Source organism: Phascolarctos cinereus, unplaced genomic scaffold (assembly GCF_003287225.1).
Source record: "Phascolarctos cinereus isolate Bilbo 61053 unplaced genomic scaffold, phaCin_HiC Scaffold_2;HRSCAF=192, whole genome shotgun sequence".
NCBI lineage: Eukaryota > Metazoa > Chordata > Mammalia > Diprotodontia > Phascolarctidae > Phascolarctos > Phascolarctos cinereus.
This window is the reverse complement of record NW_027555625.1, coordinates 17,161,925-17,450,282: the sequence shown is the minus strand read 5'-3', so window position 1 is coordinate 17,450,282 and position 288,358 is coordinate 17,161,925. Positions and strand designations below refer to the sequence as shown.

Sequence of the window (288,358 nt, the reverse complement as noted above, 5' to 3'; positions counted from 1 at the left end):
TGTCATTAGCTGGACACGTCTGTGGTTTCAACAGGGAAACTGAAAACGTGCAGTTCTGAACGTAGCTTGCCTGCTGAGATGCCAACTCAGCCACTCCCAGAGGCTTACACTGGAAAAATGTTGTTACTGCAGAAAAAGCAATACCATTTTCTTTTACATGCATACAAAACCGATTTTTAAAAAAGTAGCAGTTAATAATTGAATCACATCTTTAATTTAATAAAGTCTTCAGTTGAGCTAAAAATATTTTAGTAAAATTATTCATTGCATAAAGTTCGATTTTTGAGGTTTTTTCCCTTCCACACTTCATGTCCCTGCATAGGTTCTTTCACCATTTCCTTCCCTTATTTCTCTAAGTGAAATTGAGCTTTATCCTGTCTATTTAGAGTATTTAAAAATTCTGAGGTTGTTATTAAAAAAGCCTTTGGTGGGTGGGAAAGGGCATATATGGCTTTCCTGCTGAAGGAAATAAATTCCACTTTTCTGGTGAAAGAGAATATGTGAAACTGAACCATTTCTGTTGAGGTATTTAAATATTTATTTAAATCATATTTAAATATATAAAATCAAATAGTGTGAGCCTCAAAGGACAATCTTTGTAACTGTCCAATGATTTTAAAAAATAGCTGCATACACAGTCTACATATACATGCATATACCATAGCTTTTCTATTTGCCCGCTTTCTGGATGTTTATTTGCAGTTTCTTCAGTGTACTTTAGGATGTAATAACTGATCTGAATATTTCTTAAGAGGGAAAATATCATTCCTCATCACATCTGTTGTTGCTGTTTCTGTCTTTGCCCACATAGACAAATCATGAGACCAAAAACTCTTTGAAATGAGCCAGTGACATGGCATGGATATTTTAACAAAATAGACCTAGACTCGGATCAGAGAGGGACTGGGAGAAAGAGGCCTTGATTTGCCACTTAAACTTACAAGACTTCAGGAAAGTTATTTAATTTGATGTTTTTGATTTCTTCTTGTATAAAATTAGAGGGTTCGATTTCACCTTTATTTTGAGCTTTGAATCTGAGTTTCTGATCTCTCATTTCCTAGATGAGTAAAGTGGGACCTAGAGAGACAGATTGATGTCAAGTGTAGACTTAGAAGGCTGTTCAAAGACCACAGGCTTGAAAAACTGAGCAGGTGGTGGTTGGTTGTTTGTTTTCTCAGAGCTAGTTCTTTTTCCCTGTTGTGATTGGATGCCTCAGATGCACATTTACAACTTTCCAGGAAATGTCAGAAATCAGGAAATCGTGAATTGTGCCTGTGGATTTAATGCCCTTCCCAGTATTATTCCCAGAAGCTCTTTCTAGTCAAGTGACAGTCCTTCCCCAATGTCTTACTTTGTCTGGCCCAGTCCCAGTGATTAGGAGAGCCCTTGTGGTGTTTACTGGGTTTTCCCAGTTTGCTCTTACTCAAAGTGTAGTGTGCTTTGGTAGGGGTGTTGGGAAAGACAGGACACACAGTCCCTGCCTAGTAGGAGCTTAAATCATCTTCTGGAAAAATTGTCGTATTGCCAGTGAGTAAGAGCTATGAAATCATATTAGGTAGAAATTGTTTCTAGCTGAGGCAGTCACGGAAGGTTCTGGAAGAAATCATGAAGGGCTGGAAGGACTCCATTCTGGATTCATAGAAAGAGCAATGAACTTAGAGGCCGTATAACCAAAGCCATGTAACCAGACCTGACTGCCACTTACCTCCCTATGTGACCCTGAGAACTGTGTTATGAGAATCGAAATAGTTGCCTTTTTCAAAACAAAACACCTCACAAGATTAATGGCAATCAGGTGTTAGAAGTGTTTAAAAATCTCTTTCACTGGAGATCTCCCTTCCCCAGGCAGAGGTGCATGTGGAAAGCAGTACCTGGAGGCTTACTAGGTTTGCCTGGTGAATGATGGCTTACCTGTTTCCCAGAGCAGCAGCTCTGAATGGTTGTGCTGCCTACCTGTGGGCAGTGGGTTCAACCCTGACCTGCTATTTCTTCTTTTTTTTTTTAACATTTAATTTTTTTATTTTATTTTTTTCTCAATTACATGTAAACCAAAATTTTTAACATTTTAAAAAAATTTTGAGTTCCAAATTCTTTCTTTCTTTCCTCTTCCCCTTTTGAGAAGTCAGGCAGTTTGATAGAAATTATACATACCTAGTCATGCAAAACATTACCATATTAACCATGTTGCAAAAAAAACCAAACAAACCCAAGAATAATAAAGTTTAAAAAGTAGGTTTCAGTCTGCTTTTAGACACCATTAGTTCTTTCTCTGGAGGTGAACAGGATTTTTCATTATAAGTCCTTTGTATTGCTGAGAATAGCTAAGTCATGCATAGTTGATCATTATACATTATTGCAGTTAACTGTGTACAGTGTTCTCCTGGTTCTGCTCACTTCACTTTTCATCAGTTCATGTAGTTCCCAGGTTTTTCTGAAATTATTCTGTTCATCATTTCTTATATCACAATAGTTTTCCTTCACAATCACCACAGCTTGTTCAGCCATTCCCCAGTGGATGGGCATCCCCTCGATTTCTGGTTCTTTGCTACCACAAAAAGGGCTACTATCAATATTTCTATACATATAGGTCCTTTTCCTTTTCCTTTGGTTTCTTTGTGATACAGACCTAGTAGTGATATTGCTCTGACCTGGATTTCCTCAGGGAGAACTGTGTCTGTCTGATGCCTCCCTGCCTTGATGTGGAGGGTATAGGGGATGGGGAAAAGATACATGCATCTCGATACCTTGATGATGGTGGGATAACTTTCATTAAAACTAGCTGTGACTGAGTCTACCTGCACGTGTAGAGTGACTAAAGTTAAAAGTTCACTGGGTTCAGAAACCTCCTGGAATGAGCAGATGTTTTCATTAGCAATGTCCCTCCCCATCTTCCTATTGGCCCCACCCCTTACAGCTCTACAAACATCCTAGGCTTTTAGTAGGATGAGTTAGGCCGGAGCAGAAGCTGAGTTTGTGTACGAAAACAGCCTTAGGACAACCCAGGAAAAAGGGAGAGCCTATGGGACAGGAGAAATAAGACAAGATTACAAGGTATGTTTCTGTGTAGAAAGAAGGAAGAGAGAGAGAGAGAAAAGAAAAAAAAAGCCAGTTTGTTGGAGATCCAAAATTTGGTGTCTTCTGGGCTAGCTTGGGAGGCTTCTTAGAGCTGGACTGAAGCAAGAGGACTAGATTTAGTCCCAGGTCTGCTGCTAACTCAGTATATGACCTCAGGAAACTCCCTGACCTCTTCAGCCTCATTTCCTTCTCTCCAAAACTGGTTGGACTTGGCTTGAGGTTAGATGTGATCTCAAAGGTCTCTTTTATCTCAGAAACTGCTATATTTTGTGAAGTCCCAGGCTCAACAAATTTAGTCATGTTGAGTTTAAGTACTTTGGGTTATATTGAGAATCTTTGTATGAGTTTGATGATAGTGGTGAACATTTAAATAATGTTGAAAATAAATTTAAGACCTTTGCTAATGTGTTAGTGTATGTCATGCATGTGTGGAGAGTTCAACGACTGAGTCCCACTATGAATCATAGAATGACTAGGATGTTTAAGAGTTGATATTATGAACCAGAAAGACAAGAAGGCACACAGTCGGATTTCCCTGTTTATTTAAACAGTGAAGATAATTTCCCCAAATAAGAGTTTTTTAGTTCCAGTTTCCTCTGAGCTGAGTGATTCTATGAATTACTGTGATAATCAATATGTAGGGTAGTGAACGTCCAGTTTTCTCCTACGCTTTTTCTTCAGGGGTGTTGTGTTTACTTTGGGGCAGCCCGGATCATTATCAGGACTCAGCATATTCACATCTGTGTGCTGTGCGTGGCGAATTTCTCTTTTACTGTGGTCATGGCTGAAGTTATCTGGCTCGCTCCACAGGTTCCTGGGTGGAGCTCCAGATGAACGGCAACGGCAACGATGGGAATGGAAATGGCAAAAATGGAGGTCTGGAGCACGTTCCCTCTTCGTCCTCCATTCACAACGGAGACATGGAGAAGATCCTCCTGGACGCCCAGCATGAGTCGGGCCAGAGCAGCTCCAGAGGCAGTTCTCACTGTGACAGGTAAAAGAGACTGAGCTTTCTGTCATTCCTTAGAAGATGGAGGCCGGCCCAGAGCGTTCTGTGGGCTTCACTCCTGCCGCGTGTGAAGTTGAGCTTATCAAAAAGCCAGGCTTCAACTGCGATGCGGACTGTGGCTGTCGGCTGTCTCCTGAGCCCCTGCGGGTGCAGATCGACGCCGCAGAGCTACCTCTTTGTGGTCCTGGGGTGGCCAGTGAGTCCAGGTCACTGGACTAGGTAACCGCGTGGGCCCTGTCGGCTTAGGGTTTTTTTTGAAAGCACGAGAGGATGTTGGCTGGTTGGGTCGTTTGTGTTTTTGAGTCTCGGCTGATTAACAGTTCACTGACATTCTTGCTTGGCCCAGGGCCAGAGAGCTGTTTGGGGCCTACCAGGACAGCTCACTAAAGGAGGCAGGAGATAGCTTTGCTATAAGCATCCCCTCGGGTAGACATGTCCTTGGATCTTAAATGAAGAACTTTCTTTCTCAGGACCTAGTCAGTGGCTCGTTTTTGTTTTGTTTTTCTTAAAGCAGACTCAGTAAATAGTGAGTGACCTCCTCGTGCCTCTGCCTTGAGCAGTTCATTGTTTATCCAGGTTGGCTTCAACATCAGCTGTGGCTACCCAAATGAAGTTTCATAATAAGGAACTATCTCAAATGCATGTTACAGAGGTTTTCTGCTGAGGTACTAGATAACAGACCTTTACTGTGCATTGCATTGTGTGACTTGGGATCCCCAGGAGCGGAAGATATGTTGTCATTTTTCACCAGCTGCTCTCAGTGACTAAAGGAAGAAGTTTAACTCCTTTACTTTCCGGTCTAGAGAGTTTTCTTCTGTAGAGCATCCCTTTGGTTTAATATGTAGGTTATGAATGTGGTCACCTCTGAGTTAGCTCTGTAGGTGCCGTCGTGTACCTCCCACCCCTCCACCTTTGAAATGAGTGCTGAGTATGGCCCCATCTCCTTTTTGTACGTCCCCTGATTCTCCAGTCATTCATGTTCCAAACCTTGGCATCATCCTTGACCAGTAATTCATCTCCATATCTTGTCATTTCCCAGGTCTTGTCCATTTTACTTCCGTGGCATCTTGCATTTCTTCCCTTCTCTCTGTCTCCACAGCCAGTCCTCCTCTCATCTGCTCATTGGTAGTAGCCGCCTTGCTTCTAGCCTCTCCAATTCATCTCTCCATGTAGCTGCCAAGAGAACTTTCTGAAAGCGTTGGTTTGCCTAGATCACTCTCCTATGCAAGAAGCTTCAGGGCTTCCAGTGGATCGGAACTGCTTCAAAGGGCATTTCAGGCCCTTCGAAGTCTGCCTCCAGGCTGTCTCAGCAGATGTTGTACACTTGGCTTTTCAGCCATCCTGGCCCCCTGCTGTTTTGATTTTCCATCTCCTGACTTAGGCTTTTGCACCCTCCTCCCACCTTAAGTATATTCTTTCCTTCCCTGCCTCTTAAAAATCCTTCACTTCCTTCAAGACACAGTTCAAGCCCCACCTCCGCCGGGAAGCCCTCCCTGATGCTAGAGAGCAGAGTCGTCTCCCCCCTCAAAGTAGCATGCTCTTGCTAGCCGTGTGACTTGCAGCTGGCCAAGGGAGCATCCCCTTCTGGAGGGCGGGGATTTTGGGGCTCTTTTCAGGCTTCAGTTTTCTGGGCACCTCACGTGATCCGTTTCCCTAGGCAGAGATGTAGGAAATATGGGGTGATTGGATAGAGTGGGAAAGAAAGGTTAGTCACTTCTATGGCTTTGAGCTGAGACTGATTCACATTGACCTAAGCATTTTAAAAAGAGCTCGCGAATGATGGAAGACCTTTTTTTTGGATGACCTTATCATCCAGCAAGCCCAGTCTGATTTTCTTCCTGCCTACCAGAAAGAATTGGCCTGAAGTGTTGATTGGTTTTTCTATGATTATAGTATTTTAAATCATCACTGATAGGGAACCCTCATACTCATTTTCATTTTGAATCAGCCTAGTAATGGTTTCCTGACTCACCTTTGCTTTCTTGTCCATCTAATAATGCTAGGTTGTGAGGTAGACAGCGTCTGGTGCTGGAGTAGGGAAGAGCTGTGTTCAAATCCAGCCTCAGACACTTAATAGCTGGGACCCTGAGCAAGTCCCTTAAGCTGTTTGCCTCAGCTTCCTCATCTTAAAATGGGTCTGATGATAGCATCTACCTCGAAGGGTTGTTGTGAGGATCGAAAGAAATGTGTAAAGCTCTTGGCACAGGGCCTGGCATATAGGAGGTATTATAGAAATGTTAGCTGGCATTATCATGATTATTATAACTAATGAAACTACTCAGGGAATCACAGTGTTTGACTCTGAACAGCCTCCTGGCGTTGCTTTTTCTATAATGCCAATGAGATAGATGGTAAAGGATGGAAGTCAGGGTTGCTGGTTCTCCAACACTCTGCTTACCTCTTTGCCACTTCCCATTGATCCTATTATCATAACAAGAGGGTCTCCATGGTGGAGAGGGAAGACTTCTGAGAACTGTGTCACAACACCTCCAACCCTTAAGAAGGGTATGACCATGGCAAGTCAGTGATTCCGCTTGGTCTCAGTGGTTTCATCCATAAAAGGGCGGTACTAATCATACTTAGAGTGTTCATCTTTTAGGATTTACCTGGAAGATAAAATCAGGTAGTGTAGGTAAAGCACTTTGCAGACCTTTTCAGCACTCCATCAATGTCTGTGACTGTTACTGTCTCCTGGCCTTTGAGTGTGGGATCCCAGAACAGTATTAATGAGGTGCTAAACTCCAGCTGGTCTTGGGAGCCTAAGTCAACTTTCTGCAGTCGATTACCAGGAGTTTCTAAATTACAAGCTTGTTACCACTCTTAAATTGCTAGTTGGGTCATCCAGTTAGTTGTGAGGCACACTAGCTACTTCTGGTGATCTTGTATTTTCATCGAAATACACAGAACATGAGCTCTGGCATGCTATACCAAGCTGGAAAGGATTCTAGGACATTCTTGGTGATGAAGCGTATGCCTCTCGTGCCAGGGCCAGTCCAGCTGGGCTCTGGGAGGCTTCTCACCTTCTTGGCCTCAGGGTGATGAGTCTTTTGGCCATAATAACTCTCAGACCATCAGCTTCAAGCCTTTGCTTTAGAGTGGAGAGTGCCTGGTGGAAGAGTCAGGAACTCCTGGGTTGGAGTTAACAAACCTCTTTGAGCCTCAGTTTCTTTGTAAAAGAAGTAATAATCCCTCTAGAAACTACCTACTTCCCACATTGTGCTTTGCAGCTTTAAAGTGCTATACAAATAGTTGTAATTATTAAGTCATTGTGGGGTTGAGATAGCATCAGTGGAAGGAATAGCTATCCTAATGAAGTCACAGAGTTTTTGACATAATTACATTCATCCAGAGATAATTCCAAATCTTAGGATCATGTACTTGCTTTCTTTGAAAAGTGGGAGTTAAATGACACAGTCTTCCTTGGAGAGAGGCACAGAATGCCCACAGTTCGTTCCTGCTAAGTAAATCAGCAGGGCCAGAGAGCATGGCCAAGTAAACTGCTTTCATGGTACAAAGGGTCAGGGACGAGTGTGTGGAGCTTTCCACCCATCATTGTCCTAGGAGATTGTGCACCTTCACAGCTTCTGCACTCTGGAAGCTTGGAAAGTGTATTTCATAGGGTTTTATGTACTTTTTTTTAAAGGAAAAAAATGTGATAAGGATGAAGGCCACATTCTCTTTTTTTTTTTAATTTTTAAAAAAATTTTGTTTATTTTGATTTATCAACAATCACTTCCATATGCTTTTGAGTTGAAAATTTTTCTCCCCCTTCCTCCCCCCCCACCCTCCCCAAGATGGCGCACAATCTGATATAGGCTTTACATTTACATACCCATGAAACATATTTTCACTCTAGTGAAGTTGTAAGTAAATATTAAAACCAATAGGAGGAACCATCAGAAAGATGAAACAAAACTCAACAGAAGGTAAAAATAAGTGATAGCAATTCTGAAGGCCACATTCTTTTACTGAAAGGAAACTGCCTTTATTGGGGAAAAAAGGGGGTGGGGAGGACTTGGGACTTTAAATGAAATTTTATTTCCTCAGTTATTTTTATAAAGAAATGGTTCTCACCAACTAATTATGTTTATCCTCTTTTCCTTCAGCTTCCTGACAGCATTGTGAGATTTTGGGGGGTGGGTGTAGATTGGGGGGGGATGTTCCTCCATTCCCTATGAAGTCTCCTTTTGCAAGGACATAGGCTGTAGCTTTGGGTCATTCAGTTTCTCTCTAGCAGAATGAAAACTAATGGTTCACCCTTTTTCCCCTCAGCCCTTCCCCACAAGAAGATGGTCAGATAATGTTTGATGTGGACATGCACACCAGCAGGGACCATAGCTCTCAGGTACCTTTTCTCATTCAAAGTGAGATATCTAGCAAAATGCAAACTCCTTTTTCAGAAAGTAAATACATTTTGCTTAATAGATAAAAGAGTAAAATTTTTGTTGAAATAAATGAGTCATTTGGTTTCTGATTTTTGAGCTTGGTGAGGTTGGGAATGTTCATTTGTACCTGTGTATAAAGATGGAAAGTTTTTATATCTCCTGTTTACCACAGTGACATTCCTAAGGAGTATTTTCTTAATCTCATTAAGTGAAAGGCAGAGAAGTGGAATGGCCCAGTAGATAGAGAGCTGGCCCCAGATTTGGGAAGGCCTAGGTACAAGTCCTGACTCTGCCATTGGGCACATTGCTTGTATCCCCTTGGTACCCAAGACATCTCTCCAAAGATCATGCGGCGGGCATACAAGCTGCTGATCTTTGGAGAGGGTGGTTCCTCCTCAGGAGTTCTGGACGCTAATTCAGTCATAAGCCTTCCTGTCCCCACCCTCTTTTTCCAAAGGGAAGAAGACAGAAGGGTGATGTAAGAGGGAAGGTCCCTGGGGGGGCCCACCCTGAGATAATGGGCCCCAGAGCTGTGGCAGCGTCATGGCAGAGTTGGGCTGTGTACAGTAGTGTCCCATGCTATCTACCCTTCTGCTGAGGGAGACTGCCTTGTCCTACTCTGTCCTGTGTCAATTTTCTTCTCCTAGGATGTGAACTTAACAAAGTGAGGTGAGCTGCCCCTAGGCCCTCTCTCCTTTTTTTTTGCCATTTCCTGGAAAGTAAAACATCAGGCTCTACCTCCAGATCTCCCTGCACCAGCTTGCCTAGAGCATGTCAGGAGTAAGGCTTGATACAGGATGACAGGAAGAGAATCCTTTCTCATAGTACCTACAGTTCGTGCAGATGAGACACTGGAATTATAGTGGGGTGGAACCTTTGCTCAGGAACAACATTGAGGCTGAATGAATTCTGTGTTTTGGTTTTTCATGAGTAAAGAAGATTTCTCTAAATTGTGTTTTGAAGCAGACAGTTTGGAGACAGTGTATCAGTCCTAATTGACAAGTGGAATGTAGACAAATTACTGGGTTCTGGTCAGTGTTGCCTATCCCCGGTCCCCTTGATGAATGCCACAAAAGGGGAGGGCCAGTAAGCACTCTAGCCACAGAAAGGCCTTCATGAAGGACCCCACTTCCACACAGGCTGAGGCCCGCTGACTTGTCCCAAGTGTAATCTTTGGGGAGAAAGGCAACCTTATTGCTCCAAGGAATAATGATGCTCGACCAAGCTTCTGGCATTCTGTGAGTTGGGGGGAGGGCCACAATCTAGTACGCTTTATGTAGGCGGCTCAGAAGTCCCTAGACAAATTGCCACACTGACGCAACAAAAAAGAAAATGTAGTCAGTCATCAGGGATGGGGTGAGAAGGGATGTTTGTTTTCTCAGGGCACAAAATTAGCTTAGAAACTAAACGACAGAGATAAGCAGGCATTTCTCTGGAAAGACCCCCAGATTTGGCAGCTGAATTCTGGGTCTGACTCCCAGACTGATAAGTATTCCTACTAGCTGTGTGACCTTGGGCAAGTCACTGATTTTCAGTGGACCTCAATCTTTCATCTGTAAAATGAGGAGGCTCCTGCTAGATCCACACTCAGGACCCTTCCAGCCCTAAATCTTAGGATGACTGCTCTGTCCCAGATATGCCTGCTGGAGCCAGCACTTGCTTCTGAAAGAGGTGATGCTCAGTGAAATGTTTTTCCAGTGTCTGGTTAAAGCCACAGGAAGAGCTTCAAGGTTTCTTTCGTCCAAAGAAGGTCCAGGAAAGGGGCTGGTTTATAGCAGGGTTAGATAGTAAAGGGGAAGGAAGAAAAGGGATTAGACTCTGCTTTAAGGGACGATCAGTTCTGAGCTGTCAGTTTTGATCTAAGAAAAGAATCCAGGGTCTGGCATCATTCCTCCCTAATGCTGCATGCTGCTGTGGCGAAGAAGGTCAGCTGGATGTTGTCAGCCCTTCTTGTTTACACAGTGGCTTGTGGCCCCCACACCTACACCAGCCTGACCAGGCTCTGGGCACCAAGGGGCGTGCGTGTGCACATGGAAACACTGGGATGTGTGCATATAAACTCGTGAATAGCTTAGCATGGTCCCTCGGTGCTGGAACTCCAGAACTTCAGGGTACTTCTCAAATCCCAGTTGGTCACTTTAGGAAATAAAAAAGTGAGCTTGTTACTTCCCTAAGAAGGTGTGCAGACTACCGAGCCCAAGTTGGCTGGAGGCTTCACGTGAATGTGTGGTTTAAGTCCTTGAGACAGTGATGAAGGGAAAGTAGAATTTTGGGCAAGTATGTGTTCCTCTTTTGAAGTGGAGACAAGCAAGGATGGCTGAGGCCTTTTGAGGGAGGGTGGGAGGCCTGGACTGGGCTGGGCGGACCCTCAGGTCTGAGCCCCTTTGTGTTCTGTGAGATAGGGATCATAGCCTTATTTCAAAAGTGCTGAAATAGAGCATTCCAAAACTGGTCTTAACTTAAGTGGATCATGGACCTCCCCTTCTTCCCCACCTCCTTGATCTTCTGAAGCCATTCTCAGAAAAAGTGTTTCAATGGATAGAATACATAGGATTACAAAGGGAAACAAGTATATTGAAATACAGTTATCAGAATTTTTAAAAATTGTTTAATTTATTTTTAGCGTTCAGCAATCATTTCCATAAACTTTTGAATTTTTAATTTTTCTCTTCCCTTCCTATCTGCCTCTTATATCAAAATATTTTTTAGAAAAGATTATGGATCCCAGGTTAAGTGCCCTGGTTTAAAAGGAAACTCATTTTTTACACGAAGAGCAAAACCATTTGGTTACATGATCCCAATTTAAAGATGTCTCCATATTAGTGAACACTTTAAACAGCTTTTTAAAAGCACTTTTGCAGAGCAAAGCCATGAGCTGTGAACAGTATTAATGTGGTTACGTGTTGGAATCAGGCAGTTAGACTTTTAATTACAAATTCCTCACCTGCCTCTTACTACCAGCAGTCTTATGGACAAGTCACCCCTCCTCTGGGCCCGAGTTAAGTGAAGATATGAAACCAGATCTCGGAAATTCTTTTCAGCTCTAAACTCGGTTTTGGATGTGCCAGCTTCCCCATTTCACTGACCACTGAGAGCCTTACTTGGAACTTGATTCAAATCAACTGTCTCTTAAAACCTCAAGGAAAAGATGAGTTATCTTTGGATCCATGGCATCAGATTTCATAGAAACCTCTCCAGGGCCTCGTGTGGAAATTCACATCTGCTTGCTTTGGGGCTTAACTGTGATTTTTAAAGAAGTGAAGAATTTCTCTGCAGTCGTTTTTAATAAGCTAGATTGTGAATAAAATCAGAAGGAAAGTGAAATATTCCAAATCACTTTTGGTTGAGCCAAATTGGTTTTTAGAGTAGTTTCAAATAACTGTTTAGACCATTTTTGAGCAATGATAGTCTAAAAATAGCGTCTCGTAATTTTTATTGCTGATTTTTTACTTCCCGTGCTGTTTATTTTGGCTAGCATTACATTCTTACACTCCTTTATTCAGGTCAATTAAACCGACTTGAATTCTTAGGAAGACGTTAAATATTTATCAGGCCTTGACTTGTGTAACACTTTGAGAAAAGCAGCCAGTGTTCACCAGCATCTGTGCAGTTGATTCTCTTGCACTAAAATAACCTGTGGCCTTTTTGCTTTCTGTCCCGGGAGCTAGCTGCTCTTTATATTTGAGGTGGTTTTATTTTCTCTTTCTTGTATTAAAATATGAATTCTCCTTCCCAGTCTGAAGAAGAAGCTGCAGAAGGAGAAAAGGAAGTGGAAGCTTTGCAGAAAAGTGTGGACTGGGTATCGGACTGGTCCAGTCGGCCTGAGAACATCCCCCCCAAGTGAGTGAGCTGGCTGTCGAGAGGCCACAATGGATCACTGTTTCCCTCTGTTCTCTGTAGTTGGACCCGATCATTTCCTGGTGCTTTTCTCTCCTCTCCTCCTCTCCTCCAGGTTTTTCTCAGCCCAGGCTTCCTGATCCATTTCTCCCTTTATTTCTTTCATTAGGGAATTTCACTTCCGGCACCCTAAACGTTCCGTTTCTTTAAGTATGAGGAAAAGTGGCGCCATGAAGAAAGGGGGCATTTTCTCTGCAGAATTTCTTAAAGTGTTCATTCCATCCCTGTTCATCTCTCATGTTTTGGCTTTGGGACTAGGGTGAGTACGGAGGACGTTTTGATGTTTACATTATTCAGTTTGTCCCTTTTGTTTAATTGTAATCCTGCACTAGGCACAGTGCCTGGCACATAGTAGGAGCTTACTAAATGTTTATTGATTGTAATGCAAAGAATGTGTTTTCAAAAAGCTTCTAGTGTCTTGCATTTTATATCAGAATTTCCAGGGAGTTATTAAAGGGCGGCCACATGTGACCCTCTAGGTTCTTGGGTGTGGCCTTTTGTTCTGCAGTACAAATCCTTTTATTTAGGGCCTCAGGTTCCCCACCCCTGGCTTAGTTTATAATATGTATCAGCTGTAGGTTAAGCACTGTCTACAAATTGGACTGAATACTTGTCTTTATCTGAGATTATTTTCAAATTCAATGTCAACAAATATTTAAGAAACCTTTGATATCAAGGTGGCGTGAAAATTTAGGAGTTTGTATAGATATCCCCTTCCTTGAGATGGCAGATTATGTATTGGTCTTTGAGAATGCCTATTGGCGGACTTCTGGACTGCAGATGAAAGTGCCCGAGGCTTTTTTTTCTTCAGTGGGCCCTCATCCGAAGGAGAAGCATTGGCTTTCAGATTTCCCTTAACCTTCGTTTGTAAGCCCCTTCGTGTTCTAGGTATGTTGTGTTAATGGACTATGCCGGTAAAATTGCCTTTATCCACAAACAGAGTATCAGTTTCATCTTGGACTTAACAATTGGCAACAATATTTGAAAGATGTAAGAAGTTACCAGGTCATAGGAAAAAACCTACTTTGTGTTACGCTTTTCCTGTGTTGCAGTTTCTGTGCATAACCTAAAAGAAGGGAATACTCCCTTTAAGGAGCTGCCATGAGCTCTAGTGGCTCTGGAGCTGGCCTCAAGTCCTGCCTCGGAGGCATCCTGGCTGTGTGACCTTGGGTAATTCACTTAACTTCTCCTTGCCCCAAGGAACTCTTAAGATGACACACTGCAGAGAAGAGTTGTGACTCGGCAAGGTCACATAGTAAGTGGCGAAGCACAGATTCAGGCACCGGCCGAGCAGTCAGTCATCAGAGACACTTAATACATGTTGAATGGGTGGATGGCGAGGATGGTGAGTTTAGGCTTATCTCTACAGCATCCTTAGTTAGAGCCCTTACCACGGCACCTGGCACACAGTAGATGCTCAATAAATGCTTGTTCCTTTGTCAGAAATTCATCATTGTATAGTTCAGGGGTGTGTGACTGTCAGACAGGTGAAGTATAATGCCCTGTGTTTCTTTTCAGCATCTATATTGGAAAACGGCTGAGTTCCCCGTCTGCTAGCACCTACTGAGGGAGAGGAGAGCCCTGGACGTGCGTGTGCCCTGTGAAGTGCTGTCCCTGTCACGCTAGTGTATTTGAACTTGAGGCCATTCTAAGCATGCCCCAGTCCTCGACCCTCTTTTTACATATCCGCGTTCCAGCTCCTCTTGGGATTCAGTATTTTATTCAAACTCTTGGGAGGCATTTTCATGACCTCATTCCCTCTTTGGCTTGTAAGACCCTCAGAGTTTCCTCACAGAATTTACCGTTGTCTAGAAATTTGCAAAGTCTTCTTTTCAACGCAGATGCCACCAGCGAGTGATTTTTTTTTTCCATAGCCCTGTTTGTTGCCTCCTTTTCAATCCCACCTGAGTTAGAGCTGCAGCATCCCCATAGAATTATCGACTGCTTTAGGACAACGACCGTCACTCTTTTAAAAAAGAAAGCAGGTTAGCAAGTATCCTACCAAGCCTTGGTTTTTCAAGACAAAGACAAGCTCTCGTAAGCTCACAATTTATAGTTATAACAAAAACAAGAAAAAGAAACACAAAAAAAGTAGTCTGTGGCAATAAAAAAAAATGTATTCCAAACCAGCTTTGGGGCCATTTTCTCTCCAAGCCTCCCGGTGTTGACTGGCACGTTGGAAACTTGCAGGAGGCTGGCTGCACAAGTAAATGATGGGGACTGAGCAGGGTGAGCCCTGAAGTACTGACAACTAGTGTGTTATCAGCATGTTGGCTTTTCCTTACTTCTGATAGACAGGGTCTCAGGCCTAGACGAGAGAAGAACGATGGCGTTTGGGATTTTGGGTGTTGGGGTTTTTTCCTGCTATGTGTGAATTTGTTTTTGTTTTTCATCTCTTTCCTTAAAGGATTGTTTCCTCCTTTTTTTCCCCCCTAAAGAGAAGCTCTTGAATGACTTCTAGTGTGTTTGGTGCATTTACAGGCTTCTTGTTTTTGGAAATTTCATTTCTTCTGGAGCCCTTTAAGGACACCCGTGGGCCTCCAGAGCTATTCCAAGCAGTTAGGGCTGTTCTATGGAATGGTCCTGGGGTTGGGGAGCAGTTGACCAAGTCCTGAAATGATGTCCCTTTTGGTGTTCTTCCACAGCTCCCACTTGTTACTGTTTACTGTACAATCTTCCCCAGGGCAATGCTAGGGACCCTCAAGCAGGATTCCCCCCCAAGGCATCCTGCTCTAGGTTACTGAACTCTTCCGTTTGGGGAACACAGCCGCTCCTTCAAGTGACACTTTCCTTCTTCAAAATGTGAAGCTTTAGTACCAAATTGTTAGGAAGCATCAGGATTTCCAGTGTCCTAAAGTAGGTGTTATCGGATTTCAGAACATGTAGCATGACTCTGAAGGATACTACTATATGTTTGATATCTATATAATGACTGTTTATGATATAGATTTTAATATTGGCTATTTAGAGAACCATCATTACTTTGAAAACTAGCAATTTGCTCCTTTAATTAGTGCATTAGGTTGATGTAAGTAAAATACGAAGACAGCCAGTTTGGCCAGTTTGCAGAAACTGTTCCATCAAACTGTTTTTTTCTGCATCACCTTTTACAAAGTGGATGTGTTATGGCAGGAATGAACAGACAGTCCAGACACAGCATTTAATTCATAACTGACTTGTTTGTATTAGTAAAACTGGCCGTGACAAGAATGGAATAACTCTGTGATTATGCTTAAATTTGTTTTCTCCTACCATTTGAGAAAACATTGTAAGTAAGGTATGAGCCAGGGCCCAAATAAAAGCAACAATGAATTCTTTTTAGAAGTCTTTGTTATTTCTCTTCTCCATCTGAATTCTGAATGTGGTAACACTTGATTTGCCTTCTATAACCTATTTATTTCAAATATGTAGCTTGGATTTCATTTGGAGGTGTTTGAGAAGTCTGGTGAGGCTGTTCACTGAGATGGCATTGAGCACATGATTTAGAAATTCTGTAAATGGAACAGGCTAGTCTACTCATAAAGACTAGTTTAATGGCACCTTGTTTTATATTAAATTGGCACAGTCCTAGGGTTCAGGGAGGAGAACATTTCTGTTTAAAATTGGGCACATCTTTTTAAGAGAAATAAATGCATCACCCCTTTACAGGTTAAATAGTTGGTTTTTATCTGTTGTGTGTTTAAAACTTGATGATCTTTCCAGCTTTTTGACCATTGAAAATAAATCCGTCTCTGTCCTATTATTTCTCAAGTAGCTGTGAAATCAACTGTTCTTGGAATCTTACTGAAATAAAAATGGCTAGAGTTTGTTATCATAAGATGATACAAGGCAGTATTTATTGATAACCCTGCTAGAGGTTTGGCGTGGAAGTCTTGGTCCCCCGAACTTTGAGTGAACAAAAATAGATCAATGTGTAATCTGAAAAGGATTTCAACTATGAACAGTTGAAGTTTTGTAAAGATAAATGTTGTTTTAAAAGCTTTATACCTGTTTACAGTTTTGGAAATAAATGCAGGCTTCATTTTTCTTATGTTTCATGAAAAAAACTGGCTTAAAATATTTGTAAATAGGATCAAGAGCAAAAATGCGTAGACTCGCACAGTGCAAAATGGAGCAAGTTAGCTTGCTGCAGCAAAGCATTGACTGTAAATTGAAGACCACCATTCAGATTCTTTCAACAAATTGAACCATTTGATGAAACAATTGGAATTACCTGAGCCAAAGTGATTCTGCATTCCTCATCGATTTAGTTCTTAGCACTTTGTAACATTATATACAGTTTACAATATGTGTATAAGCTGTAGTTATAAACATTTTGTGCCATTAAAGCTCTCACAAAACTGGGTTTTTCTATTAGTAAATCATTTCATGCCCTGCTTGTTTTGCCTGAGGTGTAAGAGAGAGTGGGGGTTTGGTATGTGTGTTTTAGTCTTTGATCCCTTAGCAAAGACTGGATTCAGTGCTAGAGGTGGCATGGTATTGTAGCTAGAGGGCTAACCTTGACATGAGGAAGCCTGAAAGCATCCTGGCTAAAGCGATTTTCATCTCTTGGTGCCCCACTAAGTCTCCAAAACTAAGTTGCCAAGAAGTGCTAGTCTGAACTGGTGGAGAGTGCATTTCTGAGACCAGTGAATATCACAGAACCCGTCCCTATCCCTAAACTAATTTGTGGGCCTGCCCTTCATTGATGCAGATTCCATAACCTCCATAGAATCTCCATGGGAAGGTCCATCTCGGATGCCTTCTGGCCCCTAGCTGCCCAAGAAATCCCTTTGCAGCATCTTGAGTTAGTCTCTGCAGTCTTTGCTTTTGAAGACCTTCAGTGACAACTCACTACCCCCTAAAGCCAGATCTACATGTTAGGTAGACAATCCCTATATGAAGATGACCATTCTATCCAAAAGCATTGTGGTTCAGACTCAATAGTGTAGCAGACAGAAGGCTTAGGCTATGGAGTTAGCACCTTGCTTCAAAAGTGAGGGGTGCCATCTTCAGTTTGTGGTACCTTCTAGGGACAGCTGGGTGGTGCAGTGGATAGAGCATCAGCCCTGGAGTCAGGAGGACCTGAGTTCAAATGCAGCCTCAGACACATAACACTCACTAGCTGTGTGACCCTGGGCAAGTCACTTAACCCTGTTGCCTAAATCAAAAAAAAAAAAGAAGTACCTTCTGCTGTGTTCACAAATTGCAACCCAAGGTCGAGGTTAAATTGCTTGTAGGCTCCAAAAAATGAGCTGTGTCAAAGCTGGCCCGGAATGGTTAGGTTTGAAACTTGGCTTCTAGTTAATATCATTAATTGGTGCTCATCAAGAGGCACACTCCTCTTTTAAAATATACTAGTTTGGGGTGTTGTGGACTCTAAGAGATTTTGTTCTGAAACAGCAGCAATACTTTAAAAAATCATTTTAAAATATATGAAGGTTGATTTTCAGTTAAGTGTACCTACTGAGAGACTGAGGGCAGTCAGGTTGTACAGTAGTTAGAGCAGGAAGACTTATTTTCTTGAGTTCAAATGTAGCCTGAGACACTTACCAGCTGTGTGACTCTGGGTAAGTCATTTTACCCTGTTTGCCTCAATTTCCTCATCTGCAAAATGACCTGGAGAAGGAAATGGCAAACCACTCCAGTATCTTTGGCCAAGAAAACCCCAAATGGGGCTCACCAAGAATTGGAGACGACTGAAAGACTTAAGAAATTGAGGGGTTCAGTGTAAGTGTGCTCCTAACTAATGAATTGCAGTGCTGTTGGACCAGCCTTTCTGTAAATAAGACCATAGTCAAGTGAATAAAAAGCCTTATATTAAGCATTTACTAATATGCCAAGGCGTATTCCATTAGTAAGCCCTAAAGATACAAAGAGAGGTTAAAATTCTTCAGTGCCCTTAAGTAGCCCACATTCTGATTCAGCATTATGTGCACAGGTAAATTAGAGGAAAGTCTCAACTATTTGAGGAGAGCTTGGTTAGCCAGCATGAGCTGAGTGAAGATCCAGCCAAGAAAGAGAGGGACATTTCTGAAAAGGAGGACGAATAGAGGATGGTAGCTACCGGGAAGGGATGGATGGAGGCGGGAACTTTTTGAAGGATGGAGAAGACATGGATGAATTGGTAGGCAGTAAGGGAGTATGTGTGGATGATGTCCTGGGAAAGAGAACTGAGGAGTGGGTGATGGTAGGGATGAAGAAAAGGCAGAGGAAAGGTTGGTTGAATAGGGAATAGAATAGACCAGTGGCCAAAAGGCAGAGTTGAGAATCAACCATTGTAGGACCCTCAACAATTTATAGTTTGACTTGAGCTTTGAACTGAGATGTTCTCTGCATCCTAGCCAGATCCCATGATCTATTAAATAGGTCCAGTCAAGTTTAATTAGCTGAGAGGACATTTGATAAAGTGTGAAAAGCATTGAGTTTGGAGGCAGGAGACGTGGGTTCAGCTGGGAGATGATTGATAAAAAGCATTGAACTAAATCTACTAAGATGTAATTCGATAGAAATAAATGTAAAGATTTCCACTTACGAACAAAAAATCAATTTCATAAGCGTAAGATGGCAAAGGCATGACTTGACAACATTTGTTGTGAAAAAGATCTGAGTGTTTTAGTAAATTGCTGTCTCATTATGAGACACCATTGTGGTATAGCAACCAGCAATCTTGGCCTGTATTAAAAGAGACACAGCTTCCAGGAATAGGCAGGCAAGAGTCCTGATGGATTCTGCCTTGTCAGATCTTATTTGGAGTATGGTCCCATGGTTTAAGAAGGTCCCTGATAAACTGTATGATGCCCATAGGAAAATAGGATGGTGAAGGGCATGTCATGAGGATTGGTGGCCAGACCTGCAGTGTTTAGCCTAAAGTAGCTCTGGGTTAGGGGAAGGCCATGATAGATATTCAGATTGTGAAGGTTGTCATTTGGAGAAGGGATTGGTCTTCTGTTTGACTCCAGAAGACAGAACCAGAAGCGATGGGAAAGTGTAAAGAGGCCTCTGTGGACTTGGCATCAGGAAAAGCTTCTTCGCAATTTAAATTGTCTAACAGTAGAATGACCTACCTGAAGAGGTGGTAGGTTTCCCCTCCTTGGAGGTCTTCAAGCAGACTGGATGACCGCTTGTATGTTGGAGTGGAGATTCCTTTCCATGTATTAATTGGACTAGATTGATGCTAAAATCCCAACTCCACACATTTTGTTTTTCTGTGAAGTCCCACTTTTTACTAGTGTTTTACTAGCTATGTATCCTTGGGCAAGTCACTTAACCTTTATAAGCCTCAGTTTCCTCATTTGTAAAATGGAGATAGTATTACCTCACAAGGTGGTTGTCAAGATTAAATGGGAGTCATTTACGTAAAATACTTAGAAAATTTTTGAAAACTTTAAAGCCTCATATGAATGTCTTATGAATTTGCATTTGAGTTACAACATAGGACAAATATCTCTGTTAGGCAACTCCTCTTACGATGGTGGAATTAGGGTATGGCCCTAGAGATATCGAAGGGGAACTAACTGAATTGCAACCATTCATACTATGCATATTCGTCCTGGAAGGTCTGCCCAAAAGCATGTAAGTTTTGATGGCTGAAACCTAGCTAGATATCTTGGGCTTCATTGGCTAGATTTCTTTTTTGAAGCCCGAGCCATAAATCCAATTCACTCTGGCTGTCATTGACTGGCCAACAATTGGTCCCAGCCCAGGCCCCACTTAGTGGTCATTGTTTGGGCCCTGATAGCTCAGAGTGAATGTAAATAGTAATTCTGTTTTGGCCAGAAACTGTGAGGGTCTTCCCCTCCTCGTTTGATTTTTTTTTTTTTGGTTAGGTAAAAGACACCATTTATTGCCTCATTTCTAACCTAGCCTTGATGACCAAATAGGGGTTGACTCAAGTCAAACTGAGACCTGTTAAAGACCTTAGCTTAGAAATGCCAATGTCTCCCACTTCTTCCAGGGCCATCTCCAGTCATCCTATCTGTGTCTTGCCACTGGTCCCAGATGACTGGAGGAGAAAGTGAGGCTGATGATTTTGCATAGCCCTCCCATCCTTCAGTTCACTCGCAGGTAGGCATCACCTCCCTGATGTTATGGTCCTCTTCAAGAGCAAAAGACAAACAACAGTTAGTCCTGGAGTTTGTTTTTAATCACTTCTGAGTGGAGCTTAGGACAGTGGGTTCAACTCTGTCAAGAGGGAAGATTGCCCCTGAGAATGGATCAGGCATCCAAACTGGGTGAGTACACACCTTGAAATGTCTGTTCATGTCAAAAAGGCAAAGCTTTTTACTGAAGTGCCAGGCTTACAAAAAAAGAGGAATCTTAAATTTCTGCTGGGGTATTTGTGGAGTTGGGAGCTCTCACCACTTCCTGATTGCTCCATCCTGATGTAGCAACAGCCTTGGATTCTACAGAGGTCCTGAGGCTAGACAGACTGGTGTGTCGGCCCAGGGACAGACGACATGTCCGTCCTGTATAGCATCTGATGAAGTGGCCATCCTGGTACAAAACCAAACCACCCCGCCTGTATTAATGAGCGGAGGAAATACCCAGGCCAGTGAGGTAAGACACGAATGGGAGGGTTAGCCACTACAGGCAGCTAGCTGGTGGTGATACACACAGAGCATTGGGCCTGGAGTTAGGAAGACCCAAGTTCAAATTCATCTTCAGTAACATACTAGCTGTGTGATCCTGGGCAAGTCATTTTACCTCTGCCTCAGTTTCCCCTCCCCAGGGTTGTTGTGAGGATTGAAGGAGATGATACTTGCTGGGTACTTAGTGATGTGCCTGGCACACAGTAGGTGCTTAATAAATGCTTGTTTCCTTCCTTCCTGTAAACTTTGGTGTCAGTGTTAATGTCATAGAATTCTAGAGCTGGATCAACTCTTAGAAGACTCTACCTCCCTCATGAGGAATCTGCTCTAGAGAGACTGACTCAAGATCATACTTCAAGTTGGTAGCAGAACCAGGGCTGGAATTCAGATCTGGCTCCTAAAATATTTGTTCTTTTTTTTTTTTTCACTCCCCTCGGAGGCTCCATGTTGGTAGCATGACTGGATGAATCCAGCACTTGGCACCATGCCTCAGGAGTGGGAGGCACTTAATCAGTGTTTATGGGTCAATGTACTGACTGAGTGACTGACCAACTGAATTCTGTGTTGAAATTGCTGCTTCCAGCTCTGAAACTGTGAGCACTGGGTCCTCAGGCTAGTGGTCAGTTAAGTAGTGAGAAAGGCCCTCCTATGGACGAGGGATTTAGTTTGTTCTCTGTGGGCCAGAAAGCTGAACACATCCAGGCTTCAATTCCATCCCGCCAAGGAAGCACTGAAAACCATCCTTGCCCCCGTGCAGTGTCCATTCTAAAGGTGGGATATGACAGGAACACCAAGAAATACAGAGTAGAAAATGTCATTTGTGAGGAGGACGGACATGGGGACAAGTGTGGATCAAGGAAGGCCTCGTGGCTTGGCTCTGAAGATTCTTCTCATTAGACGTAAGGAGAGGTGCGTTGCAGGTGCTTGTATGGAGACGTGGAGGAGGCAGGTGGAATGTCATAGCTAGCAGACCAGTTAGACTGGAATGGACAATCTGTGCCAGGCAGAGGAGTTGTTTTGGAAGTCATTTTTGAGTAGGAGATGTCACATAAATCTATGTTTATGAACATCATTTAGCTTAGTGGTGGATGTATTGGAGAGCCGGAAGAAATGTCAGGAGGCTATTGGAATGATCCAGGCCAAAGGTATGGAAGGCCTGAACTAGGGCAGAGGCTGTATAAGGACAGAGAGGGGGATAAAAGAGGTCACACTGAGTGGGAAGAACAGGGCTTGGGGTTGTTAGGTGTAGGAAAAGATGGAATTATGAGAGCTGATGACCCGATAAAGGAATTTCAAGAGTTCCTGAACCTGAAAGTGGCGCCTTTGTGGATGATGGCAAGGTCAAGGGTATGACCGTCTGTGTGTGTAACTGGAGTGAAAATTAGGCCCAGGAATGAAACTGGCTGAGGACCTGGGGTGTCAGGATGCTTGAGGGAATATCAGTATATCTGTTGAAGTTCCCTAGTGTAAGGCCGGGAGTTGGGCTAGGGAGAAAGACTGCGAGCCAGATGTTGAGTATTGAACTCATTGAGGATCCTTGGGATCAGGAGCTAATTTGTGGACATGAAAAGAGCAGAGGTCACTGAGTGGTGGTAGTAGAAGGAGGGTGAAAGTTCCACTGGGGAGCTAGGCGTGTTCTGCCTTCCCCACCATGACATCCGGACCACCAGTGGAAGAGTGGCGATACTGTCAGTATTAGGAAGGGTATTGAGAGAAGCAGGATGAACAGGAGGAAGTCAGGTCTCAGTGAGAGCCAGAAAGGGAGTGGGAAAAGAACGACGAAAACGAGCCTGATAGTTGGGGAGCAGGCATTCCACGGAGCGCAGTGCAGGGAGACGCTGCCCCATCCCAAGGCTCCAGACTCGAGTAAAGCTAGTGCAAAGGACCGGGCTGGAGTCTCCAATCACAGAGAGAAGGGAGCTCCTCTGGGAAGAGCCCCTTTCTTCCTCTGATTCTCAGGCCCAGCCCCTGTTACTCGAGTGAGAAGGTGATTTTAGGGCTTCCCTCCCAGGGTGGTTGTGAAATGCTTAGCATGTAGTAGGGTCTGGCACGTCGTAGGCCCTTCATAAGTGCCCATTTCCCTCCTGCCTCTGACACAGTATAACACTCAGTAGAATGTATAGTGGATGCATTAGAGAAATGCGCACCGAGTCCTGAGGGAAGCCTGCATGGAAGAGCATTATCTCTACCGTATTTGTCCATCAAGTTGCTGGGCAATGGGGCAATTTCTGATCATCGAAATGTGCCTGTCTAGCAAAATCTAAGTACTGTGAAGGCAGGACTTCAGGCAACAGAAATTTACCAACTGTGTCCTACGTGCTAGGGACACAGAGCTGTCCCTGTAGAAAGGTAAGCCATCACAACCAACTGGAGTGAGGATACATGGGATGTCTGGGAAGGACAGCTGGAAAGAGAAGCCTCCACTTTCTTTTTTTTTTAACACCATTGTTAATGGCAGCTTTAGTTTTCACATCTCCTTCCTTCTAACTTTATCCTTTTTCTCTCCCCTGCCCTCCCCAGAGAGCCATCCCTTGTAACAAAGATGAAAAAAAGGAAAAGAAATAGTTGGAAAATATCAACCAAACAAGTCTGAGAGTCTGCACTACTCCATGTTCACACCTCTGCCAGCAAGGAGGGGAGGTGCATTTTCTTGCTTTTTGTGACACGTATTTTCTCAGCTTTTTGGAGGTCAAACTCGGTCATTAGCCACAAAAATTAGGTAGCAGTCAGTTTACTTCCTTTTTCAGAACACTCCATTCCGTAATAACAGCTAGCATTTTACCGAGTGCTTGAAGATTGCAAAGCCCTTTTATATACATAGACTCATTTGGACCTCACAACAACCCTGAGAGGTGGGTGCTATTATCACCCTAATTTTACAAATGGGGAAACTGAGGCACAGAGCAATTAGGTGACTTGCCTGGAGTCACACAGCTCTTAGTATCTGAGATAGGAGTTAAACTCAGATCTTCCTGACTCGCAGTCCTCTGCTCTAGCCATTGCACCACCAAGCTGCTCTTTGCTTATTGTACCTTTCATGACCCACTGGGTCATGCTTTGCTTCCTAAATTCTGAGCCCCAGGCCTGCAGGACCAAGGTAGCTTTTAGAGAGCATGTGTTGGAACAGGGTCCTCGGCTAACCCATGGATTGTATTCCTAAAGTTAGCACTCTGTGGAGAAACAGTGTCATACAGTGTTGGTTTAGGTTCCCAGGTTAGCCCAAGTGACTGCATTCACGATGAGCCTGAAGTGTCAGCTGCCATGACTGTCCCAGAACATTGTGTACCTGTGAGAGAGACATCCTCCGTCCCAACTTGGGAGTACTGGTGGGGTGACTATCAGGGCCTTCAAAGGTCTCTAGTCCAAACGGGATCCCCAATTCCCTCTAAAATAGAGGGAACAAGGGACCATGCAGCCTTTGCTTGAAGCTCTCTGGTGAGGAGGACGCATTACCCCAAAGCCGGCCCATTCATTCTACTCCTGGACAGCTCCAGGTGGTTTTGTCCCTGGTATCACGCCTGTTTCTTTCTTTTGGTAACCTGTAACCAGTGTTCTTGGTTCTGGCCTCTGGGTCCAGGAAAGAGTAAAACTAGACCCCTTCCACAAAGTAGTCCTACAGCTGGGGTCAATCAGCATCAGCTTGCCATGTGCCAGGTACCACACCAGGGGATGGGGATACAGGGACAAAAGCAAAATGACCCTTGCCTTCAAGAAGCTTTACATTCTAATCTGGGAGGCTGTGTGTACACACCCACACACCCACACACCCCATATGGGGCCCCAAAGCTTATTGGTAGGGGACTCCCATTGGTAGGAACCAGTGCCCCCTTCAGGCACTGCAGGCTTCTGCCTTCCAGCTTGGAGAGAGGAGATGGGATGCCAAGCCTACTTCAGGATGCTGAAGGGAGAAGCCAGCGTAAGAGGAGCTGGCAGCCACCATCTTAGCCCTACCCTCAGCTGGCTCCATTAGAGACTTGGGGGAATTTACCCTTGGGTGAGATCTGAGAGGTGAATTACCTTACCATGGGGAGCTCTTCACTTTGAACCATCTAGTACATTTTCTCCTATGTAGACCTTCTCTGATTTCTCTCCTGCAGTCAGCTTGGACAAATGCTACTTTGCTACTTCTTATGTCTGTTCATTGTGGAAACTGGCATTTGGTGGGAAAGGGGTCAACCCTTGAATATAAAGCTTGGATCCTCCTTTCTTCATTAAATTAAATTAAATTCTTCATTCATTAAAGAAGAAGAGATCAGAACCTGAAAACCATAACCCCTGGACAAATAATATTGAAGGGAGCAGACAGATAATTGGAGCCTGGTAGAGTGGAACGGTTAAGCTTCCGGCCTCAACCTCCTGCTTCCTGTCCTGGGAGGAATTAGTCTCCATTGAAGAAGTGTAGGGGGGAAAAGAGGCTGGAGATGTCTGGTCTCTGTCCTTTTGAGCCACAGGATATCCCCGGTGGTGGGGGGTGAGGGGGAGAAACACCCCTCACTACATACATAACAAACAAAAGGTCCCCTTGTGTATGTGTGTGTGTTGGGAGTGGGATGGCAGGGGTGAGAGAGCCCCAAATAGCTGTGGTAACTAAGAAAGGTCTCATGTGGAAGAGGTAGTGTTTGAACAGTCTTGAAGGAAAGCAGGGATTTCAACAGGGGAAGGGCCTTTGTTCCAGACCTGGGGGGTGGGAGTGGGGCAGCCAGTGCAAAAGCATTACAGCTAGAAAATGAGTTCCTGTGTGAAGTACTGTTAATAACCTTATATGGGGGGAAACTGAGGCTTAGAGAGTTTTGTATTCACCCAAGGTTGTGCTGCTAGCATCAGAGGCAGGATTTGAACTCAGGTCTTCTTGACTCTGGGCCCCACATTGTCTCCACTACTGCTGAGAAGCGGCTCTAGGTACCAGCTGGCTAGGGATCAGGGCAGAGGCAGCGGGGTGGGGCCATCTATAAAGGTTGAATATAAGTGTACAGCCTGTGGCAGACGCTTAATGCGTGTTTGTGGAATGAATAAGTGGAGTTTGCATACGCCAGGGACTTCAGTGTGACTGCACAGGAAAGAAAGCTGGGGGTGGGGGTGTTTGGTTTCTCAGCTGAAGAAACAGAGCAGTGGCATCCTGTCTCAGTTGGGTCCCTGCCCTCAGATGGTTGTCCCAGACTCATGAGGATGGTGACATCCTTGAGCTGGATTTGATGAAACCAGGCAAATTCAGCTCATCCTCCCTGAGTCCTCGTTGGTGGGTGGGGGGGTGGAGCCCTGGATTGGAGTCAGAGGACCCAGGATTGAGTTCCTGCTTGGCAGTTTACTCTCTGTGGGACCTTGGGCAACTCTTTGTGCCTCAGTTTCTTCTTCTGTAACAATGGGAGGGGGGGAGAAGAGAGTAGATGGCCTGAGGTGTCTTCCAGCTCTGAATTTATGATCCATTGGGGTTTCATTGGAGCTCTAAAGCTGAGAGATATCTTAGAGATCCTGTCTTCCAAAGCCCACGCACCTCCATTTGGTACATCAAGAAACTGAAGCCCAGAGAGTTTAGTGACTGTCAGAGGTGGGATTTGAACCTAAGGCCTCAGTTTCTAGTGTCAGGACACTTCCCACTGAACCACACTTCCCTCCTTGGCTACGGTACTGTCCAGTCTAAGGCAGGAACCACTAGGCCCATTTGAGCATCCGATGGCAAGGGGGGAGCCCAGAGGATGGAGACCGAGGCAGCCCCCGTCAGAGTCGCCTCAGGGCTGTCTGCTTTCATCCTATCGGGTTGCAGTCTCTTTCTGGGTATAGTCCTCACCTGGCCCACAGGGAGGCAAGCTAGGGAGTCAGGGCCCTGAATTCTTGATATGAGGACGACTGACGAGCTTGGTCCAGTAGCCACGGGTCTGGCTCCTTGAGCCTGCTCGGCTCCCGGGGCCAGATGCAGGCTGGCACTGACGCTGTGTGGAAGGCAGGCTTCTGGGTGAATGGCAGGGGTGTGTTGCATCAGCTGTATGGGCTGCCCAGGCTGCGGAACGAGTTCTCCTGGTCTGGTCCTAGATCTTTGGTTTGGGAAGGAGGAAGGAGAATCTTGCACAACTTTAGAGCTGCCACTTTGTGGGCCTTTGGCCATTCCAAATTAATTCTGCAAGTCTTGAGGAAGTGCCTGGCATGTGGACTTAATGAGGAAACTGAGGCACAGAGTGATTTGCCCCTGGCTAGTATCTAAAGCCGGACTCCAGTCAGCTCTATCCACCCCGACGTCTAGCTACCTCGCGTCTAATCCCCTAATTTTTAGAGATGAGGTCACTGAACGCCAGAGAGAAGTGATTTACCAAGGTCACTCAGTGCTAAGCCGCGGAGGAAGGATCTGAACCCAGACCTGTCTCTCCAGTCCCTTTCATGTGGCCTGGGGCTGGATCCGCGGTCCTCCCGAATCTGTATTCCCCACCCCAGCCTCGCCCCAGCCTCCGCCCCGTTCCAGGCAGAAGCTCGCGGCCAGTAGAATCTGGTAACCCTCTTAATAATGCCTGAGAGCTGGAACTGCCTGGGGGTGCTCCGCCTTCTGGTCCCTCCCACCTCCACCCCCATCCCAGCTGGCCGCATGCCCCAGGTCACCCACCCGATCTCTCCACGTGGGGCTTACAGTCCCCACGTACACACACGTACCCACAGCGAGAGCCGGATCTCCGGCTGCAGGTTCCCTGGAGGGCAAAAGGGAGGCGCAGGACTGCGGGAGAAGCTGATTGGCTGGAAGGGTAGTGGTATGAGCTGGGGTCCCGCCCCACAGGAGGCCCTGCTCTGGGAGGGGAGGGAGGTGAGCTGGAATCTGTGGCTTAACTATGGAAACCAGCTACGCTGTCCCCACTCGGGGGGAAATGGGGTGTAGGTCTGGAGGGCACAGTAGAGGCGGAAGGGTCAGCTACGAGAAGCAAGGGCACTTCTAACTAACCTGAATCCTAAATGCATAGGATCCCTCCGCGGGCTCTGGCGGGTGCGGGGTGAAACGGTACACGGGGGAGGAAGGCAACCCGGACGGCCTGCAGAGCGTGAATGAGTGCATGCATGCTCGCACGAAGGCAGGGATGGATGGGAGGACGGGCGGACGGGTGGGTGGATGGACGGACGCGGGATGCATGAGTGAATGAACCAACAAGCGTTCGTTAAGTGTTTACTATGTGCCAGGCAGTGTTCTAAGAGCCGGGAATGCAAAGCCAAAAGCCAGACCCCCGCTCCGCTCCAGGAGCTCGTTCTGCTAGGGAGAGACAGAGAAGGGGAGTGGCGGCCTGGGGAGGGAGTGCAGTGAGTGGGGGAGCCGCTGGGCAGACCATCAGAAGCCCTGATGGAGTGTTCGATGGTTGGCAGTCCCCAGAGCTAGAAGTGGAGGGGGGGGAAGCTGTGGGGAGGGGCGATGAATAGGAGGCGGAGGACCACCTGCAAAAACCAGTCCAGGTGAACGCGGGTGCCTGTGTTGGCACCCCAGAGGTGGTGGGGTTTCACCAATTATCAGGACAGCCTGGTTCCAGGGAGGGGATTCTCCCCCCACCCCCACCCCCCAGGGCGGGCGCTGTCTCTGGATGGAGTATGGGCCTGGGAATAAGCAAGCTCGGCCAGGGATCCGTGTTTACGTCCTGGTCCCTCCGTCAGTCAATCAACATTCATTAAGCGCCTTTATTGGTGCCGCCTGCCTATCTAGACGCTGGGGTTACAAAGAAAGGCAAGCAGGCACTGCTGTCAAGGAGCTCTCCTCACGGGGGAGACAACCGGCAAACATCTACAAACGAAATCACGCAGGCTAAATTGGAGATGATATTGTGAAGGTAGAAATGGCGAGACTTGGCAGTAGATTGGACGCCCTCCCCTCCGTCGGCACATAGTGAGGAATTAGGAAGGATGCCTCATTGGGAGCCTGGGTGCTAGGGCGGCTGTTGGATTCCTCAGCAGTAATGGAAGTTAGAAAGAGGCGAGTTTTGGGAGGAAAATACTGACTTCAGTCTTGGACTTGTTGAGTTTCAGACGTCAAGATATCCAGTTCAAGATGTCCAATAAGCAGGGGCAGCTAGGTGGCACAGTGGATAGAACACCGGCCCTGGAGTCAGGAGGACCTGAATCCAAATGCAGCGTCAGACACATAACACTCACTACCTGTGTGACTCTGGGCAAGTCACTTAACTTCAATTACTCTCCCCACTCCAAAGAAAAAAAAAGTCCAATAAGCAGGTGGAAATGCAAGGCTGGAGGTCAGCAGTACATGGGAAGTAGATAGAGTGTGATCTTACATCACTAGCATCTGGCTGGTGGGACCAGGAAAGGAAGCCCCTGAGAAGGGAGAGGTTTGGGCTACATCTTGAAGAAAGTCAGGGATTCTAAAAGACAGAGCTAGGGGTGGGGGCTAGGGGGATGCATTCTAGGTATAGGGACACTCTGTGCAAAGGCGTGGAGGTTGGAGATGAAGCCTCGTGTAAAGAGAGGCAAGAAGGCTGGAGAGTGCATGGGAAGGTAAGAATGTGCAAGAAGACTAGGCTAGGAAGGGACCAAGGGAGGGGCACTCTAAATGCCAGACAAAGGAAGTGGATCCTAAAAATGATAGGGAACATCTAGTTTGTTGACCAAGGGAGACATGCTCCGTAGGGAGCATCTAGAGTTTGTTGACCAGGGGTGACAAGGTCCAGTCTGTGTGGAGGATGGGCTGGGGTGGGAGAGCTTTGCGGCAGGCAGATCCACCAGCAGCTTCTACATCCAGGTGTGAGTAATGGGGGCCTGCACCGGGGTTCGTGAGTGTAGAGAAGGAAGCATAGTCAAGCAATATAGGGGGGAAACAGAGTGGCAAGATTTAGAAACTGACTGGAGCGTGGAAGGTGTTTGAGAGGTTGCTAGCCATCCACTTGAATCCTACCCAGAACTAGGACCGAAGGACAGCGAAGAAGACTTGGGGGCGCGATGAAGAGCATTTTATATGGCTTTTTCTAAGGGGGGGCCTATTTTTATTGACCCCAAACTGCTCCCTCGGTGGCAGCGAAGTAATCCTTCTGTACCAGGTCTTCGGGGAGCTCCTGCCAGCCTGTGAAGAATCAATGCCAGAGAATAGCTTGGAGGGTTCTTAGGTACATCTGCATGGTGGGGAACGTTCCCGGGCTGTGACAACGCAAAACAGTAAAATCATTTCCATAAGATGCAACCGAAAACTGGCTAAACACAATCACAGAATCTGAGAGTCAGAAGAGACGGGAGCAGCCATCGAGTCCAACTGGCACCGGAAAGAGATTCGAACTCTGCCCCTTTGGACCATCGGTTATCCAACCTCTGCCTGAGGACCTCCAATGAGAGGGGAGCCTCATTTCACTTTTGAATAACTAATTATGAGGAAGTAAATCCTGATCTCGAGCCTAGATCAGCTTCTTTGCTGCTTCCGCCCAGTTGGCTGGTTATACTCCTCTGTGGCCAAGCAGAAAAGGCTAGCCCCTCTTCAGGCTGAATCCTTGATAATAGCTCTCATGTCTCTCTCTCTCTCTCTCTCTCTCTCTCTCTCTCTCTCTCTCTCTCTCTCTCTCTCTCTCTCTCTCTCTCTCTCTCTCTCTCTGTCTCTCTCCCCCTCCCTCCCTCCCTTCCTTCCTTTCTTTCTCTTTCTGTCTCTCTGTCTATATCTCTGTCTTTGCCCTCCCACATACACATAGACACTCTCTCTCTCTCTCTCTCTCTCTCTCTCTCTCTCTCTCTCTCTCTCTCTCTCTCTCTCTCTCCTCATGTCTCTCCTTAAGTCTTTGCTCCAGGATAAATATTTCTGGTTCCTTCAATGGAACCTCACGGATCATGAGCTCAAAGGCCCCTGGTTGCCCTCCTCTGGACGCTTTCTAGCTAATCCGTGTCCTTCTTAAACTGTGGTGCTCAGGGTTGAACAAAGGAACCTACGCGAGGTTTGACAGGAGCCGAGCACTCACTGTCTATAAGTCCTGGAAGTTCTGCCCCTTTGAATATAGCTCAAGACCTCATTAGCTTTTCTGACCGCCACATCCCATCAATGCAATTTGGGTTGCTGGCAACCCCAAGATGTCAGTGTCCAGGGCAGCTTCTGCCTGGAATGAATTCACACTCAAACCTTCTTCCAGTCAGTGGTGAAGTTCATTGTAACACCAGTAGCGAAAGGGGGATTCTTAGGGAATGTGCGACTTAATGGGAGGCGAGAGTGATGCTTATATACAGAAAAGGACGGTGAGAGGATCTGGACGGGATTGAGTAGTCTAGAGCGGGCACAGAGCAACGGTGAAAGGAATATCGAGTAAGCTAAGAAGGTGCCAGCAGGTGGGCTGGGGTGCCTGCTGCCTCGGGCAGAGACCAGTGATCTGGGCTGAGAGGTGTGGGAAAATCCAGGGGCTGGGCTGCTTTCAAAGACATGGTCTTTTCCTTTTAGGGGTCCAGGTCCCATCACTCCATCACCCTGGCTCACCTATATGAAGCTTGTAGTCCACTATTTCCCCCAGATTCTTTTCAGAACAACGAATGTCAGTCCATGCTTCTCCCATTTTGTACCCAAGTGCAAGATTTTCTATTTATTCCTATTGAATTGCCTCTTTTCGAGATTCAGCTCAGTATTCTCATTTGTCAAGATCCCTTTGGGTCCTGACTCTGGTATCCACATTATTAGCCCTGAGCCCTCCCCCCACCCCAGTCAGATAGCATTCCTACTCTCTGAAATGGGCTTCATCTGCACCCTGCTGCAGTCCCCACAGGTAGCCAATTACTCCACGTAGGTAAGTACCTTAAGGATCTGGCCAGGAGATAGGTACAGTCTCCGGTTGGTAGAGTTAAACTAGGTTGTAAAATAGAGGGTGGGGGAGGAGAGTCTGAAAAACAAGGTTGTATATGATGGGTGGAGGTTAGGCTGAAAAGCTTTAAAAGGTAAGTGGTGGTGGTGATGGGTTATATTTTATCCTGGGGCAATAGGAAGCCTGGGGAGTTGGTTAAGAAGGGGAGTCACGGGGTCAGATCTGTGCTAAATGAAAACCGCTTTGGTGACAATCCATGTGTAGGATGGATGGAGTGGAGAGAGACTTGAGGGAGGGAAACCATTTAAGAAGGTGGCTGTCTGTGCAAGTGGAAAGAAGGGGTTGGAGCGAAGAGACATCATGAAGACAACATGAGCAAAATCTGACCGCCGTTTGGATGTTAGCCTCAGTTGCCACATCTGTGAAATGGGGATAACGATGGCATCTATTTCATAGGGTTGTTGTGAGAATCAAATGAGATAAGTAAAAAAGTGCTTTGCAAACGTTACAATGATGTGTCCATGTCGTTGTTGATGCTACTGTTTGTGGAGTGAATTAGAGTGGGGAGTCCAGGATCATGCTGAGGTTATGAATCTGGGAGTCTGGGAGATTGTAATACCTTTGACAGAAATAGTGGAGTATGGAAGTGAGGAAAGTACCTTTCCAGGCCTTTGCAGTGGCCAACCCCTCAGATGAAGGTCTTACACCAATTTCTGAATGAAGCCTTTCCTGATTCCCCCCAGGGGCAAGCGCTCTCCATTCCAAGATACCTTGTATTTACCTCCTTTGTATATATTTGTATTTATTCACTTTATATTTATACTGTGTATGTATATATACATATATATGTATATATATATATATATATTTTATGTACTTGTCTCCTTTCTTAGAAGCTAAGCTCATTGTGAATAGAGATTACTTCATTCTTTGTATCTGAATACCCAGTATACACACATATTGGTGCTTAATAAGTACTTGACTGGTTATTTGATGTGTCTTTTCCCTGTGTTTGGCAAGTGCATCCTTACCAGCTAAGTAAACTCATTGATAGATAGATAGAGCTATATCTATACCTATATCTATGTCTATATCTGTTTCTATCATCTATTCATTCACCTCTCTCTCTCTCCTCCTCACCCCCTATCTACCTTATTTGTGTTGGGTCACTTATTTTTATCTTCTCAATACCTAAGGTTTAGAAGTCTCGTCAGCCTCCTAGAATATCTTTATCCAAGTCATTGATAAAAATGTTAAACAGCACAGGGCCAAGTACCGATCACTTAGGCCTTCCACTGCAGATCTTCGATGTTGACAGTGGACAATTAACAGTTACCCTTTGAGACTGGCCATCTAAGTGGTCCTTCATCCATCTGATTATATTACTATCTAATCCATATTCTCAATCTCTGTCACAAGAAGAGTATGAAATACTTTACCAAACATTTTGCTAAAATCTAGGTAATGCATCCACGAGGTAAGTTGAGTTAACTAGCATTAAGCACTTACTATGTGCTGGGCACTGTGCTGAATGCTGGAGACACAAAGAAAGGCAGAGATAGTCCCTGCTCTCAAGAAGCTCACAGTGTAATGGGGGAGACAACATTCATATCACTATGTACAAGCAAGCTATAGACAGGATAATTTGGGAGTAGCCTCAGAGGGAAGGAGGCAAGATTAAAGAGGATGGGAAAAGATTTCTTTCAGAGGTTGTACTTCATCTCAGACAAGGTTCCCATCATTTCGTGTTTAAAGTCAGTAGTGTCATTGTGACTGATTTGTGGAAGGGAAAAGTATATGGGTGGAAACTTGAACTTCAGGGGTGAGTAGTAGAAATATATCTCTCCACCCCATGGTCACCCCAGAACCTTAAAAATGAGTAGTAGCAGCATGGCTATGGCCGGGGCCAGTCTCCTCTCTAGAACCATCTCCCCATCTATAGCTATAAGTCTACAAGTGTAGGTTGGGGTGAGTGAGCCAGCCTAGAGAAGGAGAAGATGAGTATGAGTGCCATATTGGACGCCATGTCCGTGGGTACACTACAAAAATGAGTAGGTCAGGATTCAGGCCTACACTTCAGGAAGAATTCATTTAATTCCAAAAATAAGTGCTTCAGAGGATCATTGAACAAAGTTCCCTGTGGTCAGACTTACCAGGAAAAAAAGGAGAGCAATCACAGTACAATGGGAAGAATTCAGTAATTGGAGTTAGAGGACCTAGAACTGATTCCTTTCTGGGCCACTTACTGTGTGACTTTGTGCTTGGTTTCAGGAACATCTATAAAATCAAGGAGTTAGATCAGAATGCCTTTGAGGTACCTTTAAAACTTTAGTCTGAGCTTACAATTCCAAGAAACTTGGGAAGACTTGTATAAACTGATGCAGAGTAAAGAAAGCAGACCCCAGAGAAGAGTCTACAGAATGATGTCAAAGGTCTCTCAGGTCAACTAGATGCAAAGATCCATCTCTGTCCCTGAGAACCCTCAATGAAAGGGACCTGCTGCCACTTAGTAGAGAGGTGGGGGACCATGACTTGGAGTGTGAGACAAAGGCACTTTTTGTATTATTGTTTTTCTTTTCTTTCTTTCTTTCTTCTTTCTTTCTTTTTTTTTGCTTTTTGGTGAGGCAATTGGGGTTAAGAGACTTGCCCAGGGTCACACAGCTATACTGTTTTTCTTAGTTACAACGGAGGGCTCAATGTATTGGGAAATGATTGTGTTGTAAAAGACTAAAGTGACAAATAAAACTTAAATTTACAAAATTCTTGTGGTTCTATGAAAAGTGCCAGTTCTACCAGGATTCCTTAGGTCTTGCTATCTTTAATTTTAAAATTTTATTTATTTTATTTTTAACTTATGGAACAAAACAAGCATTTCCATAACATAATATAATTTTTTAAAAAGTTGATTGTACATGAAATTGCGAATCTACTATGTACAACTTGCTATTCCTTTTAAATATATCATAAAATTATCATATATATTTCTTTTTCTTTCCTTTGTTTTTCTCCACTGTTTCCCCCCCCTCCCCCCCACACATACCCTGGCCTAGAGATGGCTACCATTAGACACAAATAAGTGTGTGTGTACGTGCACGCAAACACACACACACACACATAAAATCATTCTATCCATACTTCCATTTATCAGTTCTTTCTCTAACCCTGCTATCATTTTAACATTATAAAGTCATAAAAGCCCTAAACTGGGTAATCTTTTGTGATCTTTTACAGTTACGCATTTCTAAGGTAGATGAAGTCAGCATTCTGTGTCCCTTATTCTTTGAACCTCATGCTCATTTGGCTACGTGTACGTTGGGTCTAGGGGCAGCTAGGTGGCTCAAGTGGATAGAACACTGGTCCTGGAGTCAGGGAGATGAGTCTTCCTGAGTTCAAATCCAGCCTCACACACTTACTAGCTGTGTGACCCCAGACAAGTCGCTTCACCCTGCTTACCTCAATTTCTTCATCTGCAAAATGAGATGGAGCTGGAAATGGCAAACATTCTAATATCTCTGCCAAGAAAACCCCAAATGGGATCACGGAGAGTTGGACACGAGCCAGCAACAACAACAGTTACATCTTTGGACTATACACCCAGAGCTTCCCTCTCCTAGTTCACAAATGCTAAGATAGAGTGGCTACTTTCTTTTCCTCTTCCCCCTACTAAGGTTCCCATCATTTCCACCCCAGCAAAAAATCCCTCCCTGTTTGATGGGAATCATAGAAAAGGCCTCTTGTTGGTTCCTTCACCTTTTGAGCGAGAAAAATACTATCAAGGCAGGTCAAGAAATTCTCAGTGACTCTCTTTGGCAGTGAGAGACCACAACTTGTCCTCCACTTGGGGCTGGGCGATCCACCTTCTGACTCAGGAGCCTTCTGTCCCCCCTCACCTGATCCCAGCCTCTTTCTGGAGTTTCCCCCAGTACTTGGGTGAAGTGCTTCCAATGTCCCCAGTAGGAGGTGACTAAATCAAGGCAAAGGGGATGTTTGCATCACACTTTGGAAAGGATCCAAAAAGGCATTTCTAAACAGTCGTGGCCTCAGTAGGTTTTCTGAGTGCAAGGACCCAAAAAACGGAAGCTCAGTTTAACACTGGCATGGAGTTAAAAAAAGAAAAGAATTAATTTAACTTACTAGTCTGAATTCTCTCTCTCTGTCTCCCATTTTCTCTGTCTCTCTGTCTCTCTTTGTCTCTTTCTCTTTCTCTCTGTCTCTGTCTGTCTATCTGTTTGTCTCTTTCTCCTGAGGCACCTAGTGGCAGAGTGGATAGAGTGCTAGGCCTAGACTTAGGAAGATCTACGTTCAGTTTGACCTCAGAGACAACCTCTTTGCCTCAATTTTCTCATCTGCAAAATGGGGATAATAACAGCAGCCGCATCTCAGGTTGTTGTGAATATCAAATAAGATAATATTTGTAAAAAGCACTCAGCACGTTGCCTGCCATGTAGTAGGTACTATATAAATTCTTTTTTCCTTCCATTCCACCACTGAGAAGGCAAGAAAAACAAGTTTAATAAGAAAACATAAAAGAAAAACAATATGTAAAAATGTGTGTGTGTGTATACATATGTGTTGTTCCTGCTGAGTCATTTCAGTCGTTGTCTAACTCTCTGACTCTCTGTGACCCCATTTGGGGTTCTCTTGGCAAAGACACTGGAGTGTTTATCATTTCCTTCTCCACTCATAGCATGTTATAGATGAGGAACTAAGGCAAACAGGGCTAAGTGACTTGCCCAGGGTCACACAGTTAATAAGTGTCTGAGGCCAGATTTGAACTCAGGTCCTCCTGACTTCAGGGCCAGCACTCTATCCACTGGTCCACCTAGCTGCACCCTATATCTACATCTATAAAACACACACACACACACACACACACACACACACACACACACACACATAGTTTAAGCAAAACAAATTACTTGCATCAGCCATTTCCAAAACAAACAAACAAACAAAAACACAAGCCTCAGTCTGTCCTCTGAGTCCATCTGCTCTCTGTCTGGAAGTGGGTAGCATGTTTCACCATAAGTCTTCTAGCATTTGTTTGGTCCTTGTGTTCATCAGAGTTTCTCAGTTTTTCAAAGATTTTTATCTGTACAGTTTTGTTATTATACCAACTGTTCTCCTGGTTTTGCTTACTTCACTTTGCATGAGTTCATATAAGTCTTCCTAGGTTTCTCTGAAACCATCCTCTTCATCATTTCTTACAGCACAGGAATATTCCAGAACTTGTTTGGCCATTCCCCAATTGGTGGGCATTCCCTCGGTTTCCAATCCTTTACCACTATACAAATAGATACCATAAATATTGTTGTACATATGGGTCCTCTACCTATTTATTTGGTCTCTTTTGGGTACAGATGACAGTATCTGGTCAAAGGGTATGCCTAGTTTAATAACTTTTTAGTCCCAAATTGCTGTCCAGAAAGCTGGACAAGTTCACGGTCTCACCAGTAGAGCATTAGTGTACCTGTTTTCCCATGGCCCTTTTCAGCACTTATCATTTTCCTTTTTAGTTATCTTAGTCAATCTCATGAGGGTACAGTGGTGCCTCATGGTTACTTTAATTTGCATTTCTCTAATTATTGTGATTTAGTGTATTTTTTTCAGATGGTTATTGATAGCTTGGATTTCTTTTTCTGAATGATACAGTTTGACATACTGGGATATTTATGAGGCCACTGAGTAGAGAAGATTGTACTTAGACTTTTTCAGACGATGCTAAAAAAAATTGTCCGTGTCTGTGAAAACAATAAGATGGGTGAGATGAACAAATGAGTGTAGGAAAAAAAAACCATTTACTATGCTTGTAGGAACAGTGCTTTGGATATAAATGCAGAAAGCAAGAGAGTCCCTACCCTCAAAAAATATGCATTCTGATAGGGGAGGACAGCACATTTCAGGACTTGTTAGCCAGAGAAGGATATTTTGGACTGGGAAATCACAGGGATGATGAGTAGAGTCACAGGGTGATTTACTGACTCATCCTTTTCAGGAATGATAGCACTGTTTTGATTATAGTTCCAAGAGCCTGAGGCAGAAAGCAGGGAGGGGCTAGGCAGGCATGGGATGACCTGGGAAGCATTGTGTTGGGTCTAGGTATGGAGAACTGTCACCCATCAGGAGTCTGGTGCCCTTGGAGAGGAGCTGGGGCCCCAGTGTGGAGGCCTGGGGCTGGATTGAGGAGGCAGAGATGGAGAGGTAGATGAGCTCTACAATCCTTTTTAGTCTGAAATCCCATGATTCTTCTCATACTTATTATAAACCTGAAATGAGACCATAGTTATTTTATTAGGTAGGCCAAGCATGAGCAAGAAGAGTTGAGTAAATTCTTTCCTTTTCTGTCCCCTGAAGAAGGCATGAACTTACCTCCTTTGTTGCCCCACTGTGTTCCAGGGTAAGCTATCTTCTAGCCTTAAATCTGTAATCCTCATAGCACTTCTCAGTCCAGAGTTTTCACAGGCATATGGGTTTCCCTACTCACGTGCTTCCTTGTTAGATTTCTGTAAGTGTGTGTTCCCACTGTGCATACTGGTGAGAGAATATGACCCAGGTTTATGGATGGACTCTTGTATCTTGATTTGTTTTGCTTTTATCTTCTATTGAGCAAATGCTATAATGTGGCCATTCTTCTTTCTGCCTTCTTGTTTGGTAACTGTTTCATGTTAAAGAGTTGGTGGTATCATTGTGACTGATTTGTGTAGAAGGGAAGCACACTGGTAGGGGCTTCAGCAATCCTTGAGGAAGGAAGAACCCACCAGTAAGAAGGTAGAACAAAATGAGTCACAAACTGATGTTCCTGGGCTTTCCCAGGATGGGAACATGACTTTGAGAGGTTCCATGAGAGATTCCAGCCGTACTCTCACTTCATCCCTCTTTACCTCGTATGAGACTAAGAAATTTTTAGAATAGATGTCCTTAAAATCATCTGTATCCTTATGTAAGGAGGGATGTTGCATTGTCAACCAACTGGGTGACCTTGGGTAAATCATTCCTCCTTTCTGAGCTTTGGTGTCTCCATCTGCAAAACAAGAGGGTTGAACCAGAGACTCTCCTGATGGTCATTTTCATTTCAGATATTCTGTGATCCTCAGTTACAAGCTCACCTCAGCTTAGCCTACCAGTAAAAAAATCCCATGGTCTCCATATTTTATCTTAAAGGCACCTGGGAAGGCAGCACTAACCTAGATATTTTTACCTCTTGGCTTTGAAATACTTACCTAATTTTTAACACCACTTGAAATTCTGTCCATTAGGGGTACTGAACCTATCACCTGGAACTTTGATGGGTAGATATCGCTTAGCATGGTTACTTAGTCTGGAATCTGTGAAATTAGTCTCTTTTTAAAATTTTTTAAAAATATATTTTGATTTATCAACAGTCACTTCCATAAGTTTTTGAGTTTTAAATTTTTCTCCCCCTCCCTCTCCACCTCCCTCCCCAAGACGGCATGCAATCTGATATAGGCTCTACATATACATTCCAATTAAACATATTTTCACATTAGTCATGTTGTAAGGAAGAATTAGAATCACAAGAAAGAGGAAACAAAACAAAAGGGAAAAAAAAAGAGCAAATAGTATACTTCGATCTGCATTTAAACTCCATAGTTCTTTCTCTGGATGTGCATAGCTTTTTTTTTTCCTTTTAGGCAATTGGGGTTAAGTGACTTGCCCAGGGTCACACAGCTAGTAAGTATCAAGTGTTTGGTCTGAGGGTGGATTTGAACTCAGGTTCTCCTAACTTCAGGACCAGTGCTCTATCCACTGTACCACCTGGCTGCCCCCTTGTGGATAGCATTTTCCATCATAAGACTTTTGGAGATGTCTTAGATCCTTGCATTGCTGAGAAAGGCTAAGTCTTTCAAAGTTAGTCATTGCACAGTGTAAATGTTATTGTGTACAATGTTCTCCTGATTCTGCTCACTTCACTCAGCATCAGTCCATACAAGTCTTTCCAGGTTTTTCTGAAGTCCACCTGCTCATCATTTCTTATTAGCACAATAGTATTCCAATTGAGCCATTCCTCAATTGTTGGGCATCCCCTCAATTTCCAACTTTTTGCCACCACAAAAAGAGCTGCTATAAATATTTTTGTACATGTGGGTCCCTTTCCCATCTGTATGATCTCTTTGGGATACAGCCCTGGCAGTGCTATTACTGGATCAAAGGGTATGCACATTTTTATAACCCTTTGGGCATAGTTCCAAATTGCTCTCCAAAATGGTTGGATCATTTCACAGCTCCACCAATAACTCATTAGTGTTCCAGTTTTCCCACATCTTCTCCAACATTTATCATTTTCCTGTTTTGTCGTGTTGGCCAATCTGATATGTGTGATGTGGTACCCTTGAGTCTTTCTAGTAAGTGGAGTCAGGTAATCTGATACTGTCAGGGTCATCTTCATCCGGTAGGATAATTGGTATCACCTTCATTCTTCATCAGCTTGTCAGACTTGCTTAGGCCTAGATCTACACTTCCTCTCTTTTCTTATTCATGTTTAGTCCTGCTTCATTCTCCTGAGGCTTGAATATGAGGCAGGTAGGTGAGGGGCTTCTTGGTCCTCTACTTTGCTCCTAGGCTTGATTCTTTTCATGCACACAACCAACCCATACACACTGAATTACCTTCCAGTCTTGACTAGAGAAGAACTTGGGGTTAGGCAGTTTCACCAAAATGATGAGGTTTATGGGTTGTGGGACCCCAATATCACAACACGTGGGTCCTTGTGAATGAATTCTACCTTCATTCAGCCAAAGACAAGGTTTATTAGAACATCCGTCACACTGGGCAGTCTCTTAACGACTCTGAACATCAGTGAGCTATTGGCTAGATTGTAAGAATCTGAGCCAAAATTAGTCTTTAAAACTAATTTGATAACCATATTTGAATATAACTGGTTTCCTTTGTATGCCTGTATATTTCATTCTATACATTTACTAACATTCTGGAAAATTCATCAGGCTACCCAAGGAGGCCAGGCCACACAAAGAGTTAAGAATCTCTACCTTAAAGGAAATCCAGTTCTCATGGAGTTGGAGAGGGGATGTTTCCCCTCACTTGAAAATAGGTCTTCTCAAGCCTTCTGAGATACCCCCACAGTGGTGGCCTCCAACTTTGCCACAGAGCAGACTGGTTCTGACCATCTTTTCTTACCTCCTTCCTCCCAGTGTTGACCTATTGTCATTAATAATAAGGACAGCCTTCCTGGTAAGGCTCTGATAAAAGGAAAAGATACTGGGAGAAAGGAGATGTACCAGGACCACAGACAGAACTGGAAGGGATGTTAAAGATGATCTGGTCCAACTCTGTCATTTTACAGATGTGGAAGCTGAGGCCCAGAAAGGCTGAGTGACTTGCTTTTCCTGAAAGTCAGTCAGCCCAAGCCTCTGGCTCCTCAGGCCCTAGCTTTATTGTGTACCTGCCCCATTAAACCGTTCTCAAGGATACAGATGGACTTTGAAACTGCATTAGAATGTAACACAGACCTTAAAAGTTTCCATCTGGCCTGCAGGAATTGGTTTGACTACATTCATCATGGGAGATGGTCTGCAATGTTAGAGAAACAGTTGATGAGAGGATAAAGAGCTGAAAAGGAGTTCTCTAGTCCACCTACCCCCTCATTTTACAAGAGAGGAAACTGAGGTCTAGGGTACTCAAGTATCTTTCCCCAAAGTCATAGGTTATGTGTTTCAAGGCTGGGGGTTGAACCCAGATCCTTGAACTCCAGATCCAGCCCTTTTGCCACTACCTACTTCCCAAGAGGCCAGTCCCTTCAAGGACTTGCCATCATCCTCTCATCATGTCTATTGTTGTTTGCCCTTCTCGAAGAGGACCTGGACATCAGGGAGGTGATGCCATGACAGTGAGGCATAGCATCACCCTGGACCAATCAGCCCACCTTTTTGAGATCGAATAGCAAAAGACCTGGCTAGCCCACAGCTGGAACTCCAAGGTTCCCTCCCTGGGTTCCAGTCATGGCTCAGACAGTAGCTGCACACACTTGGGAAATCCCTTTAGCTTTCTTGTTTGATCATGTCTGCTACAATCCTATACAAGTCCTTTTGAGGAAGATCCTTCCTCCTCTGATGTCTTGTGGTGGCAGAATAACAGCCTTGGACCCTCAAAGGCTTTGCTAACAATATGTAGTGGTGGTGGTGGTGCACTGTTAGCACCGCCAACAGTGATGCAGATGCTGTTGAATCTACTTAGCGGGAAGTGCTCTACTATGGGTCCACTGATGGATTCCCTTTGTCCAATGACTAGCATCACCAAATTCAGAGGGACTCATCACTAAGCTGGGCCCCAAAGGATGGCTTTTGCCCACTTCAACTCATGAAAACCATTAACTAAGGTATGAAGGAGATGTGTTATGTTTTGGTACAGGGTGTGCTCACATCAGTGAATCCCAGATCCTTGAAAAACCGAAATAAGCAACTAATTATCATTGACATGGGCAAATGTCAACTGGCTTTTTCATCCCTCCTGCCACTAGTATTCACCCCTACTAATCATCTTGTATAGATTTTACATATACTTGTATGTGCATATGTGTTTCCTCCTTTAGAATGTAACCTCCTTGAAGACAGACAGAGGGCTGTCTTATTCACATCTGTACTCCCGGTTCTTGACATGGAGTAGGTACTTCATAAATATTTGTTGACTGATTGGTTAACAAGGAATGTTTTAAGGCTTAAGAAAGGTTGTACACATATTATCTTATATCAACGTCATAACAACCCTATAGAAGACAACATGGCGAAATGGATACAGAGTCAGGAAGACCTGGGTTCAAGTCCCACCTTGGATACATACTGGCTGTGTGAACATGGAGAAGTCCCTCAACCTTTCAGTGCCCCAGGCAGCTTCCTAAGGCTAGATGTTGCTGAATGGTGGCTGATCTGTATTGCCAGGGGGAATCTTTCAAGCCAGGTTCTCTGTACCACTGAGGTCAAAGGTCTAGACCAAAGAATCAAAACAAATGACCCCAGAAGGGAAATGCTGCAGGTGTAATTTTTATCTTGTTCCAGATGACAGGATCACAGGATTTCAGAGCCGGAAGGGAGCTCAGGGACCATCAAATCCAAATCATCCCTGAACAAGAAAGCCTTTTCCAGCACACCCAACAAGTGGTCATCCCACATTGGCCTGAAGACCTCCAGTGAGGAGGACACACCCCTTCAAGGCAGCCCACTGTACTTTGGAATAATGCCAAGTGGTGGGGGAGTTTTTCTTTTTATCGAGCAGATCTGAAGGAATCAGGCTTCAGAGAAGTTAAGGGTGTTAAGAAGTTTGCTCATCATGACATGGATAGCAAGTGTTGGGGGCCAGGTTCGTAGGATTGTAGGATATGGATTTAGAGCCAGAGGGGACCTTATAAGTCATTGAGGCCCAGGAAAGTTGGGTGACTTTCCTAAGGTCACACAGGTAGATAAAAGGCTGTATTCCAACCCAGGTCTTTCTCCAGTGCCCTGAACATACTCAAAGTACTCAACGACTGTTGTTTTTCATCCTTTGTTTTGTGAAGAGGGCTAGTGACGTCATGAGTTGTCTTGAGTCTTGAGTAAATTGGATTTAAGTGAGGCAGAGTTACATACAGTTATCAGCCTCACTCCAGAGTCATCGAAGTCCAGTGGCAGGACAAAAATCAAGATGGCCAGCAATGGCACAGAATGCATTGGATGACCTTGGTGTCTTCATGTCTGGCCAAGCTCTAAGCGCTCCACAGAGCCTGCTTCAGCTGCCTTCATGGCCGTTGGAACAAATTGTTCTCATCTGTCCATTCCACCAGCGGATGTCTTCACATGCGTGGGGTAGATGCCCCATTAACTCAGTGATGGGTCTGACTTCTTTTGGTTGCCCTCCACCTGATTTAGCCTGCCTGCCAATGTTGTACTGAGGTGTGGCTGCTGAGCATGCTGCAGTTTTTTGGAGCCACAGGTGAGAGTCAACTTACCCTCAATGACTGTTTACTGAATGAATTGAATGAATGATAAAGGTTTCTTTTTCTGTCAAATTGAGACAATAATAATAATGATGATGATAGTACCTGGCTCCTGTCCCTCATCGGATTGTTCTATGGACCTAAGATTAAATATGGATCTTTGAAGAATACAAAATGTGCATGTGCACAATAATCTCTCTTCTCCATTGAAGCCTTTCCCAGTGCTTCATCCTGGAGTGGAGGTGGCCCTGGGTTGTCTCTGGCTTTGCCAGTGGAGTACAAGGTGGCACAGTAAATAGAGTTTGGGCCTGGAATCAGGAGGACTGGAGTTCAAATCCAGCCTCAGATGCTGTGTGACCCTGAAGAAGTCACTTAACTTCTGTCTGCCTAGTTTTCTCATCCATGAAATGGGAATAATAATATCACCTACATCCCAGGGTTATTATGAGGATAATCAAATTTCAGAATTGGAAGGGACCCGTGAGGATGTCTAGTCCAATTTGCAGTTGGGGATACAAAGACAGAAATGAAATAGACCTTGCCTTCTAAAGAGTGTACTTTCCAATTCAAGGTGAGGGATAGGAAGGACACAATATATAGCCAGAAAAGGAAATACAAATTTTATATAAAATAAGGGATAGGAGCTGTTCCTCTGATTTCGCTGGGGTCAAGAACTCCAGACAAGGAAAGTTCTTGAATCAGCATAGGCTGGTACTCTGTTATAACTTAGAGGCTTAGAGTTGCCTGGGAAACTGAGCCATCGAATGACTGGCCCAGGGTCACAAAGGCAGCACTTCAATCCAGGTCTTTCTGATAGTCACTCTATCTACTATTCCAGGCTGCCTCTCATACATGCTTTTGGGGTAAAGTAGAAATAGCACTGAGGAGACACTTGGCTTCAAATCCTGGCCCTGACACTTAGAAGCTGCCTTATGATGGCATCTCTGAGTGTCAGTACCTCATCTGTGAAATGGGAACAGTCTTTGAACTATCCACCTCGTGGGGTTGTTAAAACACTAAAGAAATATGAATTATTATTATTATTATTACATTTAATACATACATAGCTTGGTGAAGTAGGATAAGTATTTTGCTTATCCCCCTTTTATAGATAAGGAAAATAAGGCCCCAAGAAGCTGTGACTGGCCTGGAGTCACAAAACTAGGTGGTAGCCAAGCCGGGAGGGGAACGCTGGCCTCTCTTTGCCACATTTCCAAGACTCTGCAGCTTTCCCCTCCCCCCATATGCCTCTTTATCCTTGGCCATATGTGCCAGCCCTGGACTGCCAGGCTCCAGCTGGCTCCACTTGCAGCAGTCGATACCATGACGTTGCTCATCTCTTCTAATTACTCAGCTACTCCATCTTTGTATATGAGCAACAATTTTTCACAATGGAATGGACATGCATAGCCTGGGAGGGAGGAGGGAATTTCTGGCTCTCTCCTTCTACCTTTGGCTCCAAATGGTCTCCTTTCTTTTTTTCTTCCCCAAGCAACTTTACAGACGTGTTTCCTTACCTTCTAACCAGAGCCTGAATTGGAGTGTGGGATGGGGTAGAAAGAAAGATCCTTACCTGCCCTACCTCCCCCTTCATCATGAAGTGACCCTGTAACCTCTCCCTTGCCTCTTCAGAAGTCTCTGAAGTGGGCCTAACACTGGGAAAAAATGTCTGCCCTGGTGATGGGCTCTAAGCCAACTGCCCAAGGGAGGGATGGGAAGAGGAAAGGAGCTTGGCCAACAGCTGGCTTCCAAGTGGAGGGAGTCAGGAGTAAGGACAGTGGGAGGGAAAGCTTCACACAAGGCCTCTGTTGTGACTCCTGCTTCCCTAAAACCCAGTACCTGAAAGAAACATCAGTCCTGATGCATGGATTTCAGGAGAGTCACTGCAGCTCCCTTTGGAGACATAACTAGGTTGGAGTGATTGGGAATTTTCGCCAGGGAATTGAAATTTATAGGGTGCAAACATATAAAATAGTGATTTTTAAAAATGGTGCCATGATTCAATTTGTTATGTTTACATTTTGATAGCACTCTTACTTCTTCAGCTGCTTAAAAATAGTTGGCTGACTCCTTACTTCCCTGGCCCCACCTTTCTCTCACAGGCAATGGTCTCCTCAGCAGCAGTGTTGCAACATACTGTTTCTTTGTCTCTGCCTCTCCCCCCACTGCCATTATCTTTAACCTTAGCTCCAGAATTCTAGCCCTGGGGTCCCCAGGTCCTGATTGGTGAACATCTCATGTATGGACTATTGTATCTGGCCAACTACTCCAGCTAAGTTTTCCTTCACTCCCTCCCCCAACTCCATATTCTCACCATTCTACAGGTATCCTCAACTTCCCTGCCCAGCCTCGCCCCCTCTCCCCAATTTCCAGATCTAGCATCATAATGGAATCAATACTGTCCCTGCTACTGGTAAGTTTCTCTCCAGGGATTGTTTAGCAGTAAACTCACAGATAGCAACATTACTTCACATCATGAACTACAGAACTGATTTTGACGGCAGTGAGGTGGTACAGTGGATAGAGCTCTGGGCTTGGGGTCAGGAAGACCTGAGTTCAAATCTGACCTCAAACACTTACTAGCTGTGTGATCCTGGCCAAGTCACGAAAGCTTGGTCTGCTCAGTTTCCTTATCTGTAAAACGGGAATAATAATAGAACCTACCTCTCAGGGGTGTTGTGAGGATCACATGAGATACTAATTGAACAAGTGCACAGTAACTGCACAGAATAGATGCTATGTCAATGATGCGTCCTTTTCCTTCCCTTGAAGGCTGCTTGCCCTGGATACCAGCATTGGTAGTCATGGTTCTGAATGTCCCTCCCTCTGCCTCTACCTTCCCACCCTTCACCCCACAAGACTTCTAATGTTATTGTGATTCGAGGGGAAGTGCGAAAGTTTTCCTGTCCATCAACAAATGCAAACTCTGTAGGGCAGCATACAGAACTTGGAGTCAGGAAGCCATGGGCTTGAATTTGGTCTCAGGTACTTACTGGGGCAAGTCAATGAATGCTTGTAGGCCTCTATTTCTTCATCTGGGAAAAGGCAACCATGGTTCCTTTTGGATAATAGATTGAGAACTGGAAGGGACTTTGGAGGGCATCTAGTCTTTGGAGCAGAGATGAGAGATGAAAGGGAACTTGGAGATCATCACCATCACCACCACCACCACCACTATCACCATCATCATCATCATCATTACCATCACCATCACCATCATCATCATCACCATCACCATCATCACCATCACCACCACCGCCACCACCACCACTATCATCATCATAATCATCACCATCACCATCATCACCATCACCATCATCACCATCACCACCATCATCACCATCACCACCATCATCATCATCATCGCCACCACCACCACCACCATCATTATCCTACCCTCCCATTGAACAGATGAGGAAGTGGAGATCTGTGTCGTGGGTGACTTGCCCGAGGTCAAACAGTTAATAAATATCAGAGGGAGGGTTTGAACCAGGGTCCTGTGAGTCAAGAACAACTTTTACTGGTTCTGTACTACCCGACTTTGTTTCCATGAGAGATGATCTAAATAGCTGACAGTTTATAGAGGGCTTAAGACTGACAAAGTGCTTTGCATACAGAAGGAACTCCTCAAGGGCAGATACGACTGTTTTGACTCTGTATTCCCAGACTTGGCAGGGGAATATGGTAGGCACTAAATAAATACTGGTGGAATGAACTCTTTTGGTCCTCCTGATAACCCTCTGAGGTAACTAGTACAGTATTGTTATCCCTAGTTTACAAAGGAGAAAACTGAGGCACAAAGGGAGACTAAAGGGCTTGCCCAGAGTCTCACAGTTAGTAAATGTCCAGGGGTAGTATTTGAACCCTTGTGTTCCTAATGCCTAAGGCAGCTAGGTGGCTCGGTGGATGGAGCACCAGTCCTGGAGTCAGGAGGACCTGAGTTCAAATGTGGGCTTGGGCACTTACTAGCTGTGTGACCCTGGGTGAGTCACTTAATTTTGTTTGCCTCAATTTCCTCCTCTGTAAAATGAGCTGGAGAAGGAAATGGCAAACCACTCTGGTATCTTTGCCAAAACATGGAGAGTTGGACATGACTGAAAAACAACCAAACAACCGTTTCTGATTCCAAGTCCTTCATTCTATCCACTTTGCCCAGTTGCTCCATTGATTCATTCATTATTCTTCATTCAACAAATATTCAATGGGTGGCTATACTTTGAGTCACTGTTTTGGCTTATGACTTTGTCCCTTGTTAAAGTGTAACTACCATGGGTGGCAGCGCGGGGAGGTTGCCGCACACGAAGCCTTATTTTGGGAGGCAGCATAAAATACTAGAATAAGTACTAGATTTTAGACTCAAAAGGCCTGGATTCAAGTCTTATCTCAGAAAGATGTCTGAACTGTGTGCCTTGGGTAAGTCACTTAATTTTTCTGAGCTTTGGTGTGGTCATCTATAAAATGAGGATAATGATGTTGACAGACTCATTGCTTTACAGAGGTATTGTGAGGAATAATTATAGGTGATATCTATAGAGGGTCTGAAGGGTGGCAGAGCACTTCACAAATATTTTATTTGATGCAACAATCTTTGGAGGTAGGTACTGTTATTATCCCCATTTTATAGATAAGTAAACTGAGGCAAGTAGAAGTTTCTAGAATCACACAGCTGGTAAGTGTTTGAGATGGAATTTTAATTCAGGTATTTTTTGCTAACCCCAGGTCCAGCACTCTATCCACTTTTTTTTCTGGTTTGAATCCTGTCTCTGATTCTTACTAGCCGAGTTACCCTGAACCAGTCTCTTAACCTCTCTTAGCCTCAGTTTCCTTATATTGTAAATAGGAATGATAAGTGGGTGGTATAATAATTTATTTAAAGTGCTTTGCAAACCTTAAAGACACAAATGTGAGTGGTCATTCCATAATTGTGAATTATGGTGGGTCATTACACCTCAGTGCCAATGATTTGACACTAGACCCTTTACCAAGAATAGGGAAAAGGGAATCAGGGACTAAGCATGAAATTACTGTGGCTCTGAAGGAGGAAGAGGAGGAAGAAGATCACAGATCTGGAAATGCAGCGGACCTCACAGGTCATCTGCTCCAACCTCCTTATTGTCCTTGGAACTGTAAGAACTGTTGTTGGGCCCGGGAGGCTCGAGTGCTGTGTCTATTTCCTCTCCATAAGGGGCCCCTCTGCTTTGGATCCACAGAGACAATGATTGGTTAAAACTTGTGGGGGCCTGGCATCTCATTAAAAGGGTTAGACTTCCTTTCTCACATATTTTGGCTCTTTATGCCCTTCACCCTGGCACCCTGGTGGTGGTGGGGAAGTTCTTAGGTCTGGATCATGTTTAGGATCTTCCCAAAGGGAGGACTAAAAATATACTTAATGTATAGTATGAATCAGATATGGGACAGCTGTTTAATTCCTACATACAAAAGGAATCCTTAACATCAATAAGACCCACAAGTGCTCACTGACAGAAAACCTGAGAGGCACAATTTAGTACCATAGTTACTGTCGCCCTCTCCTGGCAAGTTGATACTTAAAACATCAAGACGTGATACAATTGTGGCATTGCTGAGTAGGCATTTGTACATTTCCCCTCTGGCTATGTATCTTCTAAACAATTCTCTCCAGATCCTGGTGAGCCAGGCCAGCGACTGAGCTCCTCCCTTGTGGATGGTATTCCCTTTAATGCAGAAACTCCACCTGTTACCAATCAGCTCCAACTCATGGACATAGGATTTTCAGATCTCTGGAATTTACAAAGTTGCCTCCAAGCCTGCACACGTCCATCTTGAGACTGCTATTAGGTCACTTCTCAGGGAAGTAACAGAGCAGAACAGGCGTCAAGAAACCAGGCTCAAGCTTGCCTACATGAACTCCACCTTGCTCGAGATGCCACGTGGGAGCTGTCAGCGTGCTTCCATCACAGGAAGTCCAAGCGGTGGTTCTCAACTTGTTCGGTCTCAGGACCCCTTTAAAAATGATTGAACAATCCCCCTCCCCCCAAGAGCTTTTGTTTACGTGGGTGGTGTTTGTTGGTTTTGCCAGATTAGAGATTAAAATTTCCTAGTATTATTATAAACAGTTTTGACATGAGGTACCCCCTGAAAGGGTCCCTGCCCCACACTTTGAGACTTTGAGTCTCATGAAAGAAAGCTGCTTGCCACATGGGAGAGTTGAAGGAGTTTAATAGTGCCTGCTTTTGTTCCTTTTAAATAGACGCAATCCCATCCCTCTTCCCACACACCACCATCACCAGCTAAGCGGCCGATAAGGGGATTGTCCTTCCAAAGCACCCAAAGACTTCAGTGCTGGACCAGCGCAGGAAGTTGACCAAAAACAGGCAGAGTGTCGCCACTCATGCCCTGGACAATCCTCCTCATTCCATCCAGGGAGGCTAAGAAGGGAGATGAACTAGACAGTGGGAAGAAGGCACTGAGTTCAGTCAGCCTTCACTGACTGGGGATGTCATGTGCTGGTTCTATTTTTGACACTCACCAGGAAATGTCCCGATTACTGTCATTATTCCTATAGTGTCATATACGGTTTGCATTTAATTGTGGTGAAGGTGTGGTTTGGGGAGCTCATCTCCAAGGGGAGAGGAAGACATGAATTTGGGCAAATGACTCACAGCCCCGAGGTGAGGAAATTGTCTAGGGCAGGTTGGCCAAAAGTGGGTCTGCCAACACAATTCAGACCATGAGTAGAGAGCCACAAGGGGGCCCAGATTCAGCAAAGATTTTGAGTAATGGGCCAATTCTGGACTTCCTAGGTGCCCTTTAGGTTCCAATCTGGTAATTCAGTGTATACAGAGTTCAAAGAAGTCATATGCAGACATTTTAGGTATAGTCCAGATTTCCTTTTTCTTTTAAAATTCTCTTTGATTATGAACTTAACAGTCATCAAACATAAACATTTCAACATATAAAAAGGAGGATTGTACATCCACTTGTGAACACCAGTTACATACAGTTTATTTTTATAAAGGTCTATTAACTTTAACAAGGTAGTAGGAAAATCACCCTGTTTGTGCTCCACTTTGAACTAATGAGTTTTCTTCACTGTGTTTTTTAATGTTCTATTGATGATGACCTTTTCCTTCTTGGTTTCCCCCTTCTCTCACTACTCATTTCCAACCTTTTCTTTTCTTTTCTTTTTTTAATATTAATTTATTTTGATTTATCAACAATCACTTCCATAGGCTTTTGAGTTTTAATTCTTTCTCCCCCTCCCTCCCCACCTCCCTCCCCAAGACAGCATGCAATCTGATATAGATTATACGTATACATTCCTATTAAACACAACCTTTATTTTTTTCCTTCAGAAACATAAAATGTCCACATGTTGGGTGGGTCAGGAGCTTAAGGCTGAGTGAGAGCAATAGTGAGCATACTGCGTGACTAGATCCAAAAAGATCTCGACAGGATGCAGTGGTTTCCATTTGATGGTTCTTCTACCCATTGGGAGTTTGCTACCATGGTCCAAGGGGTTTGCACCAAAAATTCTGTAATGCTACCATGGGCAGTAAATAGTTGTAAAATGCCTTATGAGTGAGGGCAGCTAGGTGGTACAGTGGGTAGAGCACTGGGGCCACATAGCCTTCATATGGGAATCAGGAAGGCTCATGTTCCTGAGTTCAAATCCAGCCTCAGACATTTATTAGCTGTGTGACCCTGGACAAGTCACTTAACCCTGTTTGCCTCAGTTCCTCATCTATAAAATGATCTGGGGAAGAAAATGGCAAAGAAAACCCCAAATGGGGTCACCAAGACTCAGAGACACCTCAACAACAATAATAATGAGGGTCATATTAAATTACCCTGGGAGTTCACAGTATTTTTGTTGCTGTTGTTATTAAAATGTTGGGAACTCAAATTGTTGGGCTCAAGGTGAGGGCCAGAACTATTCCAGAAGGAATTCAATAGAAAAAAAGGTAAAATCTCATACTTGGATTTGAAAAGTCAGGGTCGGGGAGCCATGGTTAGAACAAAGATCTAGAGGTCTGAGTGGACCAAAGTCTCAATATGCTACCAATCAATCAACAAGCTTTTATTAAGTGCCTACTATGTACCAGACACTGGGAAATAGAAATACAATGAATAAAACACTCCCTACTAATACCCCTTCCACCTGACAACCCTTCAGTCCTTGCAGAGCGTTAACGTATACTCTGGAGACAAGGAGACATGTTGTCCTCAGTTGTTTGAAGGGCCACCATGTTGAAGGGGTGTGTGATTTATTCTGCTTGACTCCAGACGGAAGAGTAATGGCTTCAAGCCTCAGAGAATGCAAATTCAGTTTGATGTCAGGAAGCACTTCCCAACGATGAAAATCATCCTGAAAGGGAAATGGGCTGCCTCTGTTGATGGTGGCTTTTACCTCGTTGGACATCTCAGAGCAAAGACTGAAGGCTTACTCATTTGGGGATCATGCGGGAGCCCAGCACCTAGGAAACTTTCACCAATGTCTGGTGATTGATTGGGCAGTATTCTTGTGCAAGCCCTGATTGGACCAAACAACCTCTGCACTACAGTGAAAAGAGTGCTGAACTTGGCGTTGAAGGACTTGTATTTGAAATCTTGGTTCTCAGTGACCTTGGGCAAGTCATTTTTACCTCTTTGGGCCTCAGTTTCCTTATCTGTAAAATGATGTTCAGTCTGAGGTTCCTTCCAGCTCTAAATCTATGGTCTTACCTTCCTACCTGTGTGACTTTGGACCAGGTAGCTTCACCTTTTGGGGCTTCAGTTTCCTTTTCTGTAAAATGAGGAGATCAGACTCCACAACTCCTAAGGTCCTTTTCAGCTCAGTCTATGGCCCCTTCCAATCCTAAAATGCTATGATCTTGTAAATTCTCAGTCTTGTAAATCAGATCTTGTAAATTCGCAGGAAGTAGGTTCAAGAGGCATAGGCAGAGCTGAGGGAGGGATGTGGGAATTGGGGTGGGGAAGGGAATGCAGAATTGATGCGATTTTACTATGAAATGGCCTGAGAACTTGGCTCTTTGTTGGTCACAGATCAAATGGCAAAGACTATCCCCCCAGTTAGCTGGCCAATTTATGCTAAGCTTTAGCTTCTGGAAGAAGGTCCCAGGGCTGTGAGGGATGCCAGCTCACCCTAAAATGGGTGATGTCTCAATCCAGGATTCTGCCACTTCCCTCCCTTCTTTTCCTGGGTGTAGTGTCCTTTTTGCTGAGATGCTTATCGAATGACAACAGGAAGAGCTGGAACTCACACTTCTGTGCTGGATCTTCCCTGATGTTTCCCTGCAGTCTGGGGCCTGGCCCTGGGGAAAACTTAGAAGCCTGAATGACCCAAGACTGTTCCTTTTCCCTCTCATCCTACGCTGCCTTTGGACACACGCCAGGCTCTGCAGTCAGAAAACAGTGGCCGGAAGTCTCTGTCTTCCGGCTGCTGCTGGCTACACTGTGGGTTGGAGGAATGTGGAGCATCTCCTGGCAGAGAAAGACAACAATCCCATTCCCACTGCCTTCTCTGCCCCCCAGGGTTCTCCCAGTCTCAAAGCCTCTTCCAGCCATCATACCTTATTCCTCTACAGAAACCTGGACAAAACTTTTATATTCAGTTCATAGGATCATGGGTCATAGATCAGGGACTCGGAGCTAGAAGGAGCCTCGGCCTCCAACCCCCTCATTTTACAGATGAGGAACTGAAGCCCAGAGGCAGGAGAACTGATTTGACCAAGGTCATATAGATTGTAGGGGCAGAGCTGGGATTTGAACTCTGATCCTCTGGCTCTGATTCCAGTGTTCTTTACAGCTCCATTTTCTACACTCCTCTTTCCACTCTTGGTACAGGGCTTCTTCTGGCCCTACCTAGTTTCTGGCTGGCCAGGCTCCCCCACTGCCTTCATTTCCCATGCTTGCCATCCCTGAGTAGTGCCCCTTCTCCAAACTTGGAGTCCTTCTCAGGGATGCACTCCCCTCACTGCCCACACACAATGAGTTGCCATCTCTTGTTTATTCTGTCTTCACATCTTTTGTATATTTCCCCTTCTCTCTGATCACATAGCTACAACTTCATCATGTTTCCAAGCCTGGCCCTCTGCAATATTCTCCTAATAGCTTTGCATGCCTCCAGCCTCTCCCCTCTCTAATCTATCTTTTACATAGCTGCCAAAGTGATTTTCTGAAAGTATGGGCTTGGTCTTGTCACTCTCCTGCTCAATGAACTCTAATGACTCCCCACTAAGCCTTGGGTCAAATGTTTGGTATTTAAAGTCCTTTACAACCTGACTCCAACTCACTTTTTGTAATTGCCCTCATGCCTTGTTTGGCTAAGAACACATCTACCTAGACCTGTGGGAGATATGTCATCTGTTTTTCTTTTAAAATATTAATATATCCTATTATGATACAATATAACATTTTCTTCTATGATATTCTATGACTTTCTTCTATAATATTCTATAACATACCCGTATTGAATGTGTTGTGAAATATGGTATGATGTTGGTCTAAGCCTAGCTTCTGCCAGATGGTTTTCTGGTTTTCTTGGCAGTTTCTATGAAATAGGGAAGGAGTTTCCATTGTAGCAAGGAAGATAACATGTATGTATGTATATATGTAGATACAAGGGACATACAAGGTGATTGGAGGAGGGAGCAAGAGGGAGGAGGATGGGATGGAGGGAACTAGCAGCTGAGAGGTTCAGCTCACGTAGAAGGTGGCTTCAGCTGAGTCTTGAAGGAAATCAAGGACTGTAAATCTTTATGAGAGTGGTCTATGTATATAATAAGGGTTTCCTTGATGAAATTATGAGATGACAACAGGCAAACAGGCAGATTTTTTAATAGTGGACTACATCTTCACAGGCATACAATTGAGTGAGAGCTTGTATCTCCAGTGCTTAGCATTGTACATGGCACATAGTTGGCACTTATAAATGCTTATTGACTGACTACAGAGGATAAAAGATCTTACTGTGTTAATGATGTGCTTTACAAAATAACTCTACCATATTTGACTTCATAGAGCAAAATGGAGTATTCCATGTGACAGAATATCTCCTAGGCATGTTAATGTAATAATCTATTATAGGCATTAGCTTCCTTTCCTACTCCCCCACCCTGGCCCACATGCATCTTGGCTGGAGGAAGGGGCCTTGAAAACCTTGGAGGTCTGAAAGAATTCTCATCTTTCTAAGATTATCCAATTTTAAAAAAATTCTTTATGATTAGGAATGGCTCTCTAGGAGGGAAATATAACTAGGCAATGTAAACATTAGATATATTAATAAAAATCTATCTCAGAAACACATGTACTAAAAACAAAAAGATCACCCCAGAGTCCCTGACAGTACAGCAGGGAGGATTTCGTAGCACAACCCTTTGATGATCAATAGCAAGTAAGGCGTAAGGGAGAGAAACATGTGCTTCTCAGGGGTGTTTGTCACTGTCGGGGCTCTGGCCAGCACAGGATCCAAATCACAGATGCATTCCCTGTGGTTGGCAAGTGCCTCCAGATGCTCCTATCTGCGAATGACATGGTGCTGATGGCAGTCTACCCTAAACACTGTAGTGAACCAGCTGCTGCTCTGCAGAACCTTGTGGCCAGCCACCAATGCATGCAGGAAAAGCTAAGGGAAGCCAAACGTTGCCCTGATGATCATGCAGAGGTGCTTGAGCAGCCCAAGGAGCAGACTGATGCTAGCCACAAACTGGGGAAGGATGGTGATGTGAGCCTAGAATGGAATCAGGGAAGAGGTGGGCTGGCTCACATTGAGGTTAAACGTGTAGGCTTTTGATGAACCCCAACTATTCCACTCTTCAAAAGTCATTTTTTAATGACAATATGCTTCAAGTGATTCTATATGACTGTCAATCAAGAAAGAATACCATTTCACTAGAATAAAAATTACACTTGACCTGAAAAGTATATAGGGTCAGAAAACTAGATCTGGAAGAGACCTCGGAGGCCATCTTCCTTATTTTACAGATGAGGAAACTGAGTCTTTAAGACTGCTTTAAGCAGGATTTGAATCCAATAACTCCAGGTCCAGCTCTCACTCCACTGTGCCAGCTAGTTACCTCCGTAGAGGACGACTCATATATCCAAGATATTTCTCTAGGACTTTTGAGAATCCGTGGAAACCTAAATAGGTGAGATATATTTGATTACATGTCAGCCTTCTTGGTGATCCTCAAATTGAATTAGGTAGATGATCCATAGGCTATTTAAGCAAATGTATAAGTCCTTAAGTGACTTTTCATGGGTTCTAGAGTGGAAAGTGATCTGAGAGGGACTCTGTTTCAACTGCCTGTCCAATTCAGGAATGTCCTGTCCAACCTTCCTGATAGGGAGCTGTCCATCTTTGCTCAACCTGGACTTCAGGGCTGTAGGTGGGTACAGTGGGCAGAGAAATGCTCTGGGATGCTCAAGACCCATATAGTGTGTTCTTGGCTAAGTGATAACTAAACCCATGAGTCACTTCCTCTCTCTGGGCTTCTCAAGTTTCCTCATTTGTAAAAGGAAGCAGTTGGATGAGTCGAACACTAAGGTTTCTTCTAGTTCTAACTTTCAATGAATCTCATAGGACTTTCTAGGACTGGGGAGCTCACTACCCAAGGGGCTTGGGGGCTGCATGTGCTGGATAAGGGTGCATTGCATCATTTCTAGATTTGTCACTTGGCCATTGGATTTCTTTACCCTGAAATCTAATTCATTTATAATATGTTAAGATTTGCAAAGTACTTTATAGACAGTATCATTTGAGCCCTATAATAAATAACTCTATGAGGTAGATACTATTACTTATCTTATGGTCAAGAAAATGAAAGGACATAGAGGTGCAATGACTTGCTCATACTCACACAGCTAGGAAGTCTCTTAAGATGAACTAAGGCCAATGACATTTCAACTACTTTAAGCTGCTTCACGTTCTAGGCAAAGTCAAGTCAACCACATTTTTGTTCAGTTGTTTCAGCCGTATCTGACTTTTCTTGATCTCATTTGGGGTTTTGTTGGCAAAGATACTGCAGCGTTTGTCGTTTCCTTCTCCAGTTCATTTTACAGATGAGAAAACAGAGGCTAACAGGGTTAAGTGACTTGCCACACAGCTACTAAGTGTCTGAGGCTGAATTTGAACTCAGGTCTTCCTGGCTCCAGGCCCAACACTATCCACTGCAGCAGCCACCTAGTTGCTCCATTTATTAAGTGCTTATTCTATGCCAGGCATGGTGCTAAGCACTGGGATTATAAATACAAGCAGAAAGGAAAACAGCCCCTGCCCTCAAGGAGTTTATATTTTAATGGGGAGAAAGAGCACACCAAGTAAAAAGAAGCTGAAAAGAAGGAGGTATGGGGGGGAGGTGCACTTGGAGGGATGGGGTGGAGAAAGGCCAGAGAGGTACAAGTGGAGAGCCAAGAGAATGGCTGACCTGGGTATTTCCCTTACAGTGGAGGTCCTGGGAGGACCTAGTCAATTAGAGGAAGGTGCCACAGGGTCAAAGTATGCTTCCAATGTGAGAAGTCCAGGGGCAGAGTGAGCTTCCAGAATGAAGAGATTTCTATGGCATGGTAGATAGTCAGGCATAGAGGCCAGAGAGGAATGACCATTCTAGAAAGTCATTCATCTCTGACTTAATGCAGTGCCAATTATAACTCTGAATTCAGCTTGCACTCTGTTCAAATGGCCCTGACAAACTCCTTCAGCATTCTAGGAAAACCAGTCCTCTGTCATCACCCCTGGGGTCCCTGGCTCTGCCCTTCCTTTTGATAGACCAATAATCAATCACTGAGCAGTTATTCAATGCCTTCCCTATGCCAGGAGCTGTCCTAAAGCCTGCCAATATAAAGACAAAGATGGAACAGTCTCTCTGCTCAAAAAGCTTATGAAATGTTGGGAAGAATCAATATGTACATAGAAAATGAATTCAGAATATCTGCATAGCCAATGTTTCTAATGACACCTGGAACTGCTCTGGGGGCACCACCCAGACAATCTTCTAATCCCTTAAGCTTTTGACTTAGGTGTCATCCTGGATTCCCCACTCTCTCCCTATCCCATATCCAATCTGTTGCCAAGGTCTGTCAATTCTACCTTTGTAAAATCTCTTCCATGAGACCCCCTTTCTCTTCTGACATTGCCACCACCTTGGCATAGGCCCTTATCATCCCACTGAATGGCCCACTGGGCCACTGCATTGCCTGCTGTTTGGTCTTCCTACCTCAAGCCTCTTCTCAACCCAGTTCCAACCTCCACTCAGCTATCAGATTAATCTTCCTAAAATTCAGATCTGAGCATGTCACTCCCCTCTCCTGCCAATCAGAGATCTTATCTCCTCTAGGATCAAATATAAAATCCTCTGTCACTCAAAGTCCTTCATAACTTGGCTCCCTTCTACCTTTCCAATCTTCTTACACCTGGCACCTAGTAGGCACTTAGTAAATCTTTACTGACTGACTGACCCCCACAATCCAGTGACTCTGGCTTCCTTGAACAATAATGATGATAACAGCTAGCATTTGTATAGTGTCTGTGTGCCAGGCACTGTGCTAAAACACTTTACCAATATCTCATCTGATCCTCACAACAACCTTTGGAGGCAGGTGCTATTATTATCCTTATTTCACAGATGAGTAAACTGAGGCAAATAGCTTTTAAGTGGCTTGCCTAATGTCATAGTTAGTGAGTATCTGAGGGCAGATTTGAACTCAGGTCTTACTGACTCCAGATCCAGGAGTCTACCAACTTTGCAACCTGGCAGGCAGGTTGCACGATTGCAAGTCAATCATCTAATCAATAAGTCGGTCATTTAAGAGCAGGAAGTCCCCCAAGTCAGGGGAAATGAGAAAGTAGAAATGAGAAATTCCCTGTTCTAGTAATTTTGATACATAATCTCTAGGATGAAAGATAGTGTTATGTAGTAGATACAGAGCCATTCTGGAAACTAGGAAGGACAGAATTCAAGTCTCATTTCTGATACCTACTGGCTGTGTGACCTTGGACAAGTCACTTAATCTCTTACTTATTTAGGCAACTTTCTCACACTAGAAGATGTCCACCTCTTCACTGATAAAATTATAGTCTAGTCCCCATCTTTATCCTTATTCTAGATCCTCCTCCTATATCTACATTGAAGCCAGGACGAGACCTATGGTGCCATGTGCTGTGGCAGCAGTCTGTGAGCTCCTTAAGGGTAGGGACTGTCTTTTGCCTTTCTTTGCATCCCCAGTGCTTAGCAAGGTGCCTGGCACTGAGTTTTTGTTGTTGTTCAGTTGTTTCAGTCATATCCAACTCTTTGACACCCTTTTGGAGTTTCCTTGGCAAAGGTACTGGAGTGGTTTACCCATTTCCTTCTCCAGCTCATTTTACAGATGAGGGAACTGAGGCAAACAAGGTTAAGTGACTTGCCCAGGCAAGTAAGTATCTGAGGCCAGATTTGAACTCAGGAAGATGAGTCTTCACTTCTATCTCTCTACTGTACCACCTAGGTGCCCACTGGTACTGAGTAAGCACTTAATAAATGCTTGTCAACTGACTGAGTTCCAGTCCATGAGTGGTGGGAATAGTCAGAAAGAATCTGTAGGCTGAGTGCCCTCTGGTGGTCCTGAGGTCTTTGGGAAAGCCAAGCACCTGTGCACTAAATACCTTCTTGTGAATCCACCTGACCAGTGTCCTAAGTGAAGTGCCCTTGGTGACCATATTATGGATGAGGTAGCCCGCAAAAATCACCTTGGTAAGCCACATGTGGCTTACCAACGGCAGCACCAACCAGCCCACATCACCTGATGTGGTCAAAGCAATTTTGGGGCAAAAGGGACTGTGGAGATGAGGATGGAGTTCTGGTAGGAGGTGATATTGGAATGGAGTTTTGAAGAAAACTAGGGATTATGCAAGAGAGGAAGGTGAGGAGAGAGCGCATTCTGGGCACCGGGAACAGCCTAGCAAAAGCACAGAGAAGGGAGGTGGTAAGCTGAGTATATGAAGCAGCAAGCAGGCTCATTGGGGATGAAGGAGAGTAATGAATAATAAACTGAACAGGTATCATGGAGCCCAATGGGGAGGGGCTTTAAAAGCCAAACAGAAGAATTGTTATTTTATTGTTGAGGCAAATGGGAGCCTCCGAGCTCATCGAGGAGGTGTGGTTAACATGGGCAAACCACAGAAATCTCAGTTTGGTAGCTGTGTGGAGGATGGATGGGAGACCAGTAGGCAGCTATGGAAGTCCAGGGACTTTTGGAACAGTGTGTGTGTTTGTGTGTGTGTGTGTGTGTGTGTGTGTGTGTGTGTTTGGAAGTAGAAAGACATGCATAGGCACACGTGTGCACACATACATGCGTATGTATATATTATATACACATATATGCGCACACATGTACCTATGTTTATATATTACACACGTGTATGCATGTGTCTATGTGTATGTATGTATTACACACTTATATATGTGTATATATTCCTCTTTCTTCATGAAAGATCCTCAGAAGCTAGGTGACTCTCAAGTATGGTGGAGCAGGGATTCCTCATAGGGAATGTTATAATAGATGGACATCACAGGGTTACTGACTTCATAGATTTAGAGCTGAAAGGGACCTTAGTGGTTATTTGCTCCAATCCCTTTATTGTATAAATGAAGATCTGAGGGAACAAGGAAATAAGCAACTATTTAACACCTATTGTGTGCAGAGCATGAGGTGAAGCACCTTTGAGCCTCATGACAATCCTGTGAGATTAAATGCTATTATTATCTCCATCTTACTATTGAGGAAAATTGAGGCAAATGAAAGTTAAATGACTTTCCTGGGACTGCAGAGCTAGAAAGTGTCTGGGGCAGAATTTGAATTCAAGTATTACAGGAGTCAGGAAGACCTGAGTTGAAATCTGGCCTCATGCATTTACTAGCTGTGTGACCCTGGGCAAGTTACTTAATATTGTTTGCCTCAGTTTCCTCATCTGCAAAATGAGCTAGAGAAGGAAATGGCAGACCACTTCAGTATCTTTGCCAAGAAAACCCCAAAAAGGGGTCATGAAAAGTCAGGCACTACTGAAATGACTGAACAATAACGATTCCCAATTCCAGGCCCAGCCACCAGCTGCCTCTGAGAGGTCATCAATTCATAGATTTAGAGTTGGATGGGACCTTAAAAGCCATTGCATCCAAGTTCTAGATTTTACAGATGAGGAAACTGAGGCTCTGGCAGGCCACAGAATCATAGAATCATAGGTGAAGATCTGGAAGGCATGTGAGAGACCGTTTAGTTCTAACCCTTCACTGAATGCTGAGGAAGCTGAGGGTCAGAGAGGAGCAGTGAGGATGAGTGGTTTGGCCAGGGTGCCACAAGAGGTAGATGGGGGAGCCTGGTGGTAAGTAGCCACTGAGATCTCTCCCAGCCTCCAAATTGAGAGCTCTGGTGAAGCTGCTTCCACTGTGAGGCATTGTGGTGCTGTGGAAAGCATGGTGAATTTGTGTGACTTCAGAAAGTTCTGGACCTCCCTTGGTCTCAGTTTTCTGTTAGGTGAAATGAGAGGGTTGGATAGCATAATCTCTAAGGTTCCTTCTAGCTCTAAATCTTTTCCTGGGTAGTAATTTGCCGAGCTCGTCCCGTATATTATCCATTTGAAACTCCTCACAAGCCCAGGCAAGTAACCATTATTCCCAGTTTACAGACACCGAAACTCAGTCCCACAGAGTCTAGAGTGTGGGGCATACCAGCTCAAGGTCACATGGCTGGCAACTGGAGGAGAGAGGCTAAGGAGCCCTGGGGTTCTGCCTCTGAGTCCTCTGATGTCACAGCAGCTTCTGCATTCCAGCCTGGAAGTCACTGAATCCCTGGAGGAAGCACCCAGCCCTCTGCCTTAGCCTCAAGCTCGGGTGCTCCCCAGGAAGGACAAGGGCGTTGTCGTGAACATTCCTGCCTTCCTCGTCACTCCTCTGCTTGGTGGATTACCTGTCCGGGGATACGATAGGGTGTTGCCTTGTGGACATTCTGATTATGGGGCGAAGCATTTTGGATGTGGGTGGAAGAGGCTAGAAGGGCGAGGCAATGAGGAAGGAGCATTGTTTTCTGGGTTGTACAAGACAGGTTCTTGAGCTCTTAACATCTTAGATCTGGAGTTGCAAGGGACTTCACAATCCCTTTAGTCCAACCCGTAGTTTTACAGATGAGGAAACTGAGGCCTAGGGAAATACATTGCATCATGGGCTCATAGATTCCGAGCTGGAAGAGACTTCAGACGCCATCTGGTTCAACCTTTTCATTTTACAGATGAGGAAACTGAGGCTGTGTAAAGTGAAATGATATGTTCAAGGTCACATAGGTCTGTGTGGCAGAGCCAGGATTTGAACCCAGACCACCTCATTCCAAAAACCTTAATTCTTTCCAATACACCACTCTTGCCTCTTCTTTTGTTGATGTAGATTTGGACTAACTGGCTGACTGAGGAGTCGATAAAGCCCGAGTTTACATTCTAGCTCTTCCACTTGAAGCCTATGTAATAGGTACAGGGCAGCTAGGTGGTTCAGTGGACAGAGTGCTGGGCCTGGAATCAAGAAGACCCAAGTTCAAATCCAACCTCAGACACTTCCTAGCTGTGTGAACCTGGGCAAATCACTTAACCCTGTTTGCCTCAGTTCCTCATCTGTAAAATGAGCTGGAGAAGAAAATGGCAAACTACTCCAGCATCTTTGCCAAGAAAACCCTGAATGGGGTCATGAGGAATCAGACAGGACTGAAACAACTGAACAACAACAATGAAACTTGGGTAAGTCCTTTAATTTCCCCGAGCCTCAGTTTCTTAATCTGTAGAATGATGGTATTGGGCTAAATGACTTCTAGGGTCCTTTTCAGTTTTAAATCTATGCTCTTATGATGATGGATAGAGTTCTGCCTGTGAGACCTCCCATTCTTAGAATCATTCCCAAAGTTTCATCTCTAAAAATGCAGCCCAAGTATGTATTTTAATGGGAACGATCCAGAGGGAAGAGGATTCCAGTTCCTTGGTGGCTTCAAGGATATGAGAAGTCCTGAGTCATTCCCACAAGCCCCCTCCTTCCTTCAGCAAAACAAATGACCAGTTGAAAAGTGAAAAAAAAATCTGTCCAACTGGTAGGTTGGTATTGTGTAGATAGAAGTAATGGATTCGGGGCTGAAATCAACAAATGGGTGTTTTCATCAGCTAAACTGAGTCACACCAATTTGTATGGACACACTCAGCCTAGGAGATGGTGCTTCCAGCTGAGGCCAGATGTCCCCAAGGGTTGCAGGAGGCACCCACAGTCAACAGCTCCTGTGGCAGCCTGCTTTGTTCAATCATTGTCAAATCAAGTCAAGCTAATAAGCACTTATTAGGCACTTACCATTTGCCAGGCACTTTGTTAAGTATTGGGCTTACAGAGAAAGGGACAGACAGTCCCTGTCCCAGGGTCTGTGCTAGACCCTGGGCTACTTTGTATCTGTACAGCTGCGTTGGTTAAAGGAATAGGCGATGTATATCCAATTCGTAGGGTCGTAAGTTCAGTGTTGGAAGGGACGTCAGGGCTTGTCTAATCCAGTCTGTCATTTTCTGATAAGACACTCAGCTGACACCCAAGCGCAGGGGCCATACAGGGGACATCACACAAGAAAGGCCGATGTGGTATTAAGATGGTGTGTGGTTTTACGAAGGAGGAGGGTGACCCTGAGAAGGTGGGGGGGGCTAGGACACAGGGTCATAGAAGGAGATCTGGAAAGGACCTTAGAGGTTGTCTGGTCTGAATCCTTCACCTTACAGACAGGACACTGAGGACACCTCAGAGAGGTGAAGCCACTTGTCCATAGCCGCAAAGCTAGGGCCCGTTGGAAGTGGGATTTGAAGAGAATGAGATAGATGGTGTCATGGAAACAGTAAGCATGAACTCGGCCAGACTTCGGGAGACAGTGGAAGATAGAAGGGTCTGGTGTGCTGTGGTTCGTGGGGTCGAGAAGAGTCAGACATTACTGAAGGACTGAACCACCACCACCACCTCTGATTCCAGAGCTAATGCTCTTTCCAGTTTTGCCTGAGGATAAACCCTAAATAAGAGTCCTGTAATTCCCTTGAGGGCAGAGATGTGTCTTATGCTTGGATAAGAGTGGAAAGAAAATTGGCTCAGGAGTCCAAGGGCCTGGGTTCGAACCCCTTCTTTGTCACCATTTGGGTGACCATGGGCAAATGTTGAAGAAATGCAATCTCTAACGCCTTGTGTTTAGAATCAGATGCATCAGATCGCCCTTGATTCATTTATAAGGACTCTGCAGGGACAGTTTCTCAGGCCATGGCCTAGAACTGAAAAACAAGCTACATCTTATATACTATACTAATTATTCGGGACTGTTATTTTGTGTTCTATACGTGTGTGTGGAATGTGAGAGGAGATAGGAATGCCAGTTATCTCGAGGACCTTGGTCAGAACAAGACCTAACAAACACCTTATCTCAAGGATCCTCAGCTGTGCAACCTTAACTGTTGCAACCTCTAAACAAACAGCCTTAGTTTTTGTTGATACAGGGCCTTGTACAAAGAGATTCTGAGGTTCCTCCCACTGGGGCACAGGCTGTTGAGTACAGCTTTAGCTTCTGAGGTCTGGAGTCTATTCAGTTTGCTGACACACATGTCACCACTTCCAGGAACTTTAATTTCTTCACCTGTAAAATGGGCATAAAAATACATATGGCACCTGCCTTCCATGGCCAATGTGAGTATTAAATAATATATATGTAATAGGGCTCCATTCTCAGAGGATGGGTGAGGGGCCCTGCCTGCTGCCAACCCGTGTGGGAGGGGCTGGGGAGCCTGTTAATGTGAGATGGGAAGATGCTGTTCCCCAATCTGGTGTGAGTAAAGCCATTCTGTAACTAGTTCTGGTTGGTTAATCTTGTGGTTAGCCAAGAGATGGACTGTTGACTGGCTTTTTAAATGAAACTGGAGTCCATTCAAAAGGTTAGATTAGGCCTGAGGCTCTTTGTCTTCCTTGTGGCTGAGTTCAAATGAGGAGGCAAGGACCGCTGTAGGCACTCTTCTGAAGGCTCTGTCCCCAGGAGAGAGAGGCTTCACACTCTATCTCCTCCCCAGGGCTGTTACTATGTAGGACTTGAATTCATGGCCCTCCTGTTACTTCAGTCTGTTGTGTCTATCCTCCTTGTTTGGGGGTAAAGGAGTATTGGAGATGGCCATGACCTTGTGATATTTGGAAGGTCAGAATAGCAGGTGTCAGAAGTCCAGGAGGTGGAGTCTGTGTTGGGATTTGGGAGGGATCCAGCATGACTGAAGTAGAAGGTGATATTCTGGAGAGCAACCTGTTTGACCCAGCCAGTGGTAGCAGAGATTTGGAAAGGAAGAAGAAAAGAAGCATTTATTAAACACCTACTATGTTCTAGAGGTAGAGACTTAGCTTCAGTCATGCTCAGTCTCCCCCAACTCTAGTTCATCTTTCTCTCAGCTGCCAAAGTGACTTTCCTGAAGGTCAGGTCTAACCATGTCACTCCCCTACTCAATGAGCTTCAGTAGCTTTCTATTACCTCTAGGATCAAATAGAATTCTTCAGTTCAAGCTTTGACAGACTTAAGAACTCTGATCAAAGTAATACCCAGGTCTCTAGAGGACTGATGATGAAGCATGTCACCTGTTTCCTGACAGAGAAATGATGGGCTCAGGGTACAGAAAGAGACATATATTTTGGAATATGGCCAGTATAAGAATTTGTTTTACCTGATCATGCATGCTTTTTGCAAAAGTATTGCCTTCCTTCCATTCTTTCTTTCATCCTTCCTCTCTTGTTTTTCTTGTTCCCTCTCTTTCCTCAGGTCACACATCTAGTAAGTATCTGAAGCCAGATTTGAACTCAGATCCTCCTGACTTCAGGGCTGTTGCTCTAGGCACTGCACCACTTAGCTCCCTTCCTTCCTTCCTTCCTTCCTTCCTTCCTTCCTTCCTTCCTTCCTTCCTTCCTTCCTTCCTTCCTTCCTTCCTTCCTTCCTTCCCTCCTCCCCCTCCTCCTCCTCTTCCTTCTCTCTCTCTTCTATTAGGAGTGGTGGTAAAGAGTGGTTGACAATAGAGTTGTCTTCTCCCCCCTCCCCACCCAAAAAAAAGAAAAGAGTTTCATTAAAGCATTTTTTTTAAAGGGCTCAGAAGAGAACAGAAGGAAGGCCAGAAGGAATCACAGACAAGCAGGACAGCTTTTGAAATTACATGTTGAATTTATTACATACTTAAAAGGAAAAGCAAACTGTAAGTAATAGAGATTTGAGGTTTCGTGTACAAAACTTCCAAATTATAAATTCTTCTGTTTGGCATTCAAACCCCTTTACAACTGGCTCCACCCAACTTGTCTGGTCTGATCACACATTCTTCCCTTTATGCACAGTACTGTCCTCTAAATTGGCTTTTTTTTCCCTTCTATTCCTTATGCATGAAGATCCATCTTCCATCTGTGTACCTTGGTATTGGCTGTCCCCTATGCCTGTGATGCCCTCCTTCATCACCTTCATCTTTTAGAATCCTGTTTTCTTTAAAGCTCAGCATGAATACAGCCTTTTCTAATTGCCCAGTTGTTAGTGATTTCTAGCCTCCCACATAGTCGGTGAGTTAACTGTCATTTATTAAATGTCTACTACTTGTCAGGCATAGTGCCTAAGCACTGGAAAAGCACAAAGGCTTAAAAACCCCCAAACAAACAAACTAGTTTCTGCTCTCAAGGAGTTCATAGTCGAATGAGGGAGATAGCATGGAGGTAACTATGTGGTGGTGGTTGTCTTTGTTCTCAAAGAGGACCAAAATGATACTCTGTCAGTGTAAAATTTCAGGGTGCCTGACTGTGGCTGATCAGACCAATATGAGCCCGAAATGTTCTACCACAGGTAGGGCGCAGAGAGTCCACGTGAACATTTGAGGTGGATCTGCACATCTCATGTTTCTCTTGAGACACTTCAATTCTGCTTTGCTCATAGAGCACAGCTCCTTCTCTGATGAGGGCATGCCATGTTGGGCAGTCCTGTGCCAGTGTCTAAAATAGTCTCTTAGACAAGTGTACGTTTGATGTTTGAACAATATGGCCAGCCTATTGGAGTTGCACTCTCTGGTGTAGTTTGAATGCTTGGCAGTTTAGTTCGAGAAAGGACCTCAGTGTCTGGTACCTTATACTGCCAGGTGATCTTCAGAATCTTCCTAAGACAATTCAAGTGGAAGCGTTTCAGTTTCCTGGCATGGCGGTGGCATACTGTCCAGGTTTCACAGGCATACAACGGTGAGGTCAGCACAACGGCTCTGTAGACTTTCAGTTTGGTAGTCAGTCTAGTACTTCTTCTCTCCCACAGTTTCCTTGAGCCTCCCAAACACAGAGCTAACTCTGGCAATGCATGGGTCAACCTCATTGTCAATGTGTGCATCCCTGGAAAGTACATTACAAAGGTAAGTAAACTTATCCACAGCATTCAGAACTTCTCCTTTTGCTGTAACCGATGGTTCCACACATGGATGGTGTGGTGTTGGCTGGTGGAGCACGTGTATTTTCTCGGTGTTAATTGTTAGGCCAAACTTAGCATAAGCAATAGAGAATTGATCCATACTTTGCTGCATCTCAGCTTCAGAGGCTGCATCGAGGGCACAATCATCTGCAAACAGAAAAATCATGCACCAAATCTCCCTCCCCTTTAATCTTGGTTTATAGTCTTTTTAAGTTAAATAATTTACCATCAGTGCAGTAGCTGACTGATGCTGTGCTCATCCTTATTGAAGGCATCCGATAACATGGCTGAAAACATCATGCTAAAAAACATGGGAGCAAGCACAGAGCCTTGTTTCACTCCCTCGGTGACTGGGAAAGCTTGAGAGCATTGTCCATTATCCAGAACTTGGACAAGCATGCCATCGTGAAATTGACATATAATACTTACAAGCTTCTCTGGGCAACTAAACTTTGGCACAATTTTCTATAAGCCCTCACAACTGACAACATCAGACACCTCTGTCAGACATACAGACGTTGTGTACAGACCTCTGTTTTGCTCCTGGCATTTCTCTTGGAGTCGTTGGGCAGCAAACACCATATCGACCATTCCTCATCCCTTTCTGAAGCCACACTGAGGTAGATGACCTCTTCCAGGTGAAGGATCAGCCTATTAAGGAGGACTAAGAGAGAGGACTCCCCCCCCCCCATGATTGTCACAGGACAATCTATTTCCTTTACCTTTATAGAGAGGGACAATGGAGGCATCCCTGAACTCCTGGGGGAGTAAGCTGGTCTTCATTGGCCAGCCTTATTTCACTCAGGGCTGCTATTTGGATGCCATACCTGCTGAGTTCTCTTGCAACAAGAGCTGTTCATCTTTTAGGTCTACTGGATTTTGTGCCTTCCAGAAGTGTGTGCACATACCTTGTACTGCTGGTGAGTGGAATCATCTTTGCAGAAGTTTTTGTACTTTTTCGGTGTTTTTTTGCCCACAGGGTGGGATTCCCCACCTGCCATGGTAAACAGGCCAGGAGTGGGTAAGCAGACAGTTTTTAAGGCACCTTTTCTATCCCCTTTGTCACAGCAGGCGACCGGTGCTCAGACACCCAGGGGGCTGCCAAATCCCATTGTCACTCCCAGTGAGAAGACAGCCCTATGGCCTGGGCCACTTTGTGCCAGGTTGTAACTATAGCTCCCAGTGTGTCTACACCTGCTGCTTTGTCACTTGCCAGTCACCACAGGACTTTGAGATAGGTAAAAATGGTAAAATGGTATGAGTGATGTCTTTTGATTTGTCATAAATTGGATTTAAGTGAGGCAGAGTTGCATGAAGCCATCAGCCTCACTCTATCTTCCAGAGTCATCACAGTCCAGTGGCAGGACAGTGTCAAGATGACTGGTGATGGTAGTGGATGACCTTGGCGTCTTTGATGTCTAACCAAACTCTAAGTGCTCCATGGCAACTGCTTCAGCTGCCTTCATGGCTGTTGGAACAAATTGTTCTCATCCACCCATTCCACCAGGGGAAGTCTTCACATACTTGGAGGAGACACCCCCCCCAACTCACTAAGCGGTTTGAGACCCCTCTTTTATTCTCAATCTGGTTTAGCCCATCTGCTGAAACAGTTTACTGGGGGGTGGCCATTGCATATGTGATGACTTCTTAGAGCCACAGGTGAAAGCTAGGTGGATCAGTTGGACACCAAAGGTGGAAAGCAGCCCTGAAAAGGGCCCAGGAGCCCTCACACTAGAGGTATTAGTCTTCCTTGGACATACCCTACCCCCGAGGCTAACTATGCACAAACAAGATATATACAGCATGAATGGGGGCAGTCTCAGAAGGAAGGCACTGAGATTAAGGGGGACTGGGGAAGGCTTTTGTAGAAGGTGAAACTTTAGCTGACACCTGACAGACGTCAGGGAAGTCAAGAGGCAGAGATGAGGAAGGAGAACATTGCAGGCAGAGGGGAAAGCCAGGGAAAATGACGGGAGGTGGGACATGGAGTGCCAATGGAAGGAACAGCAGAAGGCGAGGATCGATAGATCAAATAGTATGTGGAGGAGAGTAAGATGTAAGGAGACTGGAAAGGTGGGGGAGGGGCAGTTACGAAGAACTTCAAAAGACAAACAGGATCTTGTATCTTATCCTGTAGGCAAGAAGGACGGAGTGGAGTGGGGAGGGACTGGAGGCAGGCAGACCCACCCACAATGATGGCAATAAGCCAGGTGGAAGGTGACGAGGGCCTGTCCCAGACTGGGGGCAGCATCAGAGGAGAGGAGGGGGCATATTGGAGGGATATTACAAAGATGGTGAAATCTACAAGAGATGTTGCAGAGGTGAAATCTACAAGAGATGTTGCAGAGGTGAAATCTACAAGAGATGTTGCAGAAGTGAAATTCACAGTCCTTGCAACAAGTGGGATGTGGGGGGGCATGAGAGAGTGAGGCGTCCTGGATGACTCCTAGGTTGTGAGCCTGGATGATTTGGGAAGATGCAGTGCTCTGGACAGAAATAGAGAAGTTGCAAAGAGGGGGAGAGAATTCCCTTGTATCTAATTTACATATACTTGTATATTACGTACATGTTTCCTCCCCTGACTAGACTGTAAGCCATATACACACCAGTTGGGAGCCAATGGCAAAGAAGGGTGCTACTGTCTGGAACTGAATATAATCTGGCTTTGTGACCCACTTAAGGAATGATCAGCCTGCACAGAATTTTCTATTTACCTAAACTGTATCCGTTGACTGTTTTCTGGGACCTCGGAAAGTGAACTCCTCTCCAGTCTCTCTTCTCTACCTCATCATTGCCACCCTCAGGAGTTTCCTGCTCTATTTAAAACTTGTTTATTTGATGCTTATATTTTTATAAGAGATTTTTGTCTCCAGATAAAGATACATTGACTTTTGGTGCATTCTGGGTACTTTCTAAAAAGAGTGGACTACACAAGGGAGGGAAGGTCAAAATTGCCTCAGACAACCACAAGCCTGGATTCAGCTGCTTTGATCACATAGGAAACTTCCAGTGTGGAGACTCCCTCCCTAATGTACTTTCATAACTCTTCTATAAATTTATAATCTTTGAGAATTGCTTAGGGTCATGAAGGATTAATGATTTGCCCTGGGTCACATAGTTAGTATGTATAAGAGACTAGTTTTCCTACCTAGGTAGCACTCCATCCTCTAAAGTCATGCTGCTGCTTTCTCCCTCCCTCATCTCTCTCTCCTCTCTCTCTCTCTCTCTCTCTCTCTCTCTCTCTCTCTCTCTCTCTCTCTCTCTCTCTCTCCCCCTCTCTCTCCTTCTTCTCTCTACATACATGTATGCTGTAGGTGTGTATACATACATACACACATATTCTCTATAATGTGTAAGAATTAAACAATCCTTACTCATGAAAAGCTTATGTTCTTGTTCTCATCCCTATTGGTCTTACCTGTGAGTCCCCAGGTAAGTCACTTCATGTTCCTGGGCCTCAGTTTCCTTATTTATAACACAAAGGGACTGACCAACATGGCCTTAGTGATATCATTCAGCTCCAAATACACAGTCCTATGAACATGGTGTCATACACTTGCTTCCTTTCTGCTCACTATGTTTTTCTTTCTCCTGTCCTTCCCTTACCAATTCAGGAGTTCCCTTGGCAACCAAGTTCATGGTCCCTCACTGCAACCTACTCCTTTCTCTCTCCTCATTGCTGCTTTATTGCCATTGAAAAAGATCTCTTGCTGAAGTCAGCTTTCAGCAGCTTTCACCACTGCCTCAGATCTCTGGTGGCACCAATTAGCTCTTTCTTAGAGGGGTCAAATGCTCTTACCTCCCAATATTTTAAATTTATTTGGACAAAGAAGAGTGATTTAAAAATACGCATCTAGTAGTTTATTCTAAGCACCAAGACAGACACATGATTTCAGACGTCAGGCTGGGCTTGCTCTGTTGAGATGTAGACATTATGTTTCCTCATGTCCCAGTTATCAAAGGATTGTCATAGGGTCATTGATCTACACTTGGGAGGACTCTTTGTGATCATCTAGTCCATGAGTTCTTAATCTTTTTGTTATCCTGGACCCCTTGGGCAGTGTCTGGTGAAGCCTATGGGCCCCTCCTCAGAATGATCTGCTGAGTGTATAACATGTAATACATGGGATTACAAAGGAAAGCAAAGGTTAGTGGAAATAAAGATATAAGCAACTTTCAGGGGCAGCTAGGTGGCGCAGTAGATAGAGCACCGGCCCTGAAGTCAGGAGGACCTGAGTTCAAATCCGGCCTCAGAACAAACACTTGACACTTACTAGCTGTGTGACCCTGGGCAAGTCACTTAACCCCAATTGGCTAAAAAACAAAACAAAACCCAAAATAGAAAAAAATAAGATATAAGCAACTTCCTATCCATGTTCATGGGACCTCTGATATCTATGCACAGACCACAGGTTAACAGCCTCTTCTAACCCAACCCTCTCATTTTATAGAGAAGGAAGCTAAGGTCATAGAGTTTAAGTGATGTGCTTAAGGTTACACCAACATCATCAGTAATAATAGTTGCCATTTATGCAGTGATGTAAGGCTGGACAAGTGCTTCATAGATATTGTCTCTCATATATGCACACATATGTACACATATATACGTGTATCTATACCCATATATGTACAAGCATGGGGTTAAAGCCCTTCAAGTATCATGTCCCCATTTTACAGAGGAGGAACTGAGGCTCACTGAGGTAAGATGACTTGCTTAGGGCCACAGCTAGTAAGTTCCAGAAGCTGGAGTTACCCCAGGCTCACCTGTCTTCAAGTTCAGCATTTTTGCCACAGGCAACATTGTCTCTCAACAAGAGAATGGACAGTTTAGAAGCCAGGGTGGGAAAACTTAAGGAAGCAATAAGTTTCTCTGAGCCCTGGATTCCTCATGTGTAAAATGGGGATAATGATCCCTGAAGGTCTCTCAGACAGGGCGGCATGGATTCACAGCCAGTCTTTCCTGACTTAGAGCCCTGTATGCTATATACTGTACTGTACTGTCTCTCACTTGGTTAGGCAGGAACAAAAGAGCTAGATCTATATGAAATTGGAACCACTTTCATTCTGTGGGCTGAGGGTCTCTGGAAGGGTTTTTTTTTTCTTTTCTTTTTGGTGAGGTGATCAGGGTTAAGTGACTTGCCCAGGGTCACATAGATAACAAGCATCAAGTATCTGTGCTGAGATTTGAACTCGGGTCCTCCTGACTCCAAGGCCGAAGCTCTATCCACTGCACCACCGAGCTGCTCCTTCTGGCAGGGTTTTTGCTTCATATTATGACCCACTCTGGTCTTTCACAGGAACAGAGATTCTACCATTTGAAATTCAGTCCTTTGGATCTTTGGTTAAAAGTCAAATAGACCTGTAAAGGAAAACAAAAACAACTGATGAGTCAGATGCCCTGGATTCAAATTTCAAATCTACTCCTTACTAGTAATTGGATTTTGGGGAAATTATTGAATATCTCTGAGTCTCGGTTTCTTCATTCATGAAATGGGGAAAATAATTAAGGCTGGAAATGTGCTCTTCTCCTAGTGAGGCTGAGCCAGGAGCATTTGACCGGCCCAGCTAGAACAGCTCTGCTGGTGGTTCATGCAGAGGAATACTGAATTCCTTCTGCCTCAAACCCTACACCTGGTGATTGTTTGAATGGTGACAACCAATCAAAGGCTTGTTCTGATGCTGCCTCCCCACCCAAAAGAGAAAGAATAAATAACAGATGGAAAGAGGCAAGAAATTCAATCAAGCAACAAGCATGTATTAAACCTTCACTGTGTGCAAGGCCCTTCATTCTGTGCTGTGGATGAACCTCCCCACCACCAGCAAGGGCCCCACTATCCTGCCAGACACCAAGGCTTGACACCTAGGGTTCATCCTTAAGTCTTCTCTCTCTGCCCGCCTCGCAATCCAATTGGTGGTCAAGTTCTGTCTGTCATTTCTACCTTTATAACTTCTGTCATATGAGCTCCTTTCTCTCCTCTGATGCTGCCACCACGTGGGTCCAGGCCGTCATCACTACTCCTGGACTCTTGCAGTGACCTCCTGGGTAATCTTCCTGCCTCAGATCCATCCTTCACTCAGTTGCCAAATTAGTCTTCCTAAAATGTAGGTCTGATCAGCTCTTCCCATTACCTTCAGGATCAAATGGAAAATCCTCTGTCTAGCTTTTAAGGCCGGTCATAACCTGGCCCCTTCTTACCATTTTTCTAGTCTTCTTGCTCCTTGCTCCTCCAATCTCACATGCCCTAGGGACCCTGGCCTCCTGGCTGCTCCTTGAACCCAGCCCTTCATCTGCCAACTCTGAGTATTTTTCCTGGCCATTTCCCATGCTGGCCCTCTCTCCCACCTCATTTCTGTCTCGGGGCTTCCCTGCCTTCATTCCAGGCTAGCTAAAGACCCAGCGTTCCACCGTCCTCCTTAATCTTAGTGCCTCCTCTCTGAGATTCTCTCTAGTTTATCCTGTACGTATCCTAATTGTGCACACTTATTTGCACAGTGTCTTCCCCACTGGATTGTGAGTTCTTTGAGAGCAAAGACTTTGATTTTTGCCTTTCTGTGCATCCTCAGCACTTAGTGCCTGGTACATCTTAGGCTCCCGATAAGTGCATATTGACTGACTGACTGACTGAATCCCCAAAAGACCCAGAGGCAAGCCTTAAGACACACAGAGAAGGAAACAGCTCAAGTAATAAAATACACTCATTGTACTTCTCTCAGAGGGTAAAGGCCACTGTGAGGCTCTGCTGAAGAGCTATTGTTTACTTCTATTCCAAGAGAGTGCATTGCTTGGACTCCTCACAAGGTCCCTCCCCTTGCTGGCAGGGGTTGGACTTTTAAATTGCAGCAGCTGATTCTTCCTCTCCACTGAGGAGAGTTTAGGAAAAACACCTTCCTCTGGGTGGTGGGAACTGGACCTCAGGGCTCTCAACTCATGATTTTATCACTGGATCTGAAAATGTCTGTTTCTCAGGATCACTGGCTAATGATGAAACCCAACAGCAGAAGAAAGTGGTCGAGAATTCTTGCTCACCTAGGCAGACACATATTCCCAGTTGACTTGACCCCAATTCTCCATCCATCTCTTCCATAGGTTCTCCAACTTCCCTGACACTACAGAGGAACTTCTGAGGTAGGGTCTCAATGTCCAATTTGTTGACTGTCTCTTCCAAAGCACTATTTTAGTAAACCCCCAGCTGCTATGATTTACTTTGCTCTCCACTCTCCAGCCATCTTTTCTACAGCCTCACCAACCACCTTGCTGCTGCTGAGGTCCCTTTTCCTCCTTGCACCCCATTCCAGTTCTGGAACCATGAGCCATGATGAAATCAACTCTGCAAATGTTCTTGGATGGGGTGTGCCAGTCGATTCTTTCTGTGGCCCCAATTACCATCCCTGTAACTTTCTGAACCAAAGCACTCTTTGCCTCATTTCCCCTACCTATAAAATGGGTATAATAATAGCACTTTTCTTCTTCCCAAGGTTGTTGTGAGAACAAAATGAGATAATATTTGTGAAGTGTTTTGCAAACCTGAAAGTGTTATGTAAGTGCTATTATTATTTCTGGAGATCTGGTTGCTGTTATTATCACACTGTCCTTTTTTCAGTACATTCTTCCTTGCATTCTTTCCTGATAGTAATCTTCATGGTATTGGAGACATTTTTTGCTTGCTCATTTTTTTCAATCTCTCTGTTGACTTTTAAAATTAATTTATTTTTAGTTTTTAACATTCACTTCTACAAGGTTTTGAGTTCTAAATTTTCTTTCCCTCCTTCCCCTCCGCCCTCCTCAAGATGGTGTGCAATCTGATATAGGCTTTACATATACATTCCTATTAAACATATTTTCACATTAGTCATGTTGTAAAGAAGAATTAGAACCAATAGGAGGAACCACAAGAAAGAAGAAACAAAACAAAACAGAAGGAAAAAAAAAGCAAATAGTATGCTTCGATCTGCGTTCAGACTCCATCATTCTTTCTCTGGATGTGGATATCATTTTCCATCATGAGACTTCTGGATGTCTTAGATCCTTGCATTGCTGAGAAGAGCTAAGTCTATCAAAGTTAGTCCTTGCACAATGTGACTGTTACTGTGCACAATGTTCTTCTGGTTCTACTCATTTCACTCTGCATCAGTTCATGTAAGTCTCTCCAGGTTTTTCTGAAGTCCACTTGCTCATCGTTTCTTATAACACAATAGGATTCCATTACATTCATATACCACAACTTGTTCAGCCATTCCACAATTGATTTGTATCTGCTTAATTTCCAATTCTTTGCCACCACAAAAAGAGCTGCTATAAATATTTTTGTACATGTGGGTCCTTTTCCCATTTTTATAATCTCTTTGGGATACAGACCTAGAAGTGGCAATGCTGGGTCAAAGGGTTTTATAGCCCTTTGGGCATAGTTCCAAGTTGCTCTCCAGAATGGTTGGATCAGTTCACAACTCCACCAATAATGCATTAGTGTTGCAATTTCCCCCCATCTTCTTCAGCATTTATCATTTTCTCTCTGTTGATTTTAAAATCCTGCCTCAGATCCTTCCTAGCTGTGTGATCTTAGGCAAGTTGACTTACCCTCCCTGAGTCTCCTTTTTCTTATCTGCGAGCCGGGGACAAAGGTACCTATCTCACAGGATTGTTGGAGGGGTCAAATAGGGTTGTCTGTCTGTCTGTCTATCCATCTATCATCTGTATATTCTATCTGTCTGACTACATATCATCTATCTATCTATTCTCCACATATTCTATCTATCTAGTCAGTCTATTGTCTGTATATTCTGTTATCTGTATATTCTCTGTCTCCCTGTCTATCTATCTATCTATCTATCTATCTATCTATCTATCTATCCATCCATCTATCTGTCTGTTTCCACACAGATATTGTTTAGGAAGTCCTGAAGTGCAGTATAAATGTTAGCTATTACTAATTATTATTACTATTTTTTCAAGGCTTTCTTCCTGAAAGTTCCTTTCTTTCTCCTCTTCCCTCATCTTGTTCCTTTGCTTTTTCTAGCACATCCCTTCCTGTTTTGAGCTGATATCGACAGGAGCCCTGCTTAGACTCATGCACTCACCCACCTTGGTGGAGGTCCCTCATTCTCCTTTGGAATGGCTCTGATTGTGAGGAAGCTCTGATGTCCAGCTTAAAGCTGCTTCTCTGTCATATCCACCCACTAGTCCTGGTTCTACTCCTGGGGCCAAGCAGAACCAGGCTATCTTCCTTTTCTACTAGCCAGCCCTCCTAACACTTGAAAACACAGAACTGTGGAACTGAATAAAATTTCTCCCAGCCTTTTCATTCCCTTTCTCCCCATCACCATCTACTGGCCACTGAGAAGAGCCTAAACCTTGAACCCCTGCTTCTATTTTCCACTAAGTCGCTGGCCTCCATCTCTGTTTCTGCCAGGACCAAAGAATGCATTCAGTCTGCCCCAGGAAAAACCCTGGTGGAACCCTTGACATGTCCTGTGCAGACAAGCATTTGACAGCTGGTTACCCTGGCAACTAGTTCGTCTTTGAAATCATTTCTGGGCCTGTCAGACCCCCTCCTGCCTTTCTTGAACAGAGAGCTGTCCAGCATTGTCAAGGAGATTCGACAGGCAGATTAGAAGTAGCTGGAGGAGAGAGGGAGGCTGATTTCCTGGAGAGGCAGGCCACTTTGCAGGCGAGGCTCACCAAAGGGTTAAGAAGATGCTAACTTTCTGAAGTCTGAAAATAAGATGACAGCGGCATCAACAAGAACTATTTATGGCATCGCACAACTTGCTAATTTGGGGAAAGAACAACTTTGCACATCCAGGCTAGATCTGCCTGCATTTCTTCCTTCGGACTCAGCCTTCAGGTAGTAGGCAAGGCTTCTAGAAGCTGGAGCTGTGGGCCGGCCCAGCAGGGGCTTCGAGTCAGTAGCCTGAGATGAAAGGACCATGGGGATCAGTGAGGTCAACCCCATCATTTTACAGAAGAAGAAAAAAGACCATAGACTATGCCTGGCCTGCCTGCTGTCTCATAGTGAGTAAGAAAAGACCCAGGGATTTAAACCTGGGTCCTCTGACTCCAATTCCAAAGTTCTTTCTATTGTTTTATGCTTCAATAATGATGTAGGAACTGGAAAATGTGGATTTCCTGGAAAGGTTACACTCCCTAACTCCATGAAGAGGATGAGAAGTCACTAGTGACCAAGAGATCAGGCCTGGAACATCCTCTCTCCTCAATTTTGCCTCTTAGTATTATTGCTGGCTTCCTTGAAGACTCACCTTCTGCAGGAGACTTTTCCAGGATTCAAGGATATTAGTGTCTTTCTCTAAAATTACCTTCCCTCTTCCCTGAATACATCTTGTATGGGTTGATTTCTATATGTTGTGTATCCTGATTAGAATAGAAGATCCCTGAGGGCAGGGACTACCCTTTTCATTTTTTTTTCTTGTTATCTCCAATGCTTAGCATAGTGTCTGGCACATTGTAATAAAAAGCTTAACAAACACCTGTTGATTGATTCATTGGCATTTGGTCGGGGCTTGCAAGAATGGGTACAATCTCAAGATGTAGAAAGCGGTCTAGAGAACACCATGAGAAAGGCACACAGGTAAGGAAGTTTATACCACGGGCCTGTGATGTTGACAGAGCCAATTTTCTAGAGTCAAAGAGTAGTTTGGGGGTAATTGTATGGTCATAGATTTAAATTGAGAAGGTGTCTCTGAGGCTAGGACAGCTAGGTAGCACAGTGGATAGAGTACTGGGTCTGGAGTCAGGAAGACTCATCTTCCTGAGTTCAAATCTGACCTCAGACACTTACTAGCTGTGTGACCCTGAGCAAGTCACTTAACCCTGTTTGCCTCAGTTTCCTCATCTATAAAATGATCTGGAGAAGGAAATGGCAAACCACTCCAGTATCATGCCCAAATGGGGTCATGGGGAATCAAACATGACTGAAAAATGACTTAACAGCAACAGCTACTGAATGGTTGAGTGACTTCTCACACAATCAGAAGATCAGAAGTAAGACTTGAATGTAGGTTTTCCTGCCTCTGGGGTCATCTCACTATCCATTTTTCCATGCTAGGGATTATTATTACCACCATTTTATAGAAGAGGAAATTGAGGTTCAAAGAAAAGTCCAGAGACTTGCCCAGGTTCATACAGCTAGTAAGTGTCTGAGATAGGATCTGATGCCTGGTCTTCCTGTGTCCAAGTTGAGGAAGCTGTTGGAGGATTTTGAGCAAAAGAATGACATGACCAGATTTTTACATAAGGAAGATTAGTGCAAAGAAAGAGGAGGAAAACTGTGGCTGGGAGGCCAAGTAGGAGCTATTCAGTAGTCTTGGATATAAGTGTGGGAGGGCTGTGCAAAGTCACCAGCCTCACTTTCTCCTCTGGAGCCATCTGGGTGCAGTGGCCAGATATAGATCCGAACAACTGGAGATGGCCCAGAATGCAGTGGGGAGACCTTGGCCTTTTTAAGCTAAAGTCTTTCCAAATTCTCACTTTGACTGAGGCAGCACCCATTCAGCGATTAGGGCTATTTAAGAAGTGAGCCAAAGGATGGCCCCTTTAATAAAAGAAAGAAAGAAAGAAAGAAAGAAAGAAAGAAAGAAAGAAAGAAAGAAAGAAAGAAAGAAAGAAAGAAAGAAAGGAAGGAAGGAAGGAAGGAAGGAAGGAAGGAAGGAAGGAAGGAAGGAAGGAAGGAAAGAAAAGAAAAGAAAAGAAAAGAAAAGAAAAGAAAAGAAAAGAAAAGAAAAGAAAAGAAAAGAATCAAACTAGGAGGGGAAGACCCTCAGGGTTTCTGGCCAAAAGAAAAACAATTGCTATTTACATTCAGTGTGAACCATCAGGGCCCAAACGGTAACCATTAAATGGTGCTTGGTATCATCTTCCTGACGTCATGATCCTCTTTGAGAACAAAGGGCAAACCACTGTTTCAGTAGTCTAGGTGCCTGGTCACCAGGGTTTGAACCAGAGAGGTGGCAATGGAAATAGAGAGGAAGAAACCCCACTCCTGTTTTTTAGGAAAAGTTATTTTCCGAGAGCTGCTTATGGAGTTAAATGGAATCAGACTATCTGACTCAAAGAAATTGGCCTAAACTCCACCATTGCCATAATGAACTCAATGAACATTTGTTGAGCACCTTCTATATGAAAGTCCCTGTAGGAGAAATAAAGATGATCAAGACAAAGTCTGCACTCATGAGGCTTCTATTCTAGGTGTCTATATCTAAGATAAGGAAACAAATAATACAAGACAGTGTGTAGTGCCCACGATGAGAGAGGCATAAAAGTAGTAGGAATAGAGAGGCAGAAGCCATTACTTCTACCTGGCGATGGGGGAGAGGAATTGGACCTTGTTTACAGGTTGGACAATGTAGCCTCTGAGAGGCTGTGAAGCTTTATGTGTCTAGGGCAGTTATGCAGAAGAGGGAATAGACTTTTTCTGCTTTGACCCAGAAGATACAACCAGAAACAAAGGGTGAAAGCTGCAGAGAGACAGATTTGGGCTCATTATCAGGAGAAGCTCCTTTATAGTTATGCCTGCCTGAAAGTAGAGTGGGGTGCCTTGAGAGGTCATGAATCCCTCCCCCTACCCTGCCCACTTACTGGAAGTCTTCATGCCAAGGTGCCTTTTGGCAATGTTGTAGAAGGGAATCTTGGTCGAGGATACGTCGAATTAGCTAACTTCTGCGTCCTTCCACTCTTCCAAATTCCATGTATCATGTTGTCTATCAGGAGTTCAAGTCCACTGTTCATTTTCTTTCTTTCTTTCTTTTTTTAAAAATTAATTAATTATTTTTTAGTTTTCAACATTTACTTCTGCAAGATTTTGAGTTCCAAATTTTCTCCCCTTCTCTCCCCTCCCCCACCCCAAGATGGCATGCATTCTGAATAGCCCTTCCCACAATCTGCCCTCCCTTCTATCAACCCCCACTTCTCTTATCCCCTTTCCCTTCTATTTTCCTGCAGGGCAGGATAGATTTCTATACCCCATTGCCTGTATAAACATGTAAAAACAATTTTTAACATTTGTTTTAAAAACTTTGAGTTCCAAATTCTCTCCCTTCCTCCCTCTCCACCCACCCTCATTAAGAAGGCAGGCAATTCGACACAGGTTACATATGTGGTTATGCAAAACACTTCCATAATAGTCATGTTGTGAAAGACTAACTGTATTTCCCTCCATCCTATCCCATCCCCCCTTTTTTCTATTCTCTCCTTTGACTCTGTCCCTCCTCAAAAGTGTTTTGCTTCTGATTACCCCCTCCTCCAATCTGCCCTCCCTTCTATCATCCCCCCCATCCCCTTCCCCCCTATTTTCATGTAGGGTAAGAGAGATTTCCATAACCAATTGAGTATGTGTGTTATTTCCTCCTTAAGCCAAATCCAATGAGAGTAAGTTTCACTCATTCTCTCTCACCTCCCCCCTCTTCCCCTCCACTGTAAAAGCTTTTTCTTGACTCTTTTATATGAGATAATTTACTCCATTCTACCTCTCCCTTTCTCCTTCTCCAAGTACAATCCTCTCTTACCCCTGAATTTTATTTTTTAGATATCATCTCTTCATATTCAACTCACCCTGTGCCCTCTGTCTATGTATATATTCCCTCCAACTACCCTAATGCTGAGAAAGGTCTCATGAGTTACAAATATCATCTTTCCACGTAGGAATGTAAACAGTTCAACTTTAGTAAGTCCTTTATGATTTCTCTTTCCTGTTTACCTTTTCATGCTTCTCTTGAGTCTTGTATTTGAAAATATTTTTTTTTATTCAGCTCTGGTCGTTTCATCAAGAATGCTTGAAAGTCCTCTATTTCATTGAATATCCATTTTTCCCCCCCTGAAGGATTATACTCAGTTTTGCTGGTAGGTGATTTTTGGTTTTAATCCTAGCTCCTTTGACCTCCAGAATATCATATTCCAAGCCCTCTGATCCCTCAGTATAGAAGCTGTTTAATCTTGTGTTATCCTGATTGTGTTTCCACAATACTTGAAGTATTTCTTTCTGGCTGTTTGCAATATTTTCTCCTTGACCTGGGAACTCTGGAATTTGGTTATAATATTCCTAGGAGTTTTTCTTTGGGGATCTCTTTCAGGAGGTGATCAGTGGATTCTTTCCATTTCTATTTTACCCTCTGGTTCTAGAATATCAGATATCAAATATTCCTTGATAATTTCTTGAAAAATTTTGCCTAAGCTTTTTTTTTAAAATCATAGTTTTCACGTAGTCCAGTGATTTTTAAATTATCTCTCTTGGATCTATTTTCCAGGTCAGTTGTGTTTTTCCAATGAGATATTTCACGTTGTCTTCTATTTTTTTATTCTTTTGGTTTTGTTTTATGATTTATTGATTTCTCATAGAGTCATTAGCTTCCATTTGCTCCATTCTAATTTTTAAGGAATAATTTTCTTCAGTGAGCTTTTGGACTTCCTTTTCCATTTTGCCAATTCTGCTTTTTAAGGCATTCTTCTCCTCATTGGCTTTTTGGACCTCTTTTGCTATTTGGGTTCGTCTATTTTTTAAGGTGTTATTTTCTTCAGTCTTTTTTGGGTCTCCTTTAGCAAGCTGTTAACTGTTTTTCATGATTTTCTTGTACCACTCTCATTTCTCTTCCCAATTTTTCCTCTACTTCTCTTACTTGCTTTTCAAAATCCTTTTTGAGCTCTTCCATGGCCTGAGACCAATTCATATTTTTCTTGGAAGCTTTGGATGTAGGAGCTTTGACTTTGTTGTCTTCTTCTGATTGCATGTTTTGATCTTCTTTGTCACCAAAGTAAGGTTCTATAGTTTGCATTTTTTCCACTGTTTGCTCATGTTCCCAGCCAATTACTTGACTTTTTAATGCTTTGTTCAGGTAGGGCTCTGCTTCCAGTGTGGAGGGTATACTGTTCCAAGCTTTAGGGGTTTTGTGCACCTGTTTTCAGAGATACTTCTAGGTACCTGCAAATTTTCAGTTCTTCCAAGGTGGTATGATCAAAGGAGAGGTGTTTACCCCTTTCCTGACCTGTATTCTGGTCTATGAGTGACCACAAGAACTCTTTTCTGCCTTGGAACTGTGAGGAGCATTCTCTCTGTACTGCCATAAGCTCCATCATGGCAGTGCTTCTCCTTGCCCCAGGACCGCCACCCAGAACTGTGACCCAGATCCAAGCACAAGTAAAGCTAGAGAATCCTGCCTTAGTGCCAGCAAACAGATCCCTGCAATCTCCCTCTGATCAGCCACTCACTCCCTGCACTGTCTGTGGGCCAGCACTCCAGAAGCAGCCACTGCTGCTGTGGCTGCCACCCCATGGTTGCACTAGGGCCAGGGCTGGACCATGCTCCTCTCTCACCCAGGTCCAACAGACCTTTCCCACTGACCTTTTGAGTTGTCTTTGGTGTTTGTGGGTTGAGAAGTCTGGAAACCACCACAGCTGCCTGTGATTCAGTCCCCTGAGACCTGCTCCATCTTTGCCTGTGCAGCCCACAATGAATTGTGTTTCTCTCCTAGCCCAGTACAATAGACTTTTCCCATCAACTATCCAGGTTGTCTTGGGCTGGAAATTTACTTCACTCTTTCTTTAGAATTCTCTAGAATTTGTTTAGAATCTTTTTTTTTACAGGTATTTGGAGAAATTTGAGGGAGAGCTCAAGCAAGTCACTGTTTTTACTCCGCCATCTTGACTCTGCCCTCCTGGTCATTTTCTTTCTCTACAAATTCATTAATATCCAGACATGTCTTTGAATTCCTTCCCCAACTTCATTACCCTCCTTTGGGCATCCTCCAGTTTGCCAATGTCCTGCCTCAAATATGACACCAGAACTGAGCACAGTACAGTACTCTAGATGTGCTCTGACCAGCCTGGGAAAGACCTTAATTTAGAAAGGCCAAGGTTATCCAATGCATGTAGGGCCATGCGGGCCATCTTGACTTTTGTGTTGCCACTGGACTTTGATGATTCTGGAAGAGAGAATGAGGCTGATGACTTTGTGCAGCTCTGCCTCACTTAAATCCAATTCATGTGCAGGTCAAGATATCACCCTGGGATGTCACTGGTCCTCTTTTAGAACAAAGGACAAAGAGCCACAATAATAATGAGGTTATTATCATCTTTCTCATTGTGGATGCTAAGCCAGATTGTTGAAGATGGATAGAATTTTGAGAGGCAGAGATGTGAAGAAAATGCATTCCAGTAGGAGGGCATGGAGCTTGAGAAGATGCAGAAATGCAGGATATGCTTGGAGAATGTTAAGGAGTCCAGCTGGACTGAAGAATAGGGCACATGAAAGGGAGTTTTAGGAAGTAAGTTTGAAAAGGTAATTTGAGGCCAAATCTTAACAAATTCTGAATGCCAGGCAAAAAAGTTGGACTGTACTGTTAGGCAGTGGGGAGCCGTTGAATGTTGTGGTAAAGGGGAGTCACAGGACTTTGCATCATTAAAAATCAATCTAGCTGCAACGAGAAGACTTCAAAGGCAGCACTGAGCAGACTTACTCCAATGCAGTGATGCAGCTCCAATTGCATTGCAGTTTAGTTGTAGAAAACACTGTTGGTTCCTATTTATAGATATGCACGCTCTGCACCAAGAGCTAGCTTGGGACTACCTTGGAGAGTTAGGGCAATGACCTGGGATCTCTGGAGGCTTGGGCACTTATGTGGCCTAGGCATTGACTTATTATCTTATCCCAGGTTTAGTCTGCTAAATCCAGAAAGGCCCATCTCCAGATTGGTCACAGGGAAATGAGCTTTTTGGCCATAGCAATTCTCAAGGTCTATTGAGTAAATCTTGGTTTGGGATGGTGGAGGAAGCAGTGGCCAAGGTGATGAAGCCATAGAGCCCTGAAGAACTGGTCATCATGGGAAAGGATGGGAAGTTCTACATTCCAGTCTGGCCTGATGAGAATTTGCAACACAGAGATGATTTCTTCCTATTTTTTTTTCAACATGGGGTGTGTGTGTGTGTGTGTGTGTGTGTGTGTGTGTGAGAGAGAGAGAGAGAGAGAGAGAGAGAGAGAGAGAGAGAGAGAGAGAGTTTATTCTACAGGTGGAAAAACTGACACAAAATCAATAATTTATTTATAGGATGGGTGGAGTAATAGAAAGCGATAGACTCAAAGTTGGTAAGACAGCTGGGTCCATGTACTGTCTCTGACAGATACTACTTGTGTGACTGTGTGCAAGTCACTTAACTGCTTTCAGCCTCAGTTTCCTTCTCTGTAAAATAGTATTGTAATGTCTGTAGTACTTACCACCTAGGTCTATTCTGAGGCTGAAGTGAGACAATGTATAGAAAAGCTTTGCAGGCTCTAAAGGGCTATCAAAATGTCAAGTTTTCAGAAGTCAGACAACAGGAAGCATGATGACCAGAGAAATGGGAGCAATAGGGGAGAGGGAGGGAGGGAGGAAGGAGAGAGAGAGAGAGAGAGAGAGAGAGAAGAGAGAGAGAGAGAGAGAGACAGAGACAGAGAGAGATAGACAGAGATGATAGACAGACAGACACACACAGACAGACACACAGAGACAAAGAGAGACAGAGAGAAGGACAGAGAGACAGACAGAGACAGCGAGACAGACACACAGAGAGACACAGAGAGACAGACACACACACACAGACACAGAGTGACACAGAGAGAGACACACACACACAGAGACAGACAGAAATAGAGACACACACACACACACACAGAGAAACAGAGAGAGAGAGAGAGGGAGACAGAACTCTAAAGAACTCTAATGAGCCGTTTCATTCCTGGAGAACTGATGAGAACACACAGTTTCTTCCACTATAGAAGTGGAGATTAGGAGTAGAATTGGGATCAAAGGAGGCTGACTAGTCTGTCAGTTTTGTTGGAATGTTTTTGTTGTTACGAGGACAGGTTCAGTGAGGAGGGGAGTGAAGAAGAAATACCCATGGTGTAAAGGCAAAAAGGAAGACAAAGGTATTTAACTCCCCCTCCCAAAAAAGTCTGCTTCTATTATCCACAGCTAACAGGGTTTAAACTGATAAAGAGCTGAGGAAATGATTAAGATAATTTTAAAAAAGAAAATCTTGCTACTCTTTCCTCCCTCCCTTCTCTCTCTCTCTCCTCTCTCTCTTCTCTCTCTCTCTCTCTCTCTCCTCTCTCTCTCTCTCTCTCTTTCTTTCTTTTTTTCTTTCCCTTTCCACTAATGGAATTCACTGAGTTATTGCTTCACCCTCTGCTTCTCTCAGATGCTACAAAAATAAGATGATAACCAAGGCAGGAAGAAAAGGCAGACATCCTTACTCCTAGCTTTCTGCCTACATCCCTGCATGCCCCCCCCCCATTCTGAGATCATGAAGGAGTGATAAACATGTTGTTGAGAGGGAATACACCACGTCAGAGCTTGCCCCTGCACCCCCAGCAGAGCAAACAGGAAAATCGAGTAGCAGCTGGTGTGCATGTCACATGTCACATTAGCATTGTCGATTTCTGTTTTAGAAAGAAAATGGTAAGCGATTAGAGGTCTTTTTTCCCCAACCACCATTTGGACAACAGCCTTGAAACTGAAATCAGAATGGCTCAGACAATGGCTAATGGGGCTAGAGTCTCTGTGTTGTGCAGGCATCATTGTCAGGCTCTGCATGTGGTGGGGAGACGCTGGGTGTTGCCCTCAGTGACAGTGCAGTGCAGTGCTATTCTCTGGCTTTGGAGTCTGAAGACCTGAGCTCAGAGCCTGACTCCACCATTTCATAGCTGTGTGTCCCTGAATATGTCACTTAGCCACTCCAAGCCTGGGTTTACTTCTCTGTAAAATGATGAAGCAGAGGGGAGCTGAAGTAGACGATCTCTAAGATTCCTTATAGTGCTACGTCCCAAGGTCCTATGATGCACAGCTTTGTCAACTACAGAGCCCTATAGAGATGTAAGCTATCATTCACTCCCCATCCCTTAGGCAGACTGAATGGGGTCTGGAGGTAGGTGGGGCCCTTTACAGCTTGACCCTAACCTACCTTCTCAGGCTTATTAGGACCACAGGATCACAAATCTAGACTCCCCTTTTAACCTAACCCTCTTATTTTACAAATGAAGGCATTGAGACCCAGGGAGGTGCAGGGACTTATCCAAGGTCCTACAAGGGGCAGATCAGAGAATCATGCACAAATCTGTCTACAGTTGGAGGGGACATCAGAAACCATCTAGTCAAAGGCCCTAATTTTGCAGTTGAGGAAACTGAGGCCCATATAGGTTAAGCGGGTTCTAGGTCACAAAGGTAATAAGTATCAGAGACCAGATTGAACTCAGACTCAGTGGGTAGGGAGAGATTCTAAAGATCTGGATTTGAGAAGTGGGAGCATTTCCAGAACACCTTTCAGGAGCAAAGGTAGGACTTCCTGATGTGTGGCAGAGAAGGGAGACATTGAGGAGAGCTGTTTGCCCTAAAATCGCCTCAAAGTAGAGGATGAAGGCTAGGCAAGTCCCAAGAAAAGATCTGTTCTTACCCCAACTTCCTTCTCTCCCCCACCCCCAAAGCCTAATGATTCACAGACACTAATGGATTATTCTGTTTTGGTACCAAACGATTTTCAATGACCTGAATTCTGCCTCAACTACAAAGAGGCCAGGGATTAACTAAAGATAGAGAAAAATGTAAAGTTAGAGAGCCCAACCTCTGTAGAAATGTTAGAAATTTTCCCAACTAGGGGTTTGGAGTAATTATGCCTGAACTTAGACCTTGCCACCTAAAATAAACTAAAGAGGAGTAAAAGTAAGTGGGCCTTAGGGACTATTATATTGCCCCTAGGCTTAAATTGAGCTAATTATTGTAGTAGTGTGTTATGCAAAGAGAAGCACGGGCCTTCCCTTAAAGAAGCTGTCCCCTTGACTTTCTGCCATGGCACAGACGTCTCACCCTGGAAATCCCACTTCCCCTGGATTTCTCCCCCTGAAGGTACACTCCGCCCTGTGGCCTCTTCCTCTGATTGGCTGCCTCCTCCCAGAACCTGCATTTGAAGGAAAGTACCCAGGAGAGCCATGTCTTCATTTCTTTCCAGTCCTCACTCCTGACTGTTTGGACTTTTTCCAGAACCATTCCCCTTTCTCATCTTCCTTTTATGTCTTCCCTTCCTCTTAGAATTTAAACCTTTCAAAGCCAAGCACTGTTTTTCTTTCTGAAGCCTGTTGCACTGTTCAGATGCACTGTTGATTGTTTCTAATTTACCCAGGCTATGGCTCATTTGTACATAGTGGGTGGCAGGTTGTCTCCTCTGATAGACTGTGAGCTCCTTAAGAGAACAGGGATGACCTTTTGCCTTCTTTGTATCCCCAGTGCTTAGCATAGACCCTTGCACACAGCAGATGTTTAATAAATGCTTCTTGGCTTGACTAATGGGAGTGGGGAGGCAACATGTAAGTACAAGATATGGACAGTATAAATTGGAGTTAATCTCAGGGAAGACACTAATAATGGGGTGTAAGTGAGGGAAAGGTCTCTTGCAGAAGGTAGGATTTTCCATGAGTCTTGATGGAAGTTACAGAAAAAAAGACATAGAGGTTATTAGGGAGAGGACCCCAGGCATGAGAGAAAGCCAGTGCAAAAGGGCAGAGTGGGGAGTGTTGTGTGTGAGGAAAGCAAGAAGACCAGTGTCCCTGGATTGAAGAGCATGTGGATGGGAATAATAGAGTATAAGAAGACTGGAAAGCTGGGAAGAGCCATGTTTTAAAGGGCTTTCAAAGGCAAACAGAAGATTTTATATTTGATCCTTGTGGTAATAGACTGGAATATACTGCATTGTGTGTGTGTGTGTGTGTGTGTGTGTGTGTGTGTGTGTGTGTGTGTGTGTGTGACATACGGTCTCACCTGCACTTTAGGAAGATCACTTTGGCAGCTGAGTGACGTGGACAGAAGTGGGGAGAGACCTATGTCTCATCATTTCTACCTCCTTAATATCTTTTGCATATGCCTCCTTTTCTCCTCTGATGCTACCACCACTGTGATTCGGGTTCTCATCACTTTATAACTGGATTACTGAAAAAGCTGTGTAGAGGTAGAAATGATGAGACATGGAAACAAATTCACTATGTGAGCTGATTGTGACTGAAGGACAGCAAGGTTTTGAGCCTGGGTGACTGAAAGGCTGATGGCACCCTCAACAGTACCAGGGAAGTTTGGAAGAGGGAGGGAAGATGATGAGTTCTGTTTTGTATGTGTTGAATTTGAGATGCCTGTGGAACAATTCAAGATTCCCACAATTCAATTGGTGATGAGACATTAGAGATCAGAAGAGAAATTAGGGCTGGACAAAGAAATGTGAGGATCAACTGATGATGACTGAGTCTACGAGAGTTGATGAGATCACCAAGTAAGATAGTAGAGAGGGAGGAAAGAAGAGGTACCAGGGTGGAGCTGTGGCAATGAGCCGGAGCTGCTGAATGCCAGAACCTCATATTCAGTTGGACGGACAACTTAGAGAACTCACCTGTCAGTCCGTCAGTCTTTATGTAGTTTGGACAGACACGGAACAGGACCCAGAACTAAATACAAAGAGGAGAGTGAGCTGGATTATCTTTGGAAAATTGCAAAGTTCTTTTCATGATCCCAATGAACTCCCTGAGGTAAAGACACATTTTGGGGAGGTAGGCAGGGAAAACATCAGTCTTCTGGGAATGCTCTATGACTCTGAGTCACGGAATGCTACAGTTTCTAAAGAATTGAAGCTAAGGATCTCCAAAGGACAATGGTGAGATGCATGTAGAATGTAGGGACTATTTGTTTTAGTCTTTATCTCCCAGCACATAGTAGGAACTTTGTACATATTTATTTTTATTCACTTTATGTTATATTTATTTTTATAGGTTGTCATGGCACCCTCCAATTGGAATGTAAGCTCTTTGAGAGTAAGGATTGTTTGATTCTTTGTATCTGTATCTCCAGCATTCTGCACAGTGCCTGTCACAGAACTGGCACGTAAGAAATGTTTGTTGATTGAACCAAATTGAATTGAATGGTGGATAGAGCACTAGGCTTGCAATCAGGAAGATTCATCTCCTTGAGTTCAAATCTGGCCTCAGATGCTTATTACCTGTGTGACCCTGGGCAAGTCACTTAACCCTGTTGCCTAACTTTCCTCATCTGTAAACTGAGCTGGAGAAGGAATAGCAAACCACTCATATTTTTGCCAAGAAAACCCCAAATGAAGTCGCAAAGAGTTGGACACGACTGAAATGACTGAGCAGCAGCCCCTGCAAGGTTTTTGAGGGAAGGGAAGGTTTCACTTTTGTTTTGATATCTCCAGCATCAAGCACAATCCCTAGCAAATAGTAAGAGCTATATAAATGTTGAATAATCGGTTCTTGCTTTGCTTTCTGGAGCTAAACAGAATGAATCTAATTTTTCTTTCATATGACATCCCTTCAAATACTTGAATATGAAAATCATGCTCCTCTACCTTCTCTCTTTGTCATATTTTCTCTTTCCAGGCTAAGCCTCCTCCTCCTCCTCCTCTTCCTCCTCCACCTTCTCCTCCTCCTTTTCCTCCTCCTCCTCCTCCTCTTCTTCCTCTACATAACACTCACAGGGTTAGGAACTGGCCATGTGATTTCATTGATATAGGGGCCTCCTGGAGGAGGAAACTACCTCTATAATTGTCTTCAATGTAATTTGTAGTCTTAGAGAGTTGCCTAGCACTAAGACATTAATCCAGACAGTCAATAAACATTTATTATGCCCCTACTATTTATCAGACACTAACTGAATTAAGTACTGAAGATACAAAGAAAAGGAAAAGAAGGTCCCTACCTTGAGGAATTTACACTCTAATGGGGGAGATGGTTAAACAATAGGGTCCACAGTCAATATAGGTCGGATAATGAAATTTCAACCTAGATCTTCCAGAAACTGAAACCAGCATGCTCCAGCACATGATCCATTCTACCACACTGCCTTCTTTTCCTCCAATATTTCAATGGACTCTTGTCCTCATAGATGTGCCTTCAATGACACAGATTATAATCTTTTTATCTTCTTTCACCCAGTGCAATTTTTTCTTATCCTCGAGAGACAATTTCCCCATGCATGAGGGGCCTTGCTCTGACTCTTTTAGGACTTCTCCCTGCCATCAGACCCTGTTTGTCTGCTTGTCTCTGTATCCCCAAACCCTAGTCCAGTGTCCAGCCCATATTAGGCCGCTATGTGGCACAGCAGATAGAGCAGTGGACTTGGAGTGGGGAAGCTGTTGTTGTTCTGTCATTCAGGGCATGTCCGACTCTGTGACCCAGTGGACCAACTCTTCGTGGGTTTTGTTTTTTTGTTCTCTTTTGGTTTTTGGCAAACTTACTAGAGTGGTTTGCTGTTTCCTGTTCCAGTTTTATGAAGCCAGGGTTGCACAGCCAGTGAATGTCTGAGGTCAGACTTGAACTCTGGTCTTTCTGATTCCAGGCCCAGTGCCACCCAATTGCCCCCACAGTGGAGAAGATGTGAGTTCAAATCCTACCTCAGACACTCAATAGATATATGACTTGGGGCAGATCACTTAGTGTCTCTCAGCCTCAGTTTCTCCAAAGGAGTACTAAAAAGGACCAGAGGAAGGCCTCCCCCATGCTGAGAGAATGGTGTGTGGTGGGCCTATGGGAGATAATGGACAAGAAAGAAAGAATTATATTGGATGAAACAGTGAAAGGATTGCAATCCACCTGTACAGTGGGGATAGTCACTAATAGCCCAATCTCAGGGGGTTGTTGTGAGTATTGAGTGATATATGTATATGTATAACATATATACATATGCATAATATTTGGAAGAACTATGTTAGTGTTAGGTGTTAGTATAACTCAGTAAATGTGCTTGGATTGAATTATTCTGTGCTGCTTCTCATTGTTATCTTTTAATGCCTCCCCCCCCCACTTTGACCATGAGCTCCTTAAAGGCAGAGGTGACTCCCCCCTTTTTTTAATCTAGGAAGGGCTGTAAAAGATGGTCTTTTCTCCTTTGATTCCTCTGTTATGATGACTCGAATTATCAACATAGCTCAAGCTCTGGAAGGTTCTAACAATTGGACAAGCTTTGAATGGACAGGACCCAAAGATGAATTGCATGTCTGTTGTCTGAGGACCAGCTGAGCTAAGTTTGGAGAGGCTCACTGCCAGGTGACTACAGAGAGATGAGCTCTTTGGCCACAGAGTTTCTAGAAGGTCATTTAATAGGTCACTGAGGGACTGTGATCTGAGTGGCCAAGAATGCTCTTACATTGGAGTCCATAAAAACCTACAGATCTTCAGGTTGAGCCTTTGGTCGAATAAGCTCGCCCTTCCCTAGGCCTGCTTGTTTAGTACTCTCTTCCTTCTAGAGCTCATTTTCTGGAGGTCACTATGTCTGGAATCTTATGTGCCTGGAACCTGCCAGGCTGGAAACCTCTAGCTTGCTCTCTGATTGGTGTCTCCTTACCTATGACCTCCAAATCAATTTATCCATCCATAAGTATTTGTTAATCATATGCAATGTGCCAGGCACTATGCCTGGCTAGGGGATATAAGTACAAAGAATGAAACAATTGCACCTGAGCAGAACTCTGTCTCTCTATAAAATATCTGAGCTCTCCTTGTGCATGGAGTGAAGAAGGACCCAGGAGTCCCAGGAACAGAGCTTGGTATAATGGTGTACCAGGTTCTGGCAGCAGGTTCTTGCAAGAAAGACTTTCCTTGATTCCTCCCTGCCAAGGCTTGAGACCAGCATGCCTGGGGATCCTTGGACAAAGAGACGTTGTAGTCATGGGCCATGTGGGTGGAATGCTCCACTTGGAGTCAGGAAGACTGAGGTTCAAATCCTGCCTCACACATTTACTTTTTTTTTGTCTTGCATTTTAAGCACTTTACAAAGAGCAAAAATTGAATTCATCTGTAAAACCAAGTTTTGCATTTTACATTATAGGACCCTGGTTAAGTCACTTAGCCCCTGTCTGCCTCAGTTTCCTCATATGTAAAATAGGGAGAATAATAGCAACTTCATCCCAGGGTTGTTGTGAATGACAAATGAGATAATATTCATAAAGTGCTTCATGAGCTTTCAAATATTATAGAAATGCTATTATACCATCACCATCATTTAAAAGTTTCAATCCCAAAGTCACTGTTTTGAGTCAGAGTGCCACCTTGGTCCCCTTTCCTGTCGCTCCTGTTTTCCTTGCATACTCAGCTTAACCACCTGTCTTTCCCTTAATCTCGTTGAATAAAGGACTTTTGCTTTCAGCATCAAACAGCTCATTCCATTTCTGCAAAGCCCCTTTTGATCCGTGCAATGGACCCCAACACATGAGGATGAAATTGTAGATCCTTGAAGTATGATATGGGAATCTCAGAGGTGGTACAGTGGAAAGTGTGCTGAACATGGAGTCAGTAGGTCAGAGGATCAAATCCGGACTCTGCCACTTCCTCCCTGAATGATCTTGGACCAGTCACTTCATTTTTCTGGGTTTCAGTTTCCTGCTCTGCCAAATGAGTTTTTTGAACTCAGTGGTCTTCAAGGTTCCTTCTAGCTCTAGACCTGGATAAGTTTTCCAGACCCTATATTTAATGTTGAGCCCTGTCAGCCACAGCATAAGGTATCTATCTTAGGATGGTACAATGGAATATAAACCCCTTGAGGGCAGAGCTGAATTTTTTTGGGTCTTTGTATCCACAGGACCTAGTATATTTCCTGGCCCATAGGAGAACCTTAAGAATTGAACTGAATGAACTATGGTCCAGCACCCTTAGTTCTGAATAATCTCCTAAGCCCAGTCAGTCTTCAGGTTTAATTCAGGCACCTTCATGTTTATGGGTTTCTTTTCTCACAAAAGCCCTTGGGGTAGCTAGTAAAAGCATTATTTACTCCATCCCCCCATTTTACTGAAGAGGAAAACAAAGTTCATAGATAATTGTTCAAGGTTATACAGCTAGTAAGTGATAGAATTGGGACTTGAACCCAGCTCTTTGTACTCCAAGGCCAGGACTCCTTGTACCACATAAGCTTGCTTTTGCCAGCCAGCTGAGGCTGCAGGGCCCTAAGTGGGCAGGTGGGGGCGGCAGTGAGCCAAAGCAGCTGCTGAGAAGGGCATCAGTGACTGGCGGGCCTCCCTTCAGCCAAGCCGCATTCCAGTCTTCTGCCAGAACAGCGCTGGGGCCAGGAGCCAGCAGCCAGCAGCCAGGCAGGCTGGCAGCAAGGTTAGAGTGCTTTCCCAGCCCCACCCTGGCATCAAAGGCAAGCTTGGTTCCTATCACAGGATCACAGATTTGGAGTCCAAAGGGACCTTAGAGGACCTCAAGTCCAACTTCTTCATTTTACAGATGAGGAAACTGAGTTTTAAGACATAAAGGGAGTCATCCAAGGTCACATGGGTAGGGGAAGGCTTGCCAAGGAACATCCTGCTGCCTTGGTCTTGGGGGGGCTGGGGATTTGACCACATACAGGGCAGGCACAGAGAACAGAGATGTTTATGAATTGGCTCACCAAGGCTCCTTCATTGAAGTGTAAAATGCCTTTCAGGGTGCCCAGAGAAAAGATGCTTAATGTGGTCAGCAGAAATGGATTGTTCCCTGTCTGCAATGAGAGGGCCTTTGAATTAAGCTGGGCCACAATAGGTGCTCTGTTAACTCAGCAACCACAGAGGCCAGGTCGACATCTGAAGTGTGGAGGACCGAGGTCACTCCTGGAAAAATCAGGCAAAATGCAGACAAATAAACCCCCCCCCCCTTTCAAGTGCAATATATGGAGAGTTTAGGATGAATCTATCTTCTGGGAAACATATGCCTTTAAACTGAGTGGAAAGGTAAACAGAGGTACACCTTAACTGCCAAACTGTATCTGTCCAAGAAGACTTGGAATTCATGAGGGGCTAATCAGTCTTTGGGCTGAGGTGTATTGACATAGTCTACAGGAGTCAAAGGTGATATTGGTTCATAGATTCTTAGCTCTCTTGCTGGAAGGGATTTTAGAAGACATCTAGGCTAAGCCACTTCCAGTGCACTACAGAGGAAAAGATGCTATATTTCCAGAGAGAGGAAAGTAATTTCACATCTTCAGACCTTGATTACTCATCTGTGAAATGAGTGAGTCAAAGACGTTAGTATTCCAGCTTAACTTTATGATCAAGGACGTGTATGATAGGAAGAGAAGGTGGGCTGGCTTCAGAGGAGAGAAATGACATGTGGACAGGCCTAAAGCATATTGGGTAGACCCCTTCTGGCAAACTTATGGGAGGATATAGACAAAGGTCACAAGGGACAGGGAGGCCTGGCTGGGTCATGAGCTGCATCATTGAAGGGAACCCCTAAACTGTTGAAATCATTGATTGAACTAAAGATACCAAAGAGAATTATTCACAGGTAATAGAAAGAGCTGGGTTTGGAGTCAGGATCATTCTCTACTGGTCCCTGGCTCTGTTGAAAACTGACTGCATGATCAGTCTAGAGCAAACCATTTCCACCACTCTAATCTATTAAATGAGGATTGCAGAGTCATAGTCTCAGAGTCGGAAGGGACTTTGGTTGCCATCTTGTCCAACCTAGAGATGAGAAAGAGCCTTCCCTACCCCCTGCTCTAAAAGTGGTCACCCAGACTTGTTCTGAAGATCTCCAATGAGGAACAACTGTGGCCTTCCCACTTTTGGAAAGCTCTAATTGTTAGGAAGTTTCTCCCCACCCCACCCCAACCACGTCAGAAATTTGACCCTTTACAATGGTGACTCATTGCTTTTATTTCTGCCATTTGAGGTCCAACAAAATCAGCTGAATTTCTTTTTCAGATGACAGCCCATCACTTTATGACTGCTGTTATGTCCTTAGGTCTTGATATCATCTCCAATATTACATCTGAGAAGTCCTCTCCAAGTCATCCTTGTCCTACCTTCTTAGTAGGATTGTGGTGAGAAAAGCACTTTGTAAGCTGTAAAACTTAGCAAATATATATAAATATAAATGTATAATATCACACACATAGAAACATATGTTATATCACTGTGGTATAGTGAATAGAGAGCTGGCATCAGAGTCAAGAAGACCTGGGTTCGAGTGCTGTCTTTGACACATACTGGCCATATGGTAAGTTCTCTCAATACCCCAGACAATTCTCTAAGACTAAAAGTTTTGGAGAAGGTGCCAATTTGCATTGGTAGAGGGAATTTCCTCACTGGGAATCACAGGTTCAGAAAACAAACAAAAAACCCACCAAATATTATTATTAAAATGCTCTAGCATCACTGCTGCTCTGTCCCCTGACTCTCGTTTACTACAGGCTGCCTGGTCCCACATCCGTCACCAGTACACTCTGTCTCCCTCTGGACTCCACCGTATCCCACACTGTGCCTGCCTGCTGTCAGAAATGATTTAGCGCTGCCCAGTCCTGGGGCTGAACAACTGAGCACACTCTTGAGAGCTGCTCTGCCCATCTTATTCCCTCCCCCTTCCCCCCAGCCCCAATATGCTCTCTGGGTCACTGCCCATTTATCAGCAGCATCTGTGTATTGAGGAAGACTGAACCTCTCCTCTCCTCTCCTCCCCCCATAATGCAGCATCAATGTGAACTCTTCCCAGAAGATCATTACGTGTTGACTGGGGGCCCTGTGGGGTCACCGGCACCTTCAGGCTGTCTTTGTGTTTGACACCTGGCTTGGCCGATTGATTCTCTGAATCAGTCCTTCATTTAAGCCTTTGTTTATTTCCAAGTCTTTGCCCAGCATGGTGAGACACAGGAGAGATACAGAAGGACTTGCTGTCCAGTTAGGGAGACGAGTCTAGCACTGGGATCCGCTGCCAGGTGGTATATAATCTCTTGTTAAATTGTTGGATTTAGAACACATGTGCCATGAGGGCCCAGAGAAGGGAGAGATCCATGAGGATTGGAGAAATCCGGGGAGGGCTTCAAGAAGGAGGTGGCATTAGGCTGGGCCTTGACTGTGTACAGGATCTAGCAAGGCTCAGGGGGAGGGGAAGGAAAATATTCCAGGGAGTATGAATCACAAGAGTAAAGTCTCCAAGATGCCTTTGATGATTGAAGTGGCAGATTGTTTTGACATAATGCAGGCACAACCCTAAAGAAATAATGTGACAGACTGAGAACAGTGCTGGTCTTGGAATCAGGAAGACGTGGATTCGAATCTCACCTCTGACACCTACTAGCTATGTGACCATAAGCAAGTCACTTAAATTGTCAGAGTCTCAGTTTCTTCATCTGGAATGTGAGAGTCATAATAATTGTAGTAATTATCTAACAGGAGTATCGTGAGGATCAAATTCTAGGACTCAGCTGTGATTTACTTAATATAGGGAACTCTCATGTGAGGAGGCTTTCTTTGCAATGTAGAGGCTTAGAGGCAAGTGGCTATGCCACTCTGCTGAGAGAGAAAGTGCCCAGGAGACTGAGCATGTCAAAAAATGAATCAAGAAACGTAAGGCAACTAGCATTTATTAAACACTTACTGTGTTCCAGCAACTGTGTTAAGTGATGGGGATGCCAATTCAAGCAAAAAGTGACAGTCCCTGACCTCAGTGGGGCATACAATTTAATGGGGGAAGAAATTATAGAAAAGGGAGCTTCAAAAGGGTGGGAGTGAGAGTGAAGATATCTGCATGGGAGACTAATACTGGAGTGAGGAAAGTCCAGAGCACAGTCGGGAGGGGAATGAGGGCTGACCAGCCTGGGCCCCTCCTCGATATGGATGCCCTAGGAAGAACACATGGGTGAGAGAATGGGACTGAATGACAGAAGGATGTTGTAGCGTTTGCCTTCAGGTGAGGCGTGGTGCTGAAGTCCAGAAAGTCAGAGTAGGTTTAGCTCGGGTACAGAGAGGCTGAGTGATTTCCCAAGAGGCACAAAGCCAGTATTTGCCATTTGCAGGTCTTACTGTGTCTGAGGACAACTCGCTTCCCACTGTGCCAACATTATCCATTGTCTGTTACTCAAACTTTGTTGACTTTTACTGATGCCATGATTTACACAGTTGAAGTCATAGTATATGATGTTCTTCTGATTGTTTTCTTTCCTTTCCATCACCCTCTTTAACTTTAGCCTCTTTTCTTATCAAAAACAATGCTGCTACAAATATTTGTGTACATACTTTCTTTTTTGCCTTCAGTGAAGGTGGTCACTTTACATGACTTTGAAGATGGCTGCAATTTCACATCTCTGTGAGGGTGGGAGGCCATCTAATCCAAGGCTTCTTTAGGAATACAATAAGGGAGAAAGAGCGTTCATGGAATAACAGACCGAAAAGTAAAAGTCACCTTAGAGACCACTGAGTCCAAATCCCTCATTTCACAGATGAGAAACTGAGGTCAAGATGGGCCCAGGGTTCCACTGCCACTAAATGTCTAAGGCAAGAGTTGAATCCTTATATATACATATGTGTCTGCGTGTTCTGTGATTGCTCCTTAATGACGGTCTTGGGAGCAGTAAGTGAATAAGTCAGCCATACATTTTGTTCATATGTGTATCTTGTAATTGCCATCAGTTAATATACATTTATTAAGCACCTACTATGTTCCAGCCCCAGCTAAGTGTTGTGGATAGGAAGAAAGGGAAACAATAATCCCTGCCCTCAAGGAGTTTACAGTCTAATGGGAGAGATAACATGTGAATGACTACGTACAAACAAGCTACATGCAGAATAAATTGGAAATAATGACAGGGGGAAGAAATTAGAATTAAGAGGGATAAGGAAAGGTTTCCTGTAGAAAGTGGGAGTTTTAGCTGGGACTTGAAGGAAGCCTGGAGGTGGAGATGAGGAGGGAGAGTGTTCTGGACGTGGGGGACAGCCAGCGAAAATGCCCAGAGTCAATCGATCAATAAACATTTATTAACTGTCTACTGTGTGCCAGGCATTGCGCAAAATTCTGGGAATACAAAAAGAGGCAAAAGACAGTCCCTGCCCTCAAGAAGCTTACAATCTAATGGAGGAAACAATAAGCAAATCTAGACAAAGCAAAGTATATAGAAGATAAATAGGAAATAAGTTACAGAGGGAAGGCGCTAGAACTATCGAGGGGATCGAGTTGGAGATGGAATGTCTTGTTTGAGAGATAGCAGGAAGACCAGAGTTGCTGGATTGCAGAGCTCATGGCTGGGTGTAAGGTATGAGAAGACTGGAAAGATGGAGCAGGAAAAGAGCAACGGAGATGCCAAAGTATGCTTCTGTAGTGGAGATTTTAAGTAAAGCCCAAAATATCCGTATTCAACATCATGACTGCATGTACATGTGCTTTGTTATCTTCTTGAAGCTTCCTGTATAGGGATAGGCTTATACAATTAGATCACACACGCTGTTTGATCAGAACACAAAACTGACCTAACAGTCCTCTCATTTAGGCTATCATTTTCCACTTGCTACTACTACTACTACTAAGGGTCATTATTATTGCAACGTTTATATAGCACTTTGAGGTCTTCAAAGGGATATATATACTGTAGTTCATTTGATCCTTACAGCAATCCTGTACTATAGGTGCTATCATCCCATTTTACAGATAAGGAAACAAAATGAGAGGGATTGCAACAGCTAGTAAACGTCCAAGGTGGGATTTGAACCTGTGTCTTTTTGATTCCATCCTCTGTGTTCCGTGTACTCTGCCATGTTCTCTCCATAATGCAGAAGGAGAATCGCTGGTAGAACTTCAGAGCCGGAGGGGACCTCGGAAGCCATCTGGTACCTGACTGCTTTGTGAATACACACCATGGTCTAGGGGAAAGAGGGTGGGTACTCGGAGTCATTTGAGCCCTTGCTTTGAATCCCACCTCATGCATTTGCTAGTTGTGTGGTCCTGGGCAGCTCGTGGAACTCTCTGTGCCTGTTTCCTCATATGTAAAATTGAGATGCTAAGAGGCATTGAATACCTTGGATTATTATGAGGATAAAATGAGATTATATTTGTAAAGTGCTTTGCAACCTGTTAGGCTACCTATGATTATTATTAACAACAACAATAATTAATGATGATGTAAACAGGAGATGGATATATAAGAGGAGGAGGGTCTGCTACCATTAGACAATTTATGTCGACTGCTTTGCAAACCTAATGATAGTAACAACAGCAACATTTTAGATGAGTCATCTAAAATGTGGTTGTTACTATTATTGCGAAATGGCCTGCCAGCCTGACAAGGCTTGCTACTGTTTGTCTTCCACTGGCCCAGCCTTCAAGAACTCTACTGAAGGAAATCAGCAATTAGATGGAAAAAGGTTTACGACACCTGACAAATGTTCAGTGTGTCAACGACTTAGATCCCATGCTCCCACGTCTCCAATGCCTCTTTGCCCTGGGGGTATTCATACTCCCAGCTACTCCATCCTGTTTTTATGGTTTCTAAAAATACATTTCAAAGTTCAGCTAAGTAAGTTCAGGAAACATTATTGTAAATTATTATGTATCATTACATAAGTACAAGCAGGATCTGTGATTCTGTAAATGTCAGTGTGGGGAACTCCTGGTATTGGAACTCCCTCCACCTTGTGGTACAGTGGTATGACATGTGGTACAGCGCGTGTAGTGCTGGGCTTGTAATTCCAGGGCCCAGGTTCAAATCTCAACTTCACTGCTATCTCTATGATGATTTAACCTTTCTAGATCTCAGTTTCCTCATGGATAAAATGAGAGGGTTTGCCTAGACCAGGGGTGGGGAACCTGAGGCCTTCTAAGTCCTTGGGTACAGCCGTGTGACTGAGTCCAAGTTTTACAGAATAGATCTTATCAGTAAGGGGATTTGTTCCATGAAGTTTAGATTTAGTTAAAGGGCCACACTTGAGGACCTAGGGGGCTACATGTGGTCTCAAGGCCCCAGGTTCTCCACCCCTGGACTAGATGGCTTCCCATATATTTTTCAGCTCTACGTCTATCGTTCTATGTCTCTCTAGGAGTAGAGGCTAAGTGATTTGTCTAGGGTCTCATAGCTAATAAATAACAGAGACATGATTTGAACCCTGGTCTTTTTTACTCCAAGCCCAGTGCCCTAACCTCTATGCTCCTTTGATTACTAATGTATCTATCAGATAGTGAGATACATCTTCTAATTCCATTCAGATGTCCGACAGATTAAACTTACCAAGTACTGTTCAAAAATATCGATATTCAAAAATCTTGTTCTTGAATCATCCCCGTAATGCCTGACTTTCTGTGACCCCATTTGGGGTTGTCTTGGCCAGGACCACGGTTCATGGAAATAAAAGAGGTCATTTTACACTTAACAAATCCTGTTGCTATTCAGTTAAGTCTGACTCTTTGTGACTCCATTTGGGATTTTCTTGGCAGGGTTGCTTTGCCGTTTCCTTTCCAGCTTATTTTATAGATGAGGGACTGAGCAAACAGGGTTAAATGATTTGCCCAGGGTCCCAGAATTTGTAAGTGTCTGAGGCTGGATTTGAACTCATGAAGAGGAGTCTTCCTGACTCCAGGCTCAATACTCTATCCACTGGGCCACCTAACTGCCCTTTTTGATTTTATGCTACCACAATTTCCAAACCTATTCCCTCCTTTCCCCTCATCAGAAAACCATTCTTTAGAACAAAAAACAAAAAGGAAAGAGAAAATAAAACAATTCAGCAAAACTAATCCATATATCATTTGAGGCACATCTAGGTGGCACAGTGGATAAGAATGCTGGGCTCAGATTTGGAAAGACCTGAGTTCAAAACCTGCCTTAGACATGTATTAGCTGTCTGACACCTGAAAAAGTCATTTGAACTCTCTAAACCTTAGTTTCTTCATTTGTAAAATGATGACAGTAATAGCATCTGTCTCATGGATGTGGTTGTGATGATCAAACGAGACATAGAAAGCCCTTTGCAAACCTTGAAGTGTTATAAAAATGCTAGCCATCATTATCATCACCACCATCTGCACTATTCCACACCTGTAGTCTGCCACCTCTGCCCAGAGGGGAGGGAGGTGCATTTTGTCATCTCTCCTCTGGGGCCAAGCTTGGGCATTATAATCACATGGCTCAATAAGCATTTATTAAACATTTCCTATATGCAAAACCCTGGGTATCCATGTCCAGTGATTCCCTTTGCTCAGACTCCCTGTCAGTAAAGCAATGGGATGTTGTTCTTTTTATTCATTTCCGCAAGAGATTTTATTTATGACTTATAACGGGGGCCAGAAATGGGGGGAGATGACATCTGGGGGCTTGCTGCTAATGCAGAATTAAAGTGCTAACAGTGTGCTCTATCACGGGGCATTGCATGACTTCCCCTGAGTAATAGATTGCAGCACTTTCAAGGAGAAGGTAGAGGAGTGGGGCATTCCAAACAGTGCAAATAGGACTGGCCAATAAGGCCAAAGAGCACTGTTGATTCTAAGAGTGTCCTTCCCTTTCCATCCCTCATCTGAATTTTATCTGGGGCATAATTCAACCCAGAGTACAAACCTATTATGTAAAATCATTTCCGATTTTCTATGGGTGATGTGCACAGTTTCTTAATAGCTGGAGAGTCTGGGTGTGGCCCTCATGCTGCATTAATGGTTAATGAGATTGAAGTCTCTCAGGGAACTGGATTCCATCTGGCTCCTTTTATTTTTTTTCCAAGGGAAATCAATGAAGGCTGTCTTGTTCATTGTTTTCTTGGCTCCTGAAGACTTAGCATAAGTGTTATCAGACACAGGAACATAGAATCATGAACTTAGATGTTAGATATTTGATCATAGAATCGTGAACTTTGATGTTAGATATTTGATCATAGAATCATGAACTTAGATGTTAGGTATTTGATCATGGAATCACAAACTTAGATGTTAGTTATTTGATCATAGAATCATGAATTTAGAGTTGCAAGTGACCTTAGAAGTCATCTAGTTCAGGCCCCTCATTTTACAGGGGAGGAAACTGAGGACCAGAAAGGTGAAGTAACTTGGCCATGGTCACCTGGATAACCTGGCTTGAATCAGACTTGGATTCAAGCCCAGGTCCTCTGATTCCAAGTCTTTGCTCACCAGGGTTCCACAGTCTGGGATGCTCCTATCAGTCAATAGTCAAGCATCTATTAAGGATTTACTCTGTGCCAGACACTCTGTTAGGTGCTGGCACTCCAAAGACAAACATGAAGCAATTCTTTCCCTGAAGGAGCTACTAGTCTAGCTGGGGAAGACAATATGTGACCTGAAGTCACCATCTTCAGACTTGCCCTCTGTTTTGCTGCACTTCTCTTATTTGTTGTGGTGAAGGGCTTCTGCTTGAGAGGGAAGTTTGTGGGTATAGCTTGTGTGATTTCATTGGTATAGGGAATGGCTGGTTGCTGTAATTCCCTTTCTCAATGCTGGTTGGCACATTGCCAATTTAAAATGTGTGGCTTAAAGTTCTGAGAGGCTAAATGGCTTGCCCAGTCACCTAGCCAATATGTATCCAAGGCAGGATTTGAACCCATTACTGTTGGTCTTTAAGACTGTTTGTCTATCCACTCTATGCCATAGAGATAAAACCCGAGTTTATTAAGCACCTACTATGGGCTACACTCTTAGACAAAGACATTCTGTTCTCTTAAGGAGCTTTAGTCTTCTGTTGCTGTTGTTGCCCAGTCATGTCCAAATCTTTGTGACCCTATTTGGAGTTTTCTTGTCAAAGATACTGGAGTGGTTTGCCGTTTCCTTCCCCAGTGGATCAAGGCAAACTGAAGTTAACTGATTTGCCAAGGGTCACACAGCTAGTGAGTGTCTCAGATTGGATCTGAACTCAGGTCTTTTTGCCTTTAGGCCCAGCACTCTGTCTACTGTGTCACCTAGCTGCCTTCAGCTTGTATTCTACTGGGAGTAAAATGACAAGTGTATGGATAAGGAAATAATCATAATAAAAGCTAGCATTTATATGCCACATTAAGATTTGCAAAGTACTATATGTACATGATTTCATTTGGCATTTCCAACAACCATGGTGGATGGGTACTATTATTATCCTCATTTTACAGATAAGGAAACTGAGGCTGGGAGATGTTAAGTGACTTGCCCAGGGACACAGAGCTAGTGTCTGGGTAAGTAAGAAATAATTAACATTCGTGTAGAGTTTTAAAGTTTGTAAAATACTTTACATATATTATCTCATCATGTATATACACATTATATATGTACATGTGTACACATGCATGTATGCACACACAAACACAATAAATGCAAAGTTTTTTTCCCCCTTTTTGTAGACAGAGAAAATGCTAATGATTGGGGGATTCAGGAAAGGCCTTTTGTTGAAAGTGGAACTTGAGCTAAGCTTTATATAGAGTGAGAGATTCCAAGAAGTGGAAGTGAGAAGTGACTGCATTCCAGCTCATGCAAAGGTATCAAAAGAAGGAGCTGGGATATTGTGTGTGTGGAACAGGAAGCAGGCCACTTTGACCAAAAGCTAGCACCTGTGGCCTCAAGGCCACATGTGGCCTTCTAGGTCTTCAAGTGCAGCCTTTTGACTGAGTACAAGTTTTACAGAACAAGTTTGGATTCAGTCAAAGGGCCATTCTTGACGACCTAGAAGGCCACATGTAGCCTCAAGGCCACAGGTTCCCTGCCTCTGAGCTAGAGTGTATGAGCAGCAGTCATGTGGAACAATGCTGCAAAGGTAGATTGGAGCCAGATTACAGAGCTCTAAATGACAAATCAAGTTCAATGCTCTTTTCACTCAACCTCACTAAGCATTATAAGAGTTTTCTCCTTAGATATTACAATCCATGTGGTTATCCAACATGAAGACATCTTTTCTATTACTATCTTAGACTGCTATGTAATTCCTGTTTGATTTAACATCTCATGGGTTTGTTTTGACCCTTCAACTAGAGTGTTACTCTCCTTGAAGACAGAAACTTTGATCTTATAAGCCTTGTGTCTTATTCTCTTCTGTGTCCTTTTCATGGGGCCTACTGCAGTGCCTTGCTAACCTAGTAGGTGTTTGGCAAAAATTTGATCATTTGAGAGAATTGGATTAAACTGAGGAGCTGGAAATATTTATTTCACTTTTCTAATCATTGTCCCTCTGAAGTATTGATAAGCTTGGTGGACGTTATCAACATTCCTTAGGTTATATGTGCTAAATTCCTTAAGTCTATATCTAGAAAAATATTTAACGAAGCTTTTATTATTAAAATTTGGTATTCAAGATACTTCCTTTTTCTGAAAATGCAGAATCCAGACAATTTTTGCTCCAAAGCTGTGATTTAGAGGCAGGACCTGGATTTTTGAAGGGGCTAAATTTGTTAAAATATGTTATATAAGTTGTAGCAGCAGCAGCAATAGTAGCATGTTATTTTATTGATTAGTGTCCAAGTTGATTAATGGTTACAAACCACCAAATTTGTGGAATCATGGCATCTTAGAATTAGAGGTAATCGAATCACAGAATTTTAGATTTAGAAAGGACCTCAACGACAATCTACTCCACAGGTTGCCAAAGTGGATGATACTTCCCCCTGTGGGAAAACTGGAATGATGGGGGGGGCAGTAGTAGCCTTAGGCACAATTGGGGGAGCATTGAATAAAAATAAGGGAATAGTGGAAGCATAAGGAAATAAGAGAAGATAAGAAAATTTTGAAAAAACTGTTCATAGGTTTCATCTGTTGTATAACAGAGTTAAAGTCATAGTGATTACATTATTTTCCAAATAAACACACAAAATGCAAGTTATAACTAATTAGTGATCAACTCCACTGATAGGTCTTAACAAGCAAGTGTTGGCAGGTGAGCATCTGACGCATTGTCAGGAAGTCCAGCATGCATCATCAGGGATATGTGCATGTAATAATTTGTTTACAATATGATACTATACAGTTACATGATGCAATACTGCATCACCAAAATTTCAATGCAGGAAACCCCCCCACAAATTTACAATAAATTATTAAATTTGAGATGCCTCATTTAAAAATATTTTATATTTTTTTGAAATGATGAAAATTTAAAAAAAAACTGTTAAAGGGTTAAAGAAAGTAGATTTCCAGGGGGTGCTGAGTAATTTGTTTTGAAAAGGGGGTGGTAGGCCAAATAAGTTTTGGAACCTCTGATCTAGTCCAACCTGTGCCTGGAAAAAGATTCCCTCTATGACATATCCAACAGATAGTCATTCAGCCTTTACTGAAAATGCTTATTGAAGGAGAACCCACCATATTTCAAGGCAGCTTCTTCTTCCTTTGAATGACTCCAGTTGTAGGGGAATTTTCCTGATACAAAACTGAAATTGGTCCCTAGCTTCCACTCATGATTCCTGGCTCTGCTCTTTTGGTCCAAACAGAACAAGTCTGATTACTCTTCTATATGACAACTATTTAAGCACTCAAAGTCAGCTATCATGTCCCCTATGCCCTTCTCTTCTCTAGGTTAACCATTCTTACTTCCTCCAGCTAATCTGTGTGTGACATGAACTCGAGCTCCTTCTCCATCCTGGTTGACCTTTTCTAGACACGCTTATGTTGTCTCTAGTTTGCCAATGTCCTTCCCAAATGATGATGTCCTTCGTTGTTCAGTCATTTCAGTTGTGTCTGACCCTTGTGACCCTATTTTGGATCTTCTTGACAAAAATACTAGAGTGGCTTGCCATTTCCTTCTCCAGCTCATTTTACAGATGAGGAAACTGAGGTAAACAAGGTTAAGTGACTTGCCCAGGATCACATAGCTAGTAAGTGTCTGAGGTCAGATTTGAACTCAAGTCTTCCTGACTCTAGGCTCTTAACTAAACACAATTCTCTGAATGTGGTTTGACCAGGGCAGGAGAGTGACACTATCACCTCCTTATTCCTGAAACCTGTGGCTCTTTTAATATAGCCTGGGTTCCCATTACTTCTATTATTTGCCAGATTACACTTTTGTTCATCTAACCCGGCCTCCTACTCCATGTGGTGATCTTTGCAGTATCTCTAACACATGTCTTTTCTAAAGTATTTCTAGTGGCAGAGAACTGATTACATAAGAACCTTAAGTCACCTTATAACTATAAGGTACTGTTATTGTTGTTACTTATCCAGGCATTTTTGAAACAGCTCCAATTGTTAGGAGTCTTTTTTATATCAAACTAAAAACTGCTTCCATGTCACTCTAGTCAACAATTCTGAGTTCTATCTACTTCCTCTCCTCTATTCTAGGCTTTCAAATTTGCAGTAATTTCCTCAATCCCTTTTCATATGACATGATCTCAAGGTCACTATCCTTGCTGTCCTCCTCTGAATGCTCTCTGGTTCTCTAATTTTTCCTATGATGTGGCACTCCAATCTCAACACAACATTTTAGATATGATCTGACCAGGATAGAGGGAGGCAAAAATAATCACCTTGCTCACTCTAGACTCCATATCTCTGTTAGTACCATCTCAGATTTTTTCCCCACAGCCACATCACATAAATAACTTGTTAATATGTCGAGAACCTGTGGTTTTGCCAGTGTGGGAAGTCCTTCTGTTGATACAGATGGTAACTGGTATATAGCTTAAAAGGTAAGTTTCAGAGAATTGTTTTTCAGGCATGGGGAGGTCAAGTGATTTGCAGAAGGTTATATAGTGAGTAAGTTTCAGAGGCAGGATTTGAACCCAGATCTTCCTGACTTCAAGTCCAACACTCTATCCACCATACTGCTTATAGTATAATATAGCAGGCAGATGGGTGACACAATACATAGATCACTGGGCCTGGAGTAAGGAACACCTGAGTTCAAATCTAGCTGCAGATACTTATTAGCTGTGTGATCCTGGGCAAGTCACTTAACCCTGTGTGTGTCAGTTTTCTCATCTGTAAAATGATCTGGAGAAAGAAATGGCGAACCATTCCAGTGTCTTTGCCAGGAAAACTCCAAATGGGGTCACAAATAGTTGGACATGACTGATATGACTGAACAATAATAGCATTTGATATGACATGACACAACAGCATGATATAATACAATATGATACAATACAATGTAAAATAATATGGTATGTTATTACATGATACAATACAATATCATAAAATATCATCTGATATGGGATATGACATGGTATAATATAATATAACAATAAGTTAGATTTTCTCAAATATGTAGAGAATAGAGTCAAATTTATAAGCATACAAGTCATTCCCCAATTGATCAGTGATCAAAGGATATGCCTAAAAGTTTTCAGACAAAGAAATCAAACCTCTCTATAGTCATGTGAAAAATGCTCTAAATCACTATTGATTGGAGAGATACAAATTAAAACAACTCTGAGGTACCATCTCACACCTATTAGATTGGCTAATATGACAGAAAAAGAAAATGATAAATGTCAGGAGAGGATGTGGGAAAATGGACACTAATGCACTGTTGGTGGACGTGTGAATTGATCCAACCATTCTGGAGAACAATTTGGTTCTATTCCCCCCAAAGTATAAAACTGTGCTTACTGTTTGACCCAGTAATAGCACTACTAGGTCTATATCACAAAGAGATCAAAGAAAAAGGAAAAGGACCTAACTGTATAGAAATATTTATAGCAGCTCTTTTTCTGATGGTAAAGAATTCGAAATTTAGGGGCTACATATCAATTGGGGAGTGGCTGTATAAGTTGCGGCATATGTTTGTGATGGAATACTATTGTGCTATAAGAAATGATGAACAAGATGTCTTTAGAAAAATCTGGAAAGACTTACATGAACTGATGCCTGGTGAAGTGAGCAGAACCAGGAAAACATTATACACGGTAACAGCAATATTGTATGATGATTAACTATGAATGACTTAGCTATTCTTGGCAATACAATTACTCAAAACAGTTCCAAGGACTTATGGTGAAAAATGCTATCCACCTCCAGAGAAAGAACTGATGGAATCTGAATGTAGATTGAAGCATACTGTTTTTAAACTTAATTTATCTTTATTTTTTGGTCTGTTTTTTTTCCTCCCATAACATGGCTAATATTGGAAATATATTTTGCGTCGCTACATGTGTATAACCCATATCAAATTGCTTTCCTTCTCATTCAGGGGAGAAGGGAGGGAAAGACAAAGAAAATTTGAAACTCAAATTTTTAAAAAAAGAATGTTAAAATTGTTTTTATGTGTAATTGGAAAAATCCAATATTTGAAAATTAAAAAAAACACAATAATTTGGATGACTAAAACCACATACTTCTGTATTATTCATAATCATAAAGGAAGTAAATCTTGAAATGAAATTTGGAAAATAAAATCACTGAGTAAAACAAGTTAAACTGATTCTTGCATTAGTTTTCTTTGGTGGGGTATTAGCCTGTCTTTGCAAATGCACATCTAGATATTTCCTTGTACATTAAATGCCAGTTAGTAGCATCATACTTTTCCTTCTCAGTCATTTGAATGTGGCTGATGGGTCATCTGGGATCTACAGGAAGTGGAGAAAGAAAACCTATCAATCCATTTTCAAGGCAAGTATTTGGTAAATCGAAGCATGGATGGCTGCCAGTGCATCCCAGCTGCTGCCCTATGGCGTCTATTGAGGTGCATCCGTCATTCTTCCCTGGCTATGCAAATAACTATGAGTCCTACAGAGTGTCTCTGTTGTAAATGCTGACCTGTTATAAGAGCAGCAGCAACAGCAGCCCAGCATCTCCCTTAGCCGTGATCAGTGGTGCTGAAGGGACAGCGCCTCAAGACCAGAAAAGCAAGCTCTAGCTTCTCATCTCTGCTACTGATTGTATGACCTTTGGCAAGTCACAAGACCTATCTAGATCTCAGTTTCACAACATGCGAAAGAGGGGGAGGTGTGGAGAGTGCTCAGCTATCCTCAAATGGATGTCTTCAGCATACAGTAAGATAATGGCTGCTAAATTGCTTTGAGTTTTTAGGGAAAAAAATACTATTTCTACTATTACTAATGATGATGGGGAGCAGAAAGAAGAGGATAAGAGTGGTGATAATAATAATAAGGTCACAGAATCATAGATTTAGTGCTGAAAGGTTCCTCAGTTGTGATATAGTTCAATACCTTTATATTAAAGATGAAGAAGTTGAGGTCCTGGGAATTCATAGTATCATGGGATTATATAGTTCAGACATTCATTTGTAGATCACCTTAGACTTTGCAAATTGCCTTACAAAAAATTATTTCTTTTGCCTATGTGGTTTTTTCCCCCTGTCAATAGAATGTAATATCCTTGAAGGCAGACTGTGTCTTAGGTTTTGTTTTGGTATCACAAGTGTTCAGCATAGTGCTTGACACATGATAATCTATTCCAGTCCGATCATTTAGTCAGTTGACAATAATTTATTGAGTGTTACTATGTGGTAGGCACTGTGATAAGGGGTGGTGATGCAAAGAAAGGTAAAAATGGAGGAGACAGTATGCAAAAAAAACCCTATGAATAAACAAGATACAGACATGATCAAATGGATATAATCTCAGAGGGAAGGCACTGGTCTGATACAGTATAACATTCAAAGCCTGAGGGGTCAGATAATCAATGCCTTTAATAAAAGTATATTCAGTTACTTATAGGTAAAAGCAAGACATAACATGGATAAAGAAGTTTACCAGAAAGTAAAAGCAGCTAAAAGCCTCTGGCAAAAAGATAAAATCAGTTATAAAGGAAGTTCCCAGGGGGGTCAGAAATTCTCCACTTATGTCCTAAAACTGCCTATAATCTTCTTGCCCAAAGGGCCCAAAGTTGGGTCCTAGAGCAATCCACTTGGGGGCAAAATTAACTTCCCTATTTCTGCTCTACCAAGTCTCAATTAAAAACAGAACTGGTTGGTGGTGTGAATATTTTGGCATCAATTCAAGCCATGCCAGTTCCACTAGCATCCTGGCCTATGACATAAGCACTTCACAATTTTTTTCATTCATTCATCCTCACAGCAACTCAGAGTTGTAGATACTAGAGAAGTGTAGTGTAGAAAGGGCACTAGAGACATTTATTTGGTTTCAAATCTTGCTTTTAGTGTTTGATAATTCTGTTGCGTGGGGCAAGCCATTTTTATTTCTCTCAGTCTTAGTTTCCTGATTTGCAAGAGGTGGATACAATGCAGTACTATAATACCTGTAGCACTTATCTCATTGGGTTGTGATGGGGGATTAATGAGGTCATGTGTAAGTAATTTCAAACTTTGAAGTCCTATATAATTGAAATGTTAGTTACAACAGCAATAACTCCTCCTCCTCCTCCTCACAGGTTGTTTGTTGGTAATGTCATCACATTACAGATGAGAAAACTGGTCAGGTGACTTATCAGTTAAGTACCAGAGGCATGGTTCAATTCCAGGTCTCTCCTGAGTTTTATTCTCTTTCCATTAAAACATGGTGTTTACTATCATTATTAACAGAGAGAAGGCTCCTTTCACATCACACTTCCTAGCAATTGTCTATACCAGTGGTTCCCAAACCTTTTCATCTCAGGTTCCTTTTACCCTCTTAAAAATGAAGAGCTTTTATTTATGTGGGTCATATCTATTTATAGTTCTAATGTTATAAATTCAAACTGATGAAATTTTAAAATATTTATCAGTCAATCTAACATAACAATAATATGTCCATTACAAGTTAACATAATGTATGTTTATGAACAATAACTATTTTATAAAACAAAAATGAGAAGAGTGGCATTTTTAAATATATTTTTTGCAAATTCCTTTAATATTAGTCTCAATTCAAGATATCTAGATTGTCATACCTGCTTATGCATCCAATCTATTGTTATACATTGTTTTGGTTGAAGGGTATAGTAGCTTCACACAGATTTGTAGTTGGAAAGGGGAGAAGTATTTTAATAGGCAAACGACCCCTTGGTGTTATTATCAAAATATTTTTGACTTTGCAGACCCTGTGAAAGGGTCTTGGGGACCCCCAGGTAGGCTGAGTGCCACAATTTGAGAACCACTGGCCTGTAGTAACAATACCATCCAAGGTGTTATCTTTATAGAATAGTGCGACAAATGAGATACCTTGTACATGAGGGTTGGTGCATGACAGACTCAAGTGAGGAGGAAAACAGTGTCTCTAATGTAAAACAACCTCCCTTCAGTACTTCACAAACTCCATGATTTCCTCAGGATGGGTGCTCCTTCACCAAAGTGGATTGGCATACCATCCCTGCTTTGGTCCATACTCTCCATGAATTACTGTGGCCACTTGGTGGTCATCTTTCTGCTGATACTTTTCTTAGAAATCTATGTCTGTTGCTAGGCCAGTCATCAAAGCCATTCTGGATTGGTCATAAAAACAACTGACATGTACCTGGCAAAGTGCTAGATACATTATCTCACTCCATACATACAAACATATTGTGGGATGGGTACTTGAGGCATTGTTATCCCCCCTTTACAGATGAGGAAATTAAGGCTCAAAAAAGTTAAAGGACTTGTCCATGGTTATACAAAAAATGGTGAGGTGAAGACAGCACTGGTTCTAGAGATGGAAGACCTGGGTCTGAATCCCTTCTTGGAAACTTACTGTGTGCCCTCTGGCAATTCATTTAATGTTACTGGGCTTGTTTTCTTTTTTGTTAAAGGAAGGATCATAGAAGGAGAACTTGAAGAGACTTCCAAGGTCATCTAGTTCACTTTCCCCATCTGAGAGATGAGAGTTGACTTTGACTGCCTCTGAAGCTCTCTAAATCTATGATCCTAAGTGTGTAAGGCAGAAATTGTGCCCAGGTCTTCTTGACTCTGGTCTAATGCTCCATTTGCTTAGATTTAAATTTATGGAATCTGAAGTCAACAGGACCATTAGATATCATCCACCCAACTAATTTTCTAGATAGGGAAACTGAGGCCCAGGAATCTTAAATTACTTTCCTAAGTCTACACAGCTAGTAAGTGGCAGGGCTGTAAGTCAAACTCAGTCTCACAGAATATTAGAGTTGGGACTTCAGAGGTCATGTAATCCAGCCTACACCTGACTCTTGCTTCCAAACCCAGTGGTTTTTATTCTATTCCATACTGCTTCCCTAATCCTACTGGCATAGTCTTTGAAAATCCAGTGTCACCTTCATGCTGCAGTGAGGCTCTGGAGTGAGCAAAACCTGTTAAAGGGGATTTTTTCCTACTGTTAACAAAATAAATGGATCAGCATTTCCCTGCCATGGTGCTAAGTGCAAGAGGCTTCTTCTCTCTTCCTTTTCCCCTTTCCTTCCTTTCCACACCCATGCATTTTTTTTCCTTTCTTAATTTCTTTTCTCTTTTCAGTTTGAGACTACAGCCCCCCTCTCCCACTCTCCAGTGTCCATAAAGGCTATCAAAGCTGGTCACATTGGCAAATCTCTGCCTCCTAATTCAAACCCATTCAGCAGACTGATAGCTGCATTATAGCTGGGGGATGAAGTGCCCAGTGCCATTCAGCCTTCCAGCAGGTCAAGATCTCAGGTAGGGCTGCATTGCCACATTTAGAAGCTCACTTAATTTCCATCTTCAATCACCCCAGTTACTGGGCATGCCCAGTTGTCTTGCCTCAGTCACATTTGAATTTCAGCATGCAGACTGCATCCTTTCAGGTTGAAGCAGCTGCAGAAAGGGAGAGGAGAGTGGCAGGAGGGGCTGGAGCAGTGCCTGGGGAGGGGAAGGCAGTGGTCACAATGAAGTTATGGGAGGAGCACCATGAGAAGGGAGCATCATGGGCACTGCTCAGATTTTGTGTGTACATCTTTTCAATGGGTGTCCATTGTTGGAACACAACACACACACAGACACACGGTCAGAGACACACAGACACACAGACACACACACACACACCACAAAAGCAGACATGCAGGCAGGCTCTCCTGCCAGTGATAGGCAACCTTGGAGAGCCACATTGAAAGACAAGAGGGGAGTGTGTGTGTTTGAAGGGAGATGGAGGGACCAGAATGCTGAAGGAACTCAGCTTTGCTCTCTGTTTATCTATCAGTCAGCCTGCTCAGTTAGCCTTTAGCATCTGACACTCCAAGGCATAAGGGAGGGAGCCTGTGAAGGAGCCCTGCTTCACTCTGATACTCTCCTCAGGCTCCTCCCCTCTCCCTTCCAGCTCCCTCCCTAAGAGTTTCAGCTTCAGGCTTGTCATGGTAACTTCCTTCACTGACACTCTTGTTTCTCTCCCCTTTGTATCTTGGTTTTCTTTTCTCCCCTTCTTAATGTCTCTCACACCCAAAGATCAGGAAAATCCCCCCATCAGGAGGCAGAGATCCTGGATCATAAGAAGATATTTCGAGCTAGAAGGGATCTTAGAAGTCATTTAGTTTTCTCTTCTCATTTATAGAAAGGAAACTGAGGCACTAGAGAAATCAAGGGATTTGCCTAATTCCAGAGCTGGGACTGCAGCTGAAGATCAAAGATTTAGAGCTAAAAGGGACCTTGGGGGCATTGAATCAGCTCCCTCATTTTACAGATGTTGCAACTGAGGCCCAGAGACTTGCTTAGGGTCACACAGCTAGTAAGTATCTGGGGCAGAATTGGAACTCAGGCCTTCCTGATGCCAAATCCAGCACTAATTTCGTATGCTATGCTGGGAGAAGCTGGTGGTAGCAGAAGACCTGAGAACAAGAGCAAGGGGAGTGCCACAGTGAGAACATTCCTTTAAGATGGCTTACACTTCTTTTTTAAAAATGGGTTAGAATGGGACAAGACAAAGATGCAGTGAAAGTGTCAGAACTGCTCCTCTGTCTCCCCTTCTCTTCATTAGGGCATCAGTCTAGGCTGCAGGTCCTCTGTCCTCCCTGTTACACCTTTCCATCACAGCAGACTTTATAAGAAGTGGTGGGTGTGGGCAGAATTTGTATAAAGGGTGCCCTAGAGTCAAAGGCTGCAGTTGTACCTCCTAGGCACAGTTTGAGAATAGCATGCCATCTGGGTCCCATCCACTGGAGACTTCTAGTCTTTGTTGGAAAATATGGCTCTATTCAATTTGGTTCAATTCACATTAAATACTTATTACATGCAAAGCACTGTTATAGGCAGTGGGGATTCAGAGACAAAACCATTCTTGCTCTCAAGGGACTCAGCATATCCACAAGGAAGCGAATATAAACTAAGTTGAGGAGAGAGAGAAATGAAAAGTTTGGGTGTTCATAAGGCATTGGGGAGCCAGTGCCTAAATCCAGCCTTGATGAAGAGAAGGATCCTCAGAGGGAGAGATGAGGAAGGAGGAAACCTTTGAAGGATTTATCACAAAGTAAGTACTTACTGAGGACACAGAATAGGATTTTCTGGAATGAAAAAAAAAGTGACTTTATCAAAAAGCTTCCTTCCTGGAGCCCTTTGCATACTTTGCTCTAGAAGCTGCCTGCTGGCATTGCTTTTCCTAATTCTGGAGTAGTGACAGGGTAGAGAAATGGTATATAATGGAGGTATCCCAAACTTACGGGGAAGAGTCCTCAAATGGGGTAAGAATACTAAATATGTGGTTTGGGGCATCAATTATAGTCCTTACCCATAACCCTATAATTCCTTGCCTGTAACATCTTGGGTTGGGTGCAAATATGTGATTTTGTGATGTTGGGCTTAAATCCAGACCCAGTCAGACTGTGTGACTTTGTGCAAGTCACTTCTTCTCTCTTGGTCCTTAATCTCCTCATCTGTAGGTAAAGGGAGGTTCAGTAGTGACAGTCAGATTCTAGAGGAAGCAGAACAATGGGGGCTGAGGTAGAGTGTGAGAAGCTAACAGGTGTCCTTGGTGGGAAGAGACTGGGGCCTGGGGCCTCCAGTCTCAGCTGAAGAGACCCTGGAATGGGAGTTGGGTGGGGCAGCAGGCTAGATAGGAGGGCTGAGATCCGAGTTTCGGGGCTCCTCCCTCTTCTTCCCGATACTTAGTCTTTCCTCTCACTTGTAAGAGCTTCTCCCCTCCCCCCTCCCTGGGTTCGTTGCCTACGACCCCTTCAGATCCATTTGCCAATGGACCACTGGCCGCATCACTTCCGGATCTATACTCAGTCTTCAGCCGCTGGATAGCCCCCACCTCCCAACCAGCCCAGACCCGCCCCTCACCCCATCCTCTCTTTCTCTCCCTCCTCCGGCTGCTGGGAATCGGTCACATCCTCCTTCTCCTCCACCCCTTTGCCCCCTCCCCATTGCAGCGGCAGAATCCAATCTTCTTGGCAGAACTTCATTGCCCGCCCCCCACCCTAAGGCCAGCTCAGTTCCCCCGAGCGTGGGAGAGGAAAGGAAGGAGACAGGGTAGAGAAAGCAAGGGTCGGGGCAGGAGAGTGGGAATTCTTCCTTTCGGTAACACCTTGCATTCTGGAAAAAGCAGCAGCCGGCTGGCAGCCAGCGGATTTTCCTGCAGGGGAGATAGGGAGAGGGAAGGAGGAGGAAAGGAAAGAGCGACGGAGAGAGAGAAGAGAAGAAAGGAGGGAAGGGAGGGAGGGACAGGGAGAGAGAAGGGAGAAGAGGAGGGGAGGGAGGAAAAGAGAGGACGAAAGGCAGGGAGGGAAGGAAGGAGGGGAGGGAGAGAGAGAGAGAGAGAGAGAGAGAGAGAGAGAGAGAGAGAGAGAGAGAGAGAGAGAGAGAGAGAGAGAGAGAGAGAGAGAGAGAGAAGAAAAGGAGAGGAGGGAGGCAGGGAGAAAGAGAGAGAGCCACACACCCAGCGAGCCAAAGCCAGAGCAGAGCTGCACAGCTAGCCGAGGCAAAGCCAGCGAGCAGTGCCCGGAGCCCCCGGCAGCAGCGGCGGCGGAGCCATGGCCGAAAGGAAAGGCTCGTCAGGGAAGCAGGGGGAGGATGAGGAGGTCCCAGCCTTTTTCAAAAACCTGGGCTCGGGCAGTCCCAAGCCCCGGCAGAAATTCTGCGGCATGTTCTGCCCAGTGGAAGGCTCGTCAGAGAACAAGACCATCGACTTCGACTCTCTGTCGGTGGGCAGGGGCTCGGGTCAGGTGGTGGCCCAGCAGCGGGACGTGGCCCACCTGGGCTCAGACGGGCAGCCCCCTTACTCCCGACACGGCCCCGGCCGCCAGCCATCTGTTGAATCGTCCGGGAGGAAGGTGGAGATCCGGAGGGCCACGGGCAAGGAAGCCCTGCAGAACATCAACGACCAGGTGGGTCTAGGGAAGGTGGGCTGGGGAGAGGGGCAGACTGGGGCGCTACACGGAGACCACCCTTCCCACTGGAGAAGAGGCCGCACCCCCAGCAGGCGTCGGGAGGGGGTCCCCTGCTGCAGCCTGCTGCCCTTCCGGGAATCTGACTCCCCCTCCACACCCACGCCCACGCCCACATCCACACACACCTACTGGCAGCCCCACTCCTCCCTGCATGCAGGAGAGGAGAGGATAGTTCGTGCGCCAGAGATGCTGTATCCCTTCAGCGATGCCCCACCTTAGGGAAGGAATTTTAAAAAAAAATGTCAGGGCTGGAAGGAGGTGGGAGTGGGGACGCAGGCAGATGGAAACCTGCATCAGCATCCTTTGGAATGATTACAATCTGATCCCACTCCTGGCCATAGCCATGGATGGCGGTTGTAGCAGAATGCCCCACCCTTTTTTTTTTTTTTTTTGGATGCAGATCCTGAAAATGCAGCCAGAGTAGCATGGTATTGGAGATCTGGCTGTTTCCACACCACGCGGTTCCCTCTGGGTTACCATGTCAGCTCAAGGGAGGGCAGCCGAGGAATCAGATAGTTTCCCACCCGGCAGCCCAGAGCCCTGACTCCTCTCTCTGGCTCCCCACCCCCACCCTCTTCCATCTGTCCATACCTCCATCTGCCCCACCCTGAGTCCTCTAGCAGCTGTCACTCCAGGACCATGGTCAGCTAACCATTTTTTTTTTGTACTGGGAGACTTTCAAGACACCCCCCCCAACTCCTATTTGCAGCCTTTTAAGAGCCAGGGAGTATATGGATTTTGGCCAAGGAAATGGAGTAGCTTTTAGACAACCCAGGTGGTGAATAAAGTTCTGCTGAGTATCTCACTGAAGGCTGTCGCAGGACCATGCTCCAGATCCCTTTTGGGAGGAGTGCTGGGGAGGGGGTGAGGAAGGAGTCCTGAGATTAAGAAACCACTTTGCCAAAGAGGATTCTCCAGTAGGACAGAGACCACAAGTCAGACATCTCTATGTGCTAGGTTTAATGGGGTAAAAGAAGAGGGCTGACATATGGAACCCCCATTCATAAGCTCCTTTGCCAAGATTATACCTGACCAATGGGGACCTTTCACAAACACTTCACCTAAAGTTCTCTCCTCTGTAGGACACTCACCTTTCTGGAGGCTATCCTTGCCTCCTCCCCAGATGTTGCACATGGGTAGATAGCATGACCACTTGCCAGTGTCTTTTACATTGGATGTACTTTTGATGGGGTGGAAAGTCATTCAACTAACTATTGTGCCCATGCTGTGCATCCTATAGGGGACACAAAAGAAGCTCAAAGGGGAGTTCTTGCCCTCAGAGAGTGCTCGGTCCAGCCTTGAACACTATAGGGAACCATGATTCAGCTGAATTCCATAAGAATATATTAAGCCCTCCAATGTGTCAGGTACTGGGTTAGATGCTGGGGATGATAAGCCAAGTACAGCTCTGGATGGTAAGTGCAATGGGAAGATGAATCCATCTTCCTGATGTAATACATGGAGATGAAGCCTAGTGAGGTAGATAATTGGCCAGGCTAAGAAGGCCTGGGTTCAAGTCTAGGCTCTGACATATATTATCAGTGAGACCTAACCTCTCACTACACCAGCAACTCACCAAGATCATAGTACTGTAATAGTTGAGTTACTGATTAGGATCAGTGGAGGGAATTTCCACATTGAAGGTTCCCTAAGTGAAATCACAGATATGGATCAAAAAATTAACAAGAAACTGACATTACATAGCTCTTTCTTACCAGAACTTTCTAGTGAGTATATGTTTTCTTGTCCCCATTTTACAAATGTGAAGACTGAGACTCAGAATCACTAAGTGAATTACCCCTGGTCACACAGCTAGTAAGTGTGAAAGGCATATCAAGCTTCAAATCCATTCCCTCCCAATGTCTGAACCAGCCCTCTATGCACAACACTACACTTTTTCGAGGTTGGCAACTATTGACTTCATTTGGGTCCAAGACCAGTATCCGGGTTGCTGTTTGTAAGCAACGAGGAAAGAAAGTTCTTGGTTTTCACAGGGAGAGCAGGCTTCGAATGCCATACAGTCTTTTCTTCCCAGTGATTCACTGACATAAGACCTTATAACTTGTGTTAGTCCCTTTAATGAGGCTTGTGCCAGTAGGAATGCAAATTCAGGCTAGAGAAAGAGGAACAACCAAAACAGTGAAAGATGATGGCTTTGTCCAGGCATCCCCACTGATGAGGAAGGGGGTCCACATGTGTAAAGGGCTACATTTAGAATATGGGCTAATAGCCCAAATGCTTTGGCAGCCCTTTAGAGGCCAATGCTGTTGATTACCAGAAGCACTGGTGTGAATATGGCCTGACTTCCAGAGAAGTTGAGGATGATCTTAATGTGCAAATGGGCAATGCCAGGAATATCTTTGGGACGCTCTGACTCCACAAAGGGGAGCAGAGACCTGAGACAATAACCTCAACTGTAGACTGAGGCCTTTTCAGTTCTCAGACCCAGCAAGTACCTCAATTATTTGTATATTTAGAGCAGTGTGTGTGTGTGTGTGTGTGTGTGTGTGTGTGATTTTGTCTTGAATTTCCCAGGTCATCGTCTGCATTCTCTGGCTTGTTCCCATGTCAATAAGGACTGTTCCTACAATACATGAGCATTCAGGACAAAGAGTAACTATGAGAAACCATAGATCAACTCATTCAGTGCTCAACTGCTTTGTTTCTATGCAGGAGACAAAAAAAAAAGGAATCTGATGTATCTCCCTGTATGAATTGATAGATTTTTCTACACACAAGCATTTATTAAGCACTCACTATTTACCAGGCACTATACTAAATACTGAGGATATAGAGAAAAGCAAAAACACTGTGCCTGCCCTCAAGTAGCTCAAAGTATCATCAGAGAAACAACATGAAAACAACTACGCGCAGACAAGATCAGAGGCAAGAAGCAAAGAGCTCCCACTATTTTGACAGCTAATTTATTCCTGAATCCTTGTCAGTGCACGATCAGATAGTCACAGGATTGGAGAAGATCTTAGAAACAACTTGGTCCATCTTCCTTCACTTTATAGATGAAGAACTGAGGCCAGGAGAGGAGAAGCCACTTGTCCAAACTTATATTACTCATAAGTAGCAGAGCTTGGAATAGGACCCTGATCTCTTTACACCAAGTACAACACTATTTATACTGTAAATATAGCTTTTCCATTCATAGCTCAAATATATGACTTCAACAAGTCACTGAGGAGGGGAGAGGAGACTTTTTTGAAGTCTAATTTTTATTGATATCTTTTATTTTTATGTCACATTTGCTAATGATTAGGTGGCACAGTGGATAGAGTGCTGGGCCTGGAGTCAGGAAGACCTGAGTTCAAATAAGCTTCAGACACTCACTAGCTGTGTGACCCTGGATAAGTCACTTAACCCTGCTTGCCTCAGTTTCCTCATCTGTAAAATGAGCTGGAGAAGGAAATGTCAAACCACTCCAGTATCTTTGCCAAGAAAACCCCAAATGGGGTCACAAAGATTGGACATGACTGAAAAAATGACTGACTGACCCTCCCAATCCTCCCCTAGTAACAAACCATAAAAAAGGAGAAAAACATAGTCCTCTAAAACTAACCAGCTCATCAGTTGGGTCAGACAGTATAAGCAATTATCCATCCTCATGGTCCTCCACCTTGCTGATAAAAGGAGGCAAGTACATTTCATTGCTTCTTCTCTGGGGCTAAGCTTGGTCACTATAATTAGACAGCACACAGCTCTGTTGCCGTTGCTCTTCCTTCTGTTTAAATTGTTGTCATCTGAACACATTTCCCCCCAGTTCTGCTTACCTCACTCTGTATCAGTTTGTGTTTGTCTTCCTACACATCTTTGAATTCATTGTTTCTTTCAGCATAGTATTATTCCATTACATTCCTGCACTAACATATGCTTAGTCATCTGATTGATGGGCATCTACTTTGTTTCCAGTTCTTTGCTACTAGGTAAAAGTGCTACTATGAATATTTGTGTGCATATAGACCTTCTTATCTTTGACATCCTTAGGGTATAACCCTAGCATTGGAATATCTGGGCCAAAAGCTATAGATATTTATATATTTTGTTGTTAGAATAATTCTAAATTGTTTTCCAGGGTGGTTAAACCAATTCACAGTCTACCAACAGTGTATGTGTATTGGTCTTTCTACCACTCTGAGGAAAGAGATTTTCATACCACAGGGGCCCTGAGTCTGGTAGGTGAGAAGGCCTGGATGAATCAAATCTCATGTTTTAGGGCATCTGCACACTTACATCAGGAAGCAATGAGTGGACTGAGTTAAGAGACCTGAATTCAAGTCCTTACTCTGCCATAAATTAATTTTGTGACATTGGGCAAGACCCTTTCCTTCTTAGAGCTTCAATTTTCTCAATAAAATAAAGTGTGCAGGGGCAGCAAGATGGTACAGTGGATAAATCACTGGGCTTGGAATCAGAAAGACTCATCTTCGAGTTCAAATCTATCCTTAGACACTAGCTGTGTGATCCTGGGCAAGTCACTTAACCCAGTTTGCCTGAGTTTCCTCATTTGTAAAATGAGTTGGAGAAGGAAATGACAAACCACTCCAGTATCTTTGTGAAGAAAATCTCAAATGAGGTCATGAAGAGTTGGACACAACTAAAATGACTGAACAACAAAGTGTGAATGTTGCGTGTGCTTGTGTGCACACATGCAGAGGGTCTAATTTCCACATTGGACCCTCTCTACCTTCTTTCCCAGCAGTTTTAGTTCTGCCCTCTGAAGCTAAGAAGAAGAAATCTAATTCTTAGGATCATAGAATTCAAATTGGAAAGAATTGTAGTGACCATCTAGTTCACCCCCATTTCACAGAGGAGGAAGTAACCTGGAGATGTAAAAGGTCACAAAGGTTCAAGGTCACAAAGGCTGTTAAGTAAGTCTATAAGTGAGATTTTTAACCTAGGTTCTCTGATTTTAATCTTGCATTCTTTCCACTGACCTCTCCTGTATGACAACATTTTAAACATTTGAAAATATGTTTTTTAACGTGTGAATTTGAGCAAAATTGCTAAACTAGAAAATTATTAATTTGGGAAATTTCCACTACCTTTCTCTCACCTCTTAGTGCTTCTTTCCCCCAGTGCCATATGCCCAATGCCTTCCAACTCTCATAATGCTACCCAAAGATGCTCACTCTGATGCCCTACCTTGGTATTCCCTTCCTGTAAGTGCTCTATGCTTCAAAAAAAATTTCCCTTTTTCCCCATTCCCAGTTAAAACCCCCATTCCATATTCATGCTATTGTGTGAACAGATGGCCTTTGAGGGGGGTTGAACTTTAGAAAAGGAAGCTACTTAAATAAACGAGTCTCTAAATATGGGCAAATATAGAGAAAATACTGAGAAGGGGTGAGGTCATTCTGAAAACGTGGGTTAGAAATATGGTACTCTAATGATAGAGTTTCATGGGATTAAGCAGGGACAAGATTCTGGAGATAGAATATTTTGGAAAAGGTCATTCACATATCTCAGCACGTTTTTTATTTGTAAAATGAGGTGATTACACTTGATGATGTCTGAGTTCTCTTCAAGACCCAATGTTCTATGATCTGAAATGTTGGCTTCTGATTCAGGGGTAGCTAGGTCAAAGAAGAGATTACAAAGTGGGAAGATTTGTTTCTCCTTTGTCCAACAGGCCATCATGCTTTGGGTCTACTGGTCCCAAAGAGAATTAGTCTGATAGATTATTGATTGATGTATATCAGCATAGTGGTTATTGAATTAATTTGGATTAGATCGTTCATCATTGGTAGACATCTTATCCCTTGAAGGGTCTTTTAATGAATTTAGAATGGTGACAAGGGTACTATTGAGGAGAAGACTTGGGCCCCCAAACTTCATTTCTACCTCTTTGCCTAAATGCAAGGGAGAAGAATGGGAAGCATGGTTCAGGGTAATTATGATGAAAGACTGGATGCATTCCTCTTGCAGGGCGACTGCAATAGGAGCCCCTGACCATGGTGCTGAATCTAGCTTTCCTGGTTCCCTACTTAGGGAAAGAGGAGTTCAGTGGATACAAGGCCTGCTTTTTCATTGCACTCCCAATGATCTGAACTAGTTGTGCATTCAGATGGTGGTGTATGCTACGCACACTCAATGTTTTTACCAAAACATTTTCAGGAAGTGTGCAATCGGCCCCTGAGTCACTGTGATTCTTTTCTCCACTTAGTTCCCTCTCATTGCCTTCATCAATGGAGAAATAGGGGTCAGAGAAGCACCAGTTCCCTCCCAAATAGTGCGTTAGTTAGTATGCTAAATGAATCCAAGGGATAATAAAGGGATATTGGAGTATTAGAGAGATAATGTGGTTCAATAGAAAGAACTCCAGATTTGAAGTCAGAGGACCTGGATTAAAATCCAGCCCTAGCACACACTACAGGTATGACCTCAGACAAGTTCCTTACTCTGTTTGCACCTCAGCTTCTTCTAAATAAATTGGAGAGAGGACTAGTTGGCCTCCAAAGGCCCTTCTAGATCCACATCAATGCTTCTCTGACCTATGACCTTGGGAAGTCATTGAATTTTTCTAGCCTCATTTTTCTCATCTTTATATGAGGTGGTTGGAATAGATGACCTCTGAGCTCCCTTCTAGCTCTGTCTCTCTGATCCTAATCATTCTACATCTATGTTGTTATAACATGTGAATTTATTTGTGGGAGCACTGCCCACTCAATTTGTAACTACTCCCAGACTTACTAGGTCTGGGAGCTTTTGAGAATTGACAAATTTTTGTTGCCCTACAACTCTCTACTCTGCCCCTCCCTCACTTTTGGGTACTCCTTTCCCCTATTTCTCCATGTGTTCCACGTCTTCATACTTCCCAGAATCCCCCACTATGGTGCCGCACCCAGGCCTGCTTTTTGCTGAAGTTGTCCTGCTCCCAAATGACTATTTTCTGTTGATGAACTTCTTCATATTAGCTAGGCTGGTCCTCAGGTGACGATGGACACAGAACTCATGGTTCCATGATGTTCCCCCTCCCATCTCTGTGACTTTGCATATGTTTGCCTCATTTCTGGAATGCACACCTTCCACCCAGCCACTTCAGAAAGCCCAGCTTGGTACCACCTCCTCCAGGAAGCCTGTCCTGATGCCCTTTGTTCTCTTTCTCTCTCTCTCCTCTCTCTCTCTCTCTCTCTCTCTCTCTCTCTCTCTCTCTCTCTCTCTCTCTCTCTCCTTCATAGTATTCATGGGAATATAGATAATAAATTATGATTTTAAAGGGGCCTTAGAGTCTCTTCATTTTATAGATGAGCCAAGTGGGAACTTGAGAGGTTAAATGACTTGCTTACAAGTTAATAGTAATAAGGCAGCTGGTGGTGCAGTGGTTAGAGCACTGGATCTAGAGTCAGGGAGACTTGTGTTTGATTCTTGCCTCATACATTTATTAGTTGTGTGACCCTAGGCAAGATACTTGTTTTGATCTCTGTTTGCCTTAGTTTCCTCATCAGCAAAATGGGTATAATAGGACTTACTTTCCAGAGTTATTGAAAGGATCAAATGAGATAATGATAAAGTACTTAGCACAGTGCCTAGCACATAGTAGGTGCTATATAAATGCTAGCCATTATTCCCAGTGATTTACTATTTAAAGTGACAACTATCATTTTGCCTTTCTAGCTGTGGTTCCTATAATGCTTGGGGAGGGCATGTTTTTGGCTTTGTATTCCCAGTGCTGATCAAAGGAAAAATGCTTATTCACTGACAGATTTTTTTAATTCATTTATTAATTGTAAGCAGTGAATTGAAATTGAACGTGTCATGAAAATAACAGGATCATAGATTCACAGTGTTTGGAGCTGGAAGGGGATTTAGAAACCATCTAACCCAACCTCTTTATTTTAGAGTTGGGGAAACTGAGGCTTAGCAAAGTAACTAATTTGCACAAGATTACACACACTTTGAGCTTTGAACTCATGTCCTCTGGTTCCAACTCTAGTGTTCTTTCCTTAACCGAAAAAAGTAGAGTGGGAAGAACATTTCCCCTAGAAGAGAAAGGCCGTGCTTAGGGTCTTGTTGAAGACAGCCAGTACCTCCCAACTCCACTGGGAAGGGAAAGGGAAATCAGGCTCATTAGGGCATAATACATTGTCAGAGATAGATTGGGTGAATTTCAAGGCCCAACCTCATCTGGCAGGTTATACGTTCTACATCCCATGTACGCTTTCCAGACACTGCCAATTTATCTCTGTCTGTCTCCAGCGAACAAAAGACAGAGGGAAGCTTGGGTGTCCACTTGCCACACAGTCTGCTGGCTGAGGTCGTTTTTCCTTGCAGGGTTGTCATGAGGTTGGGATGGGTTAATGGATTGAAAGCATATTGTTAGTGGAAAGAGCCAGACAGACACAAGTTTATTACAATAATAATAATAATCATAAACAGAATGTACTTTGTCTTCATAAATCACTCTAAGATTCCTGGACCTCACCTCCCTCCCTTCTCCGCCCCCCCCATCTTTTCACAAGAGAAACTCATCCAAATACCAATGGCTCCTGTGCTAGCTTGGGATGAGGCCCTGAGGACATTTCAGTGATGGGCTTTTCTTGGAAAGAACACTGGTCTTTGAATATTAACATCTATGTTTGAAGTCAGTTTCTGCCATATACTATCTGTGTGATCCTCCAAGTGGAAAAGCCAACAACAACATGTGAACAAAGCATGCCTATTTTTGATATGGGCACCTAGTTGGCACAGTGGATAAAGGTATTGGTCTTGGAGCCAGAAAGACTCATCTTTCTGAGTTCAAATATGGCCTCAGACACTCACTAGCTGTGTGACCCTGGGTAAGTCACTTCATCCTGTTTGCCTCAGTTCCTCATCTATAAAATGAGCTGGAGAAGGAAATGGCAAACCAGTCAAGTGTCTTTTCCCAGAAAACCCCAAATGAGGTCATGAAGAGTTGGACGTGACTGAAACAACTGAATAACAACAAAAAAAATTTGAGACAACCATACCTCTTACCTGTATTTAACTTATGGCAGAGGGAATTCAATGGTGAAGTGGATAGAGTAACAGGTCTGGAGTAAGGAAAACCTGAGTTCAAATCTGACCTCAGACACTTACTAGCTTTGTGACCCTGGACAAATCACTTCACCCTGTTAAAATAGGGATCATAATAGTATCTCCTTGTCAGGGTTGTTAGGATCAAATGAGATAATATTTGTAAAATACTTAGCCCAGGGCCTGGCACATGGTAGGCACTTAATAAATGCTCCTTTCCTTCCTGTGGGTAAATTATAGAAACATCCATGTATTTTGGACACACATGACAAATGGACAATTAATTGGATTGAGAATTAAATAGGAGGAAGAGACTGGCTTACATTGTCTTTGGGAAATCACCAAGTCCTTTAATGCTCCCTCCTCCGAATTCTCCCTAAAACAAGGGGAAGCATTGGATGCAGTGGGAAGAGCACTGGTTCCAGAGTCAGAGGACCTAGGTTCAAATCCTACCACTGGTGTTTACTACTTCTGTGACCATGGACAAGTCACTTAAATTCCCTGGGCCTCACTTTCCTCACTGGTAAAATGAGAAGGTTTAACTAGATATCCTCTTAGTTCTTTTCCAGCTTTAGGTGTATGATCCAAATCCTGGTGCTGCCACTTACTATCTCTGCCAGTTAGTAAACATTTATTAAGCACCTGCTGTGTCTAGCCACTGTGCTAAGCACTAGGATAAAAAAGAGGCAAAAGCCAATCCCTGCCCTCAAAGAGATTACACTGTAATGGAGGAAGCAATGTGAAAACAACTAGGTATGAACAAGCTCTCTACAGAATAAATAGGAAATAATCAGTAGAAGGAAGACACTATAGTGAATTAAGAGGGACAAGGAAACCTGAAGAAGGTGGGCTTTTATTTGGGGCTTGAAGGAAGCCAGGGAAGTCAGGAGGCGGAGATGAGGGCAGAGCAAATTCTAGGTATAGGGGACAGCACGTAAAAATGCTTAGAGTCTAGAGATGAAGGAGAGAAGTGGATTAAAGGGAAGGGGCCCAAGGTCCCATCCATCTCTGATATTCTATGAGTCTAGTAGATTGTACAAGGACAAGCAAAGGTCCTTTGATCATTTCTCACCTATGACACAAGCAACTTTTACCATCTCCTTGGCATAGCAGCAAGCTCCAGAGGGAGAGGCCCACGTTTCATTTCCATGAATCTTTACCTCATTCATCTGGTTAGAACAAGGATATACTATGACAATCCTTTGAATTTGTTTAAATAAATATGTAATAACTCCCTAAAAAGGACAAAATCTCTGCCCTCAGGGAACTTACATTCTACCAGGAGTTATAGCTTATGTTTAGATGAGTAAATACAAGGTTTTTTGGGGAAGTAGAGAATACTAGCAACTTGGGAAATCAGGGAAGGCTTCCAAGAAGAAGTGGTACCTAAGTTTAACCTTGAAGGAAGACAAAGATTTTGAGGGGCATGAAGATTAGGAGGGAGTGCATTCCAAGCTTAGGGGATCGTCCATGCAAAGTCACAGAGGTATGAGATGGAATCCTGGGTAGGGGAAATAGAGAGTAGCCAGGTGGGGCTAGAACAAAGAATTTGTGGAAGGGAGTAATATGATGATAAAGGAAGCAGTATGGTGTAGTGGGTAGGATAACTGACATTGGAGCCAGGAACACCCACCTCTGACATATACTGGCTGTGTGACCCTGGCTGGGCAAGCCACTTAATCTCTTAGTACTCTAGGCAATTTTCTCAGACTTCCAGCTGCAGAGGGAATGTTAGCCTACATTGGTTGAGGGAGCTTCCTCGCTGGAAATTCCCTATACCAAAGACATTCTAAATCTCATTCCCCTCAAAATACTATGAATAACAATTGGAATTTGTATGGCATTTTGCCATTTGCAAAGTACTTTTTATCCATTGTGTAAATATACTTTTATACATTTGACCCTCACAAGAATCTTGTGAGGTGATGACTATAATTATTATTTTACCCATTTTAAATGGATCTTCCTCTTTAGATGAAGAAACTGAAGTTCAGAGAAATACAGTGATTTGCCCAAGATCACATAGATCTTGGCTGAGGTTGGACTCCAACCCAGGCTCTTCTGATTTCAAGCACTGCCCTCTTTCACTCCAAGATTAGAGCCTAATTGTGGAAGGCTTTACATGACACACTGAGGAGTTTGCATCCAGAGACAATAGGGAGCCAGGGTAGTTTTTGAGCAGGGTAGTGATACAGTCATGTTTGGGTCTAAACAAGATTATCTGAGCAGCTATGTGGAGGAAGACCTGGATACTGAAGAGATTGGAGCAGGAACATGAAATAAGAGGCTAGTACGGTTTGCACAAGTTGCCACAAGAGGCGATGAATGAATTTGGAGAAGTGATTGTGTGAGTGTGTGAGAAAAACGAATATGTGTATGTGTATATATATATATATATATGTGTGTGTGTGTGTATTTGCATAAAATTTTGGAGGTCGAATCAATAAGATTTATTGGTTGTGGGGTATGAGGGAGAAGGAAGACTCAGGATTCACTCTGAGGTTAAGCACCTCTGTGTTTGGAAAGATGGTGGTGTCCTTGACCGAAATTGGGAAGTCTGAAGGAGGGAAAGGTTTAGAGCAGAGGGTAGTGAGTCACATATTGCATACATCAAGTTTGAGATGCTGGCAAGATAGTCAGCCGGCAATGGTTGGCAGGATCTCGGTAATGTGGGATTGGAGTTCAGGTAAGAAATTAGAGTTATGCATCTACATCTGGGAGTGATCCACTTAGAGATGATATTTAAACTCATGGGAACAGATGAGATCACCAAGGGAAAGAATGTAGAGAGAGAGAGAAGAGAAGACCAAGACTGAACCTTGGGACAGACCTGTTACTAGAGGTCAAGAGAGGGATGGTGCAAATGAGGTAGAGAAGTGGATGGACGTGTAGCAGAAGAATCATGAGAGTGAGATCGTGGAATTTAGCTGAACCTACCACCAGTTGTTAAGGATCCACTGTGGGCCTCACGTTGTTCTCCAGGGGTGGGGTACCTATGGCCTTGAGGCCACATATGGTCCTTTGGGTCCTCAAGTGCAGCCCTTTGATTGAATCCAAACTTCACAGAACAAATCCCCTTAATAAAAAGATTTGTTCTGTAAAACTTGGACTCAGTCAAAAGCTGCACCCAAGGACCTAGAAGGCTACCTGTGACCTTGAGGCTACAGGTTCCCCAGCCCTGTTCTAAGCACTGGGGAATAAAAATAAAAATAGCTCCCACTGTTAAGAAGCTTACATTCTACTGGGCACACGGTGTTTCAAAAGTTACAAGGAGGTCAAAGACGATGAGGGATGAAAACTGGCCATTACATTTAGCAGTTAAGAAATCCTTGGCAACCACTGAAAGAGAAATTTCACACAAGTGATCAGCTTGGAAGCCAAGATGGCAGATGATATTTTGAGTATCATTTGCCAGGAGCTCGTCAGAAGTAGACCTTTTTTAGCTAGCAAAATGTTGTTTCTGCTATACTGCAAAAGTGTGATTGGCCTATCCCGTGATTATTGCTTTTAAAATTCCTCTGTGTGTTGCATATGTGTATATGTGCATACATGCGCATGTGTGCTTATACATGTACGCATGCATGTTCAAGTGTTTATGTGCATTACAGTGTGTATTGTATATGCATGTACACACAAGTGCGTGTGTGTTTATATGTGCATATATGCACATGTGTTTATATATACGTACAGTGTGCATGTGTGTTTATATGAGTATGCATGCAATGTGCATATGTATGCAGGACACATGTTCACATGTATGTACAGTGTACGTTATATATGGGCACACACATGCACGTGTGTTTATATATGGATTCATGTACATGCATTGTATATGTGCATACACGTGCACATGTGTTTATACATATGTGTACATGGGTTTGTATATGTATAGTGCGTGCGTGTGTGTGCGCGCGCGCACACGTGAGCGCTTCCCTAATGTGCTTATGTGATCTTTTGTATCATAGTTACTTGAGCAGAAGTATGGTGGAGTGGACATATGCTGACTCCAGAGTCAGAAGACCTGACCTGTTGCTCTGTCACTTAATAGCTTTGCCTCTCTGGGCCTCAGTCTGATTAGATTCCCTCTAGGGACCCCTTTTCAGATCAAAATCTATGATCCTATGATCTTTCAAACATGGTTTCTTGAAAGATGTAATAACAGGGGGGCAGCTAGGTAGCACAGTGGATAGAGCACCAGCCCTGAAGTCAGGAGGACCTGAGTTCAAATCTGACCTCAGACCAAACACTTGACGCTAGCTGTGTGACCCTGGGCAAGTCACTTAACCCCAAGTGCCCCCCAAATAAAAAAATAAAAATTAAAAAAAAGAAAGATGTAATAACAGAGAACAGTTTGACCATCCTCTGATTATTATTGTCAAGAGAGGAATAAAATAAGGAGATATATGCTAACAACAACAATAATTAACATTTATATAATTCTTACCATGTGCCAGGTACTGTGCTAAGTGCTTTACTATTATTATCTCATTTGACCCTCACAACAGCCCTGGGAGGTATGTGTTATTATTACCTTCATTTTACAGATGAGAAAACTGAGGCAAATAGAGGTCAAATGACTTGCCTAGGGTCACACAGCTAGCAATTATCTGAGATCAGATTTGAACTCAAGTCTTCCTAAATCCAGGCCTGGTGCTTCATCTATCATACCACCTAGCTGTTCACTGGAGGTGCTTACTACTCTTATAGGGGATGTTTAGTGAAGAATCCAAATAAATGGAAGAGGCATTTCATGTATAGCTGGTGAAGTACTCCAGACCCTCCTTTTGTGAATGATGAGAAGACTGCATCAAGCCCCACAGCATAGCAAAGCCTACAATAATCACTCAGAAAATTTGAGTCTGACTATCCATACAGGAAAAACCAAATGGATGAAGAATGATTATTGTCCAGACTACAAGTAGATGGATGTTGTCTAGAGCTGATCTAGCAGTACACATATACACATACATGTGTAGGTATGTGTATATGTACACATTTATGTGTATATATGTATATGCATGTAGACACACACATATGACACTGTGGATGAGCAATGGAGTCAGTACTGAAGAGGAGGAGAGAGGTGGGATGGATTGCCTTTAGGAAACTGTGAAGTGCTTTTAATGACCTTAAACTTCTCTCTGAAACAAAGGCCTATCTATTTAACATCCATATTCTTCCAGTAATGCTATATATCTGAGAGTTGTTAATAATAATAATAATAATAATAATAATAATAATAATAATAATAATGATGATGATGATGATGATGATGATGATGATGATGATGATGGTGATGATGATAGCCAACATTTATATAATACTTACCATGTGCCAGGTACTGTGCTAAGTGCTCTGTAATTATTATCTCATTTGATCCTCACAGCAACCTTGACAAGTAGGTGCTGTTATCATCCCCATTTTACAGATGAGGAAACTGAAGCAAACAGAAATTAAGTGACTTGCTCAGTTTAGGGTTCTTTTTAAAAAATCACATTCATTTTTCATTTATTTATTTCTCCATTTCATTCATTCAACTAACTCTTACGCGCCTACTATACATAGCACACCATACTAGGTCTTGGGAGAGGTACAAAGTTCCTATAACATGGGAGTCCTGCCTTTTTGGGCCTCATCATTTAGTAGGAAGCTTGGAATATTGTATAGGTAACCTCTTTCAGCTTGTGCAGCCTGGAACCTCATCTATCATTTAGAGCCATAGCCATCTCTTGGGAGCAGTGAAAAGACAACAGCCACAGGATTGTAGTTTTAGAGCTGAAAGTGACCTTAAAGGTCATCAGGTCCAATCTCCTTATTTTACAGATGAGGAAACTGAGGCATAAAGGAGTGAGGTGATTTGTCTAGGAAGTGAGTTGGAATTTCCACTAGGAGCTGAGAGCCTTGCCCCTGGCTCTTATCACATGCCTGTCCAGCAGTGGTCCCTTCACTCTTGCATTCAAAGCAAGAATGTCAAAATTGATATGTTTCAGTTCCTCCAGTGACATTTCTATGTGTTCCATGGACAGAGATGTTAGGTGCAGAATGAGCTAATAGTTAAGTTAGAATGAGTAACAGCTGAGTTAAAGTTTTTAGAAGGTCTAAAAACTGCACGAGTCTTAGGACACTCTCTCTGTTTCTCTGCTTCTGACACTGAAGAAGCAGAATGGGGCCCCCTTGCATGAGGCTGAGCTCCATTTTGTATTTTTCTTTGTTCCTTGGGTTGTGATGGCCAAAGGGTTCATCTCCATGTGACAAGACTTTATGTGTTTCACCAGGCAGGTCCTTGGAAAGAAGCCAGTAGTCTGGTGCTGGGACCATGTGAAAACCCTTTTCAACAAGGTGGGACATGCCAGGACTTGTATGTTACTGACATAGCCTTGGAAAACCCGGGCACCGCTCTATGTTGTGCTGAGGCCATTGGAGGAAGCCACTGGAGGAGGCCATTGCAGAGGAATGACTAATTAAAAAATATCAAAATTCTGAAAAATTAAATAGTTAAAATGTATTAAGGATTTGCCATGTGCCAAGCACTGTGCTAAGCATCGACACTACAAACAGACAAAACCTCGGCATTTTCTACTCTTAAGAGGCTCACATTTTATTGGGAGGGGTAATACAAAAGGAGGGTCATCTTCAGAAGGGAAGGAAAGGCCTGGAAGTCTGAAGGGTGCAGTGGAGGTGCAGATGGCAAGAGCCAAGTGTCTTGGAGGTACCCGAGGGTGCATCCAGAGGGGAGGTGGCAGTGCCCAGGTATCTGGAGGGCATAGCAGCATTGTAGGTAACCCCAAGGTATGGTGCAAGGTTTGATGAAAAGTCTGAGAGAAGTTGCCTGTCTGACTGGAAGGATTGTATATAATGACTTCCTGCTCATTTAAACAGTGGAAGTAATCATGTTCTGTTCTGCAGGGTAGGGAACCTAGAGAGATCTGGCCTACTACTGCTATTGGGAGGAGGTAGTGAGCCTAAAGGTCAGAGTGCTATGGAGATTCTGAGTTCCCTTTTGCAGGGGGAGGATTGGGGGAAGTTGGCAGGAAGGTTGGGGGAAAAAGCATACTAGTACTTCCTCTGCTGGGTCCTTGGGCAGCTGGGTGGGTGCCAAGGGGCCTGGGGCAGGAGGTGGGGATGGAGGCCCCCAGCTAGCAGGGCAGCTGTTCCTGCAGGGAGCCATATTTAATTAGCTCTTTAAACTTCGAAAACTGATTATTACACCTGACTCCACATTCTGTAGAAGACAGATTTACCAAAAGCTTGTGGTGGGAGGACCTCTGGGAAGTTACCTACGGACTCATGAACCAATGCTGAGCAGCCACTTTGAGCTTTCCTTGGACTGAATCACTCTGCTTCTGGCACAGCCAAGGTCTCTAATCTGACCAGCCTTGAGCCCCACCTGGCCATCACTCAGAAGCCCTTCAATCTGCGATCTCCAGACCTGATCTTATCAGGAAGGGGAGCTCTAAGATGGAATCTTACAATGGCTAGGTCAGAATTACGTAGCCGGGAGGGACTTCAAAGGGACGTAAATGGGGGCCACGGGGCAGGCAACAATCAGTGACTTTTTAATGGTAAAAATGTTGGAGGTAAGAAATGGCTTTGTTGGTCCACTTGTAAACTACACAAAAACAGCTTCCAGCACAGAGAAAACAGTAGCCTCTTTCCAGATGTTTTTGAGCATTATCCTGCCTTCCCACCTCGATCAAATCTCCATCACCATGACAACTAGACATTGAAATTGAAATGTGGGCAGTCAGCTTCTCTACACCTTAAGCATCTTAATGGTTGTCTTTGTTGAACTGTTCAGATAGACTGGGCTTGCCTGAATTCTATAGAATCACAGGATCAGAACTGTAGCAGAATTCAGAGGCTATCCAGTCAGTGACATACCTGAGCAGGAATTCCTTCTATAACATTCTCTCTTTTTTTCCTTCCTTCAATTCCTTCCTTCCTTCCTTCCTTCCTTCCTTCCTTCCTTCCTTCCTTCCTTTTCTAAATTCCTCCCTCCCTCCCTCCCTCCCATCCTTTTCTCCCCTCCCCTTCCTATCCCATCGAATACAATACTAACACATAGATATGACTTCTACATTATTCAAGGCAGGTCACACTGGCTGTGTCCACAAAGCCTCAAAGCAGCCATTCTGTGCTGGGAATTTGGGAAGAAATTCTACTCCAGCTAGGTGTAGTTGGTGCCTTCAGCTCTCTGTTCCTCGACTCCCTTTTCTACAATCATGGGGTAAGGGAAACTGCCTTCTTCTAACACCCAGGATGTACAAGAATCCTTTCAGAAAAGGCCACTCAAGAGCAGTAGAAAGAACTTGGGATGCAGACTCCAAAGACCTGGGTTTGAATCGCATACAGCCATTTTCCACCTTTGCCACCTTTCTCAAGTCACCTAATTGGTCTAGGCCTTTTCTTCCTCACCTGTAAAATTAGAGGGCATGGGCACAAATGACCTTTAAGGTCCCTTCTAGGTCCAAAATTCTATGATCCTAAGCTCTGGATTTGTCAGAAGTGTGGATTCTAAAGGCAGAATCTGACAGTTATAGAATCAGAATTGCCAAGGTGAAATTGGCATCAAAAAGAGGAATACTGACATGAATGTGCTCCATTGTGCATTTAAAAAATGATAAATTTTTAAATGGATTTAAGCTAAGCATGTTTTCTGTTAGTATACTTACAAATCTTCAGAAAGACAACTTCAATTTATGTTGCATTAAAGCTTAAGGGTATCATTATGGAATAAGGACTTTCAATTCTAATTACATAGTATTAAAGGCAGCATAATCATATAAGCTTTTTGGAAAACTATAAATAGACCACAAGGGGCTGTGGCCCATACCAGGGAACCAGGCTTATCAGATTGCTAGAGGCTCCGTTATAGATTATTGAGGAAGATTAAAGAAAACCACTCATCCCATGGGGAATTGGTCTGTATCAGGGCTTCCCAAGCTAATCTGGCCACCAAGCACTTTGGGGCTTGAAATTATAGAGGGGAAGAACCCATAAACACTAGTTTGGGGGACCTGGGGTATGGAATGCCCTTACAATAAAGTGTGTGTGTGTGTGTGTGTGTGTGTGTGTGTGTGTGTGTGTGTGAGAGAGAGAGAGAGAGGGTGTGTGTGTGTAGGAAATATAAGATTTGTCTATATTATACTGAAAAAATCTCCATATATGCTAAGTATTTTTGATGTATCCTTAATTTTTAAAAACTATTTAGAGAGGAAAAGATTACCAACAGTGAGCCTTTTATATCACTTGGAATGCCAAGATTCCATAGAACATAGTTGGGGAAAAAGTGGTCTAGAAATAGAGACTCTGGGGGGCAGCTAGGTGGCACTGTGCATACAGCATTGACCCTGAAGTCAGGAGAACCTGAGTTCAAATCTGGCCTCAGATCAAACACTTGACACTTACTAGCTGTGTGACCCTGGATAAGTCACTTAACCCCAATTGCCTAAACAACAACAACCACAACAAAAACCGAACAACAACAAAAAAAAAGAAATAGAGCTTCTGAACTCTGAATTAGAAGGGACTCCAGAGGTCAAGCCCCTATACCGTGATCCCGTACACAATATCACTGCCAAGGGGTTGTCCAGGCAGCCTGGCTCACTTACCACTAATGGGTTAGGTAGTTTTCCCAAGCATCCAGCCTAAACTTCTCTCCATTTCTCCTCACTGCACCCTTTGGGGCCAAGCAGAACAAATCATAGGATCACAGCCTTCAGAGCTAGATGGTCCCTCAGGCGCCATCTAATGGAACCCTCTCATTTTAGGTGGGGGGAGGCAGAAAGCTTGAATGTGTTGACCAAGAGAAGATGGACAATAAACACAGAGGCAGGATTTGAACCCAGGTCCTTGGACTCCAGAACCAAAGCTCTTTGCACTTACCTCGTCTAATATGATCCTATGAAGCCCTGAAGTCATGTTTAATGTGGTATTTAATATATGGTGTAGTAATAACAATAACTGACATTTATATCACATTTTAAGGTTTGCAAAATATTTTACATACATTCTCTCTTTTGGTTGCTTTAGTATAGTGGAAAGAAGGTGGAATTTGGAGAACAATAACAGCTTTGTTAAACTGTAAGGTCATTTTACCTCTGGACCTCAGTTTACTCATCTGTGAAATGAATGAATTGGATGAGACTGCTAGGTCTTCCAGCTCTAATCCTACAATCTTGAACCTTATGTTTCTGGATTCACAGAACAGAATGGCAAAGTCAGAAGCTACTGTAGAGGAGAGCACTTATTGTAGTCCATATCTAGAGAAGAAACTCAACAAATGTTTTCCCAGTCCCTATTTAGGGAAGTCTAGTGAGAGGCAGCCCTCCTGGGGCAGCCTATTCCCTTCTTCATAACAAATTTACTAACAGCAATCTATAGAGGTGAAAAATAATGGATCTTGTTAGACTTACTGTCTTCTTCAATAGGTAAGATTACTTATTGTCTCTAAAATGAGATTTCTTAACTTGTGGTCCAGGAGCCTGGCAATAGATTTCAGGAGGGGGCATGAACTTGGATAGGAAAAAGCACCATGTTATTTTCGTGAATTTCTAACAGATATTTAGCATTGCCTTCAATTACATAATGTATTATCCTGAGAAGGGATCCGTAGGCTTCCCCAAGCTGCTAGTGGGATCCAGGATGTAACAAAGGTTAAGAACTGCAGCTCTGAAATTAGTGCAAAATTTCCAGAAGATAAGAGACCAAAAGATTATGGAAAGCAGAGTGGATCTGGCCAAGGAGAAGGAGAGGTTGGCTATGGAGAGAAGGAAAATGAAAGAGAAACTTATTGAGAAGTTTATTCCAGAAGACACAAAGGATGTTTTGATTTCTGCATTCTCTTACTCCAGATCCAGTAAGAAAATGATTAGGGGAAGGGAAAAGTGATCATAATATGCCATAAAAGGAGCCCTTTGGATGCATGTCTGGAGGAAGTTACTAATGAAATCTTTATCTCTGAGGTATGAAGGATATGGGTTAAGTTACAGCTAACAGGAAGAAGGCACTTCCTGGTGAATGGTTGAAACTGATCTTGTGTTTGAGGGTAGTGGAAAGAGCATTGAACCTCATAAGTCAGGAGACCTAGATCCTGTTCCTGCTTCTGTCACTGACTTGTCCCTTTTCTTTTAGCACTTGAGCTTCCTCTTCTGGGGCATCTAGGTGTACAGTGGATAGAGTGCCAGGGCTGGAGTCAGGAGGACCTGAGTTCAAATATTGCCTCAGATACTTACTAGCTGTGTGGCTCTGGACAAGTCACTTAATCCCATTTGCCTGAGTTTCCTTATCTGTAAAATAAGCTGGAGAAATCAATGGCAAACCATTCCAGTATCTCTGCCAAGAAAATCCCAAATGGGGTCATGAAGAGTTGGATGTGACTAATGGACTTTTTCATTTATCAGATGTTTTCAGTTGTGTCCGACTCCTTGTGACCCCTTTGGAGTTTTCTTGGCAAAGACATTGGAGCGGTTTGCCATTTCCTTCTCTAGCTCATTTTACAGATTTTACAGGTCTGGAACCCATCTGTGAGTTACCCTCAAACATGTAAAGACTTCCCCCAGTAGAATGGGTAGATGGAAACAGTTTGTCCCAATGGCCATGAAGATGGCTGAAATAGATGCTGTGGAGCTTGGTCAGACATGAAGGTGCCAAGGTGCCACTGCATCTCGTCCATTACCAGTCATCCGGACTTCTGTGTTGCTGCTGGACTTTGATGACTCGGGAAGCATGAGGCCAGTGACTTTATGCAACTCTGCCTCACTTCCGTCTAATTCACGGGTGAGTCAAGACATCACTTGTGATGTCATTGGTCCTCTTGGAAAAGAAGGGTTAACAACGTTCTGTCTCTTACTCTAGGGGAGACTGAAAGCTCTGAAAGGGATTAGATCTGCTCTTGGTCCCAGGGGACAGAATCAGGAGTAATGGGAGGAGATTGGAAGGAGGCAGAATGAAGTTTAATACAAGGAACAGCTCTCTAATAATTAGAACTCTGCAACAGTCTAAGACTGACTCAGGAGCTAGTGACTTCCCCTGCAATGGAAATCTTCAAGCACAGGCTAAGTGATGGTTGAGACAGTTAGATGGTGCAGTTGAGAGAGTGCTACACTTACCAGCCATGTGACACTGGGTAAGTCACTTAACCTCTCTTTGCCTTAGTTTCCCCAATTGTAAAATGGGGTTAATAGCATTTACCTTGAAGGTCTATTGTGAGGACCAAATGAGATATTATTTCTAAAGCACTTAGCAGTTTTGCCTAGCACATAGTAGGCGCTAAATAAATGCTTATTCCTTTTCCTCCCACTTCAAATCCTGTCTCAGACACTTGCTAGCTGTGTGACCCTAGGCAAATCACTTAACTCAGTTTCCTTATCTGTAAAATGGGGGATAATAATAGCCTCTACCTCCACGATTGTTGTGAGGATCAAATAGGATGATATATGTAAAGCGTTCTGCAAACCTTAGAGTGCTATATGAATGTTAATTTTAATACCATCATCATTCTTTTCAAGGATGTTGAAGAGGAGATTCTTGTGCTGAACTAGTTTTCTTCTGAGATCTCTTCCAACCATAGCATTGTAGGATTTTTTTTTAGCTCTAAATATTTGGAAAGTTGAGGCAAAATCAGTTTTAAAAATTATCCATGGAATTGTTTCAAAGTCTCCACTTTGCCTGGCTGGTGTAGACCAGTCCCTAGGCAGGTTCAGTTTCATGGGTGATAACAAAATCAAGTGATGGTGGCACTGAATTCCTAACGTGCTCCCTGGGCTCCCCGGAGGCAACCTCCCTTTTTGACCTCTTCATCCTTGTTCCCAGGAGGATGCTGCCCAGATCATGGTCAGTATGAATCAAACTGGACCATAAGGGAATTGAACCTGGGGTTGTGACTTCGTCATCACCCACTCTAACATTTCTCATGTGCCAGAGGTGCTCATTCACTGGCCAGGAAGCGACACCGTTGGCTCCTAGTCAAGTGGATAGAACACAGGATTTGGATGCAGGAGATTGGAGTTCAAATCCCAGTGCTTCCACTTCTTAGCTTTGACAATGGAAACATTGCTTTACCTCTAGAAGCCTCAGTTTTTTCACCTCAAAAAATGGAGATAATGATCCTTGTATGACCTACATATGTCATGAGATTCTTGTGAGGAAAGATGTTTGTGAAACAGAAAGTTCTATAGAAATATAAACTAATAGGAAAGGCAGAAAGAAAAAATAATTACAGAATATCTTACAAAGGTATGATTGACTTGTACATAAACTTTAGGTGACACATTTCACATTCAGTGTGAACCTCAGTGGGAGCCTACAAACGGCCACAATATCCTCCTCTGCCTTCTGCCAAATAATTGGATCCAGAAAATAAGTGTCTTCACCGTAATTTCTGACAGTGCAAATTGCTCTTAATTATGTTTCCTTAAAATACAATATAAAAAGGACCCATCCCCTGAACTCGCTAAACCTGTCCCAGGTCCCCTGCACTGGTCACCCAGGGAGAATCATTTCCTGCTTCCCAGGAAACAAGCTGGTGAATGGCCCATTCTCTATTACGTACAGGTCAGTCTTTGTGGCTCACCCCCCATTATCAAAGTATCTGCATTAACAAGGCTTATTAGATCCTCAAAACTGAGAATGGCATTCTGATAGCAATAAACACAAAGATTCCCAGAGTCCACATTTGACGCTGTGAACTTCTCAACATGCTGAAACCCCATCTACATTTATCACTGTGGGTTATGTCCTAAAATGTCTGTTCAAAATGTCCAGTGCAAGGGCGGGGGGCGGCTATGGTATTCTCATCTGACTCATTAGTTCTCCCTCTTCTGAGTTTAGCAAGATAAAAATGGTAGCCGGCTTTAGTATCTACAAAACACCACAAGCAGACTTTCTGTTACTGAGGAAGGGTGGAAGCGGGGCCATCTTGCTGGGCAGTGATGCCTAGGCCTCTCTGTGTGCCCCCAGCTGAATGAAATGCTTGCTGACCCAGAACCACAGGGGAAGTGAAACACGCATTTATTAAGCACCTACTATGTACTAGGTACTGTACTAAGCATGTGACAAATATCTCATTTAAATCTTGCAACTGGTGCTACTGTTATCCCCATTTTATAGTTGTTATTATTTTAGTGAATAGACACTTGATAGGTCTTTTATTTTCATTGTTTTAAAATTCTATTTTTGGATTCAAGAAAACCCATGTTTAAGTTTTACCTCTGGTAGACACTGGCATTGTGCCCCTTGCCAAGCCACTTCACTTCTCACTGCCTCAGGAAACTCCTCCATACTCTAAGTTACAGGTAGGCTGCTGATCTGCATTGGTGTAGGGGTGGGCTTCTGAACTGGAAATCCCCCGGATGGATGAAATTACAGCCAAAGAAAAAAGCACCAACTTACACTATTTGATGTTCGCTGATCTCATGCTTCTATCGCCTTCATCCATCCGTTATTCATTAAGGCTGATTCCCAACTCCACTCTTCCGTATCTCTCCCCCTCCCCTCCATATCACTGAGAAGTTAAGTGACTCCCTCAGGGTCACACAGCCAGTGTGTGTCAGAGACAGGACTTGAATCTGGGTCTTCCTGACTTTGAGGCCAGCTCTCTATCCAGTGTGCCATCCTGCCTCTTATGTTACAAAAGGGATTCACATTTTGGCTGTGGTTCCACACTGGATAACCTACATGGTGGCTAGAGTATTAAACTTGAAGCTAGAAAGACCCGAGTTTGAATCCCATCTCAGGCACTTACTGGACCTGTGTCTGTACCAAATCATTGGGCCTCAGTTTCATCTTTAAACTGAGGAAGGTGAACTTGAAGACCTCCAACCCTCTTCCATCTCTAAATCTGTGGTTCTATGATCCTGAGAACTCTGAGGTCTTTTTCAACTTCAAGATCCTATAAACCTAAGTCCAACTTCCTGGCTCTACTTTTCTTTCCTTGCTTTGGAAAAGAGAACAATCTGGAGTCTTCATTAGGCCAGACCCCTTACTGCTGGATGAGGTGTCATGAGCTACAATAATTGATGTCTAGCATGAACTTTGGCTAAGTTAAAGACACATAGACCACATTGGTTGGTGGCTGGAAGAGCACTAGCTTTATTTTCTGGCTCTCAACTGAGTTGGGGGGCATGAAGGGGAAGAAGAGCCTTCTGTTTCCATCATCAATACTCTGTCAAGCCCTTTCCTAGATGATGGTTACAATAACAATATCCCTGCCCTATCCAGGACTTCAGATGACAACATCCTAACCTAAGATGGTGAGCAAGGCTGTTAATTTCCCAGACACTGCCTTCAGTATGCAGTAGATGTGACCACCAGGAACATAGTAATTTGAGTTCCAAGGGACTTTCAAGATTTGCTATTCCAAGGCCACCATTTTATAGATAGGGACACTGTGGGTCAGGAAAGGGAAGTATTGTCCCAAGATCAAAAGGTGGTAGGCGGCAGAGCTGGGATTTGGATCCTGGTCATAGGATCATGGACTGCAGACTTGGAACTGGATGAAACCTCAAGGACCATCTAGTATCATCCAATAATTTTATAGAAGAGGGAAATATTGAAGCAGTATGGCATAATGGATAGATTGCTGAACCTGGGTTCAAATCCCACCACAGAAAATTATTAACTTTGTAATTCTGGTTAAGATATTCACTTAACCTCTCTGGGCCTCAGTTTCTCAGCTGTAAAAAAGAAGGGTTTAGACCAGATGATATCGAAGTTCCCTCCAGCTCTAAATCCATAATCCCATGCATCAGTGGAGGTCCAGAGAGGTGAGACAACTTGCCCAAATTTGCAGATAGTGAGTGGCAGGGCCAAGATTTGAATCAAGGCAGTTATTGTCTGGGGGCAAGTCCCATAATATCACTGGGTCTCAGTTTCCTCATCAATGAATTGAGAGGGTTGGAATAAATGAGCTCAGAGGTCTCAGTCTCTTTCCTCTCTATAGCTATGATTGCTTGACCCCTAAGCCAGCATTCTTTTCCTTGGTGCCATGTTATTCTGACAATGTCCACAGGGTGCCTGCTGTCATTTCTGCCACCCATTTGCTCCCAATAACACTGGTGGGGAAGCTCTGGAACATTTCTAGCCTTCCCTCCCCGAAAGCTGAAAGCCAGGATTTAGACAATCAATCAAATAAGTAATAAATATAGTAAGTGCCTACTATGTTCCAGGCATCTGGATAAGTGCTGGGGTTGGGGTGGGGGGGGACAAAAAGAGGTACAAGACAGCCGCTGCCCTCAAGAAGCTTACAGTCTAATGGGGGCAAGACAACATGCAAATATACACAAAGTGTTATATAAAGGATAAATAAGAAATAATTAAAGGAGGGAATTAAGAGGGGTTAGAGAAGGCTTCCTGTAGAACGTATGATTTTAGTTGGGATTTAAAGGAAGCCAAGGAGGTCAGTAGTCAGAGTAGAGGAGAAGGAGAACATTCCAGGCATGAGAAACAGCCAGAGCTAGTACTTGGAGCTGAGAGATTGAAAGATGGAGAGTGTCTTGTTCTTGGCACAGCCAAGAGGCCAGTGGCCTGTGACTGAAGAATATGTGTCAGGGAGTATGGTGTAAGGAGACTGGAAAGGTAGAAGGGGGCTGGGGTATAAAGGGCTTCGAATTCCAATTAGAGAAGTTTGTATTTGCTCTTAGAGGCAATGGGAAGCTACTGGGTTTGTTGAGTGGAAGAGTGGTGGTGAGGTGGTCGGACCTAAGTTTTAGGAAGATCACTGTAGTGGCTGAATAGGGAATGGGTTGGCATGGGGAGAGACTGGAGGCAGGGAGACCAACCAGTAAGCTGTTGTAATCATCAAGGTGTGAGGTGAAGATGGCCTATGCTAGAATGGTGCCAGTGTCAGAGGAGAGAAGGGCACATATTTGGGAGATATCACAAAGGTGAAATAGACAGGTCCCTGGCAACAAAGGGGGGATAAGAGTGAGAAATCTCGGATTACTTCTACATTACAAGCCTGGGGACAGGGGTTGGGAATCTACGGCCTCGAGGTCACATGTGGTCCTCTAGGCCCTCAAGTGCAGCCCTTTGACCGAATCCAAACTTCACAGAACAAATCCCCTTAATAAAAGGATTTGTTCTGTAAAACTTAGACTCAGTCAAGGTTGCACCCAGGGACCTGGAAGGCTACATGTGGCCTCAAGGGGAAAAGGTAATGATGTCTGTCTTGGACATATTAGACATATTAAGAAGTCTACTGGACATCCAGGTTGAGATGTCTAAAAGGCAGCTGGAGATGTGAGATTGGAGGTCAGCAGAGATATTGGGGCAGGAAAAGTAGATTTGAAAATCGTTAGCATATAGATGGTAATTAAACCCACAGGAGTTGATGAGATCTCCAAATGAAATAGTATAGAGGGAGAAGAGAAGAAGGCCTAGGACAGAACCTTGAGGGACACCTATGGTTAGAGGACGTGATATGGAAGAGGACCCAGCGAGAGAGAAAGAGGAGGAGTCAAGTAGGTAGTAGGAGAACCAGGAGAGAAAGAGGGAGAGAGGAGAGAGGAAGAGAGGGGGAGAGAGAGAGGAGAGAGGAGGGGGAGAGAGAGAGAGAGAACGAGCATCAAGGAGGAGAGAGTGAATGGGGTAGATGGATGGGGTCATTTGAACAAGTAGAAGGGTTAGCCTTGATAAAGAGTAAGGCTACTTCATCATGTGAAACAGTGATGGAGGTGATGGAGGAAATAGTGGCAGAAAGAACCTGAGTGATAGGAGATGGGGAAGAGGGGAGAACAAGTTCACTGCAAAGGGCCTCAATTTTTTTCTGCGAAATACAAGGAGAGGCTCTCAGCTGAGAGAGTGGAAGGAGGGGAGTCATGGGAGATTTGAGGAAGGAAGAAAAGGTTTGGAAGAACATCTGTGGAGAGTGGAAGAGTGAGTTCATAAGGGAAGTATAGTAGGATTGCCTAGCAGCAGTGAGGGCCCAGTTGAATTTGTGTAACATAAATTTGAGGTGGTCAGAATGCTTGCCTGATTTTCTCCACCTTTCAGCGACACATATAGAGGAATGGAGGTAATGAATGGTGGGAGTCATCTAAGGCTGAGGCTTGGCTGGGCATAGCCATGGATAGGATTAGGGGGGTAGAGATTAAAGAGAGGAGGACAGTGGAGAGTTGAATTGGCTCCTCAAGGAGTGAAAATGTGGAACAGATGAAAGAGGGGAAGTACAAGGAAGACGTTCTGGGAGAGAATTGAGGCTTCAAGGGATTGACAGGTGAAGAGCGGGGCTATGTAAGGGAAGGTAACTACCAAACCATCCAAATGGTTTGAGATCCAACTGGTATCTGTAGGCTAAGGCAGCTTGTGGGCAGAATGGCTGCCCCCCTTTTCATTAGGAGTAGAGCAGTTTAAAGTTTGCCAAGGGGTCTTACCTACATTGTGACAGTCTGATCCTTGCAACGACCTTTTCAATGAAATACAATAGCTAACAGATTATTGTGTCTCCCGTTTTATAGTTGAGGAACTCAGTGACTTGAGAAGCTCAGAGAAATGAAATGACTTGTTTAGGGTCACACAGCTAATAAGTTCTAGAGGCAGGATTTGAGCCCAGATCTTCTTGACTCCTAGGCCGAGATAAGACAAGATATCATTCTAATTCCACATATGCGGAAACCAGAGTTTGTAAGTTAAGTGACTTGCCCAAAGTCCCAAACCAGTGAATGACTGGAGGTGAGATTTGAACCCAGGTGCCTCCTACTGTGCTACCTGACAAGAAATATGTTTAGGAAAGTACCAATGTTGCATTAAAAGGACAGGATGCCCTTTTGTCCTCTCTGCCCGCCATGATATCCAGTTTTCTTAGCTTGCTGCTCTTGGAGTTTTGGACTTCTCCAACAGGATGGTATGCTTGGCATTTTGGTGGTGTGTTGTGATGAGGTGTACTGGAACTGGGGTCAGGGGCCTTGGCTTTAAATCTCAACCCTGACACTTTCTGTGGATGCTTGGGCAGGCCACTTAACCTCGCTGGCCCTCAGTTTCTCAATCTGTAAAATGTAAGAAGTTGGCCTGGATTGTTCCTACCAGCTATGGATCTAGGATCTGTGAAATTCCCAAGCCCTCATGGTATTGGGGGTGCCTGGAAGGAGCTTGAGGAAGGATGGAAGGGAGAGATCTGCCACCCAGTGGCAGGTGGGATATGGAAGGGGGAAGCAGCTGGGGATTGTGGGCTTAGCACTTAGCAAGTCCTTAATTTATCAAAGCCAGAGAAACAAATTTAGGCTTGATGTCAGGAAATAATTCCTAATGATGAGAGCTAGCCCAAAGTGGAATGGGCTGCCTTGGGAGGTGAGGGGTTCCCTTCCCTGAAGGTCTCCAAGCAGGGACTGGAGGAACTTTGGTTGGTGGAGATTCCATCCTATTCAGATTGTACTAAATAGAATCAAGGTTCCTTCCATATTTCAGCTTCTGTGATTCGCAGCTAACATGTGGAAGTTGCTAGAAGGCAGCTTTTGGCTCTAAGTTAAAACATTCTAACAATTGATGCTTTCTGAAAGTAGGAAGCAATGAGAGGGAATGTATACATATATATAGTCCTTTGCAAATTTTAAAATATTATACGAATGTAAGTTATTGTTGTTGTTATAGGCAGAGATGATTTCAATCTAAGCAAGGGATGAGCTCAGTGATAACTGCTCAACTTCCTTCTAACTCTTGCAACTCTCTGACTCTGTGCTTTTATGAATGGACAAGAGAACTCTGAGTTAGACCCTCAGCTGAGATCAAGGGCACAGCCAGGATCACATAGGCACTGAACTTGGAGGGAATCCAGAACAAAGGCAGAGAGAGGGTATTTTGTGGGGCGATAGAGCAATATGGAGCCAGGCCTGATCTTGGCATGGGCTGTCAGATCTGACAATAAAGGGACCTCACCTCCTCAGGGGCCTTGCACTCTGCTGGAGGGTCAGGAGGGATGTTTGTTGCTTTCTCTGCCTGCATGGCCCTAGGATCATGAATTGGACTCTAGAAGCCACCTGATTTTCTTCCATTATTTTATAGGTAAGGAACCTAGGTTCAGAACTGTAAGTGACTTGCCCAATGTCATAGAAGTAGGAACTGCCTCCAATATAGTGTCCTTTCTATTGTCTTAGGTTTGAGGCTGCTGGGGGCTAGGGTGTGTGTGTGTGTGGGGGGGCTCCGTGGGGGCAGGACATTCTGAATCCTCAGGTCTTCTATTATCTGATATGTTCCTGGGTACCGGAGGAGCTTGGAGGGCATTATGGAAAGGATAAGGGAGTTTGGGCTCTGATGTGACAAGAGACCTAAACCTTTCTACAGATTTTTATATAAACAGACAATTCAAATCCATCTACATATCCAAGGCTGTCCCAGGAGAGACACTGCAAATCCATACTTTAACAGGATCATATCATGGAATCGAGTTACGGCTGAGACTTTGCTAAAATTGTATTTCCTAGTAGCTAATGACGGCTGGCTGAAGTCCAAGGTAGGAGCATAGATTTAGAGCCAGAGAAGACTTTGGAGGCCAGGTAGTTCAGCTATCTCATTTTACAGAAGAGTAAACTGAGGCCCAGAGAGTCACATAGGTAGTAAGTGGCAGAGTCAGGTCCCCTGACTCCAAAGCCAGTGTTCTTTCTATGGAGCCTTGCTGCGGTGAGGTGTTGGGGGATGAGAAGAGATGTCATGCTATAACAAGGCTCCAGGGTAGCTCCTTCAGAACAGTGCTTTGAGCTCACTAAGGAATGCAGAGAATTTCTTTCTCTGCACCTTCACAGTATCACTCCTGTGCTCTTCAGATCACTTTTTAGATCCTCTCCTATAATCGACAACTTTGTCACCATCCAATATAATTAGTTTTACTTAAAAAAACCCCAACCACAGTCCCAAACCCTAATGGAACATTTGACCCCAATCTAAGCAGGTGCTCTGGGCCCTGCTTTGGCTTGATTTTAGTGAATATTCAGTTTCTTACCTGATTGAGGCTAACTGCACATTGTCTAGCAGAGGTTCTTAGGGGACCTGCTTTAATGATTAGATTAAAAATGACTTGTGATGAGCACAGTCGGGGGCTTGAATGTCCTATTTCTTCCTGTTATGAGAGATCTACAATCTCTTTTGCAAACATGGTTTCTACTCTTTATCTAAAGGGAGTCTGAATGTTCTCAGATGATGGACCAAGATCAGGTCCTCAGATTACTGGCCACCTACCAGGTGGGAGGGTCAATAAATCCCCAGCCTAGATCTAACCTGGAGAACCGCTGAATTTCAGATACCTATTTCAACATCCAAAGTCATGTGTGTCCTGGCTGGCACTGCAATGATATGGCATGCCACTCACCCCATGCAAATGACTCGTGTAACACCAAGAGAATAATTTGCAAGTAGAATAGTTCATCATCTATTGGAACAAACATCTGGATTCCCTCAGAGTTCATTAAAGGCTGGCACGTAAGACAACTATTTCACAACCCAACAGAAGCTCACACGTTTGTACTTACTAGGGGCAGGTGGTAGAGGTGATGATGGGCATTCCAAGTTTGAGAAAAATCTCAATTCTATAGACTATCCCTTATCCCCTACCCCACCCCAGCAACAGGCAGTTTTAAGACTTTCAGGCCATGCAATAATTTCTTCTGGGCTAACCAAGTGTTAACCAGCTGAGTGGCAGTGTTGCAAAATAATGAAGCCTATCATTTCAATAGCTCTTTAAGGTTCATAAAGCATGTTATCAACTTTACCTCATTTGATCCTTACAACCGAGGCAAGTAGGCGCTGTTATTATCCCCACTTTTCAGATGAGAAACTGAAGGACAAACGAAGGAAGAAGGTGACTTGCTCATGGTCATACAGGCAGGATTTGAACTCAGATTTTCCTGACTATCCACTGTGACACACAGCTGCCTTAGCTGCTGAGTGACTAATGAAGACCTGGATTTAACAGCCTCCTCAGAGATTTATTAGTTGGGTGATCCCCGGGAAGTCACAGTCTCTCTCAGCCTCATTTTCCTCATTAGCAACTTACTCTCAGCATGATTTTTGAGGTGCAAATGTAAAGCCCTTTGCCATGCATAAAGCTCTGTGTGAACATTAGCTATGATTATTATCCTGCCTGAATGACTAGCATGAAGGTTTGTCATTAGCACATGAATTGTGGATAAACTGGTGTTTCTAAAGTGCGTGAAAATGGTTTTCCTCTTAGGTATATTCCCTCTGTTCCTTTTACATGTTTATCTTGGTGTGTGGGGTGGGCCTTTTCCGGTAGATAGGCCCGCCCTGATCTGAATAATCACAGATTCAGAATGAATGGGGTCCAAATTAGTGAGGTTTTACTGTATTTTCACAGGTCTGGTGCAGCACAGTGTCCATGCATGAAGTGTGGGCTTGGAATGGAGGGTCACGGATGTAGTGACCACGGCTACTGGGTGCTCACTTGTACCAAATCGTGCTTTCCTTTGAATATTAGACCTTGTATATTTTTGCTTCCCTTTTTATTCTCATTGGGGGAGGGAACATGGTCTCTAGAAGTTTTATTCTCACTCTTTGGAGTCCCAGTAACATATAGCCATCAAATGTGGTTCATTCACCCAATTTGTGAATTTTTCGTAAGTTAAGAAATGAAACAAAAAGGCTGCTTGCAGTTTTTCACTACTTGGTGGCTGGCCTGCTCTACCTTACAGGTAGGGGAAGGCAGAAAGTTTTCTCTGGGCTTTTATGAATCTCTAGCCTTGAGTGAGGAGACCTGGGGCTGAATCTTGACTCTGATACTAGCTGTGTGACTTTAGGTAGGTAACTTAACTTTTCTGACCCTGGTTCCTTATTTGTAAAACAGGCATTATAATTTTTGCATTACCACACTTATGCGATATTGCGAGCCTTGAAATGCAATGTGATGAAGTGGAAAGAAAATGTACTGGCTTCTGAGTTCAAGGACCTGAGTTCAAATCCCATCTCTTCCTATTTCGTAACCTTGGGCAGATCTCATAACCTTTTGTGTTTTCTGTTTCCTCATCTGTAAAATGGAGTGACTTAGATGGCTTCTGGGGTCCCTTCAGACTCTGTGATTCCAGGATCCTAGGCTTTAGAATTTGACGTTCTTTTCTTTCTTCACTTCCTTCTCCCTGCAGAACCAGTTTTGTGCATAGAAAACAAGCGAGAAGCTGTCTCCATCATGTGATTTTAGGGATGACTCTTTCTTTGCTTAAGGTTTGGTCTGGCCCCTGAAGCTCCTTTCCTCATACACCTGCCAGGTTTCCCAAAATTACACTGAGATTAATTAATTGAGATTAATTTTTCTTTGGGCTAACCATTGGCCTCTTTAAAATTGCAAGTGTTCCTGGGAAGGGGTCATACACTAAGCTATTGTTGGTCATTTCAGCTTTTCAGATTTTCCCTGGGGAAACCTAGCTGAGAACAGACCCCTGAAGAAATAGCAATTTGGAAGACAGAGGTGGGAGGATGGGAAGAAGGATGGAAGATGAAAATCATCCTGGAGCCTGAGGCCTTGCCCAAGGAAGGCAGTTCTAGGTAGATCAACTTAGTGTGCTATTTCATTTCTTCGTGCCTTGGTTTCTCCCTCTATAACATGCTTGCCTTATCTACTCCGACGTAACATATTTGGGGGTCATGGAGTCTTGGCACTGGATCATAGGCATTCTAAATCACTTAGTTAAGCACCCTCACTTTCTTGAGGAGGGAAAGATGAATCGGTAGCAGCAGACCTGTGTCTTGAATCCAGGTCTCCCGAGAGTTATTTCCAAGCTCTTGTCAGGTCACTCTGTTGCTGTTGTCTCTGCATAGGAAAGTGCTTTGCATGCTGTAAAGTTCTGAACAAGCTTGAGGTGTTATGAAGTATCCTTAGTATTGCAAAGCTAGTGGAGGGGTGAGTGGGTGGGAAACTGAAGAAGTCACTGAATCCAAATCTTTCTTTCTGCAGAGGAGGAAACTGAGGCAAACAGAGGGTAAGTGACTTGTCCAGGGTCATGTAGCTAGTAGCAGTCTGAGGTAGGATTTGAACTCAGGTCTTCCTGATTCTAAGTCCTGACCCAGTAGTGTCAAACTTCAGTACAAAATGTCACTAAACTATACGTAAGGATCCCTACAAGCTACACATTGTCTTAGAAAACCATATATTCATGTTATCTATGTTTAATTGTATTTTTATTTATCTTGTTAAATATCTCTCAACTGCATTTGAATCTGGTATGAGCAGCACTCTGGAGTGTTGGGGGCCACTTGGTGCCATCTGTCTCTTAGTTACCCAGCTAGCGAGATGCAGATGGCATCACAGAGCAGGGGCCATCTGAAGAGGGGAGCAAAAAGCCCAAAGGGAAACAGGTCAAAGGACCATTGCTTTTCTCTGGATCTGCCATCTCTCTGGTCTAGGCAACCACTGATGAGGAGCTGCCTGCCAATTTTTTTTTGGGGGGGCATTTAATCTGCAGCTTCTAGTCTTAGAGAATTGTCTGCATCCCTGAGAGGTTAAGTAACACATTCAGAATCATACAGTCAGTATGTGTCAGACTCAGGACTTGAACCTGGGGCTTTCTGACAGCAAGGCTGGCTCGCCATCCACTAAGTCACAGTGCTTTCATGTATCACTTTAGGGCCTGCAAAATGCTGCATGCATGTGTTCTTATTTGATAGGCAGGGTCCATAGGAGAGATTTCTCCTGTTTCACAGGAGATTGCCATCGACCTGTCTTGTCAATCATACAGTCCAAACTCCTCATTAGAGGAAACTCTGGTCTAAGGTAGGGAAAGGACTTGCTCAAAGTCATACTAGTAGCAAGCAGCAGAACCCGGATTTGAAGGTGGGCTCCTTGGATTCAAATCCAGTGTTATTCCCCAATGGCCTATTTTTGATACAGAAGCACTTTCCACAAGAAAAAAAATCCCTGCCTTATTGGCCTATCAACAAAAGGAAGGCAGGAGATCAGTCAACAAGAATTGATTACGTGCTTACTATGTGTGGAGCACTAAGTCCTGGAACAAAAACACACATAAGAACACAGTCCCTGCCCTCAAGGGGCTTACATTCTAAAGAAATCGACATCATGTAAGTAACTAGCTACATATATATTTACATGATACAAATGGAAGGCAATTTTAGAACAAAAGCACTGGGGTAAAGAGGAAGGAGAGGAGGCAGGAAATACCTGCAGAAGGTGGGATTTGAGCTGAATTTTGAAGACAGAGCTGGATCCCATGGGAGCAGGAGTGCCAAACTTTAGAGGTTATGAATGGGAATGATGAGTGGTAAGAACACCAGATTTGGAGTCAGAGGACCTGGCTTAAAATTCAGGCTCTCCTCCTCCTTGTGTGATCTTTGACAAATGACTTGGGCTCTCTGGGCATATTTTCTCATCTGTAAAATGAGGGAGTAGAGCTGTGTTGCCTCAGAGATCTCTTCTAGCTTAAATCCGAGAATCTTATGAACATAGTAAAAATTATGGAGTATTCTTCTGACAAAAACATCTACTAGGTGAGGAGCAGAATCACTGATGATTCAGGAGAGTGCAGAGAACAGAGGTCTGCCAGCTAGAGAACCTGCTTTAGAATCTCAATTCCTCTATGTAATATCCCTTGGGTATGTTATCTTCCTGCTCAAGGCTTTAGAATGCTTGTCTGGGAAATGAGGGAGCTGGACCAAATGACCTGTAAGGGAAAGGAGGGAGAAGGAAGAAGCATTCATATAGAACCTACTATGAACTAAGAGCTTCGCAAATATTTTAAGGTCATTTAAGGTCACTATGAGGTGACTTCCCATTCTAAATCCTATGATGTTATTATTCTTTCCTTCCTTCCTTCCTTTATTTTTTTCTTTCACTCTCCTTCCCTCCCTCTTTTTCTTCCTTCTTTCCCTTCCTTTCTTTATTTCCCTCCCTTCCTTCCTTCCTTCCTTCCTTCCTTCCTTCCTTCCTTCCTTCCTTCCTTCCTTCCTTCCTTCCTTCCTTCCTTCCTTCCTTCCTTCCTTCCTTCCTCCCTTCCTTCCTCCCTCCCTCCCTCCCTCCCTCCCTCCCTAGTTGTGTCCATAATCCAAGGGTTGAAGAAATTTACCAGCATGCTTTCTGTCACACACCAGAGGGCAGTGTTGAGGCATGCTGTTTGGGGGCAGAGTGCAATCTACCCCTCCCTCTTTAGACAAAGGACACAATTGAGTATCTTCCTTAATGTGTAGAAAAACAGCAAATGCCTGCCAGCTAAAGTCAGGCTCTTCTGGGGCTCCTACTAAAGTGATCTACAAATATTTGCCAGCTGTCTCCTGGAAAATGGATCAGGCTTATCCTGTCTGCCTCCAGAGGGCAGAATTTAGCAAAATGGGTTGAAATGGAACAGACTAACTGAGGCTTGAACCCTGCAGAGAGGAACTGGACCACCTCAAGGGCCCCAGCCTTCTGCCTCCCTGGAGGCCTTCCTCCAAGCAAAGGCTGCAGTACCAGTTGCAGAGAATGTCATAGAGAGGCAGGTCCAGGTTGGGTTAAATATTTACCGAACTCCCTCCAGCTCTGAAAATGTCTGAATTGTGGAAAAGAGAGAAGGCTGGGTTATACTTCAGTTTATGAGACTGAAACTTAGAAGCTTGTTTTGTGTTTGTGTCTTGCTGGAGATGCAGTGTGGCGTAATGAAGGAGGAGGCTTGCCTTGGAGACAGGAGGCCCTCGGTTCAAGCTCTATCTCTGATACACATCAGCTCTATGACAAGAGACAGGCTATTTTACCTTTCAGGGCCCCACACCTCTCTTTTCCACTTTAAGTTCTAGTCCACTGGACAGTCTGCTTTGTTGGAGGGAATTTTGCCATTAGGAGTTCTTATTGAATTCACAGGTCTGGACTGTCTTCCCTTTCCCAGCCTTTTCCCCTTAAAATTGTGCTTTGATAGTGTTCAGTGTTTAAACAAGAAGAAAAAGGAAAACCAATCCCAAATGATCTCTTGGTTACCAATGTTTCACATGATAAAATACACAAGTTTATGAAGTTCAGGTTGAAAAATTAATTTGATGCTGGGAATTGTGCTATTTACTCTCCATATCTTCTGAGAATAAGGAGGCAGGCTAGGCTAGGCTCAGCGCATCCATTTCACTTTATTCCCCTCTCTTGGTCTTTCACAAAAGAACATATTCGATGGTTTCAGAAGCCTGTAAAACACGTCACTTGGAAAATAGCCATTCATCTTGATTCTGAGTCAGATTTTGCTTCCAACTTTATATTCTGGTCCAGACTTCCTGACAACCTGCTTGCCTGTGTTCTTTTAAAAGACGACTTGGTTCTCTTTGAGGTATCACATGGGGGACAAGTCCAGCCGTTGCTACATACTGCTTGGGTGACCCTGGGCTTGTTGCTTAACCTGGCAATTCTCTAGGCAACTCTGGAAGACTGAGAGTTGCAGAGCAGGTGTAGACTATATCGTTAGGGGGATCCTCTTGGCCAGAGTTCCGTGTAGCAATGAAATCACATGTCCAGCTGTCTTCCCCCTTCTTCAAAAAAATCAAGAAAGGGAAGGAAGGTAGAAAGGGAGGAAAGAAGAGAGGGAAAGGGAGAGAGAAAGGGAGGAAAGAAGGAATAAAGAAAAAGAAAAAAGCAAGGAAGCAAAGAAAGAAAAAAGAATGAAAAGAAAGAGGGAGGGAGAAAGAAAGGAGGGAAAGGGAAGGAGAGGGAAAGAAGGAAGGGAAGAAGGGAGGGAAGGAAAGAGAAAGAAAAAAGAAAGAAAAGAGGAAGGGAAAGGAAAAGGGAAGGAGAGATGAAGGAAAGACGGAAGAGAATCTAGTGTGGGTAGGAAAGGTAGGTCTAGATAAGCAAGACACTATGAACTTTAGTACTAGAAGAGCCTTTTGAGGTCATCAAGTCCCAAGACCCATCACCTCCTTTTACAGTTGAGGAAAATGAGGCACAGAAAAGTTAAGTGACTTGCTCCCGATCACACCTAGTAAGTACTTGAGATGGAATTTGAATGTAGGTTTTCCTGACTTCAATCCACAGTTCCAATTCACTATGCAATGAATGCCAACCTCCTCATTTTGAAAATAAGAAACTGAAGACCAGGCATGGGAAGTGATTTGTCTAAGGTCACTCAGATACTAAATAGCAGACCCAGGGTTTGGACCTAGGTTCGGTTGTATTGGCTGCTGCTCTTTGGGTATTTTCTGGAAATTAGGGATCCAAGAATAGGTGACCTTTTCCTCTCTTCATCTACAGAAAAAAAAATGGAACCACTTGAAGCTCAAATGTCTTGTGCTATGCCCTTGGCTTTTGACAAAGCAGACATCAGATCTTTTTCTTTGCTGTTGCATTAATTTTAAACTCTGCTGGAAGCATCCAAAACCACACCAGAGTCTCAAATAGCAGCAGTTGTGGGCTTTTAAAAATAACAATACTTATTATTTTAGCTCTCTCCCAGATGTAAACCCAAACCTTCCTGACTACATTTCCCGCTCAGGTGTCTGGAGTTTGATAGACTGTCCACTAGTACCACAACATAAACATCTTGCCCATAGCACTTCAGAGAGAGCCTTGTGACCTAGAGAGGTAGGAATGATCTCCCTTGTTTTACAAATGGGGAAAACTAGAGGGACGAAGGGTGTGACTTGCTGGAAACAAGGGACTGAACCAAGCTGTTACTGTCTCTGCCAGCATGACATTACATGATCAGCTGCAAAGGCAGAAAAGGGCATGTTACGTAACATAGCCCTGAACAAGGCTATTAAATAGTAACATTGCTGATACATTATAATTGAACCCTGTAGTAAGTGCTATTAACTGTTACATCTAGTCTTTTCACAGCATTTGTAACATTTTCTTAATGGAACTAGCTGCCCGTCTTAGCATTGCCAAAGCCCTGCCTGCATTGCCCAAGTTGTGATGGTCATGCTTCTGTGGGTGTGGAACAAGGCGGGTTTCAGCTGTGTTTGCCCGTTACTGTCCATCAGGGCCAAACTGAGAGTAACAAGGGGAAACTGCGAAGAGGTACCTTTAGGCTACAAGCCAGGACAGGCTTCTTAGCCATTAGAGCAAAACAGGCTACTTTGAGAGGTGGCGGGTTCTTGGTCTTTGGAGGTCTTCAAGGAAATAGGGGATGACCACTTACTGGGTATGTTGTAGAAGGAGCTCTTGTTCAGGTCTGGGGTGGACTGCATGGGCTCTGAGATCCCTTCCATCTGCACTTCTGAATAGCTCCAAGTTTTAGAATGAGAGAACCTTGATGCTAAAAGGGACCTTAAAGGTCATCTAGTCCAGTCCCCTGTAGCAGGACATGATTCTAGACCTAGAGACGGAAGGGACCTTAAAGGTCATCCAATCCAACATCCTTTTACAGATAAGAAAACTGAGGCCTGGGGATAAGAAGGGAATTTCCTTTGAGATCACATAGCAGAGCCAGGTCTAGGATCCAGGTCTGACTCCCAATCTGTGGATTCTCTCTGTCATAGTTAAGCTGCCTCTTTCTTTTGACACAATGCAAAACAGACTTTAGCCAGTCAGTGTATGAACTGGAAATTCTTTTCCATTTGAGAGATAGGGTTGGGGGCTGGGAGGTAGTGAGCTGAAAATACTGGGAGAATCTGGGCCATAGTCTGCCTAGAGAAAGCCAGGGAGATTCCCTTGAATCCTTCCATCTCTAGACAGGATATTAGCCAAGAATCTGGATTAAGCAGCCAATGGGGTTTGAGCAATTCAGACCCACTCCCCCTTTGGGCTCATTTGATGCTTAAAGGATTTGTATTTCACTGGGATGGTTGCTTCCACCACAGATATGGAAAGCCTTTATGTACATACATATATACATACATGTACATATACATATATATTTTCATATTTTCATGACTCCCTATGTTTAAAACATTCCTTCACAGCAGGATCCCCTTCTGCTGATGAGTCTCTCTGACCTTAGCTAGGGTAGTCCTAGGATCATTGATCTAGAACTGGAAGGGAATTTATGAACCATTTAGCCCCTTCTTCCCTGTACCCATTTTACAGGTGAAGAAAAAGGCCTGGTGAGATTAAGTGATTTACCCAAGGTCACACTGGTAGTAAGTGATAGGGGCAGGATTTGACTTCAAATCCAGTGTGCTTTCTACTGCTCTATTCCTCTGATGACATTCCTAATGGATGATACTCCAAATTGCTATTCCTAAAGCATAGGTCTGACCATGTTTTTTTCCTGCTCAAGAAGTTTCAGTGGCTTTCTGTTGCCTCTAACACAAAATTAGTTGGCCTTTAAAGCTCTTCACCATCTGGCTCTGTGGTATTTCTCTAGGCCGACTTCGTATTAGGGTCTTTTACACAATCTCCATTCCAGTCATGCTGGTCTCCTTTCTCCAAGGTCCTTTTCCCAAACACAGCATCCCATGTCCGGCCTCACTTCCTGCCTCCCTTGGTCACTTCCACCTCTCCCTCAAGGCTCAGCTTATGTACCACCTCCTACACAAAGGCCTTTTGGATCCCCTCAGGAAGTAGAATCATCATGGTGTAGTAGAAAGGAGACTGGGCCTGGAATCAGAGGAGCCAGGTTCAAATCCTGGGGGAAGTCACTAATCTCTCTGGACCTCAGTTTCCTCATCTATAAAATGAGGAGGTTGGACTGGATGCCCTCTGAGGGCCCTCCCAGCTCCAGATGGATGATCCCTTGGGCTCTGAGGTCATCTATTTCAATCTTCTGATTTTACAGACCAAGAATCTGGGATTAGGAAGTGATTTGCCCAAGGTAGTAAACAACAGACCTGGGCATCAAACAGATGTTTTATAAGCAATTATCGTTCAGTGGTGTCTGATTCTTCATGAACCTATTTGGGGCTTTCTTGGCAAAGATACTAGAGTGGTTTGCCATTTCCTTCTCCAGATCATTTTACAGATAAGGAAACCGAGGCAAAAAGCATTAAGTGACTTGCCCAGGGTCACACAGCTAAGTGTCTGAGGTCAGATTTGAACTCAGGTCTTCCTGACTCCAGGCCTGGCCTTCTATCCACTGTGCCACCTAGCTGGCCTCTCCCCCAAATTATTTTGTACTTATTTAGTATATATTTATCTGTATGGATATCCCCCTACCCACTGAAGTGTAAGCTCCTTGGGGTCAGGGCTATTCATTTTTGTCTTTGTGTCTCCAACAATAAGCAGTGTTGCCTGGCCCCCAGGAGTTGCTTAATAGATTATTGTCAGATTGGACTGGATCGCAGATGTTGTGCTCTTACAGCCTAAACCTTTTCAGGTTGGTAGGATTGTTCCAAGCTTGGTCTCTATTGGCATACCTAGAACCTGGGCTCACCTCCATGTCACAATGAGGTACAGAAGTGCCCGAGTGTAGGGATTAAATTCAATAGCCATTTTTAAACTACCTATGGAGAGGTAGTGTGATGGAATGGTTAGAGAGCCCTGACAGAGTCCAAAAGCCGTGGAATCAAGGCATCCCTGACAGAGCTTAGCTGGGTGATCCTGGCCTAGTCAGCTCTCTAAGGCTCTAGGTTACAGGCTACCTACATTGCCTAAGGGAGTTTCCCACGCTGATGAAATCTTAGTGCTAAAACTATCCCCTCCTTGATTAAAAAAAAAACAACAAAAAACCAAAAAACACAACCCAAAACAATCCTACTGTGTATAAGGCAAATATTCAATAGTTCTGGACTTTAAGGAGCTTACCTACAACTGGAGGAAAATATGTTCCCAGATCAGTAAATACAAAGTAAACTGCAGAGGGAGAGAGAATTAACAGAGAGTTTGGGAATCAGGGAAGGCTTCTAGTAAGAGGTGTCATCTGAGCAGAAACTTAGACAAGAGAGAGGTCTGAAGCAACTGAGGTCATGTTTGAGCACGTTGCAGGCAAACAGAACAGCATATGCAAAGGTGTGGAGGTAGGAATAACTAGGGTCTGGTTTGGCTCCAGAGAAAGATGTTTGAAGGAATAATATGGAAAAACTCAGAACAGAACATGCTAATTAGACTCTGTAAACAAAAACCATATAGGCTTTGAAAATGCAAAAGATATTATCAGGATTGATGGAAACTTTCCATTATGAACAATTTGCATGTGACAGTTGACTCGTTGATGGCATTCATCCCCACCCCCCACACTTTTAAAAGGACAAAGAGAAAGTACTGCTGGCTGGAAAATCCTCTTATTTTCCCCAGGTGGTGACAGGTGCTTCATGCTTCCTCAGCCTAGGGACTTCAACTCTTGTTTGCTGACAACGGTTTCTGCTGACACCGACTCACTTTACTTTCAGCCCTTCAGTAAAATCTGTAGAGAAATCCAGATGTCAGACAGTTTGTGGGGTGGGGGAAGGGGACTCCCATGCTTTCTACCAAATCCACAGCTTCACTGAACCTGCAGCAATGTATGAGCACTCCCACATCCCTCACATTCGATAATTTGGATCCTGACCTCCCCTTGGCTTCCTCTCCCTTTCTGACAGAGTTCCACAGGATCATAAGATCATAGATTTGAAGCTGCAAAATACCTTAGAACTTGTCTAGTCAAAATCCCTCATTTTATAGATGAGGAAACTGAGGCTGGAGGAAGGAAGTGATTTACCTAAGGTCACAGGTAGTAGGAAGCTGAGCTAGGATTTCAACCCAGAACTTCTGAGTCCAAATCATCTTTTTACCACTCCATGCTGCCTGAGATTTGAAGGTATACTTGTAATATTACAGAGAGGAGCTCCAGTTGGTAAAATTGTCAGGAAAGGGAAGACAGGATGCCACTGGGAAAGATGCTTTGTAAGCCCATGACTTATTTAGGGCCTGTCTGCAAAGGTAGCAGGTAAGGGCTTTGCTAATCACGTATTAACTAATTAAAATGACAATTCTTTTTTTCAGGTGGGCTACTTTTGTGCTGGGGGAGACTGCATTTAGTGGGAAGCTAGAAACTAACCAGAAGATTTCAGATAGGGAAGGTTATGCAACAGGCCAGGCCAGGCGTTCCAAGCAATTCAATGAAGAGATGTTGATTATATCCATATTATAAATTGTTATTACATTATATAGTATTATATGGATACTATTATTATATCTATGTATAGACATGCCTACGAACCAGTTTACGGACTGAGCCCTAACTAGGGCAGGCAACCAGAACTTTTTCCAGGGGGCTGACATCCAAGGGAATGATACATGTAACTCTAGCGAGGTCTCCATTCCCTCAGGATCTACATCAGGGGTGCTGGAAGCCATCCAGAAATATCAGGTGAGTTTTCCCTGGTCCACTTCAGCCTTGCCCCCACCCTAGGCCCACCTCCATCACCTTTTCCAGAAGCAGACCTCACAGCGGCCGTCTCTGTGCTTTTATCTGCTATCCTCCTCCCCAGATGGTCAGTCTCCCAGGTCCTCTGGCTCCCAAGCCAGTCCTCTAGTCACTATACCAGGCTGCCTCACCATCCCCAGGGAGGGAGAATGGTTGAGTTTGGCCTAGTCTACTTATTGTCAAACCTTTCTTCTCCAGCTTCTTTCTTCCCAGCAATGGCAAAAGATGTCTTGAATGACACCCAAGGTGAAGGGCCCCTAAAGCTGCTTCCTTACCTGGGCCGGCAGAGGTAGCCTCGAAAAAATCTTACTGTATGGGTGTCAGACTATGGTTCTCTTTCATTTCCTTGACTTGGGGGGTTCCTTTCCTTGTTTCCCTAGTTTGCAAACCGGGGAGAACCCTTACTTCCCTTCCTCCTGTCTGCACCCTGCTCCTTCTCTGTTTCCATCTTTTGGGGAGGCTGGTGGGAGGATTCATTCATCCATAGTCAGAACCTGCTTGGACTTCCTTGAAGGGTGTGGTGGCTAGCCATCCTCATCAAATCTGCTTCTCATTAAATGGATTGCTTTTGGGGGAGAGGGCTCATCCAAGTGAGCTTTTGGCGATTCTCCGGGATTTGGAGAGGGGCTGAAAAGGAGAATCCAGCCAGGCTTCCCTCTGTAGGGTTTTTTTTTTTAAGTATCCATGGCCTGACTGCAGGAATGGGGAAGGGACACAGGAGCTCGGAAAAATCTTAGCAGAAGGTCCACCCAGGTCTAGTTGCAAGAACACTAGATTTGGAGACATAAATTGAGAAAGCCTCTGGCGAGAGGTTCCCTACTTTTACAGGTAAGGACCTGAAGCCTAAGGCAGGTCTTACCAAGGATAGCCAGGTAATTAGAAGCATCCGAGGCAGGGTGTGGGCCTCCAGGCCTCTCACTTAAAAGCCATTCCCTTTCCATGGTGCCACAAAGGCCTGGGATTACAATCCCAGCTAGCTGTGTGACCTTAGGTAAGTCACTGGCCTTTGCTGGGCTCCAGTTTTCTCTTCTATAAAAGGCAGGTTGGGGCTCGATGAACTCTAAGGCTCCTTCCAATAAATAACTTTGGGTATGGGAGGGGCTACCCCAGCACTTCGGGAGAGTTCTGGTCCTGGGAAGGCCCCCAATACTCAGGCTGGGTGGTAGGCATTTCCCGGGCTGCAGCCCAGCCTCCCTTGGCATGTGCCCCTCCCCCAGGCTCAATAGGACCTCGCCTTCTTTTATATGCAGCTGCCAAGCAACCGCTGCCTGGAAGCTGGCGCCCCTTTTTCCTTCCCTCCTTTCCCCCGACTTTGCATTTTCCTCCCCCTAACCCCCGCTCCCAACCCCTTTGCAATTTGCACAGCACTCCCGCCCTCCCTGGATGCTCGGTGTAGTCCCCAGAGCCAGTGCGGCGTCGCCGGCCGCAGTATCTTCGCGCAGTCTGGCACTCCCGCTGCGCAGAACTCAGGGCGTGGTGCGGCTGCTGCATCACTCCCCAAAGGCTCGTGCCCCCGTCCCTTTCCCGCAGGGCGGCTCCAGCCCTGAGCGCGAGCCTTCCCGGAAGGGCGGGAGGAGAGCTCGCTTGCTGCAGCCCCTCCTGCAGCCGTCCGCCCAAGCCATTGGCTCTGCGGCAGTCACCCTACACGGGGACGAGGATGGGAACGGACGGGAGCTGCAACCTCCCGGGAGAGGCGTGCATGCGCGTGTGCCCGTTCAGGGCAGGCATTTCTGCGCCAGTACCACCGCTGCCCTTCCCCCTCCCTCTTCCCTGGCATGGGCCTCCCCTCCCATGGCGCTGCAGATTCTGCTTTCGGGGCTGCTGCAGCTGCAGGGGCTCCGGACAGCGCGAGCGCGGCAGCGGCGCCAGCAGCCGCTGCAGCTGGCGCGAGCTCTAGTCCCTGGCCGCCCTATCCCCGGGCCTCGCTCAGCTTCGGGGCCCACCCCATTATTGCACCACTCTCCCAGTCATTTGCATATCCCTTACGCCTCAGCCAATCAGCTCGCGCTCCAACCGAAGCGGATGGCTTTTGCCGAGGAGGAAAGGGAGTGGTTGGTGGCGCATGCGCCGCGGAATCCGCCAGGAACTCTGGCTTTTATTGCTGTCTTTTCGCCCGCCCCCTCACCCCCGGCCCCCAATCTCTCTCTCTCCCTCTCGCGCTCTCTCTCTCTCTCTCTCTCTTTTTTTTTTTTTTGCTCTAAGCCGGGGCTGGGCTTGGAGCAGAGGAAGAAAGGGAGACAGACAGACCGCGGGGTTGCATTTGCTCCCCGTTTCTGCCCTTGGCTAGCAGCCTCAGGACCAGCTTGCCCGTTTCTGCATCCTGCAAAGAGCCAAGCTCCTTTCTGGACACCCCTGGCCATCAAAGCGGGCAGTTCTTTGCAGTATCTGGTCCCCAAGCGAGAGAGGGATGTCTTATCAGGGGAAGAAAAACATTCCGCGCATCACGGTGAGTTTGGTGTCCCGGGAATCCGAGGCGCTCTTTGTGCAGCAGATGATGCAAAGAAATTAGGAGGGAAGGGCGGGCGCGAAGGAAGAGATTAATTAGGATCCCTCCCCAGGATTAATCTGCAAAGGCATTAAACGTGGAGCCTAATTGCATTAAGTGTTCTAGCTTTCCCGGCCAAGCCTTATCTGGCCCTGACAGCCCTTCATGGCCCGGGGCGGGCAGGGATGCTCATCTCCTGCTTGCGCTGGTGGTCAAAGCGGAGGGGTGCCCGGCTCAGGGTGCCCAGGCTGCAGTGGGGCATCTTGGGGCTCCTTGCAGGGAGAGATGCGAGGAGCGCTGCCAGCCTGCTTCCCCTTCCAAGAAAAGGTGTCAACCTTCCTCCTCCCCTCCATCCTACTCTCCAGAGAAAGAAGGGTGTGTGTATGGGGCGGGGTGGGTGGTGGGCAGGAAGGCAGAGAAATAATGACAGACGAGGGATGGAGGAAAGCGCAGAGTGCAGAGGGATGAAGGGGGAAAATCCTAGAACGTGCATGCAAGACCTAAGGAAGGATGATGGAGAGTCAGGTCTCTGAGGCTCCATTGCCCCTCGGCGACATGTTTTTGTTACCTCTGTTTTCTGTCCCTAATTCCCTCTTTTTTTTCTCCTCCAGGTCCCTATGAACTCTCTCCCTCTCCTCTTTGACTCGTCTCCTTCTTTTCTCTCTTTTTCTCCCTACGCATTTCCCCCTCTCTTCCTGCTCATCTCCTTCTCTTCTTCCCTCTCCTCTCTTACTTATTTTCCCTTCCCTTCCCTTATTTGTCTTTACTCTCCCTCTCTTGGCCTCCTCATTCCCTCTTCTCCCCCTCATCCCCTCTCTCTTCCCCCTCATTCCTCCTTTCCCCCTTATTTCCTCTTTCTTCCTCCATTTCTTCTCTCCCCCTTATTCTCTTTTCTTCCCCGTCCCTCTCTCTCCTCCCCCCTCATTTCTTCTTCTCCTCCTTCATTCCCTCTCTCCTCCCATTCCTTCTCTTCCCCTCCCCAATCCCTGTCCCCACGATCCCCACTCTTCTCCTCCACCGTTCCCTCTCCCTCTCTTTTCTCCCTGGGCTTGGCGCTCTTTCTTCTGGCGCTAGTGTTCTGGCGGTTCCCGAGCTCCCCATCCCTCCCCCACTTTGCCCCCGCTAGTGCGAAGGAAGCTGCCCTCTCTTTGCCTGCCCGCCAGCCCTGGCTCATACAAAGACGCTTTCCTTGTAACGGCAGCGGCTAGAAGCTAGGGACAGCGCCTAAGTATTTGTCCGGAGGGAATGGCGCTGCTCCCAAGCCTGAACGGAACAGATGGCCCTTGAGCTCCCATCCCCTCCAGCCCCGAAGAAAACAATGATGACAAAGAGTGGGAGGATGCTGCTGCTGCTGCTGCTGGTGGCGGTTGCGGCTGCTGCTGCTGCTGCTGCCACCTTCCCCCTCCCCTCCCCCTCCCTCCTTTTACAAATCATCACAAAAACAAATCCGTGTCGAGAGTTTAGAGCCCCAGAGATGAATTTTTACCCCTACCCCGCCCCCATCGTCCTCGCCTGGAAAAATCTCGCCAGCCCTTGTGGTGTGCATCCCTGAGTGAGCTTCCTGGGGGAGGAAAAGCGGGAGAGGGAGGGAGGGTGGGAGGGAGGGACTGCCGGAGGGAGGGAGGGCAGGCAGGCATTGTTATGTAACTCTGTGTTTTTCTTCACTCCCGGACCAATTCCTATGTAGGAGGCTGAGGGAAAGGCCTTGGACTGGTCTCCATCAGAAGGATGCTGTGTCATGGGAGATCCTCTGGGCCTTTCTCCCTGCAGGGACCTTAGCTCGCCTTCCCAGTGCAGGCTCCCCAGCCAGCCTTGCTCCTTCAGCCCAAAGGGCACACCCATCTTGGGGCTTCTTTCCTTCCAGGGAGAAAGGAGGGGGAGAAGAGATGGGGACCAGATGGATGTAAAGATGGAATTTGGGTGTGAGGTCTCTGCAGGCTGGCCTAAGTGTGAACTGGATGCTTCCCTAGCCCAGGGATGGTAATTTCCCCGCCTTTCTCCATGGAATGCTTTCTCCCCTGGAAACCATTCAATATTCCTCACCCTGGAAGAGCTTGGGGTGGAAGGGCTGGTTGGATGGGTGAGGCTGGAAGGTATTTTGTAATTGGAGGGGTAGGTGGGTAGTCTGCACCCCATTTAGGGGGTCCTCATAAGTGAACAAAATGTATTTTGAAAAGGAAAGGGGATGGAGAATGACAAGCCAATCTAAAGACCCTGCTTTACAAAGACTTTAGTGGTATTTTTCATTAGAAAGCAAAAAAAAAAATCAGATTCCTTTCCCTCGCTTCTGTTTTCCACCCTCCTCCCCCATTCACCTCCCAATAGCATCTGTAGAATACATGATCTCTATACCATGACCAGGCATTACAAGGAACAGGCCTGCTGAACTTGGATGACAGGAGCTGGAAGGGACCTCAGAGGTCATGAGTCTGATCACTGAGAAACTGAGGCCCAAGAGGTTCAAAAGGTCACAGAATGTCTCTGGGGGAAGGGGGTTCAGCTACTACCTAGTCCAACTCCCTCACTTTACGTATAGGGAAACTGAGGCAAGAGTGGTTCCTCAACAGAATCAGGCCTCAGATAATTAGGAGGGGTGGCCATTCTGATACTGCAGTCCCTTGGGTAATGGTTGGCCAAGGGCATGCTCCAGTACCATTCCTGGAGGTAAGATTGAACCTGAGCTCAAGGGAATCTCTATTTATTTGCTTATTTGACACCTTATCTGTATTTGCCTTTCTAAAATGATGAACTAGGAGAAAGAGGCCTGCAATATCTATATAGGTGTATATGTATGTATATATATATATGTATATATATATATATACATATATACATATATATGTATATATATATACATATATACATATATATGTATATATATATACATATATACATATATAGTTTATGTATGTATGTATTAGTGGCCTTATAGCCTGAGAGGAATCTGTGAGAATAGTTCCTGGACTAAAGTGAGTATACAGAACATCCCCTCCCCCCAAAAAATTATTGCAGTGCCAAGGAAAGAGCATTGGGTTCGATTTCTGGCTCTGCTACTTATCTGTGTGACCTTGGGTAAGTCACTTACCCTTTTAGGGCCATAGTTTCCTCATTTGTAAAGGGGAGAGGTTGGACTATACTAGTCCCTTCCAGCTCTAGACCCAGAATGGCCTGTGATCCTCTTTTTATGTGCTTAGCCAAATACACTCACACGTGTGCAAACCTCTGCAACTTTACATATCCTTACTGATTTGTCACACATGAGGGAACTCCCCAGGGGTGGATTTCCTGGGGAGCATGGCCTCTAAGATATGCGGACCTGGCTGCCATTTGATTGGCACATTTGGAGGTAGCACCCACATTGATGGGAGTAATAGAGTCACATGTATCTGTGAGCCCTGGGGTGAGCCAGAGATTTGTCATTTGACCATCCCATTGGTAGCCAAAATATGAGTATTCCTTTTAAACTTATGGTCCCATAAAATGTCATGATCTGGTCCAGCTTGCATGGCTTCCATTTAATCAAAATAATAGTCAGATGTTTGTGAACATACGATATTAATTTTGCATTTAATTGAGAACAGTTGGGAGGGAAGTGTCACACTATATTTCTGTTTCTCTTACAGCCTCTCCTGAGGTTGCTGAATAGCTTTCATAGACATTCTGCACAAATACCTGTCAAGGACATGATAAGAGAAATCAGATCTTTGTAGTGGGGATCTGGTGGAAATATTTGCTGTCACTTCTGCATTTCCATCTCTGTTTCATATCCACTTGGTAGTTCTGAAATTATTGGGGTGGGAGAGAGAAGAGAGAGAGAGAGAGAGAGAGAGAGAGAGAGAGAGAGAGAGAGAGAGAGAGAGAGAGTTAGTTGTCTTGGAAGTTAGGAAGACCTGTGTTCAAGATCTGCGTTCAAGTCCTGTGTCTGATGTAGTGGCATCATTACCCTGGGCATTCACTTCACGTGGCTGTACCCTGGACAACTCTTAGATTCTTAAGTTGCAGAAAAGGTACTGACCTGAATTGGTGGAGGGAATTTCCTCACCTGAAAATATCCAGTCATCAACCCTATTAAGAAAAAAATTAAAGTCTTCCTACTCCTTTGCTACTTTGTAATTTGCCTAGAAGAGAAGAGTCATTAGAAGGGACCCACTGGTTTGGAACCTTGCTACAGCTGGATTAAATTAGTTTGTGTTGAGTTACCAATAGCAACAGACTTTTCGTCAATTTTTCTGACTGTAACTGACTCAGATTTAGCCAAGAAGTGACTTTACTATGTGTGGGTGTGAATAATAATGTTAAAAAAAAGAGGATCTGCTGGAAAACTATTATCTATTCCATCTGAAACTGTGTTCCCTGCCTTTCAATGGGTGATTGTTTTGGATTTGTTTTTATGAGCTTGCAGGTATGACAATAATAAAAAAAAAAAGGTCTTTTATCTAGGAAGAGCCGTCGGCTTTGCTGGGGAAATGGATAATCATGTGCAGCCTCACCCCTCTGCCTGAGTTTGCTTCCTGACTGGCTTATTCCAGCATCACCTGGGGCTAATTCACAGGTTTCCGCATCTCCTTCCTCAAAGTCTGAGTGAGCCAGATGATATTGACTGGTTTCTTCTCTTGTTTTAGAGCGATCGACTTTTGATCAAGGGTGGCAAGATCGTGAATGATGACCAGTCCTTCTATGCAGATATTTATATGGAAGATGGGTTGATAAAGTAAGTATGGCTTTTTTTTTCAGCCAATGGTAGCTTTCATTTTTATTTTATTTTATTATTTTACAAATTTTATTTTATTTTTTACGTAAGAATCATTTGCTGTTACCAGCCAACAAAGAAGCACAGTTAAGCAAAAGTTACTGTTACGGTGACAATGTTTGTGGCATTCTTCCCAAGAGTTGTTTATCTTTGGTCAAACCACTTATCACGTGATGACCATGTAGCTGAGCCTGCCTAGACTGGCCCTCAGACCGCAGACACTCTACTCAGAGGTCGTCCAGTTCAGTTGGCCTGGTAGGGACTGGACTAGCCTTTAGGAACCCACCTCCATGCCAAGATGAAGCATCCTAGGAAGACTTTAGAGGAGGGAATCCAGGAATATAGTATCAGATTATACTGAGAACAACGAACAGCCTGATGCCTGTTTTAAAGCACCTTTTGACAAGTGACATAGAATGAATTTGAAAAAACTCTGTGTTTTGGAAGGTTTAGAATTCAAAGTTAAATGAATAGTTTGCATTTTCTTCCTCTTAGAGAGTAGTCCCAACCAGGGCAAACTGGAAGACAATATAGGTCCCCAGGGAGGCAGGGCTCGCCAGAGTGGGGAGCTTTTTGTGACTATTTAGCAAACCCCAGTTCTCTCCTTTTGGAACTGGGGTGCAAGAACTCCCAGGTAGTTAGGTATTCTTAATTTGGTTGAAAGTGTGCCTTTATTTCTTATTCAAATACTCAACCTATGGTATGTGAAGTGTCCACAAGGCTCCCTTGGAATGTGGTGCTTTGGGGTGATTTGCTCCATTGAGGGTTGTAAGTCTGGAATGCGACTGACTGGGTTGGGTCAGCACATCGGTTTTCTTAGTCAGGGATCAAGGAGGAGGACATCTAACTGATTACAATGAGACACTGGAAATGATCTTTGCTAATGGCCATTTTGGGGGCCTCATCCTTGATTTGGCAAGGAGCCTGGAAGACTGCCCTTACATTGGCTGTGTGCACCTGGCAGTGTGTTACAGAAGCACCGAGGCAGTGGCAGTACCTTCAGGGTGCTTGTGGCTAGAGGGAGAGTTTGGTCCATGCCAGGACAGAGAACATGTCTGTATCATCTTACCCTCCTCCACCCCTTCTTGCACCCTGAGTCGCTCACATGGAGAAGTGGCACATCTGTCTGATTAGAGACAGACATTCCAGCAGATGACATCCTCTTAGTACCCAGCACTCACTGAGTGCCGGCAGCACAGCATCCCTGGGTAACAGAACATTGCCAGGGATGGAGTCTCTCATTCTGATTCACCAAGTGAAGTCGGGATAGTTAATAAATATTTATTGAGGACCTACTATGGGCCAAGCGCTGTGTTAAGCACTGGGTCGGAAGCTGGTCAGCACATCTCCATCACAGTCTCCACCTGTTTCAGACCTTGCCCCAGCCCACCCTAGCGCTTTGGGGTTTGCTTTCTGAACTTTTGTGGCTTCACAGAGCCGGCGTTGCGGTAGGGGGGCTGTGCCCAGCAGGGTGCTGTTTTTGTTTCTGCCTCTGGCTGGCTTGGCAGCATCTCCACCTGCTCCTTGTCTTGATTTCTCCCCTGTTTTGCAAAGGAGTGCAGGAAGGAGGAACTGAACAAGGCCTGTTAAATGAAGCTGAGGCCCAGCATGGCTCTGAGGTGGCGTGGGCAAAGCTTGGTTCTGGGGGGAAGTCCAGATCTGGGATTTCACTGTTGTGGAAGGGAGCTGGTAGGGAAGCTCCCTCCGCTCTGATCTGGATGAATGAGTAAATGAAAATGCATTTCTTAAACTGCCACCCTGGGCAAAGAACTGTGATCTTAGAGAGTTATCAGTGACCTGTCCAGGGTCATACAGCCAGTATGTGTCAAAAGCAGCAGCACTTAAAACTCAGGTCTTCTTAGATCCGAGTCCAGCCTTTTGTCCACTGCTTCCCTGCCTCTTCAGTGTAGGAGATCCTGGGATCATAGGCAGAGAACTGGAAGGGCCTTAGAAACCAGCTGGCCCAGGCTCCAAATTTTACAAATAGGGTAACTGAGGCCAGAAAGGAAAAATGCCTTGCCAAGGTCACATAGGTAGGAAAAGGTAGGGCTTGGATTTGAACCCACTAATACCAGTGACATTATTCATTAATTCCCAGTAGCCTTGTTACACACACACACACACACACACACACGCACACACACACACACACACAAACCATATATTTTATTTATGAATATATTCATATAAACACATTATATAACACATAACAATTTTATATGATATATAAATATGTATATTTATAAATATTTATATATGAATATAATTTTATATGTGTGTATATATCTACATCTGTATCTTTATGTATCTCTATCTCTATTTGTCTGTCTGTCTATCTGGGAGGTAGTCCATGATTCGACTCTTTCCTTAGTAAGAGGGAATGACTGGGTGGCTCACTGGGTACAGCACTGGCTTTAAAGCTAGAAAGACCTAAGTTCAATTCTGGCCTCAGACATCATCTAGCTGTGTGATTCTGGACAAGTCACTTAACCTCTGTTTGCCTCAGTTTCCCTGTCTGTAAAATGGAGATGATAATAGCACCTACCTCCCAGGGTGGTTGTGAGGCTCAAAGGAGATAACGTCTGTGAAGGGTTTGGCACAGTGCCTGGCTCATACTAGGAGTTATATAAATGTTAGCTATTTGTATTTATATTCTCATTAAGATGAGGTCCTTTATTGGTTCTGTTATAACTCTCTCCCTTCAGATGGCTTCTCCGAGGCCTTCTGCATTTTAGTGATATTTAGATGTTACTAATATTTAATTTAATCTTTCAAGAGCTCAGTGATTCCATCAGTGTGGATACTCTGCCCTTGGGTGTTGGCAGTCACCTTAGCAAATAGTTTTTTAAGTTTTGCTATGGCCCCAGAATTAATTACCTGGAGAGCTAGTGCTCAGCCTTCTGGGGACAATGGTCATCTCAACACGGTCACCTACAGAGGGTGAGGCATCTTCTTAGGAATGAAAGTAAAAAATATAGAAAAATGAACTCAGAATTCTCCCAGCCCCTATCCTGGTCCCCAGGAGGCTGTTTCACTTTTGGAGGCCAGTAGTCCCCCAGAGAAGGTGATGCAGGAGAGTTGGGCCACCTGATCTGATTAACAGTTGTGTTCATGACTCTGTAATGAGCCTCCTCACTGACCCAGCCTTGTTTAATCCAGGCAAATAGGCGAGAACCTGATTGTGCCAGGAGGGGTGAAAACCATCGAAGCCCATTCCAGGATGGTGGTGCCCGGCGGCATTGATGTGCACACCCGTTTCCAGATGCCAGACCAGGGGATGACGTCTGCCGACGACTTCTTCCAGGGGACCAAGGCCTCCCTGGCAGGGGGAACCACGATGATCAGTAAGACAAGTCTTTGTTTAAGTTTTGAGCTGACCTTTAACATGCCAGTACCATTCTGGTCTGAGGATAAATCGCCATTGTCTGGGGTGCCTTTCTGAACAGCTGGGAGTCGGCTTCTGTTCTTGTCGATGCCACCAAGGAAGGGGGGGTGGGTGGGAGCTTGACCCCAAGAGGCGCATCAGTGGATGGCGCGTTTTCTGGTGGTCGGTGGGTTTTCCCACGGGCCAAGGAGGATGTCTCTGGTTTTCTGGTGAATTTGTGTAGTGAGAGAGGGCAGTTTGTCAGAGTTTTGGAGGCAAGAGGTTTGTTTTCCTCAAACAAAAATGTGATTCAGCTGGGATTATTTTCAGAACAATGCAGTCATTTTTTGCATGATCCTCTGATCTTTGATTCTTAAAAAACAAAACCTCCAAATTGTCAGTAACTTTGTTATTAAATATTAAATATAGCTTCTTGATCCCTGTCTCATCTCGTCCCCCTGGTAGCATAGCATTCTGGGAATGAGGATGGGAGACAGTAATATTGGACAAGAGACATGGAATGGGACTCTTGAGTTCTTATTTCTCCATTGACCTTGGAAGTAACGACAAGCATTTTCTGGACTGGGTTAGAAACGAATTGAACCAAGGGCCTTTCTGAGGGCTAGGGTGGGGCAGGACTGCATAGAGGCCTTCAGGAGAAGTAGAAGACAGTCCTTTGGGTAGGAAGGTGTTTCTGTTGACCCCCATGTCATTAATTAGGCATTTCTTTTTGCCTCCCTCCACCCTATAATGAGGAGAGGTCATACTCTCACGTGGGCCCTTTCTGGATCAACACAGTCCCAGAGATGGAGGACAACTGGCTGCTAACTGGGCCATATTGGGAAAGAACCCATTATGTTGATCTTACTAGGACAGCGTAGCTCAGAGGGTAGCATCCGCTCTAGTTTGCAGATTCCTGGTATAGTGGATAGAGTGTTGGAGCAGGCGTCAGGAAAATGAGGTAACTCTGTCCCAGACCTGTACTAGCTCTGTGATGCTGGGCCAACCCCTTAACTTCTCTGAACCTCAGTTTCCTTATTTGTAAAATGAGGATAATGATCCCTGTAGCACCTACTTATGGAGTAGTTGGGAGGTTCCAACAGCACAAATGTCTCTCATGATGCTACGTAGGAGTTGTAATTTGTGTTGTTAGCCCCACGCCATAACCAGCTCCTCATCCAAATGAGTGGACCAGACGCAGATGTGAGAACATTAACAAGGAAGGAGGAGAGAAAGCAACTGCTAGGTCTACAGCGTTTCTTCACATCTCACAATCCAAGGGTAAGGTTGGAACTGTAGAACCATTGGATGCCTCAGCTGGAAAGGGGATTAGAATGTAGGCCGTCAGGGTTGAGGGGCCTCACAATATGGAGTGGCAGAGCTGGAAGGAACATTAGAATACAGAATGCCACAGCTGCAGGGTTCTTAGAACGTAGACCATCAGAGCTGGGAAGGACCTTAGAAAATAGAACACCAGAGCTAGAAGACACCTTAGAGCATGGACTATAGAATGCCAGAACTGAGGAGTCCTTAGAACACAGAAGATCAGAACTGGAAGGGACCTTAGAACAAAGAACAGAGAATATCAGGTTTGGGAAGGGCCTTAGAACATCGAACATAGAACACCAGATCTGTGGAGTCCTTAGAGCATAGAAGATGAGAACTGGAAGGGACCTTAGAACAAAGAACAGAGAACATCTGAGTTGGGAAGAGCCTGAGAACATAGAACACCAGACCTGGGGAGTCTTTAGAATACAGAACACTGAAGCCAGAAAGGACCTTGGAATATTAGAACTAGAAAGAACCTTAGAGCATAGGACATCAAAGCTGGAGGAGCCTTCAAACACAGAACTTTAGGCCTTAAAACATAGACCATCAGAGCTGGAGGGGCCTTGGAACACAGAACATCAGAGCTGGAGGGGGCTTAGAATATAGAACAGAAAAGGTCATAGCTAGAGGAGACTTTAGATCATAGAAGGTCCTTAGAACATAGAACATTGAAGATGAGAGCTGGAAGAGGCCTTAGGACATTGAACATAGAACACAAGAGGTCAGAACTGAGAGGAGCCTTAGGACATAGAAGGTCATAGTTGGAAGGGACTAGAAGGAAATGATAAGATGGGCAAATCATATCATATTCCACTTGACCCGTTATTTAAACTAAGGGGTTTGATTTCTGAAAATGTAATTAAGCCCCCCCCTCGCCACTGACCACATCTCCTCCTTAGTCTGGCAGAGGGAGGAGACTGATATGGTGGTTTTACCCGAAGTGCTTGACCCGGGAGGCTTGGCAGTCAGCAGGCTTCTTGGGCTGGGTCTTCACTTCCCCTGTTTATTGTGCCCTCTCTGCCATCTTTAATCTGACGGTCAGAGATAGTCACAACCATGGTGCTTGGCTAAGCCCTCCTGGCTAACTTCTACCTTTTTCTAGGTGTTACCGTGTGCCAGGGCTCCTGACAGCCTCTCTGACCTGGCACCTGGTAGCTGAAGCCCCAGGAATAGCTTGGTTCTTTGAAACTTCATCTGAGCCCTCTGGGCCCTTCAGCTTTCATCCACCCCAGCTCTTATGGTTATGAGGTTTTGTCATCATACCTAAATCCGAGTCTGTGAAGCTTTCACCCATTGCTCCTGGTTCTGACCTCAGGGGCCAAACAGAACAAAGTGAATCCCTCGGCCACAAGACAGTCCCAGAAACAGGACTACTTTCCCCCATCCTTGCCCTCTGCATCCTCCCCCTACCCCGATGTCTTCTCTTCCAGGCCAAATATCCCCAATTCCTTCAGCTAATCCTCTTCTAACGTGGACTCGAGCCCCTTGATGAAGCTGGCTGCAGAATCGGGTTCAGTCCTCCAGCCCATTCTCCGAAGGGTGGCCTCCTTTTATCCCCGACTTGGGACTTTGCACACGGTTCTGTGGGAAGATCCTAACCCCACCACGTACACTGAGTCAGAACCTAGTGGATTAGAGTGGTAAAAGCACTGGGTTTGGAGTCAGTGCACCTGAGTTTGAATGGCAGGTGGACGGCTTACCACCTGGATGACCTTGAGTAAATTCCTCAGCCTCTTGGTATCTCAGTTTTCTTGTCTGTAAAATGGAGTTGGCCAGATGGCTTCTCAGGTCCCCTAAGTCCCAAGCCTGGGTGATCTTGTTCCTAGGATCCTGGGAGCTAACGAGAAAGTCTTGCCCCAGATTCATATCTAATTAGCTTTCTCAAAGGATACACACGGGCTTTCTCTCCAGCGTTTTGGAAATGCCGTGGCGAGGTCTTCCCCTTTGTAGCTGCCTTCTGGGACAGGCCAGTTCAGCCTTGTTCTCTGTTCCTCTAATCAGGCTCCCACTTCTTTCTCTTGTTTCCCATCTCTTTCTCATGCTGTTAGTTATTATTAGCTTGGCCCAGTGGCTAGGAAGTCAGCCTCCAAGCTGGGAAGACTCAGGTCAGGTCTCTCCTCTAAGCCCGTATTTGGTGTCATTCATGTGCTCTAGAGAAATCTCTAAGAAAGAGGTTCTTAACCCAAGGCCCCTAAACTGATAACAGTATTTATTGTACCAGTGGAATTAGTTTATCTTTTAATCCTGTGTATTGTATTTGGTGGATTTAAAAGCATTTATCTGAGAAGGGGTCCATAGGCTTCCCTAGACTTGCCCAGGGTCACACAACCCATCTAGGTCAGACACAGGTAGAGTTAAGTATCCCTGCTCTAAGACTGTACATTTCAGAGATGCTGACCTCTGTTACTAGAGGATGTTTGGAATTTCTCCATTTCAGAGAAATCACAGGCCCAGTTCCTAAGCCTATCCCTTTTCCTATTATTATTGTCATCATTTTCTTTCAAACCCAGTGGGAGTTCTGCTGTTTCCAGTCTCTTTGAGTTCCTCCTGGAGGAAGCAGGCATTCTACTGGCTGGGCCTAGGCCTTGATGTCTGGACAAAGGTCCAGAGGGACTGGATGGGAGACTTCATAGACCAGGAAACTCAGACTGAGCTCCTAGCAATGAAGGGGAAGTGAAAGAAACATATGGCCTGTCTGGGCCTGCAGAACATAACCGCATTTAAATGTGGGCTTTGGAATCATGTTGAAATGAGGACATTCAGAAAGTTGTTGGCCGTGGGTTGGGGTGCATTGATGAGCTGGTATAGTATCTTGCTGCCTGCTGGGTGATGTAGTGGATAGAGCCCTGGACCTGAAGTCAGGAAGACCTGAGTTCAAATATAGCCTCAGACATTTACTAGCTGTGTGACCCTGGGCAGGTCACTTAACCCTGTTTACCTCAGTTTCCTCATCTGTAAAATGAGCTAGAGAAAGAAATGGCAAACCACTCCAGTAGCTTTGCCAAGAAAACTCAAATGGAGTCAAGAAGAGTCAGACAGGAGTGAAATGACCACACTAGCACCCACCTCTTCTCACAAAGAGGGGACAAAGAACAAAAAGCAGTCAGTGGAGGTGTCTGGGTGGGCCAGGAGAAGTGGGGAGTCACCTTTGGCTCCCTTCTCCTCTTTCGCCCTCTGGACTCTTGCCACGTCTTGCCAATTCGAGCTCCTCAGCCTCACTTGTATTCAGCCCTCGTCTCCATCCCAGTTCAAGACTCCATCGCTCCTCACCTGTGCTTATCAGGATAGTTCCCTAACTCATCCTCTGGCCTCTGTTCTTTCATTTCTTCCCAATCCATTGTTCACACATCTGGGAAACCAATTATGTAAAGGCACAGGTCTGACTCACTGGCTCCTTCTGCTGCTAACTTTGTGACTCTGAGCAAGACACTTAACCCCTCTGGGCCTCAATTTCCTAGACGCTCCTCTGATCATCTATTGCTTAGAACCTTCCGTGGCTTCTTTGGACTTTTCCATCCTGCCCCTCTCCAAGGTCTACCTCCCGATTTCTCCCCTTTGGTGTGTTGTCTGCCCCTCTTCGACTTGAAGCTCCCTGTGGGCCGTAGTCAATGCATAGTAAATGTTTCTTAACTGACTGACTGGTTCCCTATTGCCTGTAAACTAAAATACCAACTCCTTAGCTCGGCACTCTATGGCCTCTGCCACCTGCCTCCCACCAGCCCTTCTATCCCTACTTCAAACATTCCCTTTCAAACTACATTGCTGGCTGTGTCCTTCTTTCTCCTCTTGAAGGGCCATTTCCCACCTCTGGGTATTTGCTTAGTTATCCACTAAGCCTGAAATAAAAATACATATTTTTTTGGCATTTCTGTAGCACTTTACAGATATTATTTGAAGTGCCCCCCTGCCTCTCCCAACCTGACTTTTCAGTTAAGGCTCAGCTTAGGGACTACTTCCTCCCAGTCTTGATTCTCTCCTCCTTCCTTCCAGTTGAGACCAAGGTTTCCTCTCTCAAATGTGTCTCATATGTTTCAAAACTAGATCTCTTCTTTATGTTCTAGTATATAGGGCATCCCCAAAGCCCTTCCATTAAGGCGTAAAACGACATGTCTTCTTGTACTGAATTTGCAGAGTTGTTCAAAAGAGATAGGATTTTATCAGCATAGGGTTGACTTTCACTGGTACAGAGCACAACCCCTTACTGGAGGATGTCCTGATTTTCTGAGTCACAGCTTGTCTTGGGGAAGCAGCCATTTGCACAAATGAGCACTTTATTTAGGTCTTCCAGGCCTCAGCTGTGTGGAAAGAGCAGGGTTTCCTGGTCTAGAGGCACACCCTACTCTGCCATCTTTGCACTGAGCCCTCCCTATAGTAGCCTGAGCTGGCGCACCCTCCCCTGGTGCTGTTTTGCAGATGGACACTTTGGAAGCTGGGAAGAGAAATCAGTTAATCAATTAGCATTTATTAAGCACTTACTGTCCAGTGCTGTGGGCAGCTAGGTGACACAGTGGATAGAGTGCCAGGCCTGGAGTCACAAAGACTCATCTTCCTGAGTTTCGATCAGGCCTCAGACACTTACTAGCTATGTGACCCTGGACAAGTCACTTAACCCTGTTTGCCTCAGTTTCCTCATCTGTCAAATGAGCTGGAGAAGGAAATGGCAAACCACTCCAGTATCTCTGCCAAGAAAACCCCAAATGGGGTCATGGAGAGTTGGACATGCCCGAAAAATAACAACAAACAGTCCTTGTGCTATGCAGGGACAAACAAAGACACAAGGGACATGGTTCCTGCCATCACTTTATATTGAAGGCAGGGACTGTCTTTTGCCTCTTTTTGTATCCCTGGCACATAGTAGGTGCTTAACATTTATTGGTTGATTGGGGAATCCAGCCTGTGTTCAGATAAGTAAATAGAGGAGTGATTCAGAGTGAATATCCAGTGGTCTGAGAGGGACTGGGTTGAGGGAGCTGTTCTCAACAATTGAGTTTCTATTTGCAGGGAGCTGGGGTGGGGTGTCTAAGGTGTGGGGAGGAGGGAGAGGCTAGGCAGCCTGTGGTAAGGGCCTGAGGGCAGGAGATGGAATATTGGGTGCGTGCAGAGATGTGAGAGTCGGCCAGCCTGCCTGGGTCACAGAGTTTGTGAGGGGAAGGAATGTGTCATCAGCCTGGAAACAGAGCTTGGAGCCAGATTGGAAAGGGCTTTCAGTGCCAAGCAGAGAGGTTGGTACTTCATTTGAAAGCCAGTGGGGAGCCTTTTGGCCCTCTGGAGAAGAGGAGCGACACGATCAGGCTTGAGCTTTGGGAAGATCGTTTGGGTGGCTGTGTGGAGGAGGCATGGGAGAAGAGGTAGTCTGGAGGCAGGGAGGCCAGGTAGGAGACTGTTTCCATAGTCCAGGAAAGAGGTGATGAGGGAGTGAACTAAGGCAGTTGTGGTAGGGTAGGAAGGAGGGAACTGAAGAGAGATGTTGAGGAAGGAGAATGAACAAGATGGGGAGGAAGAGGGAAGAGTTGAGAATGCATGGGTGTGCCCTCTACAGAAACAGAGAAGTTAGGAGGAAGATTGGCTTTAGCTAGGAAGGAAGCCAGTTTTTATAAAGTACCTACTATGTGCCAGGCACTATGCTAAGCACTCTATAAATACATATCATTTGATCCTCACCTGTAAAATAGGTGTTATTATTATCCCCATTTTACAGTTGAGGAAACTGAGACACATAGAGATTAAGGGACTTGTCCAGCGTCACGCAAGTAATAAGTGTCCAAGGCTGGATTTGAACTCAAGTCTTCCAGACTCCAAGCCCAGTGCTTTGTCCACTGATGAATTCCAACTCGGACATGTTGAATTTTGCTCTGGGACATTCAGATGGTGATGTTCAATAAGTGGTTGGTGGTGTGGATCTGCTCAGGAGAGAGATTATGGCTGGATATTTTGGCCTTGGAATCTACAGGGCAAGGTGACAGTTGAACCCGTGGGAGCTGAGATCACCAGGAGAGAAGAGGGGGCCCAGGACTAAGCCTTGGGGTACACCCTCACATAGGGCTTGGGGCATGGATGGCAAACCTGCGAAGAAATAAATGGTCAGGCAGGTAGGAAGAGGGTTGCCTTTTAGGACCTCGTCCCTGAGGATGTAGTGATCGGCCTTATTCGACTGTATGCTGCTTGAGGGCAGCACTCAGTTTTAACTGGTCATTTAGGTGCCGGCACCACAGAATACCAGGATGGAACAGGATCCTGACATCCTGGGATAGTGAGATTATCGAGAAGGAGTGAGTAGGCAGCGTTGGGGCTGAGAAGGACGAGGCTTGGACAAGAGGCCATTGGATTTGGTAATGAAAAGATCTTTGGAGACGAGGTCCGCAGGAAAGTGGCTGTCAAGAGACGGAGATCCTTGCGCCAGGTGCCACCGGGAGCCCTGTCACCTCCCATCGTGTGACGCAGCTCCACCAAATGCCCAGGAGCTCACTAAATGTAGTTCATTGAAAAATGGGGGAGGGGGGAGAAGACCATGTCAGCAGCACAAAATAACATTATTACCACTGAGACAGAGCTGCCTATTGAGGACTGTACAATGGGGCCATTGTAGGGAGGCCTCAGCTGGGGGGCAGGAGGGGGCACCCTTTGCCCTTTTGTGTTCAGTCTCTGGTTGAGGCTGCGAGCTATAACTTCTCCAGTATAATTCATGGAGTCCTGATGAGGCATCCTGGAGACATTGATCCAGACCTTGACCTCTGGACTACTTTTTAGCTGTTTCCTAGTGCTTGGAAATCACCAAGATCAGTCACGATTCTCAAAGGCTCCAGGGAGCAAGTCACATCCATTTTGCCGAGGAAGAAACTGAGGTAACAGAGAAAGGAAGTGAGTTCCATACAGCTACATCTTGACACAGGGCTGATGTTGGCTGGAGTGGGTCCAGTTGACCTGGAGGTAACCTTGGACATCCTGGACGAGGCTCTCTACCAGAAGGCTGGCACAGAAATATCATAAATAATAATAATAGTAACAATAACCACGACAATAAACATTTATAAAGGGCTTTCAGATTTGCAGAGCACGCTCCAAGCATTCTCTTATTTGATCCTCTCACATCCCTCTGAGGCAGATCTTCCAGCTGTCTGCATTTCACAGTTGAGGAAACAGGCTAAGAACGTATGAGCCCTGGCTTGCATGCCTATTAGGTTTCAGTGGCAGGCTTCAAACTCAGATCTTCATGACTCTGTCGTTAGCATTGTAGTCACTATACCATCCAGCTGTGCATGGCAGAAAGGCCTCCGGTTTGGGAATAACAGGAACACAGATTGAGACATGATTTTATAGATGAGACAAATGACCCCCGGAGAGGGGCAGTGTGTGGCTAAGTTACTACAGGTCACTGACAGAGTAGGGATTCGAACCCAGGTCTTTTGACTCCAAAGCCAACAGACTTTGAACCGCGTCATATTGTCTCCTCCATCAGAAGTGAGTTTAAATCCATGTGCTAGCTTTGGGCGAATGACTTCTTCTCTTGGAGCCTTAATTTCCTTTTTTTGTGAAAAGGGGATGGTGGTTGTATTGCTTATCTCACAGGGTTGCTTTGAGGGTCAAATAGATAACATATGTAAAGAACTTTATTAAGTTATTGCTTTGGAGAATTAATGAATGAAAGAAAAACATTATTAATGATAATAGCCAACATTCATATAGTGCTTTACAAATATTAGCATTTGCAATGCGCTTTGCAAGTATTATCTTATTTAATCTTCATAAGATTAAATGGGAGGTGGGTGCTGTTACTTATCCCCATTTTATAGAGGAGAAAATTGAAGCAGATAGGCTAAGTGACTTGCCCAGGGTCACACAGTTAGTAAGCATAAGAGGCAGGATTTGAACTCTAGTCTTCTTGACTCCAGGACTAATGCTTTACCTACTGTGGTGCCTCCTAGCTGCCTTAAGTGTTTATTATGGGCCAGGCACTTTTCCAGTCACTGAGGATACAAGTATGGATTTTTACTGATATATTTTACCTCTCTTAGATTTTCCCCTGCATCCCTCCCTTGACCTTTCTCAGAGAGCAATTTCCTTTAACAAGGATTTTTTTTTAAAAGAGAAAAAAGAAGAAGAGAAGAGAAAAAAACTAACCAGTATATTGAAAAAAAATAGACATTACATACAATGTGTCACACATTGGGAGTCCCCCCCCACCACTTCACCTCTGCAAAGGATTGTGGGGACAGGTCTTCTCACTTCTCTTCTTTGGGGCCAAACTTATTCTTTATAATTTTGCAGTTATCTCTCTTCAATTATTTTGTGGTTCTTTTTATTTACATTGATTAGGTTTTGTTTATATTGTTTTCTTGGCTCTGCTTACTTCACTCTGCATCAGTTCATATTAATCTTTGAGGCTTCTCTGAATTTATCATGCTTATTTTTTTACAGCAAAGTAAGATTTTATTATATTCCTGTGCCACAGTTTGTTTAGCCATTCCTCAATGGATGGGCATCTACTTTGTTTCTGGTTCTTTTCTGCCAAAAAAACCCCCAAAACTACTGCTATAATTATTTTGATATAAATATAAATATGTATATATTGAGAGCTATAAATATATAGAGCTCTTCTTCCTATTAATGACCTGCAATACCTAGCAGTGAAATCTCTGAGTCAAAGGGCATGAATATTTTAGCCACTTTATGTAATTCCAAATGGATTTCTAGAATGGTTGTACTAATTCACAGCTTCGACAACAATGTATTAGTATGCCTGTTTTTTCATAACTCCTCCAACATTGACTCTTCCCATTTTTTGTCATCTTTGCCAATTGTTGAAAGCTATACAAAGTATATTTACATAGGAATCTTTTTTTAATACCATAATATCCGTTCAAAATTTAAAGCAAGCATCGTATTCAGTGGGGATACAGTAAAAGCTTCCTCAGTAAATATAGGAGTAAAGCAAGGATGTGCCCTTTCCTTATCATCATTTAATATAATTCTAGAAATGTAAGCAATAGCGAGAAGGTGAGATAATGAAATAAAATGAATAAAAGCAGGCAATGAAGAGACAAAACCATCCCTATTAGGTGGTACAGTAGAAGACCACTAGACCAGAGTTCAAATCTGACCTCAGACACTTAGCTGTGTGACCCTAGGCCAGTCATTGCCTTCTTTCTGACTCAGTTTCCTCATCTAAAAAAAGGGGATAATAAAATCTACCTCCAAGAATTGTGATGATAGAGTGAGGTATTTGTAAAGTACTCTGTAAACCTGAAAACACTATATAAATGCTTGCTATTATTATTTGCTGATGACATGGTGTTTTACCTAGAAAACATCTGTGAATCAGTCAAGGAATTAATTGTGAGAATAGCTTTAGCAAAGCTACAGGCTAAAAATAAATGCACAAAATCAACAGAATTTCTATTTAATAACAAATCTCAGAGGCATTAATAGGAAGGAAAATCACAGTCAGAGTAACTGCAAAATACACAAAATATTTAGGAGTCAGTTTACTGAAGCACACTCAGTGCTTGCATAGATTCAATTAAAAAATGCTCTTTAAAGAAATGAAGAACAGCATTAATAGTTGGAGGAATATTTGGTGTTCATGGCTGGGCTGTGTCAATCTAATATAAATAGTAATCCCACCAAAGTTAGTTTACATATATAATACTACATTGATCAAACTACTAAAGGGATATTTTACAGAGCAAAATAAAATAATAACAGAATTCATTGGGGAGGGAAACAAAAGATTTAGGATATCCAGGGAAATAATGGGAAAAGGTAAGAATGAAGGGAGAAGAACACTTGCAGTTCTCCGACTATATTATAAGGTAGCTATCGCTCAAGCTATTTGGTACTGGTTAAAAAAAATAGAGAAGTAGATCATTGGAATAGACTGGACAGGGAAGATATCAGAAACAATGGAAATCAATAGTCCAGCATATGACAAACCTGAAAATATAAATTGCTTCAGAAAGAACTTCCCATTTCATAAGAAGTTTTAGGAAAATTGGAAAAGTTATGGCAGAAATTAGGCTACCATCTTATACCATATTCCACAGCTAATTAAAAATATATAGAAGATGTGGATATTAAAATTCACAGCATTAAAAAATCAGAAGAGCAGCATATTATATACCTTCTGCAGCCGTGAATAGGAGATGAAGTCTTAACCAAACAGAGGATAGAGGCAAGTATGATGTAAGATGAAAGAAAACTAACATTTTTTTAAGCATCCATTGTGTAAGTCAAGGTGCTTCAGGGATGGGGAACCTGTGACCTTGAGGTCACATGTGTCCTTCTAGGTCCTTGGGTGCGGCCTTTTGACTGAGTCCAAGTTTTACAGAACAAATCCTTTTGTAAAGGGGATTTGTTCTGTGAAGTTTGGCTTCAGTGAAAGGGCCATATTTGAGGGCTTAGGGGGCCCATGTTGGTTCCCCACCCCTGTGCCAAGTGTTTTACGAATATGATCTTGTTTGATTCTCTGGGAGGTAGGTGCTGTTATGATCACCATTTTACCCTTGAGGAAACTGAGGCAGTCAGAAGTCAAGTGATGTGCCCAGGGTCTCACGACTACCAAGTGTCAGAGGTAGGATATGAACTCGGGACTTCCTGACTCCGGGTCCAGCGTTCCATCCGCTGAACCACTTTCTGCTTCAATAGCGAATTTTGATTACAAGACATTTAAAAGCTTTTGCAGAAACAAAATTCATGCAACTAGCATAAATAGAAAAGCAGTGGAGTTGGAGGAAAAAACCCTTTTTATCCAATATCTGTGCTAAGGGAATAGTATCCAAGATAAGGTAGCAGTTTTGGGTGTCCCAAAAGTCTTAATGCAGTGACAAGCTTTAATCACTTAAATATTACCTTAAGCTTTAATTACTTAAAATGTCACTAATGCTTTTAGGATGCCCTGTATTGATAAGTAAAAGAAACATATGAGACCAAAAGCCATTCCCTGATAGAAACGTGGTCAAAGGATGTGAACAAAAATTTCTCAAAAAAAAAAATTGCAAGCTCTTCACCAGATTACTAATAAGAGAAATGCGAATCAAAACAACCTTGGGGTTGACTTCCCTTTGCACCTCAATCAATTAATCACTAAACATTTACTTAGTACCTACTGTGTGCTAGGCACTGTACTAAATGAGGGTAATCTATCAGTAAAAATGTATTAAGTGCCTACTATGTTCCAGGGACTGTGCTAAGCATGGGGGGGGGGCGGATATAAAAAGAGGCAAAAGACAGGTCCCTGTGCTTAAGGAGGTCTCTGGAGCCAGGAGTAGCTGTAGTCATTATGTAACTGTAATGTTACAGAAAGAATATAGAGCTACCTTATAAGGCAGTAAGCTCCCTGTTGCTGGAGGTATTCAAGGAGAGGTTTGAGGGCCTCTGAGATGATATAACTCTTCCCTTTGGGGGTTGATTTCACTTTCTCTCCTTACCACATCACATAAATCTTCCCTTGCATAATTCTTAATATCTGTCATGTCCCATTATGTCTCTGCGGCACATTTTGTCCTGCTATTGCCCAATCGATATTTCGGAGATTTTTTTTTTTGGCCATTACGAATCAAACAGCTTTGAGTAGTTTAGTTGTCCCCTTCTCTGCTTCGGTAATGTCCTTAGGGTTTAGTCCTAGGAACCCATTGATCTCTCTTCTCAGGAAATGATTATTTATCTTTTAGCTTTTGAGAATTGGGCTCCTTTCCTTGGGCAAAACCGTGTAGTCCCAAACCATGCTCTGAGTCAGATTCAACTGAGGGTCCTGGTAATGACAGAGGCTAATTTACACTAACTAGAAACAAAGCTTCTTGTTGGCTGGCCCATTTGGAAGACAACTTTCTCTGAACTTGACTATCTGTTACCCTGATGATATGGGGGCCAGCCACTGGAGATGGGGGTCTTGGGTCTGAGGAGGTTTACTCATTTAAAGGAACTTTGAAACTGAAGCTGTTTCCAAGTTCTTCACTGAAACCAGAATAGCTCCTGTCAGTATTTGCTACTAGCAGGAGAATGCCCTCGGGCCTCTGCCAGTTATTGCTGACTTCAAAGAGATGGGAACCAGAGCAGAGTGGAGCATAGGTCCTATAGGGCTGGCAGCCACTTTATGGCTTGTCAAGGGTCCTAGAGGGAGGATTGATTTTTGGTCTTTATCTGTCAGTAAATGTGGCTGAGCCCTGAGTGGGCCTGAAAGAGCCGTAGACTGAACTTTAGCAACCTCAGTCCTAGTCCTGGTTGGGGGGCAGATTCTGGGACCCCCAGTCTAGGAGTCTTTCCACTGTACTAGTAGGGGCCCTGTGAATATTTCTTGAATGAATGAATGAATGAATGAATGAATGCTAGCAGTTGTATTCCCAATGCTGAAGTTTACCAAACTCTGCCGAAGCTGGAATGAATCACTTGGTGTTGTTTTGTCTTTGCTTTCTTATACTTGTATCGTTGCTCCCCTAGTACAGCGTAAACTTTTGGAGATGAGTAAACGTGTCATTTTTGTGTCTGTTCCCCGGTGCTTAGCACGGTCCTTGGCACAGGGGAGCCTTAAGGAAAGCTTTGTGGAATTGGATAGAGTTGAATGGTCTGTTGTTGAATTGGTGGGTTTGTAGTCCCTAGTATGAGGACCAGGAATTCCTGGCACTTTGTCGTTTCTTTTGAAGGTGTCTGAATGAACCTGAACAGTCTGAGAGGTTAGACAGCATCCAGGTCACTTTGAAGCCAAGGCTCCATCTGAGGTTGGCCTCGGGTGGGTGGAAGAGCTAGCCTGTAAAGTGCTCTTGGAGGCAGTTGGGTTGAGTATAGTGTTTTACACCGTGGATCATTCCGCAAGTGAAAAATGAGTCCAATGCATGAGTAGAAAAAACTCCTCAATTGTATTCTCTTTGGATACCTTGGGAGTAAACAATACATTCTCTTAAAAGGTCTACACTGAGAATAAACAATGATGTGTTCTCTTGAAAGGTCTAGACTGAGAATAAGCAATGTGTTCTCTTTGAAAGGTCTACACTGAGAATAAGCAATGTGTTCTCTTGAAAGGTCTAGACTAGGAGTAACCATTATATTCACTTGAAAGGTATAGAGGAGTAGACATTGTATTATCTTGGAAGGTCTGGACTAGGAGTAGGCATTGTATTCTCTTGAATGGTCTAGACTAGGATTAGATATTATATTCTCTTGAAAGGTCTAGACTAGGAATAAATAATGTATTCTCTTGAAAGGTCTAGGAGAAGCTGGGTGAGTCAGGAGGACCTCAGTTCAAATCTAGCCTTAGACGCTTGATGCTTACTAGCTGTCTGATCCTGGGCAAGTCTTTTAACCCTGATTGCTTCATAAAAAAAGGGAAAAAAAGCAGAAAAAAGGTCTAGACTAGAGTCAGCATGTTGGAAGTTATGGAAAGCAGGTTTTGGGCCCCAAGAGAGCTGGGTAAAGCCCTGTTTTAAACACATGATGGCTGTGTGACCCCAGGCTAGTTACTTAGCCTCTCAGTGTTTCAGGAAAACTATCTAAACTACTTGCCCAGGGTAACACAACTAGTAAGTTTCTCAGTCTGGATTTGAACTCAAGTCTTCTTGACTCCAGGCCTAGCTCTCTATCTACTGCCCTGGGAGTTCTTTGTCCTGATGAAATCACAAGTTCAATATCTATCTATCTATCTATCTATCTATCTATCTATCTATCTATCTATCTATCTGTCTATCTATCATCTCTCCATCCATCCATCCATCCATCCATCTAACTAAGTCTAATAGCATCTAGTTAGTAAGTTCTGCCACTTACTAGGTGAGTGGCAGCACGGGCAGGTCACTGGGCCCTGGCTCTGGAGTCATCTAAATGACATTCAAATACTTGCTCACTGGCAGTGGGGCTCTGGGTGAGTCATGCCATCTCTTTATTGCCTTTTCAGTGGCTTCCACGCTTCCTTCCAACTCTAATTGTGTGGTCCTGTGATCTTATAAGGCACCACACCTCTTGGTGTCTCAGTTTCTTCATCTGTGGAATGAGGAGGTTAGACTGTATTGCCTCAGCTTAGGATGAAGGAAGAGCAGGAGAGTGTGCTGGACCTGGGTTCAAGACTTGACCCTAATTCTCTCTGTGTGACCTTGGGCAAGTTACAACCTCTCTTAGACTCAGTTTGTCTCTAAAAAGGGGATAATAATGGTCTGAGGTTCCTTTTGTCTGAAGTCCCCACAGAGCTTTAGTGAACCTTAATGAGGCTCACAGATTTTACAGGATTATGTAAATGTCAGTTATTATTAAATGTGTAATGCTGAAAATATAGTTAATCTACTCCTCTTGTTCTGTGATAATACTGGGCACTTGGACCTTTTATTTGTGGTCGGTTCACACTTTCTTTGCCATTGCCCCTTTGGATTACGGTGGTTGGGTTAGTGGGGCCTTTACCTTTTAGCTTCTGAGAAAAGCTGAGGATAAAAATACTATCCCTTTCCATCCATCTTTGTAGGATTTCATGGGGGGGGCAGGGAGGAGTTTGTGTGTGTGTGTGTATGTGTGTGTGTGGGGGGCAAGAGAATGAACCTGGATGTAGGATCATAGAATCTTTGGGTTAGAAGAGGCTTCCAAGGTTATCTCATCCAACCTTTACCCGAAGCAGGAATCTTCACGTGATTCTTCACAGAGCACGGATAATTATAGATTGTCAGAGCGGGGAGGGACCTCACAACAGAAAGATGTCAAAACTGAGAGGAGCTTGAGAAAGCTGGGAGGGATTCTAGAGCACAGCACATAATAATGTTAAGAGACCTTAGGACATAGACCATAGAGTGTCAGAACTAAGAGAAACCTTAGAACATAGAGAGAATGTCAGTGCTGAGAGGGATCTTAGAACAGAGAACAGATAATATCAGAGCTAGGAGAGACCTTAGAACATAGAGAGAATGTCAGAGCTGAGAGTAATCTTAGAACATAGAAAAGATAATATCAGAGCTAGGAGAGATCTTAGAGCATAGAACATAGAATGTCAAAGATGGGAGGGATCTTGGAACATAGTATGTCAGACTAGGAGAGAACTTAGAACGTAGAGAGAGTTCAGAGCTGAGAGATCTTAGAACATAGAACAGAGAATGTCAGAGCTAGGAGAGACTTTAGAACATAGAACATAGAATGTCAGAGCTGGGAGAGATTTTGGAACATAGAACAGAGAATGTTGGAACTAGATGGGAGGGATCTTAGAACATAGAACAGAGAATGTCAGAGCTGGAAGGGAAATTGGAGCAAGCTGGAAGGGTCTTTTGAGAGGTCCTACTCCAAGCCCCTCCTGGTACAGATGAGGAAACTTTGGTTTGCGTCATGAGTTCCTGTTCCCTGTGCTCGAGGTGACCAGCTCACCACAGAGTGGTTCACTACCCCTTGCAGGAATCATTGAGAGGAACTCTCAGACTTGGGCACATTGCTGTGGAGTCTGAGTTTCCTATATAGAGGGAGGAACCCCTCCTCTTCCCCCCTTTTTATTTATTTATTTTTTTGGTTAGGCAATCGGGGTTAAGTGACTTGCCCAGGGTCACACAGCTAGTAAGTTATCAAGTGTCTGAGGTCGGATTTGAACTCAGGTCCCCCCTTTTTATTTTTGAGGGTGTCTCATGAAACTCTCTTTTTCCCTTGTTTGGTTGCTCTGGAGAATCCAGAGCCAAAGTTTCTTGCCAACACATCTGGCCCAGCAGATGCCCAGATATGTCACCAGGAAACAGACTCGTCAAGGAGATGAGGGTAGTTTGATTTGAATTTTCCACTTGTTTCCGAACTCAGGGCTGGCTCCCCAGCTACTCCATTCTGCCCTGCTAATGTGTCCTCTGGCCCAGCTGGCCTTGTTCTGGGCTCCCCTTCTCTCAGCCTGCCGCTCGCTCTCTGCTCCCAAGCGCCATGGCTCACCACCACCTTTTGTGACCTTGTTTACATGGCACTAGTGTCAGTGATGGGTGCTTCCCCTGCTGTGTTTGAGAGAGGGAAGCCTTCCTCAGAAAGGGAGTAATCCTGGCTCAGCTCCCTGGGCAAACTGCTTGTGGGACCTAGGAGCAGAGATTACAAGTGGGAGAGGCCTTAGAGACTGGGAGGAGTCCAGCCTTCTCGCTATGACGAGCGTCAGTTCCTAGGAAGGGGCCTATTGAGGACCTTCAGAGTCCTCCAATAGTAAATACCTTTCCCCTCACATGGCCCTGCATTTATGTCTGCTTTCTGTTTCTTTCCTTGCTCTCAGCTGCTGCTCCTCTTTTTTTTTTTTTAAAGGCAGTTGGGGTTAAGTGACTTGCCCAGGTTCACACAGCTAATTCAGCTGCTACTTCTCATGACAAATCAGTATCGTGGCCCATAGCAGTCTTTCTTACTTATGATTGGCTGTTGTGCATTTGGAAGCGAGATGCCCAGTCTGGTTAGAATTGTGTGTAAAGCAATAGGCAGTAGGCTCTAGAGTGAGGGCCTAAAGATTTCTCATCTTGAAGCATGTGGCCTCTTTGTGTGCCCTTTGTGACCCCCCCCTTCTGGGACCACTGACTTAGAGCTAGAATATAACTAAAAGACCATTTAATCCAACCCCCTAATTTTACAGGTGAAAAACTGAGGCCTGGAGAGATGATGATTTAGTAATAGTCATAATAATAGGCGCAGCTAAGTAATGCAGTGGATAGAGGGCCAGGGCTGGAGTCAGGAAGACCTGAGTTCAAATCTGGCCTCAGACACTTACTAGCTGTGTGATCCTGGGCGAGTCACTGAGTTCTGTTTGCCTCAGTTTCCTTGTCTGTAAAGTGAGCTGGAGAAGGAAATGACAAACCACTCCGGCATCCAGGAATACCCACATGGGGTCTCGGAGAGTCGGAGCCGAATGAAATGGCTGAACAACAACAACAGATAATGACAAGTGGCACATATCAGTGATGTTGGGTATGTGAAGTACTTTTATGTTTCTTATCTCATTAGATACGGCGTTCTGTGAAGTAGGTCCCATTGCTGGTCCCATTTTACAGATGAGGAAACTGGGACCCACAGAGGTGAAGTGACTTGTTCACAGTTACACAAGTAGGAAGTATCTGCGGAAGGATTAAAATTTAGCTTTTCCTGATTCCAAGTCCATAGTTCTATTCATTAGGCTACATTGCTCCGACTCTTTCCTAAGGTCAGACAGAGGGTTACAGAACCGAGTTTGAACTCAGGTCTTCTGATTTCAAAACCAGTATGTGTTCTGTGGTACCGTCTGCCTCAACTTCCTTGTTCTTAGCTCTTGGCAAGTTATGTAATAATACAAGGTGTTCTGTACCGAGGGCCAGATGTGTGGGATGGAGTAAGTGAGAGAGGATGGGTTCTCAGTAGGCTGTGCTATTGCTGGGACATGGGGCATATACGACTTAGTGTCACACAAATCGTGGTAAATTAATAACTAAAGCCAACTCCTGATCTCAAAGGGCTTCACAGAGGGGCAGGATGACCTGAATCTGAAGGATCAGTAGATTTTGGAGCAGCAGGGAGGACGCGCTTTAGGTAGGGGAGAATGAGGTGGAGAAAGGCAAGGAGGCAGGAAATCAGCTCCCCCTTTATTATCGCTTTCATGACCCTTGACCCCTTTTAGACTTCAGTTTAATTCAGTATATATTTATGAAGTGACTGCTACGGGCTAGACTTTGGTGATACAAAGAAAAAATGAAGCACGTAAGTGTGGTGACAATGAGCAGGTGCTACAGTGTGCCAGGCACCATGTTAAACCCTGGCGATACAAAGAAAGACAAAACCCCTCAAGTTGGCCCTGCCATCAGGGAGTTTATGCTCTATTAGAGGAGACAACCTGTATATGCATTAGTATGTACAAGGGAATACAAAGTAACTTCAAGAAGGAGAGGGCAAAAATGACTGGGGAGGGGGGCAGGAATCAGGAGAGGCTTCTTGTAGGAGGTATCCCCTAAACTTCTTTGAAAGAAGCTGGGGAGTCTGCATCCTGGAGATTAGGAGAGTGTGTATGTCCTTGCAAAGTCATGGAAGCCGGAGATGAGGAGTAGCTCAGTGGGCTAGTTTGAGCTCTCCGAACTCTTCCCATGAAATTCCTGTGGGCTCTGGAGAAGAAGCAGTAGCCTCTCTGAGCCATGGAGACTGCATTCCTGGAAGGGGGTGCTATATGCATTGTGGCAGTTAAGAAGGAGAGCCATGTCTTTGTCTGTGATTTCCACCCCGAGTCTTGTTCCAAGTGCCCAGCTCCTTGGCAAGATCTCTTTTTGGGGCCATTCCTCATATTTAGCATTTGGAAGTAAGTGAGCATGACCCCTTTCAGCTGGGTAATTGTCCTTTGCCTCTTTCCATGAACCTTCGGCTTCTTGGCTCGGCTGTCTATGACAGGGGGTCATCAGTCTGTTGGCCTCCTTGAAGCCAGCATGTGGCTTACTTCCTTAGGGGATGGATCTGAGTTCCCCGTGCTGTCAGGGAGCCAAACTTGCTTCTGTCTTAGCTGATGACCAGTGACTACCCAAACCCCATCTGGCCTTCTGGAGCCAAATGTCAAGAAATTCTCATTGGCCATCACTCTCAACCCATTTCCCATGTGTTCATCACTGGACACATTTCCGGCTTGGATGGTTCAGTAATAAAAATCCAGAACAAGCTGTCCCCAATGACTGGAATGTTTTTCCATCTTCAGCTCTAGCTCTGAGAATGCCCAGGTTTCCTTTAAGGCCCAACTCAAGAGGCATGTTTTACAGGAGGCCCTTCCTGATTCTCCTGCTTCCCTACTTTGCAGTTACTTTGTAGGGATTTCATTGGGAACTTCTGGATAAGAAACCTCTCTCACTGCTGGGTCAGCACCTTCTTTGCAACATATGATAATACCTAGCATTTATATAGTGCTTTAGGGTCAGCAAAGCACTTAACAAACATCTCATTTTATCTTCATGATGACCCTTGGAGGTAGGTGTTACTATTATCTTCATTTTACAGATGAAGAAACTGAGTTTAGTGATTTGTCTGGGGTCACACAACTTGGGTCTAAGGCTGAATTTGAACTCCAGTCTTCTTGACTCTAGGTCCCGACCTTTATCCGCAGCTCCATTTAGCTGCCTACATCTTAAGAGTCAGTCAGTAAACAACTCATCTTCCAAGTTCAAATTCAGCCTCAGACACTTATTAGCTGTGTGACCCAGACAAGTCATTTAACCACTATTTGTCGCAGTTTTCTCATCTGTAGAATGGCGATAATAATAGCACCTACCTCCCAGAGTTATTGTGAGGATCAGATGACCCAATATTTATTTGTAAAAAGCTCTGCAAACCTGAAAGCAATATATTTTTGTTGTTATTTTTGTTATTAATCATAGACTCTTAGGATCGCAGAATTGGAAAAGATCTTAAAGGTCATTTAGCCCAGTCTTGTTCTCATGCAGGAAGCCATCTTTTCAAGGATGAATTTATTGTTGAATCCTTCCAGGGATGAGGTACTCACTCCTTCACATGGCATGGCATTCCATTTTTGTCCAGCTGGACTGGTTAGGCAGGTCTTCCTTAGAAATTTGTCTCTTCCTCACCTCCCAAGTAGTTGTCATTCTGACCTCTGGAAAGACATAGAATAAGCCTGCTTCATTCTTGTGACAGCCCTACCATTGTTTAGTAACTGATGCCATGTCTGTCATCTCTTCTCTAGCATGGCCTAAGGTGTTAGTGGCGTCATCCTGAGTCTTCTGGAATTGTGTCTGCTCACTGGTCACTGCATTGGCCAGAGTTCTGAAGTCTTTTCGAAACTATCTTGGTAATGTGATTTTGTATATATCCTTCTCCTGGTTCTGTTTGTTTTACTCTGCATCTGTTTTATACAGCTTCTCTCAAGTTTCTCTGAAACTGACCCTTTCATTATTTCTTTTTCTGGAGGCTAGGCAGTGGGGTTAAATGACTTGCCCAGAGTCATGCAGCTAGTAAGCCACCTGAAAAGCACTGTCTTCAAAATAGCGTTTTGTGTGTCTGAGGCCGGATTTGAACCCAGGTCCTCCTGACTCCAGGGACAGTGCTCTATCCACTGTGCCACCTAGCTGCCCCATCTTTCATCATTTATTATGATACAATAGTGTTGGCTTTCATTTTTCTTAACTCCCTAACCCCACTGCTTTTAATGGACTTAGTCCTCTGCTTCACATTTTCACCCGAGTCAACTACATCCAGATTTATAGTGATATATGTGTGTGTGTGTGTGTGTGTGTGTGTGTGTGTGTGTGAGATTTAATCTCCCACTGCTTCTAGCACTGCTTCTAAGAGGCGGAGGACCTGGATTCAAATTCAGCCTCTAATGTTTCTTGTTTGTGTGATCTGAGGTAAATTGAAGTTCCTGGGCCTCAGTTTCCTGATCTGTAAAATGAAGATAATAATAGCACTGATGTTACAGGGTTGCTATAAGGATCTAATGAAATTAAAGTGCTTTGCAATCTTTAAAATGACATAAAACCCATCATCATCGTTGTCATCATCATCATCATCATCATCATCATTAATGATGGATCACAAACTGGTTGCTAGAGTCCTAGTCCCTCATTTTACAGATCGGGAAACTGAAGCCCAGAGAGGTTATTTGCTCAGCTAGCATCTTAGGCAAGATTTGAACTCAGGTTTTCCTGACTTGAAATCTAGCACTCCATCCACTGTTATGCTAATCAGGACATTGAATTTCAATTAATGGAGGCTCTGATCCACCCAAACTTTTGGTGCCTTCCCTAGCACAGCCCTTCCCCACTTAAATCCAGTTCTCTTGCAAGCCATGGCATCACCTTCCTGATGGTCATGGTACTCTTTGAGACAAAGGACAGACAGACAGCAGCAGCAGCAGCAGCCTTCTTGAAAAATTACCTTGCATTGTAAAAAACAGGCTTTTATGAGTGCATATAGTCTCCTCCTAGGGAATACAAAGCCATTTGAGGCCAGAGATTCTCATGTGTTTGTCTTTGGGTCTTCAGCACTTGGGATCTATAAGTCTGATACATAGTCGGTGTTTAATAAATGCTTACCGATTGATTAAGGGTAAAGCATTTGAGTGCCTGGCTGGGACCCTCGTTAGCAAGTCCCATTAGGTTTCCAAGCATTGGTTTCCTCATTCCAGTGGAATGAGAATGGCAGAATTGAGGACATGTAAAGTCCCTCCCAGCTCCAGCATTCTAAGGGATGATGAGATCCCATTCATTTCTTTGGCAGCTTCTTCACACTTGTGACCCATATCGAACTTGGCTGGTGTTGGGAATAAAGCCCCTACATCCTAAGGTTTGGTGGTGATTAAACAGAGAAGATGACAATATAGCCTGAGGTGTCAGTGGTGTTTGGGAGCCCGCAGTGTGGCTGTGTCCATTGCCATTGCTGGCTCCGTTTTGGAGCTGCTTGCTACAAATTCCCTTTCAGGACTGCAGTTTCAAAGAGCAGCTACCCTGAATCGATTTGGGAGTGGAGAAGAGGGAATGATCTAGCTAGACAGTGAATGAAAATCAAAAAGAAGAGAAAGGACATCCCTCAGCTGGAAAGTGGGTTAGTCTTTTTAGAAACGAGCCAGAATTTCCTCTCATTCTCAAAAGTGGGGAGTGACTGACTCATAGGGTCCTTTTTAATGTGGCTACCTTGCTCCAGATGTGGTCTGAGGAGGGCAGAGTACAGCATAGTACAGGGAACAGTATATTTCTTTGCTGCATTTTGAATAATTTCATATTTATTTATATTATTCTTTGTTTACGCATGTCCTGCATAAAGTTGTCCCAACCAGCTTTTCACAATGATGTTGTTATCCTATTGTGAGAAAACTCATCTTCTGTAAAGTTGTACAATCAATCATCCACTTATAATATTGTTCCCAATTACCCCCTGTAACATTGTTTCATCCACCATCATCTTCTTCCAGAGCAAGCTTAAGATGGAAGGTGAGCTATTCCTCTCATTAAAGTCATCCCAAAGTGGAAAGGGATGCTTTTTTTTTTGATTTTTTAACAATTTTTTTAATATATAAATTTATTTATTTTTAGTTTTCAACATTCACTCCCACAAGTTTTTGAATTCCAAATTTTCACCCCATCTCCCCCCTCCCCCCACCCCAAGATGGCATGCATTCTGAATATCCCTTCCTCTAGTCTGTCCTCTCTTCTGTCTCTCTCCCCTTCTTTTATCCCCTTCCCCTTCTATTTTCCTGTAGGGCAGGATAGACCTCTGTACCCCATTTCCTGTATTTTTTATTTCCCAGTAGCATGTGTAAACATTTTTTTCTAAACATATGTTTTTAAAACTTTAGGTTTCAAATTTTCTCTCTTCCTCCCTCCCCACCCACCCTCACTGAAAAGGCAAGCAACTCAATATAGGTTGTACACGTGCAGTTATGCAAAACATGTCCATAGTAGACATGTTGTGAAAAAATAACTCTATTTCCCTTAATCTTGCCCTGCCCTCCCATTTATTCTCTTCTTTCTTTTAACCCTGTCCCTCCTCAGAAGTATTTACTTCTGATTACCGCCTTGGAAAGGGCTGCTCTTGAAGGGTGGTGAGTTTGCTCTCACTGGAGATCTCCAAGCCACAGTGGAAGACGACTTGTTGGGATGTGTGGCACTTGAGATACTTGTTGATGTTTGGGTTGGACCAGATGGCCACTGAGGATTCTTCCATCTCCCTTGGCCTGTGACTCAGTGAAAGCTGAAATGTTGGCTTCAGTTGTCTAGAATGATGAAGAAACTTCACTTCATTCCAACAGAATGGCCGTTTGTGGGTTGAGTTGCCTCTGGGTTTAAGAAGGGATTATTTCATTCTTTGTTCTCGTGTCCAGTGTGTGCCTAGAGTGGCTCATAGTTGGCACGTAAAAATACTTGTTAATTAATTGATTGATTGGCTGAAAGATGCAAGAGTAATGGATGATGTGGTCCCTGCCCTTAAGTTTATAATTCAATGCAGAGACAAAGCAGAGAAAGCACAGGCCGTTTAATTAACAGCATAAGGTGGTATGTAACAATAACAACAGTAATAGCTAATGTGTATATAGCGCTTTAAAGTCTGCCAACCACTTTGCATATGTTGTCTCATTTGAGCTTCGTAACAACCCTGAGAAATTGGTGCTATTATTACCTCCATTTTACAGTTGGAGAAACTGAGACTGAGAGAGCTTGTCTGGCCTCACATAAATGTCAAGTCAGGATTAGAACCAGGTTGTTGTGATTCAAAGTTGGTGCTTTAATCAAGTTAGAGGAGGAAGAGTTAAGTGTAGACTGTGCTGGTCATGGGTAGCTTCGTGGAAGATACGGGATTTGACCTCTGCCTGGGAAGGAAGATGGAATGTATCCTGACAAGTGGAAGGCTCTGCAGAGGGGTGGGGGACAGAGCACGAAGGAACTGCATGTACAGAGGCCTGAATGCTGTTGGAATGTCCGAAGCACAACAGGGCTGGGCTGTGGTGGGGAGTGATGAGAAAGCTGGCAAGATAGAGCAGGAGTGAAGTGTGGAGTGCTGTGAATAACCAGCTGGCATGTGTCCCCAAAGCCACGGGGGAGCTGCCGGAAACTTGTGAGTTGAGCAGTGATAGACAAAAGAACGCTAGTGAGAAGGCCCATGCAGATGTTACCATGCCTCCATTTCCCCTTTATTCTCCCCTTCCCCCAGGAATAATTTTCTTTTGACACCAGAAGGCACTAAAATGACCCTTTCTGGGTATCGGACTCAGTCCAGCAGGCCATTCTTGTATATAGGATCATAAATTTAGCACTGGGCAGTACCTTAGAGGTCATCTATTCCAAACTTACAGATGAGGAAACTGAGGCCCAGATAAATTAAGTTACTTGTCCAAGGTCACAAAGCTAGTCAGTCAAGTCAAGTCAACAAGCATTTATTAAGTGCTCGCTATGTGCCAGGCACTGTCCTAAAATCAGAGATTGCAGAAGGGTGTTCCGGGAAGCTGAAAAGTGGAGGTGGGGAAGAGATGAAGGTCCCTGCTTGGAGTCATGGTGAGAAAGCCTGGAAGGTCAGGAGCGCTCTCTCTCTGCCTGCATCATCCTTGCCCTCAAGAAACTCACTGTCAGGACAGCACTGACCTTGGGGTCAGAAGGGCCTGAGTTCAAATCCGACCTCAGACCAAACACTTGACACTTACTAGCTGTGTGACCCTGGGCAAGTTGCTTAACCCCAATTATCTAAATAAGAAAAAAAAAGAAACTTATTGTCTAATGAAGTTAGGGTTAGGTAGGGAGATGGTTAGGGTTAGGTCAGATTGACCTTTACTACCCATTTTCTCTCCTCTCGTTTTCCACATCCACGTTTCTTTGCCACCCTAAGGCTATCCAGACCTCTCCTGATATCCTCCCTTCACCATTCCTTTCCAGTCTCTGTACTAACCCCCGAGAACCCCTCTTCCTCCTCTTTCCCTTTGCTGTTCCTGCTCTTCTTGCTCTAAGGCTCCTCTTCTTGGCCTGAACACCCCTGGAGGATCATGGGATTCAGAGCCTGAAGGGAGCTTGGAGAAGGTTGTCCACTTCAGCCTCCATTACAGATGAGGAAACTGAGGCCCAGACAGGGTAAGTGACTTGCTGAGGGCCACACTGGTGGCAATGCTGGGTCCTGAACCTCTGACCCCAAATCTATCACTCTTTCTATTGGGCCAAGCTTCCTCGGCACCATCTACAACCAGAAACATGCGGGTGGGTAGTTTTCCTACCTTGAATCTTATTCATTGTGTTACCTTGATTTGGAGCCAGAGGGCAGCCCATAGGCCACTTGTGCCATCTTGGGTGCCATCTTGGGTTTCCTAACTCTATCCATTAGTGCCTCAGAATCTTCTGATGTATCTGCCAGCTTTTCACCAACTTTGGCTGCCTTAAAAATGCCCTTGAAACTACCTTTTGAACTTGGCTCCTCAGAGCTTATCATTGCTGTCCCTGAGATGGAAGAGGATCTGTGGGAGGAGGCCCTTTAAGTATACCAGAGGAGGAGCTGGGCTGGCTTTGGCTGAGGGCTTGAACTTTCAACAATCCAAACAATTGTGGAAGGTAATTAATGGGTCCCTGAACTCCCTGGCCCCTAATCTGGCCTGAGCGTTCTCTAAACACACTAACTTTTATTCAGATATTGGGGCTGGAATGAATGGAGGAAAAGGGCCACAGTCAACAAGCTGTAGCCCAGCCTGAACTTGGCCAAGCCAGGGACAGACAATGGCACAATGACCATATCCCAGAATAGAGACATGTTGTGCTAAGTTCTTGAACTCGGTCCAGGTTCCTGGCTGGGCTTAGGGGTGGGGGAGCCTGTCAGTTCTGTTGGCTCTAGACAGACCCTAAACAACATATGATGTCATCTGCACTTCCTGCCCTGATGGGCTGGCCCTCTCTGGGCATGGCAAGTCACAGAATTATGTAACCTTGGAAGTAGCCTTTGAGACAGACATCAGTGGGACCCTGCCTCCTGGTGCTTTTACATTCAGCCGAAATCTGACAGCTGCATTTTTCACATGTGTTCTTACATAGCATGGGTTTGGCAGAGAGCCTCATGGCCTCCCCGAGAGGAACAGTTAGGTCCTTCATTAATTAGGGACCTGTTTATGAGTTGGTTGTTAAATGTAGATTGTTTGCACTGGGAGAAGAATCCTAGCTCACATCTGGAGCCTTGTGTTCAATGCTGGGCACCACCGTTTAATAAAGACCATTGATCAAGAGGAGACTGGCCAGAGGAGGACAACTAACATGGGGAAGGGCCTTGAGTCCATGGCATAGGAGGACGGGTTGAAGGGACTGGGCAGGTTTATCCCAGAGAAGAGATGGCAGCTGTCTTGACGTATTTGAAGGGTTGCCAAAAGGCTGAGGATCAGCTTTGTTATTTCTGGCCCCAGAGGGCAGAACCAGGAGCTATGGGGGTGGGGTGGGAGATGCTCCAAAGAGGCCAGTGTAGGTTTGGTGTGAAGAAAAACAACTGCTACCAATGAGGGTCTTCCCACAGTAGAGTGGCCTGTGGCCTGCTTCTGGGGTGAGAACTGTCCCAAGGTAGAATGGCTTGCTTGGAGTGGGGCCCTCTCACCTGAAGTCTTCAAGCAACGCCTAGATGTCAACTTTTTTTTTTTTTGGTCTAGACAGCAGGGTTAAGTGACTTGCCCAGGGTCATACAACTTGTAAGTGTTATGTGTCTGAGGCTGGATTTGAACTCAGGTCTTCCTGAATCCATGGCCAGTGCTCTATCCACTTTGCTACCTAGCTGCCCCTAGATGTCCACATCTTAGAGACATTCTAGAGAGGGTTCCTGTTCCTATTTAGATGATCGTTGAGGTCCCTTCTAACTTCCAGAGAAAATATTTTGATGCTGAGTGTTTAGATTAAGTGGGATAATGTTTGTAAAGTGCTTTGCAAACTTTAAAGCATTATAGAAAGTACTACTGCTACTATCACTACTACTACTACCACCACCACCACCAGCACCACCACTACTACTACTACTACTACTACTGTTGCTGCTGCTGTTGGTAAAAGATATATTTAAATTCTATAATACATGCAAATTTTTGTTGTTTTCCAGTCATTTTCAGTCATTTTCATTTGGACTCTGACTCTTTGTGACCCCATTTGGGGTTTTCTTGGCAGAGATACTGGAGTGGTTTGCCATTTCCTTCCTCAGCTCATTGTACAGATGAGGAAACTGAGGCAAACAGGGTTAAATGACTTGCTCAGGGTCACATAGCTAGGCTGGATTTGAACTCAGAAAGATGAGTCTTCCCAACTCCAGGCCCAGCACTCTTTCCACTGCGCCACCTAGCTGTCCCAAATGCTAATTTTACCATTGTGTCATTTCAAAGTAGGGACCCTGGCTCAGTCAACAAATACATATAATGATTGCTGTAATTAAGAAGAGTGAGGGAGCATAGCATGGTGGATAGAGGTCTGGTCTTGAAATCAAGAAGACTTGTGTTCAAATCTTGCATCTGCCTGGTACACAGTAGGTGCTTAATGAATGTTTATGGATTTGCTCTTGACTGATACACTGGTCGAATGGCCCTGGACAAGTAATTTCCCTTCCTCCTCTAGGCCTCTCTCTCTCTCTCTCTCTCTTTAGGTAATTGGGGTTAAGTGACTTGTCCAGGGTCACACAGCTAGTAAGTGTCAGGTGTTTAGTCTGAGGCCAGCTTTGAACTCAGATCCTCCTGACTTTGAGAACGGTGCTCTGTCCACTGTGCCACCTAGCTGCCCCCTAGGCCACTCTCTTAAAACTCGTAAGTTACAGATGAATTGCCAGTCTACATTTCAGAGGGAATTTCCACACTGGGATTTCCTCGTCCTGCTAACATCACAGATTCAGACTAAAATTTAAATATATATATAAATATTTAAATATATATGGAGAGAGAGAGAGAGAGAGAGAGAGAGAGAGAGAGAGAGAGAGAGAGAGAGAGAGAGAGAGAGAGAGAGAGAGTGTCTTAGGCTAACAAGTGATTATCCATAGCAATGACCTTGTAAACAGGACCTTGCTCGACCCATCTGCTTATTGTCCTTCCTCAGTAACTGATGTCAGCCTGTGCTCTGCAGCCAACGGAACATTTGAGCACATGTGTCTTTACCAGCACTGTGGCTCTGCGAGGAAGACGGAGGGGCCTTGGTTCCTTGAATCCCTTTCTCAGCAGGGAAGGGACAGGAAGGAAAGCTGTGAGATGGAGCTGGCCTTCGGTCACGAAAGCCGAGTGGGCTAAGTTTTCTGTGTGTGCTCTCTGCCACACAGTCCGGGAAGTTCTTATTTTTGGCAAGCCAGGCCCAGATCTGTGGTGTGGTAGCCCTGAGCAACCCAGCGCTGAGACAAACAGAGGAAGTTACTCACGTACTCCTCTCGGCCACCTCATTATCATCCTGACACATCTAACCTTGGGGTGCTCCAGAGAGGGGCTTCCTTAGCAGTCAGATATTGGGGAAAGCAGATTGAGGAGGGGCTGACTCTGTTGGTCTGTCTTGAACATTTTAAGCTTATTGCTTTTGGAAGTCTTGTTGTTTTTCGCTTCTTAACTTACCCACAAGAATTTGTTCTCAATTAGGACTAGCTTTAAATGGAAATTCCCTCCCTTTCCCAAAAAACCAGCCACTGAAGGTGGGGAAGTAGAGAGAGTAGGTACTTCCCCACCTCCAGTTCCCCTAAAACCGACACTATCATCATTTGTTAGACTCTTTTCTTCGCTTAGGCTGCTAAAAACACATCTATTCAATCACAAAAATCTAGGCCTGGAAAGGCCCTTAGTCACCGCCTGTTTATCTAGGAGCTCTCAGGGGCAGGGGCCATGTCTTCTTTTATCCTGGCTCTAAAAAATATCTGCTCAGTGACTCTGAGGAAGCCTTTTAACCATTCTGGTCTTCAGTTTTCTCATCTGTAAAATGGGATTAAGAATATTTTTATTCCCCACCCCTCCATTCTGTTTTGAGCAAAGTGCTGCTTTGTAAGCCTTGAAGCAGAAAAGATAGGGAATAGACGTGATTTCATTGGTATGAGGATCTCCTGGATAGGGGAACTCCCGGCAATGCAGGCAGGTCCCTTCTTTGTAGCTTGTAGTGTTAGGGAGTAGCCTAGAGCATTGAAGAGCCTAAGAGCCTTGCCCAGGGTCATATAGCCCACATGTATCTAAGGCAGAATCTGAAGTCAGCTCTTCTAATATACCATGCTGCCCTTCTGGACTATGGAGATGGGAATTATAATGATAATTCTAAGTTTGTAACCCTCCCCTCTCACCCCCCCCCACCAGGACTTAGCACTAGAATTATATTGAATAGGTGACTTCTGGGAACCTTCCTACACTCAGATTCCATGATTCTAAGAGTTCCACAGCTGAGCTGGGCCTAGAACTCTGGACTAGTCAACCTTAGGAAATGGTGCCCAGAAGGCACTGGGGTAGATCCCGTTGACTAGGATTTTAATTTATTTTAACCCAACACGTTAGAGGCCTTCCTGCCTCCAGGTCTTTAATATTCTGCATCTGCCAGTGAAGCTCTTGGCTCCCCGCCTGTTACCCCTCACCTTTTGCTACATGACTGGCCTGAAAACTTTTTGTCCTTAGTTTCCTGATCTCTAAGCTGCCAAGTCAGGAAGACCTGAGTTCAAGTCCTAGAGCAAGTTTAAATATATATTAATGGAGGGAGTTTCTTCACTGGGAATTTTCTACGTGGATAAAATGCCACCCCCCCAACCCCCCTTGCCAAAGAAAATGCGATTCATGACATTTGCACAACCTACCTCATATGTTTGCTTTGAGGAAAGCATTTTGTAAAGAGATACTTCTGTAACCACTAGGTGTCAGTGTGGAGCACAGGAGTGGGTGGGGAGGGGTGGCTGGTGACTAATTCCTTCCCTTTCTGAGTGGACTGAAAGCCTCCCAGACCACTTCTCCCTCTGCCTACTGGGCCAGCTGGGAGGCAGGAAGTTTTCCTCTTGTAATCGCACCTTGTGCCTTCCTTTCTTTGGGTCCAGGTGGCCGTAGCCTCAGTTAGCCAGTAAACATTTATTAAGCACCTACTGTGTGCCAGGCACTGACCTAAGCTCTGTGATCACAAAGAAAAACAGAATCTCCACCCTTAAGGAGCTCACACCTGAATGGGGGAAGACCATAGCAAAAGTGGCTGAAAATGGGAGGGAGGGTGTGATGAAGTCCTGCCCATGGGGTGAGGAGGCTGCCCTGGGTCCCTGCCTTCTGTGGATGATGGGGGAGGATCTCTTCAATGTTCGCCCTCCACCCTCTCCAGTCTGAGGGAGGGAGGGACCCCACGGGCAGGAGTAAGGAGGAGCTGGAGTTTCAGAGTCCATTTCATCTTGTAGGCATGGACTCTCTGAGTAAGCTTAATGTTGGTTAGAACAATAATGGGAGGGAGGTAAATGGCCCAGATCCATGTGAAATCTTCTCTCTGCTCTTGGGGAGTTTAAGGGTTATAAAAAGTATAATAAAATTAGTTCATGGTGCCCCCAGGCTGCTTCTGACTATCCAGCTAGTAAGCTGGGCCTTAGCTCCTATGTTCTAAGAAATATAAAACTCCTTCAGGGCCATGTCTCCCGGTCTTTAATTACAGTTGAAGACACGTTTATACAACATGGGTGGTGGGGGTAGGGAAAGTAGCTCTCTATTCTCCCCTTCTGGTCCTTACTGATGCTGCCTCCAGGGGCATGAAGCTTCTGGCCAGCTGGGAGGATGCTTAGCATCATCACCAACCTCGGTGTCATGGCTCCCCTCTCATTTACTTCTCTGCCATCTCTTGAATTGCCGCCACCCTGGGGAAGAGAGCAGGGCCACCATCACAGCCTCCCCCACTGCCCTTCTTCTTCTCCCATTCTAGGGTTTTACGCATTTCAGGATCTTATACTGAACAGTCCCCAATCCCACCTAATGCCATCATCCTAATATTGAGCTAGATAGGTCTCCTTGGGACTCTGTGACCAGTCCCTAGAAGTATGGCCACTCCTGTGAATACTTGATCTGATCCATGAAGGCAACTCCCTCCTCCTATGCAAATCACATCCCTCCATCTTTAACAGCAGCCTGTGAAATTCTTGACCTGCTTTCCGTGATTACTCCGTAGAGCCACAGAATGCATTGGAACCCTCCCTGTTACTTTAGGTAAGGCATAAGAGTATCTCTTGGGCCAGAGTCATAGAGTTGGAGGGGACCTCTGAGGTCCTCTAGTCCAGGCTATAGCTGATCATGAATACCCTGTCCAATATACTCGACAAGTTGTCATCCAGTCTTTGCCCAAAGACTTTCAATGAGGAGGAGCCAACCACCTCTCATTGCATTTTGTGACAACTCGCATTGTTCAGAAGGTTTTTTCTTATACCAAGGCCAATGCTTGACTAATTACAGGAAATATGACCTCCTGTGAAATTCATGAACTCTTTAAAGATCTTCTGTAGAAATTTTCCCTTGGGTTCCAAAGGCTCCATTCAGAATAGACTTCATTTCAGCTGTTCTTCTTTCCCTGTCCTCTCCCCTTTGTTATTGTTGTCATTTTACAGTCATGTCTGACTCTCTGTGACCCTTTTTGGGGTTTTCTTGGCAGAGATACTGGAATGGTTTGCCATTTTCTTCTCCTGCTCATTTTATAGATGAGGAAATTGAGGCAAACAGGGTTAAGTGACTTACCCACGGTCACACAGCTAGTAAGTGTGTGAGGCCAGATTTGAACTCAGGAAGATGAGTCTTCCTAATTCTAGGCCCAGCACTTCATCCACTGTGCCACTTAGCTGCCTCCTCTCTCCTTTCCCAATCTACAATTTCATCCCTGTTCTTTGCCAATGACACATGCCTTCGAATATCATCCTTTATCTTTCTTTTATTAAGTTTCTGTCTATTGATTAAAGCTTAGTTTAACACAGGTCTGTTTCCCTTTCTATGAAGGTGTAAGTTGCAGGCTAGAGACCTGGGCTTGTCTATGGCTCTGTCACAAGGCTCCATGGAGTCACTGGAGTTCATTGAGTTAGGAGGGTTGACATGGTCAGACTTACTCACTGGTGTTCGAGGAGAGCTTTGGGTTATTTCATCAGGTTGGTGAAGGGCCTTGTCAGAGCAAGACAAAAAACAAAAAAGGAAGGAATAGTGGAATGATATCCTGAAAAATCTAGGAACTAGGAAATGCTACTTTCTCTGACAGAAGTGTCTCCCTTAGGTGACTCCTAGCTACACAAGATAGACCTGTTCTGTACTTTGAGGATTCTATCACTTTCTTCTAGAACTGGTACTCTAACACCTTGGCCACTCACAAAACACCTCTGGGCCTCAGTTTCCTCATCTATAAAATGAGGAGGTTGGACTGAATGGCCTCTCAGGTCCCTTCCAGCTCTGGATCTGTGAGCCTGTGATACTAAGTAGTACTGGGTCCCTAGAAGAAGAGGTAGAAGATCAGGCAGCACTTTATGATGATTCTTTTCCTGAATAGTCTTAGAGTCTGATTTCTGGGCTTGGCCAATAGCTTTATTTGGCTGGCTGGAATTGACAATGGGAGAGCCAGTTTAATTGTGCAGACAGAACATGGGGGTCGGCGTAATGTCTCCACGTCGGCTGGGCTGGCCGTGTCCTTGAATTACTCATATTGGGAAAGGAGCCCTGGCTGGGGGTCTGGCCGGCAGCTCCTATGTGACTTATCTCTGCTTTCCCTTCCCTTCTTCCTTGCTTTTCCTGGGATTTTTCCTTCTCTTCTTTCTTCTTTCCTTCTCATTTCCTCTTGCGCCTTCCCCTCCCCTTCCATCAGTTACTCAGCGCCATTTCTTCCACGTATGTGCTGGTTGAACCCCAAGTCACGATGAGGGAACATCCTTATGTAGAATATAGGAGTGACTGCCTTCTATGCCTTCCTTCCCCTTTCCCTTCTCCACTCTATCGGCTGGGGCCTGGTGGGAAGACTGTGCAGGATTAGATGAGCTGGGGACTCGGTCGGGGGAAGCTCAGGAAGGCTCTTTTACTCATGGGCTATGGGTTCTCATTTCATGTAGGAAAACCCAAGAGAAGAGCGTTCAGCTTGCTGGAGTACAGCCTTGTGAGCAAGGTCAGGGAACAGCCTGGAATGAGAAGCAAAGGCCTAGACGGGTGATTTGGGATTTGACTCTTGGAAGGAATTCGATATAATATTCTTCTGTTGCCACATCTTGCTAGCCATGCCTTTCTCTGCTCTTCAGTCAGTTAACCAATAAACATTTATTAAATACCTACTATTTGTCAGGCTCTGTGCTAAATGCTGAGGTTACAAAGACAAAGAAAAAAAACACTCCCTACCCTCAAGGAGCTTACATTCTTACGGGGGAGACCAGAAGTACAAATGTATGCAAGTGTATAGACCAGGGGTGAGGAGCCTGCAGCCTCAAGGCCACTTGTGGCCCTCTAGGCCCTCAAGTGTGCGCCCTCTGACCGAATCCAAACTTCACAGAACAAATCCCCTTCATAAAAGGATTTGTTCTGTAAAACTTGGACTCAGTTAAAAGGCCACACTTGAGGACCTAAAGGGCCACACGTGGCCTCAAGGTCACAGGTTCCCCACCCCTGGGATAGACAATACGTTAAAGTGAGTACCCGCAAAATTGTTAAAGACGAGGTGGTTTCGGAGGGAGGGCACAATCCGGGAAGGCTTCGTGTAATAAATTATATTCATGTACATTTTAAAGGATTTTTCCTGCAGCAACTTTGTGAGGTAGGTAATATTACTTAAATGAGTTACTCAGAGCCATACAATTAGCAGTCAAGGGAGGTGAGCTTTGAACCCACGCTTTCTGATTCAAAATCCATTCCACATTCCCCTCTACCTCAGTAAGTGGGTCACTTATTGACAGTCCCCCATGCTAGCTCCATTTTTCTTCAATGAGACAAATTTCTGGACAGTTTTTGTGGACTTCACGTTGCCCACAGATGTACTGAAGGGACCCTGCCACTCTTTTCAAGTCTGGTTTCAGTGATTCAGGGGGAAGACTTCTGTTCATAGTTTAGCTCGTCACTCTTGAAGGATTTACACGTTATAAATGACCCTTCATCGCTATATCCAGATCCTATCAGCCTGGCCTTTGATCTGATGTGCAAGCAGGCAACCTGGGCGTGAGCTTCACCAGTCCTCAAAGAAAGAGAATTTTATGAGGTGCTGAAGTTTTGACACAATCCTTAACTGGAGCCCCAAGTTGATTTCCATTATTCAAGCTGGATCCACTTTGCCATCTTCCCACTGTGTTGGGATCATTAGCTGACCCTCTAGGGATAGCTCACATGTGTTTTGCATGACCGGTTTATTAGCATAGTTGAAAAGAATACAGAAATTGGAATTGAGTACTATTAATAGACATGGTAGGAAGCTGGGCATCAGCTTGGCCAAGGCCGAGCGTGGTGAGCGATTAGAAAGTGATTTGTGTACTTGTTCCCATGTAAAAAGAAATATTTTTTTCCCTAACAGGACATTGGAAGATGTGAATTTTTGTCCTTGGGCATCATTGTGCCTGTGAAAAGGCATTGTTGTCTCTTGGTTAAAATAACAGAATCATAGCTTAGAATTGGCTGGCACCTTAGTTATGCTCTCCAGCCTCTTCTTTTACAGATGAGGAAACTGAGGACCAGATAGGAGAGTTTAATTGTCCATTGTGATAGAGCTTCTAAATGGTGGAAACAAAGTCCTCTGACTCCAAATGTAGCATTCTTTCTTTCCACTGTGGAGATGACTTTCCAACCTCAATGAGTTAGTTAGGAATAACACTATTTCCAGAATACCTGGTTACCTTCATTACAATCTGCCATCATTGATATTAATGTGGAAAGGATTGCCATCTGTAAAATGCAGAAAATAATAGCACTCACTTCACCTTATTGTTGCAAGGGTCAAATAAGACAACGTATGTAAGCCCTTTGTAAACATTTAAGTGTTACATAATTGGTAATTGATGATGATGATGATGATGATGATGATAATGATAATAATAATGATGATGATAAAAGGTACAGAGATACCAGAATCTCAGTTAGGCAGAACCTCAGTGACTATCTAGTTAAACCCATATCTGAACAAGAAATACTGGACAAGTGGTCAACCAGCCTTTTCTTGAAGACCCCCAGAGGGGAGACTGACTACTGCTCAAGACAACCCTTTCTACTTTATTTTTAGAATTAGTTTTTTTAATTACAAAAGTTGATTTTATTTCCTTTCCCCATTGGGAAAAAAAGGAAAAATGAAACCTTTATAATAAATATGCACAGTCAAGCAGAAACTAATTCTCATATTTGCCATGACCAAAGCATATGTCTTACTCTGTACCCAGAGTTCATCACCTCTCTGTCTGGAGGTGGGAAGGAATCTTGCTCGGTCAGAGTTCTTAAGGCTTTTAAATTTGCCTTTACAATGTTGCTATTTTATAGATTGTTCTCCTGGTTCTGCTTATTTAACTCTTCATCAGTTCATACAAATCATCCCAGGTTTTGATGAAACCACATTTCTGGCAGCACAATGGTATTCCATCACCTCTGTAAACCATAATTTGTCTATCCCTCCTCCAGTTGATGGACACTTCCTTAGTTCCCAGTTCTTTGTTGCTAACAAAAAGAGCTGCTATAAATATTTCTGTACATTTGGGTCTTTTCCCCCCTTTCTTTCTTTGCTCTCTTTGGAATGTAAGCCCGAGAGGGACATCTCTGGGTCAAAGGATATGCGCAGTTAGAAACAGTTTAGCCCATTCCACTTTTGCAGAGATAGCTCTCATTGTTAGGAAGTTTTTCTCAACATCGTCAAAATGGGTCTTTTTATAACTTCCACTCACTGTCCCTATTTTTGACTCTTTCTGGGGCCAAGTAAGAGCCTAATTGTCCTTCCCTTTGACGGCCCTTCAGATACTTGAGGAAACATACACATGTATATTGTGCTTTCTCCTTGTAAAAGAATTTAAATTGTCTTTTCAGTGGAATTCTTTTTCCACTTTGGGGCAGGGGCTGCTTCTGTTTTATTCATTGCAGACTTTGATGGTTCAGAGGGCTGGGCCAGGCACCAAAGGCCATTCTGTCCCCCACAAAGCCTTCCCCCTTCACTTCATGGGCTGCAGAATGTTTCAGGGCTGGCCCAGTGCCAGTTTTCACAAAGGAAAGCCACCCAGATAAGCCGACAGTGTTCGTGTTCTTGTCTCCCTTTGGATGCCGGCTCGGTTTTAATCTCTAGCTGATTAATTTGCCCCAGAAGAAAGAGACAGAGACAGACTCACAATCTAGTTACATGCACACTGGAGTGGAGAGCAGGTGGTAATGACTGCTGGAGTGAGTGAGGGGCTGGCGATGGGGAGCCCTGATAGACGGGTGTCCTGGGAATGGAACGGAACGTTGTCTGTGCTGGTGAATCAGACTTTTGTCCAGCTAGGACAGTATCGGGAAGGCTTTGCTAAGCCTGGGAAAAGAAGGGGAGCAGGATGCTGGGGCCAAGCTGGGTTAATTCAGGGCTGGGAGAAATGGAGGCAGCACACAGGAATGAACACTAATTTAAGGCTCAGAGAACCTGAGTTCAAATCCTACTTATTGGGCCAGCCACTTAATTTTCCTGAGATTCAGCTGCCTCCTTTATAAAATGAGGGGCTGAGGTAGTAATACCTCTATAAAGCAGGGGGTTTTAATCTGGGGTTCACAAATTTGTGTTTTTAATACTTTGATAATTGTATTTCCATATAGTTGATTTCCTTTGTAATCAATTAACAAAAGTTGATTTCTTCTTCCTCCTCCCATTGGAAAAAAAATATAAAAATAAGACCCTTATCATAAATATGCACAGTCAGGCCCAATTTTATTTATTAAAAACTGTGATTTTGACAAACAGTGCCTAGGCTTCAACAGATCTCTGCTCAAAGGGCCCTTTAGTTCTTGCTCTCATGTGTTGTGGTTTCCCTCTCTTCTCTACAAGCCCGTCCCCACCAACCTGATAGATTTTGGTTTTAAACTTAGTTTTTTTACAATTAAAAATTTTTTGTTGAAATCTTCTGGTTTACCCTCAGGTTCATTTCTGATTCTCTTTCCCCCTCCCCATCCAGTGAGCATCTCTTGTAACAGAGAATATAAAAAAGGGGAAAGCAGAGTAAGCTGAACCAGCCAGCTTGTCAGCTGAGGCCCCCACCACTACAGTGAAAGCTGGGAGCCTTTTTGTTTTTTCTCTTCTCTTTGGTCAAACTTGGATATTATAATTACAAAGTATCCTGATTGACTTAATTTTTTTATTTTTTAAAATTTATTTTATTAATTTATTTTGATTTACCAATAATCACTTCCATATGCTTTTGAGTTAAAAATTTTTCTTCCCCCGTCCCCACCACCCTCCCCAATACGGCACATAATCTGATATAGGCTATACATTTACATTCCTATTAAACATATTTTCACATTAGTGATGTTGGAAGCAAAAATTAAAACCAATCCTGATGGACTTTAAAACAAAATTCTTGTCAGATCATTCCTTTTTCAAGTGGGTGTTCAGTGATCTTCTGTTTTTTCATGATCTAGAAATGTTTCCACCGGAAATACCAATGATTAGTTCTTAGGACATAGAGTCACAGGTCTGGAACTGGAAGGGACCGTGTCATATTACAGATAAGGAGACTGAGAGTCAGATTTTAAGTGACTTGCCCAAGGTCACATGGGCCAGCAGAACCGAGATCTGACCCCAGGCCTTTTGTCCACTTTGAATTTGACATAGGCCCATAGATACAGAGTTGGAAGGGACCTTTGAAGTCTTCTAGACGAAGGATCATAGATTTGGACTGGAAGGGACCCAAGAAGCCTGAGAGTCCACCCTCTCCCCCTATTTTACAGATGGGTAAATCAAGGCCCAGAGAACTAAAGTGACTTACCCAAAGGGCAAAGTTGGTAGGGAATAAGCATTTATATAGTGCCTACTATGTTCTAGGCACTTTGCTAAATGCTTTTACAAATGTGATCTCATTTGATCCTCACAACAACCCTGAGATATAGGTGCTATTATCACCCTAGATTTACAATTGGGGAACCTGAGGCAAACAGAGATTAAATGACTTGACTGAGGTCTCACAGAGACCCACAGAGAATATTGAATTCAGATCCTCTGACTCTAAAGTCAGTGAGTGCTCTTCCATTATTTTTTGGTTCCAGACTGAACCCTGATCCTTTGGTTCTAAACCGTGTGTGTGTGTGTGTGTGTGTGTGTGTGTGTGTGTATGTGTGTGTGTGTGTATGTGTGTGTGTGTGTGTGTGTGTGTGTGTGTGTGTGTGTGTGTTTCTCTAGAGGCAATCGGGAGTGACTTTCCCAGGGTCACATAGCCAGTAAATGTTAAGTGTCTGAGATTGGATTTGAACTCAGTTCCTCCTGACTCCAGGACCGGTGCTGTCTCTACAGCGTCACCTTGTATTCTTTCCCCATTGCAGATTTCTAACCTGTATGAAATGTGGGCAGTTTTTGATGGCTTTTAAATTTTTTTTTTAAAGTAGAACTCTCACTAAGTCTTTGTCTCCAGGTAGTGCCTGGAGCACGTTCAGAAGTTACCTTATGAAATCTAAACTTGAGCTGGCCTCCAGGGACCACTTCCCAGGTCTCTTAGAAATGGAATCTTCTAGGGAATTTCTCTCTATTTCTAAACACCAGCCTCCAAGGCCCTTGTTTATAGCTGCAGGCTTGACAGCTTCTCATGAAGTTAGTTCCTTCCCACCCCCACCCCCCTCACCAACCCCTTGGCTTCAGGGCCTGAATCCTTTCTTATTCTCAACAAAAGAGAGAGAGAGAGAGAGAGAGAGAGAGAAGAGAGAGAGAGAGAGAAGAGAGAGAGAGAGAGAGAGAGAGAGAGATGTGTGTGTGTCTGAAAAGGGGTCCTGGGGGGAGGGTCTAGGGGTAGAAGTGGGCACGTTTGAGAGAAAGACCTCTGCTCTCAGTCATTACAGGGCTGAGCATCCTGTCCCAGCCCTTTCAGGCTCGTATCAGAGCTGGGGATTCTCCACTCAGTGGGGAAGGTCAGAGGACGTTCTTTCCTCCTCCGCTGGCCCTTTTCTCCCAAGAGAACACCAAGAAGACAACACTGTGGGAAAACATGTGGGAGCTTCTCAGAAACACGTTCTTGAATGTCTTAAATATTCAATTTCCTGGAGTTAGGGAAAGAGACACTTTTATGAGGTTTGCACAGCAGACCTTTTCAGGAAACATTTTTTTTTTTGCAGGTGGAGTGAAGGCCCAGGTTTTTCACTCAAGACCTAGATTCAGCTTCTGGAAATTACAGTGGGGATAAATACCATGTAGAAATCAGACTAAAGGCAGTGATGTGCAGTGGTCAGAAAGCTTGCCTTGAAGCCAAGAAGTCCTAGGTTCAAGACCCATCTCTGCCATAGACAGACTGCATGACCCTAGGAAGGTCACTGCCCCTCTCAGTTCTCGGACCCACTCTGAGATGATAAGTTGCAGAGAAGTTGGCAACCAGCAAGGATTCTTATCTGGGAGTTCCTCAATTCACTGAGATCACAGGTCCAGCCTCTTGCCTCTAGCGCTCAGCCATCTCCATGGCTGAAGTCTTTCCCTTCCTTCAAGACCCAGCATTGGGCCCCCTCTTCTTTCTTAATGTCAGCTCCCCAGTCGTCCAAGGGGAGTCTGAGCTTTCTCTGCTCTTCTCTGGTGTGGTCTGTCTTAGCACATGGTCTGGGCCTCTCCTCTCCACTTATCCCACTCCTAAGATAACAACTGCCATTTCTGTAGCATTGTAAAGTTATCCCAAGGCTAGCCAGACATTATTTTCCCATTTGATCCTCACAACAAGCTGGTGAGACTGGTAGTATGTCTTACTGGTCTCATTACACATAGGAAAAATAGGCCAGAGAAATTAAGAGCCTTGCCCAGTGTCACATGGCTAGGGAATTCCAGAGGCAGTGTTTGAACCAAGGTCTAGAAGACTAGATTAGATCTCTCTAGAGAGCCTAGATGATGTGCTCCCTAGGATTGCAGAATTTAGGTCTAGAACTCATCTAGTTCAACACCTTTTATTTTACGGATGAGGAAACTGAGGCCTGGAAAAGATGAGAAGATACTAATCACAGGTCACATAGGCAGGAGGGTATAGACATGGGATTCACAATCAGGTCCTCAGTGCTCATCCTTCTAGACCACACCATCCTTTCCCTTGGGTCATATCTTGTTGTGATCCTGTCTCCCCGTCTTTAGAACGTAAACTTCTTGAAGGCAGGATCTCTTTTTGGATTTCTTTTTGCGTCTCTAACATCTAGCCCCTGGTGCCTTGTCCATAGTAGAAACTCAATACATTTTTCCATCATATTTATTTATTTTATTTTTAATTTGTGGAATAAAACAAGCATTTCCATAACATAGTATAATAAAAAAGATGATTGCACGTGAAATAAATATTGACGTCCATCTATGGTCATGATCATTTCCTGATGATCAGAGATGTTCAATAGGGTTTCTTCCAACTCCAGATTCTGTGAGATTCCATGACTCAACCCCAAAGATTATAAAGACATCAGGGCAGCTCATAGGGTTGGTTGAACTTCCGAGGGTCCACCAGAAAGTTCAGCCATCCCCATGAGCTACTCTGCTGTCTTTATAATCTTGGGGTTTAAGAGTTATAGAACCTCACAGAATCTGGAGTTGGAAGAAACCTCATCTAGTCCCACCTGGCCCTGAACAGGGTCCCACAGGTCTTGGAAAATGGGTCCTGGAACTGTCCCAAGATGGTGTCCAGTCATTGTTTGAAGCCTTCCAGGGAAGGAGAGGTACGCTTGGCCCAGGCCAGTGTGTGATGAGATCCAAAGTTTCAGAACTGGAACAGGCCACGGAACTGAGATTTCTCACTTTTTTTGCGTACAAGAATCCTTTTGGATATCAATGCTGCTTCCCATCTATTTAAAAAGGGACAAATCTCCCCACCCCCTCCCATAGCCCTGCACTTTCAGAGGCAGAAAGACAAGCACTCTAGGTTATGACAGGTTGGCATAACTTCCAAGTTTTGATTTGTTCCCGAAATCCGAGCTCAGTCTTGAGGCTAGGGCAGCTTTTGGGGGGGGAGGGAGCTGCTTCGCTGGTGCTGAGCGAGTCACTGAGGCTCTACTGAGGAAGCCCCGGGCGTCAGGGTTCCTAGATTGGTGTTTCTGTGCCTTTCTTATGAGGCAGATTTGACCTTGACGAGTCATTGCAGGCTGTCTCTGACCAGAGGAAAGTAAAGCTCTGTGGCTGAAAAGCCTCCTGTCCTCTCCCTAAGTAGGCTGGCTCCTGGCAGTGTAGTGTGGTGGGGGAAGGCTCTGGAATGGGAACCAGAGGTGCGGGTTCAAATCCTACTCTGCCACTTAGTACCAGTGGAATTCTTGTCAAATCACTTGAAATCTCTATGCCTCAGTTTCCTCATTGGCAGAAAGGGGCGGGAGGAGGGAAGGGTGGTGAATAATGGGAGAGAAGGAAGAGGACAACAGCAGAAAGATCCCTGAATTTGGAGTCAGAGGATCATTGAGAGCTGGAAGGGGCATCAGAGGCCATCTTGCCCACACCTTCATTTTACAGAGGAGGAAACTGAGGCACATGGAATTTAAGTCACCCAGATAGGATCAAAGGATCAGAGATTTTGTGCAGAGAGGAACTTAGAGGTCGTCCAGTTCAGAGACGTCCAACTCTTAGCTCTGCAAAACTTCCCAGTGCCGACAGAACCAGATGGCAGTAGAATTAGGAGATGTTTAATAAAATCAACACCAATACAATACAACACAGATGTTATCAATTTGTGGTTTTCTAAATCAGTCTGTAGTATGTAGGGATCCTTTGAGGTGGACCCCACTGGTCTAGTCCAACCCTTCATTTTTCCGAGGAAGAGAACCCAGAGAGAGGTTGAGTCACACAGGCAGGGTGGTCGATTTAGAGCTGGAAGGTTCTTTAGAGGTCAGCCAGTTGACCTCTTCATTTTACGTTTTACAAAAAAAAGGAAACTGAGTCCCAGAGAGGCTTGAAGTCCCCTAGGTAGTAAGCTGCAGAGCCAGGTCTTTTGACTCTGCATCCGTTGCTCTTTAAAGTTAACCATGTTATCTCTAAATTCTCCAGGCATTTGGGTTTTCTGATCTCCTCCCCTCCCAGATTCCTCCCCCATTCCATTTTACAGATGAGGAAACTGAAGCCAAGAGAATTTAAGGGATTTGTCACACACACACAGAATAGTGGGCTGAGGCAGGATTTGAACCCAAACCCTTGGCTTGGGGTCAGAGGAAGCTGGGCATAACTGAAAAATGAAAGAGGCAGCCTCCCCTCCTTGGATACCTTCCAGCAGGGGCTGGTGGACCACTCGTTGGGCGTGTTACAACAACAACAGCAAATAGTAGCATGTCTATAGCACTTTAAGGTCATTTCATTTGATCCTCCTAATATCCCTGGGAGGTGGGTTGTATTGTTAGCCCCATTTTATAGGTGAAGAAACTGAGGCACAGAGAGGTTAAGTGACTTGACCACAATCACATAGGAACAAGAATTGTAAGTGCCTGAGGCAGGATTTAAACTCAGATCTTTCTGATTCCAAGTCCAACACTCTATGTATGGTGGGGATTACTTGGTCTAGGTGACTGCTGAGTTCCAGCTTTCATATTCTCTGATTCTTTGAGTAACAGTAGACCCAGTGTGGGAGTGGTTTTTGAAATGCTTTGAGTTCTTCAGATGAAAGCTCCCGCATAAATACAGAGTCATATTATGCTGCTGAAACTAGAGTGGGGGTGACTTGCCCACTCCCTCCAGCCTTATCAAAGCCAGGGAAAGGAGATAGGTGAGAGAATTCTCAAGGGACTCATTCTCTATGGCCCCTTGCCCAGCTCAGAGTCTTAAAGCATCTTGATTGTATTGGGAGGTGAATGTCTTAAAACCAGTGAGAGACATGAAGAGATTGTCTGCCTGACTGGTCACTTGACACTAATGTCCTATCTAAGGAAAGCTTGTCCATGAAACTTTCCCGAGGCCTGTGTTTTCATGGGTCTTGAACCAGGAAACCAGATCGACATCATTCCCACACAATTTCCCCACTGTAAACTTTTGTGGCTGGGCTCTGATTTAACTACTCATGCCTAGTCATTAGCTTGCGTAAGTGGATTCCTAGATACCAGCCGTAGAGAGCGCCATCTTGGTTTGGAGCTCAGGAAGTTTTCATTGTGGCCAGTGAGAAGAACAGACTCTTGGCTCAGAGCCCTCCATAATGGCTTGATTGTGTGCTTCTTTTTAGTTGACCATGTTGTTCCTGAGCCCGGGACCAGCCTGCTGACGGCCTTCGACCAGTGGAGAGAATGGGCAGACAGCAAGTCTTGCTGTGACTACTCTTTGCACGTGGACATCACAGAGTGGCATAAAGGAATCCAGGAGGAGATGGAAACCCTGGTGAAGGACCACGGTAGGTTGGCAGTGTCCCATCGCCCTTGTGGAGAAGGCCATTCTGGGGCCTCGGTTTTCATTCATCGTGGTGGGCGACATTTATGTACATATGTTCAATTGAGTTCAGCTCAATGCAACGAACATTTACTACTCAGTCAACCAAGACGCATTTATTAAGTACCTACTACAGGCCAGGCACTGTGATGGGTGCTGGGGACGCAAATACAAAAGATGAAACAGTTCTTGCCCTCACGGAGCTTACATTTTAATCATTTGCTGTATTAACCCCCCCCCCCCCCCCGCCCAGGTCCTAGGGTGAGTCAGTCTGTGCCTTCCAGATGCTTGTTTTCCACTTGGGTTTGGGGGATATGTACACAGATAAGTGAGTCCAGTGTGTCTGCCAAGTTAATATAAAGTGACTTCAGGGTAGCGGAAGGTGGATTTAGGCCATCAGGAGGAGATGGCGTTTGAGCTGAGCTTTGAATCATCTCCTCCACTGTGTTCCTCCTTGGATGCCCTTTGCTGGTGTGGTGATAAGCCTGACTTCTCCCCAGCTGGCCTTCTTGTCACCCAGGTTTGTAACCTTGGCATTATCCTTGGATCCACCCAATGCCTCACCTTCCAGACCCAATCAGAAGGCATCTTGTCAATATCCCCTGAAAACATCTCCTATCATCCCCCTCTCTCTAGTCGCATAGTCACCACCCTAGGTCAGGTCCGAATCACCTTTTATCTGGGATGTTGCGATGGCTTTCTAATTGGCCTCCTGGCGTCAAGCCCATCCCAAATCCATCCTCCATACAGCTGCCATATTGATTTTTCTGACCATATTACTTCTCCTCCTCCTCCTCCTCAATAAACTTTAGTGGTTGCCTAGAACCCCTAGCATCAAATATAAACTCTTCAGGCATTCTAAGCCCTTCACAAACTGGCCTCATCCCCCCTATTCAGCCTTGGTCCTCCTCTTCACACCCACTTTGATCCTTCCCGTCATTGTTCCATCACTCAGTTCAGTATTAGGAGGAGCCAGAGAGAGGCTGTCTCCTGTGAAGTGCTTTGTAAGCTGTAAGCACTGTCCTTCCTAGAAGCTTTAGTATTTCCTGGGGATGCCACGTTATTCAAGCTTGACTCGAACCTCCATTACTTGTGGCCCTGGGCTCCTGGGACACAAATCTCAAGGATTTTCTGAAGCCCCTGCTGAGAAGACTCTGGTGGGACAGGGGTAGAAATTTTGTCACCCATGGAAGGGTGCTTTTTTGCTCCTTAGCTCCTAGCTTCCTAGCTAGAGACACTAGTATAGGTGTGCCGGTGTATATTTGAGTAAATGTTTAACCACCTGCTCTCAGGGAGAAAAAAGTATGTATGACATATGTAACTTTTAGGTTTAATCCAAGCATTATTAATTTTTTCTCCATCACTTTCCCAAGTCTAGTCAACCAACAAAATAAACAAAGGCCAGATGGGCAATATTTGCACATTTCCAAGGTATAAATATTTACAATGGAAATTTAACAACCAGCTTTTGGGATCTAGCGTGAGCTGGCTTTAGCACAGTCCTGAGTCAGATCTATACATACTACAGTCACTTGGACAAGTGAACTGACTCTATCGGAGCAGATTCTATTCTCTGAGCTGACAGACTTATTTTTTATAAGCATTTCTTAAAAATTAGTGTGGGCCGATTCTCAAGGCAACTTTGTATCATCACGGATAGTGTGCTGGAGGTTGAGTCAAGAAGACTTGAGTTCAAATGTTGCCTCAGGTACTACCTTTGTGACCCTAGACAGGTCACTTCACTTCTTGTCCTTATTATCCACTCTGTAAAATGGGGATGATAATAATAGCACCTAATATCCCAGGGTGGTTGTGAGGGTCCAAGCTGATAACTTATGCAAAGCTCAAAGAAATACTAATGAGTGTTGTTATATATTGGGAAAGGAAGAGAATCTAAAAATAAAAAGTAGCAGCAAAAAGTTAAAAATCAATGAAACAATGAGTAAAATTGAAAAAACAAATCAATATAGACTGAATGAAGGGAGGGAGGCTGGGTGCTGGAAGAGAGGAGTGCTTGTCAACCCAGCAGTCAGTCAATCCACCAGCAAACCTTTGTTGCCCTATGAAGGCAGCGAGTCTTCCAGACTCCTTCCCTCACTAAGGTCAGGTTTCCTTTTCCCCCTCTGCCTTGTTTGATTTGTCTGACAGTTTCTTCCACTTCTTTCTCTCTCTCCCCACCAGGCGTCAACTCCTTCTTAGTGTACATGGCCTTCAAAGATCGCTTCCAGCTCACAGATTCCCAGGTAGGAATCCATCATGTTGTTGTCTCCAAAGGGACTTGGCAATACTTAACAACCTTCATTTTCTTTTCTTTTCTTTTTTTTTTTTTTAAGAATAGCTAGTATGAGAAGCAGCTAGGTGGCAGGGTGGATAGAGCACCTCCCTGGAGTCAGGAGGACTCGAGTTCAAATCCAGCCTCTCACACTTACTAGCTATGTGACCTTGGGCAAGTTACTTAACCTGTATTGCCTCCCAAAAAAAGGTTAAAAAAAAGAATACCTGGTATATGTCAGAAGCAGGCCTTGACCTCAGGTTTTCAAGTGTCTGAGGCCAGCTTCTCTCTCTAGCTTTGTCTGATAGAGGCAAAGTGATTTGTCTGAGGTCCCATAGCATTGGGTTCAAATTCTACCTTTGTTACTTAAGCTGTGTGACCTTAGGCACTTCATTTCACCTTTGCTAGCCTCAGTTACTTCATTTGTAAAACCAGGGGGTCAGACTACAGAATCACAGAATCATGAAACCTTGGAGTTAGAGGGGGACCCAGAGGCCATCCAGTCCAATCCATATTCCCCAAAGAATGGCCATGGCTGCACCCGTCATGTGGCTAACCAGACTCTGGTTGGAGAGGTCCAGTGATAGGGAACCTGCCATTTCCTGACACAGCCAGTTCCACTTAGGAACACCTCTAATTGTTAGGATGTTTTTCCTGAAATCTAGACTCAGTTGGCCTCCATTTTCAGCTTCCATCCATGGCTTCTAGTTCTGTTTTCTGGAGCCAGAAAATCTAGATGAATCTCTTCTACATAATAGCCTTAAAATGTGCTTGAAGATATCTGTCATTCCTTCCCCCTTGCTCCTTTCCCAAGGCTTTTCTTGTTCTGGCTATACATGCCCAGTTCCTTTAGCCTCACCTCATGGGGCATGGGCATTGTCAATGGGGCACCTGTCCTAAGCTGAGGCACCCAGAAGCGAACCTAACCCAGTAAGGACTCTGGCTGGTGTCAGACTGAATGACTTCTGAGGTCCCTTTTTTTCCCTATTTCTTTTCTTTACTTTTTAGATTTATTTTTAGTTTTCAACATTCACTTCCACAAGCTTTTGAGTTTTAAAATTTCTCCCCCTCCCTCCTCACCTCCCTCCCCAAGATGGTGTGCAATCTGATATAGGTGCTATGTATACATTCCTATTAAACATTTTCACATTAGTCATGTTGTAAGGAAGAATTAGAACCAATAGGAGGAACCACAACAAAGAAGAAACAAAACAAAACAGAAGAAAAAAAAGAGCCAGTAGTATGCTTCGATCTGTATTCAGACTCCATAGTTCTTTCTCTGGGTGTGGATGGCACTTTCCATCATAAGACTTTTGGAGATGTCTTAGATGCTTGCATTGCTGAGAAGGGCTAAGTCTATCAAAGTTAGTCATCTCACAACGTAGCTGTTACTGTGTACAGGGTTCTCCTGACGTCCCCTTTCAGTGTAAATCCCACAAACTTGTTATCTCTCTCTTCTCTGGTCCTGTGATGGTGCCTGCCGCCTGGGCCCGGAAATGGCTTGCCTTGTCAATAAGGTTTTCTCAGCTTTCCCAGTGCATCTGTCAAAGGGCCGTCCTCAGGGTTTCCCTGAGTGAGCCTGGGCCTGAAACAGCAAACTAATTCAGAAGCTTCTGGGTCCCCATCCAGGATTTTCTAGGTTATGCCGCCTCTGAAATGCTGAGTGGCCCCACTGCACGAACCGTGCCCCATAAATGTCTCTTTGAGGGCTTGGGAAAGGAGATTTTAAAAGACAGGATTACGGGGAAAACAATGGAATGCAGGGGGAGAACAGTGACATTGGAGTCGTGGGACCCGAGTTCAAATCCTGATGCCATCATTTACCTGTCTGACCTTGCATAAATCTTTTCACCTCCCTGGGCCTCAGTTTCCTCATCTGTAAAACAAAGGGTTTGAACCAGATGGTTTCTGTGGTCCCTTCCAGTTGTAAATCTGTGATTTGGGGTGAATGGTACCCTGACCCAGAAGAGTTCATGCCTGGGGAGTAGAAAACACAAGCACTAACTGCGTTAACTCTCCTCCAGATCTACGAAGTCTTGAGCGTGATCCGCGACATTGGCGCCATTGCCCAGGTTCATGCTGAAAACGGTGACATCATTGCAGAGGTAATGCGCTCCTGTGCAGTCATTTCCTTATTAGCCCCAGATCGAAGTGGGGTACGTGAGTGGAAGCACCAGCCCTGTATTGTAGACCCTTGGTAACAAAGGAGACAATGGGATAGGTTTTTCCATTCAGGCCTGTTTGGCATTGCCAGGGCCTGGCACTCCTGTAAATCATGTGGTCTCTCTGGAGACCACAGCAGTATAGAGCCTCGTCTACACATACCTCTTCCCCTTCCCCAGGGGGATCGTTTCACTCAGGGCTGCAATGCCAGTGTCTCTGGGGTGGAATCCATTCACTCTTTGGTTAAGCCTGGATATTCGACCCTGGTGGTACAGGGCCAGGAATGCATTACTTTTCAGCCTGTCCCAGAGGCCTCAAGCGTGTCAGGGGGCTGTAATTCACAAGCCACTGCTCAATTCAGTCCAGATGCAGGGGAACCCCAGTTCTTCTCGCAGGGTCTTTACTGACCATCCCACAGAGTCAGCTCTGCCATTTTACAGGTTGGCTAAAGAACTCACCATCCCGGTTTCCATCCACCTCTGAGGTTGTTTTCTCAGCTGATATTATTTAAGCATTTTTCTTTATTCTCTCTCTCTCTCCCACCATGCCAACACCACAGGAGCAGCAGAGGATCCTGGATCTGGGAATCACTGGCCCCGAAGGACACGTTCTGAGCCGGCCTGAAGAGGTGAATGCTTACTTGGGTGGCACAAGTTGCTGTTTCTCCCCAGTGTGCTGGGCAGGGAGTGCATGGGGAGGATAGAGACTAGCAGCCTCCAGCCCTCCAGGGGCAGCTTGTTGTGGGCCTGCCCTGGATCCGCCTTTAGGTTCACAGGTTGTGAGGTGGGGGAGGAGCGGCACTCATTTCTGTAGCTTTTTAAGGTTGACCAAGCGATAACGCCCTCATGGCACCTCTGGGAATTGGTGGTTCGAGTTGTATTTTGTAGATTAAGAAACAGAGACCCAGAGAAATTAAGTGACTTGCCCAGGGTCTCAGAGCTAGTAAATATTGGAGCCAGGTTCCCTTGAATGGAGTCAGTAAATCCAACATCTGTTGAGTATGTTCTGTGTGTCAGGCACTGAAACCTTTGGCGGGGACTTCAGATGTGATCGGATCCAGCCCCTTTGTCTGAGAGAGGGAGAGGGATTCCATTCTAGATACAAAGAACAAGCATGAGTGAGGGCCGAAGGATGGCAGAGGGCAAGACAAAGGGAGGGATGGAGTTTGGCTAGAATGTAGAGCCCGTAAGAGAGAAGGAAGGCTGGCTGTGCATAGGAACTGATGTGTCAGTCCTTGTATTCTTGTGGAATAGGCCCTCTCTGTAGGTGCCTCAGATGTGACCATCCCACCCCCTTCCCACAGAAGCTCGGTGTTGGAAGGGACCGCAAGGGCCATCTAATCCAATCCATATTAAAAAAATAAATTTCTACTGAGTATCTGGTGACTGGCCATCCAACTTTTCCTTGAAGATCGCCAAGGAGGGAGAGCTCACTACCCCTTTAGGCAGCCCATTTCACTTTGGGGCAGCTTTCCTGACTGACAGGAAGCTTTCCCTGGCCTCAAGCCTACATCTGCCCCTGTACAGTTTCCTCTCATTGGTCCTAAATCTCCCCTCTGGGGTCAAGCAGATCAAGTCTAGTCCTGCTTGCAAAACCTGTTGACCATCCTTTCCTCTAATGATCATTGTTTTCAGACTTTGGGGAGGGATGAAAAGGACAGAGGAAGAGAAAGCAAGAGGGAGAGGATGGAGCTTGGTGCTATCTGCAAATCCTCAGATGTAGAAGAGCTTATAGGGTTGATTCACAGCATTCTAGCTCTAAAGCTGCAGGGGCCCTCAGAAGCCATATAGCCCAGTCATCTTACTTTACAGAGTGGGAAACTGAGGCCCAGGGCAGTGAAGGGACTTACTGAGGTTCACACAGATGGTATGTGTTAGAGGCAGGATTGCAAGCCGTGCGCCTGGATGGATTTTCTCCCCTAAACTCTTCCTCCTTCTCCAGCAGCTGACCTCATAAATCCCATTCACATCATGGTATCTTTGCAGATCAATGAACAAGCATTTATTAAACACCTACTAGGTACCAGACAAAATGAAATCCTTCCTGCCCTCAAGATGCTTATGTATTTATAGGAAGTAACAGCATGTACACATATGAGTAGAGATATATTTTCGGGCCATTTCCCCTTGGGGCTGGAATCTCCTCGTTCCAGTACTCACGCCCAAGATTTTAGCTGTAGCTTGAGGTCAGAGGAGTCCAAGGTTGCTAGACAGGGGCACGTGGGCCTAACTTCATTTGAAAGTTGAGCCCTTCTCTTGACATGGCGTGCTAGTCGGATGGGGATTGTGGAGGGGGCCTGAGAAGCAGGGGCATTTGTTCCTGTTAAAAGCAAGAGCAGGAGCGGATGTGCCAGTGTGAGTGGAGCTACGTGCCCCTCAGCACAGCCCCGGAGGCGATTTGGAAGGCCTCAGCCTTTCCTTGACTGTTTCAAGTACTCCGTGAGGTTCTTCTTCCCGTGTTTGCTCCAGGGCTCCAGATGGCTGCCTAGATATCCCTGGGGCCCCCTGCAGAGAGAAGGGCGAATTTCAGGCTTCTTCCTCAAACTTTTCCCTAAAAAAAGGAAAAAGCAAAAAAAAATATAATGTGCTAACAGAGAGGAATAATTTAGTGTTTATGTGGATAAAGTAAGACCATGTTCAAAGCCTCAGGAAAATGTGTCTCTCTCTGATGGAAATGGTCAACTTGAGAGTTTCAAAAAAGCTCCAGCAGTGAATCCAGTAGGCTTTCTTCGGGGTCTGGATGGTCTGGGAAAATCACTTGATTGGGACGGGCAGTGCTGAGGAAGGAAGGCCCTTCTTGTTTCCTTGGTCGGAACAGAGATTCGGGTTTAGAACTGGAAAGGGACCTCCCAGATCGGCTAGTCCAATACCCTCACCATATAAATGAGGGAATGGCCTTAGAGAGGACGCATTGAGTGTCCCAGGCCACATAGGTCACACACGTGGCAGAGCTGGGTTACGGCCCCTCATTTCTGGCCCGGCATGTCACTAGAAGGCCTGAGCTTAAGAACTCCTCAATGGTGAGAGCTGTCCCAATGTACAGTGGGCTCCCTGGAGTGCTGGCTGGTTCCTTCTCATTGCAAGCTTTTGTAAATGTGTTTCCTTTTTCTTTTTTTAAAAATTTTTTGTTTTTTTGCTTTGTAGGCAATTGGGATTAAGTGACTTGCCCAGGGTCACACAGCTAGTAAGTGTCAAGTGTTTGGTCTGAGGTCGGATTTGAACTCAGGTCCTCCTGACTTCAGGTCTGGTGCTCTATCCACTGCGCTACCTCACTGCCGCTTTGTTGCAAGCCTTTGAGCAGAGGCTGGCTGACCCTTTGGAGGGGCCAGTGTAGAAAGGCCTCTTGGTCAGGGCCAGGCTGGTGTAGATGGTCTCTGAGATTCTGGTGTTTGCTTTCTAGGGTTAGCTATTACTGTCTTTAAATCCCCTAAACAGTATATTTGTTATGCATTCATCCAACCAATAAGCATTTATTAAACACTTACTATGTGCCAGGCACATAGGGATATCAAGAGAGGCAAAAGCAGTCTGCGCTTCAGAAGCTTCCATTTAATGCTACGTGACAGGAAGTGTCCTGGGCCCCGTAGATAAAAAGGCAAAGAAGCCTGGCCTCCTGGAGCTTACACTCTACTGGGTGGTTAGTGGGACTGACTGTCCTCAGGGCTGGACCATGCAGCATACACAGAAGTCAAATATACTCTTCCTGCCTCTAAGGAACTTATTTCCTGGCTGAGGAGACAAAGTTTCGCGCACTTGAATGTTACTAGAAATATTTAACAGATAAAAATAATTCGCCTCAGTTTCTTTTTTAAAACCAATTCTTTTTCAATTGATGAAAATCTACCTTCTTTCCCTCCCACCTCCCTGTGACCCTGTTGCAAACAGGTGGGGGCAAGCAAGACAAATTCCCACATTGGCTATGTTAAAAAAAAGTCTCAGTCTGTATCTGGAGTCTGTCACTTGACTTTCAGGAGAGTGTTTTTGTTTCATTTGCCCTAGTTTTGTGGGTTACACTTTGGCACAGTGGAAAGAAGACTGGACTTGGAATCAGGATGTCTGGGTTCAAATGCTGGCACTGACTCAAAATCACCTCCCATCCTCTCCATTTCCTTGTCTGTAAAATGGGTTGTTTCAAGACAAGGGCATGGAAGCGTTGAGGATCTAAGGAAGTGAGAAGTCTCATGAGACGACATAACAACGTTGTCATGCTATTCAAACATAGTCTCTGGGCTGGACATGTTCTGACCCAGCCTTAAGTTTGCAGATGAGGAGATGAAGAGAATAGATTGTTCAAAGCTTCTTGCTGAAGGGGAACAGAGGGCCATAGCTTGAGGACTGGAAGGGACTAGTCTAAATTGTGAGGCAGTGTGGTACAGTGGCTAGAGCCTGTGGTTTAGAGACAGGAAAGAATTGGGTTCAAATCTTGTTTCTTATGCTGAATTGTGTGACCCTGGGGAAGCCATTAACTTCTTTGAAGTTCAGCTTTTTCGTCTGTGAAGATGGTACCCATGGCACCCACTTCCTCAGGCTGTTGGGCTCAGATGAGATAATGGGGTAAAGTAAGTACATAGCAGGTGTGAAAGGGCTGCATAAGCATCAGTGAGGTCTACACCAGTTCTTCCTGAGGTCTGAAGGGGAAAGTCGTTAGTGAGTTGGGGAGGGGAGGGTCTGGAAGGACTTCCCAGAAGAGGTGGCTTCTAGAAATGACGGTGAGAAATCGGCAGATGAGGAGGGGGAGGCAAGGTGCTTGAGATTTAGAGGAGCGGCCCTAGTCTAGACTCAGAGGCAGGAGAGCATGAGGCCCATCTCCCAGACAGAGCGCCCAGTTTGCCCAGAGCACCGAGTAATCTGAGATAAGAACTTGAGAACTCCTGGACCCGATTGTTTCCAGTCTAAGGTCGGCTGCTGTGAGGCCCTACGTTTCCCTGTAAGAGGCCTCAGAAAGGAGGGGGCCTCTAGAAACTGGTGGCTGAACTAAACAGGCCGATTCAGAGCTAAGTTACCTGTGTGGGAGGAGGAGGGTGGGAGCTGGAGCTGGAGGGGGAGGGGGCAAAGACAACTGCTGATGGGAGGAGGAAAAGCTGAATTGGGAGGAGGTCCCAACTTTATTTAGCCCTGGAACCACAGCTGGTAGGCGGCTAAAGAGTGCTGGTCCTGGAGTCAGGAGGATGTGAGTTCAAATCCAGCCTCAGACATTTAGTAGCTGTGTGACCTTGGGCGAGTCTCTTAACCCTGTTTGCCTCAGTTCCCTCAACTGTAAAATGGGGACCCTGGAGAAGGAAGTGACAAAACACTCCAGGATCTTTGCTGATAAAACCCCATTGAGGTTACACGGTCAGACACAACTAAAAATAGACTTAACTATAAGAACGAGAGAATGTCAGGGTCATCACCTTTCCCTCCATCCCTTTCCTCGTACAGGTGACCAAACAGGCTCAGAGAGGGGAAAGCAATTAGGGGGCACAGCGGCTAAGAGCTGAACTTGGAATCAGGAAGTCCCGAGTTCAAATCTAGCCTCAGATCCTTACTAGCAGTGTGACCCTGGGCAAGTCCCTTACCCCCCCCCCTTTTTTTTTAATCAATGAAATGGAAATAATGATGCCTGGAGTTCCTGCCTTTTAGATCTGCTGTGAGACTTGAGTGGAATGATATCTGGAAAGTACTCTGGAAACTTTAAGTCTCTGTAGGAATGTCAGTCAACAGACATTTACTGTGTACCTGGCAGTGGGTGTGGGATCATCGTTTGAGAGCTGAAAGGGAAGATAGAAGTCATCTAATCCAAATATTTCCTTTTACAAGTGAAGAAACTGAGGCCCAGAAAGGGGGAGTGATTAGCCCGAGGATACCTAGATAAAGATTCTGAGAGGGAGCCAGGAGTGCTAAGGCAGGTCTGCAGTGGAGGGCCTCAGGGATTGGTGCCCTTTAATGTTTTTATCAATAACTTCTCCAACAGTATAGATGCCATGCTTGTTAAATCTTCAGCTGACACAAAGCAAGGAGGAACAGTTAGCATTTGGACAGAATCAGGATTCAAAAGGATCTTGATGGGTTAGAGCATTGGACTGACTACTCTAATGAGCTGAAATTCAATAGAGGTTAATGGGAAGTCTTCCAGTTGGGTTAAAAAAATCCGTTTTACAAGTACGAGGCAGGCAACTCACAGCAATTTGCATGGCGAACAAAACCAATCACTGTAGGCCCCTCAGCACCCCATTGCCTTCCCCTGGACGCGCCCTTGTCCTTCAGCGTCACACAGTGTGTTCTTTAAAGCACACTTTTGTAGCTCTTTCTTTTTCCTTTTGTAGCTTTTTTGTTCCTTTGAACCAAAGTGCGGGACTTTCCAGTCGTCCCTATTTATTACCTTTCATTGACCCATTTTTCCTTTTGAACTCTGGGGGTGGGGTCCTGATTCTGTCATCTGAGATACTCATTGCTTCCCCCAGCTTTGCAGCATCAGAACATTTAATAAGCTGATAAACAATCCTTCCGTGTCTTCAACCTGTTGGCTCCCTAATTTACTGACCTTGTATCACAGTGCAGAGCTACATGTGAGTGAGATCAGCTTGATTTTATCAAGCAAGACCGTAAGCTATAAAATCCCTAAGTATAAACTCTAGGCCAAACTACCATAAAGTCTCATCAGAATGTGGCCTGTTAGAGCAATTTAGATATAACATGGGTCACATCATGCCCCACGAAAAACAGCAACTGTGTACAGAAGAAACCCGATCCAAACACCATTAGCCATGGCTAAGTGGGAAAGGATTCAAGCAGACAGTTTTCAAAAGAGCACATGCAGGTTGTTAATAATGCCTTGAAAAAATGCCCAGCCCCAGTAACGATCAAAGAAATGCAGATGAAAACAACACTGAGCTTGTACCTAATGTACATCAAATTGTCAAAGAAACTTCAAACCAATGAAACTCAGTGTTTGTGGGATAGTGGAGACATGTATGTATATATACACACATACATATATGTGTATGTGAATCTTGGTATATATGTATGTGTATATATGTGTATGTACATATATATATATATATGTATATATATATGAGAATCCTTTTGGAGAGCAGTCCCTAGGAATGCAGCAAAAATGAGGAAAATAATTATAACACTTATGATTTTCATCCCAGTTATAATTGTAATGGTCAAAAAATTGCAGGCAGTTCAAATGCTCAGCAGTGGGGGGTTGTGGGGGGATGAGTAAATGAATCGTGGCCCATTCATGCAGTGGCATCCTCTGATGCTTTCAAGGCTAGCCGGGAGGAAGAGCACAAAGAAATCTGGGAAGCCTTTTATGCACTAATGTGATCGAAAAGAGGCCTGGAGAAATAGAGCACTACTTGGCCTCAGATCTGGAAGAGGAAAAGGGATGAGGAATACATGGCCAAAGAATCCTGATGGAGACTTAGAGGGAACAAAAGAAAATTCTGACATTTCAGTTATTGAAGTGAATTTATTTGTGTGTAAATAATTGCAAAGCAAATTTCCTCAGTTATATTGGTGGTTCTTATATTGGTGGTTCATTTTCCATGGGGGTGGGAGTCTGTACTTGTGATTTCTTGGTTCATATTCCATGGGGGTGGGAGTCTACATTTGTGATTTCATTGATTTTAGAACTCTGGGTGTGGAAGCTTCCTACATCAATTCAGATTGGCAACTTGCCAGTAGCTGGGAATCTTGACAGGTTAAGTGACTTGCCCAGGGTCACACAGCTAGTAAGTGTCTGAGGCTGTATTTGAACTCAGGTCTTCCTGATTCTAAGGCCAGCTCTAATTCTTCATGTTAATTTCTAATAATAAATAAAAAAAATTCCCAAACACCCACCATTAGTCTAGAAGGAAGATAAAGTGACATATATTTCTTTCTTTCTTTCTTTCTTTCTTTCTTTCTTTCTTTCTTTTTCTTTCTTTCTTTCTTTCTTTCTTTCTTTCTTTCTTTCTTTCTTTCTTTCTCTCTCTCTCTCTCTCTCTCTTTGAGAAGCATCAGGGTTGAGTGACTTGCCCAGGGTCACACAGGTAGTGAGTGTCTGAGGCTGGATTTGAATTGACTCCAGGGCCTATGCTCTGTCCACTGGGACAATGAGGTGTCATCTCTCGATCACTTGTTTATAAAAAGGCTCTATCATATTCCTTCTTTTTGTTTTTCCTCTGCAGAAAGTTGTAGATGTCTAGTTTTCCTCAGGCTTCTTGAAATGAAGTGAGGGCTGCTCACTGCATTCACTGCATCAGCCCTGTACATGACATTTCATCTCTTTCTGTGCCTGTGTCCACATTCCTTCAATTCCATCTACGCCTTTTCTTGGTCGCTGCATAAGAACACTGTCCCGTCCTCTTCCTGGTAGTACTCAGTGCTCACTGGAACCTCAGCCTCTGAGAAAAGCTGACTGAGAATTTTCCTGAGAGTCAGACGTTCTCATCTCCTTCCCTGAAGTCATTTAAACTCTCTGACCCTCAGTTTCCTTTTCTGTTAAAATGAAGTGGGTTGGACGTGATATCTCTGCGGTGCCTTCCAGCCTCAACTATGGGAAGCCGACCATTCAATGACTCTATTCCCCACACATTTCTGTAGCATCTACAACGTGCCAGGCATCATATTAGGCACTTGAGATACAAACGAAACAATCTGAGCTCTCTACAAGCTGATTTTGCACCAGGCTGGGGTTGGAGGGAGGAGAGGAGGGGACTTGAACACAGCATGTGTGCTGATAAGCAAATATAATGTATATAAAGTACACAAAAAGTTAGAAGGAGAGAGGACTAACCCTTGGGGAGAACAGGAAAGGTTTGGTGTAGGGCACGGCCCGAGCTGTGCTGTGCGGGAAGCTAAGGATTCTATGAGGTTAAAATGGACACATGGAGGACCATCTGTGCAAAGGTGCATAGGGAGGAGATGAAATGTGTGCAGGAAATAGTGTGGACATGGAGTGAGCATAGGGAAGTAGCTTGGAGTTGTCCTAGAAAGGTAGACAGGAACAGGATGGTAGAGGGCATTAACTGCTAGGCTGATTTGGTATATTGTCCTAGAGGCAAACAGGCAGCTAGGTGGCACAGTGGGTAGAACGTGGAGCCTAGAGTTGGGAAGACCTGAAGTATCTAAATATGGCTTTAGCCACTGACTAGCTGTGTGACCCTGGGTAAGTCACTTCATCCAGTTTGCCTCAATTTCCTCATCTGTAAAATAGCTGGAGGAGGAAATGGCAAACCACTCCCGTATCTTTGTCAGGAACACCCCAAATGGGGTCACAAAGAGTTGGACATGACTGAATAACAATCTAGACGGGGTAGGGAGCTATTGAAAATTCTTTGAGCAGAGAGGTGACATGATTTGGTCAGAGTTTTAGGAGTATTGGGTGGGGCACGCTTTCAGAAGGGGGGTTATCATTGTGATGACTGTGTACCCCATGGATTCTAACGGCATTCAGAGAGGGGGGCATGGAGAAAAGAGCTTGCTGGCCCTATCACAGGCTCACACGTGGATGTTGTCTTGCAGGTCGAGGCTGAGGCTGTGAACCGGGCCATTACCATTGCCAATCAAACCAACTGCCCGCTGTATATCACGAAGGTGATGAGCAAAAGTGCCGCTGAGGTCATCGCCCAGGCCCGGAAGAAGGGTGAGGACGGCCTGCGGGCTGGTGGAAGGGGAGGCTGGGTGGCTCCCACCGGGGAGACAATGCCTTTTCCAGCCTCCGCTGCCAAGCCGGCTACTTTTATCACGTTCCAGCATTAACCTAATTACAGTGAACTGAGGCCCAGAGCTCAGGTTACGCCTTCGTTCCGCTCCCGAAGCCTTGCTTAGCATCTATTTAAAGTTGCCACACTGCAGAGAATGGGTGGGCAGGCCCCGTCTTCTCCCTCTCCTATGCCAGGCTTGGATTTAATTCAATCCAGTCTAAATAACCTCCCCTGCATATGCCTGTGACGTCAGTTTCCATCTGGCCGTGGAATTCCTCTGGGGAACATTGTGTAGCCAGAAGCCTTCTCCCCCGTGACTTGATAAGGCTGAGGGGGTGTGGGGAGGGGGTGGGGTGAGGATGCTTTCCCATTCTTGTGCAGTACGTGGGTGATCTGGCCCCTAGTACTTAGGCTATTTTCTATTAGTGATCCTGGACCTTTGGGACAGAGGTGTTATGTTGTACTGAACAGGGCACTGGGCTTGAGGTCAGGAAGACCTAGGTTCAAATCCTTCCTCAGGCACTTACTAGCTGTTTGACCTTAGTTAAGTCACTTAATCTCTCCAGTGCCTCAGTTTCCTCATCTGTCAAATGAGGGAGTTATACTCAAGGGCCCTTCTGTCTTTAAATCTACCATCTCACAAACTGCTCTTTTATTTGTGAGAAGTCTATTTGCTACATTATTAAAACTCCATTTACCTAAGTTACTAAAGGGAGGCGAGGTAGAAAGAGCACAGAGCCAGGGTCAGAGGCCCTGAGTGAATCTGGGCCTGGGGCGAGTGACCCCCTGTCTCTGGGCTTTGGTATGAGGTCACTGCCAGCCCTAAATCTAGAGTCCTAACAGGGAAGACAGTGGATTTGGAATCGGGAGATGGGGGTTCCCATCCCCTCACTTACACTGCCTAAGCTGTGTTACCTTGGGCAAGGATCTTAACCTCTCCAGGACTCAGCCTTCCTGGGCTATAAAATGGGGATAAAAATACTCATCCTACCTATTTCCCAGGGTGCTTTCTTTATTCTTTCAGTTTCTCCTTTACTTGTTCTTTCTTTCTTCATTCTTTCTTCCTTCTTCCTCCTTTTCTTAGTTTTTCCTCCCCTTTCATCCCTCCCTTTTTTCTTATTCCTTCTCTTTTCTTTCTTCTTTCTTTTTCCTTCTCCTAAGTGGGATCCAGGTTCTTCAAATTCAATGCAACAAACAATCATTGAGTTCCTGCTGTGTTCCAGGCACTGGGATCACAAAGACAAAACCATAGTGCCTGCCTTCAAGGAGCTTGCATTCTACTGGGGGCAGAGATGATGTGCTGCTTGAGTAGGAATTAGTAAAATGGAGGGTCCTTGTTTGGCATTCTCACAAGCCACACCCCAGAGGAATGCCCAAGCAGAACAAAGCTAATCCCTCCTGCAGGTGACAGCCCTTGAGATACTGCTTACACTGACCTCCATACCCAGTCTTGACTGCACGGTGGGGGGAGTGCCTTACACTGATGAAATGACAGGTCCAGCCTTCCCCGCAAAAAAGAAAAAAAGAAGATTTCAATTACAATTATTCAAGCAGGGCTGTTATAGTTAAAAAAGAAAGAGGAAGAAAGCAGCTGAGCAAAACCAGCCAGGGTCTCAGCCGTGTCTGAAAGTGCATGCGCCATTCTCCTCCCCAGCAGCCCTCAGCTGTGCAGCGAAGTATGGGAGATTGCATTGCTATCATTTCCTTCTCTTTTTCAAGTTTACCGAGAGTTCTGATTTGCCAGTTCGGTGACACTTGGGTGCTGGGCAGTCCGTACCTTGGCCTATGTGCCCTTTGAGGCTCTGATGGGCAGTCTAATCTTTACCTTGGCTTCCGAGGCTCTGACTTAGACAATAGTTTTGAATGCTGCCCCAGGCCCCAGCCCCCAGCCCCCAGCGCATTCAAGAGACTTGATCAATGGAGACCGTCTGGGTTGATGCCCCAACAAAAACCCAGGGCTCCAGCTGTACTGTGGGAACCACCGAGGGGGGCCCTGGGCAGAAGCCCCAACATTTGCATTTCATAAAGTCTGTTGGTCGGTAGCCAAGGCTTTCTCATTCTCACTGCAGCGCCTCTTCCCCCTACCCACCCCCCCCTTGTCCATAAAGGAGGAGCAGGATGTAGCTGTGTGCTCAGGCCACCAAACCAGCCCTGACTTGGAGGCCCCTGAGAGCCTGAAAATGCCCCCCCCCCCCATGCTGATGGGCCTGGAGATCACAGGGATGTTGCCCCAGCCCTTTCAAGTCTGCAAAGCATTTTGTGTATTTGGATTTTTTTTTCCCGTATGTGCCTCCCAACTACTTCATGAGGACAGGCAATACAGGGCTTGTTATTACCGTCATTTTACAGATGACGAAACTGAGGCTTAGAGAGATTTGCCCAGGGACACACAGCCAGGAAGTATTAGAGGTGAGATTTGACCAAGTCTAGCATTCTGTCCACCCTTCCACATTTGAAGCAGCTAGGTGGTAGAATGATGAGAGCTCTGACCCGGTTTCAAGTCCTGCCTTCAGACACTTACTAGCTTTGTGATTCTGGGTAGCCTGGTTCCCCTCGCTGCTTTTCCTTCCCAGATAACCTACCATCTGTTCTATATTTTGTCCCCAGTTTTACACGTCTGCTTCATTAGGATGTGGGCACCTTGGGGGCAGAGGCTGTTTTTATCATTCTTTGTATCCTTAGCATGGTGCCTGGCTTGGTCAGTGCTTGATAAATGCTTGTTGACTAACAACTTCCTCGAGCCTCAGTTTCCTTATCTATAAAATGGGCATAGTAATAGCATTTACCTCACCGGGTTGTTGTGAGGCTCAAGTGAGCTAACATGCAAAATGCTCTGTGTACCTTAAACGGGTAAATATTATCTATTTAATATACACACTGTATAAATGTTAATTATCATCACTATTTGGAGGCTTCATGGGATGCTGGCTAGAGATCTGGCCTGGCTTCTGACCTGGACAGGCTGTGTGACCCTTAACCTCTCAGTGCCCCAGGTAACTCTTTCAGTTGCAGAGAAAGTGTTGACCTGAGTTGGTAGAAGGAACTTGCTCCCCCAGGAGTTCTCTGTACTGGTGAAATCGCACGTGTGTTCTCTACCCTTGCCCACACCGTCATCATCATCTTCATCACCATCATCATCATCATTGTCATTGTTGCTGTTTGAGGGGTAGTTGAGGGCACTGGGGTTCTGAGATCACATAATAAGAGTTCTGAAGGGACTTGAGACACTGTCTAGTCTAACCTCATTGACAGATGAGGAAACTGAGTTTTGGTGAAGCTGTGACTTGCCTCCAGACACAGGGAGTGAGCGTTGGAGGTGGGATGTGAATCCAGGTTTTCCTCGTGATTCTAAGCCCGGTCCTCTACCCACTAAGCCATGCTGCCTCTAGATTTCGGGTGGACCCTGCTGGTTCTCTCCAAATATTTGAAAGGATCTCCTGTAGAAGGGTTGGATTTGAATGAATAAAAGAGAAAAGGCCTTTCTTAGGCCCCTACTATGTGCCAGGCATTATAATAAATCTTGGAGGTAAAGATGGAAAGGGAGGCTGAGCCTACCCTTAAGATTACATTGCCGTTGGGGAGATCAGGAAACCAGGGGAAGGCAACACAGAGACTGTTTCTCTTTGGTCCCAGAGGCCAGAATTAGGAACCAGGCATCCAGATTGCAGAGAAAGCACCTAAGGTCTGATGAAGAAGGCACTCCCTGGCACTTAGGGCTGGCTAAAGGTGGAGGGGGCTGCTCTCCTCCCAGGCGGTGGCTTGCCTGCGACTGGAGGGCCTCAGGCACGAGGCCGCGTGACCGTGGGGCTGCTTGTGGAGGGGAAGGCTTGTTGAGGTAGAGCGCAAGGCCTCTGAAGCCTTTTCTGCCTCTGAGATTCTGGGCATATTTTCGGAACCCTGGGGAATGCTGCCATACAGACAGGCCTCAGGCCAGCCCAGCTGAGGCTTTGGAGAATGTTTATTCTTTCCTTCCATGAGCTCTTTCCCCAGGGCCCTGACACCCTCCTGGCTTGGGGAGCTGTTATTCTTCCTTCCCAGGAGTGAGCTGCCTGGGGCCCTGCCCAGCTCGGTCACCCCCTCAGGTCTCTGTGAGATTCCTGAGGTGGGAGGCCCTCCGGCGTGGCTGGAGGAGGCAAACAGGGTGGTGTAATGTATTTATCAGACAATAAATTGGGCCTCAGAAATGGCTAAGGGGAGAGGAGGTGCATTCCGTTCTGGGAAATGTCTGGCTTTAAGAACTGCCAGAGATGTTTGTGTTTTAGGAGGTGTGGAAAGAGGGCCAGAGCTATGCTCATATACTTGTTTGGGGGACTTGCAGAGGCAGTGTGGTGAAGTGGTCAGAAGTGTGGAACTTGGAGCCAGGAGGACCTGGGTTCGAATCCTGCCACTGACCTTACTAGCTGTGACACCGGGGACAAATCTGAGCCTCAGTTTCCTCATCAGGAAAGGGAGGGGATTGGACTAGATGGCATAGGAGAGGCTCATGCCTCTACTTCTATGATTCTATGGCCTGGGGGGAGAGAGCCTGGTATCATCTGGTGATGCTGACTGTTGGGCTGTTGTAATTCCCAGGCACCGTGGTGTATGGGGAGCCCATCACAGCCAGCTTAGGGACAGATGGGTCTCACTACTGGAGCAAGAACTGGGCCAAGGCAGCAGCTTTTGTCGCTTCTCCACCTTTGAGCCCTGATCCGACCACGCCTGACTTCCTCAACTCTTTGCTGTCTTGGTGAGTAGGGGACCCTTCCCGATGCCTCCAGGTTCCCAAGAGTCAGGTCCCCTCTGCCATTTTCTTCTCTTCATTCTCTAACAGACCTGACTGCAATCACATTTGATCGATTTAAGGGATGAAAACAGGCTTGCAGGCAGTCGCTCATTTCACCAGCCTGACCCCAGGGACGATTTACACTCTGGAAGCCTCATGTTAGCACTACTAGCTGTAGAATGAAATCTAACCAGTAGAGTCAAGGGCCATGAGTCTACGTCACATGGGGATTGTTTGAAGGAGTGGGGGATGTTCGGTCTGGAGAAGAGAAGGTTCCGGGGTCATGTGATTGCTGCCTTCAAGTATTTGAAAGGCTGACATATCGAGGAGATATATTAATTGTTCTGTTTGACCCCAGAGGACAGAACCAGGAAAAAAGAGAAACTACAGAGGGAAATTTGAGTTAAATGTAAACAAAAACTTCTGAACAATGAATAGCCATCCAAAAAGGGGATACCCTAGAAGATCCTGCTGGAGGTCTTCAAGTCAGTCAGTTAACATTTAGTCAGCACCTTTTATGTGACAGGCATGGTGCTAAGGCTAGATAGATACAGAGAAAGGTAAATGACAGTATCTGCCTTCAGGGAGTCCACAGTCTAATAAGGAAGACAGCATGCAAACAACTATGTACAAACAGGCTAGCGACAGAGTAAATGGGAGAGGGAAGGCACTAACATTAGGGGGGATGGGGAGGGTAGGACTTTAGCTGAGACTTGTGAAAGTTAGGGAAGCCAAGAGGCAGAGATGAGGAAGGACAGCATACCAGGCATGGGAGCCAGCCAATGAAAACACCTGGAGTCTGGAGATGAGTGTCTTCACTGAGAAAAACTAGGAGGTCACCGTCGTTGGATTTCAGAGTACATGAAGCCTGGAAAAATGAGAAAGGGCCAGGCTCTGAAGGACTTTAGACACCAGAAACGGTATTTTATGTTTTATTTTGATTCTGGCCGATGAGTCTATTGAAGGGAGTGTTACGTGATCAGACATGCATTATAGGAAAATTACTTGGACAGTTGAGTGGAGGCTGGTGGATCACAGATATGGTTGAGTGGGGACTTTTGTCTTTTTGGTGGTGGGGAGGTGTGTGGGTTAGATCAGCTGGCTTCCGAGGCCCTATTCCACTCAGAGATTCTGTGACTCTGGCCCTGTGAGGTTTCTCCATTGTGGAGATGATCTCAGTTACTTACTGAGGGACCCAGTAAACTCCATTATGTAATTATACCTTTAAGGAGCTTCCAGGTGCCTGCTTGAGAACGGTGTCATAGTGAAGCCCTGGTATCTTTGCAAAATATTTTATTGATGCTCTTTAGAAAAGAATCACCATCTCTGGTGACTCCACCCTTCTTCCTCAAGAGCACTCTCCCTCATGACAGATAACACTAAAAACACATGGACACATTGGCCTTGTCTGAAGGTGTATGCCTCCTTCCACCGCCATAGGCCACCATCTTTTTGCTGAGAAGCAGTAGCCATCAGGCCCTAGTGTTGTCTAAAGAAATAATAAATCGTTCCAGTGACTTTTCCTTCCTTCTGGGGAAAAAGGCAGGCTCACTCAAATGAATGTTGATGGTGCAATTCATTGGGCTTTTGCACATATCCTTAAGGTTGTATGGAAGTGAATGGTGGCCTTCCTTCTACCTCTGTAGATCTCTGTATATCTAAAAACGTGGACGGCAATGGGTGTCTTTTCATGCCTATCCCACATGACAGTGCTGAAGCATTCAGGGCTCTCTCATCTCCTTTCATCTCTCCAATTCACTGTCTGTGGTATTTGCCTTTCAGTGGGGATCTCCAGGTCACTGGCAGTGCCCACTGTACTTTTAACACCGCGCAGAAGGCTGTGGGAAAGGATAACTTCACCCTGATTCCTGAGGGCACCAATGGAACTGAGGAGAGGATGTCCGTCATCTGGGATAAGGCTGTGGTATGGCATCCCCCATCGTGGGAGGGTCCCCTGCCCTGGAGGTCGTGGTATTCCTCTCTGAATTGATTCATGAGAGCTTCTCCCACGTAAAGTTCTCATGGGGGTCCTTATCTGATCATCCGTGGCATGCCAACAGTAGGATATAAGCTCCATGGGAGCAGGCTTATTTTCCATTTTGTCTCTATGACCCAATGCCTGGCACATGGTAGACATTGAATGAATGCTTGTGGGATCACACTGCTTTGGCTTTGCCCCTTAATGGGGATCCCAGAAGTTGAGTCTGGGTTTTTGGTGAACCCCTTGTGATGATTATTGATGGTCCTCATTTTTGTAAGGGAGGCTTCATATGTTTGCACACTGAAGGCTAATCCTATGGACCCGGATATCAGGCTTATAAAAATCATGTCTTCCATTCTAATGGCTATTTCCATGTGAATGGCAATACCTATAGAGGCACATATGCCCTGAGAGGCCTTGTCCCGTAGTGGACAGAGGAGGGTTGGCCCAGGAGGCAGCCAGTATTCATTAAGCACCTTCTATGTGCCCAGCATTGTACTAGACAATGGTAGTACAAAGCCAAAATGAAATGGGGCCTGCCCTCATAGAGCTTACATTCTACTGGGGAAATAATGTGTACAAAGATAAGTAAATACAAGATTCAAACTGTGTGACTTTCAGGCCCCAGGCCACTCGTCTATAAAATGAAGGACGGCCAGGTGGCACAGTGGATAGAGTGCTGGGGCTGGAGTCAAGAAGACTCATCTTCCTGAGTTCCAATCCAGCCTCAGACAATTTACTAGCTGTGTGACCCTAGGCAAGTCATTTAACCTTTTTTGCCTCAGTTTCCTCATCTGTAAAATGAGCTGGAGAAGGAGATGGCAAACTACTCCAGTCTCTTTGCCAAGAAAACACCAAATGGGGTCATGAAAAGCTGTTCGTGACTGAAACAACTGAACAACAACATCAAAATAAAGGGGTTGGATGAGATGATTGCTAAAGTCCCTTTCAGCTCTAACATTGCGTGAAAAGATATTTGGCGGCTGCCAGGCCTGTCTTCATATCATGACAAATTTGGTTTGATTGTTCATCTTTCTAAGATCCCTGGGGAGCTGCTGTGCTCCCCTCTAATTTTTATATCTGTGACTCAGAAGCCGCGTGGATAGTCTGCTAGGTGCTTCCCTGCATATGGCGCCCCATGTCCCACCTGTCTTTGCCATGTGGCTCCTGTGACTGGAATATAGTTCTCCCTTACCTGTGACCTGTATGTCCCCTAGCTTCCTTCAAAACACAATAAAGGCGTCTTCCCCTTTGCCCTTACGTGAGGCCTTTCCTTATTTGCACCCTCTCCTTGGGAGTGTTTTCTCTAAAAATTGCTTTGTGTACTTAGTATGCCCTTTGTGTTTACTTCTTTATTTACGCTCTGTGCTTTCATCTTAGTGGGGACTCTAAGAGTCCCGAGGTGGACACTCCCTCCCTGATGCAGACCAGCCATTCTTTTGTAGCTTAAAGGCTTCTAGACTTGCCTGAAGCACTCATTGGTGCCCAGGGTCACACAGTCAGGATTTGAACTCAGATCTTCCTGACTTCAAGTCTGGTATCTAATCCATATGCAGAATTGAATTGTGATCCTTTTCAGGGGGCACTGATTTTGTTCCTTGGTTTTTTTCTTCCCTAGGTGACCGGAAAGATGGATGAGAACCAGTTTGTGGCTGTGACCAGCACCAACGCGGCCAAGATTTTCAATCTTTATCCCCGGAAGGGCCGCATTGCTGTGGGCTCTGATGCTGACCTTGTCATCTGGGACCCTGACAGTGTCAAAACCATCTCAGCCAAGACTCACAACATTGTAAGTTACTTAAACCGTGTAGCCCTTGACTGGCCAACGTGCGCTACAGGGGAGCTGGAGACAGAAGACCCAGGTTTAAATCTTACTTCTGGTGCTTACTGCCAATATGACCTCCTAAGCAAGTGCTTAACCTCTCTGGCCTCAGTTTCCTCATCTGTAAGATGAAGGAGATGGACCTTTGAGGTCCCTTCCAGGTATAGAATTATCATCTTGTGATTCTCTAGAGAGGCCATAGAGATAGGGCAAAGGGCACCTCTCTCAGCCCAGTGCTGGATAAGGCAATTTAAAGTAGGCTCATTCTTAGTGAAAGTCAGCCCTTTTAGGAGGGGTATCCCTTCTCTGGGGCTGCTGGGGGATGGAGGAGCAGAATTGGGAAGGAGGATTCATTCCCTGGTGTCTTGAAAGAATTATTTCTAAAGTAGAGTCAGCCCTACTGAGACATGGCTTCTTTCTCTGTAGCCTCTTGGGCTCCTGGGCCTTCGCGCTGAAGCTTGAAAGAGAATTCAGGGCATACCTTCCCTGCGTTAGCCTCGATCTCATTGAGGTTTTCTGCTCAATGAAATCAGACTTGAAAGAGCCCTGAAAAAGGGCAACCTTTGTACAGAAGGTGGGCAGCTGTCTAAAGCATTTGGTTTTAGAAACAAGTCCTGGATGACGTCTGCTCCTAGGAAATCTCTTGAACTACTTTTCCAAGGTTTCAAGGTGTTAGAGTTTTCCTGGGGATTCCTTGAACCCTTTTTCCAGCAACTGTCAAAGAAAACCTGTACTAATCTTGAAAAGATTAGTGGAAAACTCCAACGACAGGAGACAGACCTGTTAAAACCCATGAGGATAATGTTCCAAACTAAATTGCATTCGGCACAACCGAGGAAACATATTCTGAAAGATTCTGAAGACCGGGGGGTCTTAGTGGACTCCAGCCTTAATATGAATTAATGGTGTGGTGTGGCAGCCACAGAAGACTAATGAGATCTTAGGATCCATTAAGAGACATACTGTTCAGATAACAGGTGATTATTGCGATTGACTTTTTCTGAAATCCCACCTTTGGCAAGAAGCCTTTCCTGATCCATCTTAATGCTGGTGCTTTCCCTCTGAGGTTATCCCAATTTGTCCCATATGTGTCTTGTCCATAGTTTATTCACCTATTGTCTTCCTCATTAGGCTCCTTAAGAGCAGGGACTGTCTTTTGCCTTTCATTATACACCCAGCACTTAAGTATAGGCACATGATAAAATGCTTGTCAATTGACTGACATCATATTTAGTTCTGATCAGTATCGTTTGGGAAAACACCAACAAGTTTCAGAGGGCCTGGAATCCCTTTGGTATTGGGATCTGTCGAGGACACTTTAGCCTGGAGAAGTCAGGGCTCAGGGCTGCCAAGGTTGCTGATGTCTCGTGTTTGAAGAGCGATTGGATGGATTCAGTTCTAACAGTAATGGAGGACATTGATGCCGCAAATTTAGGAAAGATGTTTTTGAGGACAAACTTGCTGAGGGTTGGTGCTGTCCTCAGGTGGAATGAGCTCCCCCCTCCTTGGAGGCCCTGGAGCCAAGGCCCGATGGCCTCTTGTCAGAGTGCTAGAGTGAGGATTCTTTTGGATTGGAGCAGTGTCTTAGCATCCTGCTTGGCACAGAGTTGGTGCTTAATAAATGCTTATTGTTTGATTGATGGGTGCTGACGTCCCTTTTGTCTGTGAGATCCTTTCGTTCCTTGACCCCCTTTGGTAAGAATGGGGCCTTCAAGGCTGGGTAGGGCTTCTGGAGGAGAGGAGAGGAAGGGGCAGGTCTTTTAGCCTCGGAGAAGAGTGAGAGCAAAGGTTCATTACCCGCTGAGTGGGTCCAGGGGGTGGGAAACCTTCGTGTCCTGAAGCCACGTGTGGCCTTCTAGGTCCTCAAGGCCCAGAGGATGCATCCTCCTGCCTGCCTCTCACCTTCAAGTGACCTTACTCGTGCAAGTGTACTTCTCTCATGGTGCCAGATTCCTTTCACTGCCATGGAAGACATGGCCCTACGAAGTGCCCCGAGTTCTTCGGAGGGCTTTTGGAAAATGTACTTAGGAGGCTTCCCCCATCTCCCACCCCACCCCCTCGGTGTTTCCTAGGTTGTGCCTAATGCGATTTAATTTGGAACATTATCCTAATGGGTTTTAACAGGCCTGTCTCCTATCGGTGGAGTTTTCCAGGCATGGGGCCAGATTGGTAATTTTAGGGGAAGCAGCCTGGGGGAGGGGGGAAAGCCTTTGGACTTGGAGTCAGGAGACTGGGCTTTCCTGTCCTGGATCGAACACGTAGCAGCTGTGTGATTCTACCTCAGTCCTTTAACTGCTTCGAGCCTCAGTTTCCTCATCTGTAAAATAGGGGCAATAACTCTTGCCTTAGATTCTTGTGTGAGAAATCATTGGAAGCCTTAAAGTGCTATTGAAAAATGAACTTTAGTACCCTTATTGTTAATGGGTTGAGGAAGGTGGATCACTCATGGTCTTCTCATTTTATGTTTAACTGATGCCTTTCATTTTTGTTTTATGTGCTCTCTCTATTCTATTTTAAATTTTTTCTTGGTTTCATTTTGTCTTCAGTCATTTCTGAATATCTTGCTGCCCTGTCTCCTATCCAGAGAACCAGCCTTTTTAACAAAAACAGAAAAAGAAGGTAGCTAAGCAACACCAACCAGCAAATAGCTTGTAGCTGAAAGTGCCAGCAGTGTTTCATACCCATAGGCCCCCACCTTTCTAAGAAAAGGAAGGGGGAGAACATGGGTTTGGTCCTCCAGTTGGAGTGACAGTGCCTGGGATCTGAATCCCCTCAGTTCTGACCATGTTACTGGACTCAATTGGAAGCCCCAGGCCTGTCACGTGGCATTGAAAGCTTGGCTTTCCCTCTTTCTTAAATCATTTGCTTTTCACGTGCTGTTCATGGTGAAGGCCATACATACAGTTTCAGGCAGAATTGAGGAAGGCTCCGCGCCTGATTGGGGAAGACAGATGGGGAGCTGCATCATTGGAGAGGAGAGGACCCAGTAGAGATCTCAGAGACATGGGTACATGTGCAGGCCCTGTGCTAGGCACTAGAGGTACAAAGACCAAAAAGGAGCAATCCTTGCCCTCAGGGAACTTATATTCAATTCACTCCTAGAATGGAATCTCCTTTCACTGATGCAGATTTGCAGCTTCTTGGGGATTTATCATCTTACAGAATTGTTGGAGGCAGCCAGGTGGCTCAGTGGATAGAGTACTGGGCCTGGAGTTATCAAGACTTGAGTTCAAATCCTGCCTCAGACACTTGCTAGCTGTGTGACCCTGGACATGTCATTTAATCTCTGTTTGCCTCAATCCACTGCAGAAGGAAATGGCGAACCGCTCCAGTACTTTTGCCAAGAAAACCCCATGGACAGTATTGGTGTGCTGTGGTCCACAGGGTCATGAAGAGTTGGATGTGACTGAATAACAAAGAGAATTGTTGGGGGGGTGGGGAGGACACATAGCAAGTCAAGTTCATGAGCATTTATTCAGCACCTCCGGTATGCCAGACACTGTGCTAAGCATTGGAGGTACAAAGACGGGTAAAAATAGTACCTGTTCACAAGCAGAATGGAATCCAGCGCAGTGCGGCCCTTATTGAGGGCCCAGCTACCAACACCATCCTTCAAGAGTGGGCACCTCTCTGTTTGAGGCTGCCAGGTGTCAAAGGTTAGACAGCCATTCGGTGGGGGTGGTGAAGAGGGGCTTCTTGGGGAGGTAAGGGCTGGCTTGGATGGTATCTGAGGTCCTCTCTGACTCCGATTCTCTGATCGGCCAAGCTAGGGGAGAGGCTCTTTGGAGAAGGTACGTGGAGGAGCAGCGGCTGAGCTTGGCCTGGAAGGGCAGTTTGCACAGATCTGACTGTTGCCTTTTCTTAGGGTTGTTTCTAAGGTGACTGGATTCTGCTTGCAGAGTCATAGATCTGGAGTGGGAAGGACCTTGGAGGCCAGCTATTTCCACCCTTTTATTTTACAGATGAGGAAGCTGAGGGCCCGTGCAGGTTCTGACTAACCTAAGATCTCACAGGTCGTAAATGTCAGAGGCCTGATTTGAACCCATATCATAGGATCATAGGTGTACAGTTGGAAGGGACCTAGAGGCTATCTAGTCCAAGCCTTTCCCTTTACCTGTGAGGACACTGAGGACCAGAGAGATTAAGTAGCCACACGTAGCAAGCATCAGAGTAGGATTTGGACCCGGATTTTCTGACTCTAGAGGCAATGCGCTCTTCACGTGGTCATTTCTGGCTTGTGGCCCAGAGGATCTCAGGTCTTGTGCTCCCCCCCCCATCCTTGCTCTTTGTTGCTTTTGAGGAGGGGAGGAGGCGGGGGTCTCCTCTGCCAGGCTCGCGTTGTCTCTTGGGTCACTCTCAAGTCGCCTTCTTGCGCTGCTGACGTTCCTGGCGCCTCCTGGCCCTTCCCAGCCCTGGGATGAAGACGATAACAAGCCCTGCCTGATGGCGGTGGGTGAGGCTGCTCCCAGTATCCGGAGTCATTGTGTGAGAGCAGAGCCTTACGCCTAATACCACTGGGGGCCGTTTCAGGAAAACTCCCCCCTTGTCTTTTTTTCCTTTTTCCATGCATGGTGCATGCACACCCATGGCGTTGCTGATAGGCTTCCTCCAGGTTTGGAATCCCAGATCGGTTGTCCAGGGAATTCTGGGAGGGAAAGTACCTATTGTTCTCTCTGGGCCGATTCCAAAACTCTGAAAAGAACTTTGGGAGTGGAAAGTGGTGCAGCAAACAGCCAGCTGGTAAATGTTGTGCTGATTACATCAGAGCCCTCTTTGAACATGACTCGTTATTTTGGAGTTTGGGGAAGGAGCTTGGGTAAATCAGGTCCTTCCACACAAAATGGCAACACAGAACAGCAGGGTACGGGGAAAGAGGAATAGACTTGGCATCACTGGGGACATGGATTTGCAACATTATCCTTGTGACCGTGGACAAGTCAGTCACTCCATCTCTCTGATCTCCTATTTCCTGATCCTTTAAAATGGGGCTAATTGTATTGTGGTACCTGCCTGCCTTTCAGGATTGGGGGGAGGGTTGGATCAACCGATTTCATTGGTACAGGGGACCCCTATGAGGGAGCTTCTCAACCAATGCAGGGAAATCCCAGGCACAGATCTTGAACCCAAGTGTCCTGACCAAGCTCCCTGTCCCCTGCACCCTCTGCTTCATAACAGGGTTGTTGTGAAGATCAAATGAGAAAGTGTATGGAAGAAGACGTTGTAACTGAGAAATCTAGTAGAACACAGTGGACCTGAGAGGTGATAGAACCTAAATCCTCTCTCCCAATACCGAAAGTGCTGTACATGGGAGACCAGCTGCTGCCCCACCTGTGGGAGAGGAGCTGGGAGGTGTGTGTACATCCATTTCAGAAGCATTTCTTAATTATTGCACTTACGATGTGCACCTATTGCCCCTATCATGTGCAAACCTTGGTACCAAAGTTAGGTAGAGAGTCAGTGACAGAGACAGAGAGACAGAGAAACAGAGGGAGGGTGGGAGGGAGAGAGATAGAGACAGAAAGGGAGGGAGAGACACACAGATAGACACAGAGACAGAGACACAGACACACAGACAGAGACACAGAGACACAGACAGAGACAGAGATACAGAGAAGAGAGAGAAGAGAGAGAGAGAGAGAGAGAGAGAGAGAGAGAGAGAGAGAGAGAGAGAGCGAGCGAGCTCCTCTGGCCCTGGGGAAAAAAACTGTTTTCCCCACTTCCCAGAAAAGAAAAGAGGGAACCGCTGAGCAGAGTGAAGTTTCTGCTTCCTTCAGCCAGAGGAAGAAAGAGAGGAAGGTGAAGAGAAAGCCAAGCAGCAGACCTTGGCCTTGAAGCCTCGGCTACTTTGCTGCTCACAACGGGTCACGGGCTCTTAGCCAAGTTGCTGCATGCTGAGCTCAGTTCAGGTGTTCTCCCAGCTCCTCTCCCACAGGTGGGGCAGCAGCTGGTCTCCCATGTTCAGAGCGCTGCCTGCCAGACCTGAAGGTCACGGAGGTTCTCTTTGCCCACTTTTCAACAAAGGAGTCAGTCATGATCAGAGGGGTCCTGCCCGAGTCCTGACGCCTCCTCAAACCGAGACCCGAAGGCGGCCGGTCTTTCTTGTGATCTCTTGGACTGGATGCTGTTCCCCCTCCCCCTTCACCTCTCATTCCAGACTGCAAGAAAGTAACCTAACGTCACGTGTTAACCCGGGTATTGTCCGGGTTGGTGGAGTAGACTGGCTCTTTAGACTCTGTTCAAGCACCCATGGAGCTTTGTAAGATAGTCAGCATATGCTTGCTACTGGCAGCTCCCAGCCGTGGTCGCATCTAGATACTCTGCTTCAGGTGCTCCATCTAGTGGTGCCACCTGTAACCGGCTCAGCCATGCCTTCCCCTCCTGTGGGACTCTTAGGAGCAGAGATTTAGGTCTGGAAGAGACCTTAGAAGCCATCAAGTTCCATTTCCTAATTTTACAGGTGAAAAAATTTAGGCCAGGGATGTTAAGTGACTTCCCCAGGGTCACACAGCTAATTAAGTGTCAGAGGCAGGATTTGAACGTAGATCTTCTGCATTCCAAGTCCCACGCCCTATCCACTGTGCCACACTGTCTTCCTATAAGTTTGCTACATGGAAGCTACCCAATGTGCAACTGACTTTCTTTGTTTTCTTTGGATATCTCAAGATTATGATAAAAATACTAATAATTGTTGGCATTTCTATGTCGCTTTAAGGTTTGCAAAGCCCCATGCATGTATTATCTCACTTGATCTTTGCAACAACCCAGGGAGCTTCAGATGATGTTAATATACCCATTTAGCAGATGAGGAAACTGAAGCTAAGAGCATTTAAGCAGCTTGCTCAGGGTCACAATGCTAGTGAATATCTGAGTCCGACTTAGGCCTCTCTGGCTTGAGGTCCGGCGTTCTCTCTACCCCATCTGGCACCTGGTGGAGCATCCAGGCTCTCCACTGGCCATCCCTGCCTCTTGCCATGTGACATGCCCAGCTTCTTTTCCAATCATGCACTTCTCTGATGATGCCCTTTCCTCGGGTTCTCACGGATAAGTCCATACTGATGTGTCTCCCACCTTGCCCTGCAGGTAAGAGTCTGAATTCTTCAGAGGCTGTCCTGTGTTCAAGTCTCATAGCTATGCAGGCACAGTAGGACAGTATTGGTACTGAAATGAAGGCCCTTTGTCTCTGAGAGAAGTCCGGGGTCAGCGAAAGAGCTTTACAATTTCCCATGGGCCGTAGCTAAGGCATATTTATAGGGCCTCCAACATCTTAATGATCTCTCCAGTTTTTTCCGCCCTTCCAATAAAATTCACAAACCTCAAGCTGGTGGGGACCTCACAGGCCATCGAGCCCAACCTCCTCATTTTCCAAAGGAGGAAACTGAGGCACCTTGCCAAAAGTCACATAGGTTGTAAATGTCAGAGGAGGGATTTGAACTCGGGGTCTCTGACTCTGTGGCACTTGGATGCATCATTCTATGGCAAAAAGCTTGAGCAGCCACCAGGTACACTGTGCTGCCATTTTAGTGGTTAATAAAGTTTTTACTTGCTTAAAGCCTGATTTCTTTTCAGCCCCAGGCCTATGGGTTGGCGCCAATTTCCACAACTGACTTCAGAAATTCCTGTGATTGACTAGTGGGGTGATAACTTGTGTGGATCAGTGGGAAGAATATTAGAATTGGAGTTAGAGGACCTGAGTTCGAATCTCAGTTCTGCTGCTCTTATGGTGGCTTGAAGTTTGGGGTGAGTCAGGTCAGTGTAGGCAAGAACCGAGTCAGAGCCAAGGACATGCTCCCTGAGAGAGGACCTGATGGCTTCAAGGAAACTGGAAGGATTTTTCTCCTGATCCCTTCAGAGGCTCTGCTGGGTAAGGTACATGGCAACTCTTGAGGATTACCTGAGACTGAGGTGCTCTGGCAATGTCAGGAGAAAGAAGGGAGGAAAAGATGAGACCACAAGAATTATGGCATGTTAGGTGTAGAGGTGGGAGGGCTTTAGAGGCCTTAAGGCCAACATCCTTGTTTCACAGATGAGAACACTGAGGCACAGAGAGGTTAAGTCTCTTGCCCAGGGTCACACAGCTAGGGAGTGTTGGAGGCAGAATTTGAACTTAGGTCTTCTTTGTTCCAAGTCCAGCGCTCTGTCCTTTGTGCCACAGGGCCTCATGCCTGTTGCTTAAGGTATAAGGGGAGGTTGGGATCCAGAGTGGGGGTGGGAGGGTTAGGATTCAGTGAATGGAAGGAATGATGTGTAATATGAGGGGGTGAGCCAGAGCTCCTGCTGGTGGCACGCAGGGTTCCAGTCTTGGGCTAGGATTAGGCTCTGACTCCTCTTGGGGATATGGGGCTATGCTGAATAGGAGGACTGGTTTTCAAACAGATTTAGGATCTCAGTCACTTAGGCAGTGGGGTTTTCAAGGAGCCGTGGAGGCAACAGTTCAGCTGTTTGTCTGAGAACTGCCTGTTGGCAAGCAAGCATCTTGTTAAAAAGTGTTCGCTGCCTGGCTGGTCGGAGAGGGCTTGGGGGTGAAGGTCGCGGTGAGGAGAAGCGCACCTGCTTGGCTGCTCTCTGGGCACCAGGAATGAGAGGGGTAGGAGACAAAGACAATAAGGACCTTGGGACCCAGGCGACTGCTACCTTCCAGGAGGGCACGGTGGGTGATGCAGTGGATTGTGCTCTGGGCTTGGACTCAAGTACATGTGAATTCATATCCTCCCTCAGACATGTAGTAGCAGCGTCACCCTGAGCAACTCAGTTTCCTAATCTGTAAATTGGGTAGAGTAATAGCACCTACCTCATAGGGTGGTGTTGAGGTTCAAATGAGATTTTATATATATATATATATATATATATTATATATATATATATATACTGTGTTTTACAAACCTTAAAGCATTATATCAATGCTATTATTATTCTGTGCATTCAAAGGAGAAGAGGTCATTTCTTCACTATAGCCCCATATGCCCAATGGCTTTTAGTCCTAAGCCTTTCCCAACACTAATAGGAGGTCATAATTGTTTTTTTTTTTTGGCAATTGGGGTTAAATGACTTGCCCAGGGTCACACAGCTAGTAAGTGTCAAGTGTTTTGTCTGAGGCTGGATTTGAACTCAAGTCCTCCTGACTTCAGGGCTGGTGCTGTCTGCACTGTGCCACCTAGCTGCCCCAGGAGGTCATAATTGGAAGAAAGGGTGATGATTACCTGTGTTTCTTTGTGGGAGGCTCCTACCAGTAAATGGCATTCTCTCTGTAACCAACAAAATTGAGATGGGCTGGGAGTGAGGGCCATCAGTGGGCGCACATGGACACTCCAGTAAAGCTAATATGGGTAAATGGCCAATTTCCTTTGGGCCCCCAGGGCCACAACAGCAGGAGAGAGTGAGAGCTGACCTTGGACAAATTCCTTCCCTTTTCTGGGCCTCAGTCTTCTTTCTCCTCTAATAAACAAATTGGTTGGCTGTGTGATCTGAGGTCCCTGTTGATCACAGGATTAGACAAGCTTGGATTCTACTCCTGATTCCTGTGTGTTACTCATTTAGGGACCTTGGTTAACTAGAGCACTCTCGTCTCTCAGTTTACCCATTATAAATTACAATATAATATAATATAATATAATATAATATAATATAATATAATATAATATAATATAATATAATATAATATAATATAATATAATATAATATAATATAATATAATATATATAATGTAATATAACACAATACAATATAATGTTATATAATATTATATAATATAATAAAACATTATATTAGTCAGTATTCATTATTTACCTTTCATGGTGAAGTGGAGGGGTAAGGGCTTAGCACATGATGACAAGAGAGGGCAGTAAATAGGGGCTGCCCTTTGGAGTAGGGCTCGGGTCTGAGCTTTTGTGGCAGGGAAGGGGGATGGGACTGGGGCCTGGTGGCCACCGGCTCAGTATGAGCCAGCCAGGAAATATGGCCGGCAGAAAGCTGGGAAGTGGGATCTAAGGTCGTCTTAAGAGACTCATTGTACCCAGGACTAGGGCTGATTGTTCCTTTGGCCTCTGCCCTGCTCAGACAAGAGCTAGAGTCCCGTGCTCAGTTATGGGTGGGCACCCCAGTTTTTAGGAGGGCTTTGATAATCTGGAGAGTGTCCAGAGGAGGGCGACCAGGCTGATCAAGGGTCTTGGGTCCAGGCTGTGTGAAGAAAGTGGGGATTTTTAGCCTGGAGAAGGGAAGAATCTTGTTTCTACATCCCCTTACTTCTTCCTATGAGGCTGAAGTTCTTCAAGGTGTGTGCCCCCACAATCCCTGTCACCTGGCTAAATAGTAAAATGAAGGTTCTCCTGGGAGAGTGGTCCAGTAAGTCACTTAGATCCCCTGTTGTTATAATCCAGCCTGTAGATAAATCTAAATAATCCTGTTGCCTGATACTCTCTTTCCAGCTGCCAACATCCCCGCCCTTATCAGCCCACAGCCCACAATGTTGATCCGCCACATCTGAGAGAAGAGATTTTCGTCTTTTCTCTCATTCCTCCTTGGCCACAGTGTCATGTTTTTCAGGCTCGTGGCCTTTGGGGCTTGTGCTAATTTGCATGGTTGCAGTAATTTTACTGGAATGTATAGTTTTCCGGGTTCAACTGAAACCCCAGCTGGTTTGCAAAATTGGAGCTGTCTGCCTAAGCATCTGCATCCTTGGTGCAATCCTGGGAGCAGGGCCATTCATTTCCATTCAGCCAACATTTATCGAGCCCCTGTGAGCCGCAGGGTTGGGCATTGCACTAGGTGAGGGATACAAAGATGAAAATTAGATAGCCCTTGCCCTCCAGGAGGTTACGTTCTACTGGAGGAGGCAGAGGGCTTGGGATTTTGCAAACATTAACAGTTGACTAAATTCAAGATAAATTGAGGAGCAAGAGAATAATTAATTACTGGGGGATTAGGAAAGACTTCATGGAGTAGATGGCACCAGTCAGTCAGTCAACATTTAGTAAGCGCCTATTTAGAACAATACATGGGGGGTTCAAAGAAGGGGAAATGACATTTCCTGCTCTCAGGGAACAATGGAGGAGACAGCATACAGACAACCACGTACGAACAAGATATATACAGGACAACCTGGAGATAAGCAATGGAGTGAAGGCACTAAAATTAAGGGAATCAAGAGAGGGAAGAAAATAAGCATTTATATAGCACCTGCTGTATGTGAAGCACTGTGTTAAACACTTTATTGCATAATAAACTTTATCTCATGTAATCCTTACAACAATCCTGCGAGGTAGGTGCTATTGTTAGCCCCGTTTTACAGTTGAGGAAACTGAGGCAGAGGTTGACGTGCACCAGAGTCACATAGCTAGTGGGTATGTGAGGCTGAATTTGAACCCAGGTCTTCCTGACTCCAGGCCCAACACTCTATCTACTCCACCACCAGCTATGTCAAGGCCCCAGAGCTGAGCTTTAAGGGAAGTTAAGGATTCTAAGCAACAGAGGTGAGAAGGAAGGGTTTGGATGGAGGGATGGCCTGTGGAGGAGGAGATGGAGAGTGAGGCAGCCAGACCAGAACGTGTTGCTAGGATAACTGTTGTTGCCGAGCTCTGGCTGGTGACCCTGGGTAGGGTCATGTTGGTCTCCACCATGTGGATATTTCAGTGTCCCAGAAAACTTTTCCTTCTCCTCCCCCAACCCCCCTGCAACATCGCCAAGCTCAGAGCCAGGAGTGTTTCCCAAGAACTTGGGCAGATGTGGTACTGTTTGCCCAGGGCAAGCTCAAAGCCACAGGGCCATGTTCTGTTTTTCTTGGCTCTCACCAACCTCAGACATTTGAGTGAAGGCGTTTCTCTTAAGCCGCCACAATCGTTTCATTTGGGGCTTTGCTTTTTTTTTCGGCTTAACCACCGTTCTAACGAGCACATGGGGAACAGGCAAGGCCGGAGCTCCTGATCTTTCCCCAAAGCCCCCCTCTCCTCCTGACATTCCTGTTTCTATCATGAACACCATCATCTTGCTGGTCGCCCAGGTTTGCAACCCTCGACTCCCTGCTTTTCCTTCTCACCCCGTATGCCCAATCACTCACTGAGTCTCATAGATTCCACTTCCACAGTGACTTTCGAATCTATCTCCTCTTCACTCCACTCCTGACAGCTCTGTTCCCTCATCACCTTTCACCTGGACTCTAGTAATAATCGCCTTCTAATTTGTCTCATTGCCTCCAGGCTCTGTCCTTCTGAATGATCCTCCACGAAGGTGCTAAAGTGGTGTCTCAGAATCCCTGACCATAACCCTCCTCTACTCCAGAAGCTCCAGAGGGGCTGTCTGTCACCTCTGGGGTAAATTGCAGAGTCTTCTGTTAGGCCTGGCTACAACTCACCTTTGCAGACGTGTTTGCACCTCCTCCCCTTCCCTGAATTTCTTTGTAGTGAATTTGGTTTTTCAATTTTATTTTTCGTTTAACAAGGATTTACTATCTCTCCCTCCCCTCCTCCTTCCTTCACTTAAAAGAAAAACGAGAAAAAAGAGCCCTTGTAAAAAGTATGCACGGTCAAGCAAGTCAAATCCCCATGTTGGATGTCCAAAAATGTCTTGAATTTGTATGAACTTACACGTGTACATCTTGTCTCCCCCCAATAGAATGTAAGCACCATGAGGGCAGGGACTATTTCACGTCCGTCTTTGTATCCCCAGCACCCAGCACAGTGACTGGTCCGTATTATTAGGTTCTTAATAAGTCTCTGATGAATGAATGAGTGAGGGCGTTCTGTTCACCAATACATGAAGCAAAGAGTATGGGTTCTAAGGCAGCAGAGCATGATGGATGGAAAGAATAACTCTGGCAAGCATTTGTGTAGCACCTGCTGTATACAGATAGATACATATTGGAACTGGGATCTCAGATCCCAAGTTTGAATCTGTCACATTGCCTCTCTCAGACCGGACTCCCCTCTTGTCTAAAAGGAAATACTTGGACTGAATGTTCCAAGGCCTATTTAGCTCTAGCTGTGATGCTGTAGGGTAGACATTTTCCTAAATTTACCGCTGGGGAAACTGAGGCATCAGAGAGGTATAGTGGTCTATATACAATTGTATATCAGTCAAGCTGGGGCTGGAACCAGGATCTCCTGATTCTCTTCATTGACCCTTTGGGCAGCTGCATGATGGTGTAAGTGGAATGCAGAATGTGGTGTCAGGTTGCTTTCCTAACCCTCTGAAAGGCTTTGCCGCTTCGAATTCTGTTCTGACGTTCTGCGTGTTCTCTTCCCCCAGTCTCTGGAATACAACATCTTCGAGGGCATGGAGTGCCGAGGCTCGCCACTGGTGGTGATCAGTCAGGGGAAGATCGTCTTGGAGGACGGCAACCTCCACGTGACTGAAGGATCGGGCCGCTACATCCCCCGCAAACCTTTCCCCGATTTCGTTTACAAGCGCATCAAGGCCCGGAGTCGGGTGAGTACCTGGGGCTACACAGGGGGATTTTTCCAACTGAAAGATTCCAGGACCCTAGCACAGAGTGACTCTTGTCTGCACCCATTCAGATCGGGGCAGAATGGGCCCAGCCCCGAATATCATGTTCATCATTTGGCTTGTTCAGTGCAACAAGGTTGGTGTAAAGTCTACCACTGGGGCCAAAGGATCTTTCTTGGCTTCGAGGAAGCCCTGAGTCCTTGTATGTGTTTAAGAGGAGGTCCCTAAGGATGTCCCTGGGGACATCCAGCACAGGAGGTGGGGATGAGGGAAGCGTCCTGGGCTGTCCAACGCACCTCTCCTTCTGGAACCATGACTGATGCCTCCAAAGAAGGATCGGGAAGGGGCAAGGAAGGATATACCCAGGAATGGGAGGCAGCATGGAACAGAAAGAGTTTCTGGAGTTAGGGACTTGGGTTTGAATTCTGCCTCTGCCATTTAATAGCTGCGGAGCCCCGGCCAAGTCTCTTCCCTTCTCTGGCCTCAGTTTCCTCATCTGTATAATGAGGGAATTCACCAGGATGGTCTCTTAAGGCCCCTTCCAGGATTAGAGTTATGCTCTTATCTGTGACCTGGATACATCCCTTAATCTCCCTTATTTTCCTCTTCTGTATGATGAGGGATAAACGATCAACCCTTCTTAAACCTTATGAGGTTGTGACCCACAGTTCAAGAAGCGCTGAAGGGACTGCGAGTGAAAAAACTTAGGCAGCTCTGGACTAGCTAACCTCTGGGGTCCCTTCTAGCTTCACTTTGATGATTCTCTGGTCCTGTGCATGTCCCCAGGGAGCCTTGGATGTGAGGGGCTGCAGCGCAGGGCAGAGAGCCCCCCGCAGTCCAGGACTCCTGGGTCCGTCAGGGCACCTGGAACAGTTCTAGGGGCAGAGGCAGGTTCCGGGCTGCTCTGTAGACCCCACTCAGGTGTTTTTTATGTTGCGGGGGGAGACTGGGTTGAGGTGGAGCTGCTTGGCTCTCACTTCTGAGATCCCGGGCAGGGAGACACTAGTCAGTTAAGAATTGGGAAGTTTCTAATGTGGAGTCTTCTGAGTATCCAGATTTGGAGGGTTACAGAGAAGGGACAGGAAGGAGATAAGCATTTATTAATCACCTACGTGTCAGCCAAATGCTTTACAAATATCACATTTGGTATTGTTTATAATTACAAGTTTACAATTGAAGAAACTGAGGCAGACAGAAGTTAAGTGACTTGCCTAGGGTCACACAGCTGGAAAGTGTCTGGGGGGGATTTGAGCTCAGGTTTTCCTGACTCTAGGCCCGGATTGAGGCAGATAGGAGAGCCTATGATACAGAATTGTGTTTGCCTTGTGGTAGACACTCCCTTCACCTTTTGTCTGTGTCCTTTTGCAGACCTACCAAACAGAGTGCTGGAGGCCATCCTGACTTCACTTTTTTAACATCTTGCTTGGGCTGCCCATCTGGGGGGGGGTCCTGGGATCCTAGATCTCTCAGGGACTTCAGGGACCATCCAGTCCAACCCCCTCATGTTACGTTTGAGGAAGCTGAGCCCCAGAGAGGTGAAGGGAGTTTCTCTAGGCCACATACAGGTGACTGTAGCTAGGATACCAGAAGGTTCCTAAGATACTCACTGGTCCATCTCCCTTATTTTACAGAGGAAGAAATAAAGGCCAAAGAGAGGTACTCCAAGTCCCCTAGAGGTCCCCAAAGCTAGTGCTGGAAGGGACCCTGAGACCACCTAGTCCAGGGGTTCTGAATGTGGCTCCTCAGATTTCAGGGAGTCTGTGAACTCAGATGCAAAAGCAGTCATGTCTCTGTGTTCATGACAACTGAAATTGAACATTTCCCTTAATTATTTAAAAATGTTCTTCTGAGAAGGGGGCCATCTCTGGGCTATACCAGACTGTCAGATGGGTCCAGGACACAAAAAAGGTTACGAGCCCCAGCTCTGGCCCATTTCCTTCTTTTTATGGAGGAGGAAACTGAGGTTCAGGGAAGGGCCCAGCAGGTAGGAAGGGTCACAGGTGGGATTTGAACCCAGGTCCTCTTGACTCCGTGCTCTTTCTACCATACCACACTGCTTCTCTCTCTTAGTCTCCCTACCCGGCTGACTCAGTTCTTTTCCTGGTCCGGGTATTGGCATTGATCCTGTGTCTTTTGTGAGCCCCCATTAACCAACAAGACCCCAGGAAAGGTGGCTGCTCAGCTCCTGGGGCAGAGCCTCCTTCAGAAGCTTTGGGTGGGGGTCAGCCTTCCGGTGCCTCCCTGAAGGGAGCCTGCTGCTGAGGGGTCTTTCCCACCTACCTCCCCTACTCCTACCCCAGAACAGCTCTGCCTTCCCGTGGAATCCTCATATGGTATCCTTTGAGGTAGTGGGGGCCATCTCCCAGCTTCCTTTGTTCTGTCTGGGAAGATGCTCCCCACCTCTGCATTCTGCAAGGGCATTCTGTGCTTTACTGAGAAAGGCCCAGCTTTGGTGCATGCCAGCAGAGAGGAGAGACATTCCTTAAGTTGATCAGCTCAGTACTTTAGAGTCCCGGAGGCTGGGGAAAGAACTAGATAACTTTTTTTTTGAGGCAATTGGGGTTAAGTGACTTGCCCAGGGTCACACAGCTAGTAAGTGTCTGAAGCTGGATTTGAACTCAGGTCCTCCTGAACCAGGACCAGTGCTCTATCCACTGTGCCCAGCTAGCTGCCCCTAGATAACTTTTCAGAGGCTCTTCTGGCCTTGAGGGGGATGATGGTGATGGTAGTGGTGGTGGTGGTAGGGTTGGAGTGTTCTGGGATAAATAGTGTGCCATGATGGATAGAACTTTGGTCTCAAGTAAGGAAGACCTGGGTTCAAGTCTGCCTCTGGATACAATCTCCTTGGGGCATCACATTGTGAGGTGGGTGTTCCAGGTATGGTTATCCCTCTGACTGATCTTGGGCAAATCGTTTTGACTCCCTCACCTCTGTTTCCCCCATATGTAAAATGAGAGAGTTGGAAACTAGAAAGTCTCAAAGGTATGTTTCAGCTTTAGATTTATAGTCTTAAAACTGGTGCCCAAGTGCTAAGACATTACAAGGAGCAGAGGTTGGCCTCCAGCAGCTGTGGAGTAGGAGGTGCCCTGCTTTTGGTAGAGGGAGTTTCCACACTTGGAGTTCCCACCAATGAAAGCCAAGGGCCAGTCCGTATCCCTGATAGGGCCCTGAGTCTGGCAGAGACTTGGGAAGTCTTCTGGCCCAGCTCTGTGCTGCCTTTAGGTAGAAGGGTATCTAACCTGGGGCTTCTCAATCAATAGCTATCGGTTGCCAGTAGAATTTGAAAGACTGAGTGGCTTTCTAAGACTTCCCCAGATCTTCTGCCTTGCTAAATATTATGATTCCCAGAGGGGAGGAGAATGTGCCCCACAGAGGAATCCCTTTGCTCCACTCAGGGGCATAGATATGGAGCTAGGAAGACCCTCAGGTCATCCCCCTCCCCCATTTAAAAATAGATTAAAATTAAACAAATTTAAAATAAAAATAGGGACAACGCTCAGAGATCAACCAATATTTATTTAGCGCCTGCAATGTGCTAGGCACTGTGCTGAGCACTGGCGATACAAGAAGAGTCAAAAGACCATCCCTGTCCTCAAGGAGCTTACAGTCTAATAGAAGTTAAGTGACTTGCCCAGTGGGGACCTCTCTGTCAAGAATGAGAGACCTTGTTGTCTGTTGTCTTCTTGACCATTGCTAGGGATAGAGGATCCCCTAGAAGATACATGAGTTTAGAGGTGAAGTGCACCTAACAAGAAATCTTAAAGGGCTTAATCTCCTTTTAATACTCACAAATCGTGTTTTTCCACACCCCAAGATTTCTAAGACTGGGGTGAGGAACATGGCGGTGAAAGCCTGCCACCTGCTGGATGATCCTGTACCTACTCTTGTTTCTTCAACAACGTCCTCCTTCAGAATACCTAGCCCTCCGGCTTGTTGTCAGGTCTGCCGATTAGATGTGGCCTTTCATCCTCATCGGGAGAGGGCCAGGATGACCGGTTCCGGCTCCTTTTTCCCAGAAGACACTCGCTTTTCAGCCCCCGCTAACTGGCTCTTGTCTTCGCAGTTGGCAGAGCTGAGGGGTGTTCCCCGAGGCCTCTACGATGGGCCGGTGTGTGAAGTGTCCGTGACACCCAAGACAGTGACTCCGGCCTCCTCCGCCAAGACTTCTCCTGCCAAACAGCAGGCCCCGCCTGTCCGGAACCTGCACCAGTCTGGATTCAGCTTGTCTGGTACAGACTCATTTACAGATTAATTCTTCTCCCGAAATTAGAGCCTTTGGTTTTGAGTTGAGGTCTTAGGACCTCTGGTGTGCCCCTTAGAAGAATTGTCGACTAGAGTGGGTTTATGCATCAAGCAACAAGCATTTATTAAGTGTCTGCTGTGTGCAGGCTTTGACAAGGGGGGAGGGTAGGTTAGCATATTTATTACGTTCTTCCATCCATCCTCCCATCCATTCATCTTTCCATCTATCCATCCACCCTTAATTCATTCAAAAATCATTTGTTAAGTGTTTTCTATTCACAGAGCATTGTGCCAGATTCTGAGGGTGGTACAATGGGGCCTCTGACATCATGGATCTCCCAGTATGGGAGGGGGATACAATATAAACTCAGGAAATCACTGAACTTCTGTTAATTTTTTATTAATTTATTTTGATTTGTCAACAATCACTTCCATATGCTTTGGAGTTTAAAATTTTTCTCCCCCTTCCTCCCAACCACCCTCCCCAAGATGGCGCCCAATCTGATACAGGCTATGCATATACATTCCTATTAAACATATTTTCACATTAGAGATGTTGTAAGTAAGAATTAGAACCAATAGGAGGAACCACCAGAAAGAGGAAACAAAATACAACAGAAGAAAAAAAAATAGTATGCTTCTATCTGCATTCAAATTCCATAGTTCTTTCTTTGGATGTGGAGAGCATTTTCTATCACAAGATTTTGGAGATGTCTTAGATGCTTGTATTGCTGGGAAGGGTCAAGTTTATCAATATTAGTCATCTCACAACATGGCTGTTATTGTGTACAATGTTCTCCTGGTTCTGCTCTCTTCACTCAGCACCAGACCATACAGGTCCTTCCAGGTTTTTCTGAAGTCAGCCTTAAACAGGCCTCTTTTCAGAGCTCTCCCACCCTACCTTATTGCTCCTGGCTCTGCCCTCTGGGGCCAAGTAGAACAAGACTGAACCCTGCTTCACAAGACAGTCCATCGGAATATGTGGCCCAAGAATGCTCAGCCACTGTCAGTTCTAGTGGCCTAGGGGCCTGTGGCAGGAGCTAGCCTGCTCCACACTACTTGAAGGCCAGGTGTGTTACATCTCACGCCTCCCTGAGAGTCAGGGAGTCTGGACAGATCTCAGGTCTCCGATTGGCTCCAGTGTCCACCAATAGTGTTTGGCCACTTTAGGAGGGACCCTAGGAACCCACTTCATTTCACCACTTAACAGTCTGAGTATCTTTTATTATGCAATATTTACCTAAGCGGAATGGAAAGAATAAATATAACATTCTCTGCCTTGCCCTGCCCAAGGTGGCCTTTCGGCCGACCTCCACCCGTACTGTAGGTGAACTCCAACTTTCACCCTTTCTGGACCCTGACATAAGAGCGTCCCAGTCTGGCTGATTTAAAGACACAGCCTTTCCTGGCTCACACACGCAGATGTGCTCTCAGCCAGATGTCTGTTTGCCAGAGGTGTTGGTCGGTTATAGAGGATGTCCTGCAGAGAGTTCACGTGGACCCAGGATTCCGTCTTAGTGATGAAGTCTTCCAGATATACTGCGTGTGGGTGACTGTGCTGAAGGCATCAGCTCCTACCAGGCCTCCTGCTCCTCTTCCTCCTCCTCCTCTTCCTCCTCCTGCTCCTGCTCCTCACTCTCCTCCTTCTCCTCAGATTTTTAGCCACTCAAAGGAGAGAGGCCTGACAGTCCACAGAGGAGAAATCAAATACTTGGGGAATGTCTGCTGTTTAGACCAGAGGTTTTTAGTCTTTTTTTTTTTCATGAACCCCTTGGGCAGTCTGATAAATCCTATGGGGTCCTTAGAATTATGCTTCAAATGTATAAATGATAAATAAAATGTATAAAAGAAACTATATGGTCTCAAAATGAGATAATATTTGTAAGGCGCTTAGCGCAGTGTCTGGCACATGGTGGGCACTTAACAAATGCTCCCTCCTACCTTCTTTGCCTCCTTTCTTCCTTCAGTTCCAAATGAATGGAGTTCTAATCAGGTTATTATATATTCTGTTGGCCATGTAAGGTGCTTTTTTAATGCTAATTGTAATAATTGACATTAAGCACGTTGTGTACGTGGCCTAATTAGAGTACAGCAACAGTGAGAGGTAGATGCTACAGATATTGTTGTCCCTGTTTTACAGATGGGGAAACTGAGGCTCAGAGAGCTTGTCTTTTGTTCCAAATCACTTAGCGTTAGAGGTGGAGTTTGAACCCATGTCTTCCATACTCAAAGTCCAACTTCCTAGCTATGAAACCACACCCCCTCTTGACTATTACAGTAAATAGAAATAAAGCCAGAGTCCATAACTGCCCAAGAAAACAGGGGCCACAGGAGTTGAGCCCCCAACCACCTGCTTTGGAAAGCCTTGGACTCTGGGTCAGGCGGCTGGGGCTCTGCAGAGGCAGTAGGTGTGAACTTGAGAGGCAGGCACGAGATTTAAACCTGAAAGCCGCCTCTGAGGCCATCTTATGAGTCCACCCAACCCACCTCATTTCAGAGGGAACAGAAGCCCAGAAAGTGAACTGACCCACTACTAAAGGATCCTAGATTCTAGAACTTCAAGGGACCTTGGAGCTCTTCTCATCCAGCCCAGTGCCTGGCACACAGCAGGCATCTTATAACATGCTTTTTAACTAAGAGCCTTTTCATTTTACACATGAAGATAAAGATTGGGTGAGATGAGGTGACTTGCCCAATGTCAGGTCATAGTAAGTGGGTGAGCTAGGATTTGAACCCTCCAGGGCTGGAACTTCTTCCACGGGGCCATGTTGCCTTTCTTGGGGCTTTGTCTCATCCTTAAAGGCTTGTACATTTTCTTTTGACACATCACTCCCTCCACCTCTCCCCCATCCCCCAACATGGTACCTTGTGAGGGTAAAATGAGACATGTGTCAGATACTTCACAAACTTTCAAGTGCCATATTAATGCTATTATTTTTTTAAAAACATTAAGCAAAATTGTCTCAAATGCTATAGCTCATTATTGAAAACATTAAACAAAAAATGTCTCAAATGAAATAGGTTATTATTTAAAACATTAAACAAAATTGTCTCAAATAGCAAACAAATGCTGCAGATCGTTATTTAAAATGTTAAGCAGAATTCTCGAATAGCAAGTCCGGGTCTGCTGGCACCTTGGAATACCAGCCTCTAGCACAGTCTGAGGTGCTTAAGAAATGCTCATTGATTGATTATTGATTGAAGCTGTGGGACTGTGGGGAAGGCACAAATTTACATGTGGAAAGGGGGAGGAGAGGAAACCTGAGGATGTATTTTTTTCTTCCTTTTTAGTTACTTTTTTTCTCTGATTGTTTAAAATTGAATTTTGTTTTCAGTTCTTAATTCTCTCTCTCCCTCTCATTGCCACTCATTGAGAAAGCCTGAAAACCAAAACTTGTTACAAATATGTTCTGTGACTTCTTTCCAGTGATAGTGAGTACAGCTCTCATTCCTATAGCCTGTTAAAACTAATGAATTGCTTTTATCACAGCAACCTTGACAGGCAGGTATTGCCTCTCGAGGATTATTATTACTCCCATTTTATAGATGAAGTGATTGAGGCTCTAAGAACCTCAGTTATTGAATCCTAGTCGACTGCTCCTGCCACTTTTCTTTGGGTAGGGCTGGGCTGTCCCTGTGGGACCCAAGACAAGCCAGAGTAAGTCAGTACTGATGAGTGACGAGTCACTAAAGAGTAAGTGTACATGGGTACGTGGTCAGGGTGTGCTTCTGCCTCCCCTCTCCTCTCTCAGAATCTTGGATTTCCTTCAAGACGACACTTAGGCAACACCTACATGAAGCCTTTCCGGAGCCTTTACTGTAGCTTTTGCCTCCTGCCATTAACTGCCTTGTATCTAGCTACTTTGTATGTATTTGTATTTACTCATTTTATATTTGTGCTGCAGATAGTTTACATGTCTATGTTGTCTCCCCTCCCCGCCTTTAGAATGAGGGCTTCTTGAGAGGAGGAGTTGTTTCAGCCTCTATACCTGCATTCCCAGTGCCCAACAATATTCCTGGCACATAGTATGCACTTAGTACTCGATTGATTGCTTAAATCAGTCTTAAAGATTAGAACTGGAAAGAACCTTAGGGCTCGTACAGTATAATCTTTTCATTTTACAGACAGAACGACTGGGGCTTGATCTGGGAAGTGGTTGGTCCTAGGTCCCCCAGGCGGTAGGGAGCAGAGGTAGGAGGCTGCCAGGGACTTTTTTAAACCTTCTCTCCCTCCTGTCTTTTCTCCTCTCTCCAGGTGCCCAGATTGATGACAACATCCCTCGCCGTACTACCCAGCGCATTGTGGCTCCCCCAGGCGGCCGTGCCAACATCACCAGCTTGGGTTAGAGCGCCTCAGTCATTGAGCAGCAGTAGCAGACTGGGAAAGGGGGGTGAGGGGTGGGGCACCTGAGGACAATGGGTTTTGTTTATTATTATTATTATTATTATTTTTTAGAGCCTGTGATAGTTACTGTGGGGCAGCCAGTCCATGGGGCTTCCTTCTGGGCCCCCCACTCGGTCCTCCTTACCCTGATGTTACCGATTTTGCTCACCTGTGTTTCTCCACTTCTAATAGTATTACATACATGTTCACACACCGACTCCAGAGACAGAATGTGACCTGACACCTCGAGGGTGTGAAACAAAAAGTATGAAAAAATCCCTGCCACAACTAGGGTGGTTTTCATCCAGCGTCCCTGTTGTTCTCATGAACATCTTTCTTTTCCTAAGGGAAGGATGAAGTGAATTCCCTGAGAGCTGCCTTTTTTTTTTCCTCCCTGAGGAGGGGTGGGGTTGGGGAAAGTGGTTTAAAAATATGATGTTGGAAGAACTGATTAAATATTAACGAGTTGAGACAAGTGTTTAACAACTGAGTGAATCGGATTGGTAGAGCAGCAGTCCCCCACCGAGGTGGCTCCAGACCATGTCTATTGGCTTCCATACATTTCAGTATGGGTCATCATTTCTCTTTGTCCTGGATTTGGCTACAACATGTATCCTTTGAGGTTCCCCTCTCTCCTCTCTGGCTTTTTGTTTTGTTTTGTTTTACAGAACATTTTAAGTTGCCTCTCATTGGCTTCTGAGAGATAGCATGGCACAGTGGGAATAGCACTGGATCTCATGGCAGAGGACCTGGATTCAGGTCCCACCTCTGGCCATTATTATCTATTTGACTTTGGGCAAGTCACTTAACTTATTTGCCCCTCAGTTTCTTCATGTAGGATGAAGGTGTTGGATTAGACAGCCTCTAAGGCCCTTTCCAGCCCTCAGGAGATGAGACTATGGGTATTTGTTTTAGACAACATTTTTCTCCCTGTCCCAGCTGCCTCTCCTTTTCACTAGCCCTGCCACTTTTCCATTGTTGCCATAGGAACCTGGCCTGGGGAAATAAGGTGCTGCCCCATCACGCAGAATGCTGAGTTGGCCCATGTTATGCAAGATGCCACCAAGCCACCCATGGTGGCCATTGCTATTTCATTCATTCTTTTTCAGTAGCAGGGATGGGTTGGACTGAGCTATCCATACTCTCTGGTGCCCCCTTGGTGAGAGTTTGAGGGGGAGATAACAGTCTGTGGCTTTAGAAAGTGGGTTTTTCCCCTGAGCAAAGCTAACTGCCTACCAAAGGCATCAAACTGCTGTCCAAGGTCTCATTAACATCATATGCTAGTTAACTGGGCTAACTCATCCCAAGGCCAGCCAGAATAGAACAGATGGATGAATTGGAGGCTGGTTTGAATTGGAGGCTGGTTTGATAGCATTCTACAAACCCCATTTAATTTGATCTGGAGGCATCTTTTGAGGAGTTCAGGACCTACTGAAGTTTCACTCATTAGGAATGGGCCCCAGTAGAACATCGTGGTGCCCAGTTAAACAATTTTACCTCATGGAAGTCAACTTGGTGGAATAATAATGCATAGAGGCCTTAGAAACACACACACACACACACACACACACACACACACACACACACACACACACCAGTCCTGGGGAATTTTGACACAGGGAAGTCTCTTAATTGGCAAAATGGAGGAGCCATGCCTTTTTTTTTTTTTTAAACAAAGGGCGCTTCATTGTGCATTGACATTTGCAAACGTAACACAACTTTGGTGGAAAGCAACGTCTGGCAAACTTCTTTCTATAGGCCAAGCTTGAGCCTATTGGTCACCTCACCTTAGCACTGCCTAGCGTCTTGGTGTCTTGGAATAGTTTCCATTAGCTGAATCCCCTTCCCTCCCCTCAGTTTCTTTTGTTACCTCGATATGTGTGGCCTTTATTTCTGTGTGTGTTGACAGGTTCTCTTAAAGATGTATCTGTAGGTTCTTTAAAAAAAACCCAATAAAAACAAATCTGCTTTGAGAAAGTATAAGCAGTAAATCCTTTGTAGCCAGTCCACTCATCTGTCCAGACATATCGACTTGGGGTTGTTTTTATTGTTTATTATTTTCTATTTTTTAAAGTAAAAAAGCACTTTAAAAAAGCAATTGGTTAACTTAAAACTTTTGTAGTTCCCCTCCCTGACCCCCTTGAAGGAAATTGGAAGAAGGTGGAAAAACCCCAAAGTCTTGTTTCTGTTCTCAGCCACGTTGGCAGCCTCTCTCAGCATTCACTTAAATCTTCCCTCTTTCCCTCCTACTCATGACTTTCAGTTCTTTTGGTTGTTCTAAAAGACAAAAAAGAAAAGCCCACAAACAGATAAACAAAGTACAAAACAAAAACCCTGACAATGTTTGCAGGCTATGTGAGCATGTTCCCCTGTTGGCTCGCTTTTGTGTCTGTTTAATGAATGTCCTGTGTAAACGCTAAGAGACATTGACAGTGATTTGGAACGGACTAACTCAGTGACTTGATGCTCTAAGACATTGTAGGATTGCAGACTAGCTGGATTTTAACCCTTGGATTTGTGATTGTGAACCATGAGTGAAGGAGCTGTATGTGCTAAAGCTGATCATGTGTGTAGACAGACAGTGCTTTTTCCCCCTCTCTTTTTATTTTTTACCACTGTCTTAATGGCAAATAATTATGGTAAAAAAAGTCGTGTTTATTATTCCTTAAGAACTCTGTGTAATATTACCATGGAAACGCCTAATAAAGACAATGTTGTTGTTTCAGGGGTGTGTGTCTGTGTCGAGATGTTCTGAGGAGGTGCATGTGGGGGTGCCCTCGGCATGCCTCTAATCAGTCAACAAGGGTTGAAGCGCCTACTGAGTGCTGGAGAGGCAATGTGGGTGTAAGAGAGCTGGTTTGTCCTGGCTTCAGGTCTGACACATCCTGGGCTGGTTACTTAAGCCCTCATTGCTTAAGGTCTAAGCCTAGAAGTTACAGAGGGGCTGACTTGCATCAGCAGAATAAGTTTCTTCTCCTGGGAGTTCCCTACAGCAACAGCATCACTGATCCAGTTCCTGTTTCTAGGTAGGCAGGAATACAATGATCAAAATGGAATGGTCCCAGCCCTCCAAGCTAGCAGCTGATCAGAGGCAATCCCTCTAAAACGTCCTCATCCCGGGGGGTCTACACTAGCTTTAGGTTTCCTCCCTTGTGATGGGGATGACTCAGGTTGAGGCCACTTCTAGGCAAACAGGAATGCCTCTTAAGTAAACTAGAGGACAGAGCAGGCCAGGGAAGAGTTACCTATTAACACAGCCACTGGCAGTGAGCTTGTCCCATACACCTTCTGAAATGCGGTGGTAGTCATGGGTTTGGAATAGAGCCCTAGACTGGTCAAGAATGATGGGACAAGGACCCCTCTGGACTCTCCCTCCTCCTCATCTAGTCCTGGCTTAGCCACTATTAATTATGAGACCATAGATCTAGACCTAGGTGAGAGTTCAGAGGTCATTCCAGTCCAGTCCTTTTGTTTTAAAACAGGAAACTGAGGCCCAAGAAAGTTAAATGACTTGGGGGGTATTCATGTGTTTGCATGCATGTATGTTCATATGTGTATATCTACATACCTTTACAGATATGTAGATAATATACGTGTATAGATATACATTCACATGTACCCCTCAAGAGTATATAAAATGAACACACATGTAACATATAACATGTGATATATGCATATATTAGGTACACAGATCTAAATGATATGTATATCTATAAATGCAATATACACATATATTTTCATGTACATATACATATACAAATACATGGGGCAGCTAGGTGGCACAGTGAATAGAGACTCACCTTCTTGAGTTCAAATCCAGCCTCAGACATTTACTAGTTATGTGACCCTGGGCAAGTCCCTTCATCCTGTTTGCCTCAGTTTCGTCATCTATAAGATGAACTGCAGAAGGAAATGGCAAACCACTTCAGTATCTCTGCCAAGAAAGCCCCAAATGAGGTCATGAAGAGTCTTCCACAACTGAAAAATGACTGAAAAACAAATACATATATCTATGTCTGTATCTATCTGCATATCCATATATGGTGTTTCAAAAGTATAATTTTAAGTTATTAAAGCTCATTATTGACTGGATGCCATATTTTAATAAGATGACCAGGTTGGGAGGAGCCTGGAGACCATGCCATAGAAGGATTGGCTGAAGGAATTAAGGATGTTTAGCTCGAAGGAGAGAAGAAAGTAGGCAACATCATGGGTGTTTTCAAATATTCCCCAGAATTTGAGAGTTGGCAGGGCCCTCGGTCAAAGAGTGGAAGATGTGGCCCCAAGGAATCTCCATCCTAACACACCTGACAGGTGTGTCCAGCCTCTACTTAAAGATCTGAAAGGAAAGGAGGGCCACCATCTTGCACAGCAGCCCATTCCACTTCTGGCTAACTGGAACTCAGTAACTTCCAATAGCTCCCTATTATCTCTAGGATCCAGTTTCAAGGTTCTGGCGTATAACTCCCTCCACAACCTGTCCCTTTCAACCTCTCCTGCCTTTGTACACTTACCCCGCTCTGTGGACTTTATGATCCAGCTACATTGGCCTCCTTGCTTTTTCTCTGGGATCTTGTGATGCTCAGTAACTTTTCACTGGTTGTCTGTCATTCTTGGCATGTGTGCCTTCCTCACCTCTGCCTCCTGGCTCTCCTGGCTTCCTTCAAGACTCAGTTCAAATCTTACCATCTGAAAGAGGCCTTTCCCAGGCTTGTACCCCTCCCTCCACTTCCCCCAGGACCGTTCCTCCAAGATTACCTCCCATTTATGTCTATATCTTGCAAATACACAGTTGTACAAGGCATAGTTGTAAGCTGTAGGGGCAGCTAGGTGGCCAAATGGATAGAACACTGGACCTGGAATCAGTAAGTCCTGAATTCAAATCAGATAACTCCTAGCTGGGTGACACTGGGTGAGTTATTTAACCTCTGCCTCAATCAATCAATAATCAATTACTAAACATTGATGAAGTACCCACCATGAACCCACTGTGCTAAGAGCTGGAGATAGAAAAAGAGGCAAATGGTAGTCCCTCTCCTCAAGGAACTTCCGATCAGCTTCCTTACCTGTAAAGCAGGGACAGTGATAGCACCTATCATCCAGGGTTGTTGGGAAGATCAAATGAGATAATACTGGCCAAGCAAGTTGGAAACCTCAAAACACTATAGAAATGCTAGCTATTGTGATTCTTCTTGTATTATTTTAATTGTAAATTGTAATTCTTCTTCTTCTTAGCAATCATAGTTATTTTCATGCTCCGCTCATTAGGGTGGGAGCTCCTTGATGGCAAGACTTAGCCTTTGAGTTTCTTTGTAGCCCAACACTTAGTCCAGTTCCTGGCCCATAGGAAGTAAGTGGTCAGTAAATGATTGTGGACTGACTATCCTGGGCAACCACCTAGACTCTCGTTGGTAAAGAAGGTGCTTGGGTAACCTGCATTGGGAGCCAGAGTTTCCTCCTCATGCCGAGGACATCATAGCTCCGTTCTTCATGCTCTATAATCACAATGATAACATCATCATATATTTGGGTTCATCTCTTGTTGATTTCCTTTCACATACACCATAGCAGGTGTTCCAGATCTTCTCCAGACCCCAAAGTCTCCTTGTACTGCGCCATTCCCCCAGCAAAACATGGTGGCGCCTTCTTTCTGGAGAAATTAAGGCCATCCTCATATCTCCAAACCTCTCTTCCCCTCTCATCTAAGGCACTGTGGTGGCCCCTCCACTTTGCCAGTCTAATCCCTATTTCACCTGTGTGCCTTGATCTCATTCTGGGTGGTATAGTTACAGAGAACAATGGATTTTGGTTAAGGTTAGACCTGAGTTTGAATCCTGCCTCAGACACTTACTAACTATATGATCCCGGGCAAGTCACTTAGCCTCAGTTTCTTCATCTGTAAAATAGCAATAATAATAACATTGTTGTAAGAAACAAATGACATAATAAAACGCTTTGCACACTTTAAAGTGCTAATAAACATTAGATATTATTTATTATCATCATGTTTTCTGGTCTTCTTTAAGGACCTTGCTCCTATACATCTTCTCCTTTCTGTCATCTTTAATCTCCCTTATCTACTGGCCCTTTGCTCACACATATCTATCAGTAGCAATAGCACCACCTTCCTGTGATTCTGCCCCTCCTAACCTCCAAGCTATGGTCCACATATCTCTCTGCCAGGGTTCTGGGGGTACCCTGAACGACTGAATGGGTATTTCTAATATAATTTTAGTGATGAGGAAACTGAAGAACAAGGAGATGAAATTATTTGCTCATGATCATTGTTGTTATTCAGTCATGCCCAACTCTTCATGATCCCATTTGGGGTTTTCTTGGCAAAGATGCCAGAGAGGTTTGCCATTTCCTGCTCCAGCTCATTTACTGACGCAAACAGGTTAAGTAACTAGCCCAGGATCACACAGCTAGTAAGTGTCTGAGGCCAGATTTTAGTCCAGACCTTCCTGCCTCCAGGCCCCTGGTCATTGTTGGTCAGCCATTTCTGTTATGTCTGCCTTAAGTTAAATGGCAGTTAGAATATGGATGCAGATCTTCCTAACACCCAGGCTGGATCTCTATTCATGATATGCTGCTGCCTCTGTTGCAAATATAAGGGGTTGATATTAGTTTTACCTCCTTCCCCCAATTTTAGAATGAAGATGGAGAGAAATATGAGTAAATCCCACCTCTTCCCCCAAAGAGTTGTCATACGCTTGAGTAGATTAATAATTATTGATTAGTCTTGAAAAAATTAGCGCTTGATGAGATCACAGACCTTGGCTTGCTTTCATTAGATTCTCCTCTATAAGCAGGCACCAAACTTCCCTCGTCAGCCCCATTACCCTCTCTCTCAGACTTGAATCCTCTTCTCCATCCAGAAAGACCTAGTCACGGACCTTACCCAGCATACCTTTGTTTTGGGTCCCTTTCAGCTCTTTCCATGAGCACCAGTTATCTCTGAACCGGTCAAAGGATGCTTTTGCTCCTTCCTATGATTTTCATCAAGTCACTTCCCTTCTGTGTCCCAATTTCTTCACCTATGAAATGAAAGAGTTGGAATGGATGATCTCCAAGGCTCCTTCCATCTGAAGATCCCGTTAACTAACTATAAGACGTGTGCTAAAGTGCAAAGAACATTAGATTTGTGGTAGAGTTCAAATCTGTCCTCTGACACTTTATGACCCACATGATCTTGGGAAAGTCACATAAGCTATCTAGGACTCAGCTTCTGCATTTGTAAAATTAGGGGTGGGTGGATAGAACTGATGGCATCTAAGGTCCCTTCTGTCTCTGTATCTTTGTAGGATCATAGATCTGGCTCTGTAAGGGACTTCAAAGGCCACATAATCCCAACTCTTCCATTCTACATACATGGATGCTATAAGGTCCGGGTGTACTAAGGCTATGGTTATATAGGCCATACACATTAGAATCGGATTTGAAGAGCCAGAACTCTAATGGAAACAATGCCAATTTTGGAATCAGAGGACCTGGATTCAAATTCCAGCCACTTACAAGTAGCCTGTAGGACCCTGGGTCCCACAATTAATCTCTCTGGGCCTCAGTTTCCTCATCTATAAAATGAGGAACTTGCCCTAAATGACCTCTGAGTTTTCTTCCAGTTCTAGGGCTAGGATCCTATGATTAGAAGACCTTCAAAGTCTCTTCCAACTCACAGTCTATGATCCTATGATTTTAATAAAATCCTAGACCAGGAAGCCACTGGAACTGATAAATAACTGAGCATCCATACTTGTTGCTCATTCTATATCCACTAGGTGGCACCAATGCACCTACAACAGAAATGAGTTTCTTCCTAAGAGCAGCCTGGGAATTTGCCCATTCATTCAACCAGCATTTATAACAATAGTCTGAGGGCTTGAAAAGAGGCTCCGTGCCCAACATTTGGTTATTGTATCTTTCCCTGTTCCCCACACGTAGCAAGTGGTAAATAAATAGGCCTCCACAGAGATAGACTTACATTCTGTGTAACCATGGGGAGTCTGTCGGCCTGCCCCAGATTCTGTAACCAGTTACAAAGCGGGAGGCCCATGGCCTCAAAGGAACTTATTAACCCAAGGCCAAAGCCTCAGACCCACCCAAGCTTCCTAACCGCCTTTCCTCCTCCTCAACACAGTGTCGAGGTTTTGGAGCAACGTTTGAACAGTTTTAGAAGCGCCTCTAGACAAACAGACTTTAGAAATGCCAGGGAATTGCATCAGTTTGAACACAGTTGCCACTATAAGAATTATAGAGTTTCCTCAGAACAATGAGGTATTTTGTTACTGAACCCATGGAAGAATGTTGCCCGTTACCCGTTACCCGAGCCAGTCCCAACAAGTCTCTTGATTTCATGCCTTCACCTGCCTGGGCCTTCCAGGTTGGCACCTGTGTGAGGGCATTCAACGTTACTCCTGAAGGCTCTTGCTTTGGGCATGGCAGACACAAGCCATGGAAAGGAATTGTTTAATACTTATATGGTGAAGTTCATGGAAGACCTGGACAAAGTGGAGAGCTCAAGGCCCAGCTCTCATTCCTCCTGCCATATGTCCCTCCCCACCCCTCAATCAACAAGCATGTATTAAGTGTTTATTTTGTGCCTACTACTAAGTTCTGGGGATAGGAAGGAAGGAGGGAAGGAAGGAAAGGAAGAAAGAAGGAAGGAAGGGAAGGAGGGAAGAAGGGGGGAAGGAAGGAAGGAAGAAAAGAAGGAAGGAAGGAAGGGAGGAAGGAAGAAAGGAAGGAAGGGAGGGAGAAAGGAATGAAGGAAGGAAAGAAAGAAGGAAGAAAGGGAAAAAAGGAAGGGAGGGAGGGAGGAAGAAAGGGAGAAAAGAAGGAAGGAAGGAGGGAGGAAGAGAGAAAAGAAGAAAAGGAGGGAGGGAGAAAGGAAAGAAGCATTTATTAAGTACTTGCTTTGTGCCAGACATTGTGCTAAGTGCTTTATAAAAGGCAAACATAGTCCCTGCCCTCAAGGAACTAACACTCCAATGAAGGAGATACCAGGTAAATGATTAATAAGATCTATACAGAGTAGATGGAAAGTGTCAACCCTCAGGAAGATCTGGGCCCCCACCTTGCTCTGACCAGCACTTTCTAACTGCCCCTGCTCCTGGACTGAGATGCTTCCAAGGATGGTTCTGTGACCTTTTTGTGAGCCCTCAACACCTTCAACACTTCCTCCCTGTAGCTTGGCTGTTCAGTGAATCTAGACTATCTACACTTTTGCTGTTTCCTAGGACTATGGCCTCTAGGAGTCCCCTTCTCCCCTCCTTCCCTGGGCGTCCTCATCAAATAAGGCTGCAACATGTAGTCCCAAATTGCAATTCCTTGACCCCGAATAAATGCTTCATTTTATCTACTGATCACCTAGTTGGTCTGAGCTGTTTTCCTAGGTTGACAAAAGTACACTCAGAGGGGGAGGCACTAGCTTTGGAGGAACCAGGAAAGTCTTCCTTCAGAAGGTGGGATTTGAGTTGAGTCTCGAAGGAAGCCAGTGCTGCTAAGAGGGGAAGGACTTTTCATGCATGGTGGACAGCCATAAAAGATGGGAGAGATGGAATGTCAGGGAGGAAAAGCAGCAAGTAAGCAAACATCTTCAAGCAAGACTCTGGTCTCTTATTTTGCCAACCTTGTCTAAGACATTTAGGAATGGCCTTTGGTGCAGGTGGAAAACTAAAAACAGTAATAACTCACATTCATGTAAAGCTTCCATCCTCAGGATATGCTTTGCTCACAATAGCATGGTGTATTGGATAGAAAGTTAAAATTGGAGTCAGGTGGTCTGGATTCAAATCTTGTCTCTACCTCTTACTACCTGTATAATCAGGGAAACTAGACCAAGTTTGGGTAGGGGGAAAGACTGAGAGGCAGCTACTGAACTGAGAAATGTGCGAGAAAAATCTAGGGCTGGTGGAGAACAGCCACCAGGATCTAGATGGGATCTTAAAGGCAGAGGAAGCACTGAGTGATGTGTGACAGTGATGTGTGAAATTGGAAATAACTGAGCAAACAAAGGTTCAAGCTTCCGAGCACGTTGATTTATTAAGCAATGCATGCCAACTGCATAACAAATTGGGACCAGGACCTCAGCTTTGGCACTGGACCCCAAATGTAGGGGAAGACAGCTTTTTATGCTTTAAAAGAAAACAATAGGATATAAGACAGGGTTAGGTAATCTGATTTCTAATTGGAAAAACAAATTAGGGACTTCCTAAATTAGGAGGGGGAGAATGAACAGGTATAGTTCCCTGAAATCAGAAAAAAGGTGTCCTACTTTCCCCAAGTTTCTGGGTTCAAAGGAACATGGAATCAACAACTGATAGAACATAGATGAATAACTGATCATCAATATGGATCCAGTTTTCCAGGAAGACCCATGGGTTGTTTGAGACGTATAATTGTGAGAAAACTACTTGCTTCAATCTTCTGATCTGGGTGGGTTTCTGGTCAGCATAACCTAGGTCCTTAGTTAAGGGTCTCTAAGCAACAGATAGAAGGGGTCTAGCTTCCTAACCCAAATTTAAACAATGCAATAAAGTTGTCTCATAATTCCTACAGTTGAATAAAGTTTTCTCACAAGAAAGAAATTGGACTACACCCATAATTGAACAGAAAGGGACTGAGCCAGATCTAGAATTGAGTCACATGATGGAGTCAGTGGGGTTCATTCAGTTCCCACAATTCCCTCAGATGGTGGTAGGGCAGGGTCTTCAGTGAGGAGTACAAAGAGTTTTTCCTCCTCCTTCTGGCTCAATGTGTTAGAGGAAGTGGATTTGTGGTATACATTTGGCAAGAGTGAAGGTACATCTAGTTCTGGAGAGTGGACAGGTATTCACTGTCTTCTAAGGGGACACTGATTTCCATGATTTCAAGGAGATGGAAGGAATGTTTGAGGGCAGTTTGGTTACAATAGAATAGAAGTTCCAGAGGGCACAATGGAAGACTAGGTTAGAATGCGATAGGGACATAGCAGGGATGGTGCTTACCTGGATGGGTGTGAGGGAGAATGGACTTGTGTCCATTCACAGGAAGAGTGCTTCAGTCTAGGCAGCCTGAAAAGCCAAATCAAAGGAATTTCAGAGAGCCACAGGGCAGTAGCTTCTCATACCCTTCACAGGAGCAAGGGCACTGTTAGTAATCTCTACTAAGAGGTGGAAAGTATGTGTGGGGGGTGTGTGTGTGCGCGTGTGTTTAGAGGACAGTATGTGCATAGAAATAGGGTAGCTGATGAGTCGCACCTAATGGTCAAGGCAGGGAAGTCCTGGGGCCTCACTGGTTCTAGAGGTGAAACGTTGAGGTGTTCATGCTTCAGTCATTAGTCAAGTTGGCCCTGCCACAGGGTTCACTTCAATGTTGATGCTCTTCCTCCCTCCCCTCCCTCCCTCCCTTCCTTCCTTCCTTCCTTCCTTCCTTCCTTCCTTCCTTCCTTCCTTCCTTCCTTCCTTCCTCCCTCCCTTCCTTCCTTCCTTCCTCCCTCCCTCCCTCCCTCCCTCCCTCCCTCCCTTCCTCCCTTCCTCCCTTCCTCCCTTCCTCCCTTCCCTCCTTCCCTCCTTCCCTCCTTCCCTCCCTCCTTCCCTCCTTCCCTCCTTCCCTCCTTCCCTCCTTCCCTCCTTCCCTCCTTCCCTCCTTCCCTCCCTCCTCCCTCCCTCCCTCCTTCCTCCCTCCTTCCTTCCTTCCTTCCTTCCTTCCTTCCTTCCTTCCTTCCTTCCTTCCTTCCTTCCTTCCTTCCTTCCTTCCTTCCTTCTTTTCTTCCTTCCTTCCTTTTCTTTCCCCCCATTTGCTAAGTGCCTATCTACAAAATATCACTATAGGTTTTGGGGAAGATGTAAATATTAAGACAATGGATGATCTGTGGAAAGAACCAGAAATATTCGAATGTTCCATAACTATATGATGACTATGAACAGAATGGGATATGAGAGAGGTCTATGCAAGGGAAAATGAGGGGAGACTTTAAGGAGAAGGTGGCATTTTAGCCATGTCTTGTAGGTTGAACAAAATTCCCATTGGTGGAGATGGGATGAGTCTTTAGATATTTGCTCCTGCCCTGGTGAAGAAATAAACTGTGATATAAAGTGATATCAGCACTGTTGTCTCTGCAGCCTTGGGTCCTGGAACCATGGCCTTTATGGAGCTGTTCTGGAGAGCTGCCTGCTCTGTACGTTCAGATATCAAGTCTGTGCTAGGAGGGAAAGTCATCTAGATGGAGGGCTTTTACAAAGCTATCTTCACAGAACGCCATGTGCTTATTTGTCACTCCCCCCTTTGCTGCTCCATCAGCTCTTGATTTTGCAGTTTCACGTGCTGCTTCTTCCATTCCAAGCACGTGTGATAGAAAAGAGAAATGATGAGCTTCTTCTGCCTCACTTGCAATCCATGGGCGTCTTTGGCCTTTGTGAAAGTTTCCTTGTAAATAGAAGCGTGTTTGCCTGCATTCTCCAGGTGCCTTTGAATTCCACAGAATTCAAGCCCGACCTTAGAGCCTCCTTTCATTTATGGATGGCCCATGCAGAGCAGCTGTCTGCCATCCGAATTGAATTAGCTGGGGCACAGTTCACGACTGGTGATTGCCTGGCGTTTACTGTCAATAGGCAGAGTTGAGTGTTGTGTCAAAGTTAACCAAGCAGTTGACTTTTGACTGACTAGGGCTGGGGTAAAAATGAGTAAAAACCTGACTCCTGAGCTATTTGATGAGAAAATCAGCTTTGATGATACCCAAATTTACAAAACAAGTCCAACCAGGCTGAAGGTCCAATCAAGAGCCTTAGGGGGCATGCTTTGATAAAGAAATTAGAATGATTCCTATTGAGCAAATTCCAAGTAAAAGGTTCAGAGGCAATATGACAGTGCATAAATGGTGACTTCAGACTCAGGGAATTGGAATTCAACTCTCCCTTCTGACACTTAGTAGCTCTGAGACTACAGGCAAGTCAACTAACTTCTCTAAGCCTCAGGAAATATTCCAAGACTTTTCTACTCAACTTGTAGTTGGGATGTGAAGGTAGAAACAGTTCCCTTACTGACAGAATCCCAGATTCTTAATATATGGGCATCAGTAAAAAGATACTGTTATTTTATTTTAGCATTTTCCTTTAGTAGCAGAGAATAAGTAGGGTAGGGGCTTGGGGAAGATAGATTTTAAAGCTGTCCATTCAGATATAAATCTAGGTAGACTGTTATGGGACCAACTCTCATCAATAGCTATTGTGCTTGGCAGCTGGGGCCATTTCTTTGACTCCCCCCTTGTTCCTGATAGAAAAGAATCCCCCCCCCACTCCTCCTCTGCCCACCTTCCCTGTCATCTTCCTGGAGGATACTGATCTCCCGGGGACAGAAAGATGAAAACTGATGTCCCTTGAGCCAATGCCCTGGTGCTGTGGTTCAGAGAGAAGCACAGAAATTCACGCAGAGAAACCAGCAGAGCTGATGTGTCCACTGCAGACCTACACGCTCCAGTTCCGCATGTATTTTGTTCACCACAGACACCCATGAAGTCCTCAATTTAAAAGAACACTTCAGCCCCGTGGGGCAGGCAGGTGGAGTATACATGGAGGGGTAACAAGCAGATCTCCAGGGCAGCGGCGTCTTGAATGCTTGTAATTACGTTGTTCAGTTGTTTCAGTCATGTCCAACTTTGTGATTCTAGTTGGGGTTTCTTTGAAAAGATACTGAAATGGTTTGCCATTTCTGTCTCCAGCTCATTTTATAGATGAGGAAACTGAGGCCAACAGGGTGAAATGCCTTGCTCAGGGTCATACAGTAATGTCTGAGGCCAGATTTGAGTTCAGGAAGATGAGTCTTCCTGACTCCTACTCTATCCACTGCACCACCTAGCTGCCCCACTGGTTAATGTAGACCAAGGCCAAGTGTTTCTGGCAGAGATGGCAGCTAATAAAGGAGGTGGTCTCATAGGAGACTTCTTTCAACCTCCCACACACTCGGGACTTTCGTCTTCCTTTCACCTCTCAGTGAAGGGCATTCATGGGTAAAGGGCGCTGGGTAAAGCCGGTCATGTCCATTCACAGGCCTGCATTCTGCATTCATGTTACCAGCTGCAAAGAATTCAAGACGTCCTAGTAAGCAGCAACTTTGAAAAGTCTTGAAAACGTTTGAAGAGAGCTTACATTTTCCTCTTACAATCTGTTTTCACATGATTTGTGTTCATTATTTCTGAAGGATGCTTTGAACAAAGGTAATTTTAAAGGTAATCCTTTAAACAAAGGTAAACATATTGCTGCTCTATCACCACCACCACCACCACCACCACCACCATTACTACTGATAATGATGATACTGATGATGGTGAAGGCAACAACAATGTGGCAGCTAGCTTTTATATAGCATTTTAAGGTTTGTAAAGCCCTTTATATATTGTTATTCCAAATTAATGAGATTTTCCCATGCAAGATAGTGACTTACATGTTTTTAATTTAGGATATTAGAGTTCCTGCTTAATTGAAAACACACAGCACTTACCCTGGGGTGTGTTCACACTTTCTTCCCATGAAGCAGCACTCTTCAGCATCGTTAGCACCAGCTGAGGTTCATCAGCTATGCATAGGTGGCCCCCAGCAAACCTTGTAGAAATAGATATTTCCACCTTGCTATTCTTCAGCCTCACTCTCACCTGGTAAATCACTCGGTGATTCTCCTCGCATTTCCTTGGCCATTCCATCTGCAGTCTCCTTCCCAACAAAAGACTAAACCCAGGTCAATAATTCTGGTTAGGACATGATGATGTAGGACACGCTAATGCTCTGACTCTCTTCTCCTCTTGAAACATCTCAGTTGAGCTTTCTGCCCTCCATTGCTTGTGTGGCTCACCTTCAGGCTAGTCTAAGACCTGCTAGTCCAAGACAGTGGTCAGGACATACTATGATGTCATAAAGACAAACTCTCCTGACATACATAAAGGTACAGCTCCCAAATTTTTGTCACATGGCACATTACAGTCAGATCCAGCATGAGATTTTTATATATATAATACATTCAAGGTGTTCTCCAGCTCACCTTCTCTAATGACATCAGACCGTCTAGTACACATTGACACACTGTTCTGAATCTACCTGGCCAGAGGTACTGAGACTCAGTAAGCAGTTTTTCAGTCACGTCTGATTCTCTGTGGCCCCATTTGGTGTTTTCTTGGCAAAGACACTGGAGTGGTTTGCCATTTCCTTCTCCAGCTTATTTTACAAATGAAGAAACTGAGGTAAGCAGGGTTAAGTGACTTTCCCAGGGTCACACAGCTAGTATGTGTCTGGGGCCAGATTTGAACTCATGAAGATGAGTTTTTCTGGTTCCAAGCTCTGTGCTCTTTCCACTGCACCACCTAGCAGCCCACTGAGACTCAATAAAGGTTGGTAATTGAAATGAACACCACTGGTTGCTGATTAGGGGGCAGCTGTGTGCAAAAGGTGATGTGATTGAAAACTCCATATTTTCTTTTTTTTGAGGCAATCGGGGTTAAGTGACTTGCCCATGGTCACACAGCTAGTGAGTATCTATGTGTCTGAGGCTGCACTTGAACTCAGGTCCTCCTGACTCTAGGGCTGGTACTGTATCCATTGCACCACCTAGCTGTCCCCTGAATTTTCTTTTTTTCTTTTTTTTTTTAAGCCAAAGACAACGTTTATTAGAACATACATATTAGAACATCCATCATATTGGGCAGACTCTTAAGGAGTCTAAATATTGGCAAGCTATTGGCTAGATTATAAGAATCTGAGCAGTGGCTAGATTTTTTTTAATATAAATTTATTTATTTTTAGTTTCCAACACTTACTTCCACAAGATTTTGAATTCCATATTTTCAACCCATCTTGCCCCTCCCCCCACTCCAAGATGGCATGCATTCTGAATACCCCTTCTCTTAGTCTGCCCTCCCTTCTACTCCACCCCCCCACTTCTCTTATCCCCTTCCCCTTCTATTTCCTTGTAGGGCAGGATAGATTTCTGTACCTCATTTCCTGCATTTATTATTTCCCAGTTGCATGTGGAAACATTTTTTTTAAACATGTGTTTTTAAAACTTTGGGTTCCAAATTTTCTCCCTTCCTCCCACCCCACCCACCCTCATGGAAAAGGCAAGCAAGTCAATACAGGCCATACGTGTGCAGTTATGCAAAACACTTCCATAGTAGACATGTTGTGAAAAACTAACTCTATTTCCCTTAATCCTATCCTGCCCTCCCATTCATTCTATTCTTTCTTTTGACTTTGTCCCTCCTCAGAAGTACTTCCTTCTGATTACCCCTTTCCCAATCTGCCCTTCTCTCTATCATCCCCCTGCTCTCTTGTCCCCTTCCTCCCCTATTTTCCTGTAGGGTAAGACAGATTTCCATACCCAATTGAGTGTGTATGTTATTCCCTCCTTAAGCCAAATCCTATGAGAATAAGATTCCCTCATTTCCTCTCACCTTTCCCTGTTTCCCCTCCACTGAAAGGACCTTCCTTGTCTGTTTTGTGCAAGATAACGTACCCCATTCTACCTCTCCCTTTCTCCTCCTAGTATAATCCTCTCTCACCCCTCAATTTTATTTTCCAGATATCACCCCTTTGTCTTCTACTCACCCTGTGCCCTCTATTTATCTATCTATCTATCTATCTATCTATCTATCTATCTATCTATCTATCTATCTATCTACATACATGCAATTTTTCCCCTCCCACTACCCTAATACTGACAAAGGTCTCATGAGTTATAAATATCATCTTTCCATGTGGGAATATAAACAGTTCAGCCTTAACAAGTCTCTTATGATTTCTCTTTCCTGTTTACCTCTTCATGTTCCACTTGAGTCTTGTATTTGAAAGTCAAATTTTCTATTCAGCTCTGGTCTTTTCATCAAGAATGCTTGAAAGTCCTCTATTTCATCGAATGACCATTTTTTCCCCTGAAGGATTATACTCAGTTTTGCTGGGTAGGTGATTCTTGGTTGTAATCCTATCTCCTTTGCCCTCTGGAATATTATATTCCATGCCCTGTGGTCCCTTAATGTAGAAGCTGCTAAATCTTGTGTTATCCTGATTGTGTTTCCACCATACTTGAATTGTTTCTTTCTGGCAGCTTGCAATATTTTCTCCTTGACCTGGGAACTCTGGAATTTGGCTACAATATTCCTAGGAGTTTTCCTTTGGGGATCTCTTTCAGGAGGAGATCTGTGGATTCTTTCAATTTCTATTTTGCCCTCTGGTTCTAAATATCAGGGCAGTTTTCCTTGATAATTTCTTGAAAGATGATGTCTAGGCTCTTTTTTTGATCATGGCTTTCAGATAGTCCAATAATTTTTAAATTCTCTCTCCTGGATCTATTTTCCAGGTCAGTTGTTTTTCCAATGAGATATTTCACATTGTTTTCTAATTTTTCATTCTTTTGGATTTGTTCTACTGTTTCATGATTTCTCATAAAGTCACTATCTTCCAATTGCTCTATTCTAATTTTTAAGGAAGTATTTTCTTCAGTAAGCTTTTGGACTTCCTTTTCCATTTGGCCAATTTTTCTTTTTAGGGCATTCTTCTCCTCATTGGCTTTTTGGACCTCTTTTGCCATTTGGGTTAGGCTATTTTTTAAGGTGTTATTTTCTTCAGTATTTTTTTGGGTCTCCTTTAGCAAGCTGTTGACTTCTTTTTCATGATTTTCTTGCATCATTTTCATTTCTCTTCCCAGTTTTTCCTCTACGTCTCTTACTTGCTTCTCAAAATCCCTTTTGAGCTCTTCCAAGGCCTGGGATGGATTCATATTTTTCTTGGAGGCTTTGGATGTAGGAGCTCTGACTTTGTTGTCTTCTTCTGGTTGTATGTTTTGATCTTCTTTGTCACCAAAGTAAGATAATATAGTCTGACTCTTTTTGCGTTGCTTGCTCATGATCCCAGCCAACTACTTGAGTTTTAAACTCTTTGTTAAGGTAAAAGTCTGCTTCCAATGTGGAGAATGTACTGTCCCAAGCTTCGGGGGTTTGTATAGCTGTTTTCAGAGATACGTCTAGGGATTTGTAAATTTTCAGTTCTTCCAAGGTGGTATGGTAAGGGTCGAAGTGTTCACTCTTTTCCGGCCTGAGCTCTGGTCTTTGAGTGACTGGCCACAAGCAGTCTTTTCTGTCCTGGAACTGTGAGGAGGGTTTTCTCTCCACCACCACTACAAGCTCCACCGTGCCAACGTTCCTCCTCACCCCAGGACCGCCACCCAGAACTGTGACCCAGATCCAAGCACGGGCAAAGCAAGAGATTCCTGCCTCAGCATCAGCAAAGAGATCCCTGCAGTCCCCCTCTGATCAGCCACTCGATTCCCCCTCAGTCTGTGGGCTGGAAGCTCAGGACACAGCCATCACCCCGGCACCCGCAATCTGCACTCTGTGCTGTGGAACTGGCTCTGACCTAGCTCTTCTCTTAGCACAAAAACAGACTTTTCCCACTGACCTTTTAAGTTGTCTTTGGCGTTCGTGGATTGAGGAGTCTGGAAGCTGCCACAGCTGCCTGTGATTCAGTCCTCTGAGGCCTGTTCTAGGTTCGCTGTGGCCTGTGCGCCCACACTGAACTGCGCTCCTCTACCTGCATGTTGCAATATATCTTTCTGATCAACCATCCAGGCTGTCTTAGACTGGAAATTTGTTTTACTCTGTCTTTTTGTGGGTTCTGCTGCTTTAGAATTTGTTTAGAGCCATTTTTTTATAGGTATTTGGAGGGGTTTGGGGGAGAGCTCAAGTAAGTCACTGCTTTCACTCCGCCATGTTGGTTCCACCCTCCTGAATTTTCAATTAAGCAAACAACTATGCTAATTTCTAAGGATAAAAAGATGACATCACAATAGTCCCTACTCTCAAGAAGATGACATTCTCCTAGGACCTATTTTACCTACTAGGGTCCCCAAACTCAATCTGCCAGCACTTCATCTCCAAGCTTCTAACACCTTTGTGTCCACTAAATTATGAAGCATTCCATGATCTTACTTTACAGCATATGCCAAGACCAACGATCCCTCCTCAGGGCCAACATTTTCACCTGATCTTGGCATGTAAGATCTACAATCTTGCTCCAACCTACCTGTCTAGCCTTTGAGCATCATAGAATCAGATGTAGAGATGGAGAAGACCACTGAGGAAACTGAGTCTAAGCCCTTCATTTTAGACTTGAGGGAACTGAGGTTTAGAAAAGTTAAGTCACTTACTTGTCCAAGGTGACATAGGTAATAAGTAACAGATTCCAAACCTCTCTTGTGCCCTCACATCCTAAGTTTCTAGGCATGTCTACTAAGGCCCAGAGGGGCTATAATCTCTGTTGGTGAAAGGAGGGAGTGAGTACCCACATGGATGGAAACATGGATCCTTGGAGAATTGAAGTAAAGAAATTCATATTGACTAAAACTCTAACAAGAAAAATAGGTATAGAGTGTTTCTTTAATAACATGATAAAGAACATATATTTTAAGCAAGGAGTCAATATTATATTTAATAGTGAAATACTGGAGTCATTCCCTTTAAAAACAGTAACAAAATGAGCATGCCTCTGTCACTGTCCTGATTCAATACATGATTGGAAAAACTGGCTACAGCTGAGGAAAGAAAAAATAAATAAAAGGCATAAATTGAGGAAGGGAATAAACTCAGCACCTTTTCAGATGGCATGTTTGTCTGCTGAGAAAATCCACAGGTATCAGCTGAAAAGTTACTAGAGGCAAAACAAAAACCCCAATGACTTTATTCAATTGTATTCAACAAACGTTTATTAAATATCTACTATGTGCTGAGTACTGGGGATACAGAGACAGAAAGGAATGTCTTTGTCCTCAAGGAGCTAAATGACAATAATAATACCTTTATTTTTCCCTCCTTATTGTCAGTGAACAGAAGCTCCTTGAGAACAGGTATTTTTCACCTTAACTTTGCACCCCTGGAACCGAGCCTGGGGACTTTGGGGAGTGGGGGGGGTGGCAAACCCGTGATTCCACCATAGGAAGAAACTTCAGGGGAGGAATTGCCTCTAATGATGCAAATTTGAAATGGTTCTACAACCTCCAGCATTAGACAGTGGCTTTGGGCACTGGGAGGGATAGAGCATGGTCCACACACAGGGGTGGGGAACCTGTGGCCTCGAGGCCACATGTGGCCTTCTAGGTCCTTGGGTGTGGCCCTTTGACTGAGTCCAGGTTTTACAGAACAAGAGGATTTGTTTTGTGAAGTTTGGATTCAGTCAAAGGGCCACACTTGAGGACCCAAAGGGCCACATGTGGCCTTGAGGCTGCAGGTTTCTCACCCCTGGCAGGGTCTCAGCCAGGATGTATCAGAGGATCATTTGAATCCACTTCTTCCTGATCGTGAAGCCAGCTCTCCGTATACTAGTGTTCCATGCCGCCTCTTGGCTGATGTACGGCCAGTGCTTAACAAAGGCATGTTGAGTATTGTTGAGGCATGTAGCGGGTACAGAAAAGTACAAACAAGATGATTCAACAAAAGAATTCATTCAACAAACATCAATGATTGGGCACCTGTGGTGTGCAGGGACCTGTACTGAGTCAGAGACAAAGATTAATAATAATAGCTGACAGTTTTATAGGATTTTATAGTTTATAAAGCACTCTGTGATATTTCATTTGATGCTCACAACAACCCTATGAAGTAGATGTTATCATTTCCCCCACTCTACAGCCAAACGATCGAGGCTCAAAGAAATTAGGTGTCTTAGGTCATGCAGTTAGGAAGTGTCTGAGGCAGCATTTGAACTCAGGTCTTCCTGATTCTAAGTCCAGCACTCTATTCACTATACCATGTAGTTGCTTCTGTTGAGACATAACATGATTCCTGTTTTCATGGGGTTTAAAGTATGGTAGATTCAGATAGCAGCTAGGTGGTGCCCTAGTGAATAGAGTGCCGGGTCTGGAGTCAGGAACACTCATCTTCCTGAGTTAAAATCTGGCCTCAGACACTTGCTAGCTGTGTAACCCTGGGCAAGTCACTTAATCTTGCTTTCCTCAGTTTCCTCATCTGTAAAATAAGCTGGAGAAGGAAATGGAAAACCACTCTAGTATCTTTTCCAAGAAAACTCCAAATGGGGTCATGAAGAGTTGGACACAAGTGAAAGTGACTGAATAACAATAACATCAGCAAAGATAGAGATAACTTTGACTTTGGTCAATGGTGATGTGATTTTAAAAATATGGACACTTCTACAGGTAAACCACTCAACCCGTGGATGACATCTCATGCTGCATAGTTCATGTCTAATGCCAGCAGGCTCTTCATCTGTTATTCCTTGGTCTCACTAAATAATAATAATAATAATAATAATAATAATGATAAATGATAATGATGATAGCTAGAGTTCATATAATGCTATGTTCCAGGCCTTGTACTAAGGGCTTTATAAAGAATATCTCATTTGATCTTCACAACAATTTTCCCCATTTTACAGCTGAGGAAACTGAGGCAAACAGAGGTGAAGTGACTTGCCCAAGGACACACAGCTAGTAAAAGGTGGGTCTACCTCCTTTCTGGTCATATTCATTTTTTATTGAATCAGGAAGATCTGGGTTCAAGTCTTGCCTTTGGTGTATATTGACCGGGCAAAGCATTTAGTTTTTGACTTTCAGTTACTTCATCTGTAAAACTGGGGGTTGGGCAAAATGACCTCTCAGATTTCTTCCAGCTCCAAATATACGAGCCTGTGAGTGCTCTGGGCCGTCTTTCTAAGACTGCAAGCTGCTCAGCAGCTGCCAATCTCCATTTTCCTATAGTAATGAAACATTAGGTCCATGTGTTGCTCCATAAACCTTTTATGTCACTTCTCAAGTACAAGTCATTGTTGGTAATCTACACCAGCCCATTTATACCCACCATACGTCTTGACCCTGTTAGAACTTGATGCCTGTTAGCAGAAAATGCTTCCCAGGGAACATCTACCCTACCTGCCCACTTATGCGTAACAAGGTCACAGGCTCCTTCCCTAGGGACTGCCTTATCTCTGAGATGGAGAGTGGTGAATGAAGAAACTCCTGTTTCCCACTCTGGACCAACCCAACTCTAATGCCTCACAGCTTGAAATGCCAAAGTAAAAAGAGATTCTACTCACACTAGCAACAACACTATTAAATTCTCAGGCATTAACTTACCTTAGGACGTGAAAGATTTATTCGAGGAAAATTTACAAACCTCTATAGAAGAAATAAAGAAAGCCATGAATAAAGGCAGAGATATACTTTGCCTCTAGCTGGGCTGGCTAAACATAGTAAAGATGACAATATCCCCTTAGTGAATATATAGATTCAAGGCAATACCAATTACAATCCCTGCTGGATATTTTATAGAACTTGACAAGTTAATAGTGAAATTCATCTGGAAGAATAAACAGGCAAGAATAGCAAACAATATCTATATTTTAAAAGGTAATAATGGTGGACTCATCCTACCTATTTTAAAAGCATATTGTAAAGCAATAATCATCAAAACCATCTGGTCTGGTGATGAAAACAGGAAAATTAATTAGGGGAATAGAAGAATAGAGATTCAACAATTGGGTTCAAGCTATAATAACTCAACACGGTACAACAACATGACAAAGCATTGTTGGATGAGAAGCAAAATGACAAAAAAGGGGAAAATTACTAGTTGATAAAATGTTGTTGGCTTTTTCATATGAAGTGTGGGAGATTGACCTAGCACCATGCCTCATGCTGACTCATACTGACTACTTTGGTCCATGTGGGTCAAAGCATTAAACATGAAAAACCAATACATACAAAAATAGGGAGAAAAGAGTAGCCTTTTTGTACCAGCTGGGACAGGGAGATAAATGTATGGCTGTTGAAGAAGTGGTCAACATTACAGGACTTGTCTGGTGCCTTCTTGGAGAGTGAAGAAGACCCTGGGTTTTTATGAAGGCTCTGCAGCAGATCACAAGCTCTGACTACCCCTACCATGATGAGAGGACATCAAGTATGGGACCAGTTATGGGCCCTGATCTAAGGACCAGCTTAGCTAATTCCAGAGAGGTTAACCATCAAGGCTGGCCAATACTTTTTTGGCCATAGCAACTCTAGCTTATAGAGACAGAAGGAGTGATGAAATCATTGATCGTGGAAGAGTTGTCATAGTATCCTAGATCTGGAGCTGGAAGACACCTTGCAGTCATTGAGTCCAAACCTTTCGTTTTATGGATGAGGAAACTGAGGCACGAACAGAAGTGACTTGCCCAAGGTCATACAAATAGCAGAGCCACGGTTGTAGTATAGGGTTTCCTGGAAAAGGGTGACAAGAAAAGATGTAGCTGATGTACATACATGAATCAGGCATAGATTAGAGCCTTCATTCTCACAATGAAAGGGAATGCTAAGCACCAAAGAATCATAGAGAACATTACAGGATGATTAACTTGTAGAATAAAAGATTTAGAGCTGGAAGGGACCTTAGAGGCCATGGACCCAACCCCTTCCTTTTACAAATGAGGAAACAGGCACAGAGAGGTGAAATGGACTTCCCAGACTCATACAGCTTATATTCATCAAGATTTGAACCCAGATCTTCTGACTTGCCAGTAGCACTCTTTCCACTGCCAAGCTGCTTCTATTATAGTCAGTTGGGAGGTTATTATCCAAACCTTCTTAGGATATAAAAGCAGTCCTGGGAAGGTTGTTAATCGGTCATTTGACATTACATTTTACACTGAGCCATGGGACCGGATACCAAGTGAGGATTTGCTTTGCAGTGTGTTCTTTCTCTCTGGCACCAGCCCACGCCTGCTGCTGGTATGACCACAGTTGATTCAGTAGATGTCGCTGCTTCTCACCAGCAGCACCCGCTGGCCTTCCAGGAACTGTTAATGATCATGAGGTCAACATAAAGGAGGGAAAGATACAAGAGAGGCCAAAGCAGCCATGGACTGCTCAGTCTGCTTAGTTGAGTCCCTACTCCATGTGGGGAGTAGTGGCCCCAAGAGGGGCCTCCTTCTCTACCTTTCACTGAAACTACAAATTGCTGCTTGGAGTGCAAGATTCAAGAAGGCCACCAGCCACAGCCACGAGGTGCCTCCTATTCTTTTTTTAAAATATGTTTTTTTTTGGATATCTTCTGTTTCTTACATCATCATTGTGATTTCAAGTATCCATCCTCATCTCCCAGGGAGTCATCCCATATAATAAGGAGTACGTTTTTAGGAAGGAGAAATGGGTCAATACATTGAAAAACTCTGAAAACCTGTGCAATATGTAACCCATAGGGACTTCCCACCTCTGCAAGGGGGTAGGTTGAGGGTGTCTTCTCACATGCCTTCATCTGAGTCCTGCTGGATCTTCCTAATTTTGTCACATTCACTTTCAATTTTTGGTGTGTAGTTGTTCTTTTTATTTATATTGTTGTAGTTGCCTTGTATATTGTTTTCTTGCCTCTACTTTACTCTGTATCAGTTCATATAGGTCTTTACGTGCTTCTCTGTATTCATCACACACACTTCTTACAGCACAGTAACATTCCATTACCTCTGTGTACCACAACTTGGTTATCCATTCCCCATGTTTTAGCCATTCAGAGTAGACGATGGGCATGTCTGATTTCTAATTCTTTACCATCACAAAAGTGTAAAATGCGGATCGTTAACAGTGCCAACCTCACAGATCATTTTGAGGATGAAATGAGATGCAAATGAGACGCAAGCCTCAAAGCACTATAGAAACATGATATATTATTTTTCCATTATTAAAGATTTAAAAAAATACTTAGCTAGTTCATTCATAATTCATTGTTGACACATGGTGTTATATATGACTCTGATCCTATTTTCCTCTGTCTGCTATGCAGTTTTCCTGGCCAACTCTAGTAGACTTCTAGGGATGGGAACCCATAGTACCCCCTCCCTCAGGTATCCCATCACAATTTAGGAGAGCTCTGTTAGGTTGCTCCTCCTTACATCGAGGCTTAAATTCCTTCTATAAATGCCCTCTGGAATGTTGATTTGCTTTCTATATAAAGGCCCTTTCAAATGCTTAAAGACAGCTCCACTCTGGTTTCTTTTCCAGGCTAAACATCCCCAGGTGTTCCGAAACCAGATGTAGAGGGTTTTGCATGACACAGCACTGCCTCTAGGAGTTATCTATAGGCTGGACTGAGTCTCTCTATCCAGACCAGGAGAGGCCATGGTACTCTCCACTGGAACCGTATCTACCCCCGATCTAGGCCAGGGGATTTAGGGAAGGAATCTAGCTGAGGGAAGGCCCTCTCCTATTTGAAAGTTCTGAGAAACCACTGCCTTAAAATCTAATTTGCCTGAGGCTGCAGCTAATTTTCTGATGCCACTTTGTACATCTCATGTCATCTCATCTCATCTCATGTCATGTCATGTCATGTCATCTCATCTCATCTCATCTCATCTCTCTCTCTCTCTCTCTCTCTCTCTCTCTCTCTCTCTCTCTCTCTCTCTCTCTCCCTCTTTTCCTCTCCACATTCCTTCCCTTCCTCTTTTCCTTTCTTTTTCCCCTCACATCTTCATCAACACTGAGCACATGCAGCCTTTTCTTTATTCCTGCATATCCCACAGTTCTATAGCTTGAGTGTTGAAACATGTTAAAACAGCCACCGGGAGAAGACAGACAGGGTCTTGCTCTGAAAGTCAGGGAAAGCACCAATTCAAAATGTGTTCAGATTTGTGCAGAGAGATTTTTCAACTACTTGATTAAATACAGAGATGCTGAACCATAAGCCACCTTTGACTGTCAGCTGCATTAGGATGCTGAGATGATGGATGTGAAAATGTGATTATTGCTGACAGCAAAGCCACTCAATGTAGCTTGACTAAATTTTTCCTTTTTGGAGCAATCCATTGGCTCCCAGCCTCCAGCAGCTTAAATATTAATTTATATGGTTAAACAAGAAGAAGAAGAGAAGGGGGAGAAAAACAAAGAAAGGAAGATGTGTGTGTGTGTGTGTGTGTGTGTGTGTGTGTGTGTGTGTATGTGAGAGAGAGAGAGAGAGAGAGAGAGAGAGAGAGAGGGGCAATAGTCAGCATGCATATGGAATCTCTATCTGCATTCTAACATAAATCCTAAATGTTGTAGTGAATACAAGAAAAACATAAGGCATAATGACTACCATCAAGTAGTTTTTATACAACATAGCACTTCTTAAACTGTGGATCACAAACCCATATGGAGTCATGAAAAATTTGCCAATGATAAATGTTTCTGAACATACGATGACCAAAAATTAATTCAAAATCAATGCGCAATGAATCTAAGGTGTTTCTGGCAGCACTTGCCTATATTGGTTCTGAACACAATGCATGCTCACTTTGCATTGCGTGTACTGTCACACCACACAATGCCAACTAATGCGGCTGACCCGCGAAAAGAGGTCACAAGTGGAAAAAGTTTAACCAGCCCTGTTGGGAAGCAAGATCAGCAAATGTGAAATAAAATCAGTTTCCTATCTTTTGTATACAGTGGACTAGAGAGGCAAGTGATGTCATGGGAAATATGCTATGCTTGGAACCAGTCAGGCAAGACTTGGGTTTGAATCCCATCTCCAATATGTAGCTACGTAACTGTAGGCAGAAGCTAGGATGGGGTCCCTGGGGCTCTGGCCCAGGACACCACATTTTCAGGGAGTGATTAGACCTTAGAGTCAATCTGTGCTTTAGAAATGGGAGAGCTAAGCACCTGGTTATAAAAAGAAATGAATTCAAATAGGAAGCTATCGGATGGTGGGCTGGGGTGAGTTTCTTCCCAGATCATTTCTGCCCTTCCTTCCTGTTCCTATCCCCCAACTGAGAGTGCAATTCACTTGCACATATTGTGCAAGGTGGGGTTTGTGGTCCGTGCCTCATAAGTCTTCCTAATTAAAGCTCTGATCAAAGTCACTTAATCATTTGGAGCCTCAGTTTCCACCTTTGTAAAGTGAGGAAGCTAGCCTAGATGACCATTAAGGTCCCTTCCAGTTCTGAACTTATGATCCTTTGGCTCTGGAGGCCACACCTTTGCATAGCCCTCTTCTCAATGTCCTAGTTAGCCGTGATTCATGGATTATTCTTCTCTACTTGGATTATAAGCTCCTGGAAGGCAGGGCCTTCTTGATCTCCCCAGTGCCCAGCACAATGCCTTTTACCCTGGCAGGTGCTTATGAGAAGCTTGTTGCCTTGAACTGAAGGAAAGTGCTGAGGGCCTCCCTGAGAGTCCTCCTTTGCCATCTTGTCTTGGCATAGCAATGACTGGGTCCTTGAAATCTACGCCCCCAATGCACAAGCTCTGGCAGCTGAGAAGGCTTAACCACAGCCCTGGAGACAGACTATGTGTCTCTTACCAAGGTATGAGAAAGGGCCTACTTTAATTTGGAGAGGCTGTAAGGTGAGGAATTTTTTTTTCAGCCAAAGACAAGGTTTATTAGAACATTCATCATATTGGGCAGAGTCTTGAGGAGTCTGAACATGAGTAAGGTGGCTAGATTATAAGAATCTGAGCAGTGGCAAGGTGAGGAATTTTGGGGGTCCCTCCCTGCCATTTTTGGTGTCTACTAAGGTCTGTGGAGGGGCTGTGATCTGTGTGGCTGGAGGGAAGAGTCACTTAGATGAATCATGGATATCTGAAATATTGAATTCAGATCAGGCCCTAATCCTCTCCCCTGCCACTAGCTTCTTATTTATGGACTTGGTCATTAATATTCTCACTCTCCTCAAATTATTTTCTATTTGTTTATCCATTTTGCTTCCCTAAATTACTTTCTGTTTATTTTGTTTATATTCATATCTACACATGTTATTTTGTATATAAATATGAAAGTGTGCATTTTCTTCCCTCTGTGAAAAGAAATCTTGAGGGTAGGAGACTATTTCATTTTTTTTGTCATCATTTTTTTTTGAATTCCCAGCACCTAGTGCAGTGCTTAGCATAGAATAAGTATTTCCTAAGTTTGTTGATTATGGATGGATTGATACATGCCTCAGTTTCCTCATCTATAAAATGAGAGGATTACATTAAATGACCTCTGCAGATTTAGGTCTATGATCCTATGATTCAATGAATGAATGAATATCATACCATCAATAGGATGTTGAGGGCATAAACTAGTTTTCATTTTTGTCCTTGAATCTTCAGTGCCTGGCACAGTGCCTGGCATGGAGTAGGTGCTTAATACATGCTTGTTGACCGATAGATTACACGTGCCTTAGTTTCTTCATTTCTAAAAGGAGAGGATCTCTGCATCATCAGCTCCTAGAACCCAGTCTTGAATGTAGACGATACTTAATCAATGAGTGTTGATTTGAATTCTGTAAACCTGAGTCTCTCTGCCCTGCAGAAAAATAACAGCCAGCTGTCACTCTCTTAAAACTTCTAAGAAGGATAAATGAGGCAATAAATGTGAAAATGACTTTCAGGTCTTAGGGTGTTAGCCCCAAGAGATATAAATCTGAAACGTATCAGGGATCCCTACTATACTACAGACTATATCTTACAAAAGAGTCATTTAGATGCTTGACCAATAACCCTTTCTGCCTCCCTTTCCACTTAGGATCATAGACACTTTGAGAGGGAAAGAACCGTACAGGTAATCTAATTTAATCCCTTCATTCTACAGATGGGGAAACTGAGGCTGCTTTTGGGGATGCTGTAGAGGAATCTTTCCATAATTTATGGTAGTCTGGCAATGTAGAGAGGAAAGCTATTGTGACTCTTATTTTCTGCATGAGGAATTTGAGGTTCAGAGAGGTTGTGTCTTCCCCAAAGTCACAAGGTAGTAAATATAAGAGCCAGGTTTTGATCCCAGGTCCCTTGACACTCAAGTGAACATACTTTCTGCTCTACTACACTAACTGTCCTATAAATCAATTCACATAGTTCTTACCAGCCAACCAACCAAAAAGCAGCTCTGTGGATAGATTGTTGGGCCCAACACTTGAAAATATGAGAGTCACTGAAGGCTTAAAGAGCCTTACAAGTTTACATAACATGCGTGCTATAGGAGACCAAGAGCCTGGTTGCCCAGATCTCTTCCTTTTCCACCCTCTATGGCTAAGGCAACAATTATGGCTAATAACAGAGAAAACTAGTATTCCGAACAACTTCTGACACTCCTGGACAGCTAATCACAACATAGGGATTTGGGAATCATCTATTTGCAATGTGTTTTAGATCAAATCTTATGTGGCCTATTGCCTATTGTCCAACCACAGAACATGACTTCCGAATCTGTGACTATGAGTCACAGAAGAGCACCTGGCTTTTTCAGGTGAAAAAGTGAAGCTTTGGGGTAACTTCTATTGCTTTGGCATCAGCCGAAAAGAGCATGATGGGAGTTGAAAGTACTTGAATTATCCCAACCCAAATATCAAGTAGGTCTGGGGAAGTTCCCATCAAAGGAGACTGTGATTGTTAGAAGATAGATATGACCTCAGGGACTTTTTGCTGTGTTGGCTGGGTGTAATGGTCGGCCTGAATCACAAAAGAGCTGTTTCCCCACCAAAGCCGTGTTGGAAAGAAGCAACCCAATAAGAGTAGTTCAAAGAAGAAGTAGCTTCCAGAAGCATTTCAATGGAAGTAACTGTTCAGTAGGTATTGAGCAGAGAAGTTAGGTGGTATAGTAGGTAAAGCAATGGGTCTAGAGTCAGGAAGACCTGAGTTCAAATTCGGATGTTATCATTCCCCCCCCCCCCATTCTACAGCCAAGCAATGGAGACTCAAAGAAATTAGGTGACTTAGGTCATGCATTTAGTAAGTGTCTGAAGCAGGATTTGAACTCAGGTCTTCCTGATTCCAGGTCTAGCACTCCATTTACCATAGCAAGTAGTTGTTTCTGTTTAGATGTAACATGAATCCTGTTGTCATGGAGTTTATAGTACAGTAGATTCAGATGGCAGCCAGGTGGCACAGTGGATCGAGAATGCCAGGTCTGGAGTCAAGAAGACTCATCTTCCTGAGTTAAAATCTGGCCTCAGACACTTACTAGCTGTGTGTCACTTAACCCTGTTTACCTCAGTTTCCAGATCTGTAGAATGAGCTGGAGAAGGAAATGGCAAGCTACTCTAGTGTCTTTGCCAAGAAAACCCCAAATGGAGTGATGAAGAGTCAGACGTGGCTGAAATGACCGAACAACAAAACTGTTTGACTGGGAAGTGGCCGTTCTGAGCAGGAAACCACAGATGGCAGCTTTGGAAGCAAAGAGACATTCAAAATGAGCAGTCACCCTGCGAGCATGAGTCCTCTGTGAAGAAATATTCTTCCTTCTCTCACCTGCGGTGTGAAGATAAGAGAGAAATCAGGCCCTTGTGTGTATGGGGGAATTTCCCCCCTATTACCTGTCTTATTATTCTGCTTAACTAAATAGTTTTGCTTTGAATTAATGTGTAATCTGTTAGAGTCAAAATCAGATGGGGCATTGTTGACTATAGATTTGAGCAGATGCTGATCTAAAGAACACCTTGAGCCTGAGCTGTAGCTTCGAGGAGGCAATGTTTAGTTGTGGTACTTTTGGACTATACTTGCAAACAGTATCAAATATCAAGGAGCTACAGTATGACAAAGATCATCATTATTTAGTTCCTGCTAGAGTAGATGCATAGTGTGAGGGCTGGCTCTGTAGTGAGACCAGGTTCAGATCCTGCCTCACATACTTGCTACCTGTGTGATTATGGAAGAATCACTCAACATCTTTGGGTTCCAGTTTCCTGATCTACAAAACAGGAATAATGAACAGCCTCTGACCTTGCATCTACTTCAGGGCTCCACTAATGATGAACATGGAGTGTAAAGTGACCAAGTTCTCCTATAGCTCAGTCAGTGGGACAGAGAGGTGAGCAATGAAA

General features: G+C 44.6%; 2 protein-coding genes across 4 annotated transcripts in view; both read left to right on the top strand.

Annotated features, from left to right (window-relative positions):
- The window catches only part of BNIP3L (BCL2 interacting protein 3 like), a 22,461-nt gene extending 5,751 nt beyond the window's left edge, over nucleotides 1–16,710 (top strand). Inside the window, exons 1-6 of one of the 2 annotated variants that reach the window (XM_021007720.2) lie at nucleotides 2,923–3,051; nucleotides 3,886–4,069; nucleotides 8,357–8,429; nucleotides 12,206–12,309; nucleotides 12,476–12,625; nucleotides 13,885–16,710. In XM_021007720.2, the coding sequence (XP_020863379.1) occupies nucleotides 3,906–4,069; nucleotides 8,357–8,429; nucleotides 12,206–12,309; nucleotides 12,476–12,625; nucleotides 13,885–13,933 (540 nt within the window). In that variant the 5' untranslated portion in view covers nucleotides 2,923–3,051; nucleotides 3,886–3,905 and the 3' untranslated portion in view covers nucleotides 13,934–16,710. Of the gene's footprint in view, nucleotides 1–2,922; nucleotides 3,052–3,885; nucleotides 4,070–8,356; nucleotides 8,430–12,205; nucleotides 12,310–12,475; nucleotides 12,626–13,884 lie in introns of those variants that run through there. The other variant, XM_021007719.2, reaches the window with a different exon arrangement.
- Nucleotides 16,711–115,398: 98,688 nt separating this feature from the next.
- Nucleotides 115,399–260,316, top strand: DPYSL2 (dihydropyrimidinase like 2). Of its 2 annotated transcripts, none has more exons than XM_021007722.1 (14): nucleotides 115,399–115,885; nucleotides 165,238–165,326; nucleotides 168,525–168,709; nucleotides 212,653–212,817; nucleotides 215,034–215,095; nucleotides 217,149–217,229; nucleotides 217,847–217,915; nucleotides 226,782–226,902; nucleotides 231,536–231,692; nucleotides 233,511–233,652; nucleotides 235,328–235,498; nucleotides 248,768–248,947; nucleotides 253,029–253,194; nucleotides 257,463–260,316. In XM_021007722.1, the coding sequence occupies exons 1-14, from the start codon at nucleotides 115,532–115,534 to the stop codon at nucleotides 257,552–257,554; spliced, it is 2,034 nt and encodes a 677-aa protein (XP_020863381.1). In that variant the 5' UTR covers nucleotides 115,399–115,531; the 3' UTR covers nucleotides 257,555–260,316. The 2 variants fall into 2 exon arrangements, with proteins under 2 accessions (XP_020863381.1, XP_020863382.1); XM_021007723.2 differs by lacking the exon at nucleotides 115,399–115,885 and adding an exon at nucleotides 160,250–160,576.
- Nucleotides 260,317–288,358: the final 28,042 nt, after the last annotated feature.

What these genes read in the sequence shown, in the direction of transcription:
- DPYSL2 (XM_021007722.1), top strand. Translation starts at nt 115,532, where the DNA reads ATGGCCGAAAGGAAAGGCTCGTCAGGGAAGCAGGGGGAGGATGAGGAG. An exon ending in TGCAGAACATCAACGACCAG is followed by an intron (nt 115,886 to 165,237) that starts GTGGGTCTAGGG and finishes CTCTTGTTTTAG; the next exon opens with AGCGATCGACTTTTGATCAA. An exon ending in TCATCTGGGATAAGGCTGTG is followed by an intron (nt 233,653 to 235,327) that starts GTATGGCATCCC and finishes TTTCTTCCCTAG; the next exon opens with GTGACCGGAAAGATGGATGA.